The following is a 285,332-nucleotide window of genomic DNA, read 5'->3' on the forward strand; positions in this document are numbered from 1 at the left end:
CTAGGGCTAGGGCCTGGACGTGGGAACAAGAGAGCTTCGGCCTGCTCCTGAGAAGCAAGAGGGAACCTGACTTACAGACGGCGGCTGCAGCCTACTCGCGTTAGCAGCACTACGCGTTTTCCGTAGGCCGTCCCTCCGCGTACCGCTGCGCACTTTGCGTAACCCCGCTCTTCTCGTCGCGCGGTCCCCTCTCTTTGCCGTCAAAAGGGGGCGGGAGGTGTACTACGTAACGGCTGCGAGAGCTACCGGGGCCAGAGGCGTCAGCCGTGGGACTTTGCTCCTGTCCTGCCGCCGCCATGGCTGCCCCGGGGCCAGTACGGCTCCTCAGGGCTGCCGCCGCCGCTTCCTCCCGCCGCTGGCTCTTCACCGCCTCGCCGGCAGCCGGGACGAGAGCAGGCTGCGGCAGCGGCGCCGCTGCCGTGAAGGCAGCCCGGCTCTTCAGCCTCTCTGCCCGAGCGGTGCTCAGGTAAGAGGATCGGAGCAGTGAAGCGCTGGACGGGCTTCTCACCGTGGCGGCTGCTTTCGCTCCGCGACAGCGCCGTACCGGGCCGACCCGGCCAGCTTGCCTGGGCCTCGGCGCAGAGGGCACTCGGGGCCAACGGCCGCCAGTAGCACGGTCCGCCCGGCTGAGGGCGGCCAGCCAGGCCAGCGCTGCGTGACCTTCCTCCGGTCTGTCGCTGCGCCGCAGCCCCGGCCCTGCCGCTGCCTGGCTCGTCCGAAGCAGGTCCCGGCCCCTTGTGACCTCTCACGGCCGCGCTTCGGCCTGACTCCGAGCAGCTCTCCGGTGGCTGCCGTGGCGGTGGCAGTAAAGTGCTCTGCGGGGACACTTTCCACCTGGATGGGCGAAGCGGACCACCCCACCCGGGGGTGCCGGCTGAGCGCCCTCAGCGGGTGAGGTGAGCTGTGTCGTGCAGGACTCTGCCGGGCGGCGTGGACTGGAGGTGCCCGTGGCTGTTTCGGTTTAGGCATCGCACTGATCCAGTGGCGTGGTTAACCGCAAGGCCTGTGTGATCAGGAACCCCGTTGTGATCCTGTGGAAAGCTACACTAAGGTTCCTAGTGTTCATACTAGTTTCCTGAAAGGTTGTGACCGTATCAGTGTTACTTTTTCACGCAGTGCAGCACTTGCCTTTTGTTGTTGAGAAGGTCTGGCTAGGCTTGTACATGCACTGCTTCTGTCTGAACTCAGTACTGATCATGTCTTCTGCCTTTGGCATAGTTTTTCTTTACCAAAGAGCACTCATGCGTCCTAAGCGTGCAGCACCCCTGTTCTCATCAGCAATTGGTCTGAGCAGGTGTGTGAAAATGCAGCACATCTGTAGACATCTAATATTCTTCAACCCCCATAGATTTGTAACTTAGTACAGGTAGTGAAAGGCTGTTTATGCATGGCCTTCTGCCTTCTCACTTGTATATTCAAAGATAGGGCAGAGCCTACAGTTAACTTTCAGTATTTAAAACGCATGGTATTAGAAGCTTAATTTACTTGGCTGCTAGGGAATGTTCTTGGACTCTTAACAGGACCCACAATCAGCTGCCCAACATCAAGGGTGGAGCATAGCCTGATGTCAGGAGGTTGAGTAGTGCCCTGACCATCAAAGCTGTTTCAGTGGTTTGCTTTTAACTTCTGTAGGTGTTCTTTTACTTTGTTCCAGCAGATACTTTAAATACGGAGAGACAAACTATCTTTTTAGTCTAGGACTCCCATATGAGATGCATACGTTGCTGATTTAGATCTTGTCTCTGAATGATCCTGCTGGATTTCTTAAATCTCCACTGAGCGAGTGCCCTGACAATCTATTGTTTTGAAGTCCCTGAGTTGCAGTTTTTACTTAACAAAACCAAAGTGTCTTTGTCAAGTTTTATAAGTTATTAAAATTACTGAACAGGGGGAAAATGAGAGAATGAAAATACCATAATGGGAAAACATTTCTGTGCCTAATAGCATTGTAAAAGTTGTAATCCCTCATGCCTTTCACAAACAGACTGAATACAGATAGGAATTTATTTACATTCATTGCGCAAGAATGCCAGGCAAAAAAATCCAAAAGAATTGTGCAAGCAAGTACTTCACATGTAATGTTTATGTACTTCGTGCCATAGCCTGGCTGAGAGAGTTGGGAGAAAAAGAAAACCCTTGGGTTTTTCGTGTATTAGCATTTTCTCCATTTACGTGCAAGTTGTTTTTTAGTAGTCATTTCAGATCCAGTTACCAAGCTTTATACAATCAGCCAGTGTAATTCCAGTAAAAAAGTACATGGAATCATAGAGTGGTAGGGGGATGGAAGGGACCCCAACCTCCCTACCAAAGCAGGATCACCTATTTCAGGCCACATAGGAACCTCTTCAGGTGGGTTTTGAAAGTCTGCAGAGAAGGTGACTCCATAACCTCTCTGGGCAGCCTGATGCTGTGCTCTGTTGCCCTCACAGGGAAGTTTTTTCCTGATGTTGAGGTGGAGCTTCCCATGTTCCAGTTTGTACCTGTTCGTGCTTGTCTTATCATAGGGCACATCTGAAAAGAGACTGGCCCCATCTTGACTCTCACCCTTCATATATTTATGAACATTAATAAGATCCCCTTTCAAGTCTTCTCCTGGCTAAACAGCTCCAGGTCTTACAGCCTTTCCTCTTAGGACAGGTACTCCAGTCTCTCAGTCATCCTTGTAGCCCTCCATTGGACTCTCTAGTATTTCCATGTCTTTCTTGAACTGGGAAGCCCAGAGCTGAGCACAATACTCTTGATGTGGTCTCACCAGGGCAGAGTAGAAGGGGAGGAGAACCTCTCTTCAATGTGCTGGCCAGACTCTCCTTAATGCACCCCAGGATACTGTTGCATTAAGTTTTCCTTTCCATATAGTTTATTTCTGTGCTCTGTTTTTATGTGTTATCCTTCATTTCATGGTGAGCACTGGTTTTCTGAAAATTCTGTATAACAGTTTAGGTATCTGTATGACATTTTGGTGCACAACATAATTGCTACATGTTTTGAAGGTTAGTTCATATTTGTAACTTTCATATTTTGAGACCTGTAGAATAGTTTAGTTTGTGAAACTCTTCAGGCAATTAGGTAGTTCTGTTAGATTTACCATTTAATAAAATATCTGGAAGTAATAGAGCTTAGCTTATCATGTGCCACAACAGGTTGCAGTTGTCATCTTTGTTTTGGTTGGAGGAATGCAAGAAGTGATTCTTAGGCTGGAAGTAATAGTTCAATATTCTAAAGGATATGTCTTTTAAGGGGGAGGAGTTAGCTGTTGGAATTAATGCAGTACTGTTTTTTTCATGGGAGAGACAATGAACAGCAGTTACAGTTCTCTAGTGCTCTTCTGTGTGTCTGCACTATGCTTAATTTAGAGTAGCCTAGCAAAGCAAGCTGGAAAAAAGCTCATAGTACTGTGGCAACCAACAGCATACACTTGTTCAAGTGTCAGTTGGGTTATTTATGCTTTATGCAGATTACACAGAATATGTTCTGCTCTTCCTGATAAATCTGAGACTATTTATACTTGCATACACTTGCTATGTGTTTATGCTGCTGGAGACTGTCCTCGGGGGCCCCAGAGGAAAACAGGATAAAGAAGGAGTTTTCCTTGGTTGATGAGGACTGGGTTAGGGAATAGATAAGTAATCTGGACATCCATACATCTGTAGGTCATGGGCTGCACTCTAGAGTGCTGATGGAGCTGGTGAAGGTCATGGCCAGACCACTCTCCACCGTCTTTGGTAAGTCATGTTGGACTGGAGAAGTCCCTGGGGACTGGAGAAAGGCAAACATCACTCCAGTCTTCAAAAAGGGTAAGAAGAAGGACCTGGGTAACTATAGCCTCAGCTTCATCCCTGGAAGGATAATGGAAAAACATGTCCTTAGGTATATCAAGGACAAGAGGGTCATTAGGAGCAGTCAGCATGGTTTTACCAAGGGGAAGTCGTATTTGATCAACGTGATAGCCTTTTATGAGGGTGTAACCAGGTAGATAGATGATGATAGAGCAGTGGATGTAGTTTATCTTGATTTCATTAAAGCAAGCATTTGACACTGTCTCCCACAGTGAAACTGAGGACGTATGGTCTGGATGATGAGGTAGTGAGGTGGATTGCGAACTAGTTGAAGGAAAGAAACCAGAGAGTTTTGGTCTGTGGGACAGGGTCTAGTTGGAGGCCTGTATCTAGTGGAGTCTCTCAGGGGCTGGGACCAGTACTATTCAATATATTAATCTACAACCTGGATGAGGGCACAGAGTGCAGTCAGCAATTTTGCTGACAAGACAAAACTGTGTGAAGTTGCTGACACATTGGAGGGTTTTGCTGCTGTTTAGCGAGACTTAGACAGATTGGAGAGCTGGGCAGGGAGAAATTTAATGAAATTCAACAAGGGCAAGTGTAGAATCTTGCAGCTGGGAAAGAACAACCCGTGGTATCAGAACAGTTTCAGAATTGACCTGTAGGAGAGCAGCGAAGAAAAAAGGGACATGGGGGTTCTAGTGGGTGGAAGGATGGCCATGAGCCAGCAATGTGCTTATATGGCCAAGAAGGCCAGTGCCATTCTTGGGCATATTAGAAAGCATGTGGTTACTAGGTTGAGAGAGGTTCTCCTGTCGCTCTGTTCCGCACTGGTGAGGCTGCATCTCGAATACTGTGTCCAGTTCTGGGCCACTTGGTTCGACAAAGACAGTGCTTGAAAGAGCCCAGTGCAGAGACACAAAAATGAGTGGAACATCTTCCTTACAAGGAGAGGCTGAGGGAGGTGGGTCTCTTTAGTTTGGAGAAGAGGAGACTGAGGGGTGACCTCTTTAATGTTTATAAATATGTAAAAGATGAGTGTGAAGAGAATGGAGCCACACTCTTCTCAGCAATGCCCAATGACAGGACAAGGGGCAATGGGTAGAAGTTGAGGCATAGGAAGTTCCATATGGAATTTTTTTTTTCACTGTGAGGGTGACAGAACACTGGAACAGGCTGCCCAAGGGCATTGTGGAATTTCCTCTAGAGATACTGATATTGTGCTTATGTGCAATAAAGCCTCAGTGATTTTTAAAGATTAAACATTTTGGCTATGCAAAGAGTAGCAAAGATGGCAATAGCAAAAAACAGATTCTACTAGAAGATTTAGGAAGGCTGTCTCTAAATTAAAAATAAATACATTTTACTTTGACATGTCAACCAGGATGGATTAGGTCCCATAGAAAGGATTAATTACTCTAGTTCTCTTTAAGAAATGTCAGTGATTTAGTTGTGGTACTTTAGTTTGTCCCCCTTGGTGCATGCTGCACCAGTTAGGCATGTGCAGCTGCAGTGCAGTTTCACAGCTGGCTGAAGCTAATGCAAGATTTTTTCTACTGAAAAGGGGATCCCACTCCTGTTTCCTCATGTCTGTTGTGGGCAGTGATGTTTTGCTTGCTGTTTCAGCTGTGACTGCTTCATTTTTATGATTGATTTTCAGCCAGGTTGGCACAATGAGTTGACTTGCAGTGACACTAGTGTAAGGATGATGGCAAGGTGATTTGGAGTGGAAATCACCCAAGCCTGCATTTTTATATTGGAAGGAGATTGGTTTAAGCTGACCGTTAAGCTTACATTATATTATTAGATCATAAAGTTACAGTAACACAATAGTTTTAAACTGATGAAAATTTCATATAACATCTGACTGTATACTGTTCTGACGTGCATACAGCCATTGATTGGTTTCAGCCAGACCCAGTTTTCTGCTGACTGTGAGTGCTGGGGATAGAAGGAACAAAGGGAAGACAGGACCTTTTTTCTTGTGCCACTGTGGTGTTAGGGCAAGTAAAGTGTAATCAGAGGTGAAGACAGGAGGGTTTTGAAAACTAGGATGGAGATGATTCGTCTTTTACAAAGCTTCCAGTGGTCCAGCAAATGGCTAGATACCTTGCTGTTGGGTCCATGTTACTTGTGATTACATCATCCTATAACAGAGGAAAGGGTATATTTTGAATATTGAACAAATACATACTACTTGCTATATCTATACCTTGGGCAGAGGATGCCTATAATGCAAGTACATTCTGCATTGAGTCTTCTGTCTGAGTTGTGTTTGTCACAATGACAGAAATACTTCAGTCATTGAGAGTATTTGGGTGAGCTCTGGAAGGGCTTTTTGAAGCAGTTTAAAATTACACTGTCAGTGGTTCACTTTGGCTGTCAGAATGGGAATCTATACCTTTATAGATGTAATCTAAACCTATCATTCTTAAACTACCTGTGGAAATGGTGACTGTTATACTCTGGTGTATCTAAGAAGTAGGTGCTGTTTTTCTTTGATTGTGCTGTGGGAGGTATAAGTGGAGCAGAGAGCTAACTTAAACCCTTACCAAACAGTTTGTTGGAGGTAGTCCTTTGATATCACAGGTGACTGTGCAACATTAAGTGCATTTTGCGAAGAGATATCTTCAAGATTTCTGAAGTATGTTATAGTGCTTTCTTCAGTTTCATTCTGCACGTCAGCAAGGTCAATACTTCATTATCAATTATATTTTTGAAATTAATTTTATACCTAATAGTAGTTTGTGGCTGCTTTCCAGAGAGTGAACTGAGGGATGATATGACAAGAATTGAACATGACATCAAAGAAATCATGGTGGATACCACTGCCAACCGAGCTTACAGTTGTGACAAGTATATTAAGTCTAGAGCAGTAAATGTTTTTTGTTTATCAAAACAAGCTAGGACACAGGTTGCTAAGAACATATTTTCTCTTACAGTCAGTTCCAGAAATAATCTCTTCTCTGGCTACTTTAAAAAGTTTGCTTTAATATGCAGCTCTACAGATTAGAAGAAGGTGACTTGATTTTTCAAGCTGGTATGCTTTCCATATTGTAGGTCACTTAAGGCCCACAGTTGCTAAAAGGATTTAAGGTTATAATATTGAACATGCTGCTCTTAAACATGAATTTCACATTGAAGCAGATTATTGCATTAGCTTTCAGTTGTTCTATTTGTATCTCTTATCTCTTGGCAGATTTCTTCAGTATCTAATAGGTTTTTCTTGGTTTGCTCACTTACTGTAGGAAAGAACATAGTCTGTTTAAAAACAAACAAACTGTATTTCATTTGTGTTCATTTAATTTGCATTAGAAATAACATAATACATAACCAAAAAGATCTCTGTTTTTTCCGTATTAAAAGCTTTAGTCTTAAGACATTTTTATGCAGATTGCAAGAGATTTTTTTCTTAAATAAACTTGAATTGTATGACAAGTGAAGCAAGAAAATGCAGAATCTTTTTTTCTTTGAAGTTGGTGTCAAAACTGTGACCTTCACTAGAATTAATATTTACAAGGTGAAATCCTAGGGGAATCTACTGAAAAGAAAGCAGAATGCTTGTGTAGTATTTCCATTCTGGGGAGGAGAGGAGAATTAATCTTTGGAACAAATGAAGTCAAATGTCATAAAGTCCAAGCAGAAATGGAAAACAATTAACTTGTCATAAATCATAATGATGGCAACAGATAAAATTTCATAAATGTAAAGCAAGAGTCATCAGAAAGGTGTGTAGAAAAGCATTTAAATTAAGCTCTTTTATTAGATAAAAATACAAATATGTGCCAAAACCAAAAGAGCTGACTCTCTTAATTGAAAGACAAAACTTTGTGATCCTGCATAGTTTCTAATAACAAAACAGAAACAAGGGTGAGTTTTTTTTCTTGTATTTTATGGCACAGCAGTAAATGCCTGTACCTGTTGGTGCTTTTAAAAGCCAGTAACTTGGGTTTCTGTGTTCTCAGGGTTGATAGTGGTTATTGGTTTAATAGTATTCAATGTATTTTAAAGATTTTTTTAAAAATAGAATTATTTCTTTAATTCCACTATGTACTTTTCTTTTTTAGCTCAGAAGATAAAATAACTGTTCATTTCATAAATCGTGATGGTGACAAACTAACAGCCAAAGGAAAACTTGGAGATTCACTGCTCGATGTTGTTGTTGATAATAATCTAGACATAGATGGTTTTGGTAAGTAAATTGGAAAAGACACTTAAGATCATCAAATCCAATCGTAACTGAATACTCAGGAGTTTATTTATAAAACCTACCTGTACCCTATTCAGATTTCCTACACACCTCCCCACACTTTATATTTTTCTCTCCTGCAAATGCACAAAATATTTTGTGTCAAGTATTAAAATAATATTTGGGGTGAGCCTTGCTTAAGGGTGAAAGGAGGGGAATGTGGATAGAGTGCTATCAAAGTGGAATCTGAAAGATGCCACCCACAGACTCTTGTGAGCTGAAAGATTCTGGAGGCAACACAGAATGGGTATATTTCTGAAAATATGTTACTTTTGTATTGCTGTACTGTCTCTACTTTATTATTGGGCTTTTTGTAGAACAAATAGCTGTAATATCTTAGTTCTAAGAGAAAGACACCATCAAATCATGTCAGCTAACAGGAAAGAGCAAAAAGTTTAGTTCCTACTAAAGGAGAGGTGTAAAGGAGACCAGAGTCCTAGTGAAATTCTAACTGTATGAGCTCTGTTTAAAAACGGATAGGAGGAGTACTAACACATCTGTATTTTTGCACTTTCCGTAGTTAGTTGCATTGAAATTGCAGGATTCTGCCTATACAAAGCTGTGGTGTTTGGTAAAGGCAATTTAATACTTCAGGACAGGTATTTACATCAATACAATTTGCATGAGTGAATGTGTAGCGTGGAGTGTTTAGAGGGAAAAAGTATAGGCTAGTGTACCACATTCTGAAATCTTGGGTTGTGTTTTATTCAGTTGCAAACAAATTTCACTGCCAATAGTTAAGATTTATGTCTGGGACCACTCTTCTGTCCACAGTTACATACGTTGAGGGGTGGAGGATTGTTTCTTAAAAATGTGTGATGTGCTGGGGTGACTAGCATTACATATCTCTTATTAAATGTGTCTTACAGACTTAGACTTGCTCTACTTGTACAGTAAATATTTTCTGTTTGTGTGAATGTCAGTCACGTTAAGGCATTATGATAAAGTAGGGGGCAAGGGAAGATAATGCTGTCAGTAAACAGTAAGCCTCACTAAAAATGGAGATACTGTAACTACAACATATGCTAGTCCCATTTCAGTAATAATTTTCTAATGAAACATCATACTAGGGCAGAGAAATAATGTGATACAAATGATGTGATGATGGATGTTCTGTGTTTAGGAAAAAGTAATGAGGGAAAAAATGTAAAATATAAATCTTAGCGATTTACTTCTGTCACTAGGGGGCATCCCATGTGCAGTAATAATCAGAAATATCTTGATACAAAGACTTTAAAAACAGTTGAATGATTCAGCTGTGCTCACTTTGCTGCTGCTAGCATTACACTTACACAGAAAGACCTTCCATTGTTAAGATTGTCAGTGTTCTTTCTCTTTTATTTTTCTGGTTCTTCCCCTTCTCTGCTCACCTCCCCCAGCATTCAAATGTTTAAACTGCTGATAGAGAAAATTTTACATTATCGTATCATAAATTTGACACTTTATTTAAACTCTGCTTTTTCACATTCATTTGTATGTACTTGAAGACATGATATGTTCTAAAAATCAAGTCTTGTAGTGCAATGTTATGCTCACTTTGAATATATGCTGTTGATTCCTTTACGGAAAGCACTGTGCTGTTACATGTAGTATGCTTTTGTGGTCTGATGATAATCCCACTGTTTCTTTTCATACCATTGGTTATATGTGCAGCTCAACTTCTCTTTGTTTCCATGAGTACAAAGGTGATGTGCTCACAGTACTCTTAGTTCTTTCCCTGAAAATGAGTAAATAAATTAAACTTGGCCAATGTATTACCTGCTTCTTTGTGCATTTTAAGTCAGAGAGGTAGATTTGTGTGCCCTAACACCAACATTCACACAAGTATGAAGTGTTCAGCTTTCTTCTCCACTTGAAGTTGAATATTTCTTTTTCAACAAAGCAGAGGACTTGGCACCAACTCTGTACAGTGGCAGAGACAAATTTGATAGTGTTTGAACTCTTACTGTCTTGTGATGACCTAATTGTTCTAGGTGTAGTTGATATTTGCTAGGGTCAAACAGAACAAATCCATTAGATCCTTGGATCAGGCTAGATTACCTATTAACACTTGGAGGCCTCTTTTACATGGGAAAAAAACATCTCTGTTTAGCCTGATGGCCTACCTTTGTTGCTCTGAATTAGCATTCTGTTGAGTGAGGAGTATACAGAGTATCAAATTCCTCCTTCCTGTACTTCTGAGGAATTCTTTGTATAGCAGGTGTTGCTTGGTGAATTTCTTGAAGAAACCTCAAAACCATGGGGAAGAGAGAAATAGAAGAGTCAACCATGGAAATAAATTATGAAGTGTTGATTGACAGTGTTGTCTATGTTTGCATGCATATAGTAGAAGACTTCTATCTCTTTAAATGCTATAAAGGGAATTGCTGAGTATTCTAATTAACCATAGTATTCAAGTAAATCTTAAGGTTGTAGGAACTGTAGAAGTGCTACAGACAGTTGAATGCAGAGTAGATAGATGAGTGTGGGAATATATGATACAAATTTTGCTATTGAACAGAGAGACTTCTTGTATGAGACAAACATATTGCTGCTGTAATTTGGAACTTGGATTTTCTGTTTTGTTTTTTTAACCTGTTTAGGTGCATGTGAAGGAACACTAGCCTGTTCAACTTGTCATTTAATCTTTGAAGATCACATATTTGAGAAACTAGATGCAATTACTGATGAAGAAATGGACATGTTGGACCTGGCATATGGCCTCACAGAAACGTAAGGCAACATAATACTTTACTACATCAAAGAACGAAAAAAAAAGAGGATTGCAGATGTGGCACTCCACTATTCTTAGAATGCTTTAATAGGCTTTTAATGAATAGCTGGATTCTGTTACAGAAATGGGACTTCCAAGTTTTGATGCTGTTTATGTGAATTCGTATTACAAAGAAGTCAATATTGTTTTTTTAACAGAAGAGTGACAATTGCCAGTACTTGCTCTTAAGAGACATCTGATACAGAAGCATCAGATAGTGAAGAAGTGTTGCAAAACACCTGTTTTGTCTCAGGTGTTGCAACACCACTGATTAGCTTGCTGTGGGAAACATGGTCAAGGCCCTGATGGATCATTGTGATCAAAGACAATACCGCATGAACTCCAGATGATTCAATGTGAATTATGCCAGAGACGTTTATTGATCATTCCTCTCTCAATAAATACCCTCAGGGCCACAAGGCACACGCCTACACATTAGCATAATTGGGCAAGGACAACTCCATCAGCATAAACCACGCCTTGTTTTTCTCATTAACGAGGTGTCTGTTATCTATCTCTTCTGAGTTAAGTTAACCAGCAGCTGGTGGGAACCAGGATCAGAACCCACTATCCTTCTTCACTCCGTTCCCACATCCTTCTTCACTTTGCATTCTCACAAAGAAGTTCAAGAACATCAGTTCCTTCAACAAAAACTTTGCTGCTGAGTGTGAATTTTCCTGTTCTTGTTTCCTTTTCCTTCTGTTCTATACCTCCCTTACCCTGTAGCTAGTTGTTATATTTTATGAATGTGTGTACTATCAGTATTTGGTTTTGGTCAGATCTTTTCACAAAATCAGAGAAGGATTTGGGTTGGAAGAGACCTTTCGAGATCATCTGGCTCAACTGACAGGGCCATCTAGAGCCCAGAACCATCTCTAAAGGGCTTTTGAAATATCTTCCAAGATGGAGACTCTGCACCTCCTCTAGTATTTTTGTACATGGATAAGATCTTCCCCCGAGCCTACTCTAGCATGAATAGTGTCCCACATGGCAGTGTCCTCAGTTGTCATGCTTTAACTCAAGTCAGAGTGCTCTTGGTGTGCACAAGCCACATTCTCTACTGACTAAAACTAATCCTAAAGTGTGATCTAACCACTAATGGGCATTTCAGTGCATAGGACTAAACTAGTGATAGTGTAACCTTCTGTTCTGCATCTCCCCATTATCGGAGTAGTTAGGGTGTCATATCCTCATCAGAGACCTACTCCTAGTGGGCAGCAGGACTTTATAGCTGGATTGTATAGCATGGGGTTTTTTTTATGTCTTCAAATAATTACTCTGAATTAATTTGTTTCAACTTCTTCTGCTTTATCTTTTTTTTTTGACTCCCCAAAAATATTTTCAGTTTTGAAAAAAACATAAACCTATTAAATGTGCATTTACTTCACTCTACCATATACCATAATTCTCCTAAGAGTAAATTCTAGGTTCTGGGCCAAACCAATTCCTAAAGTTCTGGAAGCCAATAATTTTTTTCCTTTGGATTTTAGTTAAAGGTTTAAAGCAAGGAACTTTTACTGATGAACTGAAAAACTGCAGAAAGACAAAGCTCTCTGTTTGAGTATTTCTGTTTTCTCTTAAATGCCTTCAGACCAAATAGCATATTCAGAGCATCTAAAAACTTTATTTCTATCAGGTTTTCCTAACATGTGTTGTTCCTGTGGCTGGGTATCTTTCATATGTGAGAAGATGACTTCTCTGGAAGAAAGAACTTGAAGTGACTGATATTTGCTTTAGGTTACCTGGTCTCCTATGCTCATACAAATTTATGTAACGGAGATGCACAACTTTGATCTGTCATAAGTATTAGAATAAAAGCTTTTTCTTGTCCATGACTCTCTATTTGGAGAAGTTTCAGCTAGCAGCTGCCATGAAAGCTCATGCTTTTTAAAAATGAGGGACTAATTAGAAAGGTTACATTGCTAATTTTGATTAACTTGGAGCAGTAGAGATTATTAATAGTAACATAGAAGTAAAGAGAAAATACCATTATGTGACAAAATGAGGATTCATCATATTATTATACTAGTACAACTCTGACTTCTATTTTGTTGTGGTGGTTGTTTGTTTTTCTTTTTTTTAAGTAAGGGAATGAGAGGAAATGAAGGCCTACAGAAGTGGTTAAAGGGGGAATGGCTTTTGTGCATTGATTGACTAAATCTGCCTTTTTGGGGGGTTCAGGCTTCTTCAGCCTTAAGGGGTGAGAGGATCTGGTTATCTATACAATCTTAAATGCTGTGGAAGAATTTGTGTAGGAAATGATAATTTCTTTCTGAGTGTTATTTAGTGCTGCCTGGGATTTTTTGTACTACTGTGTAGGAGGCTCAAACCAAAGGGTAGTGTTATTTCACATGAAATGAACCCATTTCCATGCTACAGAGCCCATCTACAATTAGCATTGATCTTTAGTGAAAAAGAGACACTTAAAGAAAATTAAACCTTAGGAGCAGTGCTGCATATAAATACTAGAAATCACTTTTTTTTTCTACTAGATTTCATTTCCAAAGCTATTCTTATGGATGCATATTCACAGGATTACATCTTCTGGTAATATATGCATTTGTACATACGTTGCAGTAACCTGAAGTTGATGTACACCTATTTATATAGGAACATTGCTTCCAGGTATAGTGCTGAATTGGGAGCTTTAACAGCAGTTGATAACTATGTTTGAAAGAGTTCTGTAGAGGTATTTGTGTAGTGTTGTTTAGTTACACAGCAATATCTCCGCTTACGTTCCTACACAGATAAAAATACTCATCTCTGGCTACAGATCATTGCCCATCCTTGCTGGTGTGTAAGTGGTCTATATTTAAGTACCAAAGTATGAACACTGAATTAATGATGCCCCAGCAATAAAAGTGGTTTGTGATGTTTGCAGAATTTTGTTGTGGTATTACATAAGTTTATTTTAATTGCTCACATACAACATTTATTTTTCATGATGAATGATAGGAGAAAAGTGAAAGATTGAGTTTCTTCAGGTGCCTCGAGTGTTTTATTGCTTTCGTTTCATTTCTTGTCTTTTCACTCTTAACTTTCTAGTTTCATGACCCAATCTTGAGTTGTTTAGTTTGAAAACACTGGACACATTGAGATGTGTTAGGCTAAACTTCCTATGAGGCTTTTGTTCAATTTCACTGCCTTCATCTCTTCAGAGATGCCAAATGTCCCTTGGGAGATCAAGTGTCATTCCCTGCACTTAACAGAACTATCAGTGACCCACTGAAAATAGAAGTTACCATTATTATACATTGTCTTAGCAAGTAGAAAGTACTTGGTTTACGACTTTCAATGTACTGAACTCTTAATGTAGATGTTGATGATTGCCACCTGTATCTTAGTGCTGCTGCATCCGGTTCACTACTGGTCTTGATTAAGACCATGCATGAGAGTAGTCGTTCCTAGATCATAACATTTTGGAGTGACTATGTGTTGGGGTCATAAGGGGGTAAATGCTATGAGATTTATGTTTGGCTAGTATTAATGACAACATATTTCCCTACAGATCACGTCTGGGCTGCCAAATCTGCCTGAAGAAATGGATGGATGATATGACTGTTCGAGTACCAGAAACTGTTGCTGATGTTAGACAATCAGTAGACTTGAGTAAAAACTCCTAAAAGAAAATACCTTGGGAGTTTCAAAGAAGCTTAATTATTTTTATAACTTATTTTTAAATGTGTAATTAAATATGGGAACTTACATAATTGTGAGTTATTTTATATGACTATCAATATTAGATTAATGCTATTTTAATTTTCTTTATAGAACCTCCTATATTTTTACGCTTAAAATGCAATAATACTTCTTATAAGTGATCATTGGATTATAAACATTAGCAAGTGTATTATGTATTTCATATAACATTATTCTGCCAAAACCTTTAATGATGTTTGAAAACTGGATCACTTCTAGAAAACCCTGTATGTTCCTAGGTGTCAAACCTGGGTATATAAGAGAACAAAACTTGTGCATGGGGTCTTTTTAAAGTGTTGTCATTAAAGATGATATGCTCAGAGCTAATTCACCTTCTCAGTAAATATAATACTTCCTCAGCAAGTAGTGGATTTTCAGGGTAGATTTTTCCAAACTTTGGAACCTTAATGAGATGTGGCAAATTTTGTTGTGCAAAAATACTGTTAAAACCTAGGGGGCAATACAGGATATTGGCAACTGCAGCTTTACTGCTGCAGTGCATCTCTGTGGCCCAAATCAGAAGTCAGTAAACCTTAACTGCATTTATGTTTTATTACACCACGAACATGGGGATATGCTTGGTGTAGAAGAGTAGAGCCTTGGAGCTGCCTAGTGGGAGAGCAGAACCACTGGAGGTAGCTGTAAGTTCTTGTTGTTCTCTGAAAATGGATGAGTTAGGTTTGAAGAGGGCAGTATTTGGCAACAGAAGATTTGCTTCGAAATCCTTATAGCTTTTTCAGTTTTGAGCTTGTTCAGGAGTCAGACTGATGTTATCTAGAACATTCAGGTTAAGGAAAGCCCTAGATTCTGGACCTTGTCTTCAGATCATTTCAAGAATGGTTGATATGGAATGGTTGAGTATATTTATTCCATCAAGATCAGCCAGGTTCCCGAGAAGGGCTTGGTAGATGACCGTGCTGGGATAGCATGGTGACTGATGCTGAAGAGATTTCAGTTGGATCTTGTCTTAGTCTTTCTAAAGTAGACTAAATAAAACGTCTCTATGGTTCTTAATGATCCTCTCCTTTTTTGTTTCCAAAATACTTCAATTAAATGGTTGTCACTAATACAACAGTTATTACTTTTATAAGGTTACTCTAATATTTTTGCCTTATTGATATATATAAAATATTTGCATTTGAACTACCTAATGCATTCATTAATGCCTTAGTTGAACTGGTGGCAATGACATCTTTTCTTGCAGTATTATGCTTATGGGAGAGGGGAAAAAATACATTTTTTTCCAGTGTTGAATATTGTGATTATTTTGAGCTTCATAAAGAGGGATTAAAAAAAAGTCCCTCTTTGTTTTAAGAATAAATATTTTCTAAGTTGCATTGAAACTAGACCTAGTTCAGATTCTTTTTTTTTTTTTTCTGCCTGAAGCAGCCATTGCTTTGTTTCTTGGTGTTCCCTTTGGACTTTCCCCTAAACTAAAATGCATTTAATGTGATCTACTCAGACCTTAATCATGTAGGGTGTTCAGAATGTGCACATAGAAAGTGCAATCTCAGAGTTGAAATTTCCTGGCTCTCTGAAAACAGAGCAAGATTAAAGAGAAGAAAAGGCAGAAATAAATTGAAGAAATATGCTGAAGATACTGCTGTGACTCTACCCATAATCTGGAGGGAAATCTCACTTTGTATTGCCTTTGTCCTGATTTCATTTATAAACAGTAATTATTATAATCTCAAACTTTGAGGTTTTTTTACATAAGACACAGTCTTTTTGGCTTCCGAGAGAGGGAACTCAGGTCATAACCAGAGGTACTGTGCATTCTTACATCAGAAAGAAGTCTGAGGTTCCAATATAGCTGTGAAGTTTAGGCATAAACGTTGGTGATGTGTTGCTATTCTTACATACAGCACCAGTCACTTCTTGAGGAAGTCTTGAAGTGCTTAACACTGTGTTAAACAAATGCGAAACAACTCTCATGCAACAGTTTTCTTTCTAAGCCAAGGTTGTTTCATTGTGTGTTTCCTGTGACAGTTTCTCAGTGCAAAGACTTTGACTCTCCTGTGGTGTGCCTGTGGAATGAATTTAAGCACAGCAAGGCAAAAAAAGGACGCTTCAAAGTCCACTTTGAATTCTAGAGCTAGCCCATATTGCATGCAAATGGAAGTCTCAGAAGGCAAAGGGATCAATAGGTATTCCCCAAAATGCACAGCTCGGAGATACTTGTTTCTTTATTGTCAAAATTATTTGCAAATAAATCTTATTTTATATCATTTTCTGACACACCTTGTTTGTATTGATTTTTTTTCCCCTTTTACTCTAAGTCATTGAATGTGTTTCAGGGTGTAGAATGGAACTTAAGAGTTAAGGATGCACATCCAAGTGTAAATTATTTGTGCAATGACACACAATTAATGCCTCAACTGATTGAATATGTATTTACTTCCTTTTCCAAGTAATGATTGCTGGAAATTCATTTTCTAAAAGTCTTTCTTCTCTCCGTTAAAACAGAGTCAGGGGTCTCTTCTGTCTCTCTCCTTTCAGAAATGTGGAGAAATTCAGAACTGACTTTGTTCCCTTTGCTTCTGAACTTTAGTTTACAGCACATGCTTGTGGTCCAATCTTAAGGATTTGGGGCAGATGGTGCTGCCTTCTGGTTGCTGTGGGTACAAAGGTTCTTTGCTTGGACTTGTTAGGAAGCTAGGCCAAGCCCACCCCCTGGCAGTAAGGAAGGTCTTGTAGTCACCTCTGTCTTTTTGAGATTCTTGGGGATCTTACCTGTTGCTCTAGGTCATGTTCCTTCCCCTCCACCCTCTTAAACCCTGGCTGGGTTCAAGGTACTGCTGACTTCTGTACTGGGCAGGGAAGCTAGCTATAGGAGTGTTGTAGAGGTTTGGGGTATTAATTGGCTGAGGCAGGAGTTACAAAAATAGAATTATTTGTATTTTGCTGAAACCCTGCCCTCAAACTATATACAGAACTCATTTAGATATAGTGGCAGATTCTAAGTCAGTTGGGAAAGTGCTATGTCTACATGTTTTTTGAACACCTCCAAGGACACCTCCACCACATCCCTGGACAGCCTCTTCCAATGCCTGATCACTCTTTCACTAAATATTTTTTTCTTAATATCCAGTCTAAACCTCCCCTGGCACAACTTGAGGATATTTTCTCTCATCCTCTCACTTGATACTAGGAGGAAGAGACCAACCTCCATCTCACTACAACCTCCTTTCAGGTAGTTGAAGAGAGGGATAAGGTCTGCCCTGAGCTTCCTCTTCTCATAAGACATGCTCTCCAAACCCTTCAACAGCTTTGTTGCTCTTGTCTGGATATGCTCCAGCACTTCAATGTTTTTCTTGTAGTGAGGGGCACAAAACTGAACACAGTACTCAGGATGTGGCCTCACCAGTGCCACTGGCCACACTGTTCCTGATGCTGTTTGCCAGCTTGGCCATCTGAGTGCACTGCAGGCTTATGCTTATCAGGCTGTCAACCAGCAGCCCCAGGTCCTTTTCTGCTAGGCAGCTTTCCAGCCATTCTGCCTCAGGGTTGTGGCTGAGGAGCAGCAACTGGCACTTGGCTTTGTTAAACTTTGTACAACTGACCTCAGCCCATGAAACCGACTTGTCCAGATTCCTCTGCAGAGCCTTCTTACCTTTGAGCAGATGACACTCCCACCCCACTTGGTGTTATCTGCACACTTACTGAGGGAGAACTCAATCCTCTTATCCATACAAGACTACGAACAAGACTGAGCCCTGGGGAACACCACTTGTGACCAGCTGCCAACTGGGTGAACGTTAGGAAGAGGCTGCAGCTGCTGCAGGTGATTTCTCCTCAAATGATTTGCAAAGATGTGAAAGGAGAGTGGGAATTTCCCATCCAGGTGCTGCTGTGGGCAAGGGTTCTTCCATGCTCCTGCTTTGCCTGTTGTGCTGCTAGGAGAGCCACAGGAAGCATGGTTTGTACATAAACCAACAGGCACGAAAAGTAACACTGAGATTTACTTTCTAACCAACTGGCCACTGCTTCCTTTTTTATGAAGTAAAACTTGGTTTTGTTGTTGTTGCTGGGGTTTTTTAATGTCAACCAATCAACATCTTTTAAAAAAATCTTAATTCTGACCAGCAGTGATTTAGCATTTGGAACTGAGGCAAACTCCTCATCTAAAGCTGTGTCCTGATTGTGCTCAGAGAGGTATCTCTCAGGTCCCCCTCAGTGCTTCTGGAAGCTCCCTTAACCTTAGCCATGCAGCAGAAATGACATTTTGAACAGCAACATTTCTTGTGTGAATTCCACCAGCAGTGTTATCTCTGTCTGGTTAGTATAGCCAGCCTCCCTTGTGCATAACCTCTTCCATAGCACTGCACCTTCTCTCCCCCCCCCAGGCTGTAGGATGCATCTCTCACATCTGGTAGAGTTGAGGAGGAAAAAAAAAGGTTTTGTGTAGGTTTGGTACAGCCTTCATTACGTCTGCTCAGTGGAGCTTTCACCTTCCCATCCTTCCCATCTCTGGTTCTTGTGCTAGAAAACAGGATCCAGCCTGAAATTCTCTCTGCTGATGCTGACTTCAGGTGGTAAATAAAGTCATAGAAGCATAGAACCATAATTTTTTTTTGGTTGGAAAAGACCTCTAAGATCCTGAAGTCCGACCATCGACTAAACACCATCACAGCCATTAAACCACATCCCAAAGTGCCGTGTCTGCATGCTTTTTTTAACACCATCAAGGATGATGACTCCACCTCCTGGGCAGCCTATTTCAATGGCTCATCGCTCTTCCAGTAAAGAAATTTTTCCCAGTATCCAATCTAAACCTCCCCTGGCACAACTCGAGGACATATTCTCTCATCTTGTCACTTGACACTAGGAAGAAGAGATCAACTCCCACCTCACAACAACCTCCTTTCAGGTAGTTGTAGAGAGTGATAAGGTCTCCCTTGAGCTTTCTTTTCTCAAGACTAAGCCACCCCCCTGCCCAGCCTCTCCACAAGACATGCTCTCTGCTCTTCTCTGGACATGCTCCAGCATCTCAATGTTTTTCTTGTAGTGAGTGGGCCAAAACACTGTACTCGAGGTGTCACCCCACCAGTGCTGAGTACAGAAGTACAATCACTTCTCTACTCCTGCTGGCCACACTATTCCCTACATAGGCCAGAATGCCCTTGGCCACCTGAGCACCCTTCCGGCTCATGTTCAGCCAGGCTGAAATTTGAGTGTGGGAAGAGCACAGCACATTAAAGCAGCCATACATGCTTTTGGATGGAGCTGCTTGCTTTGGGACCAGCAAGGATGTCTATAGCTCTGAAAGAAACATAGGCTAAGGGTCAGCATGGAAAAGAGCTGTTGCTGGATCCGACCAGGCTGTCGTGGCTCCAGGCGTGTGCACCTAGCCAGCAGGGAGGCTGAGCATGCATTGCCACAGACAGATGCTTAGGCACCTGCAGCAGCCATGATGATCAATGCAGACAGGAAATATGGTATTGACCATCTGCCCTGTCAGCCCCCAGCCCCTCTGCCTGGCCTGTCATGGTGCATCTGGTCTTCTGTGTTCATTGGGGTGAGCCATCAGTCACATAATCTAATGCTATTCAATGACAAAGTGGGACATTTGCACTCCGGGTTTCTCCAGTGCTGCAGCAGGCAACAGAGGATGTGCTGCACACATAAAGTGATACCAATATGAGACACTGGTGTTGAGTAAGTAACCACTTCCAGTTACTCCAGGTAAGTCTGTAGGTGCCCGTGCCAGCTGTGCCTGGATTGCAGCTATGACTGGACTGGGTTGATTTTCTTCCTGCTGGCATCTGGTGGGCTGATATCTCTAGGTTTGGAGAAGTCTGTCCTGTCTCACTGAAGGAAATGCCCAGACATAAGATTTCTCCCTTTAGCTGTGTTTGATCAAAAATGTCTCTCCTTAAGGTTCCAAGTTTGAATCAAGTAAATATCCAGTTAAGTTCTTACTTCATCCAAGTGCATCTGTGCAAGTTCAGATACAGGTTAGCAGCTCATTCTGTTTTTACCCTTCCTCAAGTAACAGCCCTGCTATGTGTCAGTAAGCCAGCGCTAGCTTTTGCACGCTCTCAGCCTTTGCCGGTAATGGTTTGGGAGGGGGACATCACCTTTCTGGAAAACTGTGACTGGAGGGGAGAGAGAGAGAGAGAGAGCGAGCTGATGCAAGATCACAGTGATGCAGCTGCAGCCTCTTGGATCCAAGAGGAAGGCAGATACATACCACCCAGGGAGCCAGTGGTGGGTTTTGGCAGAGGATAAAGGTAGAAGGGCTCATCTCAGAGGAATGTTTAACAACAGATGAAAATAGCTGTAAAAGAAAACAAATGGTGTCACAGAGACAAGGCATATGGTAGCTCAGAGTGACAGGGAGGCTCATCCAGGCTGTGGTTCAATTCTAGGGGGCTGATGATTGTCAGGGGAGAGCACAGCAGGGGCTGGCTGGAGCAGGATAGTCTCTGCTTCAGATTTCAGCACCTCAGCACCATTTAATTTTTTCACCCTTTTCATTTCAGCCTAATGAGGTTGTTATGATCATCACAGCCACTGGGTTTCAGTAAATTAGGAAAAACACATCCTGCTCTGGCATGGAGAAGAAAAAAAACCAATCAATGTCTCTTGCCTTAAAGTTTCCTGCCTTTCTGGGTCTGTCCTTCTAGGACAAGGGCATCACAGGAGTCTCTGAAGCAAAGGTCTGGGGAGAAAGAGTGAAGGTGCCCTAAGAGTCGTTGTTTTAGCAGGAAATCTCAGTAAACTGGGATCTCCCTCCACTGAGTGATGCATACAGAAAATACTGTATTTTCATTCTGACAGGTGTGTTTGAGCATTGGATGTGAGCTTCATATTTAGAATTAGCTAAATTAAAGACCTCATTGCTGGTCTTTATTCTCTACCATTTCTGCATTTTATTCAGTATTTGTCTCTGGACAAAAAAAAAAAAAGATAAGAAAGGTTTATCTTCTCATTTTCCTGCTACAGTACTTATTTTTGGAGGTAAAAATGCCTAAAGTATCCACAAGATGTCAGAGACCTTTACAGCAGCACGAAGAAATGAGAGGTGCAAACCATTTACCAAGGAGCAGAAGTTAATTCTTAGAATAAAAGTACTGCGTAACCGCAGGATATTTGCTGTGGTATTTCACTGCTTATGTAACTGCTTAATCAGTGATGCTAACTGCCCAGTGCTGGGCTGCTCCCAGTTCACCATAAAGCCCTGCATACACCATAAATAATGCATCTAATCCATTTCTGTTTCCTTCCAGCTGAAGAGCCTCTGCAATGGCTCTAGATCCTGGGAATTTTGTAACACTAACCTTCCTCTCAGGGCCAGGTGCCAGGAATTCTTTCTCTGGCAAAATAATTTCCCCAAATCTTTTTGCTAGTGACTAAGTGAAAAATGAATCCCAGCTTGGAGCCTGAAGTGAAGTTGAGATGAGGTGTAACTGGTGCAAGCACAACTGCCCTGGTGCTTGCCATCCTGCAGAAAGCAGACACAAGCCAGCAGTTTGTGGTTTCTGCAGTGGGATATTATTTACCAGGCTGATGGGGCTCTTTTTGCCTGATTTTTGTCCTTCAAATCTGGAGTGCATGCAGGAGTACACAGGGAGGTCCCTTTGCTGAAAACTCATGGCCACATTCAAGCTGGGAAGCAGACTCTCCTTGTTCAAGGAGGTTGTTCCTGGCAGCAAATTTGGGTGGATGCTTCTCTCTACAGCAGGCCTGATTCTGTGAACACTTGACCCAGATCCACTGAGGGAAGAAAAAGGGCCTTGAGCTGATCCTTGCCACTTGCTCCCCACCTCTCCAAAATAAACAGAGCAGTATGTTTTGGTTTAGCAAAAATGTTGAAACAAATTACATCTGATACAAGGCACGGCACTATTTCAGAGGTGAAAACAGCAATATTCGTTCCAGAGCACGACCAATATTTAGATATAAAAATAAACCACCTAGCCAGGCCCCACTGGTGCATGTACTGAGCCCTCAACCCTCTCCCCTCTTACTTTGTACGCTGCTGGTGCCAGACCCCTGATTTATCAGCTGCTTCCCTCCCGCTCTGTTGCCTGCAGCTCCTCATGACTTCCATTCTCTCAGTGGGTACATCTGTTGTGGGCTGTTTTTTCTGCTCAGTTTATGTAGTTTTTGTGGTGTTTCTTTGTCAGAGAGACATGAGGTATCCTGCAAAAAATTCCCTTTCATCACACAAGTCAATATTTGCATTACAAGAAAACTCTGCTCATGAAATTCTTCAGCTTTCTCTTACTTTCTGAGTAACCATAATACCTGGAATCTCAACAAGTTAAACTGCTGGTAGAAATTAAATGCCCTTCAGCAGTGGAAACGAAGGATGCAGGAGCAGCCCCTGGCTCCAGTGCCATGTCCTTGTGTTTCAGGGGCTGTGGCTCCTCTGCCGCTCCCTGCACCTGTATCAGAATATAGAATGCCAGGGGCTGGTAGGAACCTCAAAAGATTATCCAGTCCAACCTCCTCTGCCAGAGCAGGATCACCTATACCAGACCACACAGGAAGGGGTCCAGGCAGGTTTTCGATATCTCCTGAGAAGGAGACTCCACAACCCCCCGGGCAGCCTGTTCCAGGGTTCTGTCACCCTCACAGAGGAAAAATACCTCCTCACGTTTACATGAAACTTCCTGTGCCTCAGCTTCCACACATTGCCCCTTGTCCTTGTCATCAGGCATCACTGAGCAGAGCCTGGCTCATCCTCCTGGTCACTCACCCTTTACAGATTTATAAATGTTAATGAGTTCACCTCTCAGTCTCCTCCTCTCCAAGCTAAAGAGCCCCAGCTCCCTCAGTCTCTCCTCATAAGAGAGATGTTCCACTCCCTTATTCATCTTTGTGCTGTGCACTGGACTTTCTCAAGCAGTTCTATGTCCCTCTTGATCTGGGGGGCCCAGACTGGACACAATATTCAAGATGCAGCCTCACTAGGGCAGAGCAGAGTGTAGAGGAGAAGAGAACCTCTCTTGACCTTCTAACCACAGCACTTCAGAATGGCATTGCCGTCCTGGCCACAAGAGCACACTGCTGTCTCATGGTCAGCTTCCCATCCACTAGGACTCCCACATCCTTTTCTCCTTCACTGCCTTCCAACAGGTCAGTCCCCAGCCTATACTGATACCTGGAGCTGTTCTTTCCCAGGTGCAAGTCTCTACATCTGCCCTTGAACTTCATTCAGCTTCTCCCTGCCCAACCCTCCAGCCTGTCTAGGTCTCACTGAACGGCAGCACAGCCTTCTGGTGTGGCAGCCACTCCACCCAGTTTGGTGTGTGTGGGGAACTCAGGGTGCAACTGAATTCTACAGCCAACTACCCTGGCATAATGGTGAGGTACAGTGCAGTGCACAGAACCATAGGAGAGCAGCCAAAATTATCACAGTATCACAGTATCACAGTATTATCAGGGTTGGAAGAGACCTCACAGATCATCAAGTCCAACCCTTTACCACAGAGCTCAAGGCTAGACCATGGCACCAAGTGCCACGTCCAACCTTGCCTTGAACAGCCCCAGGGACGGCGACTCCACCACCTCCCCGGGCAGCCCATTCCAATTAATTTGGTATACACATTCTCAGATCTGTGCAACTCTAGAACACCTCACATTCTGCTGCGTGGCCTTTACCACAGCTAAATGGTGCTAAAAATACATTGGACAGATGAGAGCATGGCAAGAGACAATTTAATTAGTGGCTACTTAGAAACCTCGTGTCTGAACAGCTTTGTTCGACACTGCGTCCTTCGTATGCTGTCTTTGTCAGACACAGCTATCTCTTCCATTGACAGTAACTTTGATAGCTTTCTTGAAAAAGCAATAATAAAAAAGGTAAAAAATTGTCCTCATTACTTCTGAGGAGATGAGGCACCAGAAATTTTGAGCCTGCTTCTCAGTTTTGACACAGATTCTCCTCAGCTCTGATGCCATCTGTAGTGTCGATGTGCCTTTTGTAATTTCACAGCCTCGACATTGGTGCTGTTTGAAGAAAATCTTCTTTGCTGATAACTTCTCAAGGTCCTGGCTGGGAGATTTTTATGATTCTGTGATTCAGGCTACAGTATTTTCACAATTACCACTTCCATTTGCTCATGGAAAATGTGACGTGAAACCATTCTGTTGGCTTGCAGGGGGTACCTTTTACCTCTGGTAAGCTTGGTCATAGCTCTTTTCTAAATCCAGTAATTGCTGACTGTGTCTGTAAGTCTCTCTGTAGTGTAGGTGTGATGGTTTGGGTGTTCCCCGCCCCCCCCACACTTTAGAAATCACCCAGACTGGACTCAGCCAGCTCTGGAAATATGAATGAAGCTTATATTTACAGCTGGCACAATATACAAGCAGATATTTACAGTACATACAGTTATAGACAGAAATAGACAAGGTAAAAGGTAATACAGAAACACAACTCCCCTGCCAGAAACCTGAGTCCCCAGGAGGGGCTCTCAACCACCCCTGCACCTTCCCCCTGCCCCTCTCAACCTTACCCCAGTCCTAAGGAAAAATAGAGGTTTGGCCAAGAGGTTAAGAAGCAAAGTGGGTTAGCCCAAAATGGAGGGTGAGGTTAGGGAGGTGCAGTCCAGCCAGCAGCCCCAGCGAGAGTGATGCCGAGAGTGGTTATCTATGTTTTTATTTCTTGTTCCTATACATCTCAGCAAGCCTGTGAGCGAAGCAGTCATCACCACTGTTTTCCTTTCACAGCCTGTAATCTAGTTCTTCTCACCAAAACATTCTAGCCTGCTTCAAACTAGCACAGTAGGATTGGAAAGCTCTTTTCTACTGTGACACTGGTTTCCAAAACGACAGCCACAGGGCTAGAAACTCAGGATATCTGGCTGAGGAGTCACACAATCACAGAACTTTGAGAGGACTTTTTCATGATCATCTACTCCAGCCCCAGGCAACTGCACAAACTTGTGCATCAGATGAACCCCTCATGTATCTGTTAGGTTTAGTGCAGAACTTGTCCAGGGTTTTTTACTTACGTATTTATTTTCACTCAAGCATGATGCCTAGGATTATTGCCTGTTTGTGACATTTTCTCAGTGTGGTCAATAGGGAAAAGATTATATTTTATTTCCATTTTAAAAAATCAAGAAGTATAACAAAACAAAACAAAAAAAGAAGTTAAGGTTGTGGATCTCATCTTCCTAGTCAAGGGCTTGTTGGGGCTGGGGATCAGGGGCACAGTGGCTGTGAACCCATGACACGCAGGCGATAGACAAACCTTGACTTGTCTGTAGGGCAACAGAGAGATGTAGCAACATGTTGGATGGTGTCTCCATTGCCCTTGAGGGCATGAGCCATCACAGGAACTTGTTGGTACCCACAGACTGAAAGAGGCTGCATACAAGACAGCATGCACAGATTGGAAGGGGCTGGATACAAGATGGCTTGAATAGTTAGGTGGAAAAAGTTATTAGAGCTGAAAACAGTAAGAACAGGCTTAAATGGAGCTGTCTGTCTAAAGTCTGCTAGAAAAAGTCAATCCACTGACAGGCAATTTGTAGAGAAAAAGTCCGGTGGCAGCTGGATGTGGATTTGATTGCTGCTTTTCAATGATGTTTGTTCATGAAGAGTCAAAGTCAATAAAACTAATATTTACCCTAAATTCTATAGCCAGTAATTTTGTCCCCAGCTGCTTGGTTACCTTGAAGGATCTTGGGTTGTGAAAAGTATTTTGTTGCTATTTTTTATAGACATAGTTCCCAGGATCAAGCATTCCAATGACAGTTCAAGGGTTATTCTTAGAATCATAGAATCATAGAATCAACCAGGTTGGAAGAGACCTCCAAGATCATCCAGTCCAACCTAGCACCCAGCCCTATCCAGTCAACTAGACCATGGCACTAAGTGCCTCATCCAGTCTTTTTTTGAAGACCCCCAGGGACGGTGCCTCCACCACCTCCCTGGGCAGCCCATTCCGATGCCAATCACTCTCTCTGTGAAGAACTTCTTCCTAACATCCAGCCTATACCTACCCTGGCACAACTTGAGACTGTGTCCCCTTGTTCTGTTGCTGGTGTAGAGCTTCTGCTGTGACATGTGGACCTAATGTGTCTGTCCCACCTAATGTAAGCTTAGTGTCCACCAAGAACACATGTTCCTTAGGGGGTTCAGACTGGATGATCTTTCAAGGTCCCTTCCAGCCTCAACATGCTGTGATTCTGTGTGATTCTTTAGGAGGCAAAACTGTTGTCCTCGGAAAAGATAAAAAGAGATGTTCTGAGATCAAGTCTGAGAGAAGGAATAGTAACTGTTGGGAACCATTGAGTTGGAAAAGGCCATGCTTATGGAGCCCATGATATCTAGTATCTGAAGTAATCACAGAATCACAGAATGTCTGGGGCTGGAAGGGACCTCAGAAGATCATCCAGTCCAACTCCCCTGCCAGAGCAGGATCACCTATACCAGATCACACAGGAACACATCCAGATAGGTTTTGAATATCTCCAGAGAGGGAGACTCCACAATCCCCCTGGGCAGCCTGTTCCAGTGTTCTGTCACCCTCACAGGGAAAAAATTCCTCCTCATGTTTACATGGAACTTTCTATGCCTCAGCCTCCACTCATTGCCCCTTGTTCTTGTCATTGGGCATCACTGGCTCCATCCTCCTGGCACTCACCCTTTACATATTTATAAACATGAATGAGGTCATTATGAATTTCTCTTCTAGGCGTTAAATTTTGAAGGTGGTTATATCCCTTGAGAATCAGAAGCCAAGGGCTGGGAGCAGAATTTCTCATGAGTAACTGGTTACTTCTGGGTCTGTATCAGCTGTTCCAGTTAGTCAGTTTTGGTGATGAATTGTCATTTAGTTTTCACCCAAACAATTTCCACGAAAGCATTTTGGCTGAACATGACAATCACCCATGGCTTTTGCTATTTCTATCACGAAGACACGTTGTAGAGCTGTGTCAACATGTCTTGCATGTGCTTTGGCAAGATCTGTCTCCATTTGGTGTTTGTTAGACAAGAAATACCTTGCTTCTGGGGATGGGATTAGGTGGGAGGTGCCTGAAGGGCTAGAAAGGTTGGGAGTAAAAAAGCAGTTCTAAGAAAAGTTGTTTCAGTTAGACTGTAATTACTCAACACTTTTCAAGATATACCCAGAAGGAGGAGAAAACTTATGATCTCGAGTGGGAAGACTGAGCTTTTTTTTCCCCCTGTCAGTCTGTATGAAGTGTGTAAATACTCAGATGCTATCATTTGTCTTAGGAAATTAAAGAAATTAGAGTGGGAGAATTAGAGATTTTTTTAACCACTCCTGGCTCTTTATACAAAGAGTTTTTTGCATGATTCTTCTTCATCGTGGGCAAAGGACTTTTCTGCTGACCCCCTTGAAAGGGTGCAAACCTCATAGCTGTGGCCAGATCACTGCAGTTAAGTCCATTTGCTACCAATGAAAGTTGAGTCTTAATTTTTCCATGTGTAGATCTTGGGCTGTTTGAGTTGTCTGCACACAGAGAGTTTGATGAGGAGTATCTCACCTCCTAGGGCTGTGTATCAGCTCCCTCCCTGCACTGCCCTGCCTGTCACAGGAGCTCAGAGATGATGCAAGGGCACTCTGCCAGTCTTGCAACCAAGACATCTACATAAGATACAGCACACGAGTCCCTCAACACCTTTTGCCTGGCAAAGTCCATAATGGCCATGCAGGGTGAGGACTGATCTGAGGAGTCTTCACAGTTAATTTCTTTCTTTGTAATCCTTGGTGGCTTTTTTATGCTGTTGTTTTTGAGTGGACATTAATAAAGGTTGATATCTTAGATGCAGCCCAGTACCTCATGATAGGTCATTCTGCTCCCTGGGATTTTGCTGTGGTTTAGGGTGGGTTTACATCTTATATTTGATGGATCTCTATGCTCAATATTTACTAATCCCAGCTTTATCAGGGATATGCAACTGGGTACCTTAATACATCCTCTGCTTAATCTTTGTGTTTCAAATGGAATTTGAAGCTCCATCCAAAGTGACCTATAATCTTTTGTTTTGCACTGTGTTTTGTACCCAACTGATTTGTGAGGTCAGTGTGTGTGTGCTGCTGTCACGTTTTCCAGGTCAGGACAGTCCCCTTCACAACAGAGACTCCTTCAGTTTTAGGAAATGATCTTTGGAAGGTGTCCTGGTGGCATACAAATGCAGCAGAGTTGGAAAGAGAAATATGGCATTTATTTATTTAGTTAGTTAGTTGGCCAAGTACCAAGCAACAAGCAGAGAGCTTTTAAAAAAGTAATACAGTAATTGTGTTATTTAAATGCATTTAGTGGTGAGGGTGGTGAGGACATTATTGGAAAGCTTTTGTTGCAGGGAAGGATAAAAATAGAATTAATATCTCCTTCGGGCAATTACTTTTAAAAATCACAGCTTGTTCTCTGTCTCAGAAGCTCAGTGGGATGATGGAACTCTTCTATGGGACCAGAAAGGACAAATGTGAAAAACTCGACCTTTGCTCCATGCCAGGTTGCTCCCTGTGAAATCGTCACTCCTCCACTCCTGCCCCCTGCCCTGGTCTTGCTCTTACCTAAGCTTGCTTCAGTTCAGAGGACTGTGTCTAGCTGAAAAAGCCCCTAACAAGCAAGTATATGCTTTATGGAATAGGAAGAATGAATCCCAGAGAGGTGTTGTGCTGATTTGAGACTAATTGGAATATTTTAATGAGAAAAAATAGATTACAGGCTGTGAAAAGAAAACAGTGGTGATGTCTACTTCACTCATAGGCTTGCTGAGATGTATAAAAGCAAGGACACAAATAGACTGTCAGAATCTGTCAGAGTCTGTGTCTGTGTCTCTCTCTGGCTTCTGCGTGACCCAACTAATCATTCTGCTTCTACCCCCCCTTGATGATCCTCACAACTCACCTTGCACATAAGGCAAATTTTAGCATAAGAGAAGGCAGATTCTAGGATAAGAGTGTGGGGTAGAAAGAAGGTCTAAAGGTGGTTGGGAGCCCCTCCTGGGGACTCTGATTTTTGGGAGGAGTATTGTGTTTCTGTATTACCTTTAGCTTGAATATAACTGTAGATATTTGTAATATATTGTAAATATCTGCTTGTATATTGTGCTAAGCTGTGAATATAAAGCTTCATTCCTTAACTTCCAGCCAGCTGAGTCTAGTCTGGGTGAATTTATTGGGGGGAGGTAGCAGGTAACTCCCAAACCATCACAGGTGTTTTGCTATTCATTTCCTGCACAGTGAAGGAGCAATAGCATCTAACATAGCTGATTTAATTGTTCTTTGGAGGTGCTTGTCCTGGTAGGGCATAAATCCTCCCAGGCTGGTTTAGCCCTTGCTCTCTTCCTTCTGTTTTGGGTAGTCCCCATGAAGTTGAGTCAGATGAGCAAAGCGTTGTGGGCTAGGGGCTTAGCACCACAGGTCAGGTGTCTTGTGCTGCCCCCAGTGTGCCTGCATGATCAAAGGAGGCACAAAGCTTTGAATTCACTGGCCAGAACAGTGGTGCTAGTGCCTATTGGCCAGTTTGATTTTCTAAGTGAAGTATTTAAAGGGGGGTGATTTAGAAACCATACTTTTCTGAATTCAGCCTTTCTACAGTGAGCTTCTCTGCCATGTGTGGCTTGTTAACCAGGAATCAAGGCAGCTGTTTGTATGCTGCTCTCACTAGCAGCTCAGCAGCATCTCCTTCCTCTGCCTGGACTATTTTGTATGTTACCCTGGGATCATTACTGCAAGTCTGAAAGCATCTTTGATACAGGAGACTTACTCAGGGACCAAAAGATTCGTGAGTACATATGCTGGAGTGAATGCTGAGACTCCATAAGCATAGTTAGACTCTTTCTTTGTTTTGTGTTAGTATTTTACAAGTTCTGGTTGTTTAAACTGTTTAATTCTGTGCAATTACTTCCTGTTGACTGAAAAGCTAAAGAATCTCAGGGAATTTTCCCAAAGTTTGAAAATTAATAAGACAAAATAATATTCATCCATAATTAATTATTAATAATTATTAATTTCCAACACAGTGCTTAAGCTCAGTGTGTGGTGAACAGAGAAAAGCAGAGGCACAAGTTCATGTCCTGGGTTAGACTCTGGGAACTGAGTCTCCATCAGCTGCATTGAAGCCTTGGTGTCATGGTACCACTTGAAAGTGCCTTCTGATGCAGCAGCATCCAGCTGGCAGGCAGGTGGTGAGACTGACTTGGTGGGTAACACTCCTTTTTGGGTAGCTGCAGGAGGTACTCATGAAGAATGGCATTTCACCATGAAGAGCAGCTCAGGGTGGGTGGAGGCACCTCTGAACAATCCTTCAGCTGTAGAGGAAAGGCAGCACCAACCTCGCATTCATTCTTTGATGCTTGAATTCTCAGCCTAGCTTTAGCAGAGTCAATCTCTCCTTCAATTAGTAGCCTAAAATTCAGACACAGCTAGGCAGGTGGTAGACAATATCTGTGTAAATGACCTGATTTGGTAGTGAGAAGAAAGCAAGATCTGTGTTTGAAACTTCCTGCAATGAACCTTTTTCTCTGATGCAGACACAACTAACGAAAATGTATTTTGGGGGCATGTTTAGCTGTTAAACAACAAGACTACATCTGTCTCTTAAATGCAATGCCCTCTGTGATTGTCCAGAACGAAACGAATAATCGTTATGGAGCTGTGAGTAATCACTGAGGACTGGGAGTGATCTGCATCACTAAGGCCAGTCCCTGAGTACCCATGAATGCCCTGTCTCTGCTGTGGTCCCTGAGGCTCTCATGGATAGCAAGCCCCTGGTTTGCCACACTTCCTTAAGCAGGATTTTCAGCAGAAAGGGTGCAAGATGGCTCTGAAGAAAATCTGAGATGGATGTCACTGGTGTCATAAATAACAGGCACAAACTGGCGTTCATGCAAGTTAAGGCTTTAATATAGAGTTGCAGGAATCAAGCAATGTACAGGCCTGGGTGTGAGGGGAGACTCTGCTCTACCCCCAACGCACACCCTTTGCCTCCAGTTTTCTCTTTTTATACCCTATTCTATTACATATTTACTAAGTTCTAAGAAAAGGTTGGGTTTTCTTTATCAGTTCTTAGGAATGTGAGATGTCTCTTCCACACAGGTCTCCTTTTATCCAGTGGTCCCTCTGGTAATCTTTGATGAAGTGAGGGGTCTTGCTTAAGTGTCTTCCTCATGAACTTCAAAGTCCTGGTTCTTCTGTTTGCTCATACAGGAAAGGTGGCACCAGGAGGAATGCATTGCCATTTAAATATGCAAAAGACTCTCTCTTCCACATGCCTCCCTCCTTCACCAATCTAATTACTCTTATCTTTAAGCTTATTGAGATGGTGGTGCAAGCAGGAATGCAGTTTCATTCAAACCTCCCCCTTCCTCCTTGTCTGTGACCCCTTGCCATGAATTGATCGGATCAAACACATGATTCTGTATTTATTTCTCACACTGGGTTGCTGTCCACTAATCTTGATAGGTCTCCAATGAGTGGCACCTGCAGCAGCAGGTTGCAGTTTCTCTCAATTACTGCACACATCACATCATCAGTGAAGTCCTTTCCCTTTTGTAAATGTCTAGTCCTCACAGGCAGTAATCTTCACGAAGGTCTCTAGATAGGTGAACATCACCTCTATCCCTCACACAGAGGCTGACCAGAGGTTAAACCTAGCACTGTACCTCAGCAGAGCTGGGACAGGGGTGCAGAAACCACTTGTGCTACAGAAAGCTTCACAGCCACTCTGAGAAGCTAAAATGTACTTTTTGGCCTGGTGAAGGGTGTAGGCTGAAAGAATGGCAGCTCCGTTTTTCTTTAGCCTACGGTGGAGAGAAACAGAAAGCCACAGACTTGCTTGGTTAACTCTCCATGCAGAAGCCAGCAAAATCTTTCTGCAGGGCAGGATCTGAGAAGTGTAAATCAATTGAATCAATATGTTTGGTTAAGGGCATGTTATGGGAGCGTTTGATGCTTTCCTCAGGGTTATTTGCTTTTAGAAAATAAGATTTTTCATAGTTACAAAGATGGAAAGGCAAAGGAATAAGTGGCTGTATCTCTATTGATGGCTGTTTCCCCAGACCCAACTGGGCCCCCCAGTTTAGAAGGGACGTTGAGATGCTTGAGCGTGTCCAGAGAAGGGCGACAAGGCTGGTGAGAGGCCTTGAGCACAGCCCTACGAGGAGAGGCTGAGGGAGCTGGGATTGTTTAGCCTGGAGAAGAGGAGGCTCAGGGGGGACCTTATTGCTGTCTACAACTACCTGAGGGGTGATTGTGGCCAGGAGGAGGTTGCTCTCTTCTCTCAGGTGGCCAGCACCAGAACAAGAGGACACAGCCTCAGGCTGCGCCAGGGGAGATTTAGGCTGGAGGTGAGGAGAAAGTTCTTCACTGAGAGAGTCATTGGACACTGGAATGGGCTGCCCGGGGAGGTGGTGGAGTCGCCGTCCCTGGGGCACTTCAAGGCAAGGTTGGACGTGGCACTTGGTGCCATGGTCTAGCCTTGAGCTCTGTGGTAAAGGGTTGGACTTGATGATCTGTGAGGTCTCTTCCAACCCTGATGATACTGTGATACTGTGAACTGTACTACTCAGCTATGGCTCTTCCCCTGAGCCACTGGGCACAGCTTGCAATGCAAATTGTCTTTCCTGACACTTCTGAACAACACCTAAGCAAAGCAGCTCTAAAACAGAAAGGAAGAGTAGTGCATCATCTCAAAAAAGAGCATTAGGAGACAATGTCCCTATTTCTGCCATGTGAGCATCTGTTTCCTCTTGCCGATGTCTGAGCACAACCTTATAACATGGTAACGTTTTCTTTTTTGTCAGGTCATGCTGGAATCCAAAACTGTGTAGTGGCTCCTTTGGCCACAGAGATTCACCAGTTAGAATAGCATTTGCCAAACTGACCATATTAGGTGAAACCAGGGCTTGTTTACCCTGATTTGGGCAAGACGCTTGCAAGTGCTTAAACAACTGTGGGTACCTGTTTATCACTTTGGGAGGGACACAATGGCCCAAGCATTTGTTTCCCTCCCACCCTTGCTTCCCCCATCAGCAGAAGGGGGGGGGGGGGGGGGGGGGGGAGGGACAGGCCGGGACATGTTTTAAGCCTATTAGCCTTCCATGACAATGAGGGCCATGAACATCATTCCCAAGGGCGACTATGGGGTGTGTGGGATAACTGGGATGGGTGCCCTGGCTTAAGGTGGGATCTGGCACTCATCACACTGCTTGCTATGGAGCAGGAACCTGCTAGGAGCCCATAGAGTCCCAGAAACAACAGAGAAGCTTGAAGGCCCCCAGGAGATAACAATACGTGCAAGTGTGCTTAATGCAAGATGAGCTATTCCCTATGCTGAGCTGGGCTGTGGTTATTTGTCCCTCATGGTTGATGAGAATGACTCTAGCAATTACTCCTAAAGCAAGCTGCTGAATGGAGAGCTCTGACCATGGTGTTCAGAGCACTGTAAGATCAGCTTGTGTCACTCTCCTTGTCTGAGCTAATTTCTCCAGTGCAGAGAGATGCTCACTTTATTACCTCATTAGATGCTGTTCAGTGCATCCCTGGATGCTGAGGGTGACACTAATGGTCATTGTTGAAGCACTTCCTGCAATGGTTTAATTAAAGAGGATGAGTCCATTTGACTAGACAGAAATAATTAATAAAGCCTGAGCCAATGTTCTGGTGAAAAGTTCCCCACAATGTCCATGAGGGAGAGCATAATGATGGTTTTGGGAGCAGAGCAGGTCTCCACAGCTGAGTCCAGCTGAACTCTCTTGCCCTGCACACACACACACATGCTCTCTGGGAGCCTCTCCTGCTCCTGCACAAACTTTGCTCCGTTCAAATATAAATAGATTTTTTTTGGGGGGAAATATAAAAGGATTTGATTAAGGAAAATCTATTATAAAAATATTCTTGTCTGTTTCTTCTGACTACTTATTCATTTCTGTGTAGAAAAGGCAATAGATACTGTGTACCTCAAGTTCTGACTCCAAGCAGCATGGCTTGAGCACAGGGAATAGAGGAAATATGGCACAGGCAGAGCAGTCACCATCAAATGAGAGGCTCTGTGACTGTCTGCACTGGAAGAGGCTTCACTGCAGTCTGTCCTTCTGCCCTTGCCTCTGCACTTCAAGATCACTTGAAGACTGGAAAGATGCTTTTGCAGGCAATAGGTTAAAAGGGGATGTCAGACTGGATGCAGGCTCTTTAGATGCCCGTCAAGATTTAGAGATGTATACACAGGTGTCCATGTATCAGCTAAGTCCTGAGCTCCTCTGGTAGCCACTGGGGATTCACTCAGTATAGTCAGTGGAGTCCAGAGAATGTCTCCATTCAAGCACTAGGAAAGAATCTGGCTGACAAAGTGTAGGTATGCAGTGTCACCTGCTTGGTCTTCAGGTACTGTCCCAGGGGATTAGGGGCCCTGGACATCCTGTCTGCCCCGTGCAGATGCATCCACTATCCTAGAACATATCATGTAACTGTTTGTGCAGTGTCTCACCTGTCAAATCCATGTCCATGCCACTTACAGGATCACAGAATCTATCAGGTTGAAAAAGACCTTTGAGATCATCAAATCCAACCTATCACCCTACATTATCTAACCAACTAAATCATGATACCAAGTGCCACATCCAGTCTCTTTTTCAATACTTCCAGTGACAAGGACTGCCTGGGCAGCCCATTCCAATGTCCAATCACTCTTTCTGCAAAGAAGTTCTTCCTAAACCTCCCCTGGTGCAGTTTGAGACTGTGTCCTCTCGTTCTGTCACTGGTTGCCTGGGAGAAGAGACCAACTCCCGTCTGGCTAAAACCTCCTTTCAGGTAGTTGTAGACATTGCTGAGGTCCCCCCCTGAGCCTCCTCTTCTCCAGGCTAAACAACCCCAGCTTCATTAACCAAACTGCTGTCTATGTATTGCTGACCATACCAACTGCAGTGGGAGCCAAGACACCCAGCACGTGTGCAGACATCTGAAATTAGGGGGCTAAATCTTTAAGTGAATCCCTGTCGAAGAGTCTATATTCAAAAGGACCTGATAACACTGCAGTGAAAACAAGACTTCAGAAAGATGGTGTTCAGATGTGAGAGGTTGTAGGACATCCAGGGTGAGGTAGCTGTTTGGATTACAGCACAGGAGAACTGTCTGGTCATTGTGGACTCAGGGCAAAAAGCCAAGTCTTCTTCTTGAACTATATCCTAGCTGGATATTTTCTAATTTAAAATGGCACTTTACATCACTCTATCCTGACCTTTGACAGAGTTGTGTCTCCAGTTTCAGGCTGGGCTGACCACCGTAGCACTGTGTGATCGCTGACAGCTCTCTTCCTCACTCAGCCACCTCACATCTTCCCAGGAGATTGCTCAGGCTGCAAAACCATGAAGGTTTCTTAGCAAACCGAAGTTGAAGGAAATCACACAAAATTAAATGGAACATTTAATTCAATCTGAGGTACTGATTTTCTGACATTTTCTTTTCTAAAAAATATGATAAAGCAAATCCACACCTGACATAGAATTTAATTTATTTTTTTCATGTAGAGTGTCAGAAGAAAACGTGGACTTTCATGGGAAAAAAGGATGAGCATTCATCACTTTTAAAATGGAAACAATTACTCAAAATTGATGTATTCTTATGTAATGTTTCAACATAACCCTTGTCTTCCAAAAGAAAACTCTTTGGCACAAAAATCTGTCTTCAGCTTTTTTGGTGATCTGTGATGTCACCTGCAGTGAGTACAATGTAAGTGCTGAAGAGAAGCACTATAACCATCTGGCACAAGCCTCTTATCTCCCTTTTTTGCTTGCAAAGAGCTGCTTTCTAATCACTACTGCAGCAGCAATAATAACTGCCGATATTGCCAAGAATTTGCATTTCTGGTTGTCCTAAAGCTTGGTATTTCAAACGAGAGACTTCAGAGAACGAATTAGCATGCAGGCTCATTAAATGCTAAAAAATGCTCACGCTGTGTAGATTAAGCATCCAGGCCGTTAACCCATTTCCCAAAGGCAAATGCAGTGATGCCTCGCAGGCTTTATTCGGAGCTATCTGAAGCCTTTCAGCTGCGTACCCTCAGGGACCGTCAGTTTGCCTTTTAGCAGCGATGCTGGGAGGCCTCAGTGCTGTCCATGGCCGTGACCACCCAAGCCTGCTGATGCAGCAGTGGGGAAGGCACCATTCACAAAGGTGTGATGGGTTCAGGGGTACATCCCTCCCCGCCATGAGCAGCAACCTGCCCATGCTCCAGCGCAGGGGTGGTGTTGCCAAAAATGCCACCGCCACTGAAGCTCCGCCTGCAGACATTGTGTGTCTGTGGAGAGAGAGAAAACCAAAGGGAAATCATAGCAGCTCTGGGCTCACATTCTCCTCTTACTCCTTCTCAGAACCTAAAGAAATGGCTGTGGCTTTGTGTGGAAGTTAATTAATGATAGTAAACAATATTCCTTTGTGCCAAGAGTGAATAGTGTGCTTTATGTGGGGATGTCAGTGTGCTTAATGCCTTGTGTTTAATTCGGCTTCTCAGCAAAAGCTAGCTGAATTATTCATAGCAAATAAATTATCTGCTGTTTGTGAGCCCAGCCTGCTTTCTTGAACGCCCTTTTCCATAGCCGGCAGTGTCTCTGCAATGATTTGGGCAAACAACCTACAGTGCACAGCTCTTTGTGCTGTTTGCTAGTTGTGAGAGCATGCATACACGTAGCAGGGGTGGCAGGAGGAGGTTGACAGCCTCTGGGTCTTTCTAATGGACTGAGCAAACCTTTGAATGCAAGAACAAGCAATAAGCAATGCTGAGCATGTTCCTCATCTGTGCATGTAGATGAGGACACCCATGTACATGGAGTTCACAGTGCTCAGGCTCCAGCTAAGACCAGTTGCATGTGGAAAGCCTATAAAAAAAGGGATTCAGACAACATCCTTCTGGACTGATTTTGGTAGAAGTCTCAATGTTACCTACAAAACACATCCACTTCTTGATGCTCAGGCAAATAAAAACCTTTCTGCCGCACCCTTAACCCATAAAATGCTCTGTATTGAAAAACAGAGAGATTCAACTGGTCAAAGTGACCATGAACTCCATTGTTTCAGGAAAACCAGCAGGCTGTGTGTGACCAGGCCACTGCAGGAGGACAAGGTCCTGCAGTACATAAGTTCAGACCTGTCCACATCTGGATCCCAGGGCTTTTTGAATGCCTTGGGCTTCAGGACACTTTGATAACCAGCCCTTTGTCATCACTTTGTTGTAAGCAGCAGGTCTGAAACAAAGCCCCAGTATGCCTTTCTGATGTGGGCAGAGCTCAGCGGTGAACTTGCTGCTACCAGAAGGTTCATGTTGCCAAAAGCTGAGATACACCTAAAAAGCCTTTTGCCTAAATTACCTAACTGTAAATGCTCATCTGTCACCTGTGCAAAGACGTGAAATGCTGTCTCCCTCTCCCGCTTCTCCACTAGCTGTCCCTGTGGCCAGCGACAAGAAAGAGACCCAGAACCTGTTCCAGTCCTGATGCTGTCAAAACTTTCATCGGTATTTGATTGTTTCTGTGTGTTCACGAACAATGAACTGCTCAGATTTGGTGGCCACTGGGGAGCTTGTAAAGGACAGGCCCCCGTGGGCGATGGTGCAGCTGGGCTGGACATGAATATTCCCAAGCCAAGAGCTGAAACCCTGGGCACACAGCAACATGCCACTAGCCCTCTAGTATCAGTCTCATGGTAAATGAGCACGACTGAAAAGCACTGATTTCCAAGCTTTTGACACAAAACTTTTGCTTGCAATGTTTTTATTTCAGATTATTCCGCTTAAAGAATAAGGTCACCTTTGCAACAAGGATTTGTTTTGCTGTCTAAAAAGATCATTCTATGAAATTTCTTTTTCCCCTTTGGCAATAGCTAAGCTGACAGAAAAGGAGCTCTTAGGTGCATGCTTTTGTCAGTTCCTTGTAATCAGTAACACCCAAGTGGGAAAAAAAATAGTTGAAATCAAGCATCAGCAAGGGAAGAGGCTGGATCCATGACGGTTGGGCTGGCCTGCTTTGTAGTCACATTTGCTGACAGGAAAACAAATCAAAGTAATGCAGCCTCTTGCCTCAAACACAATGCATTATCTTGGGTATGTTGGGTGTTCCCTCCAAGCCTGCTCCAAGTGCTGAGTGAGGAAATCACTCAAACACCTTGGTGGGGGGCCAGCAGCTGTTGCTGGACATGATGCTCAGAAGATGGCTTCTCCATCCTGAGAATGAGCCCTTAAATGCACTCTGTTCCTGAAGTCTCTTCTCATTTTTAGCTTGACCTGCAGATGTAGAGAAATTAGTGGTAAAATGTCCATGGGCTTCTCCCCATAGAATTGCCTGCTGGAATGAAACTCCAGCCTGCTGGGTCTGACAGCTGCAGCCATGTTGCAGAGTTGAGTTATTTAAGTGTCATCTGAGTGGAAGATCAATGGATGAGAGACTGCAAGAAATGATGTGCTAGTTTGAGCCTAGCTAGAACTGGATTACAGGCTGTGAAAAGGAAACAATGGTGATGTCTGCTTCACTCATAGGCTTGCTGAGATGTATAAGAACAAGAACATAAATATAGATAACAGAGTCACTCTCTGGGCTTTGTGGGCTGCACTTCTCTCTCTAACCTAACCAACCATCTGTGTGACCAATACATCTGCTTCCTAACCCCTCTGGCTGATCCTCCAAGCTGCCTTGAGCATTAGCCAAAGTCTTGGGTAAGGTAGAGGGGTGGGAGGAAGGTAGAAGGGTGGTTGAGAGCCCCTCCTGGGGACTCAGATTTCTGAGAGGGCTGTTGTATTTCTGTATTACTTTTTAACCTGTATATTCCTGCATATAGCTGTATATATTGTAAATATCTGCTTGTATATTGTGCTAAGCTGTAAATAATAAGCTTCATTCAGTCTCCAGAGCTGCTGAGTCTAGTCTGGGTGGTTTTCCAAAGTGTGGGGGGATGGGTAACACCCAAAACATCACAAATGAAAAGAAGAGTGCTTGCAACAAGAAAAAGTCATTGAGTTATGTGAAGGAGACAAGAGCCACTTTGTCATGGGAAATACAAGAAGCATCAGAGCCTGGTGATTTGCACCACTATTAACTGAGTCTATCTGTGATGGACACACTCTCCTGGGAGATAGATAACCCACATGGGGATACAGATTAGGTATATTTTTTGTTTGTTATTTTGGGAGATTAATGCATCATTATCCAGACTCTTTAGCCTGCAGAAGACAGAGGGGATTTTATCAACGTTTGTAAGCATCTTAAGGATAGGGGTCAAAAGGATGAGGCCAGGCTCTTTTCAGTGGTGCCCAGTGACAGGACAATGGGCACAAACTAGAACATAGGAGGTTTCACTTAAACATAAGAAAAAAGTTCTTTGTTTTGAAGGTGACAGAGCGCTGGAGCAGGCTGCCTAGAGAGGCTGTGCAGTCTCCTTCTCTGGAGAATTTAAAAGGCTTCCTGGATGCAACCTGATGCTGTGCATCTTTAGGCCAACCTGATTTAGCAGAGGAATTGGACTAGATGAACTTTAAGGCCCCTTCTAACCCCAAATACTCTATGCTTCTACTACTGAGTCACAGAATCACAGAATGGTAGGGGTTGATAGGGACCTCTGGTGATCGCCTAGTCCAATCCCCACTGCAGTGAACAGGAACATCTTCAACTAAATCAGGTTGCTCAAAGCCCTGTGCTTGAATGTTTCCAGGGGTGGGACTTCTACTAACTCTTCCATTCCAGTGTTCAGTCACCATCATTGTAAAAAAAAGTCTTCCTTAAATCTAGTGTAAACCTATCCTCTTTCAGTTTAACACCATTACCCCTTGTCTGTTGCAACAGGTCCTAATAAAATGTTTGTCTCTCTTTTTCTTACAGGGCCCCTTTAAGTATTGAAAGGCCACAATAAGATCCTCAGGGCTTTCTCTTCTCCAGGATGGACATGTCCAGCTCTATTAGCTTTTCTGCATAGGGAAGAATCTGTATGATCATTTTTGTGGCCCTCCTCTGGACCTGCTTGAACAGATCCATGTATTTCCTTTGCAGGGGGCCCCAGAACTGGATGCTGTAGTTCAGGTGGAGTCTCACCATGATGGAGTAGATGGACAGAATGACTTTCCTTGACTTGCTGGCCATGCTTAATTTGATGCAGCCCAAGATATGATTGACTTTCTGGACTGCAAGCACACATTACTGGGTCAAGTTCAGCTTTTCATCTACTAGTACCTCCAAATCCTTCTCCTCAGGACTACTCTCAGTGCCTTCATCCCTTAGCCTATACTGATACCAGAGGTTGCAAAGTGAGGACCTTGTATTTAGCCTTGTTGAACCTCATGAGGTTCACACGGGTCCACTTTTCAAGCTTGTCCAGGTCCCTCTGGATGGCATCCCATTCCTCAGGTGTGTCAACAGCACCACTCAGCTTGTTATTGTCTAGAACTTGCTGATGCTACACTTAGTTCTGCTATGTCATTGATTAAGATATTAACCAGTACTGGTCCCAGTATGAAGCCCTGAGCGACTCCACTTGTTATCAGTCTCCATTTGGAGATCGAGCAGTCAGCCACTATGCTCTGGATGTGACCATTCAATCGATTCTGTATTCACCAAACAGTCCATCCATCAAACCCATTTTTCAGTTTAGAGAAACATATTGCAGGAAACCACATCCAAGGTCTTAAGAAGTCCAGGTGGATGAGATCCACCCTCCTAGAATGGTGGTTAGAATTGGAAGGGAATGTGGTCCCTTCCAAGCCCTATAATTCCATGATTCCATGTGATTCTGTTAAGGCTCATTGTCTAAACCCTCTGCTGGGATTCTGTCTCAGTTGTGCACATTAGTGGCATGGTCCTATCCCTTTCCTCACCAAGTGGCAGACCATCCACCACCCACTGCCCATCCTAGCCCTCAGGGCAGGAGGAAACCCTACAGAAGCTTTCCATACCCAGGAGGAGGAGAAGTGACAACCTTGCCTTCAATGGTCACATCAGATTTACAGCTGTGTCTAAGAGCAGATTTGCAGCAGGTTGACAGAAATAGTCTGTGACAAGAGAATCAAGTGCAGAGAAATAATTTCTGCATTGGAAACACCTCTCCCATGTGGGGTCACAGAGCGGCTAAGTCCTGAATTATTTAACTTAATGCAACTGGCAGCAGCTACTGAAGCAGTTGTCCTCAAGGAACTGCTGACATTTGCAGTGAAGCTGCGATGAAATCCAGGCAGAGTGAAGCCTGGAGCAAGTGCAGTATCAAGGAAAAGTCATTACAGAGCACACTGCACATTGTTTATAAAACAGGAGTGATGCCCAAAGCCTTTAGGCCCTGTGTGGCAACCACAGCCTAACAAACATTCCACACCTTTAACCACCGAGCCCTGCCCTTCGGACACGAGCGGGTTGCTCAGCTCAGCCTGGCGGCGGCATCCAGCCAGGAATGCTGGTAAGTAGTCTTGAGAGTAACTGGAGCCACACAGGTGGTCTGGGAGTGAGGGCTCCGGCTCACCGCCCTGGCGTCTGGGCAGGGCTCCGGCAGCCGTCAGCCGTCGCACTCCGCCGCCCCTCGCGCTTGGCAGGTGTGCTCCCGCGGGGACGCGGCCTCGCACAAACACCAGGGCCCAACGCAGCTGCTCGCTCTGCCTCTCCTCACACCAGTCCTGCGTGAGCGAAAACTCCTGGCTCTGGCCAGGGCCTTGAGTCCTCCTCTAGATGACTTCTCAAAATGTTGAGTGCATGTAGGATGAGGGAGGTCATTCTTCCCCTGGACTCAGCACTGGTCAGGCCACACCTTGAGTCCTGTGTCCAGTTCTGGGCTCCTCAATTCAAGAGAGATGTTGAGGTGCTGGAACGTGTCCAGAGAAGGGTGATGAAACTGGTGAGAGGCCTGGAACACAAACCCTATGAGGAGAGGCTGAGGGAGCTGGGGTTGTTCAACCTGGAGAAGAGGAGGCTCAGGGGGGACCTCATTGCTGTCTACAACTACCTGAAGGAAGGTGGTAGCCAGGTGGGGGTTTGCCTCTTCTCCCAGGCAACCACCAACAGAACAAGGGGACACAGTCTCAAGTTGTGCTGGAGAAAGTATAGGCTGAATGTTAGGAGGAAGTTCTTGACAGAGAGAGTGATTGGCATTGGAATGGTCTGCCCAGGGAGGTGGTGGAGTCACCAACCCTGGAGGTGTTTAAGGGTCATTTAGATGGGGTGCTTAGGGATATGGTTTAAGGTGAATCTTGTAGAGTGAGGTTATAGGTTGGACTTGGTGACTCTGAGGGTCTTTTCCAACCTGGATGTTTCTGTGATTCTCTGATCCTCATGACCTCCACCCTTTAAATTGGTAAGATCTCCTCTTAGTCTTCTCCTCTTCTGTCTAAACAGGAACAAGTCTCTCAGCCCCATCTGGTAAGAGAGATGCTCCAGCCCACTAATAATTTTTGTGGCCCTCCATTGGACTCCCTCCAGTAGTTTCCTGTGCTTGAACTGGAGAGCTCAGAATGGGATACAGTACTCCAGATGTATTATCACTAGGGCAGTGAAGGGGAGAGAAGAAACTCAAACTTCTGTTCACACTCTTCTTAATGCACCCTCAGCAAGTTTGTAGATGACACCAAGCTGAGTGGTGTTGTTGATAAGACTGAAGGATGAGATGTTATCCAGAGGGACCTGGACAGGCTGGAGAGGTGGGCTGAGGTGAACCTCATGAGGTTCAATAAGGCAAAGTGCAAGGTCTTGCACCTAGGTCGGGACAATCCTTGATATCAATAGAGGCTGAGGGATGATGAAATTGAGAACAGGCCTACAGAAAAGGACTTGGGGGTACTGGTGGATGAGAAGCTGGACACAAGCCATATGCAATATGCATATTTGCAGTCCAGAAGGTGAATCATATCCTGGGCTGCCTCAAAAGCATCATGGCCAGCAGGTCAAGAGAGGTGATTCTACCACTCTACTCTGTTCTGGTGTACTGAGCCCTCAACACAGGAGAAACATGAACCTGTTGCAGCAGATCTAGAGAGGGGCCATAAAGATGATCAGAGAGCTCAAGCACCTCTCATATGAAGACAGGCAAAAAGATTTGGGTCTATAAAGCATAGAGAAGAGAAGGCTCAGGGGAGAACTTGTAACTACATTTCAATATTTGAAGGGGACCTACAGGAAAGCTGAGAAAGGACTGTTTAGAAGGGTTTCTAGTGATAGGATGAGTGGCAGTGGTTTGAAACTAGAGCAGGGTAGGCAAAGTTCTTTACAATGAGAGTGGTAAAGTATTGGAACGTGCTGCCTAGGGATGTGGTTAAGGTCCTATTCCTGAAGACATTCAAGGTCAGATTTGATGTGGCCCTGGGTAGCCTGTTGGAGGTGTCCTGGCTGCCTTGCAGGGGAGTTGGACAAGATGACCTTCGAGGGTCCCTTCCAAACCAATGCAGTCTCTAAATCGCTGAATGCCCCTAGCACTGGTGCTTTGCTGGTTGCTGTGCAACCACCAGCAGCCTGCTCCAGCAAAGTTGGGGTATTTAGAGAAAGGGCAGTGATGCAAAAGAAGGAACAGAGGAGGTAAACAGCAAATAAGAAGCAGAGCTGGAAATCAACCACCAAAATGCAGGTTCTGGAGCTATATATGACCTTTGAACAAGATAGGAGCTAGACCAGCAGGTATTCACAGAAATCTGCTTACTTGGAGGCACGGATAGAAGGACACCTTCAGTTTAAAGGTCATATTTCAGCCCCAGGACAGACAAGTTATTTTGCATGAACTCTACAAACTAGTTTAAGCAGAGAATAGATGGGATGTGTCTTCTTGCTTTCTGAATTGGGATAGACTGAAGAGGCAAAGCTTGCAGGGATGAAGCAAGAGTATTTATGACACAAATGGAGAAAAATTGTGAAGTCCACCAAAAAAAAAAAAAAAAAAAAAAAAAAAAAGAGAGGCAAAAACTTTTAATGCAGGTTGAGAACAAATTGCTTTAAGTGTACATTATATTAATCTCTGAAATTACCTGAAAGGAATGATGGTTAGTACTTGTAAAAGAGAGGTGAAAAGCTCATTAATGATGAGATCATGAATGCCTGTGTGACAGAAAGCCCAAGACAGAGGTAATTTATTAGTTTGCTTCATTTTATGTGCTTGAAAGCAGTGAGTAAGGAGTTACTGCCACTGTTTATTCCTTAAGTCAGTCATCTTTTAATTCTATTGTTTTTCTGTAAGGCTTCAGCACTCCAGAGAGAACATTTTGCAATCATCTCACATACCATTTGTTGTTAAAACTTGGGCACATTCTTTGAAGCTGCCACCCTCTACTGCCACTAACGGCTAATGTCCTGTAGCGACTGGCACCTGGGTAGGACCTTGCCAGAGATGCCAGTGTTTGGAACATGCAGCTGGAGCCAGGGCAGGTGGGGAAGCTCAGCCCTCAGGACCACCCTTACCTTAACACCTTCTCACAAGTCATCAGCAGAGCCATAAAAAATTCCTAAATATACTGTTTAATATTCCTTTGTCCTGAGATCCCATCTCAGCTGAGGGGAAGAGAGCAGCAGGCACCCCTGTACACTAAACGCTGGCTTCCCAACAATAACACACCTAAGAGCTGCTGCCTACTGCAGTCGTCAAGGTCACATCTGACACCTTGAAAACGTTCAGCGTAATACATTTTGCATCTTAACAGCATTTAATTCCTTCCATGAGGAGCTGCAGACAGCGATCTTCTCCATTAGTGCTCTTTTTTGTGATTGCCACAGAATAGGCCTCATGCAGCAGCAGGGTGTACGTCTTACAGGATAGAAGAGCATTTTAAATTGTACTGGGTCTACGTCCAGCTTGCTCATCATATGTTTAAAACCTGAAAGCACTCTAGCATTAGCTACAGCTCAAAAGCAGACACATGATTTGTTTCACATTGAAGCACTCTTGGATATACTTTTGCTTCAGACTAGCAAAGATAAATGACTTGCTGGAAGACATCATTTGTAGGACAGAACATTTATACTGCAGAGACCAGAGATTTTTCTAAAACCTTTATTATTGTTGCAATGAATCAGCATTTGCTACTTGATGTAATCTTGGCAGCGCAGCACTGTGCTTTTTCCTGGTTCAAGATGAAACTCAGAGTAATTGTTTTACTTTGAAACAGCATCTATGTCTTTTGTTTTAGAGGAGGTGCATAAGGAGGGCTACTAGGTGCCAGATCTCAAAACACATACAGAGGACTTTGCCTTTGGAAGGTGACTATTACAGATCAGACTCTGCATACTAGCATTTTTATTAAAATAGCTGAATATGAAAGAAATGACAGAGAAGGAACTGCAGTGAAGCCTTTGAGCCTGCACACAATTAGACATGCTGGTCTAGCTCTAAGTGCATGGTGGTTTATCGTGTTACGTGAGTCTCCACAAATGCACCTCTGCTTACAGATACAACATTGGCAGGATTACAGCCCAAAATAATAATCCTCTGGTTCTGTATTTTCAAGTAAGGATATTTGTAACTTTTTTTATCACACATCCCCTCCCCACCCACCCCTCCAAATCTGCTGGGGGATATCCAGCCTGTCTGACAGAGAGCTAAAAGCCTTTTATGCTGATAACACCTGGAAAGGGCTTAGTGCACTAGATAGTGTTGACATATCTTTTTTCTCAGAACTGTGCAATGATTTAGGAGCATAAGCACCTTTAGGAGGGCAAAGCTGAGCAGAACAGGACCCGAACAGGACCAGCCAGCATTAATTGCAGTGGAAAAGGACTTTTGAAAATGGAAAGCTAATGAATGAATGAATGAATGAATGAATGCAATTTCAGAAGCGCTGTATGCATGCACACATACCCAGACGTCTTTAGTTTAGCCCTATCCCTGTCTTTCTTGCTAGCACTAAAGAATTAAAATTGCTTCAATCCAGTGCCTTTCTCCCCTCCTGTCTTTTCTCTCAAATTTAATATCTGTTACCTGAAAATGAAAAACTTTTTTTTACTGTGAGAGTGACAAAGCCCTGGAATGGGCTACCCAGAGAGATTGTGGAGTCTCCTTCTCTGGAGGCATAAAAAGCCTACCTGGACACGTTCCCATGTGACTTACCCTAGGTGATCCTGCTCTGGCAGGGGGGTTGGACTAGAAGATCTTCTGAGCTCCCTTCCAATCCCTAACATTCTGCAATTCCATGATTCTGCAATCTCTCTGCACCTCCATATTATTAACTGTATCTCATTAGCTGAAAATACCCTCATCTCTCTAGATAAAGAGCAAAAAGGTATTAAATCTTGTTAGAATACCACTAAAATTTACAAAAGTCAACAGGACTACGACATGCACTATGAACGATGCCACACAAAGTGGAGGAAAACTGCTGCAGTCCTTCCTCATGCAAGACTTGAAGTGGCATCACTGGGACTTTAGCTTCAGCAATAGCTTGCAGAACTGACAGCTAAAAATAACACTACACAGTATATAAATTGAATTTATGACATAACAAATAATATTTAATATATAGCATTGAATGCATACACATCAATACCAGTGCTGTAACAACAAAACAGAACTCGTAAAATTAGCAGCAGTTTCTTGCAAGTACAAAAATACACATTTTTTTTTCCCCCCCAGAACATATATAATAGCAAAATTTATCAGGATATATTATACAAACTCAAAGCATTTAGATAATGCATCACTTTTAATATATTATATGATGTTTTAGATGCTGCATAATAAAATTACATGTGTTCTGCTTGCAGTAATACAGAATGCCATTTACAGCAACGTTAAGAAACTATTCACAACTTAAAACACGAACAGAACAGCCAAAGGAGCACGGTAAATGGAACACACAGGGTTGCAAGGTGTTAGTCACAGGCTTCAGCATTTCTCTTTACATATTTTTGAGCTTTTTTTTTTCTTTTTTCTTTCTTTTGCAGTGTGAAAGAAATAACTACACCTATTGAACATACCTCATACAGAAAACAACACACTTACTCCTTGGAGGACAATGAAGGTAATACCCATCAGTTTCAGAACAGTAGTATCATACCACAGTTATGGAATCTATGCTGACTTTGCACGCTACATCAGAACCACAAAGGACTGGGACTCACATCCGCAAGGCTCAACACATGAGTGGTCAAGGGTAGAGGTCCAGCAGGCACCCTGCTGCCCTGACGGGCTCAGAGAACAGGGTGCTGCTTTCAGGTACCTCCTGGGGCCCCTCTGGGGCCCTTCCAGATTTTCTGGAGATTTCTATTTGCTTGCAATTTTTATGATTTAACAGTGTTCTTGCAAAGCTTTATGTGGGAACATTACTCAGTTTCCTAAAAAAAGAAAACCTGGGAATCTGAGGACTGCTCAATTAAATTTGAACAACCCAGATATTAAACTTACAATGAACACACATCAACACCAAAGGCATTTCCTTCTTGGTGTTTATTTGGAGAGTTAAGATTCCTCTGCCAAAAAGCTCTGTTCAGTCTCTTCAAACTTTGGATAGCTGTAATGCTCTTCTGGACCTCCTCTTTGATCTTGGATCATGAAGTCTGTCTCTTTCTGTGACTTTCGGAGGTAACGACCGAATGTCAGGATTATACAAATAGCAGTTGACTCCATCAGTAGCTTTCAGGGGTGCTGGCCTGTGGTTGGGCTCCACCAAGCCCCCTTCAGCCAAAGCATGGGTAGGTTGTGAAGATGGTGGCAGCTTACTGGGTGCAACCAAACAGTCATCGGCCGCTTCAGCAGCATTTTCATCACGCTTCTTTAAAGACTGAAAAGTGCTATCAAAAGGGGAGGAGGTTTCAGTTGGGGTAAACACAGAGTGGTCTGAAAACTGAGAGAAAGCACTGTCCAGAGAGCTCATTGATGACACAGATGGAGATGTCCCAGGAGAAGACAGGCTAGAAGAGCTAAATCCTGAGCAAGTATTTAATCCCTCTAGAGCTGGAGGCAGGAGGCAATGGGACAAACCTTTCTTTTCAGTGTTTTGGTTTGTGTTGTCACTTTTACCAATGTTAATCCCTATAATCAAGCTCTGATTGATAAGCTTTTGCCCTTCCATCTGCAATGACCGAAGCTGATGGAGATAGTCTTCATCTTCGTGAGACAGGACAACATCACAGCTGGCTTTCCTCGTTGCCTTCTCATGACCATCAGCAGTGCGGCCAAAGCTCGGTGTTAGGAGGCCAATTGTGGGCTCTGAGGAGCGCCTGTGCCTCCTCGAGGTTTTGAGAGTGCCTGAGGTAGCTGCTGAAGAGAAGCCCCGTGAGCTGGAGCAGAGAGACTCCTTCTCTGAGTTTTCTTGTGATGAAAACCGCCGGTGTATGTCAGCAGAAATTGTCAACTGCTTCGATTTGGTTTTACTTTGGATTTCATCCACCTCCGTCTGCTCTGAATCGCCATCACTCAGAGTGAAGACAGACTCCCTGCTCCTGTTATCCTGATCTCGGTTCTTAATCCAGTCACTAGAAGAAGAGTCAGCTTCATCGTTTGCCTCGTTTTCCAGGCTGTCATAGGAAGAGTCATTCAGATGGAGAGAAGCAGCATCTGCAAGGACAAAGAGTTAACACATCAGTGACTGAACCACCCTGCTGACAAGCAGCTGCTTGGGGTTTTTTTTTTGCAAGTCTCCTTGACTTTAAGGAGCATTTGCCCTTTAAAGATTTTTCAAGCAGAAATGGCAACGATTTCAGAGAAGGACATTGCCTGATTGTGAACTGGAAAAAATTAAATGTGTGCTAAGTTGCAGCTCAGTCCAGAAACAAGATAATGGCACAAACAAGTAAGGATTACATTGGTTATTGCTTTTGTTTGAGGTTTTTTTTCTCAAATATGGAAGTTTAGTTATAGCCATAAGCAACAATTTATATGCAGGATACCGAATTAGTAATTTATTGAATTTGCCTTTTTGTTACTGAATGTTGAAAGCAACATTTAACCTTTCTTTCCTTCTTCTAGACAAAGCAAGAAAACAGGTCATACTTCACGCTTTTATGGTCTTCCAGAAAAGGTAGTATTTTTAAGAGCAACCTTATAAAGAAAGTTCTAGTCTTAGTTTAAACAGTCAGCTCAGTTCCACTGGGCAGTGCGCACCTGGGCGCTACTCTGTATGTGCAGCAACTGGAGTGACATTAAATCTCTCTTGCTCTGGGCTACCCTAAGCTGACTTAGCTCATGTTTGCAGCAGAGAGTTCACGCATGGGCGGCCACCATGCCTCAGTGCGTGCCTCAAAACCTGTTCAGCTGCCATAACCTATCATGGGTCTGAGCTCTCAAAAGTCCCAGCACAGCAGATACCATATGCTTCCACTACTAGGGAAGGGGCAGGCCAAATTTCACTAGATTTCCACAAATTTCACTGAAGACAGAGCGTGAGGAGCTTGGGACAGCCATGTTCTGTCAGTCTCGCATGCCAGCAAGCTCCATTACCACTTACACTTTAGTGACACATACACTTTGGTATGTGCCAGTATGCCAAAAGTTATTTTACAGAAACACTGCTTTAGAATTTTTTTAAGGAGAGGCCCAAAGCTACAGTCAAAATGGATAATATCACAGATCTGGAGAGAAAAAGAGCATTAATGATATTCTGGAATGCTACACCAACTAGTCTGTTAGGCATTTTCAATTGCCAGTTCCATGATTTTTCCGTGCTAGTAGCAAAATCTGGATGCTCCGTTGAAACTGTGGAGATGTGCTTGTTCTGACAATGAAAAATAGACACTTTCAACCCTGATATAATGGTGTGACAGTTGTATTACAACCACTTGATCACCAACTTCCCAATATTCAGGCAAAACATAGGCTGGGGCAAAAATTCTGGACTTGAGAAGAAATCTTGTCCAGACTTTTTTTCCCTTTGTTCCCTTTGTTTTTTGCTCACAGTGGCCCAGATGCCTGAAATAGGAGCAAGGGAGAGCATTTCATGCTATGGTCCATATCTGTTAAGTTGAATCTCTGATTATCACCAATATTGTGGGCAAAGGAAAGAGAACAGCAGTATCTGGGAACACCACATGAAGAGGAAACAACATTCCTCCATGGAATACACTGATATTTTTCCTAAGTTTGGTTGTCTAACAGGATTAAAACATTATCTGTATTACCTGAGCTATTCTCTCTCTTGCATGTTATCAGTATTTCTCCAAAGAGGGAGGTGATTTCCTCTCCAAAAATCCTGCAGCAATTCTCAGTGAGGAACTGTACCAGGCTAGAAATCTGCAACAAAGCAATGGGGAGAGAGGTCATGTTAAATATTCCATCATTCTACTCAGGGCAAGCTCACCATGTAGATAAGGAACAGGAATAAACTGCATCCATGATGTGCCCCTTGACAGTCAGAAACTCCTCTCTTCATCTCCTGAGTCTCAGGAAAATAGCCAGGCCCACAAAAAATATCCCTGTATATATCTTTTTCCATTTCTACTCTGCCCTGCTCCAAGGTCACCACAACCAGAGAGTTTTTAAGTGAGAGAAACACTGCTAATACACTGGGTCTTGCTCTATGACTCCCTTCCCTTCTTCCAGGCAGGTTATGAGAATGGATTGATGACTGGTTCTCAAGTCATGACAAGAGGACAGGTGCTGGTCTGTAGAGGTACTGGTTGTTTTCACATCTGTACCCAACATTCCTGTTGACCAGGACCAGGTGGGGTGTTTTTTCACTACATTGCAGTGTCTCTTACCTTTTTTGTAAATTCACTTTCTACATCAGGAGTGGAGGAAACAGGAGGCCAGAGCAGGCTAGGTGCAATGCAGATAGCCAGGTTAAATGCATTCATCTGGTTCTCTTCCGATCGCATTTCTATTCCATGCAGCACTCCAAAGAGGTAACGCAAGAGAACCACATTTGCTCTGGGGAGCTGCTCTATTAACCTGAAAACACAAACACATGTCATTCTTCAGACTAGGGACTGGACAAAACAAAACCATTTTCCATTGACACACACAAGTCAAGATAATGAAAATACAGAAACATTGTAACACAGGCCACTAACTAAACCATGGAGTGGTTCAAGCAGGTGTCCCTGCTCAGCTGCTTTCCCCCACTGTGGTACATCCATGAACAGTTTTCTGGGAGAACAGAAAGCACTCTAATATGTAACTAAAATTACACTCTGTCAAACTAATGAATCATGTACAATGGATGACATGAAACTCTATTTCACCTAATTTCCTGATGATTCACTATTAGCTTAACCAAACAGTTCAGCTCTCTCTCCACGCCACCAAATTGCCATGACTATATATGTATGCAAGCATGTGTGAGGCCAGCAAGTGACCAAAGTTCCCACGCCATAAACTTTGCTCATTTTCTGGTTTATGTCACCTGCAAGGGTGGATGCTTCCCTTGTCACTGTGCTCCAGTATTTGATTCATGATTCCATCCTGGCTTCAAAGCAGTCACTAACATTTGATATGGATGAAGGGGAATATATGAGGAAACTATTTCAGATTTCAGCTACATTTTCACCCAGGGCCTTGGAGTTCCTCTGCTTTGGTATCAAGCAGAAATCCAGATCTTAAACAGCATATTTTTTAATATAAATATATGAAAAACATATTATATATATATATATATATATATATATATATATATATATATATATATATATATCACAGAATATATATATATATATATATATATATATATATATAACAGAATATATATATATATATATATCACAGAAGCACAGAAACATTCAGGTTGGAAAAGACTCTCAGGATCACCAAGTCATCAATAACCTTGCTCTACAAGGTGCACCCTAAACCATATCCCCAGGCATCACATCCACTTTTAAACCTATTCAGGGCAAGTCACTCAGGGTGACTCAATCACCTCTCTGGGCAGCCCATTCCAATGCCTGACCACTCTTCCTGTGAAAAAAAAAATTAACTAATATCTAGTCTAAACCTACCCAGTTGCAGCTTGAGGCCATTCCCTCTTGTTCTATCACTACCTGTGAGAAGAGGTATATCTTATGGAAGAATATTTGATTTCTTTACTGGTATCCACAAAAGGCAGGAAAGCAGGACAAAAGAGAGGTAGAAAACCCTCTGAGGCAAACACGTAAGTATATGTTTGACTGCACTGTTGCATACTTTTAGTATCTATTTTTAAATACATGTAATTGTAAGTTCTATATTGAATATTTTGGATTCTGCATGCTGGGATATAAATTTCTTGGAAAAGAATACCAAGAATATAAGTAACTGTACCGTTGGATGCTTTTTATCTTCTCTTCATTGTTCCCTTGATCCATCACAGAGACCCACTTGTCACAGAGCTGAGACGACAAAATGCTGCCTGGGATGTTGCGAAGAAAATCCTTACAAAGAAGAAAGAACACATAACATGTGAACAGCTGTTCTGGAGCCCAGGAGGGAGTAGCAATGAGATATGCAAATACAAAAGGCTATATCAGTGGGACAGCAATAGTTGACAAGCATCTCGTTCCACACAGCAACCGAAATCAGCATAAAATCATCTGAGATAGAACACCTTGGATTGTACTAAAGGGAAAAATTCCTGCCCTTTCCTCACCCTTTCCTGTCAGATTAGAGGTATTTGGATGCCTCATGTGCTATTGATGAACTAAAAAAAATCTGCATTGGGAGCAGCTATTTTGATGCTGCATAATACCTGTCTCTACATTTCACTTAACTTTATCTGTAGACCTTGCTTCTTCTCCTTAGCTGACAAGCTCAAATACCTGCAGACTATAAGCATTCCAAGCCAGCCCAACCTTCCTTCCCCTAATCATCCCTTTTGCTAATGGAGTACTTACCCCAGTTATGGATAGTCTTGCTGCTTCCATTTCCTAATATCTCAACTATTGGCAGAAAAACTATTGCAACTTGAGGAGAAGCCCAAACTCTAGCTCTTCCCAAACAAGCTGGAGTAACGGAATCTATGATGCACATAACACATTTGCTCTTTCATGGTAACTCTCTGCTGTCATAAATGCTAAGCAACTGCCTCTCCCTGAAACTGTTACCATGAGGTAAGTATTGCACAGCAGCACTTTGCATGGGGTAGCTATCCTGCCCTAAAGGCACATTCTAAACCCACCAGAAGGAAAGTAATGGCGTCTCTCCCATGATAACCTATCACAGGCATGGTAGCAGAGGAATGGATTTCTGTAATAAAAATATCCCACCAAAGCACTGCTTGTTGGAGAACAGAGACTGATACTTCTTTCAAGCAAAAACTACACACACTGCACTAAAATGTGAAAAGAAATATGCTGATCCTCCCTGTAGCTGAAGTTTTACTGAAGGCTTGCATTGTTTTTAATGTACAAGTTTGCAAGAAAAGTTAATGCAAGGCAATGTTTTGGGTAGCAGCATATACTCGCTAGGATCTGTAGGGTATTACTGACAAGTGAGGGAACAGGTCTGCAAACCTGCCTTTCTAGTATTTAATTGGCTTTAAGCAGAAATTAAGAGAGTAACAGGACCAGGTTATAGCTGAGACCTCAAAAATGCTGGCAGCAATGAAAGCTGACAAGTCCTCCTCCCCATCCTAGTTCAGTGGTAGCCTCCTTTGGTGATCCTCACTATGTTAATGGGTCAGCTTCTTAATTTAGTCTACAAAGTTGTCTTTGGTCCTGTCCCTGGAGAAAAGTCCTACTTTTTTGTGTCCAAGAACTGCACTGCTATCACCTAAAAAGGAGTAAAGGAACATTCTTCACAAACCTTAAATAAAGATGCTGTCACAAATATGGATTCGCAGGCTAGGTCCACCTCAGCACCTGAATCAAGCTTCTCCTTCAGCTCTTTGCAGGTTTTTGCACTTCCAGAGCGTCTGAAAATACCCTCCGTGGAAGGGCCCTCTTGATAAAGGAGGGAAAGCATGTCCTAACAAAATGAAAAGAAAGAGGGGATTTCTCAGTAGTGTTTTCTATTTTTTAGTGCCATTAAAATGCAGCTTTGCCATAGGTAGAAACCTCTGAGTCCTGAAAAAGATCACAAATCAAACACAAGTTAAGGCTCACTCTTCAAGCCATGCCAAACTTCACAGCAAAGCTGTCGTCTCAGGCACTGATTTTGGAGACCATCCACAAACATGCTGTGTTGCCACTACTGAGCACTAATCTTCTGCATGATGTTCCAGTATCTGTGCAAGTTTTAGCCAAGTCATCTAAATACATAAACACCACGGTATGGAAACAGGTCCATCTAATCCAAAGATCTGTATCTATCAGCAGCCTCAGCCAGACATCACTTTGCAGGAAGATGTAAGACTCTCACTCCTCATTAGTGCTCAATATCATCACAAACCAGAGACAAAGACTTCTGATCCATGCCCAATGTCTGGGAAAAAAAAAAGAAGTTTTATCTAATTTGGGAAGTTTTTTAATATCTACACTTTTACAGCTGATATGGGTCAGATTTTTGTCCCCTTTGTTTCATCTGAGCGTTATCACACTCTGCAAGCAGCTCAGGGCTGTCAGCAGGACCTCCTCTGGGGCAAGGTAATCCCACTTAGGAGATTACCCAGAAGGGGCTAAAGCTTGTCTTGTGGCTCCTATGAAACCAATGAGGCTGCAAAGGAGCAAACACGTAGGCAGCTTACTACATGAGCTACTTGAAAGGGAAAACAAGCAAATTCTTGACTAGGTTTTAAAACTCCAGGAGGGCCTGCTTTCTTCTGCTAAACAGGAGAGGAAAGCAGCAGAAAAGGAAACACTGATATCAGAGACCTCTCTTGAGATAACATGTACATGGTATTTTCCAGTTGCTTAGTTGTCTGCTGTATCCTGTGGGTCATCTCTCAGACCTGAGTGGATCTGCATCTCTCAGACCAGCAGGATGCAGGTGGTCTTTGGTATTATGCACATAGACACAGTGGTCTGAGGGCCACATCATCAAAAGAGATGGCAAGAACACTGGGGAAGAACCTATCAACACTATTGTAACAGTAATGGCTAAGCAGTGGAATTTGGTGATTTTGCTAGTCTGGGCTGTAAGGCAGGTCTCTCTGACACAGAGCAGTACAAATAGGTCTAGTGGAAACTATTATTTTTACTGTCGTTCTTTAATGGTTCTTTCTTGCTCTTGTAGCAACTGAAAGTCAAGCACTCATGTAAGTGCAGTCACTTTGAAAGAGCACCTTCACGGCAGCAGGACTCATGGCAGCATTTCCCTTTTCTTTGCAGAGATTGAGGTCTGTATTCAAAAGGAGCTGAGTCTCACAGGATCTTAGCACAACAATAAATATTTTGAAAATATATTTGTGATTAAGTACCCACAAGACAAAACTGAGAAGCCCCTCTTAGAGTGATAAACCCAAGTAAAACTACACAATGAAGCTAATGGTGTAAGACAATTCAGTGTGGTAATGGCTTAAAAGAGAATCCTTCAGCTGTGAAAGCAAGCTTGAAACTCTGAAGCACAGATGTGCCTGCAGCATTCATCTTTTGTATTTCCCTTCTCTTGCAGGTAAATCCCACACAGCCCCTCAGATAAAGCATTCCATTCTCCAGAGATGCTGTATGAAATCAGAACTAAGTTATTTTTTATGGCATAATCAGAGTGCTTAAGATTCAAAGCACAAATCCTACAAAGCTGTAGAACCTCATCTTTTTTCAGGCAGAAATTTACTAATACTTATGTTTTGGAGTAATTTCTGAAATATAGCATTGGTTTATCTCTCAGGAAGAAGGTTCTTACTGATTTCAGCTCCAGAGGACTTATTTAAATAACAAAAATGTAAAAAATGCACACTTCACCCTCAGAAGAAAGTAACAAACCCACAGTATTAAAAGATCTGAAAAGTCCTGGTATGATTCACTATTTAGTGATAAAACAGCACATCAAGCACAAGCTTAGGAGACAAGTCATCTCTTCCTATAAACTGGTGTAACCCTGCTGATTTCAGTGGGGTTCTGGCAAGTTGTTACAGCTGAAAGTTGGGCTGTCAGGATAAGGGGCCCAACTCTGGGTGGCTCACTCCCACTCTGTAAACATTCCAATTATTGCATTGACAACAGGGCAGCCCTCTGTTTTGACCAAAAATGCTGCACATCTGCCTTAACTATGCCTAGGAATGGGCCCTAGGAAAACCTCTTTTATGTTCCTGGACTGGTTTTGAAGGCACCCACAGTACTAGTGCTCCCTCAGGACAGGACAGAAAGATGCTCCTGCAGCCTCTGCCTTCCCACCTAATTCTGCAGTGGCGCTGTCAGATCAGAAACCAGGAGCTGGAGTGCCTGCCTACCCCGGGATGCCTTCAAGAAAGTGCTCTGAAACTGTTTGCTGAAAAAAAAACACCTGTTTACTGAAGCACAGGTAGTATTTGTATGCATGTGTGGACTGCCTATGAAGGGAGCCTACAGGAGGGCTGGGAAGAGACTATTTACAAGCTCTGGTAATGACAGGAAGAGGAGTAATGGTTTTAAACTGGAAGAGGGGAGATTAAACTAGATGTTAGGAAAAAGTTTTTTACAGGGAGGGTGGTAAACCACTGGAATGGGTTGCCCAGAGAGGTTGTGGATGCTCCCTCCCTGGGGGTGTTCAAGACCAGGTTGGATGAGGCCTTGAGCAACCTGTTCTAGTGGGAGGTGTCCCTGCCTATGGCAGGGGTTGGAACTGGATGATCTTTGAGGACCCTTCCAAGCTAAACCATTCTATGATTCTATGACAATAGATGCTACATTTATGGATTTGGGGGTTTACAGAGATCTTGGGAGTGGCTTAAAAACTGCGTGTGAATGTGGCATTTATTCACACTGCATAAGTGAGGATTAGGGAACCAGCCTTGTAGCATGGACTATAAAGAAGAAATAGCCCAGGGCTGCTGACTGATCACATACATTTCTCAAACCATTTGTTATTACTCAGGCCTGACCACAGCATATGTTAAAAAACAACATGGTTCTCTTGCTGAGAACTACAAATGAGGTTTCTTTGCTTGGGCAATTTCAGTGTCCCATCTACAAAGCGTCCCCATGTTCTTATTCATGACACAAAGAAATTCCAACACTGTCAATAGATAGCTCTGAGCCTGGGACTCACCAAGAGGGGTTTGGGCAGGTTGTCATCCTCGCAGATGGCTGTTAGCAAGAGGCCAAAGAGCTTCCCAGGAGCAGCAGATGTTGAAGAGAGGGGTGCATTGTCCAAGTGAGTGCCTGGGCCACGCCAAAAAGCCCAATTTATGATAGATCTTTTCCTTTTAAATGACTTTTGGCTTAGGTCTGGGAAAAGAGAAAGGTGTTTATTAGAAGAAATGCACTTCGATTCTAATTCCAGTATTTGTTTTGTGGTGGTAGCTATGGTTTCAAAGGAAAAAATGTCATGAACTCAACCAGCTCTTGGCATCCTGTTCAGCCTAGTTCATCAAGCACATACCTGTGTATATGTGCAGAATGTGCTGCCTTACCCACGCTCTTAAGAGGACTACCAGACTCTGCACTGCACTGCTGGATCCCAGCATCAGCACTTATCTGCGAAGTGTGGGATGGCAAACCCCAGCCTGCTGACTTTGTACAGAGCTGAACTGTGCTAAATAACTTGCTGGCACATTAGCACCACTAATTGAAGCTCTTAGTTGTATAGGGAAGAAAAGACTCAAACTGGGATAGAAAAAGTTTTTTTTTTCACATGGCCTTTCTCAATATTAGCCAGTGTGAAGTCTTCTTAACAGCATAGGCTACTGCTAAGGGTCAGTTGAAAGTGTTTCTGATGAAAGTGCTATCTAGGGAAAACCTATTCTGTTACATTTTTCCTTTTCTAGATATTTTTGAAGCAAATCAGCTTTGAGTTAGCTGCTTGCCTACCTTAAGCACCTTTCTATTAGCTGTTTCTTCCACATCAACAAACATTTTACTTTCTGCTGTTACAGAGGGTAGAAGCAAGGATTATGGTATAATACCAGATTTTTCTCTCCTATGCTTTCCTACATTTGTTCTTTAGCCTAAAAAGTGATTTTCCTTATACGTCATTCCATTCTTGGGAATCATGCTCCCTTTGGGAATGGGTGGAAGTCATTTCATTAGAGGCTTATGGGATGAAAAGTTACAGTTTAATTCAAAATGTGAACGTATGAATGTGAGAGCCTGATGAAAAATTCTTTTCATAAAAATTAATATGGAGGGTATACATTTTAAGCAGTCCAAAGCTTTAAGAAATATAAACTTGGCAGCATCTAAGGTGTTATTTGATACATCATGTTTTGGGAGAACATAACTAACCTATAACTTTCAAAATGGCATTTTTTTTCTTTCAGCTGAGCTGAATATTAGCATACGAATATGGTTTGCTTCACCTGGAGTTCTATCCACATAATAGCAAATCCATATTGGTGCTTTTTTTTCCTGGCAACCATCAGTGGAAGTGAAAACTAAGAAAAGATGTGATTTTGGAGGAAAATGAATAGCAGAAGTGTGTGTGTGTGTGTGTGTGTGTGTGTGTGTGTGTGCGTGTGTGTGTAGGGGAAGAGCCTTAAAATTAGGAACTTGTTTTAGTCTCTTACTGTTTGCTACACGTGCCTTAAACAGACAGCATGGAAAAGGGTAAGTGTGATTAACTACAGCTCTCTCCTGGAACAGGAGGATGAGGATGCACACTTTCTTCTTTTTGAAGCTGTGTTTGACACTAGGAGGCCAGCCTTCTCTCAGCCATGACAGATGTCAATTATTGCTTTGTAGAAGTGCTTCCATAAAAAAATCAGGGTCTTGCTCCAGCCAGTTATTCGAAGCCAGACTCAAAACTAGGCAGTATTTCTTTGGTGGCAGTTCTCGCTCAGAGCTCACAGCAGCTGTCTATTCTGCTCACAGGGAATTCATAGGCAGTATGCTAGCCATGCAAGTGGCATTTCCTCTTCTTGCAAACTAATCAGAAACTTCTAGATAAAACCTCAGATCTATTTAACAACACAGGATCCTTTCAGATCAACCCCTTGACTGTCAAACAATTTTCAAAGATCTCCTGTCCACTAACTTGTTGAAATGTTGCTTTCTGTTTCAACAGACGATTAAATAATCACCTGGATTACAGATTAGCCACTGGCAGCAATCAGTTCTTGCAAGATAAACTTCAAGCAAATTGCTAATTACAATACTTTTTTAGACATATGCTCATGAGCACTACTTAATGGCTACGTGTAACTGGTAGGTGACCATTCTGGTTACATACTGAAATGCTGCAGGAGAAGCAACAGGAGTCCTTCAGCTCCTTCACACAGTAAACTCCTCTGGACTTTTTTAAACCACACTGCCAGAACAGGCGATGCAACTACACCACCACTGTTGGTGTCCACACAGCGACTGATTTGACGTGATGGTCGGTTGTCAGTTGTGCCTGCCTGTCAACACCTACAGCACAGTTGGTGCATGCTGGTACAGCTGGGCAGCTGTTCCTTGCTGTGTCTAGAAGAGACAGCATGGCCACTACAGCAGTATCTGTGCAGGGAAGCAACAGCACAGCATGTGGGCAGTGAAATGTGGGGTTATAGACTTTACTCCCTGTAACTTTGCCCTGTATGTGGTGGTAAACCTAGTGGTTACCTAATAACAACACAGATTCTTTCTTGCTGATCTGAATTGTAGAATCATAGAATGCTAGAGTTTGGAAGGGACCTCCAGGGATCATTGAGTCCAACGCCCTGCAAAGGAGGCCCACTTAGGACAGGTCACGCAGGAATGTGTCCAAGTGGGTTTTGAAGATCTCTGCAGAAGAAGACTCTACAACTTCTCTGGTCACCCTGTTCCAGTGCTTCGTCAACCTCACACTAAGAAAGTTTTTTCTCACATTGAGATGGAATTTCCTGTGGCTGAGTTTACGTCCATTGCCCCTCATCCTATCACTGGGTATCACTGAAAAGAGATTGTTATCCTTCTGACAGACAGATGCTTGTAGATACTGATAAGGTCCCCCCTCAGCCTTAAATATGAACTTGGCTTGCACAAAAGGTATCCTTTGACCCCACTTGGAGTACTATGTCCGGTTCTGGAGCCCCTACTACAGGAAAGAATGGACATGCTGGAGCATGTCCAGAAAAGGGCATGAGGATGATCAGAGGGCTGGAGCACCTCTCCTATGGAGACAGATTGAGGGAGTTAGGGATGTTCAATCTGGAGAAGAGAAGGCTCTGAGGAGATCTTATTGTGACCTTTCAGCATCTTAAGGGGGCCTACAAGAAAGTTGGGGAGGGACTTTTTAGGATGTGAGGTAGTGATAGGACTAGGGTGAATGGAGCAGAACTAGAAGTGGGCAGAATCAGATTGGCGGTTAGGAAAAGGTTTTTCACCACGGTGATGGTGAAATAGTGGAACAGGTTGCCCAGGGAGGTGGTGGAAGCCCTATCCCTGGAAGATTCTAAGGCCATGCTGTATGTGGCTCTGAGCAACCTAGTGTGAGGTGTCCCTGCCCATGGCAGGGGGGTTGGAACTGGATGATCTTCGAGGTCCCTTCCAACTTTGACAATTCTGTGATTTTTCCAAAACCAAAACGGGGGAGGAGTTAAGAAGAGCTCAATGACCAATGCGTACACAAGATAACCTGGTTTGCAAGCAGCCAGACCTACCAATCACTTTGAGAGTTTTTGTCTGATGAAAGCAGGAAGGCTGAAAGGACTGCAAGCCTCTTTCTCTCACTTAGCGCAGTCCCTGTGCATGACTTGCAGGATGCCCCAGGCTTCTGCTGCCCCAAAGCCAGCCTTGCTTTCCCTCCTGCAGCTTGCACAGCACCGCTGACAATACATCTGCATTAGAACTTTACAGGCCTGATTTGCATTTCTATTTTCTCTTGCCAGTCAACGTCAGCTGCCAAGTGGGGCCTGTAAACCTAATTACACCCCTTTGCTAGATTGCCTCATTCTTAAATTATGCCATGAAGTAATATATGATACAAATTACTGGAAAGGGGGGGGTGGGGGTGGTCAGGGAGGGGGGTGGGTGGGTGAAGGCATGTGGAAAGGAAATTAATTTATATAAAATGCAATCCATTTCCAGAGTAATTTGTAATAAGCACAGGTATGGCCTCACTGTATTTCATTTCTAAAAGTATTAGGAATGGATTCTATTCAGATGTTGTAGGATATCTTAGCTATTGAGGAGTGCACAGGATAACAGCGTGCACGTAATTTTTATTGTTATGAGGTCATCAGTGGTGAAGCAGGGATGAGTTCCTAATTGAGATGAGTATGCCAGTGTGTTAAGCACAACAAAAACGCATGAGCTACATCCTTGCCCTGCGAAGTTTCCAGTATAACGCCCCAGTCCTGTAAAGACCTCCTAATTTGTTTGACTCGTGAGCAGCAAGCAGTCATTGTGTCACTGACACCAGAGTGCAAGACAGAGAGCAGATGCTCATGCTTTTAGCATCAAAGGAAAAGGCAGAAGGAAATGTTACTGTCTTCATTTTACCCAGAGAACCAAAATAAAGGTGCATTTGCTCGCTTCATCTAGGTACTTGAGGACATGCCTAGGCTGCTTTGTCATGTGAGGGTCTCGGTGAAGGGGGGGTGTAGCAAATGTACCTTGTTGAGATAAAGAACGCTGCCAAATGCTGCATGGGAATTCTGTGCTGAATTCAAGCCTTGACTCCTGAATCCTAAAACCACTCTGCCTTGGTACAGAGCACAGCAAGGGCTGCAGAGAAATGCTCATCTAACAGACTTACAAAACAATTGCAGGGCAGAGATCTTGTACTTCTGCTGCGTTTAGAACAATCACTTGACAGGCAGCTTGTCAAAATGTGCCTTACAAAGATGACACATACACAACAGCACACTCAAATCAGGGAGAGCTACTCTGCAGCTGGAAGGTACATCTGCACGCTTCTCTCTGCATTCCACAGCCCCCACCTCCAAACCCAGCACTTCTGCTCTCTATAGCACAGCCAAGGAGGTAGCCTGGCTGTGGGTGAAGGATGCTGGGGTGAGAGGGGTGACATACCGTTCAGTTGCTGGCACACAGCCAGGCGGCTTGGCTTCAGCACAAACTGGCACTGCAGCTCCTGGGGCAGCTGCTCTGTCAAAAACGACCCCTGAAGCTGCCTAGGGCAGGCACAGTGCTTTGATCCGTGGGGCATGGCATCTCGAATGTGGCTCATTTTAATTCCAAAGGGAAATTCGTGCCCTGTTCAAAGAGAAATGAGAATAATCTGGGTTGGATTGACTGAAGACTTGCAAAACTCCATCTGCCTTGGAGGAAAAGCAGATTTTGCATGTGGGCCTGCATCTCTTTCTCTCTCACTGATCTCAGAATTGATGCATTTCTGCATATTTACACTGGCATAAAATCTTTAACTGGTGGATACAGAGTTACTGTGCTCAGTGTAAAGGGACAGAAAGGTAAAATCAGACCTACTAGAGACATATCACATAAAAACTCATCAGAGAAAAAAGCAGAATTAACTACTTCTGGATTCACTGTTTATTCTTTCCACAGCTTTACCTGTGACACTGAAATTTTAGGTACTGGTTGCTCGTATGGTTCTGGCAAGAAGCGAGATTTTTTGCTAAGCAAGCAAAACCAAAAAGCCCATTGTGAAAGTGATTTTCCCTCCTTCTTCATGCAACCACCACCAGCTCAGTCAAATGAGACACAATTATGGTTCCTGTCTGAGGCTGAAACAGGAAGGAAACGTTAATCACAGGGCTAATGTAAATGAGCTACACTTGGCACTAACCAGCACCTTTGGGGACTACACAGAGGCAATTTATTTCTGGAGGAGCTTTCAGAAACGCCACCAGCAAGATATTTTTTGGACTTGTTTAAAGACTTGGCAGTTGACATACATTGAATATGGGTGCGGACTTAAGAAGTCTTAGTTAACTTGCACTTAGACTTGAACACTGATAGGGGAAGAGATGTTATTTGAGGTTACAGGCAGAGTGAAGCCGAAGCAGAGTCAGATTCTGTGGAGCACAGTCAGACTCTGCCTCTGATGTCTACTGATGATAAAAGCTGGTTGCATCTGATACACATCTGTATAAATGTCAAAAGCAGTATCAGTTTTGTATGAAATTCCTCTTTTTGAAAGATTGTAACCCAAATTTACAGTGAGAGAGAGTCAGTCAATTAGAAAGGCCTTTCCCACTTCTGAATTCTCAGGTTCTAAATCTAAAACCATGGCTCTGATTTTACCTGAAGAAGCTACACATCATGGCTGGAAAGACAGTCTGGTATGTTTCAAAGACAAAAGAGTTTGAACTGGGTTTAAGGTGTAGAAATTGGACTTAGAATCATAGAATCAACCAGGTTGGAAGAGACCTCCAAGATCATCCAGGCCAACCTAGCACCCAGACCTATCCAGTCAACTAGATCATGGCACTGAGTGCCTCATCCAAGCTTTTCTTAAACACCTCCAGGGACAGTGCCTCCACCACCTCTCTGGGCAGCCCATTCCAATGCCAATCACTCTCTCTGGCAAGAACTTCCTCCTAACATCCAGCCTATACTTCTCCCGGCACAACTTGAGACTGTGTCCCCTTGTTCTGTTGCTGGTTGCCTGGGAGAAGAGGCCAACCCCCACCTGGCTACAATGCCCCTTCAGGTAGTTGTGGACAGCAATGAGGTCCCCTCTGAGCCTCCTCTTCTCCAGGCTAAACAACCCCAGCTCCCTCAGCCTCTCCTCATAGGCTTTGTGTTCCATGTTTTAAATATTAATGTTGTCTGACTCCAGCAATGCAGTTGTAGCTAAGGCTGCTTTAAGAAGAAATGTTAAGATTTACTGGGGATAGATTTGCAGGAGGAAAACAGAAAATCCACTCATTTTTCTTGTTCTAGTCATCTGTGAGCTCTTACATAGCACAAGTAATGCTGGGCTTCTACAAGGAAAGGTTCTTAATAACAAGAAGGGATTTTTTTTCTCAGTGAAGCGTGGGCCAAAATCAAATCACTTCATCCAATCACTTCTGAGCTTTGGGTTGATTCCTGGAGAGGAAATGTTTTAAAAAGCATTTTAGATAGTGAGTAAGTGATAATTTGCTCCTAATCAGAGGGGTGCTGTCAAGCCAGTTAGAGAAAAACAGGACTGAAAAAGAACTCTTGAATCAGTTAACTCAAGTTGTGGAGGAACAGAACATTTCTCAAAACTCTGCTGAGTTTTGCTGAGGAGGGGAATAAATAATGCTATGGAAGTGTAGGAAGAAATATGGTAAAGCTGGACTGGCTCCAGGAGAGGAGGTGAGTGGAGAGGCTGACTGTAGAAAGGCTGAGGCTCATGCAGCAAAACTGGGGCAGAAATAAATGAACTTTTGCAACCTCTTAGTGACACAAGCAGACAATTGCTCTTCAAAACAAAGGATCAGCATCTGACTAGCTCCCCAAATAGACAAACTTGCGTGACAGGGAAGTAAGAGAAAATGGGGAAAACAAAGCAAAGAAAAGAGGAAACTGTTCAGTCTTCTCTGTATTTCTTGCTTCCTTCAGCACTAAAAACTAAGGGAATGTCTAAACATGAAACCATGCCAGGAACTTACCAATAAGAGGGTAAGGAGCATCTTCTCTTCCTGAAATCACCCACAGCTTGTAGTCTTTTTCAGAGCCCTATAAAACAATAGTAAGAATAAGTTTGGCAGTCATTAAGAACATGTTTGTAATAGGTTTCTTACATTATAAGGATAATTTGTGCATTTTCAGCAGGGCCAAAGGAACTCCTTTTACTTTTGCAGCACAGAAATTTGCCACTAGCAAAGCTTCTGAACTGTGTCTGTCATGTGCAATGTAGTCTGTGTGACCAGGGTCCATCTCTGAGCAGTGAGAGGGGCTGGAGCCTGTCATTTCTCAAGGAAAAAAGGGGAAATTTGGCCCAGTTCTTTCACTGCTCTTGGAAGCAGAGGGATAGAGGTCACAGCCTGCTAGGACTTAGGACTGCTGTTGAGTCCTAAGCCAACAGCCATACCAGCCCTCCTGAGTCAGTCCCCAGGTTGTGTGCCTCCCACACCCAGGGGGCTGGAAATGAGACAGTACACAGCATGGAGAGGCCCTCTGGCCCCAGGTGCTGCTCCTGGCCCCCAGCAAGTCTGTGTCTCACTTCTCCCCACCAGCAATAAGCATGACCCAGGAGAGACAGGTCTGATCCCCCAGAGCAATTACAGATAAGTAGCACAAAGCAGAGGCCTGCTGCAGAGCCTGTGGCAGACAGCAGACAGCTCAGGTGAGCTAAGCTGACCCTTCAGCTCTGTCCTGAGTACCAGGGCAATTGCAGCTTCTGGGATGTGCTCGGGCACACAGGCATCCACACTCTCACACTTGAGACCTCTGCTCCATCATCTCCCCAGCTCCTCTACAACCCCTGCAAGCAGAAGCTCAGGCTCACCAACCAACATCATCCTGTACCCTGCACTGGACAGCAGGGCAGGTGCACCTTTGCCTGAGACCTGAGACCGTGTTGATGATGCCAAGGCAAGGATGACACTCGATGGGCTCCTGCCACTAAACGCTGCCCCAGAATCTCCTCGTAGGCCTGCCACCAGCCCTTTTGTGTGGAAGGGCTTGGGAGCACTGGATGGTGCTTTAAGATTTCTGAGTCCTCTTTTAAAATTTACAGTGGAAAAGAAAAATTTACATCAGTGGAGACAATTTCTAGAGGACTGAAAAATCTGAACATCATTGGGAAAAGCTGCTGATTTGAAAGCAAGTTCTAAACATTGCTTTTAGTGTAAATGTACAAGTCCATAATGCAGTTTAACTGAAGAATCATAGAATCATAGAATCAATCAGGTTGGAAGAGACCCCCAAGATCATCCAGTCCAACCCATCCCTCAGCCCTAGCCTGTCAACTAGAGCATGGCATTGAGTGTCTCATCCACTACTGCAGATATGATGGTGAGACAACAGAAATAGGAAGAATGACCTTTGATATAAATCAATCTGTGGACAAAAGGATACATGCAAATGGATACACACACTGCATGACAAGTTATCTACCACACTTCAAATCCCTTTTTAGTGACACAGTTAAATCAGAACAGCTAAAACCCAGGAGTTTTCTGGCTATAAAAATTTACTAATACTTCATAACAGTACTTATTTAGCTCTAAAATCCAACCCTACCTGCTTTTAAATACATTTATCTTGCATTGTCTGGACCTTCATCCAGTGTCCCTAAAGTTCTTGAGACTCTTGGACTAGATCTCCAGAGGTTCCTTCCAACCCCTACCATCTGTGATTCTGTGATTCTTTCTCCTTGCTGTACACACCCGGTGTAATGCTGATACACCCAAAAAAGCGTTTGCAGTTTGCTTTCTGACTGGCAGAGCTTTCTGGCCCATATTAGCACTGCTGTCAAGTTAGCTAGCAGGGGGCAGAAGGAAAATAAATAGGCTTTGGAGACATCTCTGATGCCTCAGGGCAAGCAGCCAGGCACAAATAAATACAGCTGAGGAGCACAAGAAAGAGTATTTACTTTTCCTTTTAAACATACATATGAAAGGGTTTGTTGCTGGGAAGGAGAATCAGGGGAAGCGTTAGTAAGGGCAGCTCCAGGAGGCAGACTGCTCATCTCTTGATTGCAACTACACTGGCTTCATGAGGCCATTTGTCAGTATAAATGCAACTGTCTCAGAAAAATCAGCAAGTGAACTCACAACGCTGGGAAACCCAAGGCCCTTCCTTTCTGCCTTTCTGATAATTTGGAACAGATGATCATTGCCATTTTGTATGAACTAGTTGTCATTTTACCAGAGAAACCACAGAGGGGAAAAACCCTGATGTGTTAAACCAGAGTGAACTCGGCCACAGTAATAGCCCCATTAATCACACAACATGTGAAATGTAGCTTCTATAATTGCCATTGACAAGTCAGAGAGCTCCTTTCCAGTGGTTCTCTCTGGACATAAATAACAAACCTCAAGATGGCACATAAGGAAAAGCTTTCTCACAGTCAGAACAATCCTTTGTGCAGGTTGGGTGTTTGACTGATACCCAAGCTACAGCTTTATTTATTTGGTTTGCTTGGGTTTAATGCTAATCTTACAATATCCCTCTCCTGAAAAAGGTTTTATGCTATGAGGAGGCAGTGAAAAAATGTAGTGTATTACTTGGGCAAATAATTGATGCAGGCAAGATTTACATTTTTTCAGATAACTTTCATTCTTTTTTTCTACTTGGAATTAAAATGTGAAGAGGGGGAAAGGGTTGATTGTGATAAATGCAAGAGAACACAAGGCTGAAACCTAACCAGCTCCTCCTCCTGCTCATCTCAAACAAAATGCTCTCCTGTAATACTACCATTTTGCTGTGTTTTTCTCTGTACACAAAATGAAGAGATGCAAATTACAGCCATAAGATGGGTAAAAAATGAAGCACATCATAATGAAGACTTGCAGTTATAATAAATAAAGATAATAATAAAGATTTGCATAATAAAGATTTGCAGTCGTAATACAGTATAGTCTCTTCATATCTGGCACAAACTAGGGAACACAATGTGCAATTAAAATCCTGTTTTAACTTGCACCTTATCCCTTTCACTTTGCAATCCCTCCATCAACCCCAGGAGCTACTGTAGTTGGACAGAGTGCTGGATCTTGAGCTCGGGCCACAGCCCCAGCCCTGGTGTAAATGGGATGTTTAAAACACACAAAAAAAGGGCTAAACAGAAATTTCTGTGCCTAAGAAATACCAAGCTAACAGAACAGGCCCCTGGATGCTTGAAAAGCCTGTGAAAATGAAGGATAATGAGTGCTAGGGAATGCAAATTCCAAGATAAATCCAACTTTTGCTCTCCAGAAGCCCCAGGAAGCACAAGAGTGGCGTTTTGTCTGCACTTCACTCTTCACACTGACCGCTGTGGTAAGGAAAGAGTTGTCATATTCCATGCCTTGAGATCAACACATGCATCAGTGAGACCTTTTTAACAATCTTGTTACCCAAACATCAGCCTGACAGTCCAGTTAAAAAGCTGTCATCCAGAAGCTTCTATGACCACTGGTGACAGTTGGAGCCATATTGTGAAATAATGAGAGAAACAGAATGAAGGAGACAGAATTCTTGTGCCTAACACTGATTTGTTACTACACCTGAGGCATACCAGATATACCTTGTCTGCTTTAGAGCAAAGGGAGCCAGCTGAGGCAGTACTTGATCTACTAGCAGTTGCTACATCTCCTTGGTGAACTGCCCTGCACTATTGCATCATGACTGATGCACTGCAGTCTAGACAAGTGGCTTGTGCAGTGGGTGGGGAAGTGGCTGACAGGCCACACCCAGAGGGTGGTGGTAAATAAGACTTTTTTTAACTTTTTTAAAGTTTTAAACCTTTTTCAAACTTCCCAAACTCTTTACCATCACTACTGGGCCCCAGGCCTTGGGAACAAAAATAAAGGCTGATGCAGACACAGACTCACTGCCAATGAAGAAGGAGTGGGTATGTGAACTCTCACAGGAGTTTGATCCCTACAAATCGATGGGCACAGATATTACCTCCCCAAGAGTGTTAAGAGAGCTGGCTGACGTTGTTGTGAGACTGCTCTCCTTAACCTTGGAGAAGTCATGGAGATCTGGGGACTTCACAGACCAGAAGAGAAGAAAACTAATGTCACCCTTATTACAAGAAGGGCTTAAAGGAGGACCCAAGGAATTATAGGCCCATCAGTCTTACCTCAGTCCCTGGGAAAGTTATGGAATGAATCCTTCTGTGAGCTATCACAAGTCAGATGAAGTCAAACAATTGACAGAAGCCAGCATGGGTTCATCGTTGGCAAACAGTGCTTGACAAACCTGATCACCTTCTATGACAAAGTGACATAGCAACCTGGGACAAACAGTAGACATTCTCCACAGCCACCTCCCAGAGAAATTGATGTGTTATGGTCTAGACAAGTGGTCTGTGTAGTGGGTGGGGAACTGGCTGACAGGTAGCACCCAGAAGGTGGAGGTGAATAGATCATTTTCAAACTGTCAACCTGTCAAAAGCAGGTTCCCCAGGGACAAATATTGGGCCAAAAACTTTTTAACGTCTTCACATGTGATCTCGCTGATGGGATCAAGCTTACCCATGTCTGCTGATGATACCAAACTGAGTGGGGAAGTGGATGTTCAGAGGTGATCGGAGAGCTGGAGCACCTCTCCTATGAGGAGAGACTGAGGGAGTTGGGGCTGTTCAGTCTGGAGAGGAGAAGGCTCCAAGGTGACCTTATTGTGGCCTTTCAGTATCTAAATGGGGGCCTACAAGAAAGCTGGGGGATGATTTTTCAGGATGTCAGGTAGTGATAGAACCAGGGGGAATGGAACAAAGATAGAAATGGGTAGATTCAGACTGGATGTTAGGAAGAAGTTCTTCACCATGAGGGTGGTGAGACCCTGGAATGGGTTGGCCAGGGAGGTGGTTAAAGCCTCATCCACAGAGGTGTTTAAGGCCAGGCTGGATGAGGCTCTAGTCCGCCTGATACAGTATGAGGTGTCCCTGCCCATGGCAGGGGGGATGGAACTAAATGATCCTTGTGGTGCCTTCCAACCCTGACTGATTCTATGATTCTGTGTTTTGGAAGGGAGAGTCACCCGCAGGAAAACCTGGATAGGCTGAAAGTGTGGGCTAACAAGAACCTGATGAACTTCAATCTGATGAAGTTCAACAAGGACGAGTGTAAGGTGACCTGGGGAAACATAATCCAGAAGTGCAGCACAGATTGAGATTTGCCTGGCTGGCGAGCAGCACTGTGGGGACTTGGGGTCCTGGTGCACAACAAGCTCAACCTAAGTAAACTGTGCTACTGCAGCAAAGAAAGCCAACAGGATTCTGGGCTGCAGCAACAAGGCACACCACCAGCAGAATTAAAGAAATCATTATCCCACTCCACTCAGCATTTGTCAGCCCACACCTGCAACACTGTGCTCAGATTTGGTCCCTGCTATATAAAAACCACATGGATGGGCTGAAGAGGATCTGGAGAGGGGCCACAAAGATGATCAAAGGACTTGAAAGCCTGTCCTACGAGAAGAGGCTGAGAGAATTCTGTTTGTTCAGCCTTGAGAAAAGAAGGATTAAGGGAAACTTTATCACCATGTCCCAGTACTTAAAGGGTAGCTATGAAGAAGATGGAGACTTCCATTTTACAAGGAGTCACATGGTGCAAGTCATTCCTAGGGAGATTCCTAATGGAAGAGGAAACATTTTCATAATGAGATCAATCAACCAGTGGAATAATCACTCCAGAGAAGTGGGATTCACCAGCATTGGATGCTTCTCAAGATTCAGCTGGACAGGGTGCTGGGCCATTTTACCTAGAAAATGCTTTTGCAAAGGAAGATTGGACCAGATGATTCTTGAGCCTCCCTCCAACCTGGTATTCAATGATTCTATGAAGTCTCTTAAAAGCCTTTGTCCAAAACAGTTGCTTAAATTGCTTTAATGGAGTACATTTAGATTCTGTGCAATCAGTCAGTTACACTGAGTGCATTCAGATTCTGTGCATCAGCCAGCTACATTCACATCACACATTACACTAAGGGTCCATGAATATTTAGAGTGTCTGATTTGGACACCTGAGAGCAGTGCTTGAATTTGTAATCTAGGGAAACATGTGATCATGCAGGTTTGCAGGTTTTGAAACCAACTAACAAGCAGGTCAGTAGGTTTCCTCTTCACACTTAAGCATGCAAAAGGCGCTGAATCAAACTCTCATTTCTTGTGTCAAGATATCTCCTCTCAGGCATCAGAAAAACAGATTCAAAAGCAACTTCAAATGTAGGAGGAAATTCTTCACAGAGAGAGTGATTTGCCATTGGAATGGGCTGCCCAGGGAGGTGATGGAGGCACCGTCCCTGGAGGTCTGCAAGAAAAGACTGGATGGAGCACTTAGTGCCATGGTCTGGTTGACTGGATAGGTCTGGGTGCTAGGTTGGCCTGGATGATCTTGGAGGTCTCTTCCAACCTGGTTGATTCTATGATTCTATGATTCTATGTGGTGGATCCCTTACGAGGATAAGAGACTTACTCAAAACCTCTAAGGCACTTGATGATCTCTGGAGGTCTACATATTAACAAGGCACTTTTGCTTCATTTCAACAATACTGAATTGCTATGAAAAGGGATGTATTTAATTTTTTATCCTCAAACTTGAAAAAAGTGCAAGACACAATTTGTTTGCTAAAAATGACTACAAGAAGACTCATTAAAACTGGTCCAAAGACTTACATTAATTCCCAGCTGCTGCAGGGCCATCAGAATCACATCGTTTGCTGTATCAACATTGGTTACACTTAGAGTTTTTGACTGTGAACAGAAAAAAAAGAAGAAAGGGAAATGGGCATTAAAATTGTGTATTTGCAAAGAGTATCTGAAGTTCAATTCAGCATAATTGATTGCTGGGAAATTTGAGAGCACCCTGTTAAAATTTTACTTGAGAAATCAGTTATATTATATAGATAAAGACCCAGCTGTCTGAGGCCAAGGGTTTGATCCCTCTATTTTGCCACACACTTTCTGTATTTCCTCCCTGCTTCCCCAACAGCTCCATCAGAAAGGACAGTGTCATGATTTCTGGATTTCCAGAGACAAGACCTCCACATTAAAATATGCAAAAAAAAATCACAGCCACTAATTGCACTTTATACACCAGAGAAAAGAAAAGCAATAGTTTAATTTAAAACCATGCAAGTCTTATTTGGAATAAAAAAACAAGAAACATTCCAGTGATGTGTTTTTTAAAGTGGATTAATTGTTTCATATCAATTGTTAATAATTTCTATCCTTTTCTACTGAGAATATCCCTGGTCAGAAAATACCACAAACAGGCTCTTAATGTCTGTATCCTTTGTCACATTCTATATAGATTTTGCAAAGCTTGATATAGCTTGGTGCCAGAATCACTTCTTTTTGGTAGTCTTTCATCCAGTTACAGCACTCTCTCTCCAGCATCTTCCAGAATCTACTGATCAGCAGTATGGAAAAGCAAGTGCCAGCAGAAACACCACTTTTTAAAGAGCTACAGCAACCACCATGAAATGCCAAGCTTTGTGTTGGAGGAAGTCTTTCCAGAGTTAGATTTCAGCATCTGCCATCTGGTACCAGTACTACTCCTGTACATCTGGGCAATGCTCTATACTTCAGTACCACAGGTTGCTCTTCTGCAGGGCAACACATTTCAAACACACCGAGATTAATGACTACACACCCAGCCCTGCCAGAATGTGGCAGCACCTGCTGCCATCACCTTGCAGATGCAAAATCAAATGGGGACATTTTGACCAGAGTGGTTTTTCCTTGAATCACCACAGCCATGCTGGCTTCACTTCCAAGCCAACAGACAGCTTCTACATATCAAGTAAAAGTTAGTAAGCCATCTTTAGAGACATGCTAGTTTGGCTCAGCTAACAAAACAAGACCACGTAGCTCTTGATCTGCAGCCTGAAGCCTTGGCAGAACAGTTACATGCATGCTGCAGTGAACTGTCCAGGCCCAGAGATAAGGTCTAATAACCCAAAGAAGGGAAGGTGGCAGAGCCAGGATGTAAATGTTCAGTGCCAGTCCCAAGACAGTTTACTATACCCTGCTACCCTGTAGCATATCAATTTTACGCTGGCTGTAGGATGTTCTGGTGAAACATCCTCCTAATGTTGTGCATTTAGAAGAGATCTGAGCTGTACGTCTGTGCATGTCCCAGACAGTAATAAGCTGCCACGGCAATCAAAAGAAAGTAGTGAGAACACTGTGTAACTTGCTTCAGGACAACCATACCATAAAAAATTTAACATTGGCCTGAAGCAATGACATCTGGCTCTCAGGAGTAGGTCAGCACATTTGCATAAGTTTTGCTCTTGGCTAGAATATAATCAAATTGCTTGTGCCTTGTATTCAGCCTTCCCTACCCTCCAAAAATGAAATAATTCTTGGGCATCTCCAGCTGCCACAGCACAGGGATCACGCTGTCATAAAAACTATTTGCATCACAAAGTTTCCAAATGCTCCTCCTCTGGTTTATACCTGATAATAGTTGACTGCAGTGTGTAGTTTCTAGGACTATCAGTAATAGGAAACCATATTTGGCACACAGAATCATAGCATCAACCAGGTTGGAAGAGACCTCCAAGATCATCCAGGCCAACCTAGCACCCAGCCCTAGCCAGTCAACTAGACCATGGCACTAAGTGCCTCAGCCAGGCTTTTCTTGAACACCTCCAGGGACGGTGCCTCCACCACCTCCCTGGGCAGCCCATTCCAATGGCAAATCACTCTCTCTGTGAAGAGAACTTCCTCCTAACATCCAGCCTATACTTCCCCTGGCACAACTTGAGACTGTGTCCCCCTGTTCTATTGGTGGTTGTCTGGGAGAAGAGATCAACCCCCACATGACCTAACTACAGCTAAGAAGAAAAAACACTTTAAAAAACCAAAAAAATCCTGGTACAAGAGTGCAACACCTGAATGTGTGTATGATTTTTGTACACCTGAACATGCCTTGATCTGTAGTTCTGCACTGGAACTACCACAGTTATTGTTATCATTTACTAACATTTGCCTTAGCAGCCTAGCAATTCTAACTATTATAGTTTACCTTAATAATGATTTTTGGGGAAAAAAGAGAGACTTCTTTATGCTTAAGTCTACACAGATACATAATTCCAAGTGGAGATTCTCTGCTGGGCAAAGACCTCCAGGAAAATCTAAATTCAGTGAAAATTCCTCCTGTCCCTGCAAATGCTCTTTAGGCTCCTGGCCATGAAATACAGATCTCAAAAGCAGAGTTAGAAAGGAAGGACAAATGTGCAAGAAGCAAAGAAAGAATGGATGGTTTGTCATCAAATGTTAGGCTCTTCCTAGGGAACTGGCCACACTCAAGAATTTAGTGTAAACTGTTTAAAAATAACTAGTGAAAAAGGTTATCTGTGGATGACCTTTCTTTATGAATTTACCTTATGCCTATAAATTTATCAGCCTCAGTTAGCTGATGAAAAACATGCTTAGGGCAATTTCAGGGTGTCCATATACACAGCTTTGCTACTTGCAATCATTGTAAACAATAAACCACATTGTGACTTTGTGGAGTTGACTGAGGGCAGCTGTGGGTTTAGATCAGTTTTACCAGCCCAAAAAGGGTACATTGTACTGGCATTTCTGAAGATGCTTATGTGTAAGTTCCGCTAGAGGTGCTTCTGGAGGTTTCACACTGTACAGTCTTTAGTTTGTGTGCCAGAATCAGTATTCCTTACCAAGCACACTGTCTCCAAAACGGAACTCATGTATTAAACACAGGAAATAAACACTTCAGAGCTGCCTATGCCAAGTCTTAAAGGGGCTGGATCCTTAAGGAGGTTACAACACAAAGGAACCCTCCCAATATCCAAGGAGTTCAGAGGTGACTAGCACTCACAGCTGATGTGGCTTTAGACCCCAGTTTAGCCCTTAGAGCACTTACATATGCACAAGTTCCCACGTCCTTTGCAATTATCTTCAGAGGAATGCTTTTCGGGTAGTCTTTTTCTTTCTCTTCTCTTATTCGACTAACACAACAAGTACAAAACAAGTACATTTTTAATATGGTAAACAACATAGCAAGGCAGAGATTTAAACCACAGTCGAGCAGGAATTATATAAGAAGCTGTTCACATATGTACCGCAGTAGAAAGATCTCTGATGAAGGAGTTCAGTGGTATCAGGAAGGGATGCTGACTGTTCCCCCCAGTAATTCCCTGTTGTGTTAGAGCTCACTGCAGACATCAGAGTAAGCAGCAGAGATACTGCATTTTAAACAAATCAGGCTAAAACTACCCATTATTGTGTCACCTTAGCCTGCACTACAGGCAGACTGGTGTAACTGGGGATGTAACTTGATGCTACTGGATGGGATGAAACTGGAAGGAGTTAAATCCCATTGTACAGAGCAGTTCAAAGGACTGGACAGGAGAAGAGCAAGGTAGAAATCATACCCAGCAAGAAAGATTCAAACAACTCCAAGAACTCTGAAGAATCTGATAAATACATAAACCTCAATCAGTAGACTTAGGTGATCAGAAAACAAACCCACTAGTAGCAGTTTTCTGTCCATAGACTGAAATAAAGCAGCTCTATTTACACAATCCTCCCACCATACTCTCCAGCTTGGGGTACATTTTGTAAGACGAAAATAAAGCCAAACATGTGCAGCAGACAGATTAGAACAGAAGTTCATGAGCTGGGCTTGCTTAGATGCCATCACCATGGAAAGAGCTCCACACTCAACAAGAGTGACACAGGCTCCTACAGCTGGATAGGGAAGGGACCACCTGAGACAGGAATCATTCCAGTTTTGTGCTGAGCCAAGTTCAGGTACAGGGAAGCGTTTCCCTTCTTGACTAGTGATCGTTGCACGAAAGGCACATACAGTGCTGTATGTTCTGCAGGGAGGTGATATGAGATGGATTTTTTATTTAATACCACTTTAAAAGAGCTTGTCTATCATGATGGCATAAGCACCACAGCTTGGGAATTACTGGTCTAGACAACTGGGACTCTTCCCATGGTCATCAAAGACTGTATAGTAAAGTACCTTTGTAAAAAAGACAGCCATGTTTCCTTTTGTTCTGCAGACCTGCAAGAATTCCAGAAAAACAGTGACAAATCAGCCATCATTCTAATATCAAAATAGCTCCTGTACAAACCATGGTAGAATGAACTGCTTCTTACTTGCAATTCGCATAAATACTTACAAGAAAACCAAAAGTTTTTTTCCTAGATTTGAATAAAAAAAACTATTTCCCTCCAAAATCAGCTGCTGAAAAACCTTTGACTAAGATCACAAGTCCCAGTTACTAATTTTTTGTCACAGAATTTAAAGCTTTACCACTGAATGAACTTTACCAGTGAGTTTTGCAGTAGGAAATGGGTTGAATTCTTGAACTAACGTTCAAACAGAAGAGGAGGTCGCTTTAAGACACAAGATTAATTCAAAACTTTAAAAGTATTTCCTCAGGTATGTAGACTTCTTTCCACTGTCACTCACAGAATAGAATCATAGAATCAGTCAGGGTTAGAAGGGACCACAAGGATCATCTAGTTCCAACCCCCCTGCCATGGGCAGGGACACCCTACCCTAGATCAGGCTGGCTAGATCCTCATCCAGCCTGGCATTAAACACTTCCAGGGAATCAGCCTCATCCACCTCCCTGGGCAACCCATTCCAGGCTCTCACAATTCTCATGGTGAAGAACTTCCTCCTCACGTTCAGCCTGAACCTACCCATCTCCAGCTTCACTCCATTCCCCCTTGTCCTGTCACTCCCTGATATCCTAAAAAGTCCCTCCCCAGCTTTTTTGTAGGCCCCCTTCAGATACTGGAAGACCACAATAAGGTCACCTGGGAGCCTCCTCTTCTCCAGACTGAACATTCCCAACTCTTTCAGTTTGTCCTCACTCTTGTTATTCGCTACTTGGTTTATAACCACATCACAACATACACAAAACCCACAATGAAAAATGGTCTCATTGTACTTGGTAGAGCTTAACTTTGAACACTTTAAGGCTTATCTCGTTTATCTTTATCCCATTTATATGCTATTCAGGATACAAAACTGCCCAGTTAAATGTAGCTAATAACAGGATAGTGCAAGGAATTTTGATTCATCTTTCTTTTGACTTAAATCCTGCCACAGATGGGGTAACTGCTACTCCCACTGCTGCTTCTGCAAATCGAGTTCTTCACATTTTAAGAGAACGACAAATCCACTGAGTGATGCTGTGCAGAGAATGCATTTTACAAACATTTAAAATGTGACTCTACTTTGGCTGCTTCAGTTCTGCCAGCTTTGCACCTATGAACTTATACATGGTGGTTTATGTTTTTTCTGTGCAGCTTCAAACATAATCTAACTTCTACAGAACCTCTGACTTTGTTCTGACTGACAGCTACTTTCTGACAGCTATAAAGAGCAATACACTGTCTCTCCATCTGAGATCATGTCGCTTTGCAACAGTTCAATTGGAAATCAATAGAAAATTTCAGCTTTGTTTCAGGACTATTAAGTGAAAAAAAGACATAAAGAGCACAACCAGCTTAATAGAGAGCAGTTTGTGCACAGCATTCTCTTTGGATACAGCCAATGTGACATGCAAATTATGCATCAGCTTTTGCTCCCTGTTGGTAAAGAGGAAAATGCATTTTCCAAGACCCAGACAATTTACTGCAGCTAAGCAGCTGGCATTTCAGGGCGACTGTGCCCTCCCTCCCTTATCCAAAGTGACGACAGAGCCCTCCTGCTGAGAGTAAAATTAGCCTAATCACTGAAATTACCTCTGTAGCCCTTGTGTCCTACAGTCAATGCTGCAAAGACAGACCAAAAATCTTTCTCTTTATTAAAATGCAGAGGTTCTTGTTTAAGAGGAAGTTTGACTATTTTCTCTGGCATAATTAAATTAAAAAGACAGAAATAGGACAAGGTCAGTATTTCACTGTATGTTCCCTGCTACTTCCAATACAATCTCTTTTGTCTAGAAGTGTTCTATGAGAATCTCTTTGATCCTTTCATTAGCTTGACTATTTATTTAATAATTAGCCAAGATGTTTGTCAAGTTATATAAAAAAAAACAATGAAAAAGAATTTAAACTGAGCAAGGTTGCAGCACTGATAGTGCTTTGCCAAATCGTGTATTTCCTCCAATTTTCAAGTGATAAGTGAATATCACTGCCACATTTGCAGAAACAGAATATGAGGCATGGAGGGTAAATGACCTGCTCACAGCAGTAGAAGAAACTGGTTTAAGAAACAGTACATTCCTGATTCCCATGTTCACTGGTGCCGAAATGAACCCTTGATAGTCTCATTACCTGTCAGCCTGAAAACATTTAACTTGATAAGTAAAGCATCTCTCAGTTCTTACCTGAAGTTTGCCACACAGTTTGTGGTAGGCCAGCCCAAAACAAAGGACCTCTCTGGATCTGTGCTGCCCTCACAGACTTCTTCTGTGCAAAATGCTGTCCACATCTCACAGAGACGTGCTTGGCACTTAAGTTTGAAATGAGAGTGCGACCTGCTGGCAGAAAGTCAGAGGTATGTCACACACACGAAAACACAGCAAGGCAACTTAACTCAGTTTCTTCTTCCTTCAGCCACTTGCATTGGAGCTGATTGAGAAGCACTTCTGCTTTAACTAAAGAAAACTATGTTTCACTTGGGTTGTGTATAAAAATATACCCATTTCTCATCTAAATGGGATCAACATGGGTTGCTTTTAGCAGCCCTGGATGTCACCCTTCCTAGGGGAAAACTGCCCACGTCTAGAGCTCCTCTCAAATCTCATCATGAGACAAAGATTGCCAGTTGTGTGGGACTCTCCTTTCAGTGACTTTAATGGTATTGGTGAGTACACAGTGTATGTGGATTGCTTAGCTCCAGGGTCAACAGCTGTAGTGAGTTTAAGCAGTGACAACTAGTACTGGCAAAGTTAGTCCAGCTCTACAGCAATGCAGCAGCCTCTCACTTCAAGGCAACTTTGGACTTAGAGGCCTTGCAGACTGAATTACCTGAATTGTCCTCAGCCAGCAGAGAAAGGCTGGAGGAAAAGTGCCCCTCCCCTGAAAATGTGTTGCCCTTCTGATCCAAGGAGCGCAAACACGAGCATGTTAGTTCATCACTGTTTCGCAGATAGGGATAGGGACAGTGCCTGGCACCGTGGTGATCAGTGCTCCATAAATGAACACATCAGGGGAGCTGTTTCTTAGAGCTTTGATACACATGGGCTACCTTCTCTGAGATTAGGCTCGTTTACACCGCACCTGATTTAGGATAGACTGAACTAATAGAGCCTGAAACATAGAATCATAGAATCAACCAGGTTGGAAGAGACCTCCAAGATCATCCAGTCCAACCTAGCACCCAGCCCTAGCCAGTCAACTACACCATGGCACTAAGTGCCTCATCCAGGCTTTTCTTAAACACCTCCAGGGATGGTGGCTCCACCACCTCCCTGGGCAGCCCATTCCAATGCCAACCACTCTCTCTGGCAAGAACTTGCTCCTAACATCCAGCCTATACCTACCCCAGCACAACTTGAGACTGTGTCCCCTTGTTCTATTGCTGGTTGCCTGGGAGAAGAGACCAACCCCCATCTGGCTACAATGTCCCTTCAGGTAGTTGTAGACAGCAATGAGGTCACCCCTGAGCCTCCTCTTCTCCAGGCTAAACAACCCCAGCTCCCTCAGCCTCTCCTCACAGGGTTTGTGTTCCAGGCCCCTCACCAGCTTTGTTGCCCTTCTCTGGACACGTTCCAGCACCTCAACATCTCTCTTGAATTGAGGGGCCCAGAACTGGACACAGTACTCAAGGTGTGGCCTGACCAGTGCTGAGTACAGGGGAAGAATAACCTCCCTTGTCCTGCTGGCCACACTGTTCCTGATGCAGGCCAGGATGCCATTGGCTCTCTTGGCCACCTGGGCACACTGCTGGCTCGTCTTCAGCCTACTATCTCCCGGTACCTCCAGGTCCCTTTCCTCCTGGCTGCTTTCCAGCCACTCTGTCCCCAGCCTGTAGCGCTGCTTGGGGTTGTTGTGGCCAAAGTGCAGAACCCTGCACTTGGCCTTGTTAAATCTCATCCCATTGGCCTCTGCCCACCCATCCAGCCTGTCCAGGTCCCTCTGCAGGGCTCTCCTACCTTCCAACAGATCAACACCTGCTCCTAGCTTGGTGTCATCTGCAAACTTACTGATGCTGGACTCAATCCCCTCGTCGAGATCATCAGTAAAGATATTGAACAGGACTGGGCCCAGTACTGATCCTTGGGGAACACCACTAGTGACATGAAAGTACTTGAACCTTTCAGCTTTCAAGAGGACAGAGATGAACTTGCAGCACTGTGACTATCATGAAGTTTCCATCTGACACTGTGCTAAGAGCTGTAGTGGGGTAGTGCACTACTAATAACCCAGCAGTATTTATCAGCATGGTGGCCATCAGTCCATGTTGCACCTGGCAGAAAGGTGCACTTCAATTAGATTGACATAAAATACTGTAAAATACCATCTCAAGTTTGCATATTTTTTAAACTAAAAGCTAACCACCATGGCCAGCTAAACTAAGCTATTGTGTTTCCTGGTCAGCTGTACAATTCACCTCTTTGGTCTATGTTGTTTTGCTAACTCATCTAAGAGAAAAATGAAGTACAGGAGAATGTTTGAATATGCTCATCAACAAATGAGTTTATGATGCCACAAGTAAGATCTGTCAATGATACATAAATAACTGTAACAAACTGGGTACAGAATGAACTGTGAAAAAGTGGATTTACCAAAACATAAAGCTGTGAATTGTAATGTAGATGCTAATAAATATATGCCTGGTTTGACTCCATCAAATCAACCTGTTGAGCTTCCCTTTCTCCTCAATTTCTTTTTCCCTACTAGCCAGTACTGTGAAATCTCTACATGCTGTTTCACTCTTCTAACATTCACAGTTCATAAAGCCAGACATGTACAGCGCCAGTAGCAGGTGTCAGCAGGGTGTTGGCAGAAGCACAAAGATGTTCTCCAGTAATGCTTGATGTATATTCTTACCCCATTTCCCATGCCTAGTCACAGCTCTCAGCTATTACCAGTATTCAAGTGGCCTGGTTTCCAGAGGCACTGAAACAGTAGCCTTCATTAACACCCAAAGAGCCTGAAGTATAATTCTGTCTTTATCTGCCATGTCCTTTATGCAATTCATGGGTTTGTGAATTATAGGTCTTCTGTTTAAGTGCCAGAGCATTACCTCTAGAAATTAATATATCCCTGATGACTAAGCTAGAATGTTTTGGTGAGAAGAACTAGATTACAGGCTGTGAAAGGAAAACAATGGTGATGTCTACTTCGCTCACAGTCTTGCTGAACAAGAAATGAAAACATTAGATAGCACTCTCACCATTTTCTCTCTCGCTTGGGCTGCTGACTGAGCTGCATCTCTCTAACACACCTTCCACTCACCTTTGCTTCTTAATCTCTTGGCCGAACCTCCATTCTTCCTTGGGACTGGGGTCAGGTTGAAAGGGGCATGGGGAAGGTGCAGGGGTGGTTGAGAGCCCCTCCTGGGGACTCAGGTTTCTGAGAGGGGAGTTGTGTTTCTGTATCACCTTTTACCTTGTATATTTCTGTCTATAACTGTATATACTGTAAATAGCTGCTTGTATATTGTGCCAGCTGTAAATACAAGCTTCATTTATATTCCCAGAGCCGACTGATTCTAGTCTGGGTGATTCCTAAAGTGTGGGGGGGCAGGGAGCACCCAAACCATCACAGCATGTACATGTTACAAAGGAGAAGGAGGAAGTATTTCTGTGCGCTCCCCACACAAAAACTCATGTGAAAAATATTGACCCTAGAGATATTTACTATGTCAAATAACAACACATACTTTCTGTAAGAAATCTAACCAATATGCAGGAAACAGTATAACATTTTCAATATTTAGTATTGGTTGAGAGAGAAAACCTCTTTCAATTAATTCATTTATGATTTAGTCCTGACATGAAGGCTGTAATGGACAGGGCAGCAGAGAGAGAAGCACAGCCTGTGAGTACTATTCTTTATAAACTCGTCCAATGCACAACCTGAAACGTTAAGTCTACATTTCAAAACTTATTAGAAAGTAGCAGAAAACAAACCTAGAGGCACCTAGTCCAAAGGCATTTATAATGAGCAGTTGTAGAGAGAACTTATCCCACGCAAACGGCCGTGGGAGCAATGCTAACTCACAGAATCACAGAATTAACCAGGTTGGAAAAGACCTTTGAGATCATCGAGTCCAACCTATCACCTAACCCTTCTAATCAATTAAGCCATGGCACTAAGTGCCTCATCCAGTCTCCTTTTAAACACCTTCAGGGACGGTGACTCCACCACCTCGCCAGACAGCCCATTCCAATGGCCAATCACTCCTTCTGTGAAGAACTTCTTCCTAATGCCCAGCCTAAACCTGCCCCGGTGCAGCTTGAGACTGTGTCCTCTTGTTCTGTCACCAATTGCCCTGGAGAAGAGACCAAGCCCCACCTGGCTACAACCTCCTTTTAAGTAGAGATGGCAATGAGGTCTCCCTTGAGCCTCCTCTTCTCCAGACTGCACAACCCCAGCTCCCTCAGCCTCTTCTCATGGGGCTTGTGCTCCAGCCCCCTCACCAGTCTTGTTGCCCTTCTCTGGACACGTTCAAGCACCTCAACATCTTTCTTACATTAAGGGTGTGCTAGTTTGAAGCACAATAGAATGTTTTGGTAAAAGAACTAGATAACAGGCAGTGAAATGAAAACAATTGATGTCAACTTCTCTCACAGTTACGCTGAGAACTCTGGGAAGAAGAAAGACTTTTTCTCCATTTTGTCTTTCCTTCTGCCTTTGCCTTCAGACCTGGTCACATCTCATTAACCTTGCTCCTACTAACCTTGCTCCCTAACCTCTTGGCTGCACCTCTCTTCTTCCTGAGAACTGGGGTAAGGTTAAGAGGGGCCGGGGGCTCATAACTGGACACAGCACTCAAGGCGTGGCCTAACCAGTGCTCAGTACAAGGGCAGAATGACTCCCCTGGTCCAGCTGTCACACCACTGCAGATAGAGGCCAGGATGCCTGTACCTTTGAGCAGGAACTCAGTGTTGTACCAGGGCTTACCTAGCAAGCTCAGAGGACACATGATACTTGCTGCTCTCTTGTACCCCTTTGCTTCTCATATGAAGTCTATGCTTGAGATCTCTTTGCAGTGACTGTCCACATGCAGCTGAGCTGACAGCAGTAGTGTTAAGCTTACCCAAGGTAACTTAGGTGTTCACATGCCTCAAGCTGAAAACCTACTCAATGCAAAAGAGTATTACGAAATTTTAGCACCTTTATAGGGAATAATTCTAAAGTTAAGTCAGATTCAACTGTATCATTAATTCTGTATTGCTCATCTGCTGCCTTGCTTTTGCATCAGCTATTAAAAAGTCAGCAACAATCAACACTCAGGGCCACATAGTAACACACTTTGCTCACATTTTCCTTCTAGGAATCAGTAAGAGTATTTTAATGTGAGATAGCTTTAAATATGGTGATTTTTAAGTAGTATTCATTAGTGACAGCTCTGATGCTTTAATTGCTGGCAGGGCAGCTGCAGAGAGAACATTCCAATTAGTTGTTTAAAATACATGAAGTAATATCACTCAAAATACTATTTTTACCATTTCTATCAAAGACTTCGCCCCCCTTCCCTCTTCTTTCACATGCAGAAGCACAATCTGTTCTCTTCCACCTTCTTGAAACACTGCAGACTCTTCACTGCATTAAATCAAATGCTGTAAGAATCGTTAATGCTACCTGGGGACCAGATTTTGGAGTGGTTACACTGTGTCATGCTTTACTATCCAAACAGACCCACTGGGACCCAGCCAAACCTGCAGTAATGTGCAGCTCGGCTATGGGTTCTGACATTGTCTCTGCTCAGCATGTTAACCATGGATGGAGAGATACCTCTCTCTCAAATTCAGTCTTCTACAGTTTCAGAGCTAAGCTAGCTGAATAGCCAGTTGACAGAGTGAGAGATCCCACACAGCACAATTTGTCTCAACCACTTTTGACTCTCTTTCAGTGTCAGGTGAGTTTGCTTCAGTTTTCCCTCGGAGACTTTTAGAGGACAACAGAAATCATCATAGAATCATAGAATCAACCAGGTTGTCAAGGTCCCTCTGCAGGGCTCTCCTACCCTCCAACAGATTGGCACCTGCTCCTAGCTTGGTGTCATCTGCAAACTTACTGATTCTGGACTCAATGCCCTGGTCCAGATCACCAGTACAGATACTGAACAGGACTGGGCCCAGCACTGATCCTTGGGGAACACCACTAGTGGCTGCCAACTGGATGTGGCACCATTCACCACCACTCTCTGGGCCCAGCTCTACAGCCAGTTCTTGACCCACTTCAGAGTGAATCTGTCCAAGTCATGGGCTGCAGCAGATGGTGTCAGAGGCCTTGCTGAAGTCCAGGCAGACTACATCCACAGCCTTCCCCACACTCACCAGGCAGGTAACCTGATCATAACAGGAGATCAGGTTGGTCAGGCAGGACCTGCCCTTCCTAAACCCATGCTGGCTGGGCCTGATCCCTTGGCCATCCTGTAGGTGCTTTGTGTTGGCACTCAAGATGATCTGTTCCATGACCTTGCCTGGCACTGAGGTCAGGCTGATAGATCTGTCTTTTCCAGACAGATCTTTTCCTCCGCCCACAAGAACAAGGGCAGGTGATCTTCAGGCAGCCTCCAGCTGCTTAAAGAATAATAAATCAAACTCTTCTTCCTGAGTGGGTGGTCTATCACAGATGCCAACCAGGGCGTCAGCCTTGTTGGCCTTCCTCCTAATTCTTACCCATAGGCACTCAACCTGATCATCTTTAATCTCTACTTCCATGATGCCCAGAGCCTCCCCGATATATAGGGCCACTCCTGCACCCTTTCTCCCTTGTCTGGCTCTAGGTAAGTTGCAAATATTTAACATATTTAACATTTCAAAGCATAAATTAGGTGAGGTGAATACCATGCTATAGCAAGGCACAAGCATAAATAAACACAGTAGCAATGCTTTTACTGCTACTGCTAGCAGAACAGCCATCTATCCCCTCAATATTTTTATGTTCACCACCCACCCATAGTGGAATACATTATGGGTAAAATATCCTCTGTGTTGTCACACCAAATCAAGTAAGGGAGTTCAGCCGGAGGGGAGTTATGCTTACTGTGTGTGATTCAAATGGACACAGCTCAGATTTCTACAGAAAACACAGATTTAGTCTGGCTTTTCTCAGAAGCCTCTGAAACAATTGCTTAAGCAAAAAGACACATTGCAAAAGCCTAGGATTCACATCAAGACTTACCACCTGTGAAACCACAAACACACTGCCTAGCAGAGAATGAAGCTGCATCAAGATTTTTTTAATTATTACTTCCCACAACCCATAACAACAAGTGAAAGCACCCTCTAAAATTGCCATAGACCACAAATGCTGCATGCAGCTGGCATGCTAGACAGAGCCTGTAAATCTGATTTAATTGTGAATGGTAGAGTGAACAATCAGAGCTCAGCAGCAAGCCTGATTACACATGAGCACTACTCAAACTGCTCAGCATTGCTTTCTTTCCCCTTCTTCTTCCCCTTCCTCTTTCTTGTTGCCTTCTCCTTCCCCATGCTCCTCTTGGCACAGCACAACCTACGGACATGGACACCGCAATAACTCCTGCAACCTCCATTTTTATACAGCTGCTTGTCACTGCTGTGAATCAAAGCAGCATCCAGGTAAGCACTAAGATCCCTAACTCCTCTGCCACACAGCCACTGGTGCTATGCACACCCCACAGATCTGAAGATGAACTTTCTAAAACACTACAGTCAGTTGAAGGCAGAGTGACAGATATAGTTAAGCACCATGAGTCTTTTCTATGACACTGTGCTCCCAAAGCAGAGAAGATGATACAATACAACCAATACATCCAAGAGAACATCTGATACTTCTCTAAGGTATTGTGTCCTGCAATTCCTCTATGGCTATGGAGTTTTCAAAGGTGCCTGGAGAAGTCAAGTACCTGATTTCCATTGGTCAAATAAAAAGCTTCCTTATGATTTAGGGAAAATTTGCTACTAAAAAAAAACATGATGGAAATCCGTGCTATGCTCTGCCAAGAAAAAGGGCTGCCTTGTAGGAAGAGTGCCTGACATGTGATACTCACTTGGACTTGGCAACAACCAGAAGGTCTGTGAAAAGGAAAAGGTGTCGCTCCTGGGTCTGCAGACCTGTCTTCAGCTGCACATGCCCGTCCAGGATGAATGTTCGGTTGTGGCACATGAAAGACTGCACAAGGGGACATGCCTCTGGGCTGATGGGAGAGAAGCAGCCTTCCCTGTGAATGGAAATAAAAGGAACAAAGGAAAGCAAATCAGCAACTTCCCATTCCCACTGCTAAAATGTGATTTATTTGACCACAGTTCAGTGACAGGTGAGAGGCACAATGAAGATAATTCAGCAGTCAGATTCTGGCACAAAATCTCTTAAGGTCTGTCCTCTCTGAGTCTTTTGTAACCCAAGCACATGGACAGCATTTAGGAAAGGACAAAAGTTCAAATGTAGCCCTCTCCATTTCATCTATTTGTACTTGTCTTTCTGTAGGTTCTCCATAAAGAGAGAAGAGACATATGCATAGTTAATAGCTAACTTCACACCCATCTTGTGGAGGACTCATATTTGGGGTCAAAAGCAATTGACAGAAAACATTCAGAACCAAGGACAAACATAAGGCACAAGTGAACCTCACCAGATGCAGACTATGTACTAGATGCAACACAGAAAGAGGCTACTCAGCCTCTCTCTTCTGGTACATAATCTACATGCACTGAAGCAAGCTCCTGTCATGGGGTTTCACTGTGTGCCTGGAACACAGCTAGCTCATCTGTGGCTGTCACACGTAGCTGCTGCTGGATAATTCAAACCCAGGCCTATGGGGTAAAGATCAGGCTCTCTCCTGGATGATGCTGATCTTTGCTAAGGAGGCTGCAGTAGATGGTTACTGATGGTGGAGACATGATTCCTTCAACCCCTCCTGATCTAACTGTTCTATATGAAATAGTTGAATAATTATTGAGGCTGAAATGAGATTTTCTCCATCATAATGATCAGCTCAATTAGGATATACCCAAGTTATCTCTAGTATCTGAGCCTTGATAGCAGATGCCTATTTATACAACATTAAACTGGTCTGAGAGAAGGACAATCCCTCTTCCTTTAGGGCTCTCTAGAAGCTGGTTTCAGGTCAGGATCTCCTTTAGAAAGTTAGAGATATGGCTTCAAATTCTCATAGGTGGGTGACAGAAGTTGTCTTGGGTTCAAATGCAAGTTCCCAGAGACTCTTATAAATTTGGTAGACCCAATGACAATTTATAGAATTTATAGAGTGCCCTCCCCTCCTCCCCCTCCTTTCCCCAAAAGACAGGGAGAGAGATAAAAGGTAGGGACACCCCAATAAATCAATCTCACTCGATTTGGAAGTTAAAAAGGAAAAGTTTAACAATAACTTAGAAAAAGGGATTGGAGGTAGGGGAGTTTACAAAGGATAAGGAAGGGAAAACAGCAAAATACAAAACAGGGATGGATACAACCCGAGTAGTGTGATGGTGTCTCTGCCTCGTGGCTGGTATGCAGTATCAGTGTGTGTGTGCGGTCATGAACGCAGGTAGGGAGAAAGAGGGCGAAAAGAGAGGAAGAGACAGGAGAACTCCTGTCTTTTATACCACAGGAAGTGGGGGGAGTGGGCTAACCATCACCTGGAGTGTGGCCCACCCCTGAGGAGGGGCCAAGACCCCTAGGGTCAGGTTCAGGGTCACTCCCCCAGGAGTGTTAACCCTATACATTCCACCCCTTGGTTAGACCACTTCCACCTTCCTAAGAACAGTCTTCTTCTCCAAAGATGGGAAAAGTGTCCATGGGTTAAGAGTTCGTGAAGTCCTTCTTGGTCCCCGGCTGTATCCCAAGGCGATGTGTTCCTCTGGTCCGGTGCAGGTTGCTGAGATGTGAGCAGGGCAGGAACGGAAGAAAAGTCAGTGAATCAGGAACAGTTCTTGTTGGTACTCAGGAAAAGAGTCTTTTCCCTCTGCGAAGAAAACATCAGGAACAGTCTCTTCATGTCTGGCATCAGGGGAACAGGTGTAGATGAGATGGCTGTAGACATCCTCTGGAGGGAAATCAGGAACAGTCTCTCACTGCAGGGCATCAGTGACGAATCAGATGCAGGGTTCTGGTTGGACGCCGTGGTGTGATGCGATGCTGTAGGACTCTGGATAGCTGCTGCTGTCATGTAGGTTCTGTTGGACGCCGTGTAGTGGTGAGGGTATAACTACAAAAAACAACTTGTAACCCCTTATGAACTATAATACAAGTATTGCACAACTATGATACAAGTATTGCACAACTATGATACAACTATTATACAACTATAATACAAGATAACCTGAAATATCTGGAACACATGGAATCAACTCTGAGATTTCAAAACCTTTTCAGCTAAAGAGAGGTTTCTCTGAGGGACACACTCGATAACACCAGTTTCCATCATCACCCAGTATGTGTGACCAGGACCCTCTGCAGATACCACCCCTTTGATAGGTTTTCCCCCACCAGAGGCAGGAGCAACCCACACAGTCTTTCCCAGTAGATTCCTTTCACAGACTACAGGAACTCCATCTCCCTCAACTATGGGCAGTAGGGCAGACTGAGCAGGACCAGCTCTGTTAACTGATCCCCTGCTGTTCACCAGCCAAGTGGCTTCTGCAAGGTGCTTCTCCCAGTTTCTGAGAGTTCCACCTCCCATAGCCTTCAGGGTGGTTTTCAGCAGACCATTGTGTCGCTCAATCTTTCCTGCAGCCTGTGGGTAGTATGGGATGTGATAAACCCATTCTATCCCATGCTCTTTTGCCCAGTTGCTTACAAGGTGGTTCTTGAAATGGGTCCCATTGTCTGACTCAATTCTCTCTGGGGTTCCGTGTCTCCACAGGATGTGGCTCTGCAGACCCAGAATGGTGTTACGGGCAGTAGCATGAGGTACTGGGTAGGTTTCCAGCCACCCCGTGCTTCCCTCCACCATGGTTAACACATACTGCTTGCCACTACGAGACCGAGGCAGAGTGATGTAATCAATCTGCCAGGCCTCCCCATACCTGTACTTTGACCACCTTCCCCCGTACCACAAAGGCTTCATGCGCTTGGCTTGCTTTATGGTGGCACAGATGTCACATTCATGGATAACCTGAGTTATGGCCTCCATGGATATGTCCACGGACCTGTCTCGGGCCCATTGGTATGTGGCATCTCTTCCTTGGTGACCAGAAGAGTCATGTGCCCACCGAGCTAAGAACAGTTCACCTTTGTGCTTCCAGTCCAGGTCAATCTGGCAGATGTGGGCAGCCTGGTCAGCTTGGTGGTTATGCTGCTGCTCTTCAGTGGCTCTGCTCTTTGGGATGTGAGCACTGATGTGGCGGATTTTAACTGGCAGTTTGTCCAGGCGTGCAGAAATGTCTTGCCAGAGATCAGCAGCCCAAATAGGCTTCCCTTTTCTCTGCCAATCATTTCTCTTCCACTCCTTCAGCCACCCCCATAAGGCATTTGCTACCATCCATGAGTCAGTGTAGATGTATAGCATTGGCCACTGCTCTCGTTCTGCAATGTCCAGGGCCAGCTGGATGGCTTTCACCTCAGCATACTGGCTGGATTCGCCTTCTCCATCTCTTGCCTCTGCAACCCTGCGTGTAGGGTTCCAGACGGCAGCCTTCCATCTTCGCTTGCTGCCTACCAGGCGGCAGGATCCATCTGTGAAGAGAGCATATGCCTTTTCCTCCTCAGGAAGGTCACTGTATGGGGGGGCTTCCTCGGCACGGGTCACTGTCTTCTCTTCTGCTGGCTTTCCAAAGTCAGTGCCCTCTGGCCAGTTGGTGATGACCTCCACAATGCCTGGACGTTCGAGAGTCCCCATCCTAGCCCTCTGAGTTATCAGAGCCATCCACTTACTCCAAGTGGCATCTGTGGCATGGTGCGGAGTCGAACCCTTCCCTTTAAACATCCAAGTCAGGACCGGAAGCCTTGGAGCTAAAAGGAGTGGTGACTCCGTCCCAATCACCTCAGAGGCAGCTCTAACTCCCTCATAGGCAGCTAGGATTTCTTTCTCTGTGGGGGTATACTTGGTCTCTGAGCCTTTGTACGCCTTGCTCCAGAACCCGAGTGGGCGGCCTCTTGTCTCATCAGGAGCTTTCTGCCATAGGCTCCAGCTAGGACCATTCTCACCGGCTGCTGTGTAGAGAATGTTCTTAATCTCTGGGCCGGTTCGAACTGGTCCCAAGGCCATGGCATGGACCACCTCTCGTTTGATCTGGTCAAATGCCACCTGCTGCTCAGGTCCCCACTCAAAGTTATTCCTCTTTCTTGTAACGTCAAAGAGGGGTTTCACAATTTGACTGTACCCGGGAATGTGCATCTTCCAAAAGCCCACAAACCCCAGGAAGGATTGTGTCTCCTTCCGGTTAGTGGGTTCCACCATAGTGGCCACTTTATTCACCACATCCATAGGGATGTGGCGTCGGCCATCCTGCCATCGAACTCCCAGGAACTGGATCTCTCTGGCAGGCCCTTTCACTTTGCTTCTCTTAATGGCAAAACCTGCATCCAACAGGATATTAATGATCTTCTCACCCTTCTGGAAGACCTCCTCTGCTGTCTCACCCCATACAATGATGTCATCGATGTACTGCAGATGTTCCGGAGCTCCACCCTTCTCCAGTGCAGTCTGGATGATGCCATGGCAGATTGTAGGGCTGTGCTTCCACCCTTGAGGCAGTCTGTTCCAGTGGTACTGGACTCCTCTCCAGGTGAAGGCAAACTGCGGCCTACATTCTTCTGCAATGGGGATGGAGAAGAAAGCATTAGCAATGTCAATTGTGGCATACCATTTGGCCTCCTTTGTTTCCAGTTCATACTGCAGCTCCAACATGTCAGGCACGGCTGCGCTGATTGGAGGAGTCACTTCATTCAGGCCTCGGAAATCCACTGTGAGTCTCCACTCCCCTGTCTCCTTTCGCACTGGCCATATCGGGCTGTTGAAGGGCGAGTGGCTCTTGCTGATGACAAGCTGCTGCTCCAGGCGGCGAATCAGCTGCTGTATGGGTAGCAGGGAGTCTCTGTTGGTGCGGTATTGCCTGCGATGAACTACACAAGAAGCAATAGGTAACTTGACATCTTCCACCTTGTGGGTACCAACCACGGAAGGGTCATCTGACAAGCCAGGCATGATAGACAGCTGCTCTTTGTCTGCAGTCTCTACAGCTGCTATGCCAAATGCCCACTTGTTCCCCTTCGGATCTTTAAAGTACCCTTCCCGGAGAAAGTCAATCCCCAGGATGCAAGGTGCATCAGGGCCAGTTACTATGGAGTGCTTCTCCCACACATTCCCGGTGAGGCTTATCTCAGCCTGCAGCACAGTCAACTCCCGAGACCCCCCTGTGACTCCTGCAATTGTAACAGTATCTGTCCCCCTGTGGCTGGAGGGGATCAGAGTGCATTGGGCACCGGTGTCTACCAACGCTCTGTACTTCTCGGCTTCAGAAGTGCCAGGCCATTTCACAAACACGTCCCAATATACTCTGTTATCCCTGGCCTCCGCCTGGCTGGAGACAGGGCACCTCTAATTCTGAGCAGTGTGACTGCATGAGGCACATGGACCTGAGTTACTGGCTTCACCACCCCTTGAGCGAGAGCGCTGCCTGCGGGACACTGGGGCAACCCCTCTTCTGGAGGAGTTATTCCCTGTGTTTGTCCCCTGCAGTTCCCTTACCCTGGCCGATAGAGCTGAGGTGGGCTGGCCATGCCATCTATCCATGTTTTCCCCATGGTCACACAGTGTTCTCCAGAGTGACCCCCTGTGTGTACCCTGTCTGCTCTGGGCTGGTCTCCTGCGGGGAGGAGGAGGAGCACGGCGGCGTGTGTTCCTTACAGCTGAGACTTGCACCCATTCTGAAGGTGAAGAGCAGTCATCCTCTGCCTTCTGCATTTCAGAGAAAGAGGCTTTCAGCTCGTTCATTTCTTGGGTGAGGGTCTCTACAGTGGCAATTAAGGTTTTCCTCGACAAACTGTCTTCAAACTGTCTTAGGTCATTCACAAACTCCCTGATTGTGGGAAGGTTGTTGGGGTCTCTGCCCAGCAGCAGTGCTCCCAATGTGGGGGCATATGTGGAAGGAGCACACTGAGTCAGTTTCTTTAAGAGTGCTGGCTTCATGCGGACATCATCAGGGTCCGAGGGCCTCTGGTCGGCTCCATAAATTATCTCTTGAACCGCCATTTGCCTCAGGTATGAGATCCCCTGTTCCATATCTGTCCATCTAAGGGGATGGAAAATCATGTCATCCTTAGTCGGGTACCTGTACCTCACAGCTATCAGAAGCCTGGCCCAAAGTGAGTGGGTACCATCGAGCCTTCCCAGCTCCTTATCCACACCTCCATCCCTCGACAAGGATCCCAGTTGCTTTGCCTCCCTGTGATCTAGGTCCACTGTTTCTGCTCCTGCATCCCAGCATTTCAAAAGCCAGGCTAAAAGGGACTGTCCGTTTGCCCTTGCATACTCCTGCCTTATGTGCCTGATTTCCTTTCTGGGCGTGGAGCTGATAAGGATCACTCCATTATCAGGTCCATTTCCAGCTGGTTGCTGTTGCTGGGGGGTGCTGGTTCCCGAAGAGGTCCCTTGCCCTGGATCGGTATCTGCGGGAGGGTTTTGATTTGATCTTGCTGGCCGCGTCGTAATTGGCGCTAGGTGAAGGGGGCTGGGCTGAGGGGGCAGGGTCCGGGGGGCTGCCCTGGGCGGGACCGGAGGCGGAGTTCGGGGCGGAGCCGCGCTAGGGGCGGTCTGCCCGGTCTGCCCTGTCGCCCAACCCCCGCAACTGCAGCTCGGGCAGTGAGGACCACCCCTCCCCCTAAGCACCCTAATGGCGGCGCCCACTCGATATTTCCACGTGTCCCAGTTCACCGCTATCTTATTAATTCCCAAACCCAAATTTACACACAGTGAAATAACTGCTATCCAGTACCATTTTTCCCCCAAAATATCTGGAGCTTCTGTGCTCCAATGCATATACTCAGATTGATTCCATGTTCCAGAAACATTTCTAAACACAGTGATATTACTAACAGAATTCAGGAAATAGGCATAGACTCGGGCAGGCAAAAGCTTAGAATATTCCCAGAGCATATCAATGACAATCCAGAAGACATGGTAACTTATAAACTTTAACAGCCAGCCCCAAAACAGACATCCAAAAGCGTTAATGATTAAGACTTTCAGAATATCCATTTTTTAACTTCCAAATCTTCTCTGAAAGAATTCTTTCTACCTAGCCCCACGTTGAGACGCCAAATAAATTGTCTTGGGTTCAAATGCAAGTTCCCAGAGACTCTTATAAATTTGGTAGACCCAATGACAATTTATAGAATTTATAGAGTGCCCTCCCCTCCTCCCCCTCCTTTCCCCAAAAGACAGGGAGAGAGATAAAAGGTAGGGACACCCCAATAAATCAATCTCACTCGATTTGGAAGTTAAAAAGGAAAAGTTTAACAATAACTTAGAAAAAGGGATTGGAGGTAGGGGAGTTTACAAAGGATAAGGAAGGGAAAACAGCAAAATACAAAACAGGGATGGATACAACCCGAGTAGTGTGATGGTGTCTCTGCCTCGTGGCTGGTATGCAGTATCAGTGTGTGTGTGCGGTCATGAACGCAGGTAGGGAGAAAGAGGGCGAAAAGAGAGGAAGAGACAGGAGAACTCCTGTCTTTTATACCACAGGAAGTGGGGGGAGTGGGCTAACCATCACCTGGAGTGTGGCCCACCCCTGAGGAGGGGCCAAGACCCCTAGGGTCAGGTTCAGGGTCACTCCCCCAGGAGTGTTAACCCTATACAGAAGTGAACTTAGGTCTCTTGCACTATGATGCACCTTAAATCATGAATTTCTGGATTAAACCCAAGACTGATCAGCATCTCCACTCAAAATTCTTAAATGCAACTTTTCAATTACCTGCCTTCCTTCCAAATGACCCATTTCCCTTTGGCTGAATGAATCAGTTCAATTTTCACTCAAATATGTTTACTTATTTTTTCTTGTTTAAAAAAAAAAAAAGGATTAGCTTGGCAAGGAAAGGCACAACAGTGAAAGTCACAAATCGAATGGGAGATACAAAAGAAAACAAGAGTGAGCAGAGAAAACCTTCAAAGACAGTCATAAACCTTCTTGCACACCTCTTCAGTCTGCATCACCTCTTCAGTCTGCATCATTCCCAGTCCTACTCTCCTTGATGCCTGTAGCTGCAATACTCAGGAAAATATTTAGGAACTCCTGACAGCTGGGAGAGAAAGGATAAGCTCTGAGATTGGCCTGCATTAGCAGGACACACTTTCACTGATCCGCAAGGAGGCAGTGAGGATCTCTACCTTCTGGGGAGAGCCTTGTTTGACCTTGAATTCCCTTTCTGGCTGTGAGTCTAAGTTTTTGAAAGAATTCCTCACCTTAATTTGTCCTAAACTGTGTCTTAATTGTGTCTTACATTACCTGCCTCTTCAGGGAAGAGAGAAAGAATGACTTTCAGAATGAATAATGCAAACCTACGTTATTTGATCTTTCCTGAGCAGAAATGGTGTCCAGGATTATGGAAGTTAAAGTAGAGAGAGGAGCTTTGGGCCAGTATAATGATGATACATGGTATATGGCTAGCAACAGGAACCAAGGGAATGCAAGCATGTCCCCTACCCTGCCACTTCCAAGAGACTGTGAATTCATCAGTTCATTAGTGACTGATAGGTTGCAGGAATTCCATTTCACAAACTTCCCAGCAGAAACTTAAGCAGAAATCAGGAATGATGACAAATCCATCTGTATTAAAGCCATGCACAGCCTTTATCTCAAAGGTTAAGACAGAAACAGTCACTTATAATTGAAACCAGTAACAGCAATAGTTTGGGAAAAAACCTTTCATGTGACAGTGCCATAACAAAATCAGCAGAAACACTGAGAAAAACAGACTGAAGTGCCCGACCCTACTGATGTTCCTGTAGGGTCAGGGTCTTACATCTCCATGGCTGTAATTTTCTACACAGATTTGCAGATTCATAGAATGAGTTGGGTTGGAGAAGATCTTAAAGCCATCTAGTTCCAACCCTCCTGGAACTGTCAGGGACACCTTCCACTCGACCAGACCACTAAAGGCTTCATCCAACCTGGCCTTGAACACCTCCAGGCAACCTATTCCAGAGTTTCACCACCCTTACTGTAAAGAATTTCTTCCTACTATCTAGTCTAAATCTTCCCTCCTCAAGCTTCAATCCATTCCCTCTCATCCTATCATTACAAGGCCTTGTAAAAATTCCCTTCCCAGCCTTCTTATAGTCCCCCTTGAGGTACTGGAGGGCTGTTATAAGGTCTCCCCAGAGTCTTCCCTTCTCCAAGCTGAACAGCCCCAGCTCTCATAATCCCCATAGGGGAGATGCTCCAGTAAAAAGCTGTTTCGATGTGCATTTGACCCAGTGCATTTCAAGCACATCTATCAACTCTGATAAGAACTCTCACATACTTTGATAGTTAAAATATCTATTTCCTTTGAAACAAAGTGAAAAAAAAATCAAAGCTATTAATTCATCCAGAGTCTTCTAAAGCCATAGGATAAAGGACCATGGAGGAATTTTACCATCAGTACACAAAAATATCATTTGGAAAGCATATTGTTGATCTTCTTGATTAATATTCCATTGTTAGGAGACATGAATGAAACACAAGCTTTGTTGCATTGAAAAAAATGCAGATCAGCTATACCCTCGGGAGTAGGGATTTATGTAAGAGAGATATTTTTGGAGTTCACTTTTAATGGCTCATTGATTTTTCTGGCCATTAAACAGGTCTAATTTTGAAAAAGTGCTAGGCACTCAAACACTGATTCTTTGAAAATTCCTTTCATTAGAATTACACAAAACACAGTGCTAAAGTCAGTGCAATTTCTGATACAATTGTAAAAGTATAAGTCAGAGGTATTAGGGCCATGCCTGCCATTTCTGCCTTGGCTGTGTTGCCCTAGAAGTATCACACAGTATCACAGTATCACCAAGGTTGGAAGAGACCTCACAGATCATCAAGTCCAACCCTTTACCACAGAGCTCAAGGCTAGACCATGGCACCAAGTGCCACGTCCAATCCTGCCTTGAACAGCTCCAGGGACGGCGACTCCACCACCTCCCCGGGCAGCCCATTCCAGTGCCCAATGACTCTCTCAGTGAAGAACTTTCTCCTCACCTCGAGCCTAAATTTCCCCTGGTGCAGCCTGAGGCTGTGTCCTCTCGTTCTGGCGCTGGCCACCTGAGAGAAGAGAGCAACCTCCTCCTGGCCACAACCACCCTTCAGGTAGTTGTAGACAGCAATAAGGTCACCCCTGAGCCTCCTCTTCTCCAGGCTAAACAATCCCAGCTCCCTCAGCCTCTCCTCATAGGGCTGTGCTCAAGGCCTCTCACCAGCCTCGTCGCCCTTCTCTGGACACGCTCAAGCATCTCAATGTCCCTCCTAAACTGGGGGGCCCAGAACTGAACACAGTACTCAAGGTGTGGTCTAACCAGTGCAGAGTACAGGGGCAGAATGACCTCCCTGCTCCTGCTGACCACACCATTCCTGATGCAGGCCAGGATGCCACTGGCTCTCTTGGCCACCTGGGCACACTGCTGGCTCATGTTCTATGTTGTTCTATGATTAACACATGTAAACACCCAACAAAGTAGCACCTTCCCAGTTACCACAAAAAGATGCACCACCCAAATTTGTTAAGAAGGGACTGTGAAGTGATTGCCAAAATATGGCAATATCTTTGCAGAGTCAGCAACCAGTTCCAGGTTGAAGCAAGGCTGACACTGATGTTTAGATGGCATTGCCACTGTACTACTCTAGTCTGAAGCAGGCATTTCTTCCTAAAAGTACTATTTTGCAAGTCTGAAATTCCTGTGTGTGTTTTTAACCAAGGAGTAAACTATGTCATTTGAAGATAGCTATAGTGATATTCTTGAGGTATTCAGAAGAAGACTAGCATCACTGTACTGGCTGAAATTAGTAGAAAGATAATGGAAGATTTTTCTCCTGGCATTCTCAGAACCTACTTTTCCAGACCTATTATTTTTCAAATTAATCAAAATAGACATTTTGTACTTATAAAAAAGATGCAGTGATTTAAAAGAACTCTTCAATTTCGTAGGTGTGATTTAAGAAGTGGAAATCCAAAGAAGTCAGCCAAATACTGAAAAATACATCCCTGCTGCATTCTGTGTGAAAGCAAACACATCATGGCTCACTTCACCAATCCTGTATCTACCAGAAACCACAAAAGCACAAAAAATGACTTCTTCTTCTTCTTCCACTTGCAGAGCTTCCTTGGGGTTTCTCAGCAAAATTGAATGATTGGAACCCCCAAAGTGTTTATTCTTGGTGTAATGGAGATGTCAGCTTTGCTCCCTGTTTGTAGTGAAAACAAATACATTCTGTTTTCCACTGCAGAGTTTAACAACCCATGTTAAGTGGTTACTAAATCCATGATCCAAATGTCATTTATGCCAATGAGAACCTTTCCCTTGTTTTGAGTTGATGATAACTTTAGCCTGTCTATGATTTGGATCAAGCTATAAGATGCCTCAGGGGAACACTCTGTTCCAAGGTACCTAAGCTGGAATGAGCTACTGCAGCTGTCTCAGCTACACAACATCCCTCTCATCCTAAATCTCACTCCACTGTTTTTGTTATTGCTCTCTGCCAGAACTTCTCTGCACTGATGACATCTCTGCAGCCACAGAAGATGAAGGTGATTTCCTCTTATGATGCAGTACTAATGCACTCCACACAACTGACATTTATTGAAATAAAATATCACTTTGCTCCTTAACCTCTAAAGTCCTTTGCAAGAGTTAGAAGAGAAATGCACCTTTTCCTAAGCAGAGCAGTGAAACAGCAGCTATTCAAAAGGCTGGAATCTGAGTTGGACCAGACACATGAGAGCCTGAGCTTGGTCTGTCAAACACATAAGCATAATTAGACCTTTCAAAATCCCTCTTACATTTCATACATAAGTGCCACAAGCAAAAACGATTCATGCTTGTGCCAGTGCTGAAGTCCAGGTAAGGACCAGAAGCTCAGGTTTGTTCCTACACACAGAGAGCTTGCAGCTTGTGGTATAAACCTAACCTTGTTTTGGCTACTAGCTAGAGAGGCCAGCAAACAGAGCACCTGTCAACCCTCCTCACAGTGTTCAGTGACAATAAACTTATTTTCTGTATCTCAAAGGCCAGTTTTGGATGGCTTTAATCAGCAATTTTTCTTTTAGGAAAAGTAAAGCAAATGAATTTTCAACTTCAGTGTCTCTCAGTAAAGCCTTTACACTGTGTCACAGCATTGGGCTAGAGCTACCCACGGAGGGAAGCAGGAGCTGTTCACATCCTTCCAAGGCTAGTGAAAACAGCAGCTATCTGCACAGTAAGAAACATCTATAGCCCAGCCCACATCACAGATTTTTGCCAAAATGTATTTAGCAGTCAGGGACAACATATGATTTGTGACCAGCAGAGATGCTCCCAAAAGCAAGCCTGATCTAGAAGCCAAGATCTTTGATTTTCTTAATAGAACTTGTATTTGGAAACCAGGTAACAACGTTTGCACTTTCTGTTCTGTGCCTCCTACTCAGACCCTTAAGCTTCCAAAAACCCCTGTGAGAAGAAACTCAATAGCAGCTTAACAGATACTTGTTTCATATATTTGCTAATGAGCCAGGCCCTGCTAACAGCAGCTTGGAAGCCAAGAGGGTTTGCTGATGGAAATCTTTTAACACATAAGACATATTGCTCTAATCATGTGGGTAGAGGGTATTTTGCATTCAAGATAATTAACTTACTAAGTATTGAGAACAATTCTTTAACCAACCAAGAGAAAGGAGCTCCAATTTGGTGTGTCTCCTCTGAGAGAAGGTAGAAAAATACAAACCTGCAACACAGCAGTGAGTACTGATCTGCCTTGCAGGGCTGCTAGAGTACACACGAGTGCAATATTAACATTTCAGGACACCAACACATATCTAATCTCATCATAACTGACAGTTTGGATGTGACTTGCATTGTATCCTACCAGCTTGACAAAATCATGACAACAGATCGTCACATTCTGTATGCAAAATCAAAGTGAAGGAAGAGCCTTTTTTGTACACTGAAACCCAGTGCTTGGGACTGAATACAAGACAACGGAGAATGCCCCCAGTTCATGCTCCTGAGGAACTTAGCCTCTGTCATGCTGACAGCTCATTAAAGCACACGGCTTGAAGAGTCACTCGGGAGAGTAAGGAGGCTACAACTGCTCTACACACAGCAGATCTCCTTCCAAAATTTATCAGCAAGGGACTTTGAAGGATAGTGTGGAACAAGAAAAGCCCAGTGCAGGCACTTGATCCTTTGCTCAAACCATCTGTAGATGTAAAGGGACAGAAACTAGAAGAGACTATGTGGTTCTGAATATAAACGGTATCTAGCCAGAGATATCCTTGTGACATGGCTTTTGGCTTGGCATAGGTTCAAAAACTGTATACAGATGAAGGAAATGGGGAAGACAACTGCTATGCCCAGCTCTTATGACTTGCTCAGCCCAGCCTCCCCTGTCCACACTACCTCTTTGGAATGGCCGTGCAAAGACCTGTTGACTTCAGGCCCCAGCACCTGCAGTGTCTTTTGTCATGAGCAAGGATCCATGCAGACAAGGCTCACCCACACGAAGTAATTTGCAGCTCACAGCATTATTTAGACAGGCATATTGTATAAAAAAAAAACCTCTCCATTTTTAAAGATGCTAGCTGCTCCTACTGTCACTGCCTTCCAGCCATGACCAGTGTCCCAGCAAATCACCCATGTGCTCAGGATCTTCCCACATCAACTCCTCATGATGCAGAATATGCATTTCAGCTAATTTTATACTGCACCTTATTCTAATAAATAATTATAGCTGAAGGGTGAAAGCAGGCACAAAAAGTATCAGCCCGGAGTGTAGGAGTGTTTTCCAGGAAGGTGATAGGTAAGATATGGGCTGTTACAAAGTTAGTATGCTGCTGTAATCTTACACTGACTATTTATAGGAGGGACCTGGATAGACAAGCATAGAACTCTCTTAATTGCATATGCTGCCAACCCATTTCTGAAAATCTACTGTCAACTCCCTGCTATGCTAAGGAGGATGCTGGGCATGTTTGCTTGCTGTTATCTATGGTAAATCTTATACAGTTGAAGCAGCACTTTGTGAAAACAGCACAGCATTCCAGAAATAGCACATCTATTTTCTGCAGCACTCTGTTGAAGTCCCCTAGGCCATCACCAAGGCGTGTGGTAGCTTTTGTACAATTAAAAAAAGCAAGACCTGTTCAGTTTTAGCTACCAAGTATTAAAATGCAGGCTCCCACTTTGTAAGTATGCTTTAAGACTGCAACTTCTTTTTAATGAGTAATGTATTTGAACAAATCCAAGCCAGTTACTTCTCGCCCCTGCATTTTCCGTTAAGGACTGTGCCTGTGAACCTCACGGAAGCCCTCTTCCCTGGAGCATGCATCGACCCTGGTTCACAGGCTCTAGCACAGGGCTATCCTCATTCTACCCGTGCAAGTGGCTGGCCCTTAGCAAGCTGCAGCAGAAAACACCACACCCAAGATAAAGCAGCATGTCCCAACGGCATCACAGAGCTTTTGGATAAAAATGCCCTGCAATTCCCTCTCCAGCACAGGAGACAGAAGGAAGATGAAAATTAATAGAGCCTGGGAGCAAATTTTCCTCAGATAAACAGATAAATTTACATTTTAGGGCAAAAGGCAGGGCTACCACTTACATTTAGGAAGTCAGGTACCATTCTTCTGCTTCTAAAACCCAATGTACACATTTTAATTAAAAACACATTGAGAAAATATTCCTACTTCAATTATCCTAGGAACCTAAAAATCGATTTGTAAGTATCCAAAATAATCTTTGCATGATGTCAAAATGTTATTAAAAGTAATAAAAAAATATTATAATGAATAATGTGGTTTACAGTAAACCTTTCAGGTGTTGAGGCACGAAACTGTATTACTTTTCCGTAGTCTTCCAAAAATGAGTAAACTATTAAGACTTGCAATAAAATATCACATAGCCAGAGGGGGAAAATGCATCATTAAAAACAAAATCCTCACACATTTCATGATGGAAGCTTGGCAGCTTAACTGAAAACAAGCTGCACTTAAGTCATTTCTACATAGCCAAAAGGACAATATTCACTGCAGAGCAAATACGTACTGCAGTATGGTGGCTGGAGACAGGAAACATGCTTGTGGTTTGATTTGCTTCCAAAGTGTTTTTGTTTTATTTTAACAAACAGCTGCAAGGTGTTTACTCTGAAAATTTCACACAAGGGCAAAATTCTCTATTGGTATAAATTAGCACCACACATTTTGGTCGTATTTTGCCTGTTTCCACCAGTAAAGAATTTAGCGCGTGTTACTTAAATCCTATTGAGCAGCTCTTGCAGTGTGGGTGTCCTCCAGCCCTGCTACACAGCTCTGCTAACAATCAACAAATTCAAGGGGTTTTGGTCCATGTGTCCCTTAGCAGGGGAGAGGTTTGAGGGAGGACATGCTCACATGTAGAAGTCAACCAAACCTTTCTTGAACTTTGGAAAAATTGATCCTCTGTTCCCCACTGCAGTTCCCACTGAGTGACACACCAGCATCACCTTGAGTTGCTCCAGAGAAATGCCATGCCAGGCATTGTCTATCCAAACAAAGCTTTTCTTGTTTAGAAAGAAGGAAAGAGGGAAAGAGGGGAAAAAAAAACAGGAAAAAACAAACAAACAAACCCAAAAAAGCACAACAACACAAAACCACCTAAAGCCACCACCACCAAACCCAAAAGGCCAGAAGTTAACAACCCATTGAATGGGCTGCCCAGGGAGGTGGTGGAGGCACCGTCCCTGGGGGTCTTCAAGAAAAGCCTGGCTGAGGCACTTAGTGCCATGGTCTAGTTGATTGGATAGGGCTGGGTGATAGGTTGGACTGGATGATCTTGGAGGTCTCTTCCAACCTGGTTGATTCTATGATTCTAACCCAGCACTGCTGTCCTGTACCACAATTGTCTGGACTTTTTGGAGCTTCCCGTGGCCTGCAAAAAGTCTGGAGGCTCAGCCTGCCTTTCTCAATTCCACTCTAGTTCCTTCTTACCCATTCCACAGAGGCATACAGGGGAGCACTCCAGGATTTCAGTTTCACCCATGTCCCTCTAGGAGGATCCGGTGTTATTTTAGTAGTCTGAAGGGATAAGGTTTCTGTCCTTCCTCAATTTTTGGGGGAAGCAGTAATCACAATTGGGACATTTAATCCCACTTAATCACAAGTAGGTCATTTTAAAGCCTAGCTCAATTTCACTGATTTTGAATTACCTCATGAACAAAACTAACCTTTCCTTCAAAAGGAGGTTTCAGGTATCTTCTTGCAAACTGTATTGCAAGAGTTAAGGGCAGGTCATGTAATAGCCAGGAATCCCAGATCACCAAAAATAGCCAGGACACATTGCAGACCTCTGCAGAAACAGGTCATGCACGGCTGCTAGTGAGCCTCCATGCATCTGCCTACCCTATGGTCTGCAGCTACATATATTACACAGGCAAGAATAAGCACTTGTGTGTCCTTTTAACAGGGAAACAGCATTTCCCAGGTGGCTGCCTAGCTTTATTGACAGTCAGTCACATCACTCAATTATCGGGTAATACCAAGGGGGCTGCTTACAGTCTGTCACCATCCCATTGCTCAACAGTCATTCCACTTTAGCCTCCAATTTTCCCATTCCCCAAGAAGTAATTCAGTTAGGCTCTCCCCTTCTGCAGCTCATGCCACCTAGATAGAGGCTTCAGTTGGGCAACAAAAGGTTTTCAGAAGACAAACACATTCAACACAAGCAGGACTTCAAATATGCAGTCATGTAAAGCAAGCTTGGAATCCATCAGGGGCTGTTCCCTGATTGCCCTTTTGCAGGAGAAAACTTGCTGATTATAAACAAAGTCATCACAGAGAAGGTGGCCTATAAATAGCTGCAAGTACTGCCTTTAAAAGATAAGCCCCTTCACCACACTTTATCCTTCCACAACCCTTGCTTCTATCCCCACAACTATGGCAGACTGTGGAGCAAACTCCACAAAGCTCCACTGCAGAGGTGAAGGGAGGATCTGGCCAGTCCAAGTTTTTAAGGATCACTTCCCTATGAGGGACAGCCAATACAGATGCCACAGGGAAGAAGGGATTGTGACTTCACTGTACCTGTCCCAGCTGTAACAGAAACAAATCCGCCTTTGGCTCGCCTCAAGGGCTTTAAACCATATTTTGATACTAGTACTACACCACAGGAATTATCCTATTACAATGAAGAGATTACTTGATATGCCTGCTGCTGTTGGCTGCTGTAAATGTAATGACCCAGATTCCTTATGTACAGCCAGCAGACAAAGAAGTTGGAGCCACATACACCTGTTTGCTCTCCTACAGCTAACTGCCTACACAGTCACTGATGTTTTCACATAGTTACTCAGGCAGGCTAGTCAGAGGTTTCTATTCCACCAGTGACCTGAGCTAAGGGAAAAAGCTGTTAAAGGATTCCCCACATCTCTGCAACTGATAATGATGGAGAAGAAGAAGAAACATGAGAGCCTTCACCCAGTGACATCCCCATGTTTATTTGGGCCTTTAATACACCAGAAGAGCATGCCCATGTCTGATTACGTGTCCTCCTTGTAGAAATCTGACACACCACCTACCGGGAAATCTGTCCTGCTCCTGGGCAACAAAATTGAGGGAAAGGAGCATGAGGTTGCTCAGTGCAAGGGGCTAAGAAACCAAACATGTTTCCAGAAGAGCTCTGACAAAATATTTGATGTGGTTTTATTACAAGAACAGGCAGACAGAAGAGAGGGAAGGAACGTGGATGAAAACACTTCAGCTCTGCTTATGCATTCAGGCAAAGGTCTTTACCACTCTTTTCTGCATTTTCTGAACAATCCTGTCATGAAGACCCAGGTCACACCTGTGTGTACTTAGATACTTACTCCTACTGAATGCAGTCAGTGTTCAGGGCACAGTCTCTCAGTAGAGTGCACAAGCATCCAAAACAGCACACTCATCTCAGTACTTACAGACACTTTCAGGTAGCAAATAGGACAGGCTGAACCTGAATGTGTCAGTGACTGATATGTAAATTAATCCTGGGAACAGATGTTGGTCTTTCCCCTCTCAAGTGCTTTTACTATTCATCTATAGAGCAAAGATGACTCCTGTGAATATAAGGCATTTGGTCCCAGGAATATTGCATGTCCTTCTGCACAATAGCACAGCTTCAACTGGAGGAGGGAGAAGGAAAGTCTTCACTTGCTCCAAAGACCCTCTGCTTTAGTAGTTACATCACTCTTCCACAAAGCAGAAGATGGATTGTCTAAGGAGGCAAAAAGCTGAACCTTGTGGTTAAATTCTGTTGAAAGAACACTGATTGCAAGGTCAAAGAGCAGTGGTGCTCTATGGAGACCTTCCTAAGGAGCAGGCTAGAAACACCTACCATAGTTTTCACCAAGCTTGCCAGATGGCACAAACCTCGGTTGCAACATAGAACATGGTCTCTCCCTGACAAAATACCCAATGAGACAGACTCCTTCCCACTTCAGCCCTGATATGGCATGTTTGGAAAGCACTGCCCTAAATAATTATTAAAAACACTCCAGAAAACTGGAATCAGACAGAGGTTTAAAAGAGAGAAACATCTGCATCTGCTTTTGTGAGCACCTTGTTCTTGCCCAGGTAGGTTAAATAGGATTTGTGGATTACTGGACAGAACTTCTCAGCAGCCTTTCACAAAGCAGTGTTTATTCTCATCCTAAAGCCAAAGCACACTACTATACCAGCTACTAGGAAGCAATTTAACTTTATTCCAGCAGAAACTAGGACAGATGCAAACCTGTTCAGTGCTGCCAACAGTCATGTTTAACTGAGATGTGCACAACTCCAGATGTCTGGAGAAGCAACTTGTTCAGCAGGAGAACTGCTAATGAACAAAGGGACTCAAGAGGTCAGGAAGCCACTCAGATGATGTTTCTGAAGGTGTGGGTTTAGATTCAGGTACTGAAATTACTCCCATGTCTTGTTCTTGAGGTTTAGTATCCTTTACTTCATATAGCCCCTTAAAGAAACCTAAGACAGACTGCTACTCATGATGTGATTAAAAACTGCTTCACCAGCAGTTTTGCACACCATGAGGATGCAACTGGACTAGAAGAGCCAATGCTGCATGAGTCAGGAGGAGAGTTCAATGCATATTTCGTACTGGCTGTTGTCAGAGGTGAGAGCACCAGAGTCTGCACATCAGCCTGCACATCGTTAGAGGCTTTCTGCTTGTTTACACAAGATAAACGATCACAAAGCAGTCTAAGCAAGCTGGTCTGCGATTTCCTCAGGTATGCTGCTGCCCAAACTGTTTGGCCAGACTGTCATTTGGCAGAGATTTTATTGCCTAAGCTTGGGGATACACAATGACCGGACAACAGCTGCCTTCTGCCAAACCTCAAAGCCTGATCCAAAAAGTCCCCAAAACGAGCTGTAGCCAAAACCACATATAGATAGTGAGAAATCTGGGCAAGCAGAGTCCTGCACTCGTCCCAATGAGCAGTGCCCCTTGCTGCCTTCATCTTAGAACTGTCATAAATCCGTCCCGAGGGGAATCAGCTTAAAGGGCCAGTGTTAAACTATTAGTCATTTATTGTAAAATTAATCCCCCATTTAAACTCCAATCCCTCTAAAGCCCTGGTTCCGAGCCTTTCTTCTTGTTACCTCTAGTCCTTCCAATAAAAAGGGCAGCAGATCTCTGAGAGCTGCAGCTCATTTCAGTCTCCAGATGTACAAACATCTCCGTAAGCCAGCTTGTATGTCAGAAATGAAGAACTGATGGGTTTCATCAAAAACAAACACATGCACACATACACACACATGCTCACACACAAAACAAAACAGAAAAAACACAGCAGGGGGACAGGAATGCCAGTCTCCCAGTAAAAAAGGCCATTTGAGGCCTCAGAAAGTTCACTTTGTTCCTTGTTAACAGTTAATAAAGTTTTATCCCCAGCTATTACTGCATAAAAATAACTTTTGCGCTCAAGCACATGGTTTAAGGAAACAATACTCCAGTGTCATAATTAGCTTAAATCGAGCATGAATTAGAAATACTACAAAAATAACAGCTTCATAGAATCACAGAACTGCAGACTGGTTTGTAGAATGACTTGTACAGTATCGTCCCAGGTTGTTTTAATTATCTGCAGTTCCATTAAAAAGGAAGAGCAATTTGATACAAGGTAGTGCCTTTTTAAGAGGAAAACCTCACTATTTTTCTACACATTCATGTACACTTACTTCATATAGGGAAACATGACATACTGAAGGAAGAAATCTGGGAAATTTCTCATACAGAGATTTCTGCATAAAATGTTTAAGACCTCAAAACTTCATGGAACAGAAAACCTCTGAAAAAAATCCTGATCATAACTTTTGAAGCTGAATTAAATTGAAAAATTAAACCCAAAATTTAAAAAAACTTTTCACTTGCTTTGGTGACCGAGTCCTTAGGAGCAGATTTCCCCTCCCTCTTGACAATTTGCCATTGGAATGGGCTGCCCAGGGAGGTGGTAGGGTCATTGTTGCTGCAGGTGTTCAAGAAAAGCCTGGATGAGGCACTTTGTGCCATGGTCTAGTTGAGTGGCTAGGGCTGGGTGCTAGGTTGGCCTGGATGATCTTGGAGGTCTCTTCCAACCTGGCTGACTCTATGATTCTATGAATTAGAAATGTGTTTTTTATAACCACACGACTCCTGCAGCTGGAGCTTTATGGGAAAAGCTATGAAATAAGATAAAATGGATGATGCTTGCAGTTAATTCCTCACATTGAGAAATTCTGTTTTGTGGGATTTTGCCTGTATTCTTCCTTTCTTTCATAAAACAAGTCTTCTGTACTCTTGAGCGTATTAGAGTCTCTCAGATAAAGGAGGCCTAATTAGCTCTTTGATTGGAAGACAGTGCATCCTGGCTGCGCCAGGGGAGATTTAGGCTCGAGGTGAGGAGAAAGTTCTTCACTGAGAGAGTCATTGGACACTGGAATGGGCTGCCCGGGGAGGTGGTGGAGTCGCCGTCCCTGGGGCTGTTCAAGGCAGGATTGGACGTGGGACTTGGTGCCATGGTCTAGCCTTGAGCTCTGTGGTAAAGGATTGGACTTGATGATCTGTGAGGTCTCTTCCAACCCTGATGATACTGTGATGGTTAAGATGAGGAGTAGAGGACACAGGGCTGTTCCCAAGGTGCTGCCACTTTGATTTGCACCCGGGGGAGCCACTCTGACAACAGTGACAGCCCTTGTGCTTCTCCAAACCCCACATGTGCTGTGGCTTTAGAAAGACTGCCTTACAAGGGCTTCTTTCCATGGCATGCCTCTTCCTAAGGGTGAGTGAAGGCATTTAAGAGTCCTCATCTCTTGTGACCATGCCAACTGGGGCAGAGGGCACAAGGGAAGGCATTAGAAATGTTGCATGAGTTGCACATGTGCATGCCTAGCATTAGCTACCTGTCCCCTTGACACCTGAGGAGGCCTCTCAGAAGCCATGGGAAGTCAAGTGAGGGTCTCAGCAGGGAGCAATCCTTAGCCAAGGCCTTGGCTTGCCAGACAGCCACTTTTGCCTCAGACATTAAAAATATTCTCCTACAGCACATGGCATCAGTTTCAAAGTGGCTCATCACCCCATTATCCTCCCTGCTACCTCTCTTTTGCAGCCTTCAAGGGAACCATCTCCCACCCAAACTAAAACACTTGCACTTGAGATGGAAGTGCACTGGGACAACATCTGGCCATGCCACCTCCTGTGCTGGTCCTGAGATGACCTCTCCCTGGTACCACCACAGCTGATGGTGTCTAACGGCTTCAGAGGCAAAAGCCCCAAGCTGATCATATGTGTAAGGCACACACAGAAATGAGCACACATGAACTACAGTGGCCTTTGTCCCTCAAAGGCCCTCAGATTTAGCCATGAGGTGTTGTATGCCTCACACCATGCCAGGATTGTGCCCTCCAGCAGAGTGGCCCTAGGCCATGTCCCATGTGCCACCAGTGATGGTACCACTGATGAGTCAGGCTGTGGTAGCCTTGGCCAAGGGCCTCATTCTTCTGCCAGGCAGTTTTTTCTGCATTGACCAGTGAGGACAGTTACTTGGGCAGCAGAGTAGCTCTGCTGAGAGGCTGCCATCCCCATGCCACACTCCAACAAGTGTTGTCACAAATGGTGCACAAGAGGCTGCATGAGGACAATATTCACTTCTGCTGTAATGGCTGTGGGCATTCTTGTCCATAAAGACCTCATGCTGCAATAATCACTATATGGTTGTGGCATGTGACAGGGTGACAGGCACTCCCCCTTGATGCCCCAGCACTGTACTGAGCTGCTGAGCCTCATCAACCAAATGTGCCCTGGAGAGATTATTTTGCTAGGCAAAATTATTTGCTACCATGGAAACAACTGAAGAATGAGTAACGTGATTACAACCAAAATACCTACTTAACAAGTTAGTTACTCGCAATGAACTTTTATTCTCTCCCTCCCCACAGCTGGATTTGCCTGAAACACCAAATACTCATCCTCCCTGTGAAAAAGAGGCAGTTAAGGCCTTCTGGCAAATCACACTTATTAGAAGTCTCTATTTTAGTCTTCATCTAGTCATATAGCCTGGATCATCCACATATCTTCTAACTAAAACCCTGAAAACACAATGTCCAAGACTTTAGGAACACTCTGTATTTGACTAGTGCCAAGTGGAATCTATTACTAGATTACACATATGATCTTCATTATCTGGGCTATTTAGCATTTGGCATGGGACCCCTGGAAGATAGCATGCCAGAATCACTTACTGTATGTGTACTGGGAGAAGGAAGAGCACGCCTCTGTGAATGGCAGAACAGTGCTTTCACATGCAGCAGAGAGAAAAAAAACCCACCTTGGAAACTCATTAAATCCTCAGCTTTTACCTTTAATTTCTTCAGCCATAAAAGTCACATAATAAAATCGGGTGGGTGTGACTTTTTAGGTATTTTCTTTTCAGGTTCTTTAAAGATTTGTTTATGAAACCTTTTAAAACTTATGCTTAATTATGTTTTCTTTTTAAAACAGCCCCTGCTTCTAGCTTTTGCCAAAATAACATCATAAACATGCTTCACACTGCAATATAAAGAGTAACTTCATTCCCAGCATTTTAACACCTTGAGTGTGCAGACACACATATCTAAAAATGGTCCTGGAGAGTCAGAAACTGTGAAACTATATTAATAAGTTTCAGCATGCAAAAAATAGCACTTTCAAAAATATGATGAGATATGCATTAGCAAAGTGGAAGCTGCCAGAGATTGCAGCACAGAATTTGGCTGTCTCTGTGAAAATCCGAGATGGAAGCAGAAGTCCAGCAGAGCAGAGCAGAAACTTGGTAGCTTGGGCTATGTCACACGTGAAAATTGTTTTGAGGTACAGCAGAACAAAGGCTGAAAACCTGGCTTCAAGTAAGTCTTCATTATTCTGTATCAATTATTTTGAGATTACAAGACAGATATTTCTGTCTCAAGCCTATAATTTGTGTTGCACTGAAGTATATCATTATGTAACTTGTGCAGTTTTCATTAAAGGACATCAAGAAAATGTAAGAGGAAAATTACAACTGTGGAGCAGATCCAGGGCCAAATATAACTAATTTGGATCCTTTGCTGATTTCATACACATTCATGGAATTCACAACCAAACTTCTTTTCCCTGCATTTTAGTATCAGCCAAGAAAAACATCAAAAGCTTACTTTTACAATGTATGTCTAGAATAACTTCGCTCAAAGTGTTTCCAAAGAGGACATCTGATGATATGAAACAGTCATTACACGCCTGTTTATCACTGTTTTGTGAGGAAAGAGAAGCTGTACAGAAAAAGTGGAAGAGAAGAGAAGCAATAAGGATGCAATGAATAGTTTAGTATATTTTCATGGCTTTGGAAGCAAGGGCCCAAATTCCACTATACTACTGTGATGGTTTAGGTTCCCCCCCCACTTTAGAAATCACCCAGACTAGACTCAGCCAGCTCTGGAAATATGAATGAAGCTTATATTTACAGCTAGCACAATATACAAGCAGATATTTACAGTGTCTACAGTTATAGGCAGAAATATACAAGGTAAAAGGTAATACAGAAACACAACTCCCCTCCCAGAAACCTGAGTCCCCAGGAGGGGCTTTCAATCTCCCCTTCACCTTCCACTCTACCCCCCTCAACCTTACCCCAGTCCCAAGGAAAAATAGAGGTTCAGCCAGGGGGTGAGGAAGCAAAGTGGATGAGTCCACAATGGAGGATGAGGTTAGAGAGATGCAGCTCAGCCAGCAGCCCCAGCAAGAGTGGTTATCTATGTTTTTATTTCTTGTTCCTATACATCTCAGCAAGCCTTTGAGTGAAGTAGACATCACCATTGTTTTCTTTCCACAGCCTGTAATCCAGTTCTTCTCACCAAAACATTCTAGTCTGCTTCAAACTAGCACAACTATTTGTACTATTTACTATGTTCCTCTGCTGCCTGCAGTTACAGTCAAGTCAGGCAGGGACTACAACATCTTTGCACCATTGTTGCATGCAGCCACCCCAGAATTCTTCTGTAGGCTGAATATCTTCTAACTCCTTGTGCTAGTTTGAAGCTAGCTAGAATGTTTTGGTGAGAAGAACTAGATCATAGGCTGTGAAAGGAAAACAATGGTGATGTCTGCTTCCCTCAGAGTCTTGCTGAAGAAGAAAGGAAAACATTAGATAACACTCTCGCCTTTTTCTCTCACTCTGCCTTGGGCTGCTGACTGAGCTGCATCTCTCTAACACACCTTCCACTCACCTTTGCTTCTTAACCTCTTGGCCGAACCTCCATTCTTCCTTGGGACTGGAGTAAGGTTGAAAGGGGCAGGGGGAAGGTGCAGGGGTGGTTGAGAGCCCCTCCTGGGGACTCAGGTTTCTGGGAGGGGAGTTGTGTTTCTGTATTACCTTTTACCTTGTATATTTCTGTATATAACTGTAGATACTGTAAATATCTGCTTGTATATTGTGCTAGCTGTAAATAAATAGCTTCATTCATATTCCCAGAACCGACTGAGACTAGTCTGGGTAATCTTTTAAGTGTGGGGGAGAGGGGAACACCCAAACCATCACACTCCTTTTATATAACTGACATGGCAAGGCGAGCTTTATAAGGTAGGTTTAATTTTCATTAAATCAAATTATGGCTGGAGAAAAAGACAAGCTTGTAAGCTGACAAGACTTTTATGTGTGTTTGTCTTCCAGCACTGGAGAAGAGGACAATGGCACAAACAAGCACCTGCTTTTTCCAGCACATCCTTGTGCAATCACAGCTACAGACACGCTACCATTGAAAAACCTTAGCCCTCTGAATGCTAAATAGTCATCTCCAGATGTCACAATGGTTTCTTTGAATAAATACAACTAATAAACTTTAAAATGCCCTACAGTAAGTTTGTCCAAAGTGGGTGCCACCACATTTTATAAAAGTGCCCTGTATATAAACCAGACACCTGACATATAAAGCAGTATAATAACACAAGCTGACTTGTGCTTCTAAGTATTTCCTGCCCTTTTAAACTTTGCACTTGTTCATTAATTTCAAGCAATATTGAGGTGAACCAGCTGCTGAGGTGAGAGGATTCATATAAATCCCTCACAGATGTTTGCTAACTTCAGATAGGAGCTTTATTATCTACAAGTCATTAATCAACCATTAACAAGTAAGTGTTATGGAGTCCCAGTATTAAGGTTCACTGCCAGAGGAGAATAATGGATTTTTACAGGCTGGCTGTGTCTACAAGAAGAGGAACTAAGAGCTGAGACAGGTCTGAGACAAAACATTTGGAGAAGATTAAAACACATGAGAAGTCATTTTGTTTCTCTTCAGCTTGTCTGAAAGGAAAGCACTTCACAAGAGTTAAGCATTCACACAAGAAACCAAGTGGGAAGTTCAGACTCATCCATCAGTTTGGTGATGAAGAGGAATGCAATTTGCACAGACAAACAAGGAAGTCTGGCACAGGTGAGAATTACTGCTCCTGTGAACAATAATTAACACCATCCAAAGAGTTACCTTCCCAATGATAGACACTGAATCTACAGTGTCACCTCCTCTGGCTCCAGGGTCCTCAGACTTCATCCAATACCTTTCAACAAGGCCTCAGATCTCAGTTCAAACCAGGGACAAATAAATTGTTGCATGCCACAGGCAGAGGACAGAAGTGACTGAGGCAGTATCCATTAGCTGTGAAAGCAGCAGGGTCCACTGGGTAGGTGAAGCACTGCCTTTACTGCAGAACAAGGTAAAGTATTCCTTCAGTCCTCTCCAACACAAAGTTTCTGCCAACTGGCTTTACAAAAAAAAATCCTTCCACAAACCAAATCTGGAAATAATTCTGATCTGGGTTACACAGGCAGACATATTTACACTTGAGAAAGCATAAAATTCTTAGGTGAAAAGATATATACTGAGTGTGCCTCCTCCCACTCACTGGCTCTCCAGCCAGGTCCAATTTCTGGTACTTAGAGAGCAAGCAACACAACAAACAAACAAAAGCAAAATTGCAGGAAAATCTTCATGTCTGACCCCCAGCAGGCAAATGGCAGAAGACTAAAATCTAAGCACCAAATACAGTTCATTCTCTTAATAGCTATCAGTAACAGAACAGATTGAAGGATAGATATTATGGAGACATAGGTATATAAAGTGCAGGAAACCTTGAAGCCCAAGGGCTGAGAGATCACATCTCTCATCCTCCATACTCTGCACTTACTGCTATGCCCCATAGTCATAGTTCATAATTTCACAACCTCTGTTCTGAATGTGTCATCTATGCCCAGAAATTGGTATCACAATTATGAACATAGCTACAAATACAACGAAGAATACAGCAGCACAGACAATCTATTTTAGTATTCTCATGAAGTGGTTATAAAATATCTGTTCACCTTATTTTAAACACCTGGAAACAAAGAGAGGCCGCAGAAGAAACTCTACAGACAGAACCAGAACACATGTTGCTGGCTCTCAGTCTGAGGCACATGCCACTAGACTACACAAAAAGGTGCAAACGCCTTTCTGAGTTTCCTCTTTTATGTCACAGCTAGCAAAAAGACCTGCAAATAGTTTCAACTCATTTTCCTTCCCTATTTTGAAACTCTGATGTGTTCACAAAATACTCTCACAGGTTTATGAACTACTGTGGAACTCTGCACGATGACAAATATGAAATCAGGTATTAGTGAAATCAAGCACAAAAAAACTTTCCAAAATTCACATACTGATTTTTTTAACACACCACAGAGTAGGAAAAAGTATTCCTTACAAAGCAGTATTTTCATTTCCCCCATTAATGTTTCTTCATAACAAGCTCTGCTCAGCTGGGAGCATCAGCAGCCTAGCAGATGGTTCGCTTCTCGATAAACACTTAAGTTTTGTAAGTTTAAAGTCTAATGAACTGTAGGGCAGGAAGACAAAAGTTATGTATGTGGAGTGGTTCAAATGGCAGGTCAGGGCTGGGGCTGCCAGAGGACTAGCTCCAGAGAAACTCCCATTTCTATGGTAGCTTTAGGTCGGGGTTGGAAGGAAACAGCTGATCCTGGCAGAAGATGAGAAAAAGTGCTGAATGCTTCACACCAACACACACCCACATACACAGCCTTGCAAGCTGCTGATGCTGGGTGGGAGAAGGCTGTGACCATCAGAACCTGGTCCACAGCCTTGTCCTAAACCAGCTAAACCAGAAGGTGCTTACAGAGCCACAGAGAGTCTGTACCATGCAGCAGTTCATGACAGCAGCTTAGCTCAAATTAAACTCCACCATTCCGCAACAACCACTCCTGAGTTACGTGTGGCACCACATAAGCGTACGAGGCAAAAAGCAGGAAACATTTCCCTTCTTCTGCCCATGCCATCTTTGCAGCAGGCCATCAGAAATAGCTGCAGGTTAATTAGAACTGAGCAGCCCAAATGCTGCATGTCTGATTGCTAACTGAATCACAGAATCACAAAATGGTAGAGGCTGATAGGGACCTCCAGAGTCTGATCAGCTCACCCAGGCCCCCTGCTAATGAAGGTATGCCTAGATCAGGTTATAGAATCACAGAATGGTATAGGTTGGAAGAGACCTCAAAGATCATCCAGTTCCAGCCCCTGCCCTAGCGAGGGGACACCTCCCACTAGAACAGGTCACTCAAGGCCTCATCCAACCTGGCCTTGAACACCTCCAGGGAGGAAGCAGCCACAGCCTCCCTGGGCAACCTCTTGAAGTGTTCCACCACCCTCCCTGCAAAGAACTTCTTCCTAACATCTAGTTTAAATCTCCTCTCTGCCAGTTTAAACCCATTACCCCTTGTCCTGTCATTACAAGACCTTGTAAATAGTCCCTCCTCAGTCCTCCTGTAGGCCCCCTTCAGATACTGGACGGCTATTACAAGGTCTCCTCAAAGCCTTCTCTTCTCCAGGCTAAAGAGCCTCAACTCTTATAGCCTGTCCTCATAGCAGAGCTGCCCCAGCCCTCTGATCATCTTCGTGGCCCTCCTCTGGACTCACTCCAACAGTTTGATGTCCTTCTTGCGCTGGAGGCTCCAGAACTGTACAGAGTACTCCAGGTGGGGTCTCACGAGAACAAAGTAAAGGGGAGACATTTGGGCAGGTTTTGAAAGTCTCCAGGGAAGGATACCACACAACCTCTCTGGGCAGCTTGTTCCGGTGCTTCACTACCCTCAAAGTAAAGAGGTTTCCCCTTCAGTTCGAGAGAAATCTGCAGAGCAGCTCTGCTTGCCCATTTGGGTGTAGAACACTTCAGTGTGTCAGCACTTGGGAAACTCCCTCTAGCAGATCCGACAGTGTCTGGGCTGGGTCTATTAAATCTTTCAGCAGCCTTTACAGCTGTGAAGCTACCAAGCAGCCTGAATTGTGTTTGACAGCCTGGTGTGGACAACAGCTCGACAATATTTCAGGTTTTAGGCTGAGAAACAGCAGAACAGTACAGACAGAAGACGACGCTGACTCACCTGGAGACTGATCTAGATCTGTTAAGTGCTTTGACAAAGATCAAAGATGGTGCAGACTGACGTCTTTGGGCCAAACTCTTCATTTTCTGATGGAAAAGAGAAACAAAATGAAATAATAAGTGAAATTCTGGCCAATAACTGCGCACATACAGACCCATCACAGACAGACACTGATTTCAGATCACAGGGAAAAGGCTGAGTTATTGCCATCAGAAACCCTGGAGGGGGAACGTGGTTGTAAAGCATCACATAGAATCATAGAATCATAGAATCAACCAGGTTGGAAGAGACCTCCAAGATCAGCCAGGCCAACCTAGCACCCAGCCCTAACCAATCAACTAGACCATGGCACTAAGTGCCTCATCCAGGCTTTTCTTGAAGACCCCCAAGGACGGTGCCTCCACCACCTCCCTGGGCAGCCCATTCCAATGGCAAATCACTCTCTCTGGGAAGAACTTCCCCCTAACATCCAGCCTATACCTACCCTGGCACAACTTGAGACTGTGTCCCCTTGTCCTATTGCTGGTTGCCTGGGAGAAGAGGCCACCCCCCACCTGGCTACAATGCCCCTTCATACTGAGGGAAACAGCAGCACAACCAGAAAGCCAGTGATAAAGAGGAGATGAAAATTAGGGTCTATACACAGATACCTGAGGCATACTGAACACATGAAATAAATACCTTGAGCTTGTTCTCGGCCACTTTTTTGCCCTCTAATAATCTATTGTGCTGTAAATTTATCAAATATTCCAATAGTGGTTCAATTTTCAAGTGCTTCATACACTTCTGTGTCAGGTCTGACATTTACCATAAATCAAGCTTTGGATTTTGCCCACCTAACCATACATGCTACATTGAACTACCTGGTTTTTTTCACAGATCTTCAGAGATGAGGGCATTTTCCTTCCCTGCTAATCTAATTGGAGCATTACATCTTGTCTCTCAGTAGTCAAAAATGACTTTTTTTTTCATTCCTGACTGTGTATGCAACAAAAGATGAAAGTGAGAGGGATGACAGTTCTGAGTGCAGAACTGGGAAGTGAATGGGCAAAAGGAGACACTCAAAGACACAGAATGCACCAGGAAACTAAAAAAAAAAAACCCAAACCAACTAACAAACCCCAGACCAAAACAACAACAAAAGAAGACAAAGCAGAGGGAAGAGATGAAAACGCAAGGGAGCACGGGTTGCCACTGAGTGAAGTTTAATATTGCCATAAAAATGCTGAGCAAATAAACAAAACTGCTTTTCCTGAAGGTAAAAACGTCCAAAACATCTCCTTGAACACAAGTGTATTCATCACTGTAATCTCTCCCACCTACAGCCAGAAGCAGGACTAAGGAGTCCTGGCCTTAACTTTAGAACCGGTTGTGCAGCCTGTTGCCAAGGTGCATGACCTCTCCTCTCACTGACCCTCCACCAGAAGGGTGGCTGTTACCTTATTTAGCTCACATATTTTCTTCAGAATAAACTGGTGAACAAAAGGACTGGGGATGAACTCCTCCTGAAACCCTGACAGGAGACCCTCCAATGCTGGAGCAGTCCCTCAAACCAGTCTGGCAACTGTTGAGAGCAGTCAGAGAGGTGAACTTTTGACAGCCTCTGTTCCCAGCTAACAGCAAAGCAAGACTTTCTTCCTTTATACTAAAAGCAGCCGCTGACTACCAGGAACAGATATGTTAGGGAACAACTGATTCTCCTGCCCATGTATGTGCTGGATGTGGCAGACATGCTGCCAGGCAGGTACACAGTGTGCTCCCCTCAGAGAAAGGCCACTTTACAGTACTATGTGCTTCAGACAAGTGCATTTCTTTCACTCATTGCGTTTGATTCCACTCTTATTTAGGTAGAGAAAGCTTGTGTGCTTTGGCAGAGACGTGGTTACAGCTGCTGCACAGCAATTGTTACAAATGCAACTGTCATTTCAATTCATCTTTAAAAATTATCCTTTCCTTCCTCTTACTTTCTTTAAAAATTAACCTTATCAAGTCCAATAAATTAAACCTGGGAACATTTATCTGTCTTCTATCAGAAATACCTGGATAATAAATGAAGAGATTACTAACAATGAAGAGATTACTAACACCACAGTTGCTCACTTTTGCTGGTTTTGAGCAAAAAAAAAATATAGAAAGAAAATAGTTTGGTATTTTTTTCTAGTGAAAGAAATCAGTTGGTCTCTGTGAAGTTTCTTTAGTATTTTAAAAAGCAGCATATCTACAAACATGAAAGCAAAAATAGACCTGTGTAACAATGCAGCCTCACATCCTACAGAAGACAAGTCACAGATTTCCTCCAGCCAGCATTTTTTGTAGGCGTTCATACAAGGCATCCACTACCAACTGGAAATTTACTGCACGCCTCATTATTAGGCTGGTGGCTTTCAGAAGGTGGCTAGAACTAGAGCATCTCAGCTTTTGTGAACACAGAGGAGCTTTGGTTATGTTCTCAAAGAGATCTTAAATCCTTTGGCTTTCTCAGGTCTGATAAGGAAGCGATTAAAAAAAAAGGAGCACTTTATAATGTCAGCTCTGGCAATTTTTTTTCATGCTTGGTTTAACAACACTGAATAGTGCCTGTGGCAATGAGATTCCAGTCAACTTAAATAACTGAGGACCAAGGTAAAGATTAGGACTATGGGAGCTCAAATGACTGGCAGACAGCCATAGAAAAAATCAAGTTGGAGAGGACAGCAGGAGGTTTGTGGGTCAGCCTCTGAGGATCTGCTGACTGTAGGACCCAGTCAAGTAGGATGCTCCAGACTGCCTCCAGTCCATCCTGAAGGATGAGACTCCACAGTCTCTTCAGGCAGCTCCTTAATACAGACCTAATCTGTTCAGCAAAGCTTATTTGAAAAGAGCCTTAAAACCTAAAATGATCACTGATGGTATTTGGAAAAGGAAATTTTTCAGTGTAGAGGTGAAATGAGTCAGGTCACCTGTATGCAAACATCACACAGAGACATTAACTACAAATATAAATGTGTCTGGGGATGGTTTGGAGGTTTTTTACTTCTGCTACGCATAGAGCTCAGGAAGAGAAAACAAATGACCATCATGATAACTGGAATTGATTTACTTTGAGAAAGAAGAGGACAAAATAGTTTTTGGCTAAGCTGGACCCAGATGCGTTGTCTCCTCAGTTTCACTCTGCAGAAATGACAGAAATGTCACCCTGGCAATGGAGAGAAAAGGAGATATATCCTGCACAGCTGTAGCTAAAGCAGATGTTTGGGAGCAAAAGGAGATGCAATGACCAATTATCTAAGCATGGGACACAGAGAAATGTTTCTCAACATGCGTCCCACATCACAACCTCCCAATTTTTTCATGTAAATATTAGAGAGGTCAGCAAAGAGAAATCCTCATATTTGCTTTCTGAGTCACACCCATGTGAAATGTATCATAAAATCAGTATCCATAATGAATGTTTACAGTGTGCCAGATGCACAGATCATAATCTTGTATCAGTCAGGACCAACTAGAGTTATTTTGCCTTCCTCACGTTCAAAAGCTTCAGTTCTTGCCCTCGTCCCCTCCGATTCAGGTTTAACTTCATATTTTCTGCATTTTTGGGGGTGGCTGCCTTGACTCCATTCTTAACAGAAACAAACTTCTGCCTTTTCAGTTGTTGGACTGGTGGTACAATTAAGTATTTGGCTAATTTCTCATCTGTTATAAACAGACATGAGGTTATAGATTTCAAAATAACGAATTTACAGCAGATAATGATCAGACCTACCCTCTGAAACGCTGTTTTGTAAACTGTGATTGTAGGTGGTTTATGAGCAGATCAGCTCACCATGCTGAGGACAGTAACCTTGTAAAACAGCTCTGAAAATATTCTGTCTCTCCTCAGGAATCAGAATCCCTGTGGATGACAGTAAAACTTTCTCAAGTATCTCACAGGTCATCAGCTGGAGGAAAAAATCTATTGCTGACTGCCAGTATTCAATTAATTCTTTCTCACAGTTGAGATGGCATGGGATTATGGAATTTATAGAAATGGATATACTGCCAAATTACTACAATAATCCTCATTCTGTGGAAAAGGTAACATAGAACAGCACCTGCATGATGTCCTCCAAAAAAACTGGAGCTGAAGATGAAGCACTCCCTTGCACTTCGTGCATATCACTTACCTAGATCAGTCTTAGAAAGAAAATAGTAGAACACGAATTAAATAAAGAATGTGTGAAAAAAAAATGTGGTCTTCACTATTTTTCTTGTCAAATAAGTAGCAGATATACAACATTTATAATATTTTACAAGTATCTGGAGAAAAGAAGATCCACAGTGGCTATCCCACTGCAAAGGTGTGTAGGAGGTCAGAGCAGGCAGCCTAACGCAGGGGCTGTGCACAGTGATTTCTCAGGAGCACACTGCTCATAGTGCCTGACTGATAGGATGGTCGGAAATTTGCAGGAGGATTTCTCTCACCCAATCTCAGACTTGCACACATGAGCTATTGTCTCTGCGTTCCTTTTTGTAGTCAACAGGGAGAAAAGGATACATTTAGCATACAGTTCATCTTGTCCTAGAAGTGCTGTTTTCCTCTACTGACTGATAAAAAAAAACAAACACTAAGGTAACCAAGAAAATGGAATTAATTAGATCAACCCTCTCCCTGCTGTCTGACAAAGGACAGGGAAAAGACAAATTTGTGAGCTCAGTAACATGAGTCTTCTCACAAAGTGTTTTGAGCTCAGGATGAAAAGACGAAATTACTCCATGTCTATTTAAGAGACTCACATAAGGAACGGTAGGAAAATGTATTAATTCCCTGACCGGCAGGTGAACACAACATAAATATCTCCTTAGCAATGTTCAGACACTCTTGTAAAAGCCTCCCTAGAGATGAAAGGATTTCAGGCTCCTGGCTCCAGAAGTGGGTCAAGGCAGGGACATCTGCCTGGGTCATTTAACTGGGTGATATGGACAACACTCAGATGTGTTGATACCTTGAGCTGAGAATGGCACTCAAGTGGCTAAGCACTCCCTCTCACTGCCTTGTATTTCTAATGAAAAGAAGTCTGGTTTTAACAAAGTCTACTGTTTGGAAACATTTAAGTTAACCTTAACTCTAACTCTAGTGGGGCATTTTACCCATGCAAACTCTCTGTTCTGTGCAACAAAACCTTTCTGTGGCACACATTTCTGGTTTAACCAGACACGAACCAAAACAGTGAGCAGAACTGTTTACCAAAATCTGCAGAACTGTTTACCAAAATCTGTAAGGCAAAGTTAAATTAACTGCTTAACAATCAAAAAGTCAAAACGATTCTCAGCACCTAGCAGTTCATTTTCCAGGAGCACTTGGCAATACTCTTTTGCCCTGTACCACTGGGCTACTTGGGAGAGACGATGAATATTTTTTTCCTACATGCTATAACCCAGTATTTGTTAGACTTAAAGGGTATGGTTGTCTAAAAATACCAGAAATAACAAGAATCTTATACTTTGGTAAAGCAAGAAATGGCCCTATATTGACCTGTAACATTCCTGAGCCTTCACAAACAGGGTGAGAGGATGACTGCGTTTGAACTGTTGGCTCAGGCAGCAGAGATGTCTAGGTCCCACAGAGAGCATGGTTACTCTAAGGCTGAGCAGGTGACAAAACTATGTGCTTTTGTTTGTGCTGGCAGAATACTTTTACTTATAAGGACTTTCCTAAAATAAAAGTCATTTTTTGACAGATAACCAAGAAGAAAACAATTGCAGGGTCACAAGAGGAAAAAAACTATCAATGCAGTGGATGCAAAAGCACATTACCATGGAAGAGCGGCACAGCAAAGACAGAGACTCAGAGACCATCTCAGAGTAGACAGAAAAATGGATGATTGTAACTGGATGCAAAAGGTGTTCTACCACCTCCCAAAAGTTACAGATCTATAGAAGCACCAACATGGATGTGTTCAAAAAATCTCACCCATCTACATCAGAAAATGGAGATGTGGAAGACTACTAAATCTGCAGAAGGGAGCACTGAATATTTTGCCTGAGTCCTACTGTCAGCTGCACTGCACCCACAGTGCTCAGACTAGTGATGCTGGTCATGGTGGGTTTGATGAAACAAGACATAAAGCAGGAAGGTTAACACATGGACACAATTCTGCCCCAGATTCCGCACAGCAAGGCTTTCTCAGAAGCAGCTTACAGGTGATGCAGAGAGGAGATTCTCCCCACTCTGCATGGATACATCAAGTAGCATTAAGTAAGCAGGCAACAATCCGATATATGCAGTTCTTGGGTATTATATCTCACGTGGACAGAAAAAACAAACACCCCCCCCCCAAATACACAACAAGCCAAGATCAGGAAACTCAAGAACTAGAACACATTGCTTCATGTATAATTTACAATTTCACTTGGGGACAGACAGAGGAAGCACAACCTGCCAAGGAGATTTCAACCTAAAGAGGGCTGTTTTCAGTCCTCATCAGAGTTAAAATTTCTACAGGATATGTCTGTGGGATGACAGGAACTGTCCATCACTTCACTGAACAGTGACAGAATTGTTCCTGAACAGCCAAGATTCCCAGCACTAACAGGTGTGATTTTGGAAGCACTCCCCTAGATCCTCAGCCAAGATCATAGTAAACAGGACAGACTTGCAGGAAGAAGAAATCTGTGCTTAAGGAGCTTTACATTAAAAAAATATATACATAAGGGTGAATACACAATGAATCTTTGTAGAGTAAGACAACCAGTAATGGCACTGGAATGGGCTGCCCAGGGAGGTTGGTGAGTCACTGATCCTTGATATGTTTAAAAGTCATTTGGATGTGATGCTTGGGGATACAGTTTAGGAGTGAACCTTGTAGAGGAGGGATATCAGTTGGACTTGGTGATTCTGAGAGTCTTTTCCAATCTGAATGTTTCTGTGATTCTGTGATTATATATGACTACTTTTACTCTTCTGTGATTATATATGAATACTTTTACTCTTCCAATGCTGCAATTTGGTTTGAATTCTATTTGTTTAGTGTACTGCTGAGGAACACTTTAAGTCTTCTTTCCCTGCCAATAAACTGCTGCTGGAATCACAAAGAAATACATTTTTATAATGATGTGGTACCATATTTCAAGTCTCAAAGCATAACTACTATTTCACTTAGTGTGCAAAAACGGTTAATTTTTTGCACACATTGTATGAGTAAATACTTAAAATTGCTAAGCCTCTGAAGCATTATAAGTAGTTACTTGAAATCTTCAAGGAGGTAGCAAAAAAAATCCTAAGAGTGACTCCTTGTGTTACCAAACATTGCCTTGTGTAAAATATTCAGGGTTGGAATCCAGCCCTTCTAAGAAGAGTGAAGTAAAACACCAGGAACTTATAAATACAATTAAATGACCACAGATGCTACTGGTGACACAGTTACACTGGCATAAAAGATGTCTCTGCTGCATTGTTTGTTTTGATAAATTTGTAGAAATAAGCTCCATCAGTATAATCACTCTTACTCTTGTTACTTCAGTCCACTTCAGAGTTGCATCAATTTACTGGTATTGGTTACTAAACTAAGCAGTCAGTACAAAATTTCTCTGTAGGTCAACTACACAGAGTCCAGTGGCTCCAGTAAGTCCAGTCACGAAGTGCATCTGGTCAAGATTTTTCAAACGCTACATTTCAATGTCACCTTTTAGCAGAATGTGTTGAATGTCTTGTAAGCATTTAAGAGAGAGAACCTCCCAGTGTCTGTGAGGTAGGTTAGGAGTTCAAATCACTCTGCACGCCAAGAAAACGAAATGAAATATTTCCAGGAAATTAGTTTAAATGGTCACACAAAACACATAAAGAAGTCCTACACAATTTCAGTCTCTTGGTCCTATGCTGTGATCATGTGTGTGATCCTTTGGCCAAGGAGAAGATGAAGTAGGAGTTCAGACAACCACAGAACAATGTAGTAAATCTCAGCTAAATATATTTAGCCTGAGAAAGGTAGAGTCACAATAATAAAAAGGAAGGTTCAGTGGTCAGCATCCCATATCTGGGGGTATTAGTGCCAGAAAGCAGAATATTTTATGTTAAATAAAAATTTGAAACAAATTCGTTCAACTTGACATGTTGTGTCACCAGTATCAAAACTGCCTTCTTGCCAACATATTTTTCCATTTAACCAACACAAGCAGTGCAATCTCCCCAGTAGTAAAGAAGAATGTCTGCATTGTGAAAAAAATACAGTGCTTTGGCAATGACTGGAAGACAAAACAGAGCTGTATATAGAGTCATAGGACCCAAATAGTAAAAAAAAAAAACAAACATCCAAACTGTTACTGAAGTCCAACTTCAGGCAAAATTACATCTAGACTATGGCTCTACGTGCATGAAGGAAAAAAATCTTCTTCCCCAGACAGGCACAAAGAAATGGCAGGTAAGCAGACTCAAGGGAGCATCACTATTGTGGACAAAAGCAGTTGAGCCGTTGGCTGGGTGTTGGTTGCTGTCTATGTTGACTGTGGGTGGTGTGAAAAGCTGCCATATGCTGCACGGCCAAGCCAGGGTCTCAAGCTGCTTCTCTGCAAAAGGATTTCTATCTGTACCCCTGCTGTGCATGCCTCCACACTGAGGAATTCCAACAGGACTACCAAGATCCATGACATGTAATATCCCTGCTCCCTTGTCAGTGCTGGCAAAACAAGGTCTGTGTTACTTTGACTGTGGACTCTTTGAAGCAGGAATAGGAAACGCAAGTGCTACTTTTACTATTTGTCTTCAGAATGATGAATCATTAATTAGAACTTGTAATAAAATAGTGTTCATCTTCACAGCACTTGAGCATCGCTTCTCACTTAAGGCAGGTACCTGGCATCACAGCTCTGGCAAGTTGGAAGGCATGTGGTACTCTGTCTTCAGCAGGAATGAAAGAAATTATAAAAGAAAAAGCTAAACCATATTTTCAGTCATCTCAAGCTACACTGCAGTACTTAGAAAGGGTATCTACTCCATTACTTTGTCCAGCTAGGCAGCAGAAGGTACTCTACCACTTCATGTAGGTGTATCACACCCTCTCTTCAGAATCTGATCAGGTATTAACTACAGCAAAGTGTGATAGAAATCTTGGCCAAACCCTCTCCAGGCAACCATTTCACCATTGGCAGCAGAGGCCATGAGACGAGATCCCCAGGGCTGTGGTCAGGCTGGGGCACTACATGCCTTAGTGGGGACACAGTACACATGGACACATGCTATAGAAATGAAAAGCATTGCTCCCCAGTCTGAAGAGAAGGGACGGGGCTCCTTCCCACATCACTGTGGCCAGCAAAGCTCTAACCAGCAGCAGGACTGGATACAAACTCAGTCACCAGTACCACATATCCCAAATTAATGTCACCAAACAGACAGATTTAAGTAAAGCACACCACAACCTGGCCAGTCATTCTAACCCTGCCAGCCTTTTTGGCAGTCAGTAGCACCGTGCACCTCTAAAGAAAAGGCAATGCATAAATTTAAATGTCATTGTGAAGCAAAATTGGTAAGATAGGAAGGTATCAGCATTTCTTTGGGTAGGAAAACACTACAGCACTTGATAAGCCAATGGAGGAAAAAAGAGTTCCTGTTTTACACAGTGGGAAGAATGTGGTTATTACAGCTCATTTGCTACAGCTGAATATGAGGCAGAAGAATGTACTTGGCTATACGCAGAAGTGAGCATCTTGCACTTGATCGTGTTAGATGCTGAAAAGCAATCTGAGACATGATATAGATTTTACAACCAGGTTTGAAGCCGGAATAACGCTCTTCAATTGTGACACACTTATGGAACGCGAGGCGCTTCTTCGGGAAGCTGCTCTTAAATTGCTCTTGTTCAAAGCACGTGCCAGAGGAAGCAGCAGAGCCCCTCAGCTCCAGCAGACCCCTCCCTTGCTCCCCACAGACACACATGCAGCAGATCCCGCTCAGCGCCCCTGGTTAATCGTTCTGCAAACCTCCCCCACAGCTTTCTCTGATACTCACCCAGCAAAACCTTTAGACATCCATCCAGCAAATCGCCCCTTCAGTCTCCCCAGGACATCCATGCAGCAAACCCCCGTATCTCCGCAACACATCCATGCAGCAAACCTCTCCATCTCACCGGGAAATCCAAGCACCAGAGCCCTTTGGCTTCACTGACCACCACCCAGAAAACCCTTCCCTAGCTTCCCGGGACACCTATCCTGAAGCGCTCCTTACCTACCGCGGACATCCAGGCAACAGCCTCCCTTTGCTCCCGGGATATCCGCGCAAAAACTCCCTTTAGGTCCCCGGGTTATCCATTCGGCAGAGCCCCGTGAGCTCCACTGGGCATCGCCGCAGCCCCGACTCTCCGGGGCGACCTCTTCCCGCCGACATCCCCAGCCCCAGCTCCCCCGGCAGCTCCTTCCCGGCCAGCTGCCCTGGAGGTGGCGGCGGAGGAGCCGAGGCGATGGGACTGTGAGGTGTCCGGTGGGGAAACGCTGACCCGTGGGGGGCTGCGGGGCTTGGGGGGCTCCTTCCCGTGGGGTCTCCAGGGAGGGGGGGCCTCACCTTCTTGCTATCTGCGGCGGCGAAGCCCCTGCCCTCGCCGCTCACTGAGGACGAGCGGCTCGGCCCGAGGTGCTCCTGTTGCGGGGACATCACGTCCATGCAGCCCCACGCCGCCGCCCTGCCGCCGCGGGGACACCCGCGCCGCCGCCCGCACCATGGACAGGGCGCGCCGCGCCGCGCCACGCCCCCTGCGGCCACGCCTCCGCCCGGGGCCACGCCCAGGCCAGGAGAGCCCCGTGCGAGGCCACGCCCCCCGCCGCCGCTCCGCGCCCCTCTCCGTGGGAGCGGGCGGGGCACTCACGGCGCGCGCCTGCGCCGCCGCAGCGCTCGGGGGCTGGCGGCGGGGCGGGCGCTCGTGCCGGGCCGGGGGCGCGCGGTCTCATCTCGCGCCTGCGCGCGCGGCTGCTGCGGCGGTGGGGCCGCGCTCGGCGGGGGCCGCGAGGCGAGGCGCGGCGCGGGCGCGGGCGGTACGCGGGCGGGGAGCAGCGAGGCGCCGCGCAGCGAGGCGCCGCGGCGCTGCGTGCCTGCAGGAGTGGCTGCTGTGGGGTCCCGCGGCTCGGGTGGGCGTTGCCGGCTTTGAGGTCGTGGCAGTGTTGCGTGATCCTTCCCCACTGCTTCCCTGCAGAAAGCAGGTCACAACTCACTCTGGTCCTCTGCTGAGCCCTCTCTGCACGGTCCCCATTTGAGGAGAAAGCAGCTGATTGGGTGCAGGTGTGGGTGCAGGTACAGGTGCGGAGGTTGCTGGCACAAGTTGAAGGTGGCCATGACAACACAGGCTTCCAAGTGTGCTGGGGCAATCCAGAGAAGGCTTAGGAGATGCTGTTGCGGTCCAGAGAGCCATGGATAATAAGGGGGAGGAGCCAGTGGTTCAGCTACTGGCTGGCATTGCCTCAAGAACAAATGAATGTAAATAGGCTATAAATAAATCTGAGCTGGAGAATGGGAGAGGGTATACTGATTAGAGTTATCATAAGAAGAACAGGTTGTGGAGGAGCCCCACCAGCCAGGATGGGAAGGCGCAGCTCCATGAGCAGTGGCAGTTTGATATGACTATCATATTTGTATGTTATTGTATACTCTCATTGACTATATTGTCTTCCACAGCAAAGGGCTGCTTCTGATTGCCCAAGAGATTCTGTGTAGTCCTGTCTTTGTACAGTTTGTGAGGGTAATTTTAATTTCCAGCTGTTGCAGCTGTCACAGGCTTTCCATGCATTTTCTCCCATGCTGATCACTGAAAAAGCAGAAAAAGAGAGGTCTGCCATCTCATGTGCAGCTTTTCATATCTACTGCTTTCCTTCTGTGAGAAGAGTTTTCACATTCCTGTGATGAACTGGGTTGGGAATTGGACCAGCTTTAACAAGGTTATTTTTCATCTGGAGAACTCTGGCTGGTTCTCCTGGAAGCAGAAATGTATGTGCTGCTTCCTTAACTTGGTGGTGGCTGCTGTTGCCATATACAACTGAAATAGCAGTAAATGATGAAATCAGTTCCATGTTATGTAGCCCAGCATGGTCCATGTGATAGCGCTTCAGCAGTCTCTTTGTTGAGATTGATGTAGACACCTGCCCTCTCATTGCACTCTCATTTCCACAAGTCACTGGAATCATGCAAGTAAATTAAAAATGAAATATTAAAGAGTGGACGCAGTGTGAGTGCTTCTGCCTGCACTGGGATTTTCTGGATCTGTTAACTTCTCCTCCCTACCTTGTGCCTAACCAATTCAAACAAACAAAGAAGACAATAGCCACAAACATCTATAACCACTAGGAGATAGCTCTTGGGTAGCATCATGCCTGCGTGTCCAATCTCAGAAAGCCCAGCAGGCTGCCCATAGTATCCTTTGGAAAGAAATGGATGGTGAAGGCAAAGGTTTGTGTGCGTTCTGTGTGTTAACATGTGATGAGTTGCAGTATTTCGTCTTCACTGCATGGCTTTTCAGCTGAAGTGTAGAAACCTTGAAATTATGTGGGTTTTGTGTCTGCACTAATTTACAGACAGATGGCCATATGTCACTAAGACAAACCATCGTATAGAAAACCTAATTTTTTAAAGCCTATGTCTTTAAGAAATCATTGTGTCAGCTGATTTTTGCACCTTTGGGCTTTCACGCAAGCTGGATGGTGGCAACGCCTTGTCCCAGTGGTCTCACAGGTTCTTCCCTTCCAGCCCTTTGCTCCTCTGGGTTGTGTCCTTGTTTCCCCTCCTTCCACCATGGTGCCAGTCCTATGGGGAGTTGGTGGCAAGTGGAGAAAAAGCAGAGTTGTAGGCTCTCCCTGGCGCAGTGCCCACGGCTATAAAACTGGAAGGTGAGTTTTTGATTGCTGCCGCATAGCACCCAACCCAGTGGGATGCCTTCCCCAGGCAGGTCTCCAAGCTTCTGCAAGAGGCTAAGAAAAGATTTGTCAGGGTAGAAAGGAAATGGTGTAAAATGTCTATTTGAAGCCTGGAATATACTGAGCGATTTGGCAACCTTCTGCCCAGAAACGTTTGCAAGCGATGATATTCTTGGTGACATTTTGGAAATGGGACTGTAAGTATGTATTTCTTTTGCAATGGAAACATTACATAAGCTTTCCAAAATGCTCATACATGCTTAGAGGTTGTTTTATCTACTACCATGAGGACATTTCCTGTACTCTTCATTGAAGATGAATAGATTAACATCTTGCCATTTGGTGAGAAAGATCAGAGGAGCTTTCTTTCCTGCACAGCACAAATATGTTTGCATATGTATATCAAGTTTTTTTTTAGCTGCAGTACTTCTCTGGTGCTACCTCTCCCATAACTTTACTTAACCTTCTCTGCCTGAAAAGTGGGCAGGAATTTTGGCACCCAAGATGTAAGCTTGCAGGAGTGACTTGTTGGGAGCAAGGGTCTATAAGCCTCATTTTCCCTCACTACAGTATGAATGATGGAGGCATGGAGGGAGTACGCAGGGCAGAGCAGTGATGTACAGGTAGGCTGGAATACCCTGCCTGTAAAAAGACCTCTGGCGTGATGCTGGCAGTGAGCAGGTCCCATGCCTTATAGTGATAAACCTCAAGGGGCAAAAATAAAGAAACCCACTAAGAACTGTCAAAATCAGAAAACAAGAAAAATAGGCTCTCCCAAAGGGCTGTTCAGAGCGTAACTGGCAGTTTCTTTCTGGCAGGTCCAAATTTTATTCATTGATTTTTAGATTGGATTTTGAGAGACCTTAGAGAATTGGTGGTATGATGGACACCGTAGACAGGGTGCAATTGCAGCCTGTGCAATATCCTCCATGTCGCCACTGCCTGACCCTTACCTGCCTCTGTGCAGAGATTCCCAATGGGAAAATCACTGGCTCTTCCTCACTGCTTGCCTAGGGACGCATTAACTCCCACATGCGCTGGTACAGAACCAGCCACAGGGACAGGGCTGCTGCTGCCCAAACCACCGCAGGCCTTGCCACCCCACAGGGCCAAGCAGGCACACTCTGAAATCAGCCAGGCAATGGGGTGCCTGCTGGACACTTCCTCTCATACTCTCAGTGCTGTCTGGGTTTTGACATTATCCTGGGTGTTTCTCACCCAACTGTCCACCCACCTGCTGTGGACAAAGAAGAGTCAAGTTATGTAATTGCACCAAGTCATCCTTACACTGCACCAACTATCATCACCACCAGCTAAAATCATGCTGGAGCCTTGCCCTAACAGAAAACACACAAGACTCAGAAAATAACATGAACATTCATAGAAAGATTTTCTTTCTGTTGCCTTGGCCACAGTGTTGTGTGAAGAAAAATACTGGGGAGACAGAGCAGGGACCAGAACAGAGAAATATATGGGTGTTGTAGGAAAATCACATTTGTGCACAAGACAGAGGAGAATTATTCATGGGCAAACCCATCCAGATGGAAATACAACCCCTGTAAATCTGCCACATTAGGGAAACCCACAGTGAACTGTTAGCAAATGCTAGATACACAGGCTGCAGCTACCTCCAGTTTTTATGAGCTTTCCAAACACGTTAGCACTAGCAGACATTCCCTTCCAAGAAAATCATGATATCCAAAGAGCTATGTGAGGCCAGAAATGAGTGAGCTGTACTTAACTTACACTGAACAGTCGTGATTGTACCAAATCTGCCCCAAAAGGATACATTTGCCTGACCACTAATTTTATGACCCTCTCAAATGCCTCATGCAATTAAGGCCATGCAGTAGGTCTGATTTAGAAACTCCAGAGGCAGTTGTATTTCAATGAGATCTGATGCAACAGCTTTCTGTTTCAATATCCTGACACCTGGAATCTCATGCTGCTCATGTGTTTTAAGCAGTTTAAAATAGGGCCATATCCTAAACAGATTGGAGATGCTCTAATGCAGAAAATCTGAGACGAAAGATTGGAGAAGGAGAAAGTGATGGATGGAATGGATGATGGAATTCAGCATAGGAGGAGCTCTAGTGGCAAGTATTTACCCTACAGTGTGAATCCTTCCTTGCTCATGTTTACCGTATTTGATGCTGCTCCTTGCCAAAGAAGTTGTGGTAAGCTGAAACCATCATCTGTTGTCCTGGAGGGCCTGGTCAGAAGAAAGCCCAAGTACTAAGCCTTGCTTTTCTGTTTTGATAGCAGCTTACAGATAGAATTACTAAATGCTGTTTGAGTAGTTGCTAAGCAGAATTCATGAATGTGCTGGATTTCAGGTTACAGCAGCTGCTGATGCTTTATGCAGATAGGTTCACCTTTAGAGGAAATACTCCGTTCTGTCCCCATGTTCTAAGGTTTGCAAGGCCTTTTGTTCTGGATTCTCTGCCTCAGAGACTTTCCTACCTCACTTGGGTAGTTCTGCCAATCTTGTCATATAAATGAAAATCTACCTGCTCTCTCTGTCCCAGAAATACAGGCTGGCCTGGCGTGAACGTGGAGTCTGAGTTTGCAGCACGTGGCATGTTTCCAGCAGCAGGGACAAAGTGTGCACATGAAATGTGAACCCCAGCTGACAGCTCTGCTTTAGAACCGGGGACAGCACAAGTACTGGGACAGTCTGAGCTTTGCTCCACATGGTATCACTGCTATGGTCAGCTAGAGCTGTCATTCCACAGCCACACCAGCTGCTCAGATATAGGGGAAGACTTTCACAGCCTAGCCTTAGAGAGGAATCTACCAGTGGCCCTAAAGAACACTGGAACAGGCTGTCCAGGGGGCTTGTGGAGTCTCTCTCTTTGGAGATGTTCAAAGCCCACCTGGATGCATTCCTGTGTGAACTGGAATAGGTGATCTTGCTCTGGCAGGAAGGCAGGACTAGATGATCTTTCAAGGCCCCTTCCAGCCCCTGTAATTCTGTGATTCTGTGAATTCTTCATATCCATTTCAGCCTTATTACATATGCCCTGTGAAACAGTCCAGTGCATCAAAGGGAAGCTTGCCTTTGAAGGATGGTGTTTCCTGCATCCAAGCTTTGTTCTGATTTAATGAGGCTTGATTTTATAATCAGTGTAGTAAAACCAGTATGATGTCTGTGACTGGTGTAAGCATCTCGGTGTGTGTACAGCCTGATAGCAACACCACTCATAAGCAAGTCAGGTTCAAATTTTACTGCCATTCACATTTTTCCTGGCTTTCCTGGACCTTATTTCTGATTTTTACTCATTATCTTTACTGTTAATTTTTTGTTTCCCTGCACTAAAGATTTTCTTGCTGCCACTGTACAGAGTTCAACCTTTCACTCGCCTATTGTGAAGCTAAGTTAAGTCAGTAACTGGATCTTCATCCATGAGGGACCTAACATAAGAGCTAAGTATTAGACATGAAAAGATAGCATTTTATTGAAGATAAGGCCTAATCTCTTCCCTTTGTGAGTAACATTTCTGAATTAAATCTGAGCACTTGTGCCTGAAGCCATTTAACTTTCCTCTTAGCTAGATGGGTAGTGATGGAAATACACAGAAATTAATCTGCAGCGTAATCCTGAGCATAGAAAGCAGATGTCATTAAAAGAGGGGAGGGTGAGTTTAGGAAATACCCACCAAGTGTGCAGGGCACACATCTCTTCAGTACAAGCTTGAGCTTTTTTGGATCTCACTGTACCAATCACACTACTTTACTCCTGGAAAACCCACAGTCCACAGCATTTACAGTAATGATCGGCACTGGAGTTGGTTTCTATTCATCAACATATTCTTGAGAAAAGATATCCTATCACCTAAAATTTGATAAGGGGATGTTTTCAGATGCTTGTCCCAAAACTATGGTTGAGAAGCATGGTTATCAGCATGCAGATCATAAATAACCTATACAGTTTTTTATGCTGTAGCCAGGTGTTGCTGACAGACTCCCTGGAGCTCCACAAAGCATTGGCCATGTAGACAGCCAAACTCCCATTTCAGTGGGTTGAGGCACAGGGTGATAAATGAAGTAACATGAGTCAGGTTGGCAAATATGTGCCCAGTGAGAATTATACATTCATAACAGGAACATTTATAGTAACTTGAAGGGGAAGTTACTGGGGCTGAATTACGAATAGAGCATCTTTGTTTTATGGCTGATGGGACTTAAATTTATTGCAAGCAGAAAGTGGACTGTTGACATTGGCTTTTCAGGAAACATGAAGGAAACTCCCATGAAGAGGGGACGCTTTCGAGTGTAACATGCACTCATCCATTATAGTCATCACATTATCATCTTTGCTCTGGATTCATTTCAGGCATCACTTTGTCTCTAATTCACAACTGAGACAGTTTTTACTGCAAGTGTATTTGAGAACCCAGAGGGTCATATCTTTTGTCAGTTCATGCTCTTAACATACTGGTGGATGTTGTACTTCTGGTAACATACTGGACTGTTGTACTTCTGATTCCTGCATGGATTTACTGTTTTCTGTTCACCATAGAGAACTACCTTTTTCCTAACTGCTTGTGGGGCTGTCAAGCTGTGAATGACAGACATTAAAAAAATGATGGGCAAGATTTTTAGTTGTCCATTCATAACATGCTGCAAAGTCCTTCACTGCAAGAGTGGGATGCTTTCAAAGCTGGCTCAGACGAATAAAAAATGAGCTAGACATCCTCCTGCTGACTCGGGATCCAGGAGGAAATGGCTCTATTTTTCTTGTACACAGTGTTGAATTACTCAGTATAAGCTGATGTACATGTCTTCAGCTTCTGTAAGCCAAAGTGGGAGCCCAAACTTCACTGCACTCCATTGAGCGAGAACTTGGCTTTCCTTCACATCTCAGCCTCTAACCGCACCACTAGTGATTTACAGATTAAATGGTGGGTTATATGAGTGTAGTGGCTTGACCTTGGCAGGATGCCAGATGCCCACGAGAGCTGCTGTATCACTCCCCTCCTCAGCTTCACAGGGAAGAGAAAATATAATGAAAAGCTTGTGGGTAGAGATAAAGACAGAGAGAGATCACTCAGCAATTGCCATCGTGGGCAAACCCGACTTGCCAAAATTAGCTTAATTTCTTGCCAGTCAAGTTAGCCTAGGATAATAAGAAATAAAACCACATCTTAAAATATCTCTCCACCCTTCCCTTCTTCTCAAGTTTAACTACCCCCAATTTTCTTTACCTTCTTCCTAACAACAGCACAGGGGAACAGGAAATGGGATTTGCAGACAGTTCCTCACACTTTGTCTCTGCTACTCCTTCCACTTTGGAGGGGAAACTCCTCACATGCTTCCCCTGCTCCAGTGTGGGGTCTCTCCCAAGGGAGACAGTCCTCCATGAACTGCTCCAGGATGGAACTCTTCCATGGGGTGCAGTTCATCAGGAGCAGACTGCTCTGGTGTGTGTCCCCACAGGATCACAAGTCCTGCCAGCAAATCTGTTCCAGAGTGGCCTTATCGCTCCACAGGGCCACAGATCCTGCCAGGAGCCTGCTCCAGCATTGTATCACAGTATCACCAAGGTTGGAAGAGACCTCACAGATCATCAAGTCCAACCCTTTACCACAGTGCCCAAGGCTAGACCATGGCACCAAGTGCCACGTCCAACCTTGCCTTGAACTGCCCCAGGGACGACGACTCCACCACCTCCCCGGGCAGCCCATTCCAGTGTCCAATGACTCTCTCAGTGAAGAACTTTCTCCTCACCTCAAGCCTAAATTTCCCCTCGCACAGCCTGAGGCTGTGTCCTCTCGTTCTGGCGCTGGCCACCTGAGAGAAGAGAGCAACCTCCTCCTGGCCACAACCACCCTTCAGGTAGTTGTAGACAGCAATAAGGTCACCCCTGAGCCTCCTCTTCTCCAGGCTAAACAATCCCAGCTCCCTCAGCCTCTCCTCGTAGGGCTTGTGCTCAAGGCCTCTCACCAGCCTCGTTGCCCTTCTCTGGACACGCTCGAGCATCTCAGTGTCCTTCCTAAACTGGGGGGCCCAGAACTGAACACAGTACTCGAGGTGTGGTCTAACCAGTGCAGAGTACAGGGGCAGAATGACCTCCCTGCTCCTGCTGGCCACACCATTCCTGATGCAGGCCAGGATGCCACTGGCTCTCTTGGCCACCTGGGCACACTGCTGGCTCATGTTCAGGTGGGTATCAATCAGTACCCCCAGATCCCTCTCTGTCTGGCTGCTCTCCAGCCACTCCGACCCCAGCCTGTATCTCTGCATGGGGTTGTTGTGGCCAAAGTGCAGCACCCTGCACTTGGAGCTATTGAACCCCATCCCATTGGACTCTGCCCATCTGTCCAGGCGGTCAAGGTCCCGCTGCAGAGCCCTTCTGCCCTCCAACTCAGTCACATCTGCCCCCAGCTTAGTGTCATCTGCAAACTTGCTGATGACTGACTCCATGCCCTCATCCAGATCATCTATGAAGATGTTAAAGAGGATGGGGCCCAGCACAGATCCCTGAGGGACACCACTAGTGACTGGCCGCCAGCTGGATGTGGCACCATTCACCACCACTCTCTGGGTCCGGCCCTCCAGCCAGTTCCTAACCCAGCACAGAGTGTTACCATCCAAGCCATGGGCTGACAGCTTAGCCAGCAGTTTGCTGTGGGGGACAGTGTCAAAGGCCTTGCTGAAGTCCAGATAGACCACATCCACAGGCCTCCCCACATCCACCAAGCGGGTCACCTGATCATAGAAGGAGATCAGGTTAGAAAGGCAGGATCTGCCCTTCCTAAACCCATGCTGGCTGGACCATTGGTTTCTTATGGAATCACTGTCTTTTTTAGTTTAATTCACCTGCTCTGACATGGAGCCCTCTGTGGGCGGCAGGTGGATATCTGCTGGAAACAGCTGGCATGGGCTCTGTCAGACACTGGGGAAGTTTCTAGCAGCTTCTCCTAGAAGCCACCCCTGTAGCCTCCCCACTGCACCTTGACATGCAAACACAATACAATGAGAGTTGAATTTCCTTGATCTTACAACTGACGGGGACAGTGAGGGCTGTCAACCTCCACAGGGTGTTTGGCTTTGCTGCAATGCAAGAATGATTGATTGCCAGAAAAGGGGTAGCCAGCAAGAGTGGGGTAGAGTTATGCCCAAGGTCTCTGCTAGGATACCACCACAGTCTCTGTGCCTCCCAAGTCCTAGTTCCAGTTCTAAGGTAAAAAGCAATGGATTTGGAGTGTATCCAAACTGTTCATGACTCCAACACAATAATCATAGGAAGCAGACTGAGGAAGAACCTCATAATATCATCTACCCTTGCATCAAGCAGCTTTACCTAAGTTTTTCCTAAAGGCCTCCTGGGTAACTTGTTTTTAGAAGTGGGTGAGGATGGGAATGTGCTTCCCTTGTAAGCCTGTTTCTGCACTGTCCCTACAAGTGGGAACTATTTTCCTGATGCCTCAGTTAAGCCAGTGACAACTTGTCCTAAGCCCAAGGGATGTGAAAAGAGTTTATTTCTTCCTCTTTAGAGCTATTTTCTACATATTTGGACACTATACCCCCACAGTCATCTTTTCTAGACTAAACAATACTGAGTCCTTTAGCTTTTCGTTGCAGTTGAAGGCTCCTGGTCCTCTGACCAGTCTTGTTCTCTGAATTCTTTCCATTTGGTACATTTCCTTTTAAAATCATCATTTCCAAAGCAGGATACATTTTGTTTGTAAGGGCAACATGCACATGTTTTTCTTCCTTTCACACCCCACCTCCAAAACAAATGTTTCTCTCCTTTTTATGGGCTGAAGAAAGGTGTAGCCACGTGGAGGGGCACAGGGAGGTTGACAGTTCATCCTTAATATTTTACCAGAACTTTTGTAATTCCATATGATGTGGAAAGCCTTTTAGCAAGGTAAAATATATTACTTTCACACTGCTTAAGTGTCACTAGATCTGCTGAAGGCAGAAAATACATATAAGGCTTTAAAATATTTGGATAGTATACATTTAGATGAGATTCCAGCAAATATTTTTATCACATTTATTTCTCAATATGAAATCTGTGACCCAGGATTTCACAGTATCACAGTATCATCAGGGTTGGAAGAGACCTCACAGATCATCAAGTCCAACCCTTTACCACAGAGCTAAAGGCTAGAGCATGGCACCAAGTGCCACGTCCAACCCTGCCTTGAAGTGCCCCAGGGACGGCGACTCCACCACCTCCCCGGGCAGCCCATTCCAGTGTCCAATGACTCTCTCAGTGAAGAACTTTCTCCTCACCTCCAGCCTAAATCTCCCCTGGCGCAGCCTGAGGCTGTGTCCTCTCGTTCTGGCGCTGGCCACCTGAGAGAAGAGAGCAACCTCCTCCTGGCCACAACCACCCCTCAGGTAGTTGTAGACAGCAATAAGGTCACCCCTGAGCCTCCTCTTCTCCAGGCTAAACAATCCCAGCTCCCTCAGCCTCTCCTCGTAGGGCTGTGCTCAAGGCCTCTCACCAGCCTCGTCGCCCTTCTCTGGACATGCTCAAGCATCTCAACGTCCCTTTTAAACTGGGGGGCCCAGAACTGAACACAGTACTCAAGGTGTGGTCTAACCAGTGCAGAGTACAGGGGCAGAATGACCTCCCTGCTCCTGCTGACCACACCATTCCTGATGCAGGCCAGGATGCCACTGGCTCTCTTGGCCACCTGGGCACACTGCTGGCTCATGTTCAGGCGGGTATCAATCAGCACCCCCAGATCCCTCTCTGTCTGGCTGCTCTCCAGCCACTCCGACCCCAGCCTGTATCTCTGCATGGGGTTGTTGTAGCCAAAGTGCAGCACCCTGCACTTGGAGCTATTGAACCCCATCCCATTGGCCTCTGCCCATCTGTCCAGGCGGTCAAGGTCCCGCTGCAGAGCCCTTCTGCCCTCCAACCCAGCCACATCTGCCCCCAGCTTGGTGTCATCTGCAAACTTGCTGATGACTGACTCGATGCCCTCATCCAGATCATCTATGAAGATGTTAAAGAGGATGGGGCCCAGCACTGATCCCTGAGGGACACCACTAGTGACTGGCTGCCAGCTGGATGTGGCACCATTCACCACCACTCTCTGGGTCCGGCCCTCCAGCCAGTTCCTAACCCAGCACAGAGTGTTACCATCCAAGCCATGGGCTGACAGCTTAGCCAGCAGTTTGCTATGGGGGACAGTGTCAAAGGCCTTGCTGAAGTCCAGATAGACCACATCCACAGGCCTCCCCACATCCACCAAGCAGTCACCTGATCATAGAAGGAGATCAGGTTAGAAAGGCAGCATAAGGGCCCTGGCTGTCAAGCATAGCTAAATGGTTACTACTTTTAAATTAACAGAAAGGTGATAGTTACCGAGGTGCATATATGTGAATGGAAACCTAAGCTGTAGGATAATTGTGGACTTGATTTTTTTTTTTTTTTTTTGGATGCAAACCTGAGGGGAAAAAAAATAGGATTTCTTACTGTAATAACTCCCACACTCTTCAAAACAAAAACTGGTTTGTGAACTTGATTAAAAAATAAAACTATTTTTGGTGAGGAAAGTAGGGGAAAATAATATTTATAAAAAATCAATCTGTTTTGGAACAAAAGATCCTCCAGGATGCTTGAAAAGTGAAGAAGTTTGTTGCTGCAAATGCAGATGATTTGGGGCAGAGGAGCAGCGGGAGAGGACCTGAGGGGGTAGAAAGGAAATGGAAGGGTCAGAAAAGGCACAGAGATGGCAGCCACGGTGTTGCCGAATCAAGAAATGTCCTGTTTGGCAGGAGGGACAAGGAGGTGGCAAGGCCATCGCATACACAGTCCTGAGAGTCTGCTCATCAGCAGCATGGGCTTCGCAGTGTTGCTGTCTCTGAGATCATTGTGGGCAAACCTCAGGTCAGTGACCTGCCTAAGGAGGATGGATACCTTTGGACCATTTCCTGGCTCCCTCTGTGAGCAGGGAGCAGCGCCAGCTTGGCAAGGGAATGGCTGGATCTTCCCTCAGCCTAAAAATAGCGACATAAATATCGTGTATGCATTCATTACAACTGTTACAGGGCTGGAGTGTGGGAAAAAACCTAATTAATGTGAGGCATGTTCAAGTGACTTCACTGAAAGCTCTGCCTTTTTTATTAAAGGAACATGACTATTTTTTTTCCAGATGCTTCTAAATATGGCACTTGGATGATCCATTTTTCAGGGAGGCTTTCCTTCTGGAATACCCTCAGGCATGAGGTCACTAATAATACCATCAGTAATACAGCATTACCACATATTACAGTGTTTTGCACACAACCTGAATACAAGAACACCTTGCAACATTTAAATGTAATTGAGATATAAAGCCAATGGCAAGCCTGAGGAGAAATCAAGCAAGTAACATAGATAATCACAATTAGATGCTCAGGCACTACCTTCTCCGGACACCATGCATGCCTACCAGCTTCACATATACTTGCAGCTGTCAAAACATAGTTGGTTATGGAGATGTGTACTTGATCACAAAAATAATTTTAAAGACCCAGACTAAAATCAGTGAGAGGAAGAGCACTGTTCATTTAATCAAAAGAAACCTGAAATAGTAACCACAGGACTATCACGCTGATTTTGTTGCTGTTCAAGGTTCGTAGCTTAATTCTGTATTAAAGAGGTTTGCTGTTGGCCCAAGGACTTGCTGGTCACTGGAAGCTGTTGATTGTGAGAAAAACAAATGAATTATGAGTTTGGGCCAAATCATGGGATTATCAGGCCAATTTTATAACCAAGGCAGCAAAAGATCCTCTTGTATGAACTGAAATGAAAATGTGCCTAAAGGGACAGCCTGGGTTTTGCAGGATTTGCCATGCTTTGCAGTATGACATAATGGCACATGTTTTTGTCAGAACTGTTCTGCTGGCTTCAAAAGGTTGAGCTGACACTGATGTCACATTTATTCTACAATCTATTCTGGCCTTTCACTTTATTTGATTATTTGCAGTGTTATTTCAATGTCATTTTACAGTTACTTGACTGGATTGATGAGGAAGAGTGAAAAGCTGTCAGAGGAAGGTTACTTCACACGTGAAGTCAGCAGCAGCCCTCCTTTCCATTTTCTCCACTTGAGTGTAAACCCAGAAAACTCAGAAAGACTCAGCCTCTGCATTCACATGCAAGATGCTTGCAAACTACATATATTTAACAGAGTTTTGTAATCTGATGCTAATAAGGACTCTAGAGTAATTCTGTGTGAGAAGGAGCCATGGCCAGAAAGCAGGTTGATATGTGGTTGCATACCCCAGTGTTATCAGTGGAAACCCTTGGAATTACATCAGTGCAGGACCTTTCCCATTCTCTTCAGTTCCAAAGATCCTGTTGGCAGGATATTAAAAATCTCTCATAGCATTTTGTGAATAGTTTACTCTGCAAGTTCCAGAGCCTTCTTCACTGCCTGGGCCCGAAAACAACAGCAGCCGTGATGCTCCCTGCCTGCTGCCAAGCCCTTTAGACCACTCCATCAGGCAACAAGACCATTTAAGACCTTTTCCCAGCCCTATGTGAGTGGGAGGAGGCTGAAGAGCAGGTGTAAAGGTGTGCTACAGACTTGCAGGCCTTTATGGGGAAATTTGGAGAGTGCTTTGCTAGGTCATGTGTCAGTTTTCAGGGAATATAAGCTGCTGCTGTTGACTGGAAGGATTAATGTCAGGTCTGCAAGTTGTAAGGCAAAAGCTTAGCTTTTAAACCCCAGCTCCTCACACCACCCAACAGATCAAGGTCACCTGTAGACTTATTGACATGCTGAATAACCAAGATATGTCAGAATATTGCAGCCTCTGCCCATCTCTCCCTCATTTCAAAGCCTTTGAAAACAGAAAGCTGCTGGTGATGTCTCAGCCACCCCTGGCCATCCCGTGACACCAGCACATCCCATCTCCCCTTCTGTCCACCCGTTCTAATTTGGGATGGCCACCCTGCATTTTGGAGCAGTGACTGCTCACTGCAGACAAACAGCTCACAGCAGGGGGATGAGTATTTTCTGCTGTGCCTTCATCTGCTGCCTAGCCCACCAGGAGAAGGTATTTCTTTAACCTCTGTGCCTTAGAGACTGCAGGATGAAACTGAACTTGACTTGCTAGCCTGTGGCTTTGATTGCTTCCTCGCTTAATTAGTGTATATGGATTGATGTGTAATTGGCATATGAGCGTTTGCTAATTAATTGTGTGCATGGTAGTGGAGATAACAATGATTTACTCTTCCAGAGAGTTGCACTGAAAGGCTAGCAATCAGAGCGGGCTGATTACTGAAAGCTCCTTCTTTTACTCAGGGCTTTGAACACTGTAATGTATGGCAGCAGAATAAATACCGTGTTAGGGAATTAATATCTAAATAACATCATGGAAGGGTTTTAATTCTAAAGCTGACTGTTTCTGGCCTGTATATTGATCCATGTGGAGTGAGTAGCATTTTGTCTGTGGTCAAGTGGGACCAGGATCTTTCTTGCATCAGATGCCATCCATGTTCCTGGATAAAGCATTATAAATGTACTGGTCCCAGGCATTATATCAGCCATGGTGCACATTTTCCTATAGGCCCTATAGGGCCACAAAGATAATCGGAAGGCTGGAGCTACAAGAGATGGGACTCTTCAGCCTGGAGAACAGAAGGCTTAGAGGAGACCTTGTAGTAACCTTCCAGTCTCTGAAGCGGACCTACAGGAAGGCTGAGGAGGGACTATTTACAAGGTCTTGTAATGACAGGACAAGGGGTAAACTTGAAGAGGGGAGATTTAAACTAAATCTCAGGAAGAAGTTCTTTACACTGAGAGTGTTGAAACACTGGAACAGGTTGCCCCAGGAGGTTGTGGATGCTCCCTCCCTGGAGGTGTTCAAGGCCAGGTTGGATGAGGACTTGAGCAACCTGTTGTAGTGGGATGTGTCCCTGCCTATGATGGGGGGCTGGAACTAGATGATCTTTGACATCCTTTCCAACCTAAACCACTCTATGATATTATGATTCTATTGTCTGGTAAAGTTGCACTGTTTGTTTCTGGGTGTTACCAAAGCATTACTGGAGTAGAAGCTCATTCTCACAATACTCTAGGAAATGTCACAGAATCATAGGTTTGGGCTAGAAGGGATCCTAAAGATCACCTAGTTGCAACCACCCTGCCATGGGCAGAGACACCTGCTAGATCAGGTTGCTCAAGGACCTGGCCAACCTGGCCTTAAAGATCTCCAGGGAGGGGGCATCCATGACCTCCCTGGGCAACCTGTTTCAGTGTTTCACCATCCTTACTGTAAAGAATTTCTTTCTAATATCCAGTCTGAATCTACCCTCCTCAAGCTTAATTTTCGTTTCCTCTTGTCCTATCACTGCACACCTTGTAGAAGCTCCCTTCCTAGCTTTCTTGTAAACCCTGTTCAGGTACTGGAAGGCTACTATAAAGTCTCCCTGGAGCCTTCTTTTCTCCAAACTGAACAACACCATCTCTCTCAGCTTGTATCCATAGGGTAGGTATCCCAGATCATCTTCACGGCCCTCCTCTGAACCCATTCCAGCAGTTCAATGTCCTTCTTATGGTGGGGGCCCCAGAACTGAGCACAGTACTCCAGGTGGGGTCTCACAAATGCAGAGTCAAAGGGAAGAATCACCTCCCTTATCCTGCTGGTCATAGGAAATATAAACAAAAAAAAATTAAATGCACCTCAGTAGAATAATTGTGGCTGACACAGAGTCACTTATATCGTAGCTGCCCTGCATGAGGGATGGCAGGGCTGGTGGTATTCAGACATCTCTGAGAACTTCTCTTGTATTTAAAGTTTTCTTTCCACATATTTACTTCTTCCTCGTTGCTTTCTGTAGTTACCTGCAGCAAGGAATATTTTCCCAGGCATAAATGAAATAAAATTCCCTTGTTTCACCCTAACATATTGTTTGTTCATCTTTCTGAATAGCTGCTAGCATTAGTCATTTGTTCTCAGTGGTGTTCATGTCCTGCCTGTGCCTGGATGACTTTGAGGATAGCTGGCAGCAGAAAGCAGGCTGTAGGCCAGATCCTTTGTCCTGGGAAGGTACATTGTCCCAGCCTGCAGGTTGGCTACCCTCATTCTTGGATGTTAGACCCTTTTTTTCTCTAAGACAGAATCAAAGGCCAGTCACTCTGGTCCTTCATAAGGCTTCTCTGCTGGATGTTTTGCCATGCTTCACAGCACTTTGTTTGTAGCTCTCCAGCCAGTTTTCAGTCCATGCAACAACGTTCATTTCCAGGCCAGTTGTGATTATTATTCTTTGGTGTGAGAAACCCTATCATTTGCTTCATTAAAATCCCAGAATATTTTCTTTACGTCACTGCCTTTGTCCGGTAACGGTAAAACTCCATCATAAAATGTAATCAAGACTGTTTGGCAATAGCTTTTATTTAGAAACACATGTGGCTTATTGAATGTATTTCTGCTGCTCTCATGATGCTTCATGATTACATTTTCAATCTTAATGTTATATTAATGGGGAGGGAAGGGACACACACACACACACACACACATACCTTACCAATCATTTTTCAATGTTTTTACACATGTCCTGTAATCCACAACACATATTCAAAGGAACTGAGTTATTTTTCCATCTGGTTTAGGATGTTTGTTTATTTTGTCATTAATTCTCAGTGAGAAGGTCATCCTTTCCCCCAGATGTTTATTACTTTCGCAAACCAAAGAAGATTTCTCTCATAACTTGCACCACAGACCTAATACTTGTAAAATGCACAAGCAGTGCCAACTCAGTAATGGTTTCAAGAGCTTTCTGTATGCAGAGCAGTGGTTTACCACTACACCATGGCTTACCGCAATTTAGGAGAGAGACGTAGCTTTTAATCAGTAAACTGAGACTTGGCCAATTTGTAAACACAGTGCCTGGGGGGAAGGGAAGAAGATTTGAGGCTAGCTTCTTTCCACTTTACTTCCCTTTTAAAAAGTATTATCACAGATCCCCAGCAAGACGAAAAAATTGGCAATCAGGAAACATTTGGGTGTTGATGAATTCGACAGTAGTTGGATAGTTCAAACAATAGTCTGAACAATAGTTCAGATTTGTCAATTATCTTTCCAGCCTTAACCTTTAAACCCCTTGGATCCTGTTTAAAGTGTGTACACGTTTCTGAAAATGCAGTGTGCATAAGCACGGAGGCTTCTGAGGTTTTAATATATTATCTCCACACAAGAATTTTCTCTCTGCAGAGTTTTTGGTCACTTTGGGTATAGCCAGTAACTTCTGCATAGTTTACTACTCACTACAAGGAGAGCAGGCTTGGAAATAAATTCATATATACGTAATAGAGGCCTGACAGGGACAAGTAAATACATTATCATTTCATCTATCTGTGAGCCTGGGGGTATGTATATATGTTGAGCCTGGGGGTGTGTATATATGTTTACATGTTTTTCCCTTGGGAATCTTAGAGTCATGTTTGACTGAGGAAATTTGTATATTCAGTATACAATGTAAAGAGGAACTGGGTCTTTGGAAGGGGGTGGGTCATATTTCTGATATGTCTGAAGCTGAATTTCTTTGAATAGAGCCTCTATTTTTTTGCCTTGATAACATGAAAATACTGGTGGGACTTGCTAGAGAGATTTATTTCACAAGCTGAAAGCTGAGTAGGCATCTCTGAGCAGCTGGTGGTTAAGGACAGAGGTAGGTTGAATTAAATCACTGTAATAAACAGAGTTTGATTTAAGGAGAAATTTTTTTTTAATGACATCAAGTTCCACTTGTGACTTTTTCCTCATCAGAAACAAGCTGTAACTGCTTTATGTTGAGCAAGGTATAAATCTTTTGATCTGGTACTGTGATAGCCAAGGGGTCAGAGATAATGTTAATTGATTTAGAGTTTGTGGCATCCGGTTAGCAAGGAGAGGTGAGAGCCACGCTGTAGAGCGCTGCAGTAGTAATCACACCCAACATCGGGACAGAAACAGTCTGTTTCTTTTCCTCGTTGTGTGATTTTCAATACACAAAAGTTTGTGTCAGACCAGTTCTCACGTTAGTTGTCCTGGGGGCTGGGGCAGCAGCTGCCTGCAGTTTAGCATTTTTGTATGTTTGGCCCAGAAATACTATCAACGGAGTCTGCTGCACTTGCAGAGAGGCTGAATGTCACACTGAGCACCATCCCACGGGCCCAGATGGGCAGACACTGAGCTTCACTGAGTCATCCGCGGGGAGGATGTGACTGTTCAATACCTCGGAGATGGGGAATTAAAAACCTGTCTCTGAATTAAGTTGTCCTCTGGAAAACTGCTGAGTCAGCCATTAAATTATCTTAAAACTGTTTTCCCGTTCTGAAATCATAATACTCAGAAAAAACGAATTCTGCTCACAGTGGTAGAGTCAGAGGGAGAACAGGAGGCAGTGGTACCCCGCTGACGTGGTAGTGTCCAGGGGAAGGGAATTCGTTAGGGAAAACCTGACTCAAGTCTAAGGGAAATGCATCTCCCTAAGTCCATTATTAGAAACAAAAATAAATATTGTTCAAGTAGGTGAAGGTTTACAATATTTTGGATTCTGAAGACCACTTTACTTAAGAAACTTACTAACATTCGGTTTAATTCATAAAATTCAACTGCATAGGTAGAAGTTGCAAAAATCCATGCATCTAAAAGACTTAAATGAACCCCAGATTTTCCAGTTGTTTATGGTTGCTTTTATTCACAGGCAAGATGATTGCAAATTATATCTCTGCCTGTGCTTATAGAATCATAGAATCAACCAGGTTGGAAGAGACCTCCAAGATCATCCATTCCAACCTAGCACCCAGCCCTAGCCAGTCAACTAGACCATGGCACCAAATGCCTCATCCAAGCTTCTCTTGAACACCTCCAGGGACGGTGCCTCCACCACCTCCCTGGGCAGCCCATTCCAATGCCAATCACTCTTTCTGGCAACAACTTCCTCCTAACATCCAGCCTATACTTCCCCTGGCACAACTTGAGACTGTGTCCCCTTGCTCTATTGCTGGTTGCCTGGGAGAAGAGACCAACCCCCACCTGGCTACAATGTCCCTTCAGATAGTTGTAGACAGCAATGAGGTGCTTGTCCATAGTGAGCTTCTCACTTCCAAAGTAAGAAACAACAGGAGTGCTTCCCTTGTCCTTTCTAGGTCTGACTGCCCCTTAGCATGGTATGGTCATGTATTTCTCATCTTGCCTGCCTGCATCTGCCAAAACTCAGTATCATACTATACCGAGCCAGGCTTTCTGTATCATTACAGTGGCCAATTGTTGTAGCTTAAGGGAAATTAAGAGTTAATTGGTATAAGCGTAAAGAAAAGTCCTCCAGAGGCTAGAGAACCCCAGGTGGATGGGCAGCTTGTCCCGGGACATTGTAGTCTGTTATTCTGTTCCCTGTTCCAGTTTCTCCCTATTTAAGAGAATGCACAGCCAAATCATAGAATCATAAAATCATAGAATGGTTTAGCTTGGGAGGGACCTCAAAGGTCATCCAGTTCCAGCCCCCTGTTATAGGCAGGGACACCTCCCACTAGAACAGGTCACTCAAGGCCTCATCCAACCTGGCCTTGAACACCTCCAGGGAGGGACCATCCACAACGTCCCTGGGCAACCTGTTCCAGTGTTTCACCACCTTCACTGTAAAGAATTTCTTCCTAACATCTAGTTTAAATCTCCACTCTGCCAATTTAAACCCATTACTCCTTGTCCTGTCACTACAAGACCTTGTAAATAGTCCCTCCCCAGCCTTCCTGTAGGTCCGCTTCAGATACTGGAAAGCATTACAAGGTCTTCTCTAAGCCTTCTGTTCTCCAGGCTGAAGAGTCCCAACTCTTGTAGCCTGTCCTCATAGCAGAGATGCTTCAGCCCTCTGATCATCTTCATGGCCCTAATTCTCATTCTCTTTCTCTCTTCTCTCCGCTTGAGATGAAAGTGCCATTATCTGGGTTTGTGGGGAAGAGGCTTTCTCTTGGCCTTAGATGGCAGCTAATTTCCAGCCACACCAGTGGGCCTGCTGAGTCTTATGATAGGCCTGGATCAGGGGGTTGGACAGTTCTATCTGCTCTTTGGCTTACTGATGCTGTATGGGGATGGAGAGGTTTCTGGAAGGTTATGTCCTGGTAGACCCAGGTGAAGAACTGAGCCTAGTCTGTGTAATTATTCCTTTTACCTGAACACCTTTTGTATATGTTTGTAAATAGAATTTCCATTTAAAATTCCAAGCCAGTGTGGAGCATTTTTATTTTCCTCTTTGAGAGGGGGTCATGTACCTTTTGTGTCCTTTTGCCCTGGGCAGCTCACAGCTCAAAACTAGGACAGGAATCCACGCATTTTTACTTGGTTGCCATTAAGCAGTGCGTACGTGTTTGTTTTCCCCACAACATAACAGGAAAATCTTCTTTAGAGTAAATCAAAAGCATCAGAATCTCTTGTGCGTGTCCTGAAAGGTTTGCTTGTCTGCATTTCTGGCTCTGTACCTCTCACGTACAGATTTGTGTGCACAGACACCTGCCCAGACAGTTTCACTGCTGTCCTGCCCACTGCCTGCAGTTTTCACCCGAGGGCTGCTCGTGAGACAGCACAGTCCCGGTGTGCAAGCTCCTGACCCACTCTCCCAACAAGTCCTTGCATGTTCCTCCCACTCAACTGGGCCACAGGCAGCTGCAGCAGAAATCAAACAGGGGATCTCTGCATCCAGCTGGAAAAAGAGAGTGCATCCCACCCTGCTGCGGCCTGCAGAGGCAGGAGATATCTGTGGTCACAAAATCCAAATGTCGTGAGCTTCATAAACCCACACAGATTTGTCTCCACAGGTTTCCATGAGACCAGCACATGAGCTGCCATCAGCAGGAGAGCAGTCTGATCAGGACACAGCCTTCTACAGTCCTTGGGTAAGGTTGAAAATCAAGCCTCAGAAGCTGTGCTTTGCAAGCTCGACCCACAGGCTGGACTGATGTTATTTACTGCATCATTCCACATCTCAGAACTGATCCCTGGCAGTGATGACAGTGACCTCTGCTTTGAGACTGGATCATTGCCATTTGCTCACAGCACGGATGGTGGTGTACTGCAAGTCACAGCGACTCCAGCAAAGCAGCAAGTCTGCACTTCTTAGCAAGAATTTATTTGGGTCCTGCTGTCCAGAGCTCAGCTTTGTACAACCCAGCCAGGCAGCTAGTCTGTATGAAGACCCCGCTGGCTAGGAGTGTGTTGAGATCCCTTGAGTGCCTACCCCTAAACCACCTCTCACTGCTCCTTTGCTGAAGTGACAGAGGACCAGCTACCAATTCCCAGCTCTGCCATGTGCCAGCCCACTGCTGGCACATAATTCTGTGGCCTCTGAATTTGAGGTTTACTTGGAGATGTTTCTGAATTACATGGAGAAGATGGAAGCTATAAACTACCAAAAATAAAGACAAAAGAGGCCAGATGAGGTAAACTGGTCTTTTTTTTTAGTAGTCTCTACATCCATCCCTGTGTTGGTGTGTTGAACAGACATGAACGTTTCCTCTCTAAGTAAGAAGTCATATGTTGATCTGGCTAGCAAACTGCCAGAGTCATTCCATTAAGTGCCTCAGACACTAAATCTGATATCAGTTATTTTTTTCTCACCCTAAATCTTGCTTTTTTGGCAACCACAATTAATCATTCCTCCCTTTCACACTGCGTGCTGTGACATGAGCCACAGCTCAGGAGCATAACAAGGTTGCTCCTCACCACTTCCATTCTCTTTGGTCTCTACTATTCAGTGCCTTCAGTAAGAGGTTAGTCAAGCACTGGCACTTTTACATGCTACAAACGTACCCCATATTTCTTGACAAAGCCATCTGCTGACTCAAAAGGCCATCACCTACTTCAGGAAGCTACTTCTCCATGCAAAGAGCCCAATTCCTCTGTTGTGCAGTCTGTCCATTCGATCTTCTAAAAGCAGAAAAAAAGAGACATTTTCTATTTCCTTAGCACACAGGAGGCAATCAGCTCCTTTATGGGCTAAAGACTTTAAAACAATGAGGTATGGTCCTCTCCTCTTCTAAGAGTGAAACAGCAGTGTGTAACTTCACTCTGAAAATGTTAAAAACAGTCACTGCTCTGTCTGCACATGTACTCCCAGCAGCCTCCAGAGAAGCCTACGCTTACAAAATAGGTGGGAATTATGGCTTCACTCTAGTACTGTGTGGCTGGACATCACTGAATGATGATAAAGCAGATCAACTACCTGCATGCCATGTTACACATGAGAGTGTGAAGTTAAGAATCTGGTTAGTAACTGTTTGTCCCAGTTACTTCCAGGTAGAGTCATCTACTCTGCTGTTTCCTTACAGCTCATGTTATAGATACATTGCCCCCTGAAGTGATTTCCAATGCTGCCTTTCCAGTTTGTCCTGCCAAACTGGGAGGGCTTCCAGCAGTGGAAGCTCTGGAGGTGGAAGGCCACCAATGCATCATCACCAGGGCTCACATGCTCTGTCCTATGGGGTTTGTGTCCCCACCTAGACCCAGCACAACAGATCATGAGCTGTGATGCACTCTCTCTGCAGTCCAGCCAGTTTGCATGGTGTCTCCCAAGCAGCTCTCGCATGCTTTCCCCTCAGTACTTTTCCACTTGCTCTCGGATGTATCTAACCTTAGTTTTGAGGTCTGCTAAATATACAGCCAGCCATAGGCATCAGCAAGCAAACCACAGAACCCAAACAAAAGAAAATTCATTCCTCATTTCCCTGACTGGACCCAAATGACATCTACAGTACTTCCCCAATTTAAACATGTGATGTTTTCCTGCCAGACCTTGCAAAAAAAAAAACCCCAAACCATCCTCTCTGGCAAATGCTGGTCAAGCTGCGATGCACATTGCACATCTCTCGTACTGCATGCCTCCACCACCCATCTTGGGTGCCCAGGCCCGTGGTTAACCAAGGAGTTGCTGCTAAGATCATTTTTAACTGTTGAACTTGTTCTTTAGCACTGTGCTCTGGATTCACTGCTGATGTGAGGGCAGAGCTATTTCTGGTGGGTCCCATCTTTTCAATGCTCTCCACACAATCAGCACCTACCGTTCTGGTACACTGCTAGCCCTGGGCACCCTCTGATGAAGAGCTCCTGTTGTTCAAATTCAAAAGAATAAACTCACTCTATCCTTTGATTACTTTGGAACAGCAAATTTGTTTGGATTTGGGTAGCACTTTTTTGTTTGTGTGTGGGTTAGTGTTCGTTCGGTTGGTTGGTTGATTGTTTTTTCAATGTGATATTCTGCAAATGGATTTACTGTGTGCAAAATGAAAAGCCTTGGACTATTAATCCCTGCCAACAGGTTATGGAAATAAAGTGGTTCTAAATAATCTCCACGTTCAAGTTTGCTTTTGAAACCAGCTCTTTGAGATCTGTGGAAATACACTCCTTTTATGCAATTTCCTTTCTTCTGCAGCCCTCAGGGCAGGATGGAGCAGCAAACTATAGGCTGTTTCTATTCCAAGGTAGCTTGTAAGAAACAGCTGTAAGGTCCGTCAAAACAACAGCAGCCTTTGGAAACAGAGAGCAGACTTGTTCCCCATTGGCAGTGCTTCTCTACTGTTCCCTTTGCCCTTTGTGTAGACACTCAGACTTACAGAAGCTGTTGGCTCCTTCCTCCTCAGTGTAAAGCCTCTTTCTTCCTTCTTCCTTCCACCCTCGCACATTTACCTTTGCCCTCTCTGTTCTCCTGCTTCCTAAAGTGCCTCTGCACTGGGGGACCTGACCATCCTGTCCTGTTTTACTCTTCCCATCCTCCCATCAGAATGCTGCTAAAGGCTTAGCATCTGTCTCTCCCAGAAAACTACCCCTTCCTGGTCTGTCCCCCTCACTGCCAGAGTGAGTTCTTGCACTCTGCCACTTGCCTTGGAAAGTGCTCACATCCCACCCAGCTGACAAGGGTCCTTCAGCCATATTCCAACATATGGTACCACATCCCTCCATCGCATGGAAAATATCAAGATAATCAGACCTGTCTGTCTGTGATTCATGTAACCATCTGCCTGGGCTTCCCACTATCCGTGTGCTGTAATACCCAGCCTGCTAGCCAGAATATAAGTGGGCTTTTACTGTCCAAATTTCTCAATCTAAACAAACATGAAAGACCAAATTCTGCTCTGAGCTCCGTTTGCACAAATCCCATTTGTGACATTATATGGAGCTGTTTGAATCAGCCTGAGCACAGAGTTTGGCCCAGGGGTTTCCAGCTGATTTATGGTGTCCATCTGGCTGCTCTTAATCAAGGAGAGCCTGGCCTGAGTGCAGATTTTAAACAATGCAAAACTCAGTTACAGCCACAGTCGTTTTTCCTACCAGTGCTGATAATGCAGCTCTGTCCCAAGAGCATCCCTTTTGCATGGCTCTTGAGCTTTCTGATACTGCCTGGCTGGTCAAGCAGGACTCTGCCTTAAGTAAACCCACTGAAATGGGGATGATAAACTTCTAAAGAAAGTTTGGCAATGGGCAATTTAACTGCTACCAGGTCTGCTTCTGTAAACCACTCTTTGCCGTGGGCTAGCGTACATGTCTTCAGCTGCAGGCAAAAAACATGGAGATAAATTGGTTGGCTACCAATCCTGCTTAATACCCCAGACATACGTATTCTGCTTAATACCCTCAGATATATATACTGCAGTTAGCAGGGCCCAATCTCTGGAAATGTGCGCTGCAGCACAGCACTCCTGTTATCCCTTTCCCCAAAGGCAACAGTGATGCATGGCGTCAGTACTCTGCTCCAGGAACCAGTGCTGCGATGGGCATCTAGCTTACACAGTGCAGCTCTCCTGGCTCCATGTGCCTCGGGTCATCTTCTCCTGGGATCCCAGCTTTCCCTGAGGTCCATGCTAGGTCCAGCAGCTGAGATAGTCTGGAACAGGCTTGCAGGAAGTGCTCAATGCAAATGTGAACAGAGATGGAGGTGGGCATGTCCTTCAAGTAATTAAAAGTCTATTTTAAAGCAATGAGGCACCTTCCCAAGGTGTATGACAAGCAGTGACAAGCATACCTGAATCAGGCAAGGGCAACGAGACCCTTTTCAGGCATTTCAGGAGACTGCGAAATCAAGATTGTAAATTCTGTGTGTGGCCTTTTTTTCCTACTAGTCTTGTCCACTTCTAAAGTTCCTTACAGCCTTTGTGGCACGCCCAGCACTTGCAATATTTTAAGACCACAGTTCTTGAAACCCAGTGAACATCAGCAAATGTCACCTTAAGAATTAAAAAAAACCCTTCTTTTTCTCAGCTTTTCAAGAAAAAAAAAATCCTTACAATGAAACAATGAAGCCTGCAGTGTGGAGGTCCCTTTCTATTTGCCAAAAGGCAAATAAAGTGATGGGAACCTATTAATTTTAAAATATCGAGATTTCTGATCATCAGGAATTGGTGACACAAAATTTGCCTACAGACAATTAAATGAGCCTTCTAATCAAGTCAGTATGATCAAAAGTCTTTTGGATGCTACCCACAGGAATTGTTATTTTTATAACTTTTGGCTGGTTTAAATTATTTTTTAAAATCATTCTCTCTCATTACAGTTTGAAGTTACTTATTATAGAATAGAATCAACCAGGTTGGAAGAGACCTCCAAGATCATCCAGTCCAACCTAGCACCCAGCCCTAGCCAGTCAACCAGACCATGGCACTAAGTGCCTCATCCAGGCTTTGCTTCAACACCTCCAGGGACAGTGACTCCACCACCTCCCTGGCAGCATTTTCCAATGCCAATCACTCTCTGTGCTAACAACATCCTCCTTATATATAGCTTATATATAGCTGAAAAAAGAAAATGTGGTTAAGTCTAAAAATCAGGACGAAGCAGAAATAAAAAAGCCTACAGTTTCCAAAAGTAATGCTGTCTCAGCCATGTTAGGCCTTCAAATCCTTTGATGGAGAAGTTAAACTGAAGGTGGGGGGGTTGGACTTGATCACCAGAGGTCCCTTCCAACCTCTTACATCCTCTTATCCTGTGCTTCTGTGAAAGGCGATAATGAGGCAAGGTGGCACTACATACAAGGAACCTACATTTTTTACCCGTTTTCCACAAGTCAGGAAGGTCTCAGAGAGACTCAGACTTCAAAGAGGGCTGTAGCCTAGGGATGTTCAATGTGGTGCATCCTAACCAAGTTTTCAAAGGCCGTTACAAAGCAGGAAAGTTGGAGCTGTATAGGTTTGTTCTGTAGGGTCTTTGCAAGCCGTTTTGCAGTTCAACACTGCTTGGCCACACAGATGACAAAGACAAGCCCTTGGACATAGTTGGAAGGAAGAGTTATTTATTGGGTTAATTGAAATCAAGGGCGTAAATAACTTTTTGAAACAGTGGGGAAGCCCAGGAAGATGTGAGAGGAGAGCAGGAAACCTCAGCTCTTCTTTGCTTCCTGTCCAAAACCAGGACCCATAGTTCCTGTAGAAGCAAACTGACTCTTCTGCTCATCAATTTCCACTGCTGTGTCAAATCAATGTCTGATGTCAATTGATCCCTAGTTCCTTAGGACAGAGAGGAGCATGCTGGAAGGCATCTCAGCTCTGCATTTGCATCCCTTGCCATCCTTCCAGGCTAGACCACTCTTTCCCTTCACTATTTTTCCAGTACCTTCCTCAAGGGTGCTGGCAGCAAAAAGAAACAGGTCTGAAAATTAAGATGTTTCCTGCTAATGACATTGCCTTTTCTCTGTCCTGCATCCATTTTTAAATCCCTTTCAGCATTTTTCTGCCTATTCTGTGCTATGCTTTCTGATCTTACAAGTCGATCTGTTGTGCAGTGCAATTTTACATACCCTCCTGAGAGCTGAACCATGCCTACTGTTTCCCCCTTGTCTGTTAATTCACTAAGTGAAGTTTTCAGGCGTGACCTACATTGCTCATTGGAGAGTGATGGCCATCCACCTGAGAGCCTCTCACAAAGGATGGAAGACAGTGTGCAGCCCAAAAGCTTTGCTAAAAGGAGTCAAATTCTACAGTAATTTTCATGACCCAGTCCTGCTCTCCAGCATGATGTGGGAGTAAAATTAAAATCAGTAGGGTGCCATGCAAGTGGTTCTGGCATGGATGGGGAGAGACTCATTTCTGTCATTTATGATATGAGGTTATACTTGCTTTTAATGTTCTCACACCTGGAGAAGCTCCCATCTTCCTTGTCAGAAAAAGGCAGATTTTACAGCAGAGCACTGCCTCCAGAGCTGAGCTGGCTGCAGCTGTCTGACCAAACCAGAAGGCATGAGTGCAGAATGCTGGGAAGTGCCTTGGAAGATCATATAGTCCAAATCCTGAGCTGAGACAGCCTGCAAGACATCTAAATTGTCCCTGATGGATGATTCTCTAACCTTGTCTTTAAAAATCTTTAATTATCCTTCTAATTAGCAAGTTAAAAAAATTAAATGTCTCTGGCTGCAAATTTAGCTGATCACCTCTTGTGTGCCAAACCTGTCCTCAGGGAAGTAATGTAACAATAGATAAGAGGAGCTCTGAGTGCTCACTGGTATTTGATAGGGGGTTGGGGTCAAAATGAAGGCCAAAATAACGATTTCATTACTGCCTTATTAGTGAAACCATTATAAACAGAGTCATGTGCTTTGGAGGATGAGGAAAGATGAGAAAACAAATGAGCGTGTCAGAGTATGAAAGTGAGCACTGCTGCTCCCTTTGTCTCTCTCCCATGTGCTCAGAAGATGAGTGTGCTTCTCTAACCTGCCCTGGGCATGTCCTTTGTGTATTCTGTGCTCATCACTATTCAGTGTGATGTCACTGTTGAGAAAGAAAAACCTGTGAATTTCATACAACAAAGATCAGTGTTTTCCCTCCAGAACAGATGATGAGCCAAGTGCTGCCTTGATCAAACATTTCCATTTTTGATGGACACAAGTTTTTGGAGAACAAATTTCTTTCCCTGATTTTTCTGTCCATCCCTGGCCCATGCAAACCAAGGATTTGGCTCAGATATGCATTGGGTTGGAAGGGACCTTTAAAGGTTGTCTAGTCTAACCCCCCTGCAGTATACAGAGGCATCTTTAACTAGTTCACATTGCTCAGAGACACACCACACCTGACCTTGACTCTCACTACAAATTGCCTCTCTAATCTCAAAACATTTTCAAACCTATTTCTCCACTTTCTCCCAGGTCCTTGGATATCCTTTACCATGTAAACACCAAAACTCCCATCCATGTGCAAGGGTTATTATTGGTCTCTGACCTGGGAGAATTCAGATCACAAATTGGTGTTTCACAAAGCTCTATTAATGGAAATATTAAATAACCTGTCAGATGGAGCAGGCTTCAAACTCCTACGAGACACTAACATGATGTAATATCTCCTTGGAAACATTGCAATGTGGGGTTTGGCAGTTTGTGTTGGTGATACTACAGATTGTATAGTGGGGACTACTAGAGCTGCTGTCCACTGCAGCTGCACATCCCAGCCTTTCAAGGCTTTCCGTACCCTGCCTGCTGAAAGAATCTATCCATCAACTGATTTTCAAAGCTAAAAGCTGTGATCTCTTTCTTTTATTTCAGGCTCTGGTAGCAAAGGCATTTAGCTCCAAATTCTGGCTATTTACAATAGAGTTTCAGCACAACCTGGTATATTTCACTACACATCTATAGAAATACCTGTGCACGGAAAGCTGAGAATGTTTTCTGATGGATCGTGACCTGCTTTTAATATTTTACTTGACTAAACTGTCTTTCTAGTATCAAAGGTACTTATGGGGAAATTTGCATTGAGATACTGAAGGAACACTTTAATTTCTGGTTGCTTTGGCTTCAATAACCCATTTTCACGATATTTCCTTTGTACTTTTGGGTAAAGCCACAGATGCATTTGTACATAGCAAAATAAGATAATCTAAGAGGAATATGTCAGTCCAGACTGCAGAAAGAGATGGTATTTCAAGTGGATGAACAAAACACAATATGAGATGATGGCAACTTGGAACATTATGTACCAGATTACATTAAAAATGAGAGGGAAAAAAAAAAAAAAAAGAAGAGAGAGAGAAAAACAAGAGACAAAATAAATCATTTTCCCCTTTCTTCTGAGAAACCATTTTATATAAGCTTTGGGAAGAATTACCATCTGATCTGACATTCTCCCTTCTCATCCTTTCCCCATTGCAGCAGGCAAAGGTTTCTCAGCAAGCTCCCCTCAGCCCAGGGGAGCCACAGCTCCGTACAGCCACAGCTCAGAAATTGGTAAAGCAGGTGTAACTCCACAAAGATGGTAAGGGTATAGCAAACTGGCTACTGAGTGTGCTCCTGAGAAAAGGCCTTTTGGAGGCAACACAAAGCTCTGCTTTGTCCTTGGAGGTGGTGGAGCGGCACTGCCTGGGATGCATCCCTTCCCAGAGGGAGGCTGTCTGGGCTGCCTTGTAACTTGCATGATGCTGGGTGTGGAACCTATGCCAAGGCTCTTGGAGCCAGTTGGTTTCAGCAAAAGCACATCTGAGGAGCTCTGGTGAGGTCCTCACAAGGACAGGATGGGATGTACCGGTTCAGAATTACCACACAGCATGCAATCACAATGTGGCCTACAGTCTGCCAGCCAAGGCCCTGCTTCTGCACACATATGTGCATGTTTAACCCTATGCAGGATGACTAATTCCTTTAGGCTTGTATGCATGGGACTCATTTGGATGTGATTCTTTGTAGGAACGAATCTTATGTGTCATTATTATTAACATAAATATATGCTTAGCATCAACATAAAGCTGTTCCAGCACCACCTGAACACACAACCACCCTGACTACTTGCTAGTGTATTTCAGTACAAGTTGAAAAGGAAGAGAAATCATTCAGCATGGAAGCAGGTAAAACCAGAAGGTGTATGAAAGATTGCCATGCATCACATTTTCCTCTTTGCTGGCCTTGGGGATGTTTCAGTGTGTGTGTGTAGCACAGGTGATAGCAAGGGCACACATCTGTGTGGCAGTATCTTTCTGGTTTATGCAACACAAAGAAGTTATTTATTTCTATGTATTATTAATGTGATTGTTTTTTCTTTAAGTGTCAGAATTAAGGCACTGAAGAATGATAGCTTCTGTCCATGCAGGGTGGAACACAGCACAGTAAAATGGAAAATATAAGACCTTGGTGCTAATCATATCCTAATTGAATCCTTTATTTAGGGGTGAGTTTCACCCACCCTTCACAGCAGTGTGAACTTCCCCAACCTTAACATCCTCTAGAGTCACTCAACCCTGGCCTGGAGAATACCACCTCTGGGGCTGAGAAACTGGATGGTATTCTGGTTTTCAGCTCTTTTTTTACTGTAGCGAAATATTTCCAGTAAAAATAGGAGCTGTTCAATGTATGGCTTCAGCATTTGCCAAATGACAGCAGCACTGGGACTTTACAGTTTAGAAAATCCCTTGTTCACTCTTATGTGATGTGTGAGATCATGGAAAGACAGAGCAATTTGCCTTCTGCTTGCCAAACACCCCATCACCGTGTAAAAACTTTACGGCATCCCTCGGCGGATATATATTAGCACCGTTTAACTACTCACAGGTATTTTTCAGAGAAAGTAAATTAGGAGTATGAAAAACAAGAGATAAATAGAGCAGTCCTCACAGCAGGAGCCAGACACAAAAGGAGGGAAAGTGAGTCCTTGGAAAAAATTTGCTTTAAATGGGTGAAGAATTGGCCTTTTAGGTAAAGGCATACTTATTGATTATCTACTGCTACCACTGCTTACAGTAACAGGCTGCTCTCAGGGGCAGTAACAGGAGAAAACATTTCCCTGGCTAGTCTGCACGCCATTAGGTAAGTCCTCAAGTGTTTCTTGGTATTTGTAACAGGGTCAAACAAGTGCAGCAGGGTCCATCCTCCTGACCACTTGCCTTCTCAGTCCTAGGAGGACCTGTTTGGCAAGCGTCACAGAAATCGGGGGTGAAAAAGCTCTGTGCAGCCCCTGCACAGGTTCCCACACAAGATGCGACAGTGATGCAGTGGAGGCGCTGTAAACACAGCTCTGGAGGTTGGCGGCTTGATGAGAGCCGTGCTAGTGGCTGAGATGAGAAAGCAGAGCAGAGAAGTACCAGTACCAGCACTAGATCTGCTGGCCAGGCATGCATACTGCCCTACACCATGGACTGGGAAAAGTGCCCACACATTAATGAGTACAGAGACGTGGCAATTAGCTTGTAAATGCATTGGCTTAGGACCACCTGTGCCATGCTTATACAATACCTGCAAATACAATGGCCCCTCAGCCTTCTGCAGGACAAACACCCAGGGAAAGGACCTTTTTCCTGTTACTACTGCATGTCTTTTTTGGAGAAAGTGGAGAAAACAATTATTTTTCAAAAGAACATCTTGTTATAACAACTCTGAGAATTGTCATTCAGACCAGCTCAGTCCTGAACTCAGTAACACTCCAGCTGAGGAGCACAGTAGAGCCATATGCAAAATTTTGGACAGGAAGAGTTATGATGGACTTGAGACAAATCTGCAGAAGACTCAAGTGTATTTCCAGGAAAAGACAAATGATTCATCTCATTTCTAATAGCAGTTATAGGCACAAGTGCAAAAGCAGTAGCATGGTACAAGTGAACACACTCATGAAAAGGGAAGATCATGACATCAAGCCTGAAAATCAGAGAGAGAAGAGTTTTGATGCAATATCTTCAGGGAACAGACTGAAACTTTCCAGTATACAATTACAAATTTAGAACTTACAACTTGAAATATGCATGAAAGAACAACCAGGAAAGGGGTCCTAAAACTACCAAGGCCCAGTCCATGCCCTCCGCTCCCAAAATAAAGCTTTCTATTCATTGTACCTTATAGATCAGCACTTCATGGTGGAAAATATTGTAGTGATTTGTGGTTTGGTTTTTGTTTGCTTGTTTGTTTTGTTGGGGTTTTGTTGTTGTTTTTTTGGGGGGCTGTTGTTGATGTTGCTGTTGGGGTTTGTGTGGTGGTGTTTGGTTTTTAATTAACAAAAAAAAAAAAAGATAAAATTAATCTACTCACTTTTGTGTTTGTAAGGCTGCCCATGCCTTATGGGGAGAGGACATGTACAACTAGCTTTGCATCTGTTAGGAAAAAAGGCTGCCCACTCTCTGCCAAATTTTATCTGAGCAATGAAACAACAGTGACTTAGAGGCAGAATAAGATGACCAAGAGTCTGACATAGTATGTGATGTATCTGGAGATATACATGATAAGATTAACTCAATTTCTTGAATGTGCTGGCAGGGTCAGCAGTGCCACCTGGCATTGTACTGTCCTATGTGTTTGTTTTTTTCCCCACAAATCCAGCTGTGCTTTAAAAATCCAACACGAATTAAGAAAACTATTCAATGACTGTAGGTGATCCATCCAACTATGCTTTAGGATGCATTATATGCAGAAATATTGGTAATAACTGATCTCACTGGGTAAGCCCATGGTTCCAATGAAATCTTAAGCAAAGCTCCTGGAAACTTCAGTGAAGCTAATGGCTAATGCCTTTTCCCACTGAGTTTGCAGAAGTCTTATTTCTGAGTGCTGAGCAGAAACTAGAAGAAGAGTTTAGGTCATACTTTAGGGTTTCCCTGTACTTAGTTTCCCTGTAATGAGTTTCCCTGCACTCATGAGAGATTTTTCAGTGCCCTATGCAAATGATACAAGATCTGTGTTCCCATCTCTAGAATGAGGATAGCACTTCCTCACCAAAACAGGGTAAGTATGTGAAGGACTCTATAGAGGGCAGAATCCTGGAAGAGCTCTCAAAGAGGACTGACCAAAACCCATATCCACTTGGGACCACCACAAGCCAGCAGGGTGGGCAGCAGCATAGGGAGGGTCCTTTCTTACAGCTTCATCTGAAATATAGTGAAACTTCCAGAGGGAGGGCACAGTGATTTCATGGGGGAAATCTCCTTATTTGTCTCCTGTCTTCCTCCAGAGCATGATTACTTCTGTAGTATACAGCTTGTTAGTGTACCTGATTTAGTCTTCAGCATCTCCAGGGTCACATCTCCTAATGCCTGTAGCAGAGACTTTCATTACTTTAAACAGTGAAGTTACACGAAATATTGTCAGGATTATCAGTCCCTCCATGAATGTATGAGGCAATAGTTCAGTGCAACAGTGAGCATGAGTTTTTAGCACAGCATCTGGAGTCTAGACTGAAAATTACATTTATGGCTTCAAAACTTTGGACAAATACAAAGCCTTGCATAAAAGCAAACTGACTAAAGCCAGCACCCTATGAAATTACAGTGGATTGAGCTGTTCCCCAGAAAGCTTTTCAGAGAGGCAGATAGGTCCTGCTTATTCTTCTCTGCAGAGAATGTGCTGCCCAGTCATCAACTCAAACAAAAGACAGTATGAGAGAAGAACAAGACCTTCCTGGTGTTTGTAACAATTGGAAAAAGCTAGCATGTTTTTCTGCTCTCCTGCAGCAGTGTGAATGTTCAGTGCTGCTGTCCCAGAGACACAGCCTGGTCAGAAACCACAACTTGAGTCTCCTCCTCACATTGTGACATACATGACACCCAGCTCACTGTGAGCACCTTGCCAAAGCCTGTGACAAGGAAGCCATGTCGTGCCTGGCCAGGGTTTCTTTCCAAGGTTGATCCAAGTCATAGGACATGAAGTCTCGCAGGCATCTGTATACCAGGGGTCAGGCAGATTTTGGTTACCCAAGCAACTCACATGTTATGATTCCTAAACAACTGAGATGTTGGAAAGCTGGGGACACTTGAGAGAAATGATTATGGAAAACAGGAATAGTTTTCCAGCTGTGCAGACACACTGTGGTAAGATCTGCTCATTGAACTGCCTTCAACTTGTCATCATTTTCTGGATGGCCAAGAGATTACCAGCTATCAAAGCAGATATTTTATTCTCCAGTCTTCCCTTGATAAATTCAGACACCACTGAAAGAAGAAGCTGCCCTGAAAGAGAATGAATAGTTGTCCAACAGGCAATGCCCTGCACCATGCCACAACACAGTGCCCTGTGGAAGTCCTACTTGCAGTCAGCCATTCATAGCAGTTTCATTAGGTTCAAAGGAGCTGCAGAACATTAGCTGAGATTGTAAAGTAGGATGATGAAGATTTCTGAAGGTCAGGGTGTCAGATCTTGATGCGTTGCTCCAGTGACACCAGTGCAGCAGCTCAGTTCACTGGACATCAGCCATAACTGCTTGCAGATCACTTCCATCTTCCTGGAAAGTGTGTATCAGAGCCCATATCCCCAATAACCTTAATTTATTCTGACCTGAATCAGTTCCCCAGCCATTTAATTTGAGGCACATGATAAATTATGTAGGCAGCTCATGTGAATCAGTGATTTGTTAACTGCCAAAATGCGCACCTCATGGAAGATAATTTTTCTGTAGTGCTAGATATCCTCACAAGGAGAAGCACAACATGAGGCTGGTCAGGCAGAGCAGCAGTTTTGTGTCAGCTGCTCTCATGTGTTTTAGCTTTGGCAAAATTAGTCTAAAGTCTCTTTTTCTGCTCTACCAGCTCTGAATTTTGTTTGCAAAGGTTAGCTGGCACTCACAGGGTACAGCATTAACAGAAATGCTGCTGATTATTTGAGATGCCCTATCGAAATGTTTTCAAAACATGGGTTTTTTTGCAAGTACTAGTACTAGTCCAACCCCCTGCCACAGCAGGACCATACAGTCTAGCTCAGGTCACAGAGGAATGCATTCAGACAGGCCTTGAAAGCCTCCAGAGAAGGAGCCCCCACAGCCTCTCTGGAGAGCCTGTTCCAGTGCTCTGTGACCCTTACAGTAATGTTTCCCCTTGTGTTGAGGTGGAACCTCCTGTGCTGCAGCTTACACGGAGGGGTGACACTTGCTCAAAAACAGTAACCAAACTCATTCTGGGGGAAAAGTGCTATCATTTACTGAGTAGCTACCTGATTTTAACCAGTCCTCAAGATCTGTTTTACATCTTTGTCATGATATGGGCACTGGAATTTAGTACACACAAGTATGTGGATGACACCAAGCTGTGTGGTCCGGTTGACTTGCTGGAGGGAAGAGATGCCATCCAGAGGGACCTGGACAGGCTTGAGAGGTAGAGCCATGCCAGCCTTGTCAGGTTCAACAAGATGAAGCTGGTGAGAGGCCTGGAACACAAGCCTTATGAGGAGAGGCTAAGGGAGCTGGGCTTGTTTAGCCTGGAGAAGAGGAGGCTCAGGGGGGACCTCATTGCTGTCTACAACTATCTGAAGGGAGGCTGAACACATATAAACTGAGAGTGTGGGTAGGTGGGTTGGAGCAGCACCAGTCTTACCACCGTGATGGTGCAGTTCCCAGTGGGGACACCTACCTTCTGAGATGGTGACCAACCAGCTCTGCTGTCTACACATCTTGGGAGCTCTGCTGGCCAGTGGGGTGGGGTGAGTATAGCCTGTCCTTGACCAATTGAGCTACTTGGGATTGTTTGTCATGTCGTATTCAGCACTGTAGTTTCTCCCTGTGGCTGTGGCAGGTGAGCCATGGGTATTGTGTACATACCTTTCTCATAATGTTTTTAATGTTTAAGCATAATAAAAGTATTGAAACTGTACCCAGAAGGGGGTATCCATGTGTGAGAGCATTCCCTGGTCCAGAAGAACTCACTGGAACAAATAGGACCAGCAGGAATGAAACTATGCTTGAGCAGGTAAGATTTAGGCTGGTTATTAGAAAGAAATTCTTTGTAGTAAGGGTGGTGAGGCACTGAAGCAGGTTGCCCCAGGGAGGTCATGGATGCCCCCTCCCTGGAGGAGTTGAAGGTCAGACTGGGGACAGGACCTTGATCAGCCTGATTTAGTGGAAGGTATCCCTGCCCATGGCATAGAGGTGATCTTTAAGGTCCCTCGTAACTCAAACCATTCTATGATTCTATGATCTTTTTGTTCTGCTATATCCCTGCCTATTGACTGAGTGTGCCATTCTCTTCCAATGTATTTTAGGTTCAAAGTCTCTTTGACAGGTTCATCTCTATTGTGGGTTTTGGAGATGGCCTGGTTTGCTAAGGAAATAATGGCTTTGCATATCAGCAAGTGTGCAAGGTACATTGACACTTTGGTAGTTTGTAAAGATAATCCTGGAACTCAGCAGTCTAATTTGTCCCCACAGGATGTCAGGCCCAATCACTGCCTTTCATAGATAGTAATATTGCAGCAGTCACATAACATGTTTGGATGCCTCTTCTGTAACCTAGAAGAGTGACGTCATGAACCTTGATGTGGGTGCTGAAATGCTCTTCAAGTGAACAGAAGCCAGAGAAACTGAGGAACCTTCTGGTAGCCAAGATGAGACATGGAATGAACAGAAATATGAGGGGATGGAATTTGCATTAAAAAATATGAGATGGAAGTTTGGAAGCTGCAAGGATGGAAACTCTTCCGTCACAGATTGCCACTCTTTCAGCCACCATCAGTCTCTGGATGATTGGGCTAACAAGGTACAAAAATTTGAAGTACTCTTACCAGAACAAGGCTAAATGATGATGCTCTGAACTCATTTCTGGAGCTGAGAATTGTGGCTCAGTAACAGCCATGCTCACTGCTAAGGCTTTTCTGACAGAAAAAATGTGGTGCTTTTGGGGAATCAGTGTATTACACCTAGGATGCTTGTTGTGCTTGCAGATTCAGACAAATAATTACAGTATCACACAGTATCACACAGTATCACAGTATCACCAAGGTTGGAAGAGACCTCACAGATCATCAAGTCCAACCCTTTACCACAGAGCTCAAGGCTAGACCATGGCACCAAGTGCCACGTCCAATCTTGCCTTGAACAGCTCCAGGGACGGTGACTCCACCACCTCCCCGGGCAGCCCATTCCAGTGTCCAATGACTCTCTCAGTGAAGAACTTTCTCCTCACCTCAAGCCTAAATTTCCCCTGGTGCAGCTTGAGGCTGTGTCCTCTCGTTCTGGTGCTGGCCACCTGAGAGAAGAGAGCAACCTCCTCCTGGCCACAACCACCCCTCAGGTAGTTGTAGACAGCAATAAGGTCACTCCTGAGCCTCCTCTTCTCCAGGCTGAACAATCCCAGCTCCCTCAGCCTTACAGTTCGAAGTGCAGCTACTTCTTGGCTACCAAAATTACAGGGAACTGAATCTGCGGGTTTTAAATTAGTCAAAGTAGATGGCTCCAAAGAGCTTATACCATTTCTTAAATATCTCCATCCAGCTCTGGAGCTAAGCAACATGCTGATTTTGGAATAGAACAACCCATCCGGGATTTGAAAATTAGCATGAAAGTTTAAATTCCTTTTGAATCATTTTTCTTGGAGATGAATTGGTCTTTAACAAAGGATATTAGCTCATCATTTACTGCAACATTAACCAAATGACAGTCTTTCAAAATCATGGTTTTTTTCCTGAATTAAAAACCTTCTGAGCTAAATTCTCACCCCTTCTGAATTGAAATGTTCACCCCTGGTCTGCTGTTCTTACGTGAAGGTTGGTGCTGAAGCTAAATCAAGAGAAGAAGAAAGGACTATCATATTTGTATTTAATTTGGCATCTCTGAGGAACACCAGCTCTCTGGAGATTTAAGATTCACAACTATTTTGGAAATTGTGCTCTTTCTAGGCAACTTGCCACCACTAAGAGAGCTCTTTTGTACCAGAAGTTCCTCATCATTCATTTCACTGATGAGATGTTTTGGGATGAATCATGCATTGCTGGAGTTTGTTCTGAGATTTGTCTTGTACGCATCCCAACATGAAATGCCAGATTGTACTGAGAAAAAATGTCATGATGTTTGGTAGACTAAGACATGGAGGTGACAAGCAGCCATGTAATTTGGTGAAGAAAGGGTGAAAACCTTCTAAGTTAGGTAGTTGGCATCGTCACTTCTGAGAAGCCTTTACACCTGTAAAACAACTGCTGAAGTTGCCAAACTTCAAATACTCCATTTTCCCCACTGGAGTTAGTGGCAATGCACCACTGTACCAATATCTTATACTTTTTAAATGCTCTTTATTAAAATAAAGCAGGCAAAAATCAGCCAATAAACTCTCTGTAATTTAGAAGAATTGTGCCTGTTAGTACATTAATCTCTAGGAACAGGAGAGGCAAGTCCTTAGAGCTGGGATCCAGATCTATCAGGATCCCTTAGCTGAGACTAGCATGTGTTTAAATCGTTCTATCTGACAACAGAAACACAAGTCCCTGTACTTCAGATGAGACTCTTCAATCTGTGCTTGTGTCATCCTCTGCAAGAAAACTTTATGTGAAAAACAGACTAGAGACATTGTAGGTGCCCCATCCCTGGAAACATTTGAGGTCAGGTTGGACAGGACTCAGCAACCTGGTCTAGTTGAGAGGTCTCTACTTATTGCAGGGGCTGAACGGGATGACCTTTAAAGGTCCCTTCCAACCCAAAGCACTCTGTGGTTCTATGATCAAAAGCAAGTCTTGAAGGAGGTATAAATAATTTAACTCTTCAATAGAAACATGTGGGTCCCTTGGAGAAATGACAATTCAACATCAGATGTACTTCTAGAAACCTGAGTGGCTTTTTTTAATTAAGAACCTAGCAGTATCTTTAAAACATGAAGTGGTTCTGAGAGAAACTTGCAGTCTTTTCCCACTGTTATTAATTGGTCAGGCAGTCCATGGACCGATGTGCAAAGCAATCATTCATGGAAAAAAAGCACTGTCCTCATCAGCAGCTTGCACGGACTCAGCCATAGCATGAACTCACAGCCTGACTCTGCACCTAGATCCTCACAGACACATTCTGTATTCAGAAGTTGCTAGAAATAAACAGGCTTCCTGAACAGAGACCACGCACATATGCATGGAGGGATAGACTGATGGTGTCCCTTTACATAATGGTGTTTATACTCAGGATAAGGAATTAGCAGCTTCCCCAGTGACAGTGTGCAGGCACCGGTCTTCGGCTGGATGTGAACATCCATTAATAACACAGAGCTATTTCCCAAGTGCTGTGCAAGCTTCACTGCCCTTGCGGCAAGTGGGGTTATTTTCCAGACTATCATCCCTGTCCCTCACACCACTTGCAGCTGCCAACAATCTCATTGGCACTGTGATAGCATGGATATTACCCATGCTTATGCATACATTTCCCTTCCCCAGCAAACAACAAGCCACTGTATGGATGTCACAGGAGGCTTCACTCAAAGCTGCCCTTGTAGGGACAACACTTCTGGAGTTGTCTCACTAAATGTCCTCCTTCCCCTTAGGCAGAGATGTGCTCAGTGTTTGGTTGCAGCAATTTAACACTCGTTCAAGCCAGGGTTGGCTAGCTGTGGTCCATCAGCTTTGGTGCCTGAACCAGTAGGCGATGCCTTGAGAAGCCACCACAAATCATACACCCACAACCTGCCTGAACTGAATCATAGAATCATATAATCATAGAAAGCCAGGTTGGAAGAGACCTCCAAGGTCATCCAGTCCAACCTATCATCCAGCACTATCCAATCAACTAGACCATGGCACTAAGTGCCTCATCCAGGCTTTTCTTGAACACTTCCAGGATCAGCAACTCCACCACCTCCCTAGGCAGCCCATTCCAATGCCAATCACTGTCTCTGGCAAGAACTTCCTCCTAACATCCAGCCTAGCCCTCCCCCAGCACAACTGAGGAGCCTCCAACTGCCCACAGGCACAGAAAAGGAGAAAGCTTTGGTCTAAACTGCAGTTAAGCAAGTTTGTTTATAGATATGGCCTAAAAAATAAACACTGGGAAGTGCTGGTGAGAGTGAGTAACAAAAAGCAGGGTAAACAGACCCATTGTGGCACAGCATGCAGCTTGGGTCTTCCAGTTCTCCTACTGCTTCTTCTCATCATGGGCAACAGTAATAGGCCTTTCTTTTCCCACTTGAGTTAATCAAGTGGGAAAAGACTGTGTGTGGAGCTCAGGATAAGCAGGCACTCTGCAATATGTCCTTATTAAGCTCTGCGATCCCCTGTGCTTGTTAAAGATGGTGGTGTTTTTCTGCTCATTATTCTCTTTCATTGAATATTTTTCTTTACCTAAAATGTAATTTTCGGTTTCTGTTCTACCAGCAGAGAGGGGGAAACATGACACAAACTCCTTACTCTGTAGGCAAGAGGATAAAGGCCAGAGGTCTGTGAGGACAGCAAAAAGCTGTATGTATAGGAGAGTCACCTCCCTTCTCTTGCTTTGTACCAAATGTACTTATTAGAAATACAACCCAGCACTCGCAAGGGCACTGTCAATTTAAAGCCTACTGCATCTCTGCCTGGAAATTACTGTCCCTCACTACAAATAAAACCATAGCTCTGTACAAATGAAAACAAGGCAGAAGTAAGTCTCTGTTATTCTTTGCTTCTTGCTTTCTTTCCCCCCGGTTTGTGCGTTCACACAGCCCTCTATCTTTTGGCAGCCCTCTATTGCTTCTTTGTATTTACAATCACTCCCCCTCTTCAGAGGTTTGTTGTACAGTTGCAGCAGAGGCAAAAGCATTTCATTACAGAAGTGGTGTCAGGAGGTGGGAAGAAGACAGAGACTCTTCCCACACTTGTAAGCCAACTAAGTGTAAATGTGAAATGTAAATGAAAAGGGTTTTTTTATCTGTGATTTTAATGGTGAGCTCATTGCTTGCTCCTCTGTCGTTTGTTGCTGTGCACCTTAATCACTTTATTTTTACTAATGATAAAGAAGTGTGCACTTCTAGAAAGGCAGAGGCAGAGGCAGCTACTGTGGTGGGGCAGAAGTCTCTCGAGGCAAGGGGTGGCTGAGCAGCCTTGGAAATGCAGCTGCCCTGCTCCTGGCTCCCAGACCCAGCTGTCCAAACAGCATGGGGCCACTGCCCAGCCATGGGCTGTCTCTAAATATCATAAAAGTTATGAATAAGGGGGTTCTTGTTTCCCACCTTCTGGTGTTTGACCCTTTGTGGGTCACGTTTTCCAGATAATCATTAGAGTATGAAATTTGCAGTTTGCAAGAAGTGAAATGAAAATCACCCTTCTCCTGACTGCAGCTGTGCAGGGGACAGCAAACACACAGCACACCCCAGACCAGGGCCAGCAGCAGTTCCCTCTGGGCCACCACAGCCACCTTTTGTCCTTCCAGTGTCTCCAGATGAGGCTGTTGCTGTATGCTATACCCCTCTCTGATGATTAGCCCCTGAGGAATTTGTTTTGTGGGCGATGCCAGGAGGATTTTTGCCACCTTGGCTTCCCTTTTAGCCCCACAATACAGCTACATACACTATTTATTTAACCCCATAGATAAGCCTGCCTCTCATACCCACATAAAGCTCTTATCCAAGCAGAACCTAGCTTCACACATGGGTTTGCTGCCCACCATTACAGAATCACGGATTTCTTGTTCTCTAGCCACACACAAGACAGCAGAAGTGTCTACAAACTCCTAGCAAGGTCATTCAAGAGGAAATAAAACTTACTTAAATTTTAGCTCAAACTTTGCCTATTTCTGCTCACTATCCAACATCCAAGCTGTATCAGTACACACCACCTACCCAGTGTGAGGATCTTGGGCTGCAGAGGCTACACAGCAGTGTTCATTAGAAAGCTCCCTGAGAGTTTTCATGCCTTCTTTTCTGGAGCCAAACCTGACATTGAAGTGACAGCTTTGCCAGAACTCTGCAGCAAGATCCCCCAGCTGCCCTTCCCACCATCTCCCAGGGGGTGCACACACCTTGTCTGTATCTCTGTGGTGACTACAAGCACCACAGAGGAGTAATTCCCTTCTTTTGCTGGAGCAAAAAGAAAAGTTCTAATTCATCCTCTCCTGAGCACTCTGTTATTTTTATTTATCTTCCCTGAGTTTGGGGAATGGCTCTTCACAAGTTAAGCATAAAAACCAGGAAATATTTATTACTACAGCATATTGCTTCCAGCACACAGGTTATTGCAGAAATGCTGGAGGAGTTCTTAACTGCCTTAAAAGAAGTGTGCTCTCCAAATCTTCCATAAGCTTAGCATCCAGTTATGCTCTAAGACTTGTCCAAGTTTGTATCCTTTTCACATTCAGAAAAAAAAAAAAGAAAGAAGGCAAATATTTGGTGAACCCATAATAAATTAAGGATGGGTGGGTATTAAGTCTATTCTTAGAATTATGTAAATGGGATTTAAACAGAGTATCTCACACAGCTTGCACAGAGAGATAATGGGAGGGTCACATTTCTAATGTACCAAGCTATTTGGAGCCTGGATGAGTCCTTTCTTTGAAAATTGATTTTTTCCAATGCCATCAAAAAGAGAAAGAAAAAGAAAGAAAGAAAGAAAGAAAGAAAGAAAGAAAGAAAGAAAGAAAGAAAGAAAGAAAGAAAGAAAGAAAGAAAGAAAGAAAGAAAGAAAGAAAGAAAGAAAGAAAGAAAGAAAGAAAGAAAGAAAGAAAGAAAGAAAGAAAGAAAGAAAGAAAGAAAGTGGGAAGGGAAGGGAAGGGAAGGGAAGGGAAGGGAAGGGAAGGGAAGGGAAGGGAAGGGAAGGGAAGGGAAGGGAAGGGAAGGGAAGGGAAGGGAAGGGAAGGGAAGGGAAGGGAAGGGAAGGAAAAGAAAAGAGAAAAGAAAAGAAAAGAAAAGAAAAGAAAAGAAAAGAAAAGAAAAGAAAAGAAAAGAAAAGAAAAGAAAAGAAAAGAAAAGAAAAGAAAAGAAAAGAAAAGAAAAGAAAAGAGAAAAGAGAAAAGAAAAGAAAAGAAAAGAAAAGAAAAGAAAAGAAAAGAAAAGAAAAGAAAAGAAAAGAAAAGAAAAGAAAAGAAAAGAAAAGAAAAGAAAAGAAAAGAAAAGAAACGAGAAAAGAAAAGAAAATAAAAGAGAAAAGAAAAGAAAAGAAAAGAAAAGAAAAGAAAAAAGAAAAGAAAAAGAAAAGATTGGTTATCATTATATTAATCAAATGCTACATTAGCTTTCAAATATCTAGAAATTGCTTTGGGGAAATGTTGCACTGGGGGCAGCTCACAAACAAAACCACAACTTCTGATTTCTGCATTAGTTTCCTGGGCCCTTGGTGAGGCAAATGTGAAGCCCCAGTCCTTCCCTATCAGGTACCACAGGTGTTGCATTTTGGGACAAGCTGAGCTGCCCCTCCATGCTCTGAAGAATGCTCTAGGAAAGGGGCAGCAAGCAGATCGTTTTACACACTTGTGCACATACCAGCAGGTCAGTGGTGTAGTGCTGAACAGCAGCATACTCCTGTGGGATTTCATAGAATCATAGAATGATAGGGATTGGAAAGGACATCTGGACATCATCTAGTCAAACCCCACTGCCAGAGCAGGTTCACCTAGAGCAGCTTGCACAGAATGGCATCCAGGTGGGTTTTGGATGATTGCAGAGATGGAGACACCATCACCTCTCTGGGCAGCCTGTTCCAGTGTTTCTCAAAGTAAAGAAGTCCATCCTTGTGTTTCGACAGAACTTCCTGTGTTCAAGTTTGTGCCCATTACCCCTTGTCCTGTCACTGGGCATCACTGAAATAAACTGGCTTCATCTACTTGATGCCCATCATTTAAGTGTTTGTAAGCACAAGATCCCCCTTCAGTTTTTTCTTCTCCAGGGTAAAAAAATCCCAAGTCCCTCTGCCTGTCTTCATGAGAGTGATATTCTAGTCCCCTGGCCTTCTTTTTAGTCCTTTGCTGTACGCTTTCAAACAGTTCCATGTCCTTGAATTGAGAAGTCCAGAACTGGACACAGTACTCCAAATGAGGCCTCAAAAGAGCAGAGCAGAGGGTGAGGAGAACCTCCCTCAGCCAGTTGGCCACACTCTTCTTGATGCATCCCAGGATGCTGTCAGCCTCCTTGGCCACAAGGGCACTTTGCTGACTCATGGTCATCCTGTTGTCCACAAGGACTCCCAGGTCTTTTTCCACAAAGCTGCTTTCCAGCAGGTCAGTCCCTAACCTGTGCTGATACATGGAGTTACTCTTCTCTAGGTGCAGTATCCTGCACTTGCCTTTGTTGAACTTCATGAGGCTGTTCTCTACCCAGCTCTTCTCCAGCCCGTCCAGGTGATGCTGGATGGCAGCACAGCCTTCAAGTGTGTCAGCCACCTCTCCCAGTTTTGTGTCCGTGAACGTGCTGAGGGTACGCTCTGTCTATTCACCCAGGTCATTGATGAATATATTGAACAGGACTGGACAAAATAATGACCCCTTGCAGGTACCACTTGTTATAGCCTCCAACTAGACTCTGTCACCAACCACAACCCTCTGAGCTCTGTCTTTCTGCTGTCTTGTAATCCACACCACTGTCCATTCATCTATGCTTCCTAAGCATCTCAACTACTTATCATAGCTTCTTTTTCTCCACATGCTTTGAGATGAAGCCCAGAATGAGCTGTTCCATCATCTTTCCAGGGATGGAGGTGAGGCTGACTGGCCTGTAGATTCTTGGGTCTTCCTTCTTGCCTTTTTTGAAGACTGGAATGACGCTGGCTTTCCTGCAGTCCTCACACACCTCACCTGTTCTCCAGGACCTTTCAAAGACAATGGAGAGCCACCCAGCAATGGATGAGGTGATGTTCGATTATAACCAGCTCTCCAACCCTCCTGCCTTCTAAAGACCTAATCCATGAGATTCTTCCAGGGAGGTCTCTGAAGAGGTCAAAGTTGGCTCTTCTGGAGTCCAGAGTCCAGACTTGTAATCCTACTTACTACCCTGCTGCTTCTTCAAATGATCCTGAACTGCACTATTTCATGGTCACTGCATCCAAGGCTGCCTCCAACCTTCACATCCCTGATCAGACCTTCTTTGTTTGTTAGCACAAGGTCCAGCAGCACACCTTTCCTCATAGGGTCAAGCCAGTTGACTTTGCTGTTGTTATTACTCTCGTTCCTGCTACTGGTTTCTTAGGCTTTTTGCCCTGCTGTAGCCATTGTTCTGGACATTCAACCCTACCTGAGTGCTCTGATGCGGAGAGGCCTCCTCTTACAGCCTCCCAAGCAAATCTGCAAGCACTGGAGTTAGCTTCTCACAGGCTCTTCAAAATGGACTGTATGTACACTCCTTGTATTGCTTAGAAGAATTTTACGAAGCAGTAGACCCTGGGGAACATTGCTGGCCAGAAATCCACCTCTCATTTCTTTTTGCCCCACCAGCCTGAATATTTATGAGGTGGCATGTGATTTGATGGTATCTGGTTCCACATGTAATGCTGATGTCATGTGTTTTAGATTTTAAATGCCAGTTTCATTTTGTAGTGCATGATAATTTGTTTCTTTGGCAGTCCATAAAGAATTGCACTGGATCTTGGCATGCCTGGCTGCAACAGCATGGAATGGGAAGCAGGAGGGCTTAATGTGCACAAGGAATGGTACTGAGTGGTGCAGGTTGCATTCCTTGCCTCCACCAACATGTGAATATGCATGCCTTGGGAGCTTTTTACTCCAAGTACTTTGGCACCAATGATGAAAAAAGTCTTGCAGTATCTAGACAATGAGTGATGTTAAGACCCACCCAGCAACATGTGATATAAAGATGGGGAAACTGAGGCAAAGTATCCCTCTAGAGTTACAAAACCCACGTGCAAGAGGGAAGTGAACCTATCTTGCAGAGTTCACACAGCTTCATTAGAACCATTTTCTCTTCTCAGATATGGGCACCATCGGAATTCATCAATATCTCTTCCAAACACTGTTTCAATCAGAGACAGTTCACATCTTCAAGCCTCTATTTTATTTTTTCATTAAATTAGAGTCCTGGTTGCAATCTATCTATCACAGAGCCTACTTAGTTTTGATCCAATTCCCAAAGCAGAATGAGAGGGGTACATTTGGAAAACAGATGCTTAAAGAAAGAGACAAACTCGATAAAGACATGGAAAAACAAACATTTTCCTGGCCTAAAACACTAATGAACAAAGCCTAAACGTGTAAGAGAATAACAGGAACCAGCCAGGCAAGCAATACCCACTGCAGTACATAAAGGTACTGCCATCAGATACACACATGTATAAAATTTCATGTGCATTTGCATAGGAGCCATTGTCCTTCCAGTAGTGTCTGCTGCTCACAGAGGTGTCCGTGCCAGGCTGGATGCTGTTCCCTGGGTGAAAACATGGTCCCACACCTATTTCTTCATCACTGGACCTGGGATTTGCAATCTCAGAACAGCATTTCTGGAAGGATTGCAACTTCATTTTGCTGCAAGCAACTTCATTCAAAGGGGGATTGCTTTCTTGTCAGGCCAGTACAAAAAGCACCCTGCTAGTTCACTGCTGGACCTACAGCAGTGGGTCTAGACTCTCTCCTGCCTTTGCTATCTGTTCTGACAAGATAAAATAACTTCTCCTTGTGAAAGCATAACCATGCCTGTGCAGATTGTATATGAATTGTCATTAATTTCTCAGCTCCATCAGCCTGGGGTAAAGCTTTCTTATATAGCTGTGCTGACAGAGACTAGCTGTGGCTGAAGGGCTAGATGGCATCTACTGTGTGTGGTAGTGTAACTGCACTACACTGTGCTGCACTACACTGCTGTGTTTTATGATTGTGTTTACATGACTACAGCTGTATCAAAATGAAAGCTCCTGCTGATCACCTAATAGCTTGTCCTAGCATTCATGTCTGAGTCAGTAAGAGAAACTGTGCAGATGAAGTCTAAAGAAGTGCTGAGGGAAAAATAAACACTCTGAAAACTGACAAGAAGAGAAATTCTTGAGGAATTATTTGCACAACTTGGTTACTGAAATAAACCCATCTATTGCTCCCAGTGCAAGCTCCCACAGATCTGGGTGCTTGGTAGGATGATTCATGAAGACACACAGCTGTCACCACTGCCAGCAGACAGGAGCCAGCTCCCCCAGGAACAAACAGGACAGAACATCTGTGCTTTTGCCATCCCTCTAGGAAGACACCAGGCAGCTGGCACATCCCAGAGCCCACAGGAGGCTGCTCCCCACCCACCAAGTCCATGTGGGTGCATGGCAGGGTTTGACCTCAGACCCACACATGTTCTGGAGTGGAGAGGTCGTGGAGTCTCCTTATCTGGAGACTTTCAAGGCCTGTCTGGATGTGTTCCTCTGTGATCTGTATTAGATAGTACTGTCCTGCTCTGGCAGGGGGGTTGGACTCGATGATCTCTTTGGGTCCCTTCCAACTCCTAATATCCTGTGATCCTGTGAGTGTAAGCTAATGAACCCAGTGAGACCCATCTTGGGCTGTGAGTGCTCCGTAAAGCCTTAAATTTACTCCCCGGTATGGTTGACTTCTGCCAGGTTGTAATGAGCTGCCTGCTGCTATCTGCAAGGTCAAGAGCTTTGCAAGTAGAGGCAGAGGATGAAATCACAGTATACCAGGTGAATATTTCTGTATATTGTAATAGAATATTTCTGCATATTGTAATATAAAATAGAATGTTTCTGTACATTGAATAGAATATTTCTGTATATTGCAATTTTGCTTTCCCATTCCTCTCTATGGCCCAGTCTTCCCTCTAGTTTGAAGAGTCACTGAGGCAAATGAAGGGAGAGCTAATGTTGTCTTTAGACAGGCAAGTATAGTTGGAGAAAACAAGTCTCAAGGAAACCAGAGCTTTCTTTAAGACTAGCAAGGCAGAAGGAGAAAATGGAAGTCCAGAACAATTGTTCTGAGTTTAGTCTGGCTAGATGAATCTCTACTTTTGGTGACAAAAAAAGGATCTGGGAGAGCAAAGCTTGTCGACAGTAGAAGAGAGGGTCTAACCCTAGCCTCTTTTCAGCTTCCAGGAAAGAGTGATCTGTCCACATTTCTTTTCATGAGTTCTGCCTGTTGGTCTAATGAAAGTTACTAGCTCTTCCAACATATCCTGCCCTGCACTTTGAGGCTGTCCTGGTGACACCACCACAGTTATTTTCTTTGCCAAAACACTTTTAACACCAGGGTATCAGCACTCTAATATAAGCACAGCACACATGCCTTGGCAGGTTGACTAGATAAGGTCATATACAGTATGACAGAGGTTTTTTATTATTAGTGACCTGTCCAAAATCTTGGTAAGAACTGAACAACTTGTTCTCATGACATGTCTAACCTCCTTTCCACATCAGAGACCTCTGAATAAATTTCAGCGAGCAACAATCACTTAGAAACACTTTGAGCTCCCTGCTCTGCCACTGTTCTTAGAAGAGACCCGAGAATGCATTTCTGACACACTGGCTTCAGACTTCCCAGTCCAAAAGCATTTCTCAAAATAGGGAAGTGCAAGATCTCCAGCATCCAGCTATGGAGATGTCAAATCCATCACAGGGTGGTCAGGACAACCAACTCACAGCATATGCACCTTTACGTTACTGCCCTGCAAGCAAAAGGTGTTGTGCAGATACAACTGCTGCTCGAACCCATTAAAAACTTAGTCTGGAAATTTCAGCAAGCAGCCTGCCTTGTTTTCTCACTGATGGGAAGGACCAACTTAGGGCAGTACTTGCTCAGCCTCCTAATAAATTTTGCAGATTTTCAGCCTCCTATTACTTTAAAACAAATGTCTCCATCACCTATTCCTTGGAAGACAAGACCTGACTCTTTGAAATGTGTGTGACCTGCGTATGGACATCTGCACAACACAGACGAATAGCTGTGTGACCAGTAAGACTTCAGAGCAAGAAGTGAAGAGAGTATCACTCCAAAAGTAAGGCAAAGAAACATAGTGTCACTGCTGGCAGGAAGACCTAAAGAGCAATGAATAATTTGGCCTTTTCTTTAATGTTAAGAGCATAACATGTTTGGGTGCAATTTAAGGGAAGATTTTAACTGAAGACATTGCAGTATCCTTACGTCTCACATTGTCCTCATAGATCTATGATTCTTAGTAAAATCAGATGTACTAATTTACTGAGGTAAATATATTTACTGCACACAACTGAAATGGCCAAAGTGAAGAAGAGTCACACAATGAACTTTATAGAGATATATTTTCTGGGTATCTATGAGCTCTGCTCCCTGCTACTCCATCCCATAGCCCTAGGAAAGCTGCTGCTGCTGCTCACAGAATATTCCTTTCACCAGTTTAATTAAAAATTATGAACAATGCACAAGCCTCCACTACTCACTGCCTGTGCCATTAGAAACTGACCCTGTGCCCACACTGCCCTGATTCCTTTCAAGACATCAGGACTTGTTGTCCTGTCCCCAGTGAACAGGGATACCCTTTCAGCATGAGAAGCTTCTTCCATGCAAAGAGCCATAGAATCATAGAATCAACCAGGTTGGAAGAGACCTCCAAGATCATCCAGTCCAACCTAGCACCCAGCCCTGTCCAATCAACGAGACCATGGCACTAAGTGCTTCATCCAGTCTTTTCTTAAACACCTCCAGGGATGGTGACTCCACCACCTCCCTGGGCAGCCCATTCCAATGCCAATCACTCTCTCTGGCAAGAACTTCCTCCTAACATCCAGCCTATACTTCCCCTGGCACAACTTGAGACTGTGTCCCCTTGTTCTGTTGCTGCTTGCCTGGGAGAAGAGACCAACCCCCACCTGGCTACAATGTCCCTTCAGGTAGTTGTAGACAGCAATGAGGTCACTCCTGAGCCTCCTCTTCTCCAGGCTGCGCACCCCCAGCTCCCTCAACCTCTCCTCATAGTGTTTGTGTTCCAGGCCCCTCACCAGCTTGTTGCCCTTCTCTGGACATGTTCCAGCACCTCAACATCTCTCTTGAATTGCTGCCTTGCCTGAGAGCAAACAGAGGTGCAGATTTTGGTGTCATGCCAGCAGCACACTGTTTCTCTTCATGCCAGCCCCTAAAAAGCCAGCCAGCACTGCCTGTTGCCAACAGTGGTGTCACTGCTCTGTCTCACCCATCACAGCTCCTTCACTAAGCTCTGTGCAACAGGGGAGTGCAATGCAAAAGGTCATCCTGCTCCTCCTTCTCCACCAGTTACATCAAATAAGAAGCTACAAAAACAGCCTGCTCTGTGACCTTGGAAATGGGAGCCATCAGCAGTGAGGGGTGCAGAGTGTAGCTGTGGTTGTACTTTGACAACTTTGAAGAAAAATATGAAGAGTGTTCAAAGAAATATGTGAACAATTAAGACTTAAAAATTAAGTGAACCTCAACTCAGCTCCAGAAAACAGGTGGGTTAGATTAAAGTTAGCTATTTCTCCATGTACTCCAGTAAAGACCATCAGTAAAACAGGCCTCCTGAGTTGGACAAGAGCAGCAGCTCCTTTCCTTTAACATTTGGCTGCGTTCAGCATGCAGCCAGGGCAGACCGCTGATGGTCATGGTTTTATCAACAGCTGGGAACAATTCATATGCAGAAGATTCATCACCCTTTTGCCATGACAGAGTATCATAAAATTTGAAGTTAAAAGGAATGCAATCTCACATCTCATCAAAGGCAAAAAACTTGTTGTTGGTTGGTCTTTCTGGGTTTGGGGTTTTTTTAAGACAAAAAGAGATTATCCCTTAAAATCTTTCTAGTCCAAACCAACCTCAAATGAGAATGCCTGTTGCTCTATTTATGGCTCATTCCTTTGTGTGACAGTGCTTAAAACATTTGCAGTGACTGTTGTCTTGGACCCCTCATTCTTAACTTACTGTAAATATTAACTCTCTGTGGCTCGTGGTATCCTTGTCTGAGCTAAACATGAGAAAGGAGAGATCTCTTTTGTCTAATGTGAACTACCAAAAAGTTAACTGCCTCTTTTGTAAGAGACTATTAATTGATTAATGTTAAGGTAATTAGTTTAAAGATACATTTCCAAACTAACTATGTAGTGCTGGAGGGAAAGAAGCATTTCTCAAGAGCAACTCCTCTTTGTCTCAGGCAGGTGGGATGTAGAATCATAGAAGCATGGAATCAGTCAGGCTTGGAAGAGACCACAAGGATCATCTAGTTCAGACTCTCCTGCCATGGGCAGGGGCACCCTAATCTAGATCAGGCTAGCCAGAGCCCCATCCATCTTGGGCTTAAACATCTCCAGGGATGAGACCTCAACCACCTCCCTGGGCAGCCCATTCCAGGCTCTCACCACTCTCATGCTGAAGAACTTCCTCCTCACGTCCAGCCTGAACCTACCCATCTCCAGCTTTGCTCCATTCCCCCTTGTCCTGTCACTCCCTGATAGGCTGAAAAGTCCCTCCCCAGCTTTTTTATAGGCCCCCTTCAGATACTGGAAGGCTATAATAAAGTCACCTTGAAGCCTTCTCTTCTGCAGACTGAACAGCCCCAATTCTCTCAGTCTGTCCTCATAGGAAAGGTGCTCCAGCCCTCTGATCATCCCAGTGGCCCTTCTATGGACATGCTCCAGCATGTCCACATCCTTCTTGTAATGGGGGCTCCAGGACTGGACACAGTACTCCAGGTGGGGTCTCACCATAGCGGAGCAGAGGGGGAGAATCACCTCCCTCCACCTGCTGGCCACACTTCTCCTGATGCAGCCCAGGATCTTGTTGGCCCTCTGGGCTGCAAGTGCACACTACTGGCTCATGTTGAGCTTCTTATCCACCAGCACCCCCAAGTCCCTCTCCTCAGGGCTGCTTTCCAGCCAGTCACTGCCCAGCTTGCATTTGTGCTTGGGATTGCCCTGACCCAGATGCAGGACCCTGCACTTGATCTTGTTGAACTTCATGAGGTTGGCTTGTGCCCACCTCTCCAACCTGTCCAGGTCCCTCCAGGGCGTCTGCTGCACCACACAGCTTGGTGTCATCAGCAAACTTGCTGAGGGTGCACTCAGTGTGTGGGAACCTGCAGCACCACCCTGACCACAGCAGAGCAGGTGGCATGAGATGTACATTTTGGATGACTAATGTTAGTTGAGACAACTTTGTCAGAGATGGGGAACCCAAAGGACCCATGTTGCTTTGTCCCATTTGTTATTATGTTTCCTGCCTCCCACTGCCCCATTGCACTGCCAAAGCTGAGCATCTTTCTCAGGAAACTAAGCATGAAAAGTGAGCGGACCTCATTGAGTCCTCCTTGAGGCCTCAGGATATTTTCTGTGCCTGAGATCCTTCTTTTGGCCACAGCTATTTGCTTTGTCATTAGTTTAGACAGGCATTGTTCTGACAGGGCACTGGAGGAACCGAGCCCTAGGGTAGATGAGTGGTGTCTGTGAGGTAAGGAAGGCGTTCCAGTTTATCCTAAAGACAGAACAAATTGTAATTCATTACATCTCCTACAATGTGTACCACAGGAAGATCTCTTGGACCAAAATTGCTGTCTCCAGCTCCAGCAGTGACAGCTGGGGGGCACTACTCATGATATTGCTCCCATGAAAGGAGTGTATAGGCATGCATGGGCACCATGCTGGCCCCACAAGGGAAGGTGAGCAGACAGCACTGACAAAGCATCATCACTTACAAGTGAATTACCAGCTCAGGATTTATGACCAGACTGAGTTTAGTGCTACCCATATTACTGAAATAAAGCTCATGAAAGAGAACTAGCTCAAGTCAGTGGCTGTAAATCAAATGATCTCCATTTCTCCAGGATGTCAGGAGACCAGAATCTCATGTACTTGTAAGTGCTCTTGGATTCACACAGTGGGCTCCTTGGAAAGCTGGTCTGCTTTTCATTTGATTTGTCCAATTAATAAGTACAGTATAAACTCTCTATATTCCACCATTTCCATTTTGGGTTTGTTTAAGATGCCATATCTCCACTCTCTCCCTCACTGGCTGTTTTCTATTTTCCTATTCATAATATTTGTTTTTAAAATGCTCCTAGCCTTTCAGGTCTATATTAATAGCAAGTAACATTTACCCCCCTCCCAAAGCATCTCACAAATTATAATGAAATATAGGACATTTCTCAGATGTAGCCACACTGGGAGTGAAAGCTGGCAAAGACTGAAATGAAGAAAGCAGAAAATTTAGATTTCTATAATGTGAGTGGCAAGAATTCAAGCTGAATTCACACTATTTGCATCATTCATATTACCAGCACTTAACTCTGGTTTTCTGGGATGCTGAGTAGCTGGCTGCTCCAAAGGAGCTTTTCCGGGTCACATATTCAGAAGATTTGAAATGAAAGTAGGAGTTTGGCTTTAGGTCCTCTTTTTTTTTTCCCCTGGGCCAGGAGTGGGTCACTGCTAGCTACCAGTTACAAGGGTGGCTGATTCCCAACCAGTGATGGAGCTGGGATCCTGTGATAACACTTCTGACAGGAAACAAAGGATACATCTCTCGTGCCCTCAGACTTTGGCATCGACCCCTCATTTGAAAATTAACACCTTTCCCCACTCCCTGCAGCAGTGTCCCTGTCTCAGGAGTGGGCTGAGGCTGGTCCTGTAGAGCCAGGTCACTGCAGGCTCAAGGCTAGGCTGTTTGACCATCCCTTTTATAGACTGGTGCCACTGCTACCCCACATCTCCCCTTTGGGATGCGACTACACTTCCAGCTGCAGAGTTAAAAATACTTCCCTGCCCCTCACTATTCACCTCAGGCAGGTCAGGGCAGGACTTTGATCTAAACAGAAAGGCATTTCTAGGGATATGGTTACATGAAACACATGCTGAAAGGGCTCCTCAGCATCAGGCTTTACCTCTGCTTGGTAAGTTTTAATGGCATGCACACAACAGCGCTGCTGAGGGAGTGAAGTGAGCCTGCAGTGGGACCCTGTTTGAGTCAATAAAGCTAAAAATGGTAACCAAAATTGGACCATTCCTTGCTACTCTGAGTTTCCTTCCTTGGCTGTTTTCTGGTGAGAATGCATCTACCTTGATGTCTGTTTTCACTTGAAGCAGCTTATGGGCCATGCAGTAGACAGAAAATGTGTGGTCTGGGACAATTGCTCTACTCCTAGAGCCCCATGTGGTCCTGTTTATGTTGTAGCATGGGAGAAATGAGCTCTCTTACTCTCTGTATTGTTGTGACAACCACCAGTCCCTGTGGACTCCAGGAGGCTGATGAATCCCCAAGTCTCCCTTTGTCCAACGTTTGTGGGCAACTGTGGCTGACTTCATCACTTCCACCCTGTTTCTCTGTGTCATTTTATATCATGCAAAACTCAACAGGCCATCTTTCAGTAATTGCATCAGCCAGCTTTATAGCTCATCATCTTTGCAAAACAAGGGAAGGGAACATTTTTTTAATTGCTTATGTCTTTTTCAGGTGTGTTCCTTAGAAGTTTAAGCTCCTTGCTTGTGCCAGTTCTGTGTGAGAGTTTTGCTGAAGGTGTTTGGTTTAAAACTCTCTTTCTTGGGAAAACTGATGTTAAATATTAATTTATTTTTTTTTTACTAGTAAAGTTTTCCACCTTAGATTTTACTTGGGTAGTCTGGAACAGGGTGGAGAGCTGAGGGGTTACAATCAATTCCCATATAAAGAGTTCTATCAGCTGGTACTGCTGGCCGTCACCAGTGCTGAGTTGCAGTTCATCTCAGCCCGAGGTTTTGCTGCACTGGTGCTGATTGCACCCAAAGGCCAGTGCTGATCACACACAAAGCTGAACAGAGGGCAGAACTACAGACGTGCTAGCTCTGACTCGTGTCTAGGTGGTACGGGTATTTATCTCAGAGCTCTCCATGAAAGTCTGCTGGCAAGTGTGAGAGGTGACTGGCTGCAGCCAGCCCTGCTTACCTCGCTGCGATCCCAGCAACCGCTCTTCACGTGGGTGTCTTTGCTCTGCCCATTAAACCTCGCAGGTTGAATGGAGAGCAGGTTTCGTCAGAGAATGGTGCTAGTGAACTGCGGTGGCTTTCCCCACGCATCCCAGGTGAGAAGTGCATCATGAAATGGCTGCTAAGGGGCTGCCCTGTGCGCCCAGTTCAGCTTCTGCAGGCAGCTCACCTGTGTTGGGCAGTGGTAAGGGGGCAGAGAAATAAGGTATGGGAAGTACCAAACAGGCTGTCTGGATCCCATCCTGAGATAGAGCTGCAGCCTGCCCCTGAGCTGCTGTCATGAATTAAACAGAGCAACCCTAACACGTGTAAGTAGAAGAAAACTTCTTTAAAGCCAAGACCCAGTAGCAAGGTCTCCCCTTTTCATCACTTGTCACACACAGAGGGTTTGAGGACCACCAGTGCGGTTCCTCAGCTCCTCCCTGTTTACATTTTTGCAGCCTTCCCTGCCCTGGATACGGATGTGTCTTCTCCAGTCTCTGCCTCTCCTGCTTAGGCTCATGAATCAAGGTTTCAGAGTTATACTCTGCTTGTGGTGGAGGTAACTTTGAAACTCCTCTGCTATGCAGACAGCTGGAAGAGACAAGGTAAGGCTCTGCAAATGATGTGTTCAGAGAGACAAATGTCTTGCCAAACAGGGCAAGGAGCTGAGGCTTGGACTGAAGGGCTTACAACCCTCACAAGCACCCCATGGCCAGAAGATATGCAAGTGAGCGGAGTGCTCCATCTCATGCTCCAGACTTGGAGCTCCTGACAAAGACCATGACAAAGCAGCATGATCAAAAGACCGATGGGCTTTTGGTCTTATACCTGTAGGTGTGATCCATAACAAGAGTGAACACCTCATCCAGTATCTGAAGGAGGCCTACAAGAAAGTTGTGAGGGACCTTTTTAGGGTGTCAGATAGTGGTAGGACTAGGGGGAATGGATCCAAGCTAGAGGAGGGTAGATTTAAATTAGACATGAGGAAGAAGTATCTGTGGAGAGATACTGGAACAGGTTGCCCAAAGAGGTAGTGGAAGCCCCATTCCTGGATGTTTTTAAGGCCAGGATGGATGTGGCTCTGGGCAACCTGATCTAAGTGGAAAGTGTCCCTGCCCATGGCAGGGAGGTTTGGTACTAGATGATCCTTGGGGTTCCTTCCAAGCCTGACAGTTCTGTGATCCTGGGTGGCCCCTGAAAGCTGTCTACCTTCCACTTTGAAGACAGCTGCCTTTGGGCAGCAAGGAGTCACCAAGTGTAGAGTTTGTAGGTTTTGGAGGAAAGCAGTGAGCCCTAGGATGCAGGAGGCATGGTGGCATTTTGCCCTCTGATTGCAGAAGTCCCAAGCAGAAAAATGTTTTTCCAAATGAATGATGAATTCAGTTTGATTTTATACTTAATTGCAGGATATCATGGGGATTTATTTTCTGGCAAATTTACTGTTTACCAGAACTGTGGTTTTTAAAATAGCCTATCCTGTGTGAGACCAGACAGATTGAAAGAAAAAATAGGTAATCAGGGTTTCTCATTGCACCTCACTTCTGACTTCCCGCAGGGCAGAACCTGGGAGAGTGAACATGCAGTTTGCTACTAACCTGAGTTTTGGTCTGTACCAGGCAGATAATGTTATGGTGAACATGCAGTCAGCAGCCCCTTTCTCCAGGGATCTGTGTGCCAGCAACAGCAGGTTGGATGCAGGAGTCACTATCTTGTTTTCAAAAGCCAAAGGAAACTCACTGGTAACATGGAAATGCAAAACCAAGTGGTACATAATGCTTCCAGGGCTGGTGCACGTCTCAGTGGGGTGCCTGTGGAGCCAGAAGATATAAACTTCCTTTAATTTCATTGATGTTTCCATATGGGGAAATAACATACCTACCAAGGCTGCTATCAACAGAGATTTACTTCAGGTAACTCCATGAGGCTGCATGTGGAGAATGACATTTCTCAATGAGAATAATAGCATGAGAAACTCCTTTTAAGTTAGCGTGCCATGCAAAATGAGCTGGAAGCCATCAGGATTGTGAAAGAGTTTTTCAGTCTGGAGATGGGAGACATGACCAGGAAAGACCTACAGGTGCCCAGCTCACTACTCTGGCCCTCAGCTGCAGTATGGAAAAGGTTTGCTCCCTATGGGAATTTATTGTCAAAATATACTTTATGCCTGCTAGCAAGATTCAGATAATGCCCTGCATTGTGCAATAAGGATATCCTTGCTCAGAGTCATCTCACTTAATTTGGACATCTGAAATCAGATATTTATTAGTTTCAGATTTCCTCTGTAGATGTTGTCTCTATTCCTCTTTGCTATTGGTGGGGCAGTAGGTGTGGGAACCATTCCTGATGGTGTGCCAGCAGATCTGTGAACCTGTGGACCTTCCTGAAAACCTGGGGTTTTTTTAGTTTTTCAGGAAGGTCCATCTTGTAACTCTGCCTCCCCAAAGCAATTCCATGTCTCACAGCTTTTAGGACTGAATGGTACACAGAGTGATGATGTGAACCGTTCACAGCCATAAGGTAGCATTAAGAAGTGTGTGGACGTGGTCTGGAGAGCTCTGTCCCTGTTTTAAGTTGTGGTTTCGCCTGCTTCAGATCATAAAGAAATATCTGAGAGGCCATTCCAAGCTGGAGGACGTTGAACAACACTTAGGAGCTACCCACACCTGTGAGAAGACTGCAGCATTCCTCTGCAGTCCTGGGAGAGAGAACATGCAGCAGGGAGTGAGAGTTGCTACACAGAGGTCAGCCAGAACCAAATGCATTTTCTTTAAAGGCATTATCTGCTTTTTACTCTGTTAGCTGCCTCCTGCTCAGTATACCTGAAATGCACAGTCACACTTTTGAAGGACCTGTTGTCATTTACACACATGTTGGTCCTTCCCTCTAGACAACATCATGGTAACTCCTCTGCAGTCTGGACCCTGTCTGCCCATGTGATACTGCTGCATGGCACCACAAGACATAAACCACAGCTACTGGAGGGCCTGCATGGATTCCTTACCATACACGTAATGGAAACAGGTGAAATTTAAACAGTACACTTAAGTATTGTCTGGTCCCCATTAGGGTTTTGCAGCACTCCTTTATTTAAAGAATAAATTTCTGACACTTAAAAGAAGTTAAACAACTGTGTTTGAAAGCCTTAACATAAAACAGCCTCAACACTGTTCTTTCTCTTGAGAAAATTGTTCAAATAGCTATTAAAATGTTTCTGTTGAAAATATGGAAATGTTTGGATTAAGCAGTATATTTGTATTCTAAAAATGGATGTGAAGTACAAAATGGGATCCAAATATACAAATGCATGGAAAACACACATGTACACAAAAGCAGTTAAGAACCAACCAATGCACTAAGTGTCTGGAAAGAAGGTAGTACCAGGGCCATCCAGGAAAGAGCGCTCCCCAAAATACTGAGCTTCAGTCCCTTTAACTGATGTGACACTACTAGCACAGAGTAATGCACATGAACAAACACAAGTGAAATAATGATTATTTTAAGAACATATTTGCAGAATCACAGAAACATTCAGGTTGGAAAAGATCCTTGGGATCTTAGAATCATAGAATCAACCAGGTTGGAAGAGACCTCCAAGATCATCCAGTCCAGCCTAGCACCCAGCCCTGTCCAATCAACTAGACCATGGCACTAAGTGCCTTGTCCAGGCTTTGTCTGAACACCTCCAGGGACGGTGCCTCCACCACCTCCCTGGGCAGCCCATTCCAATGGCAAATCACTCTCTCTGTGAAGAACTTCCTCCTAACATCCAGCCTATACTTCCCCTGGCACAACTTGAGACTGTGTCCCCTTGTTCTATTGCTGGTTGCCTGGGAGAAGAGACCAACCCCCACCTGGCTACAATGTCCCTTCAGGTAGTTGTAGACAGCAATGAGATCCCCCCTGAGCCTCCTCTTCTCCAGGCTAAACAACCCCAGCTCCCTCAGCCTCTCCTCATAGTGTTTGTGTTCCAGGCCCCTCACCAGCTTCGTTGCCCCTCTCTGGACATGTTCCAGTAGCTCAACATCTCTCTTGAATTGAGGGGCCCAGAACTGGACACAGTACTCAAAGTGTGGCCTAACCAGTGCTGAGCACAGGAGAATTCCAATCAATAACCCTATTCTACAAGATTCATCCCTAAACCATATCCCCAAGCACCAAATCCAAACTACCTTTAAACACATCCACAGTTGCTGACTCAACCACCTCCCTGAGCAACCTATTCCCATGCCTGACCACTCTTTCCCTGAATTGTTTTTCCTGGTATTGTGTGATAGTCTTTTCTTAAAGTGGTATCCTATAAGAAGAAGACTGAAATACTTACAAATTCCCTTGGATCCTTTAAGAGTCCCTAGAAGAAATCTGCAGTCATTTCTTAAACTCCTGTTTTTCTAAGTAAGAGGACAGTTCCTGGGTGAGTGACAAGGCTAATGATGTTGGACATGAATGATTTTGTCTATGTGATTTTCCCTGGTATTTCTGTATTCCTTACTGAGTGCTTGGAGACTGCAAGGAGGAGGGAGATATTTCATCATTTTGTGCAAGGGCTATGTGGTGTCAGCAAACCTGTCTGACACCAGCTGTTGAAAACATTGCTACAGCCTCATCCTTTGGAATATGTGCTGAAACCTGCCTTAGTGTCCAAGATACATTAAAGGGTAACATCTGCTCTCCCAGTGAGAGTTGCACTTCAGACAATCTTTCAGATATAAGATATACTGATCAGTGATGTTTTATTTATTTGCAGTTGCTGTTTAACATCCTTTTCAAGTTAGTGGTGGATGAAAAATAACTCCTTATCACTATATGGTGCTAACTAGCATCTAAATGAAGCACAGAAGCATTTGTTAGGCATGTACATCCTGTCTGTGCTGTTACTGATTATGTGTTCTGGTCGTCTAGTATGGCACTGAGGTCCTCCCCAGAGTGTTTTTAAGATGAGAGAATGACAGGAGCATTGAGGTGGAAAGGGACCTCAGGAGAGTAACCTTCATGTTATCCTTACTGGACACCAATTCTTCACTGGTTCCTTTTTTCTTCTCTCATCATTCTCCCTGCTGCTTATATTTTCACTGCTATAACCTCCCTCTTAAACTACTTACTGCTTCCTGGTGGTAAGAGCCTGCCTAGAGTCTCTAGTTGACAGTGAATGAAGAAGTCTACCTGGAGAAGATGCCTGTCTCCTTGAGCCAGCAGTGAGAAATAGGTTGATTCAAAGGCTTCCCAAGGGAAGCATTGCAGTTATTTACCTACATCACATTGCTTTCTTAATCTACCTTTTTAAGTGTCTAATGTGTTTGTGGGATTATGGTTTTAAGACACATAGTAACATGGTCTTAATTTCCAAACATTTCTCACATTTGTCTGGGTCAGTTTTTCTTACAGTCAGTTTTTATCATAAACATTTTCCACTTTGGGAAGTTGGCCCTTCTTGAAAACTGCTTACCCCTTCTGCTTTGGCTGGGATGCAATAAGAAATAAAAACTGGCTTCAGCTGTTACTCAAACAAAAGCATGTATTGGGTTAACTGCTGGCCCAGAGTCCAGCCCAACCCCAGCTCCTGTTCAGCTCTGTGGGCTAGAGCCCAGCACCACTTTGCTCAGCCCAAAGGTCCTCAGGAAATTCTCATCTGCAAGAGATGGACTTACAGATACCCCAGTACATCTGAGCGCTAATGCACTCCTTCATCCAAATGCTTAATTACTTCCATATGAGCAAGTCAGGCTGCATGTGTTTAGTGTGGGTGATTTATCAATTTAATTTCAGAGGTGAGGGTGGGAGACAGGGAGGTGACAGCTGAGAGCATGCTAGTGGCAAGCCCAGCAGTGCAGAAATGTTGCTGCAGCAGCAGCAGAAGGAAGGCTCACTCCCCAGCTTTTCATCACCCTCAGGGAATGTACCCCTGGCTCACAAGGACGAGCTTCGCAGTTGTGTTCGTGCCCCCACTCTGATGTTGAGCAGATTTGACACCAGTACAAAGTGTCCCTGCAATATGGGACTTTTTGAGCTCTACCAGAGCTAAATCCATATTATCAAAGTCTGCTTTCAAGCTGCTCTCTGAATGCAAGGACAAATCCAGTGACCCTGTTGTGTCAGACATGTGTGAAGTCGTGGGACTGGATGCATGTGTCCTTCCTTCTTATGTTAGCTATCCTGACTGCTGAGGAAAGCAGAGATCAAGACAAATATCAAGCAGAAATGCCCCTTCTTTATATGTTATTTGAATTGTGTCCTCTAGTGACAGCAGATACCATGTAAAACTCCATGGGACTCTGGGTCACCCCACTCAGAGGGGAAAAGTGAATAAAGGAATACATTTTTTAAGAAATGGTGTTTGCCTTGAAGAAAAGCAGCATTGACAGCTAGCCAGGAAGCTCCATGGAACATAATCACAGCATTAGACTGTTCTCTGTTGGCACATTTGCCAGGTGAATCAAATCACAGCGAACCCTTAAAAATGTCTGCATTACTGAGAAGATGGAAGACGTTATCCTTTTACAGGAGAAATTACCTGTGTCACAACTTGTCTCCATTGCCTCTTGCCTTTCACTGTTCATCTTCAGGAAAAGCCAAGCTCCTTCTTCTCTGTAGTCCCCATTACAGTGCAGCTAGGTCCTCCTCAGACTTCTCTTGTGATGGCTGAACAAGCCCTGCTCCCTCAGCTTCTCCTCATAGCCATATGCTGCAGTCTGCCACCAGCTTGGTAACCCCTTACTGGTCAAGCTTGAGAGGTGGGCCACATGAGTTTCAACAATCAAGGCAGCCCCTGGTATCAACATAGGCTGGGAGATGAAGGGATGAAGGGCCACGAGGATGATCAGAAGGCTGAAGCTCCTCTCCTATGAGGGCAGACTGAGAGAGTTGAGTTGTCCAGTCTGGAGAAGAGAAGGCTCTGTGATGGCCCTGTTGAAGCCTTCAAGTATCTGAAGGGGGCCTACAAGAACGCTGGTGAGGGATATTTTGTGGTGTCAGGTAGTGATAGGACTAGGGTGAATGAATCCAAGCTGGAGGAGGGTAGGTTTAGACTAGATATTAGGAGGAAGTTCTTCACCATAAGGGTGGTGAGACACTGGAACAGGTTGCCCAGGGAGATGGTGGAAGCCCCGTCCCGGGATGTTTTTAAGGCTAGGAAGGACGTGGCTCTGAGCAACTCGATCTAGTGGAAAGTGTCCCTGTCATGGCAAGGGGGTTTGAACAAGGTGATCCTTGAGGTCCTTCATACTGTGATCCCTGACAATTCTGTGATTCTGTGGATTGAGAGCTGCCCTATAGGGAACAACTTGAGGGTACTAGTGGGTGAAAAGTTGGGCATAAGATGGGCATTGTGCACTTGCAGCCCCAAAAGCCAATCATTTATTGGGCTGCATCAAAACAAGTGTGGCCAGCAGGCCAAGAGAGGTGATTCTGTCCCTTTACTCTGCTCTGGTAAGACCCCATGTGGAGTACTGCATCTAATTCTGGAGTCCACAATACAGAAACGTCACAGACCTCCTCAAGGGGATCCAGAGGAGGGCCACAAAAATGATTAGGGGGCCGGAACACCTCTCCAATGAAAAAAGACTGAAACAGCTGGGATTGTCCAGTTTGGAGAAGAAAAGGCTCCAGGGAGAGCTTTTTGCATACCTTCAGCAATTAAAGGGGCCTTATAAGAAAGATGGGGACAAGCATTTTAGCAGAATGTGTGGCAGCAGGACAACAGGGGATAGTTTTAAACTAAGAGGATAGATTTAGATCAGACACAAAGAACAAACTTTTTACAGTGAAGATGGTAGAACATGGGGAGAGGTTACCAAAAAAGATGATAGAAGCCCCGTCCTGGGAAACATCCAGGGTCAGATTGGATGGCACTCTGAGCAACCTGATCTAGTTGTCCCTTCTCCTTGCAGACGTGGGTGGACTAGATGACCTTTTGTTGCAGAGGGCCTGTAGGCCTGGAAGCAGGCTTATTTATTCCTGCTCTGCCTGGACCTGTCTCTGCCTGCACCAGGGCTAAACGAGAACAAAGGGACACCTGATTGTGTAAGTCCCCACACGCCCAGCTCGGGCCTGCCTGGTGCTGGGCCCATGTGATTCCCACACCTGGAGTCCAGGCCTGTGGGCTTTAGCCAGTGTGGTAGGGCTGGGCTGACTGCCAACTCGATTGCTCATTCGAGTGGCCAATGAGGCCATTGACTCTCGGCCCACAGTTGATAAACAGGGGTGCACAGGCTCACGTGGAGGCCTTCTCCACATTCCTTGCAGCTCTGCTGTGTGCTTCATAGTATCATATCATAGTATCATGAGGGTTGGAAGAGACCTCATAGATCATCGAGTCCAACCCTTTACCACAGAGCTCAAGGCTAGACCATGGCACCAAGTGCCACGTCCAATCTTGCCTTAAAGTGCCCCAGGGAAGGCGACTCCACCACCTCCCCGGGCAGCCCATTCCAGTGCCCAATGACTCTCTCAGTGAAGAACTTTCTCCTCACCTCAAGCCTAAATTTCCCCTGGCGCAGCCTGAGGCTGTGTCCTCTTGTTCTGGCGCTGGCCACCTGAGAGAAGAGAGCAACCTCCTCCTGGCCACAACCACTGCTCAGGTAGTTGTAGACAGCAATAAGGTCACCCCTGAGCCTCCTCTTCTCCAGGCTAAACAATCCCAGCTCCCTCAGCCTCTCCTCGTAGGGCTGTGCTCAAGGCCTCTCACCAGCCTCGTCGCCCTTCTCTGGACACGCTCAAGCATCTCAACGTCCCTTTTAAACTGGGGGGGCCCAGAACTGAACACAGTACTCAAGGTGTGGTCTAACCAGTGCAGAGTACAGGGGCAGAATGACCTCCCTGCTCCTGCTGACCACACCATTCCTGATGCAGGCCAGGATGCCACTGGCTCTCTTGGCCACCTGGGCACACTGCTGGCTCATGTTCCTTGCAGCCTTATGCCTGCCTTTGTGTGAGTGCCTGGTGTGCACACTGCCGTGGGTTGCCAGGAGCAGACCCACTTGTCTGCGTTCGATCAGCCTGAGGAGCAAACATTGGACCTGTGCTCAGACTGCACAGAATCCTGCCTCTGCACCTGGAGATCCTGCCTGCGTACCCCTGCAGAGAGCAGCCAGCAGAATCCAGCAGCTGTAAGGCCAAAGCCTGCCATTTCCCCTGACACTGGAGGATTCCAGCCTAAAGGTCCACAGGCAGAGGCCCTGAAGAATAGGACACTTGCAATAGGCTGATGCAGCCCTGGAGGGTGATTAATAATTAATAAGAATCGTGAGTAGATGCCTCTGTAATTTCTATTACCTACGCCATAAAGCAGAGAGCAGTTTTCAGCTCAGCCTTCCTGGGCAAACAGTATAAGTCCTCAGGCGGCATTGAGCCACGAGGAAACTCTCTCTCTCTCTGTTAATAGTTTGAATGTTTGAATGTGTGCTAGTTAGAAGCAAGCTGGAATGTTTTGGTAAAAGAACTTGATAACAGGCAGTGGAATGAAAAACATGGTGTCTCCTTCTCTTACAGTTACGCTGAGAGCTCTGGGAAGAAGAAAGACTCTTTCTCCATTTTGTCTTTCACTTCTGCCTTTGCCTTCAGACCTGGTCACATCTCATTAACCTTGCTCCTACTAACCTTGCTCCCTAACCTCTTGGCCGCACCTCTCTTCTTCCTGAGAACTGGGGTAAGGTTGAGAGGGCCGGGGGAGGTGTTGGGGTGGTTTGAGAGCCCCTCCTGGGGACCTTGGTTTCTGGGAGGGGAGTTGTGCTTTTGTATTGTTTATCCTTTGTATATTTCTGTATATAATTGTATATAACTGTATATATTGTAAATAGCTGCTTGTAAATTCTGCTAGCTGTAAATAAATTGCTTCATTTATATTCCCAGGGTCCGTCTGAGTTAGCTGGGGCAAATACAAAGTGTGGGAGGGGCGGGTAAGAGCCCAAACCATCACAGAATGTTTGCTAGTTATTAATAAGCCCTGTAGATTTATATCCTAGAATGTCTCCATAACAGTGTAAAGAACCTGTAATATTAAAATTCAGTGGTTGGGGGTGGCAAGAGTTGAAATATTGGAAGTTTATATATATATTTTTTTTTTTAAATAAATATCTTCTCACATTAATTAATTTCTCCCCTCCACCGAATAGGTGTAGGTGCCGAGAAACCCATCCGCAACACCTTTATAGTTCTCTCTATAGTCCTCGTTCAGTTCTCTTTCCAATCCAAAGCGTACTTTGACTCTATGATTACCCTGTGGCATGGCCAAGGGCTCTGGGAAATTACCTTCCCCACATGCCGATGGAGAGGTAGTGAGGAGGGCAGTTTTTTGACAGGGTTTACTAGCACACAAGTCTGTGAACAGAAGGAAGAGGCTAAATGCATCTCACTTAGGTATGGATATGTGTCTGTGCACACCTACAGACAGTCGTATGCATGGGAAAATGTCTGATAATGATAATTACCACAAAGCAGTGGCAAACCAAGAAGCAGATGCTACTTTTTCAAAACTGAAGGGGCAGCTTTTGTCTCACTAAAGTGGAAGTAATTTCAGGTTGAACCACTAAGCTGCTCTGCTGTCAATCTTCATAAAGAAAAAGCCAATGTTGCTTGCCAGGAGTTAGGAGCAAGAAGTTAATTTTTTTAGTTCAAAGGATGAAGGGGAACAAGATCTTGCCTTCAGGGCAAGATACTGGTGCTGAGTCTGTAGAGGCATGTGGTGGGGTTTGTTATAAAGAGTGATTCCAAGATACTCCATGGGTTTGCTTGCTGGGAAGGTGTTAAACCACTGTGGATACTGGGCAACTTATGGGAGAGGGAAAACTCCCTGCTCCAAGAGCTTTCCAAGCAAGTGAAAACTATGAAGCACTTTAATCTTCTTAGATCTTGTGATGCCTTTTTAGGGCTATTAAAAGCTCACAGTCAAGGAGCTGATCTTGATCTGAGGAGCTGGCATGAAGCTGGCTTGCTGGAGTGACACGAGCTTTCTCTGGACTCGAGAGCTTCGGGAGAAAACAGCTTTTCCTGCCAGCCCTGTCTATCATCTGCCCAGTCTTGCTGTGATATGAAGCAGTACGTGCAGAACCACCTTTGTAGTGCCAGAAAAATCATTGCTCGTTTCCCTACTGCCGTTTCAGGACGTGACACCTTTGTAGGGCAGACAGCGCCGGGGCTCCCCGCAGAGCTGCAGGAGACGCTTTTCACTCAGTCAAGACATCACCAGAAGGAGTAGCAAAGTCAGCCTCCAGCAACACTGGGCAAGACTTTAACCAGTCATTCATCCACCTTATTAAAGCATCTGTGGGTAGCAGCAGATCTGCAGGATGCCCGTGTGTGAGCAGTTGCATTTCCCACGCTTGGCAGACTCTCTAGGGCCCCTGCACTAGAGCAGGGGAAATCAGAGGGCCAGTACAAAGCATGAGCACCAGTTTGGTGCCATTTAAACAGCGCTTTAAGGAGAAGTACAATGTGCAGGGATTGTTCTGGCAAAAGCATCATGAGGCTGGAAAGAAATTCTGGGCACTCTGAATGTAGGGAATGAGAGAGAAGTGAGGATAAGGCATTAATCTAAATGGAAAGAACTAGCTCTGCCAAATCTGCCTGTTTGCATTCCTCTGATATTTCCTGTCCTTTTCCAAGCATAGGGGAAATTAGTCATTCAGATTATAAGTTGTTTGAGCAGGATAAAAAATAAATAACAGCCCACCTCCTTCTATGAGGCCGAGTTATTTGAGAAGCAGTTCTGTTTGTGGCTGGTGCAAGCCTAGGCAGAGGAAGTGATAGGAGAGGAGAAAGGAAAAAATATTGACTAAAATGGGAAAATTCCTAAGCCCAAGAGGTATCTTTGGGCTTCCAGCATGTGGAGAGTGGATGAAATTCACCTTCTGAAAATTAAGACAAGACTGAGTCACACATAAAGCCAGTAGAAAGATCTTTATTTTGGGTAACCCCTCTGATCAACATTAAAAAGGGAAAAATGTAGATTTCTGGGGTCACTAATGAAACATGTTTGAGCCAACTCAAAACTTGGGCAAGTTTAATTGAGCTCAGATCAGAGAATCACTGAATCACAGAAACATCCTCATTGGAAAAGGCCCCCAGGATCATCAAGCCCAACTATTATCCCTACTCTACAAAGTTCACCCTTAAACCATATCCCCAAGCACCACGTCCAAACAACTTTTAAACACATGCAGGGTTGGTGACGCAAACATGTCCCTGGGCAGCTCATTCCAATGCCTGGCCACTCTTCCCATGAAAAAAAGTTTCCTAATATCCAGCCTAAACCTATCCAGTCAGAGTTTGAGGCCATTCTCTCTTGTTCTATCACTATTTACCTGTGAGAAGAGACCAGATATAGTTTTCTTCTCTTACAAGCACACATCCTCTGACTTAAAGAGAATTGGGGGGGAGGAACCAAACAACAAACAAACCAAGCAAAAAAAACCTCAACAACATCAAGCAGATAGTTAAATCTGGTGAGACACTGGGACAGGTTGCCCAGGGAGGTTGTGGATGCTCCCTCCCTGGAGGTGTTCAAGGCCAGGTTAGATGAGGCCTTGAGCAACCTGTTCTAGTGGGAGGTGTCCCTGCATATGGCAGGGGGGTTGAAACTGGATGATCTTCCAACCTGAACCATCCTACGATTCTATGAAATAAAGTGATAAAAAACTTTAAAGCAACTATATCACTGTAGTTGGTATATCAACAACTACAGCAAAAGAAGGGCTTGAATTAGATGCTGTAAGCAGGGATTACTCAGACTCCAACCCAGGCTGTACAAACCTCTCTTCTCACTTGCCCCAATGACTCCCTCTGAAACCCCTCAGTACCCCTCAGGGACAGAAAGCATAGGATGTATGGCACAGCAGCACACGAATGCATCCCTCTGCAGACACCCTCCAAAACTGAGTAATGATGTGCTCACTGCTGCTAAGGTGTCAGGAGTGCATGCAAACATATGCTGTAATCCAGCACAAGGCAAATATTGGCACAAACTCAGAGAACCTCTTTATGTTTATTTATTATAAACTGCAGTGAAAACTTTCCCTATGTCTCCAGCCAGCTCCGGGCAGCAGTGCTGATGTGCACTGGGTGACTTACTGGGCTTGCACTTTGTGTTGCTGGAGATTTACAGTTGCACAGCCCTCCATCTCCTCAGTCTCAGCTTCTAGCTGAACTCTTTTTCAAGGAGCACAGGACAAGGATGCTCCAGATCCTTACCACACACCACCGAACATTGCTGGAGACAGCTCTAGTGTCGCAGGTTAGTACCATGCCAGGATGTGCACTAAATATGGGCTATTGCTCAGCCCTGTTCTCTGGCCTCTTCATTTTTATAGTGCATGTATGGTTTCAGGCACTATCAATCCACCTTGGGAATGATGTTCTGCAGCACTTAGTTAAAAGATGTGCTTATTCAGGGGATGCAAGTGCCATTCGTCGTGGCAGTCATATTCATGTCATTGCCAGCATCCATCCTGTTTGCTGTAGTTAGCTACCTCAGTTGCCTCCTTTTCCACTTCTGTGAGTTTTCTGAGGCACAGAGCAACTACTTAAACGGTTTATGTATCTTTTTTATGTGGTATCCTTAAGCCTTCTCAATGCAAAAATAATGAGCAATAATATTTTCCAAATTCAAGACACATTTTGGCTGTAAAGCTAGTCAGGAAAGAAAAAAAAAAAGAGGAGTGCCTCGTTTTGTGGAAGCAGCTTGGTTTCTCTGACCTGTCAGAAGGAAACTGTATTTCACACACCTACATTTTCTCTGACACAGAATTATCATTCTTTGCCTTTCCTTTCTTTGCTTGCCATACAACTTGCTTCAGATTCAGACAGAACTCTTTTGGGATAAGAACGTTTTCAGACCTAGAAAACAAAATCTGTACACTTCTAAAAAGTAGTTTTAAGTGTCTTTTCCCCTGCCAACATATTTTTAATAGGGCAGCAAAAATGTATTCCAAATATGCTCATCCCACTTTGCAAATCTTATGCAGTCAAATAAGTGCCAGCTGTTGGACCAACTGCTTCGTTTCAAAACAGCCCAAAATTTATTTGTAAAAGAAAATGTCCAGTCAGTCATTCTCCCTTTTCTGTTCCACAGATGCCTGTTTAAATAAAATCTTCTTGCATTACTCATGTGTGGAACCCTTTCTCCTCTGCTAGAAGTTTAATTATAGCTTTGTCAGGAGTGAGACATAGTAAATAACAACGTATAATGGATCTGGGTACTGCAGTTTGTCTAACAGTGGACACAATTCAGACTCTTACCCTCTCTCATTATCTCCTGCATTCATTTTTCTACTTCCCTTAGGCTTCCACATCACACACACAGGCAGGTCATGCCTGCCCTGAAAAGCCTGAGCAGAAAGCTGGATCAGGTCCTGTTGTGCTGCTTCTTTCCACTACTGGCCTTGAGTGTTGGCAGCCAAGGTCCTTGGGCACCCCGCACCTCCTTAATCTCTGGGTTCTTCCCCACTCTCAGGATCTTCCTTCTAACATTTTTCTTTCTGTGATCAATTCTTGACAGGGTTTCTTCATTTTTAGGACCAACTTTTCTTTCCAGAACACCAAATACCAGTTTTTTCAACATGGTCCAGCATCTGATCAGCCTGATATCCAGTGGCTTTGCATCATGACTATTTATTAGCTGGAGCATTCAGGTTGTGCTGCTTTTCTTTAGCTCAGGTATTACCAAAATTTGTCCACAGACCATCCCAGTCACATCTAGCAGCTACCAACTTTCTGCCTCAGTGTTCTGAAGTTCACCCACCCACACATATCCAATGATCTGCTGCCTGTTATCATTCAAAATTTTAGTTATTTTTTCACCACCAACAACCTTCCAAAGCACCTAGAACAACCTTATGAGGAGGGAAATCAGCTGCAGTTATGTTTAATCACTTTAATTTTAGTCCCTCTGATGAAATCGTTGGTCCCAGCTATTGACATTTTCTCTGGATGATATGCACAGTGATATGTCCAGGATCAACATAAGCAAGTTGCTTTTTTCTGTGTCAGAACACACATTGCACAACTTTCCATTCCAAAGTTAACCTACAGCAGATTGTATGAGGAGGTAGATGAAACACTACACTGAAGGAAAATGCATGGGAAACTGTAGGATGCCTCTGAAGTGTTTTTCAAAGACCATCGTTCTGCAAGAAACTCTTAACTGTGAGGTTTTAACTTGAGTACAGTTCAGAAGGGCTGAGGCATTTCAGACAGCCTGAGAGAAGACTCTGGAGCTGATGCACAACTCTTACCTCCTATTGTTGCAGCCATAAGAAATGGAAACTCTTAGTAATGGTTTTCTGAGAGACACCCAGCTTTCAGCAACTGTCTGTGGCAGTAGGTTTGGAAATGGCATCCACTTCTCACAGAATCACAGAATCAATCGGGTTGGAAAAGACCTTCAAGATCATCAAGTCCAACCTATCACCCAACATTATCTAATCAACTAAGTCACAGCACTAACACCACATCCAGTCTCTTTTTAAACATTTACAAGGATGGTGACTCCACCACCTCCCTGGGCAGCTCATTCCAATAGCTAATCACTCTTTCTGCAAAAAACTTCCTCCTGACATCCAGCATAAACCTCTCCCATCCAAGGAAAATGCCAGGTAGAGAGAAACCAGTGATGGCTCCAAGAAGACCAGTCAGAGGCTGAGGTGGAAGTCAAGCAACATGAAAGCATGTGACACGTCAGTTGATGGTTGCAGAACTTGATTGCCAGGCAGATACTGAGGAAAACAGGCAGCCTGTGGTATCCAAAAAAAGGAGCCATTTTTGCTTGTTGAATTCAGCTCGTTTCCCAGCAATTGAATACTTTCCCAGTATGAGGCTCATTCTCACTCTTTCAGGGTTGCCTGTCGCACATGGTTCTAGGGATCCTGTTTCGCTGCCAAGCTGTTTGTTCAGCTTTGCTGTGCCTATTACACTGCATGCCCAAACACATGCTAAGACCCAGCACGATGGCACTTGTGAAACATGTTCATCAAAACAAAGAAATTCATTAGAGAAATGTAGAGGCATGAGAACAGAAGTCAAGTCCTGGGGTGAAAGAGAGCCTGCCTGAAACAGCAGTTGCAGTTCTTAGTTCACTGAGCTTTGAAACATCCTGAAAAACACAGTCCAGCCAATGTAGCATTTTGTTGAGCATGGACTCCTAACTTGCATCAGGAATGGTGTGGTCAGCAGGAGCAGGGAGGTCATTCTGCCCCTGTACTCTGCACTGGTTAGACCACACCTTGAGTACTGTGTTCAGTTCTGGGCCCCCCAGTTTAGGAGGGACACTGAGATGCTTGAGCGTGTCCAGAGAAGGGTGACGAGGCTGGTGAGAGGCCTTGAGCACAGCCCTACGAGGAGAGGCTGAGGGAGCTGGGATTGTTTAGCCTGGAGAAGAGGAGGCTCAGGGGAGACCTTATTGCTGTCTACAACTACCTGAGGGGTGGTTGTGGCCAGGGGGAGATTGCTCTCTTCTCTCAGGTGGCCAGCACCAGAACGAGAGGACACAGCCTCAGGCTGTGCCAGGGGAAATTTAGGCTGGAGGTGAGGAGAAAGTTCTTCACTGAGAGAGTCATTGGACACTGGAATGGGCTGCCCGGGGAGGTGGTGGAGTCACCGTCCCTGGAGCTGTTCAAGGCAAGATTGGACGTGGCACTTGGTGCCATGGTCTAGCCTTGAGCTCTGTGGTGAGGGGTTGGACTTGATGATCTGTGAGGTCTCTTCCAACCTTGGTGATACTGTGATACTGTGACTCCACAGGTTTTTCCAAGACATTTATTTGCACAACTTATTTTTCTTATATACACTTCCAGTTCTATTTACATGGCGATCTACAGATAGGCTTCAGATCACACCCTTTACTCTCCATGCATACTACTCACATTGGTTAACTACATCAGAGCTGCACAGCATTCCTTCTGTTCACACTTCCTTTTATCTTATCTAGAATCTACACCTAGAAGCACCCATTGTTTCATCAACACTCAGCTGAAATATGTCATTCCCATAGGCCAAGGCCAGTTTGAAACTAAGCATAATAGTTTCAAACGACCAGCAGCAGAGCAGGGGGACACAGACTCCGGTTGTGCTGGGGGAAGTGTGGGCTGGATGTTGGGAGGAAGTTCTTCACAGAGAGAGTGATTTGCCATTGGAATGTGCTGCCCAGGGAGGTGGTGGAGTCACCGTCCCTGGAGGTGTTCAGGGGAAGACTGGATGGGGCACGTAGTGCCATGGTCTAGATGGCTGGGTAGAGCTGGGTGCTAGGTTGGACTGGATGATCTTGGAGGTCTCTTCCAACCTGGTTGATTCTATGATTCTATTCTATGATAATATATTTCACCTGTGCAGTTCTCATTGCAAAACAATTGCTTCAATCCATGTTAGTCTTTCCTACAAAGAAGGATGTAGTATGAGAGAAGATGAAAGTACGCCCTTTAGTTTTCTTGGCGTATGTGGTAAAGAGGCCTGTGTAGAACTGACACTCTGTGTCTGCATGTATGAAGAACAACATTTATAGGAGTATAGGGATAGAGAAGGCTAGCTTCAAGCTAAAAGCAACTGTCACATGTAAAACTCCTCCCTTAACTTAAGGGCAGTTGTGTTTATTTAATAATGGCTTTCCTGTTCACAGCTAGAAGTTATCTGGGGTCTGTAGTTAGAAGAAGGTTATCAGGTAGGAAGATGCTTCCCATAAGCCAGACTGTGCTGATGTCTGCTACAGGGTGGTGAGAGCAAAGTCATGGCTGTGCATGAGAAGCTTTTCCCAGCTCACAAAACCCAGGAGCATTACACCAGTCCAGATGTCATCTGCTGTACACTTGCAGGCCACGCATTACACAAGCACCAAGACCAAATATGCTCCTAACAGAGGCAAACATAAAACTCAATTGTAGAGACTGCTGCAAAGGATTTTCTGACATATGTGCCTGTTCTGAATGCCACAGGTAGAGAAGTTGCTGAAGTGGACACTTCTCTGTGGAAGATCAGGAGAGTCAATTCAGAGCTGCTGAGTTTGGGGTGGGGATTGCTACTCAGAAGATGTTGCTTTATGCTTTGTGGTAGCTAAATAAAGAGATGATCCTAGGAATAGTATTGTTATTTTTCTTTTATGTTTGTATTTAAACCTTTAAAATAAGTTGTAAGCATTCATGTTCTTTATTCTGCTCTCCATCCATTCATTGATCCATCCATCCACACAACCTCTCAAGAAAAGGATTCCTTACACTATGCCAGCACTGCTCTCTTTTGCAGAACTAGGTCTGCAGGTAGGAATAAGCTGAGGAGGCAAAATGTTCTCCTTTTTCTCATTCTTACTGTCATTGTAGACACCTTTGATGTCCTGATAGGCAAAAACTTCAGAACGGCCAAGACTAGACCTGGACTGCTCTGAGAGACCCAGAGCCTTAGCCCTACACAAATTCAGAGACACCATTATCAGGCAGGACACTGCACAAGTATCTCTTTTACTTGGCTGAACAGCCTGGTTTGTAAGTGAGCATTTGGGAACACCCACAGGCTATCTTCCCTGTTAAGCTGATTGCAAAATCCCAGCATTGTCTTGGAGCAGATCAGCTAACCCATCCCAGCCAGTTACTGGGTGCAGTTCAGGAGACATTCTTATAAGCTACATCAGAGTAAGCATCCTGTTGCTTTGGTGTGGCCTAGGTGTCAGTAGTGGGCATGTCCACTCAAGAGGACAACCTGTCTTGTCCATGACTACCCTGATAGGAAAAGCTGACATTGCAGGGAGACATGAGAGGAGCATTTGTGAAGTGTGAGAGCAGTGCAGACTGACAGAAGATACACAACCATTGCAGGAACTGCTGCTGGCACATCTTCAAGGAGAACATGGAAGCAATGTTTGCATTTTGGGTAGAGTGGTTGGAGAGCTCAATGATGGAAATATGTGGTTGAGTGGCTGTGGCTTGTTCAAACTTAGAAGAACAGCAAGTGCCCTTTCTTAGAGGGGAGCCTTCACCTGCATACTGTGTTCAGAGGCTGGGGGGATGTATACTGGTCCCTGCTCCATGTAGGCACTGTTCATATGCATGGTCGAAGCAGCAAGCATTAGGTACATGCAGACTCTGTCATCTCAGGCTTTGCAGCATTGTTGAAGTGAGCAAAGCCAACTGTCTGGGTCACTTGTTCATTGATTTTCTTTAGGGAAAGATAATTCACAAAATGAGAAAAGCATTTCAAAGTGAGTGTTTTTTTGCAGTCAGCAGCACAGGCTGGAACTCCAGACAGAGTGCTGTGCCAGGACCAGACAATGCAATAGTAGGGGGTCATAAAAATAGCACAAAGGCATGAGTAACCTGCTTGCCAAACTCTTTTTTTGATGAATAATTTAATTCCTAACAATGCATTTCTCACCTTCATTTCACTATTTCTTACCTGTCTTGTTATGCAATAGAATGTTGTTTCCTTTGGCTATTTCACTGTTAAAATGACTCTAAAAACAGTTTGTGAATGAAGAATAACAGTTCTGCGACCAAAAATAAAAGGAAAAGAAAAGGAGACTCAGCTCACAGTTTGACAGAGTCATAGGAGGAACTCAGGACTGTGCCAAGGAGGGGGCAAAGCCCAAAATAGACCCTGGTCTGAATAGATGTGCAGCAATGCCTCAGGGCCAGGCAGCTTGAACATCTCTTTCTGCCTGTAGACCATCTGCCTTAAACTTGCAGTGTTCCAGTTTGTGTATGTTTGCAGGGAAGGAAGGAAAGGAGGGAAAGGAAGGAAAGGAAGGAAGGAAAAAGCAAATGGCTATGTGTCACTATAGGGACAGAATCATTTCTGCAGTAGCACACTGCTAGTTCAGATGACTGCTGTTACAAAGTGTTCCCTCTTCAATACCATCAGAAAAATGTTCTCTTGCAAATTATTCCTCAAAATCCTTCTAATGACCTCTCACAAAGCACAGTGAACACTGCCTTGTCCCTTCTCTGTATTAGTAAACTCTTCCAGACCTGTCCTCTTAATGCCTCTCCCACCCCTCTCTTGATACCTTAAATTACTGTGTTTGTCAGCATTGTATGTTTGAGACTGGTCACATCCAGCCCCTCTGGTGAGCTTCACATTCTTGCTCTTACCTCAGTGAGTCTTCAGTGTATTTGATGTTTCATCTGTGCATGCTTTGGTAGCTCTTGGGCTTTTCTCAGGTTCCTCTCAGCTCTCCAAACACATCTTTATGATGGTCTTTGATTATCTCATCCATCATCTTGCAGTCTTTGTCCCTCTGTTTTCTTTGTCCCTTTGTTTCCCAACTTGATTTCTTCAACCTAATTAAACAGTAAGAACTAAGGCCTTTGGCACATCCTCTTTAGACAAATCCATGTGCCAATATGCATCATTCTGATGCTGTAGCTACTGCACACACACCAGGCAGCACTCTGCAAAGGCAGAAAGCACCAGTGCATGCTCTGACTAGGGCTTTGCTGCCTGCTCCCTGAGATTTAGCTTCATATTTCAAAAATTAACACAATCCATGTCACATGAGCTGTGAAACTAGAATCTATTCTGTTTAATGACACTTTGCATATCTGTAGGCACTTCATTCATGTCTCAAGACCTCTGAGATGGCACATGATCTACAAATCATATACATCTGTACATATCTGTACTGGTCAGTGAAGGCAAGGCCACAGTGAGATCTCACAGGCACCAGAGCTCACAGAGAACAACTCACAGTTAGATCTCTCAGCCACCAGAACCACTGCCATTTACAAACTTCTGATAAACATCGAGGGCCAGGACAGACTGCAAAGTTGTGCTCAGGGACGCTCCCTGGCTTGTTTCATTTCCTTGGAGAGGTGCAGCCCATGTTTCTTTACTACTGTGTATTACAAAGATGTTCAGCCTGTCGTGGCCATTCCCAGCTCCCCATTGCTTCCCATGGCAGATTCACACTCTGCTTTCTTCCCACTCCAAAGCACTTTTTCTTCATGCAAATGACACTGTTTCCCATTCTGCATCCTCTCCCAAGTATTATTCTCCTGTCTCCATTTTCCAGGCCTCTACTATCCCCTTGTTCACCATTTCTTCAAGAATACTTACAGCACTACCCAAAGGGTAGCCTCTAGGCTGTGCTCTACACGCTGCACAGGCATGCCTGCGGGCACAGGTGCCAAGTTTTGTGAGCAGTTTGGTGGGAAGCTGGAAAAGGTGCAAGCTCTGAAGGTTTGGAGAAGGCCTTCACACATCAAGCTTTGCAGTCAGCAGCTCTGTCTCCATTTATTGCAAATTCAAGGATTTTTCTGGTGCTCTATTGCAGGAGTGAACTTTGCCTTGGGCATGATCTGCTTTTAGATGTTAAAAACTATGTGAATATAGTTGGCCCAGCAATACTCTTGGTAGACAGGTGTCATGCCAATGCCTCGGTGACATGTGTGTGTGGCGAGCCTCTGTCACTGGTGGGTCCCAATGAACCCCATCACACGGCTTTGTGAATTGAGCGCAACCTTCACAGTGACCTCCCTTGATCTGCACAGGAATAGGGACCTGACCCTTTGGGGTAGTTTAGCATCAAATGAATAAACCAGATCTGAGTTGTAAGGGCTTCTTGCAGAAGAGAATTTTACATTTCATCTGCTACAGATGAAATGAAAGAGTTACAGCCCCAGGCAGTCTGCAGTGGCTCTTCAGGAGCTGCATAGCATGTCATTCCCAGGCAGTGTGGCATTCTCCTAGATGAAAAGCCTGCCTCTCCCAGTTCAACAATTCAAAGTACTTTCATCAAGGTATCTAAATAAAATCCCACAACACACAAGCGAATTGGACCTTCTCTTAAAGAATCTTTATTTCAAATTAAAATATTGATCAAGACACAGCATCTGAAAATGGCTGTGGAAAAAAACCCACTAATTTCTTACAGTGTTTAATTTCTCTTTGATGAAAAAGAGAAGGCACTAAAAAAAGCCAGTGGTTTCATTTTATTGTCTACTATGATCCCAACACTCAGGAGCAGCTTTATAAATTAGAAGTGAACATAATTTACAAAAGAATTACAGAGTCGTGAAAACAGCTTTAAAAATTTAAAGGTACTGTATTTGGATAAAGTTCTAAGGTAGATACCAACAAAATTAGCAGTGCCCCAGTTTTTAAAATGTGTTCTATACAATGATGTGAAAACAAAGAGGGCTATCTATAGCTCTTGAATCTTCATCCCAGTTGAAATTCATTGTTCAGAAGGTAGTGAGTCTTGGAATTGGACTTGTCTTGAGGAGATACCCAAATTACTTCACTGGGTTGGCTTAATCAAGTTTTGCTGGCATTTGTGATGGAGTGATTTGCTTCTGTGACTGTTAAAGTGCTTCTTCTGGATTAGTGTCCCTGCACATCCACCTTGTCTAATGATAATGGGCTGCCCGGTGAGGTGGTGGAGTCGCCGTCCCTGGGGCACTTCAAGGCAAGGTTGGACGTGGCACTTGGTGCCATGGTCTAGCCTTGAGCTCTGTGGTAAAGGGCTGGACTTGATGATCTGTGAGGTCTCTTCCAACCCTGATGATACTGTGATACTGTAATTCATTACAGTCATTTCAGTCATTTCTAGCAAATCAGTGTTATGGATGTGGTGCAAACTGCTGACATCCACTCGTGATACCATCAAGGAACAGTTACACTCCATTATGAGCTCAAATACCTGATATAACAATAGCTCCTGGAGCACAACTCTCCGAACAAAAAATGACGTGTTAATGCAGAAATGTCAGTGGCTGTTTTTCCCAAAGGCTTATGTCAATGTGGGAAAAAAAAAAAGGTGGAAAGTTATAGGTCCCAGAACAAGGTAAAAAGGGAGACCTCTAAGGCTGAGAATTGACAAGCAGAGAGTTGAAACTCAGAACACATAAGTGGGTAGTTGCTGTTTGATTTTGCTGTGTTCTGAGAAGCAGAGCTGCATTAGTCACAATAAGTAAACAGAATGGTTCAATATTAAAACCTTATGGCAGGATCGTTTTCTCCTCTAACAGAAACAACCTTTAGCAGAGCAGACTTTGTCTAAACATTTGTGTCATAAGGGGATCATGCTGATTAGCTCTGTTACCTAAACATGCTTCATTCACAACATCCCAAATTCACTGTTCCTTTCATAGGCCACTATTTCACAGAAGAGTAGGTGAAGCACCCAACCTCTGTGCAGAAACCAGCATCTCAAGTAACCATGGGAATAAACCTAGGACCTGCAGCCAGGATTGACATCTGTACTTTGTACTTGGAAGTTTTACTTGGCTGGTTTTCTTGCACCTAGAGTCCCTGGAAAAAAAATCTTGCCTCGTGATTTGGCTTACTGAATAAACTTCATTTCGAGGGCAGTCAGTGAAGGATGGAAATGCCTGTATGTGAATTGTCTTGGCACCTGTCTGTGGAGGATTTAAGAGTGACCTATTCACAATCATATCCCAGAGTGAAGGACCTGCATTAAGTTTTTTTTTACTCTCCATATCCTTTTTATTGTTCTAAATGTAACTTCATAGCCACATAATATTCTTCAGGTTACATTTCACTTTTTTTTACCCACCTTATGGCCCTCTTGACACAGGCAAGCTCTTTCTGAGCACAGTTATCATTAAATACAAGCACCATCTATTTTATTGGAGCCTATATTTATTTCACAACCTCAGAAAACTGCTGGAGAAATTATTGCTAACAGGTATGACTACAGAGACTGTCCCTGGGGCACCTTTTCAAGCATGGCTCCTTGAAGGTTCTTGTTAACCACCTGCTGCTCAGGACCAGATCTGGAACTCATCATTGCTTTTATCTGCTTTTAAAACTTGTTCATTTTTCTCTATATAACTTGTTTTTAATAAGGCACAGTTACAGAATTACTTGGTTTATGTTTCTAGGGGCTGACAAAGATTGGAACAATTCAGGAGGGGAAGGTTGATTTCACCCCAATGCACTCTCTCCACCACCCCAAACCAGCCCGTGCTGACAGTCCACTCCAGGCTGATTTATGTTTTCTCAAATAAAATTAAGAAACAGCTTATGGTGTCTTGAACATCGAAGATTTCACATCAACATGAGGAGAAACTTCTTTACAGTGAGGGTGACAGAGTATTGGAACAGACTGCCCAGGGAGGTTGTGGAGTCTCCTCTGGAGACTTTCAAAACTCTCCTGGATGCATTCCTGTGCAGACTACCCTAGGGGATCCTGACTTGGCAAGGGTTTGCATTCGATGATCTCTGGAGGTCCCTTCCAACCTCTAACGTTCTGTGATTCTGTGTTGTCTCACATCCATTCTTTCCTTTCCTCTAAAGGCTGTTGAGCACAAAGGAGGAGAGTGACAGGTAACCCTGGTCACCATACATGGAAAACACTGCAGAGATTCTCTGCTCTGGTATAAAAACCTGTAGCTTGGCTTTCTCTTGTTCAGTGTTTATGAATAATTTTGAACAGTAAAAATCTGTTGAATCTTAGCCAAAGTTCTCCAACATTTTTACTAGGCAGCACATCAAATCGCTGATAGCAAAGAAACAGAACATCTGAGGAGGATTTATCATCCTCGAATAAGCCTTACCATGTATCATAGAATCATAGAATGGTTTAGGTTGGAAGGGACCTCAAAGACCATCCAGTTGCAACTTCCCACCATAGTCAGGGACACCTCCCACTAGAACAGGTCACTCAAGGCCTCATCCAACCTGGCCTTGAACACCTCTAGGGAGGGAGCATCCACAGCCTTCCTGGGCAACCTGTTCCAGTGTCTCACCACCCTCACTGTAAAGAACTTCTTCCTAACATCTAGTTTAAGTCTCTCCTATACCAGTTTAAATCTATTACCCCTCATCCTGTCATTACAATGTGATTGCCTTTCCTACCGAAAAGAAGTGCTGTGGATACAGCATTTCACCAAAAGCATAGTCAGGGAATCTCAGGAGTGGTGCTCAGCTGAGGCAAATATTCAACTTCTCTGTGCAGGCCTCCCTGAGAGGAAGGTCTGTCCTGTCACCATGTCCAGTGGCCTCATGTCTCTTCTTGGACTGCACTACTGTGCAGGAAACCTGTAAGCAAACACCTGTCTCTGGTGGCTCTTCAGTGTCAATCACAAGCTTGCATTTGCCAAGGGGATCAAAGACTCAGAAGCGCTGTAAAGGCTGGAGCAGATGAGCTGACTCCAGAGCAGCATACTGCAACTGCAGCAGGGGCAGCGACGGCTGCGCTTCTGCGCTGCTGCAGACGAAGCCTGGCGCTCGAAGGAGCGGCTGCCAGAGAACAGGAAGAGGGAAGGCTGAAGAACATGAGCTAGCAGCACAGCCATTGCATTGTGGTTTGTTTTTTAAAGCTAAAGGCAAAGTTTCTTCTCACAGTTTTTGATTAGCACCATCACAGTAACTGCAGCAGGGGCAGCGATGGCTGCGCTTCTGCGCTGCTGCAGACGAAGCCTGCTGCTCGAAGGAGCAGCTGCCAGAGAACAGGAAGAGGGAAGGCTGAAGAACATGATCTAGCAGCACAGCCATTGCACTGTGGTTTGTTTTTTAAAGCTAAAGGCAAACTTTCTTCTCACACTTTTTGATTAGCACCATCACAGTAACTATGGGACGCTTTCTCTAGCAGCTGCACAAAAACTTAGGAGCTGAAACAAACCTGGATAAAGTTGTTGCTGAGGTAAAAGTTTGTTTCCCACTCTGCACATATAAAATACCGTCCACTGGTATACTGTTATTCTATTTTTTGCAGGCTATTATGTCTCTGACTTCTCTGAGTGCTGTCCTTTGCCATCGCAGGGATCACTGTGCTAATAAAAGAGCTTGCCATTCTTGATGGAGCCTTGAGTGGATGTCTGTTTCTAATTGTTTTCTTATTGTTGCCTTTGAACTTCGCATCTTTTGTGCTGATGTGTGCCTTGAAAGCCCTTCTTCTCAGGGAATATAGTATTACTAATGTGAGATGTTGATCAGCCCTCATGGCAGGATGTTTATATGCAGAGGAATGTTTTGATGTGTGGCTACAGCCTGAGCCTGGATCTTGCCCGGGTTAATTTGGATGCTGTTTGGTTGGATTCTGACAGACTGCCTTCGCTCTGCCTTGGGTTTACTCCACAGGTTTGATTTCTTTGACTTATCAATAGCCAGCAAATCATATTTGCCCCACTTTTACAGATTGTATGGTAAGTGCTATGTTGTCAGCAATTCCTATTTAATACATAAAGAGTTTCAAATTTATGAGCAGCAACTATTACCCTTCCTTTGTTGAATTAATAGCAGATGCCCTTGAATCTGGTGTGTTTATATAGTATTTCTTACTGCTGATTAAATACAGTGCAGTCCTTGGGACATGTACAGTGCTTACATTTGATTGTTACCGAGCTACATGACATGATTTTTTTTAATCTGTGATAGTCACAAGGGACTGTGAAGTGCTGGCTCAAAAGCTAACTTGCTGCTTCTGTACTGAAAGAAAAGAAAAGGAAAAAAAGAGAAAGAGAGAAAGAGAAATTGTCCCACATTTTGCCATGTTGGTTCGAATCTGTAGCTGGTCTGATCTCATCCAGTCTTCCTCCTCTGACACCAGCTGAGAGCTCCAGAGGAAAAGTGAAACAAATAAACTAACCAAATCTGAGAGATATGTAAGCAATTTACAGTGTGATTTACAAGATCAGAGCACTCTTTCTTTGCTGACTTACGGGGTGGCCTGGGGCATGCAACAGTCATTATCTTCATTAAACTTTTAGGACAGCAGATTGATAGGAGTTCAAGAGACATGCATGGTAGTTTGAGGGGGTTGACAAAACACTGGATGGAGATATGGCATTACTCCTCCTAGCAAAGGAGGGGAGGTAGGGCTGGGAAAGGCCCACTTGAGCAGCGTCCAGTTCCTCCCACTGAAACATGTCAGGTAAGCTGGTGGAGGCTTAGCACATACCTGTCACTGAGAGCATGCCACTCTCAAGGAGATGATTCTCCTAGTTAGAATTAATTAGCACTTAATCATGAAGGGAAAATGTCCCAGTAGATAGGACTTCAGCGTACCACGAGAAATGCTACTACTGCTGGTCCCCAGAAAGGACCAGAAGAAAGATATTCACATGACTTGTGTTGCTCATCCAGGACAAACAGGAGGATGTAGAGAGTGATCAGAAAAAGCTTGGCGAAGCCACTGGGTCATGGCCCTCTGCCAAGTGCACTAATGGTTAGTTAATTTCACATGGGTTCCTGGCTGTGGAGGATATCCACTAAGGGGTTAGGTTATGTAGGCTGGACTTGATGATCTCAGTGGTCTTTTCCAGCCTCAATGATTCTGTGATTACTGCCCAGCAACTTGACCTCTCTTGAGAAGAGGTCTCAATTCATTCCCCCATCCAAGCTTAGAGTGACCTAGAATTAATATCTTTCACATTCCCTGCCCTGATCCTCCACATCCCCTCCTATCTCTTTACAACATCTTCCCACATATATGCTGGATCAGCAAAACCACCATACTCTTTAGAGGCAATTTGGGTGGGGATGCCCAAAGTAGGCTACATGCTTTAGTCCAGAAAGAGGTTTGATTGTGGCTTTAAACACTTGAATAATTTTGTCAAAGGAACCATTTCTTACATTCATTTCATCAGAGTGTTTAGTGCCTGGCAGGAACAACTCTACACATGTCACAAGTATCACACTAACCCAAAGACAGACTCTGCCTCCGTATATTTAAGGATAGAGTCTGAACCATCAGGTACCAGTCATAGTCCTCTGAGACATAGTTCCCAGGAGTTGCTCAGAAATAATACAGAGCCAAGCAGGCTGCAGAGAGCTTCTTCAGTTATCACTGCTGGAGCATCTGCTCTCTCACAAAAACTCTGTGAAGATGAAAACATGGTCCCACAAGATCCTTCATCTTAAATTCTGTCCCAAAGTGAACTCCATTCTTTACATCACTAGTGGAGCAACTCCTTCTGAGCACGAGTTAAAGGGCTGGGTTTTTTTTTTCCTCCAGAATATTTTATACTCCTATAAGTTTTCTATATGCTGGTGCTGAGATTGTGATTTTACAAAGAGCCTCTGCTGCTGTGAGGATGAACCAGTCTCTGCATCCGTGCTATTGGTGCACCTTCCAACAGAGCAAACTAACTCCAGTTTTCCCCATTTCAAAAACAGGAACTATCAAGCACAATTCTCTGTCCTGTCAAGATTTTAGGAGTCTTCTAGACAAAAAGGGTGTCTCCTATAAGGACAAATGCATTCCAACATTTTCTGAGATCCTGGTGGTTTTCTAGGGATTTTTTACCATGCCTCCCAGCAGTGCATGAAAGGTTTATAGCAACTGAGCAGGTCTATTTGACAGAATGCCTTCACTCTATTTTCTTCCTCCTTTTTCAACATTAAACCATCTTGTATGCAGAGCCATAAAGATAATGTTGACCACACAGTGTTTTCTAATGGCAATTTAATAAGCCTCAGATCAAGATCCAAATGGGGGGAAAATGAAGTATAAGATATAAATAAAATCATCATATTCAAAGGCACACATCTATCTGCTGCAAATCCATGCAATGCTATTTTGCATCAAGCTATTTTTCTCTCTATGAAAATCATTTCATGCCAATAGTTAGATGTTTCTCCCTGCTGAGTCAGGAAGACTGGGAACTGTCCATATGAGCAACTTCCATACATTAATGCTACACATACAGCATCAAAAGTATTTAAGTGTGTGTGAATTACACCTGGCTCTCAACGCTGTTATATCAAGTGACACCATCCAGAAATTAGTCCAAGTGTTAATCCTTTTTCCAGTAGAAATCAGAGAACACTTGGGATGGGGGAAATCCCGTGGGAACAACAAATGGGGAAAAAAAAAAAACCCACTGTATTTCAAAATATGATTTAGAGCATATTTTCAAACATGTCTAATGGCTGAAGCAAGTACCAACCATGGAATTTAAAGCATCTAGCAAGTAAGTTTGTGGGAGGTAGATGCCAGGTAGCACTACAGGCTGAAGACAGAATGGATGGAGAGCAGCCAGGCAGAAAAGGACCTGGGGTTATTGGTAGATAGTAGGCTGAACATGAGCCAGCAGTGTGCCCAGGTGGCCAAGAGAGCCAATGGCATCCCGGTCTGAATCAGGAACAGTGTGGCCAGTAGGACATGGGAGGTTATTCTGCCCCTGTACTCAACACTGGTCAGGCCACACCTTGAGTACTGTGTCCAGTTCTGGGCTCCTCAATTCAAGAGAGATGTTGAGGTGCTGGAATGTGCCCAGAGAAGGGCAACAAGGCTGGTGAAAGGCCTGGAACAAAAACCCTATGAGAAGAGGCTGAGAAAGCTGGGGGCATGCAGCCTGGAGAAGAGGAGGCTCAGGAGTGACCTCATTGCTGTCTACAACTACCTGAAGTGACATTGTACCCAGGTGGGGGTTGGTCTCTTCTCCCAGGCAACCAGCAATAGAACAAGGGGACACAGTCTCAAGTTGTGCCAGGGGAAGTATAGGCTGGATGTTAGGAGGAAGTTGTTCACAGAGAGAGTGATTTGCCATTGGAATGGGCTGCCCAGGGAGGTGGTGGAGTCAACCTCCATGGAGATGTTAAAGAAAAGCCTGGATGAGGCACTTAGTGCCATGGTCTAGTTGACTGGATGGGGCTGGGTGCTAGGTTGGACTGGATGATCTCAGAGGTCTCTTCCAACCTGGCTGATTCTATGATTCTAGGTCAGCTTCAGGATCTATACAGATAAAATCATGCCTTGCAGAGTGTGGCCGTTTGAGCTAGATTTCTAGCTCAGACATAAAAAATTCAGAATGGAGAAACTTAGAAGTGGAAGAGTATTGGAGTCTCTGAGTAGCGAGGTGAACATTCCAGGGATAGGCCATAAAATGGCAACAATGGATAAGTTAATATCATTTCATTGGAGCATCAAAAGCTCTTGTCTGGAGGCACAACTTGTATCTCCCCCTTGCTGCTTCTGCTGTGCCCACTGCTATCTTCCCTTGCCTCTGTTTTGGCTGCTGCTTTGCTGCTTTGTCACAGCTTGATCCTATCCCCATCTTCTTTAAGGTTATTATATTCCGTAGTAGCTTATGCTCCTTATACTGTTATAAGAAACACAATTTTCATTTTTTCTTTCAACTTTCCAAATTCTGAGTTGTAGTGAATTTACTCTACTGGGGGAAGGATCCACTCTAACCCATGACAGAAAATGTCCATTAAGGTGGATAGGATGACAGGTGTTTAACTGCCAGCTCACCGCCCATTGTAGAGGTCTAGCTGGAGAGAATGCTTTGACTTACAGAGACAAAGACTTTCCAGTCACAAGTCTGATCTCCACAGGTACTCCCATGCTTCCTAGACGTGCTTTGCCCCAGGGAGTGTTGGGACAGAGGAGCACTAGGATGGAGTAGCTCATGGGCTCCACCAGATGCAACAGAGGTAAAGCCAACCCATCGAAGGAAGGGACACAGGTGGGATGAAGCCAAACTTCTCTGTTTGTTTTTCTTATTAGGACAAAGTCCTGACAGATAAATATTTTGTTCAGCACAAAGCATTAAAGGATGTTTTGTTCCATGGACTGCAGGATGGCTGTAATCACAGCTGACATGTTATGATGTTGGCATGCAATCCTGCACTGCCATTTTCATCACGGGCTTTAGGCTTTATACTTGTACCTGAGGAATAATTAGATTTGCCCCAGATTTCCCTCTTTTCTCCTGTGCTGATTGATATGTGATCTGCATGCCTCCTTTAATTGAAAAAATATACTCTGCCCACATAGCCCTCAGCTCCTGGATGAGATTAGAAATGCAGATAACTTTAACAAATAACATTTCTTTCTCAGAACTCTGACTTTTCTAGGGGTGATAAATATTGTCGGGAGATTTATAGCAAGGATAAATCTTCATAAGTAAAAATACCTGTATTTTATACAGGGACATGGATAAGAACAGGACCTATATATAGGTGTTGATCTGTTGGAAGGTAGGAGAGCCCTGCAGAGGGACCTGGACAGGCTGGATGGGTGGGCAGAGGCCAATGGGATGAGATTTAACAAGGCCAAGTGCAGGGTTCTGCACTTTGGCCACAACAACCCCAAGCAGCGCTACAGGCTGGGGACTGAGTGGCTGGAGAGCAGCCAGGAGGAAAGGGACCTGGGGGTACTGATAGATAGTAGGCTGAAGATGAGCCAGCAGTGTGCCCAGGTGGCCAAGAGAGCCAATGGCATCCTGGCCTGCATCAGGAACAGTGTGGCCAGTAGGACAAGGGAGGTTATTCTTCCCCTGTACTCAGCACTGGTCAGGCCACACCTTGAGTGCTGTGTCCAGTTTTGGGCCCCTCAATTCAAGAGAGATGTTGAGGTGCTGGAACATGTCCAGAGAAGGGCAACAAAGCTGGTGAGGGGCCTGGAGCACAAATCCTATGAGGAGAGGTTGAGGGAGCTGGGCCTGTTTAGCCTGGAGAAGAGGAGGCTCAGGGGTGATCTTATTACTGTCTACAACTACCTGAAGGGAGGCTGTAGCCAGGTGGGGGTTGGCCTCTTCTCCCAGGCAACCAGCAATAGAACAAGGGGACACAGTCTCAAGTTGTGCCAGGGGAGGTATAGGCTGGATATTAGGAAGAAGTTCTTCCCAGAGAGAGTGATTGGCATTGGAATGGGCTGCCCAGGGAGGTGGTGGAGGCACCGTCCCTGGGGGTCTTCAAGAAAAGCCTGGCTGAGGCACTTAGTGCCATGGTCTAGTTGATTGGATAGGGCTGGGTGCTAGGTTGGACTGGATGATCTCAGAGGTCTCTTCCAACCTGGCTGATTCTATGATTCTATGATTCTATGATTCTATCCACAACAGGACCTGCCTCATCCAGGAGAAGTTATTTCAAGAGCATAGAATCATTGTCATTTTTCTTTGATCCTTCCCATCCTACTTCTCCATCATCTCTCATTAGCCATCTCCCACCTCTAATCTAAATAATTTTGTCTTTTGTCTTCAGTACTTGTTTTGGACCTGTCTTCTATGAATCTGCTTAATTCTTATTTGAATCTGCTCTAATTAAGTAGTTCTGCAACCTCCTGGGACGAAAGAAAAATAAAACAAAACCAAACAAGCAAACCAACAAAACCCCAGATCAAACCCAAAAACATCTTGATATTTAGATTATAAACCAAGATCTGCCTAAAGCAAGTTCCCTGCTGGTTTCAGTGATCCCCTTGTACCATTTGACAGTGAAGCATCTTTAGCTGCTGTCTTTGCTGTCTTTATGATACTGTATCTTGACTGTACACAGCCACCTGCTCTTCAAATCGAACAGTCGTAATCTTTTGGTTTCTCTTGACTGTTTTAGTTGCCCTTCCCTAAACATTTAACTCCATCTTATCCTTCAGATGCACAGACCACAACTGCAGATATTTTTCACAATGTGGATCACAAAGGTTTTCTGTAGTGACTAAATGTACATAATGGCAAAAACTTATCTTTGTCTCAGTACTTCCTGAGAAGTAGTAAAACTTTAAAACTAGTAGTACCCTTCCAATTTAGAATAGAGTAGAACAGACTGTTTCTATTGAAAGACATTTTAACAATTCAGAGCTGACCAAAGTTGAAGCATGCTGTTAAGGACATTGTCCAAATGCATTTTAAACACTGATAGGCTTGGGGCATTGACTGCCTCTTTTAGTGTTTGACCACCATCTTGGTAAAAATATTCCTAATATCCAATCTGAACCTCTCCTGGTGTAGCTTTGATCCACTTCCTATCACTAAATCCCAGGGGAAAAAGATAGGCATCTTCCTCCTCACTTTCCCTCCTCTGGAATCTGTCAAGAACAGTGGTGTTGCCATTAACCTTAGCCCAATGTTCCAATCTATCCAGATGCAAGGCAAACTGTGTCTCAAGAGAGTAAACAGCATCTCCCATTTCGGTATCACCATTGAACTTGCTAATGGTGCATTCAACTCCTGCATCCAGATCACTGAGACATATATATTGAATAAGAATTAACTCTAGCACTGAACCCTGTGAAACACCTCTTCTTACTGTACACTAGCCAGATGTAGCTCCATTTACTTTGAGCTCTGTCCTTTGAGATCTGCCTTTCAGCCAGTTCTTCACCTAGTGCACCATAAACTCACTCATCCTATATTTGGACAACTTGTTCAGAAGGATTATGTGAGGGACAGTATCAAAAGCCTTGCTAAAATCCATGACTTTCTCTTCATTCATCAGGCAGATGATCTTATTGTAGAAAGATAATAATTATGTGAACCTATGTCGACTGTGGCTAAGTATGGTATTCTTTAAACATCTTCCAATGGTACGTAGTATAATCTTCAGGGATTGAGGTTAAACTAACAAGTCTGTGGTTCTCTGGGTCTTCTTTCATGGCCTTTTTGTAAATCAGAATAACATTTGTCATCTTTTTTTTTTTTGAGTGCCAGTAAACACTGAGCCAATGGTTTTGGAGAACTGCCCATGAGGACCTGAAGTTCTCTTGCCTGCCTTGTAATTGCCATTTCCAAGTCCATCATTGCACTTGCATGTTTGAATTACTTCTCCTTAGGTGTGTGACCTCAATTTTATGTATCCCAAACCTCTTAGTTAATCGAATTTTGTGAGGTCTTTACAGAATTTTTCAACATCAATTTTTCATTTTTCAGACAAGATTTTCATATCAGCTTCCAACTTGGGCATTTCCCTGTACATTTCTTTTACTAAGTGGCAGACAATGATACAGAATAATTTAGTCCCAGCAGTGATCTTTCAACCAGTTTCCAGTGCAAGAAGGACCTTTCTGCAGTCTCATAGCCTTGACAGCTTTCACAGTCTTTCACAGCCTTTGGTGTTGTCCTAGGTTAGGGTGGATCCCTTCCCCTGTACAGTAAATTCACTACAACACAGATTTTTGGAAAGTCAAGGAAAATGAAATTGTATTTCTTATAGTTTAAACTAAATATAACAGTATAAGGAGCATAAACTACTACAGAAATATAATAACCTTAAGGAAGATGGTGAAGGGGTCAAGGGTCGGTGAAACAGTAAAGGCAGCAGCAGCCGAAACAGTGGCAGGGGATGATAGCAGCAGACTCAGCAGAAGCAGTAAGGGGAAGGTGCAAGCTGTGCTTCCAGACATAAAGCTCTTGATGCTCCAATGAAACTGTATTAACTTATGCATTGCTGCCATTTTGTGGCCTATCCCTAGAATGTTCACCTCTCCACTCTGAGCTTCCACGTCTAAGTTTCTCTGTTCCAATTTTTTTCATGTCTGAGCTAGAAATCTATCTCAAATGGCCACAAGTGTGGAACTTTGGCAGGAGCTTTTTGCAAATCCACCTTTGGTATACCTATGTATGAGCTGAAACCTTTATCTACATGCCTTTATCTACATTATCACCCTCCCAAACCCCATCAGCCATTAACCTCTTCACAAAGCCTCTGCTGAGTTTCTTCCAAGACATCATGCTAACCTTTAGCATGATCCATGTTCTACGTTAGGATTTGCCACCTTCCCAGGGCTGGAAGTTAGAGTGACTGACTGGGAGTCCCTTTTATGAAGCCTTTTTGTGGACAGGAGTTTCACTGGAAACTCACAAGGTCTCTGGTACAAAAGCCATTTTTAATGACAGTTCCTATACCTCAGCCCACAGCTCCCTAATTTTATGTAGGAAGTCTTCAGCACTCCCAAATCAATGTCATCTGGTTACTGTATTCCTGCTTTTGAGCTACTTAAAGAGGTTTTTGCAGGGTTCTCCTGTAGCTCTCCTATCTTTCTATTTTGCTTGACCTGCCATGCTGTATGGGTGATCTCTCATTCTGGTAATCTTTCCTTGCTGTAAATTCTAGCTGCCTTCTTTTCATACTTTTCTTATTGTTTCTGTTGGGCCATACACAGCTTTTGTTAGATGGCTGTTCATCTTTTTTTCCTTGAAGATACGTGATGGTAGGATTGGGAATGCAGACAGCAAGTAGGTTGAAGAAGACATTTCTGTTTTAATAATCATGTTGCCTTCTAGAAGCCCACACCTGCTGAATTCTTATTCTATATCCTCACTGAGCAGTGTATGACACCTTCACATACTCAGTTCTACTGCCTGTTTCACTGGGCCATGTGCAGAGTGGTAGAATCACACCTGAAGCCCTGCTAAAGTGGCTGGGACTGTTGCTGCCAAAGCAGATGGAGACAGACACAGTTGCTCGAATACTTTCACCTTAAACCTGTGAAATTCCAAGAGGTTTTGATGGTTTTCTTTGCTAAAATGTGCCTTTACATCTGTTTCAGGCACATGTACAAGTAAAAACAATTACAAATCTTACAAACCAGACCACTGAAAAATTAAAGACTCCAAGAAGAGTTATTGTATTATCCCTTGGCCCTCCTCTGTACTTTCTACCAGGAAGATGACATCATCAGTTAAAATAAAACTTAGTTCTCCAGATGTGTGAATGATATCTCCTTCTCTGGAGACTTTCAAAACCCACCTGGATGCATTCCTGCATGACCTACCCTAGGTGATCCTGCTTTGGCAGAGGGGTCGGACTTGATGAACACAGTAGGTCCATTCCACACTCTATCATTCTGTGATAAGAAGACCTTTTTTTCCCCCTTATTTTATTAATACTCTTTAGTTGTGTGACTTTGCCTATTGCAAATATACACTGATAAAAAAATACATGACAATGTATACTTATGTTTTTAACATTCTAAGGAGTCTTTTTACTGCCTTTTAGAAATAGAACTGCTGTGTTTGATTTGTTGCTGTGCCTCTAAGATTAGCAATGAAACTTTGGAGAAGCTTTGTGTAGTGAGGAAGACATTTGTGAGAAACTAGATTAAAAAGTATGCATGGTTTATAGGCAAATTTCAATGAGGAATCTGATTAGTCCATAGTTTATGTTATGCTTTTAAAGGTGAATGTATTCAAAGTTCTTAGAGAGTGTTTTGAGTCCCAGAGGTCCTGTTAGGACTTCATATGGTCTTCTTATTTGCTGGAGTAGTCCTAAAGAGATATATCATAACCATAAGTGAAGGAATGCTGGATGACTTAAACAAAGAATTATCAGGAATGATGTCCTGGTGTTACTTGTCTAATAAATTAACTTTTGGCAAACATTTCATAAACAATAATTTTAATGTCTATAGCCTCTACTTTTTCTTCCTAGTGATACAGTTTTACAGCTGTACCTTCAACACTAATCCCTATTGATTGTCACTCACAATTGTTTGGCTCCAATCTCTAACTCATCAAAACTAAACCTGTGCCTGGATGTGGGAGGAATAAGGGAAAAAGTCAGACTGCTTTGGAAAAAAAACAGTCATGACTTTTTACCCCTTGCTGAATTGCAAAAGAATGATATTTCAATTTAATCCCCTGTAGAGAGGTCCAGAGGACATAATCTCAGCTGTGCCACTGAGCTGTAAGCCTTAGAGAGCTGTTGATGTTTCCGTAGGAGACAGGCAGGAGGAATAGGTACAAGCCTACAACACAAAGAGGGTGAGGTGCCCTCCAAAGGCACCTATTTCTATCCTATGACTGTGAAGGGAGCTCATATAATGAACTTTAGATCCAGCCTACTCTCAGACTTCTATCTTAACTTGAAATTAATTCTACTTAAAAGGTGTCTGTAGCTCACATATACATTCTGTCCACTGTGTGCTTCATGAGTAAAGAATTGTATGCCACAGAGATGACACAGCTACCCAAAATACTCAAATCACACAATGTAGTGCACAACAGCTTATTTGTATCCTACAGTAGTGCCCTGGCAGGTGGAGAGATGGATATATGCAGGTGGACTGCTAGAAAAGTAGAGAGCTGTCCTCAGTCACATCTGGCCTTAACAGATAGGTTCGCTGTAAGTAACACATGGACTGTGCAACAGAGCCGAGGAAGAAATCCAACACCCTCCAAATAAAGCCTGTAAGCAAAGCTATACATGGTGTCAGATGCCTCAGGTTTCCTTTCCAATTTTAGTTTATTTCCTCAGATGTTGCAAAGTTTCTCAAAGCTGCCAGCTGAAGTATGCCCCCAAAATCCTGGTTTTATTTAAAGAAAATGTCTTTATTTGTGCCACAAAATCTGCATTTTAAGCAGTACAGTACTGTAGATTTTAAGCAGTACTGTAGAACTTGGCCTTGGAATTAAATGATGAAAAATACTTCCTTCTCTTTAACATATCTGTTCAAGTTCTAGCAAATCATTTCAGGGCTCCAAAGAGAAAAGACTGGATGAGGCATTTAGTGCCATGGTCTAGATGACTGGATAGGGCTAGGTGATAGGTTGGACTGGATGATCTTGGGGGTCTCTTCCAGCCTGGTTGATTCTATGTGTGCTAGTTTGAAGCTAGCTAGAATGTTTTGGTGAGAAGAAGTAGATTATAGGCTGTGAAAGGAAAACAATGGTGATGTCTACTCCCTAAGAGTCTTGCTGAACAAGAAAGGAAAACATTAGATAACACTCTCACCATTTTCTCTCACTCTGCCTTGGGCTGCTGACTGAGCTGCATCTCTCTAACACACCTTCCACTCACCTGTGCTTCTTAACCTCTTGGCTGAACCTCCATTCTTCCTTGGGACTGGGGTAAGGTTGAGAGGGGCAGGGGAAAGGTGCAGGGGTGGTTGAGAGCCCCTCCTGAGGACTCAGGTTTCTGGGAGGGGAGTTGTGTTTCTGTATTACCTTTTACCTTGTATATTTCTGTATATAACTGTATATACTGTAAATAGCTGCTTGCACATTGTGCTAGCTGTAAATAAATAGCTTCATTTATATTCCCAGAGCTGACTGAGCCTAGTCTGGGTTATTTCTAAAGTGTGGGAGGGCAGGGAACACCCAAACCATCACACTATGATTCTATGATAAGTGATGTAGAAATGCTAATTCATTCATACTTTTAAACCAGTTCTTTTTGAAATTGCAGCAGAATTATTTTGTTTCCAAAGGCAACTTCAAAACACTTTTTTTTTTGTTATAACATATAGCATAAACCCCCTATATATTCAAGAAGTTCATCACGTTGCATTGTACAAACCTTACAGACTTTAAAAGGGATTCCTATAAAGATATTCTTCAGTGCTTGAATGAAAGTTATTTCCTGATCTGCTTATCTTCATGAAGAGAAGGTGTTTTAAAAACTTTTACTAATCAGTGGGTTTCAGAGTAATGTAGCCAGCTCACGTATGTCAGTTGTAATCTACACTCAACATACTTTTGTTTAATCAATCTCCATTCCCATTCCTCGGGATGCTCTAGAGGCTCAGGCATCTGCTGAGACTGTGCTTCAGAGTCTTCCTAGTCAAGAAGGCCCTAAGCAGTATCTGCCTCCCTGCACAATCCATATGCACATGTGCAGATGCTTCTACATCACAAACACAATAAAAGCAGATTTTGTGTTGCATGAGCACTCATACTGGACTTCAGGGTGTCAGTAAATCCTTTACAGCAAATTAGACTTGTTGCCTTTTGAAATGAATGTTGTGCCTCCAGTTAAAGAAGGTTATTGACAAATTGCAGAGTTCGCTTCAGTGCTACCAAGAAACCTGCAGCTTACTTTGAGCCAGCAGTGTGCCCAGGTGGCCAAGAGAGCCAGTGGCATCCTGGCCTGCATCAGGAATGGTGTGGTCAGCAGGAGCAGGGAGGTCATTCTGCCCCTGTACTCTGCACTGGTTAGACCACACCTTGAGTACTGTGTTCAGTTCTGGGCCCCCCAGTTTAGGAGGGACATTGAGATGCTTGAGCGTGTCCAGAGAAGGGCGATGAGGCTGGTGAGAGGCCTTGAGCACAGCCCTACGAGGAGAGGCTGAGGGAGCTGGGATTGTTTAGCCTGGAGAAGAGGAGGCTCAGGGGTGACCTTATTGCTGTCTACAACTACCTGAGGGGTGGTTGTGGCCAGGAGGAGGTTGCTCTCTTCTCTCAGGTGGCCAGCACCAGAACAAGAGGACACAGCCTCAAGCTACACCAGGGGAGATTTCGGCTCGAGGTGAGGAGAAAGTTCTTCACTGAGAGAGTCATTGGACACTGGAATGGGCTGCCCGGGGAGGTGGTGGAGTCGCCGTCCCTGGGGCTGTTCAAGGCAGGATTGGACGTGGCACTTGGTGCCATGGTCTAGCCTTGAGCTCTGTGGTAAAGGGTTGGACTTGATGATCTGTGAGGTCTCTTCCAACCCTGATAATACTGTGATACTTTGCCTCACAGAGGGGATGCTAATAGCAGACTACAATTATTTGAAGGAGTGATTGAAAAGAGGATATCAGAAGACTGGGAATCCTCCTCTTTGGAGATTTATCAGACTTTGCTAGACATAGCTGTAGTCAGCTTGATCTAGTCTTGGTATGAGCACCCCTTTCAGTGGGAGGTTGAAGTGGAGACCTTCTGAGGTCTCTTTGCACCAGTACACCTATGAACTTGTGGAATCAACTACACAACCTGTGTGCAATAGATCTAATAACATTAGATCTGCTTTCAGCCCTGGGCATTCAGGGTCAAGTCTGCAGGGTGTCAGTGCTTTGCTTGCACCTGGGGCTGTCTAGTACATCTTCATCCCTTTTTAACCCTCTTTGGGTTCCAATGGCAATCATTCAAATCACCACTGACATCAGCATTTGGTTCTCACCTCCTGTGAGCATCTTTGTCAGGTCAGGAAAGATGTGTATGAGTTTACATATGGGTGAACTTATGGCAAGTATCTGCTGTAACCTCCTAGCAGTTGCTGACTTGCCTCATTGCTCTTCCACTGCTTGTCACACAAAGAATACCTTTGGGATGGGGTGGCAAGCTGAAATTTTAGTCTTTTAATGAAGACAGCTTGCTATTGTGGAATTTGAACCATGGACAGAAACCACTTGCAGTACATACTCCATATTTTGATCATACTTTCCAAAGCATCTTCATTTCACACGGGTCCTTCAGGGAACCTCACGTCTGAAGCAAATTAGGGGAATAATTGTATGTTTCTCAATATTTTCTAGCCAGATCTGTTAGTGAGCAAGCATGCTGTCATCTGGAAGCTTGCAGGATTTATGAATGTGCAGAATCTCCATTAACATCAGTAGAAATGGTGACCATAAATCCCTGCATGCAATTAACATACCACAGTGTGCTATCTGCAGTTCAGCATGCTCAGCAGAACAGAGAAGGAAGATGAAGATTAGAAGCAGTGCTTTCCACTCATCACTGGTAAATTACCATAAATAACTACCCTTACAGCAGCAACACAAAAGCAGATGATTAAGTCTTGACCTAGAGGCATATATACGGTCTGAATATTTAGCTTAATTATCTCAGAAATGTAATAAGTGAAAAGTATTGTTTCAGCTACAGCTGTTACTTGATTGTTCCTTTCATACAATAAAGATTTCTACAAGTTTGCATTATTTCCTCTAATATGTTTTAATAGTTTTGAGCAAAACAGGGGAAAAATAAAGAAGTACAGATCTGTTTATGCATTTTAGGTTGATTGGATTTAGTTTTACAGAGAGGGTTGGAATCCTGGCTACATTCCAGTTAAATACTTAACTTCTGCCTACATAAAATTTACTCTAAAGATAGACTCGGTGAATGTATCTCTCTTCCTTTCCTGATTTGAGATGTTGGCTTAAAGCTGTGACCATCTCACAAGCAGCTGCATTTCCCTCTGACTGCAAAGCTGGTAAGCGAACACCTCGCACATAACTTGTCAGAAACAAAGGAGCGATGAAACAGGTTTTTGTTTTGACAGGCAGCACAGATAGCAACAGATGCAGCTAAAAATATCCTTAGAATTACTGTTTCAAGGCCATATTTTCAGTTGCTGATGATTTCATTCAACTTTTTTTTTACTCAATTTGAATCTTTCTACCCTTGGTTAATTTAGGAAACTTTAAAGCAAAGCATGGTGTTTAGAAAGAGGCTAAAGAACTTCACACACCCACACCCACACCCACACAATGTTGTTATAGTTTCATAGTTATGGTTAGTTACAGTGGTTGGAGTTATAGGTATTGTTATAGTTATTTATAGTTGTTAGAGTTGTTTTTTTGTTCCAGGTTTTGTTACAATTATAGTTGTTCTAGTTGTAGTTATAGTAATGAGTTTATGAGTACAATCTAGCTGTCCATGGGGGGAAATGAGACATTGGAGGGATGACATCCCTCAATTAACTGACTTTTATCTATTCTCTTCTGTGGTGCAATAGGACTGCTATGGTGTTTTCTTCCAGTTCATAGAATCATAGAATCAACCAGGTTGGAAGAGACCTCCAAGATCATCCAGTCCAACCTAGCACCCAGCCCTAGCCAGTCAACCAGACCATGGCACCAAGTGCTTCACCCAGTCTCTTCTTGAACACCTCCAGGGACGGTGCCTCCACCACCTCTCTGGGCAGCCCATTCCAATGCCAATCACTCTCTCTGTGAAGAACTTCCTCATAACATCCAGCCTATACTTTCCCTGGCACAACTTGAGACTGTGTCCCCTTGTTCTACTGCTGGTTGCCTGGGAGAAGAGGCCACCCCCCACCTGGCTACAATGCCCCTTCAGGTAGTTGTAGACAGCAATGAGGTCACCCCTGAGCCTCCTCTTCTCTAGGCTAAACAACCCCAGTTCCCTCAGCCTCTCCTCAGAGGGTTTGTGTTCCAGGCCTCTCACCAACTTTGTTGCCCTTCTCTGGGCACATTCCAGCACCTCAACATCTCTCTTGAATTGAGGAGCCCAGAACTGGACACAGTACTCAAGGTGTGGCCTGACCAGTGCTGAGTACAGGGGAAGAATAACCTCCCTTGTCCTACTGGCCACACTGTTCCTGATGCAGGCCAGGATGCCATTGGCTCTCTTGGCCACCTGGGCACACTGCTGGCTCATCTTCAGCCTACTATCTACCAGTAACCCCAGGTCCCTTTCCTCCTGGCTGCTCAGTTAATGTTTATATTTTTGCAAGTTATTTCAAGATTCTAGTTATTATCTGTATAATGTTTCCATGACTGTGTGAAGAACCAATTATTGTTAAAATTAGTGGTTGGGGGTGGTGAGAGTTCTGAGTATCAAAATTAATACACAGTATTAATCTCCTTCTACAATAAGGTGATCTGCCTAGTGGATGAGGGAAGTGTCATGCACATTGTCTACCTGGACTTTAGTAAAGCCTTTGACACTGTCTCCCACAGCATTCTCCTTCGGAAACTCATGACACAAGCTTTAGATAAGTGCACCCTGTGCTGGATGAAAAACTGGCTGGATGGCCAGGCCCAAAGAGTGGTGGTGAATGTAGTAAAGTTTAGCTGCTGCCCAGCTACTAGTAGCATCCCCCAGGTTTCAATAATGGGGCCTGTCCTCTTTAATATCTTTGTCAATGATTTGGTTGAGAGGATTGAGTGCATCATCATTTGCAAATGACACCAAGCTGGGTGGCCATGTTGATCTGCTAGAGGGTAGGGAGGCTCTGCAGCAGGACCTGAGCAGGTTAGACCAATGAGTCAAGGCTAACTATGAAATTTAACAAGGCCAAGTGCCAGGTCCTCCACCTGGGTCACAACATCCCCATGGCAAGCTACCGACTTAGAAAGGTGTGGTTAGAAAGCTGCAACTCTGAGAGGGACCTGGGGGTGTCAATTGAAAATCAATTACATTTGAGTCAGCAGTGTGCCCAGCTGGCCAAGAAAGCCAATGGCATCTCAGCTCATGCCAGAAACACTGTGGCCAGCAGGTACAGCAAAGTGATCATCCCCCTGTACTCAGTACTGGTGAGGCCACACCTCAAGTACTGTGTTCAGTTCTGGGCCTCTCACTGCAGAAAGGCTATTGAGGCTCTGGAGCATGTCAGAAGGCTGATAATGAAGCTGGTGAAGGGTCTGGAGCACATGGCCTATGAGGAGCATCTGAGAAAGCTGGGGTTATTCAGTCTGGACAAGAGGAGGCTGAGGGGAGACCTCATCACTCTCTACAACTAACTGAAGGGAGGTTGGAGCGAGGAGGGGGCAGTCTCTTCTCCTTGGTGGCAAGGGACAGGACTAGAGGAAACAGCTTCAGCTGCACCAAGGGAGAATCAGGGCTGGATGCAAGGAAATGCTGCTTCACAGAGAGGGTTATCAAACATTGCAATGGTCTGCCCAGGGCAGTGGTGGAATCACCATCCCTGGAGGTGCTCAAGTAGTGCATGGACCTGATGCTTGGGCACATGGTTTAGTATTGACCCTTCAGGGCTGGGTTGAGGCTTGGACTGGGTGATCTTTGAGGTCTCTTCCAACTGGATGTTTTCTGTGATTCTGTGAGGGCAGAAAGGCACATTTTAGTCACATTTGGCTAACAAGCAGTCACTCTTGGTGGTTTTTATGTGGAGGCTAGATGTCCTTTCAAGATCTATGTTAGCTGGATCAAATCCTGGAGACAATTTAGAAACATTTCTCTAACAGACCAGGGTAAGAGAGTCTAAAGGCCCTAAATCCCTCTTGCTGACAGCAAAGGGCTGAGTGGACTTACGTCACATAACAATGAAATAACATCAGAGTGAACCAGATACAAGAGCTACACACAATGTCAAAACAGAGTATGGCGTAGCTATTTCAAGAGGCAAGCCTTCAAGAGCAACTCTCAGTTCCCCAGAGTCTATATGCTGCAGTGAAGCCTTTTGAGCTCTGGACATGGGTTCCCAATGGCTGAATGTATGACATCTTCTATAGTCACCAGGATGTTGCCAATCAGAACGAGGAGGCACCTTGGACACTACCATCCCAGCACAGCAGGCTGACATGGGTGGGCATGTAAGCTGTCATGACAGAGGGGTGAACATGAGGAGTATGTGCCATTTATACAAGAGGGGCTGGAAACATCAGCAAAAGAGCAGGGTAGAGAGCATGAGGCATATAACTTCAGGTGCAAAGCTAAATCCAGCAGGGGCAATGACTTAGAGATACAAGAGAGTTGAGCTGACAGTGACAGACATTATGTTCTATGTACTTCAGCATCACAAGGTTCACTGCACAGCTCTTTGCCAGGATGGGGTCTGACCAGTCAAAGGTGCTGCTCACTGCAATCTTCTTCTACTAGAGAACTCCACCATACAATAATATGGCCACACTTGTTTTGGTGCCTTGCTTTCAATAACCAAACCTTCTCAATCATTAACCTGAGGCAGTTCTGCCACTTAGTATTTTGCCGCTCCCTGGAGATGTACCTCAAATTGCACTGAAGTCAAACAGTAGATACCTGACTGTTGTATTATTAAGTTAACCTTTTACCTTTAGGCAAGCCTTTAGATGACAAGGTGGACAAGCAGTAATGATTTAATAAGCTTTTAATATATTCATAAAAATGCCTTCAAAGATGCCTAAGTGTGTTACTTTGGTGAAACTAAACTAAACTAAATTTTCAGTTCCAGAATAAAGGATTTTTTTAAACTAAAGAGCTCTGGTCTTTATAGTTTGGGACTGTTATTTTCTATGGCAGAAGCAAAGTGAGTATTAAATGAGTCCAGTGTGGGAAGAAGAGGGAAAAGCGGAAATAGAATTTATTTACACAGTGAATGCTTCACACAGAGTTCATAAAAGCAAAGCAGATTATGAAAAGTGAATTAAAACCCAATTACTTCCAGGTTCAGGGTGTCTGATGAGCTAATTAAGCAATGTTTTCTCAAATCCAACCCCTGAAGTCTCCAGAGAAGGTGGATGGCTGAAAGACACACTTTCAGATAACCTGCTCGCTGTTTCATTCCCTTTCACAGTGCAGTTCTGCAGCCTGAGTGGCAGAAGAGCAGCAACATCCAACTTCACCAAATCTCTTTGAGATCCTACTGGGAAAGGTAAGTCACCTTGCAATGATCTGATGTGTCTTGCAGTGACCTGGTGTGTGCACGACATTGGCTTGGCTTTGTGTCAGCTGCTCAGCTTTCTCTATCCAACAGACAATGGCATTTCACCTCCTGGGTTAGAGGCTTTTAGCAGAAGGAGGATCTTTTTGGACACTCCCAGTAGCTGGCATGTGCATCAATATGCCAAGAGTGAAGTCAGATAACCAGAGATATTTCACAGCATTATGACTATACAAGCAGTTATCTGCAGCAGATTAAACCCTGTCAGTGTCCTACATACAATTTCTAAGTTTCTGATTATTAATATCTGGTGTCTCCTTACTAAAAAACATTGTTAAAGAACTCTATTGACTTCCAACAACTGTCAGAGGGACAAAGCTCTCTGGCACCACGGACTGGGATAATTGCCAGGCAAACTTGATTCCAGGACTCCAAAAGTGACAACTTTTGAACACCACACTACCTTATCTGAGACTGTTCCTATCTATATCCCATGCTGTATGTTTCTTATTAATGCATATATATTTACCCTTGTGATTTTTCTAATCCACATGTCAGATTCTGAGTTACTCAGATTTGTTTAAGCCTTGTACTGCATCAGTTCCAAGCACATGGCAGGAAAAGCTCAGAGTTTAGTCCCCTTCCATTGTTTTTTCCAAGTATCCTATTGTAAAATCTTTCCTTTTTAGTGGATCAAACAATTTTAATTCTAATATCATAATTTCTTTAAAATATATGTCTGATTTCATTCACGAGCCCTTTGCATGAAGGGATGCACTCTATTTCATGAGTTTGGCCAAGTTCACTCCTATTATCCAAACTCTGTTACAAAAAAATAATTTCTCTGATTTGAAGTAGGTGCTGCTATGGGATGACAGTATCACAGTATCACAGTATCATCAGGGTTGGAAGAGACCTCACAGATCATCAAGTCCAACCCTTTACCACAGAGCTCAAGGCTAGACCATGGCACCAAGTGCCACGTCCAATCCTGCCTTGAACAGCTCCAGGGACGGCGACTCCACCACCTCCCCGGGCAGCCCATTCCAGTGTCCAATGACTCTCTCAGTGAAGAACTTTCTCCTCACCTCCAGCCTAAATCTCCCCTGGCGCAGCCTGAGGCTGTGTCCTCTTGTTCTGGTGCTGGCCACCTGAGAGAAGAGAGCAACCTCCTCCTGGCCACAACCACCCCTCAGGTAGTTGTAGACAGCAATAAGGTCACCCCTGAGCCTCCTCTTCTCCAGGCTAAACAATCCCAGCTCCCTCAGCCTCTCCTCGTAGGGCTGTGCTCAAGGCCTCTCACCAGCCTCGTCGCCCTTCTCTGGACACGCTCAAGCATCTCAACGTCCCTTTTAAAGTGGGGGCCCCAGAACTGAACACAGTACTCAAGGTGTGGTCTAAGCAGTGCAGAGTACAGGGGCAGAATGACCTCCCTGCTCCTGCTGACCACACCATGACTTCACATGACAGAGAAATTCCAGGATTTGGTCCATTTTTAAGCAATCTTTGGCAGTAATTCAGGAAACATCAATAAGCTGCAGTAGATTCTGTCTGTCACAGAAATGTCATTTTGAGACTTTCAAAGTTCGAATCAGAGTTCTGGTCATTATGAAACATTATGCAGATCTGGTTTTAGCCAGGAAATGCTGGAAGGTCACAGTTTCCTCGTACACATAATGCATCCAGCAGTCCGAGGGGAGTTTGTGAACTGAGAGCATCTTATGGTCCTCTGAAGAAAAAAAAAGCAGGCAGGCTTTATCACAATCAGAAATGTTTATCCAGATCAAGACACTCTGACATTTGTCTCTGTGCCTCTCTTAGGCTACTGTCAATGCTAGTACAGTCATTGTTTCAAACCTCTATAATAGTTTTTATTTGCACTTTAAACCCAAGAAAATTTCTTTAAATGGAAGAGGCAGTATAACAGTAGTTTTCAAACTTCACATAACACATAATAACATATTGGTATGTTTATGAATCATGGGCCAAGTATGCTTCCAAATAGAGAATGATTTTATATTCCAATGGGTACGCTATTCATTCTGTAGTGTGTCAAAAGTAACTGCTCTCTAAGCTCCAAAGCACTCTAACACACTCTCTTAAACCACGTGAAAAATGGAATCTCAGAAATTATTGTGAAATTAGCTGTTTCAAGAAAAATTAGTCTCCAGCTACCCAGGCTCTTCAGATTGCAAATCCAGCCTCATTCTAATAGAATTACACTGATTTCCTCTCACACAGAATTCTAGGGAAGGAGCTGGCATGTCAGTGGGTGAGTGTACTCAATAAATCTATAAATATGAAAAGAATTTTTATGCAAAGCTTTTGTTGGCTTATTGCACCGGTGGATTAAAAACTGGCAATTCCACCAGTTTCCTCTTTCAGAAATTGAGTTATTTTCTCAGTTTAGATTTTACAGTCTCTTAAGATGCTCAAAAATAAAAGGAATGATTGCATCCTTTTCTATCATATCATGGAACTCCCAGTGGAAAATAATCTCTCCTGCCCATACTTGGGTATTAGGAAAAATAGAAAGATAATTTAGACTGAGTTCAGATATGAAGAAGCTTTCTAAAGCTGAAAGTTTTCTCATAAACATCTCTGGTGTTATTCACTCTCAATGTTGTCCTAGAAACCCTACAAAACACCTTCTTTTCATGCTTTCTTTTTTTCCTCTTGGACTGAAAATACAGGCGAAAAAAAGAAAGTTGTTCTCCTAATTCTGTACTAAAACTCCTTTAAATCAAACTTCAACTCCATCTTTGTGCTATGCTGGGGGCGTGGGGGGAGGGAGGAGAGTGGAAAAGGGCTTTCTTGTATCTATTCCAACAATGCCCAGGCAATTAAGAAAAATGTAGAAGTTAAAATCCACCCCCTCGTTTTGCAAAGATAACTCAGTTGCCCTCAGGGTTTTTCGAGATAATTTGCATCTGTTCCTACTATTTCTCTTACATTATATATAGAAGATGTACCTTTAAAACACTGGGAGGCCCTGCACCTGCACAACATGGTACTCACACTGTACACACAACAGTGTCAACGTGTGTGCATTCTAAAAGGGGATGACTGTCTCAGTGGAAGAGGGTAGAGCAATGGATATTGCTTATCTTGGCTTCACTAAGACATTCAGAGCAGTCTCCCATAACGTTCTTGTAGACAAGCTGAATTACAGGCAACACAAGAGGACTGCAAAGTGGATTGCAAACTGCCTGGACTACTGAACTGTAAGGATTGTGATCATAAGAATGAAGTCCAGCTGAAGACCAGTAACTACCTGTGTACCCCCGGGGACTGATATGGAAGTGAACATTGCTTAACAGCTTCACTAACAGCCTGGTTGAAGGCAGAGTGCACTCTCAGCAAGTTTGAAGATAGAAAATTGGGAGGAGTGGTTGCTGCACAAGACAGTTGTGTTGCCACTCAGAGGAAGCTTGGAAGGCCTGAGAAATAGAGAATGTCACGAAGCGCAAGAAAGGGAGACTCAAAGTTCTGCACCTGAAGGAGAACAACTCCAGCACCAGTACTAACTGGGAGTTCACTGACCAGAAAGCAACTTGTCAGAAAGAGGACCTTGTCGTCTTGGTGGACAAGGAACTGCTGGACAAATTATCTATCTTTTTGTGGGCACCTGGGGACTGTTCACCAGGGAGAAGAGAATGCTCAGGGGAAGCTTAGCAGTATCCAAAGGGAGGACATAGAGAAGGTGGAGTCAGTGTCTTTTCGGTAGTGCCCAGTGAGAGGACAGGAGGGAATAGGCAGAAACTGAAATACAGGACATTTTGTTTAAATACAAGAAAACACTTTTTTACTGAGAGCCATGAGGATAATTGGAGAATTTGAGTTTCACCTCTGTTGAGAGAGATTGAGAGACCTGGGGCTGCTTAGTCTGGAGAAGAGAAGACTGAGAGGAGATCTTATCAAAATATACAAATATCTGAGGGGTAGGTGCCAAGTGGATGGGGTCAATCCCTTTTCACTGGTCAGCAACAATGAGACAAGGAGCAATGTCTACAAACTTGAACCTAGGTTTCACCTCAACATGAGAAACTTCTTTACAGTGAGGGTGACCAGAGAACTGGAACAGGCTGCACAGAGAGGTTGTAGAGTCTCCATCTCTGGAGACTTTCAAAACCTTCCTGGATGTGTTGGAGAATTTCTTGTTAGCAGAGCACACAAGAATTGATAAACATGAGCAACCCGTGCTGGGAATGGCCTTGGTTCCCAGTCAGCTCAGGAAATCGAGCTGTAAACAGCTGAGCACCCCACACACAGCTACAGTGGGCAGAGACTAGATAACCAAAAGGGCTGGAGTGGGTGGTGATGGAGGCTGACCCTTAGAATGTTGTGATAAGTTAACCTATGCACGCCTTACATGTAACTCTGGACCCTCTGACTGTAACCAATCTTGGTGGAGCAAGTGTATATAAGTCACTGTATCACAGAAATAAAGTGGATTTGACCATCTAACCATATTGGTGAACAAAGAGTCATCTTCCCATAGCGCTCCACCGGACATTTCCCAACATGGATGCATTCTGTGCAGACTACCCTAGGTGATCCTGCTCTGGCAGGGGCATTGGACCTGATGATCTCTGGAGGTCCCTTCCAACCTCACTGGCATGGGTTGCCTTGGAAGTATGTAGAGTCTCCATCCTGAAGATACCTAAAACCCAACTGAACATGATCCTGGGGAACCTGCTTTGAGCAGAATGTTGGACAAGAGGATTTTTTGAGGTGAATTCCAGGTTCAGCTATTCTGTGATTCACCTTTCTGTTGATTTCCTCCCAAGTAGAATGATTCTGTTACTCAAGGCAATATTCTCAAGCACAAGTTAGTATATAGGCAATTTGGACAGCCAGATGAGCAAAGTCTTGGACCACAACACAGAGCAAGTCTATCAACAGCATAGATGCACTGTAATTTAAATCCATATAAAATATAGATCAGACAGTCCAACAAAGCCCAACTCAATGATCTCTGCCCCTTAGACTGTGAAGAAATGAAGAATAAATAAATACCCAGGACATCTAAAGGCATTAGCTTTTGTGTTTTGTATAGCAGAGTTCTCTCTATGCTTAAGTGTAATTTTCTGTGCAATTTTTTTCTCCATCTCCCACTGAAGCACCTCTGCAAATCACATGCAAGGTAGAGAAACACCTTATTCCAATCAGGCCTCCAGAGCATTTCACTCCCTTAGGAAGGGCTGAGAAGTGTTTTTTGTGTCTACTCTATTCAGACAGAAGAGAATAATGAGGTCTGATAGAGATACCCCCACTGGATGGGTTTACATAAGTGAACTTCACCAATACTGACTATAATCTGAGAGTACACTCCTCACGTAAGTAGTTGTGTAGGCAGCTTGCAGTACAGTTCTCAGGCCCTGCATGTGGATTTGCACACAAAATGAGCTTTGAACCCCAGGAGGCAGCAAAGATTCTAAACCTTAACTGCTTCAGTCTGCCTCTACTCACTCAGAGAATCACCATAGGGCAGGGAATTGAACTCAGCCTGCCTATGTCACTGTTCTCAATATTTTGACAGCAACAGAGCATCCCTTGTTGAGTTATTCTTTCTAGTAAAAACAGCACCTTTAATCAATGTCTAAAATTCATTATACAAGTGAGAGTGAGGGAAAGAAATCATTTGAATCAATACTTGTTTCAGTCTTGTACAGAGTCTGCATAACAGCACTCCACTACAGATCTGTGGCATTGTATCACACATTATTGTCCTGGAAAGCAAGGGTGGGAGGAAAACAAAGGCTTGGGCCATTATGTCCCTCCCCTCCCAAGGTGATAAACAGGTACCCACAAGTTTTTAAGTACTTGTTGTTGTCTTGCCCAAATAAGGGTCAGCAAGCCCTGATTTCACCAAACACGGTCAGTTTTGCAAATGCCATTTTGATTGTTGAATCTCTGTGGCCAAAGGAGCCATTACGCTCAGGCAAATAATATCAATTGAGCTAAATTGCAAGCATGGAGCGGCTTCTGCCATGCTGCTTCTGCCTCACTGCTCTTGGACAACATGTTCTGCTTTGCCTTGTGCTTCAGACCAGCTTAGCCCTGACATTTTGGGATTGAACTACCTGGAAGCTTAAGTGCCTCAAGTTTCCCAGGAGAAGGCATTTAAGTGCCTCACGATGTGGCAAGAAGTGGCAAGAAGTGTCACCGACATTGTACTTTCTGCACATCTGCAAGAGATCCTGCCTGCACCTCTGCAAACCTCCATGCCAAGAGGAACAAGGATCAGGTCAGAGATCATCTGCCTCTTTCCCAGCACCCTGGGGAGATCTAGAAGCCTCTCTATGGCTGAGCAGTTCCAACACTGCCACAAAGGAGCCAGGGATTATCTTGAAATTTCTACTCCACTGCAGTGAGTAGCACAGACTTTCCCTAGGGCTCCAGGTTACCTATTTGTAAGTGAGGAGAGAGTCATTGGACACTGGAATGGGCTGCCCAGGGAGGTGGTGGAGTCGCCGTCCCTGGAGCTGTTCAAGGCAGGATTGGGCGTGGCACTTGGTGCCATGGTCTAGCCTTGAGCTCTGTGGTAAAGGGTTGGACTTGATGATCTGTGAGGTCTCTTCCAACCCTGATAATACTGTGATACTGTGATACTGTGATACTGAGGCAAAGACATTATTGTGGCTAAAGTTTTCCAATTTTCCTGATTCTCCTAAATGAATGAATTGCCCATGAGCATCCTTCTGAAGATTTTCCTGACCAAATTAGACCCTGAATTTAACTAATTAGTATACAGTTGTGGGCAGGGCTTTCTGGAAATAAAAATAACTACGTATTTTATAATTCCTGCCTAGTTAATTGCCATAACTAAAGCAATTACAAAACACCAAACATTTGTGAAAAAAGCTAAGCAAAAATTAACTGCACTCCTTTTCCCCTATCTCATTTCAGGTTACTACTGGTTATACAGTATACTAAGTGTTAAACATCTGCCTTGTACTTCTTAGTAGATGGAAGTTCTCTTTTAAGATGTTAAAGTGATTTTCCAGATGAAAAAAACATCTTTGCAGTATCTGAGAGATAATAAAGTACTGAAAGAAAGCACTGAACTTCATGAGGTTTACAGGGCCCTACTACTCAAGTCTACCTAGATTTCTCTGTATTATATCCTTTCCTTATCATCTGCACCACTCAGTTTGGTGGTGTTGGCAAACTTACTGAGAGTCCACTATGTCATTGATGAAGATAGGAAACAGTACTGTCTCTAGTATGGACCCTTGAGGGATGATACTTGTTATTGGTGTCCACCTGAATATTGAGCTATTGACTAGCTCTTTGGATGTGGCCATCCGGTCAACTTCTTATTCATCTAACAATCCATCAGTCAAACCTCTGTCTCCGCTATTTAGCAGCAGAAATGTTATGGGAAATTCTATTAAAAGTCTTACAGAAGTCGACAGAGGTGACATCCATAGCTCTTCCCTTGTCAACTGATGCAGTCACCCTTTGTATAAGGCCAGTAGGTTAGCCAGGCAACTCATCTTTTTACCGATTGTGATTTTCCTAATAGCAGACAAGAAGATATTGCTTGCTTCCAGAGAACAGCAATTCTCTAATTTGGTATCTACATCTTATTTCTGGTCTGAAGAACCTCTTTAAACCCTCTTTTCCCACTTAAGTTATGCAGTAGGTAGCATTTAAGAGAATCAAGAATACGCTGAAGCACGCAAGAGATGCTTGTATAGAAAGTCTCCTTCTTAGGAAAGGCACCCCTGAGTCAATAAAGTAGACAAATATAGTGTGGTCATAAGGATGAGATTTTAAATTAAATTTTCATTTACAGCCTGATTGAATCTTTTCTTTACAAGAAGGCTACTCCAGTGTGACAACATGCTGAATCTCCTTCGATTAAAACAATTGCTAAAGCACACGAGCTCTCCAGGATTGCAAATATCTGACCCTAGAGAGTTAAATCCAAAAAGAATGATAGATCAACAAGGGTGTATTAAGACTGCAAATACAACAAAGCCATGAAAGGCTGAGCAGAACGCAAAACTCTCCAAGTTGTCATGATCTTTGAAATATCTCCATTCTGTAATGCTCTCGTTTGGCTTTGCATTTTTGGGGGGAGTCAGCACAAAATTGCATTTCATACTGAGACAAGTAAATGACAGTCCCTCCCATATTCCTGTCAGCAAGGAATAAATTTGATTAGTCTCAGCCAACGTATGGTGTTTGGAAGATGTAAACTTTTGCCAGTAAGAAGTAATATAACTCTCCAATTTAAACAAAGCAATGCATTAAGGAAGCCAGCAAGAGCCATACCAAACTTGAGCTAGTCATAATAGGCAGCTGCAGAACACAAGATGCCAGCAGATTTACTCAACCCTTGGTGACCGTTAAAAGTGTTATAAATAAGAAGGGCAAACCTGTTTTGCTGAACCTATAAATGACACATAACATCATGTGCTAGACCTTGGAATGAAGGTACCAGAAGAGAAAATAGGATTTTGAGTCACCACTTAGAATCTGATCTGTAGCAATTGTAACTTGCTATGACCAGGCAGTCATACATGAGAAACTGCACTGCAGTTTCACTTTGCTTTTCAGCTGGTACAGATATGCAGCAGAGAAACACACATCCATCCAGCTGGTTACTGGTAGCTGTTACTGCAAACTGGGAAAAGAGGTATAATCTTCTCCTGCAGTTCACAGCAGACTAAGAACCCTGTTTTTCAAGTTGCAAATCCAGCACCAAATACGCAATGTTTCCCTTCCTCCCTAATTAGAGGTAAGGTTAAAATAGATGTTACCAAGGTCAGCAGAGTTTCCTTGTATTTACACCAGCATAACAGAGGGTACTGGCATACAACTTCTTGTGTGCTATGTTACAGAGATGCTTTTTTTAAGTCTTGCTACCTGCTGTTGTGTCCATGGCAAACCGCCAGGTTTTTCATCCCTTTGTGGACAAGCATTATGGAAAATAGGCTCTGAACAAACCGACGCTGTGGGAGCAGGCCTGGAGGATACAACAGCTGGGAGGTGTTATCTGCTGCTGGCTGTGGACCATATGCTGAGCAGAGTCTATGTACACAAATAGAATTCCCTCCTGACATTAGGAGCTGAGAAAAAAACTGAATTATTAAGAAATTAATCAAGCCTTCACAAATCTGCATGAAATCTGCAACATTCATGTGCCTAGATGACATTCAAGGGGAATTATTTTCTATAGAGGCAAAAAATCATAACTGACAGAACGTGGTATTTTGATCCCATTCTCACTTGTTGCTACCAACTTCTTGATGGCAGAATGTTCTGTAATGATAGTGCAGGGAGATCTAACACATTTGAGTTTGGTTGGCATTATCTGTTAAGAAGCTTTCAAGACTATTACAGGGATAGTGCTGTGCCTATGTGAGCCAGCATGATAGCTATTATGATCTCTGGAATAGCTTGTACCCAGCCTTTTACATTAGAGCAATTTCCTGCAAGGCAGAGAAAATGCTGCCCGGGACATCAACAGCATCTTTGTACCTTGTAAACAAAAAGCTCCACAAAATCAGCTGCTAAATAAAAGAGCTTCTGGTTTTGTTTAACAAACACTGAGCTGAAAAATGCACTTAGTGCAACAGCAGTATCACCAGGTGGGTGGTTGTGTCTACAGCTCTGCAGTAAATACCTTGGGCTGTTCTAGCCTTCTCCTTTAACTTAGTATTCCTCTGAACAGTGCATAGCTTGAAATAAGAAGCTTATGGCAGAATGGATGAGGGTTAAAGGTCAGTTCTCTGTCAGATGTTTCAATGCACTTTTCTTTAACAACTCAGCTCTCCATCAGCCAGTATCTTCCCATGACAGCACAATGGTATTTTATAACATTGGATGTCACTGAAAGACATGGCAAACAATAGCCTCAATCCATATGAGCACCTGATAATCATTAACATATAGTGTCCAATTAAAACAAATATCCATTTGTATAAATGCTAGAGAGAGGGAATAATAGAGCCAAAAAAGAGATGGGTGTATCACAAGTGGTATTCCCCAGGGCTCAGTATTTGGGCCAATACTGTTTAATATCTTCATTAACAATCCAGACAAGGAAATTGAGTGCACTCTCAGTAAGTTTGCAGATGACATCAGGTTGAGTGGGAATCTTGATCTACTTGAAGATAAGGAGGTTCTACAGACTGGATTGACGGACCAAGGCCAGTTGCATGAGGTTCAACAAAGCCAAATGTTGGGTCTTGCACTTGAGTCACAACAATACTAAGCAATGTTATAGGCTTGAGGAAGAGTGGCTGGGAAGTTGCCCAGTAGAAAAGGACCTTGGGATGTTGGTTGATAGTCAGGTGAGCCATGAGCCAGCAGCATGCTCAGGTGTCCACGAAGGCCAGCAGCATCTTGGCGTCTATCAGGAACAGTGCGGACAGCGGGAGTAGGAAGTGATTGTACCTCTGCACCCACACCAATGAGGCTGCACCTCAAATACTGTGTTCAGTTTTTGGCTCCTTACTACAAGAATTACATTGAAATGCTGGAGTATGTCCAAAGTAGGGCAATAAAACTGCTGAAGAGTCTGGAGAAAAGTCTCATAAGGGAACTGGGTTTCTTGAGGCTAGAGAAAACAAGGCTGTTATTGCTCTCCACAACTACTTGAAAGAAGATGGTAGCAAGATGGGTATTAGTCCATTCTCCCAGGTAACAAGGAACAGGACAACATGAAATGTCCTCATGTTGTGCCAGGGGAGGCTTAGGTTTGATATTAGGAAAAATGTCTTCACTAAAAGGGTTGTCAAGCACTGGAGCTGCCCAAGAAAGTGGTTGAGTCACTATACCTAGAGGTATTTAAAAGCTGTCTAGATGTGGCACTCAGGGCCATATCTTTGTGGTGGACTTGGCACAGTTAGGTTTATAGTTGGACTTGATGATCTTAAGAGCCTTGTCTTACTTAAATGCTTTTATGGTTTTGTGTTTGGAGAAACAGGCAGAAAGAAGACTAAAATAAAAGCCATTATCTATGGATTCCCAAAATAAAAACCAAGCAGCAGTAGCCATATCTCACCTGAGAACAAGCAAGGAAACGATGGCATTTAGTAGAGACCCACAGTACATTTTCCATCTGTTGCTCTGGATAAAATCAGACATGAAAGAAATGTATTCTAGTGCTGGTTGATGAAAACTGACAGTGAAAACCTTGGTATACCAGTTCCTGCACAGCTATGTTTAGAACTCTTCAGCTAATATAGCTAAATTTAGAAGTCTGCATGCACACTGGGAATCTCTGCTCCCTTTGTTGTCAATGGAGATATAATCAAGTCAGTCAAGGAGCCCAGACAGAGAGAGTCAGCTCACCGTAACATACAGACCTCCATGGTTATTTGAACTGTACTGGCTGTGTTGACCAGGGGCTTCTCCACTGCCTCCAGGAATAATCTTGAAATGCTCTTAAGTATCCAACTCAGTGACTATCCCAAAAGACAAGACTCTTTAACAGGACCTCTATAATTATAATGTACCATCCCAGGCCAATCTCTTGGATAGTCTTGGATACCTAAATCAGCAACAGACACTCAAGTTTAATCTACAGAATTCCATGCTAGCATTCATGCTGACTTCCAGCTGCTCCGCTGATGACATTTCAGGGTCAGCCTCAGAATCCTTCAGATAGAAAGATAAATAATATTTTACAAAACATGAAAAACAAGTTTCTGCTTACTGCTACTCTGCTGCTAGGTAAGCTCCAGCCCATGGTTCTGCATATCTACCTTCATGTTTTTCAAGCATTCCAGAGTTTAGTTCATACAATCATAGAATCACAGGATGCTTTAGGTTGGAAGGGACACCCTGCCATAGGCAGGGACACCTCCCACTAGAACAGGTCGCTCAAGGCCTCATTCAACCTGGCCTTGAACACCTCCCTGCAGGGGAGTTGAACTATATGTTCTTTCAAGGTCCCTTCCAACCCCTAACATTCTGTGATTCTGTGATCATGAACAGCAAATTAATTTTTTTTTTACTAAGGGACTTTAAATAGACAGTGCATTGTTTTCCAAATTACATGTTTATGTGGAAAATGATCCACCAAAAAAGACCAGAAGTTCATCTGGTTCAGCTGCCTGCTTCTGGCATCAGGAGGAGTAAAAATATGCTACATAATGCAGCCAGACAGCTGAGCAAAACTGTGCCACAGGGAGAGAATCTCAGCCTCAGCCTGAGCTGAGGAGCATATTTTGCTTTCAAGAAGTAATCCAATTTGGTTTCTCTAATGCTCTTTGTTCCACTCAATGCCATACATTTTATTTAAGTCAAAACTGGAATCTTTCAGAGGTAATTTCTTCTCATTTAATTTCTGTGTCAGTCCAAGGAGGATTCAAGTTTGCTTCTGGGACAAAGCAGGACAAAGATGATGGATTTCAGATCAGAAAGTACTGAGCCCATTGTTTGTCACTATACACAGTGCTTTGTCAGCATTTCACTGCCAGGACTCGCTGCTGGCCCACGTCAATCTCTCTGCTCACCGAGACCACTAGAACCTGCTGCTCCATGGAGCTGCTTCCCAGGCAGCTCTACCTAACTTGTGTTGTTGCACAGAACTTTTCCATCCATGGGGCAGGACTTGCAACTAGTTTTTGCTAAATTCCATGAAATTTATACTGGCCTATTCCCCCAGCCTCACAGAACCACACTGAAGCACAGAATGATAGGGCTTAGATAGTACCTCTGGAGATCTTCTGGTCCAACCAGCTTTAATATTTCAAATTACATTCCCACCTGACAGTGAAGCAAGTCTCCTAATTTGTTGCCCACTACAAAGCTGGCACAATGCACACCGCAGTGCACGTACCAACAGGTGAGCTATACATCCCACTGCCTATCCACAACACAACTGAAAGATCCATCTGGCTCTGGTGACATCCTTCTCCAGACTCAGCTGGGGTGGCTACCTGTGATCTCAGGTGAAGCATCCCACATGTTTTTGATGTCAGTGTCTATTGTGTGTTCCATCCAAAATCCTCTTTCACACTAGAGCATGGCTGTACTCCCACGTTTCTTTCATATCTGTTTTGTCCCCAGTGTGTTTATTCCAGTGTTCTCACCATGTGATATTTTCTGCCATATGTTGTGGTGAAATGAGAGCTGTGATTCTGTACAAAGCAGGAAGTTTGCAAGGGAGAGGGTAGCTTCCTGCTGGAGCTTTGTGTGACTGCTGTGCTTTTGCTGAGTATAATTTTATATTCTTTGCACTGACACTGGTACTACTTTGGCTATTTTATTAAATCCATTTTCATTTCAGTCTGTGGGTCTTTTCTCCTTTTCCTGCTTTCCCTTCTCTGCTGGGGAGGGGGCATCAAATGACAAAGCAACTGCTGTAGTTTAGCCGCAGGTATGGGTTAAACATAGACACAGCACTACGGAGAACATGTGTGGAGCTAGTGAACAGAGTTTCAAGGCTACAAGTCCTGTGTGCTGGGATGTGGGTTCTGCTGGCCATTCCAAACACATCTCTTTCAGCCTCTGATTCAGAATAGTGGAGTCATTTCGAGCTCATAATGCAGTGACTGCACTGAGCAAAAGGACTAGTCACAGAGCGAGGTTTCAGGGTTGGACTTGTTTTCTCCAGCTTCAGCCGTATAGAATCACTGAATCATAGAATGAGTCGGGGTTGGAAGGGACCACAAGGGACCTGCCATGGGCATGGACACCTCACACTAGATCAGGGGAACTATACTGGTCCCTAACTCCATCTGCCAGCTCAGGAGGCCAGTCGTCCTGGAGACAACCTGTCCTACTATTGAAGATTGAGGCAAAGAAGGTGTAAGTACCTCTGTCTTTTCCTCATCTTTTGTTATTATGTTTCCCTCTGCATCTAATAAGGAGTGGAGGTTGTTCTCGGCCCTTCTTTTACCATTAATATACTTATAGAAACATTTTTCGTTCTCCTTAAGAGCAGTGGCCAGCATAAGTTCTAAATGAGCTTTTGCCTCTCTGTTTCTTTTCCTACCAGACCTAGCAACATCCTTGAACTCTTCCTGGGATACCTCCCCTTTATTCCAAAGGTGATACATCCTCTTTTTTTTTTTTCTTTAATTCATTCAGAAGCTCTTTGCCCATCCAGTTTGGCTGACTCACTCATCAGCTCATCTTTTGGCACAATGGACCAGCTCCGGCTCCCTCTGTTTCTCCTCACAGGAGAAGTGCTCCAGACCTCTGATCATCCTCATGGCCCTTCTAGGGACACGTTCTGGCACATCCATATCCTTCTTGTAATAGAGGCTCCAGAACTGGACACAGTACTCCAGGTGAGGTCTCACCAGTGCAGAGTAGAGGGAGAGGATCGCTTCCCTCAACCTGCTGGCCACACTTCTCCTGATGCAGCCCAGGATCTGGTTGGCCTCCTGGGCTGCAAGAGCACACGGATGGCTCGTATTGAGATTCTCATCCATCAGCACCCCCAAGTCCTTCTCCTCAGGGCTGCTCCCAAGCCAGTCACTGTCCAGCCTGACAGGTGCTTGGGATTGTCTCAACCCAGATGCAGGACCTTGCATTTGGTGTTGTTGAACTTCATGAGGTTGGCTTGGGCCCGCCTCTCCAGCCTGTCAAGGTGCCTCTGGAAGGCACATGAAGTTTAGGATGCTAGTTTGAGCTGGCCATTAGGATCCTGCCATGCTAATAGAGAGAAAAGACTAGAGAAGGAGCCTGAACTTATCCTTCCTCTCTGATTTCAGGAGAGGATGCATCATTCCCTGGAAGTGCCTGTCTCTCCCCAGTGATTAGATGAGACCAAAGATTTGTTTAGATTCTCCCTCAAGTGGCTAAATATGGATGAGGATACTCCTGGCATTCTTCAGCCTGTGTAGGGGCAACAAATAGTCAACAAACAAGGGGTTTTACTATTATCACTGCAAAAATTTGTGATCTGGTGGGATCCAAGGAAAGTCTTTGTCTCAACAGTACTGCTGTCTTTCATTCATTTTAATTCCCCTTGGTCCCCGAGCAGACTATTTCATTTGCAAACTTTTTGGAGTCAGGATCTGACTTCTGTCTGCTGGTAAAGCAGCTGGCACATGGTTAGTCCTGTACAAACAAGCAATAATAAAGCTTTCTGGAGGCAGATGTTTGGATTATCTTCTCAGACTAAAATGGCTTGGTCTAATTCAATGGAACACAAATGATGTGTTACATGCAATTATCTCCATATGAATGTTTGCCTTATTAATTAAAAGGGGACTTAGGGAATTTATTACACAGTATGTCATCTGGCCTCACAGGTAGATGTTTTCCATGCAAATGATTGTGGGTGTTAGTTCTGGTCTTACTGACATCCTTTGTAAAAGCGAACAAAGTGAGGGGCACATTCGGTTCTCTTCTCACAAGAATGACTGCAGATATTCCCCTCTCCCTTTAATATGAATAATAACTACAGAAATATTATTAGGCCAGTGAGGAAGTCTCTAGATACTGATCATTTTCTTCACACTCTTTAAAGATCATGTATCGGTATTTCAATGCCAATGCTGTTCCTCTCACTTTTTAGACAGCTCCAGAGGGGCTACCCTGATTGTCAGTGGATATCTCCCAGCAGAAAGGAAAGATGTTGGACAGGTGGTGTTCATTCTGCCCATCCCATATTTCATCACAGATTTTAAAATGCTAACTAATATGTTAGCTGATGAACTGGAAGCAGGTGACCAAAGGGAGAGTTATATGGACCAAACGCTCTAGAGAGAATGGTAGCAGATTGTTTAACCTAATAAAATTTAGTTAAAAGGGATGGACTATGTGCTTTCAGTGTAACAGAAGATATACCAGAAGAAAATACTGTATATATTTATACACACCTTAGAATATACAAATTACAGAAATCAAATGTAACAGAATTTGCCTTTCAACTGAAATTGACTCCTACATCTATCATCCCCAAGCAGCCTTTTGTGGAGGCAGGTACTAGATGTGTCCTTTGCTACATCCACAAGACACAGTCTAGCTTCTTTGGTAATTCGTTCTTTGGAGTGTTATTGCACCCCTGTAAGTCAGCTTCTGGATTTAAGGACCCAAAACTCACTTCATCAATCATTTCTGTTTCTAACTGCACTGATTTCAGTGATTACTGATTAACAGCAGTGTAAGTCAGAGAGGAATCAGAGCTTGCTTCAGTTTTCTTCTATGCTTGCCTATAGTTTCAGATCAGCAGACAGAAAAACATGTGCATAAACAGCGCTTCTGAAGTGCTTTTAAATTCATGATTTCTGATAAAGAAACTGGACAAAGCTTCTCTGTCCTGCCAAGTGACACTTGCTTTATTTAGTGGAGATGTGTATCCTAATTCTGCTTGTGACAAGTGTCTGTGGGACAGGTTTTATCCACAAAAAGAAGGGGGGAAATTACAATTTGTTCATGAAATGTCATTCACTTAGCCAAGCTAAGTGCTATATTCTGTGCTAGGATCAGATGTTTTCATTGTAGAGAAAAATGCTCCCAGACATCAATACTGAAAACAGTTGTACCTCTTAATATTACACAACACATCCTTTTCTTTTCGTTCAAAGCATGGCACCATTTCATTAAAACATGAAGGGGAAGCCATGGGATTTACAGACAAAAAGTATGTTTCAAAACATATCAACTACCAGTTGGACTTAGTGATACCAAGGGTCTTTTCCAACCTGAATGTTCCTGTGATCCTGTAGATATGAAATGAATTTAATGTTTTATCTTGTTATATAAAATAAGGTGTGTTTGGAACTTCTGCAGTTCCACGCTTGGAACAAAATCAAATACCACAGTAAGAAATAGGCCCACAGATGGGAATTCTGCATTTTGACCACCTCTATTAATAGCCCTGAAGTTCTCTGTAAGCTTGGGCTGTAGATCATAAAGCTAAGATTACCACCATATGGATTGTGAAATTAAAATAAAAAAGAAAAGAGCCTGAATATTAGCAACTATTAACTAATTTGAAAGCTCATTACACTAGAGCAGCATATGAAAACATGGAAGATCTTTCTCTTGTAGCACTGAATACAGAGTTGGACAACACTTGGAAAACTCTGCAACAGACAAGAAGAAAATCTGATAGATTAACTCAGCACAGCAAAATATTTCTACTATCTGTCTCTTTTAGTGAAAAATTCGTGCTGAATTTTATCAAGAAGGCTGAATTTGACCTGGCTGCTGCAGAGCCTTTTGGAGTTTGATAATTTCAGCTTTCAAGACTACTTAAGCCAATCCAAGAAATTTCCCCAAGCTGGACGCTGCCTTTCATCATTCAGAGGAAGCAATTCTGAGCACTGCATGAGCAGTATTTTCAGCTCCGAGGTTTGAAGTCTTTAAAGTGAGCTGAAGTGTGCTGCTCGACACTGCTCTCTGCATTATGTTTCCATATTCACTATTCCAGATAGACAAAGTCTGTGCTAAATTCTCCAGTCCTACCATACACTGCAAGTGTAGAACTTTCACCAAGAAGAATGACATGGTTGCTGTTCTGAATTTGTGGGTTTTTTCTAACACTTCTTTTAAGCAGTTGTAAGTATAGGCTGGATGTTGGGAGGAAGTTCTTCCCAGAGAGAATGATTTGCCATTGGAATGGGCTGCCCAGGGAGGTGGTGGAGTCACCATCCCTGGAGGTGTTCAAGAGCAGACTGGATGAGGCACTTAGTGCCATGGTCTAGTTGACTGGCTAGGGCTGGGTGCTAGGTTGGACTGGATGACCTTGGAGGTCTCTTCCAACCTGGTTGATTCTATAATTCTATGATTCCATCCAAGTAGCAAAGTTATTCGATATTTTCATTATGAAATATAAGGATGGCTGTTCTTTTTTTTTTTTTAACCATCCAGTTCATATTTTTTTCCAGTTTCTATGGCATGATATCAACAATAAATTCCTTGCTAAAGTTAAAATATTCCACTCTTAACTTTCCAGAAACTCAGTATGATTGAGTGGATCATATGTGTGGAGCGAGAAATGAAAACTTGACTTCCTGAAAACAAGTATCAATGGGCCCCAAATAATTTAGTTTTCTGTGCTTGGTCAGAAGATTCCATTCTTTGCAAACTGTAGTCTGGCCATTGGCTTCCACAGCTTTGTTACCTCCTTGTTGGATTAAGATGTAATAGTATCAAAATTATCAATATTGTTAATGAGGCATGTTAAATGAATGATACATTGGATGTGACTCTCTTTGGGACTTGGAAGATTGCATTTAGCACACAAGCTTCATGTCTGTGAGATCCTCAGACATGCTAGCTCTGAGAAACAAATCAAACTACCCTCAATGCCCCACTGGTTTGTCCTAGGAATCCCTGAGTATTGAATCTGAAATCAAGATTCCAGACAGGTGCTTAATACACACTGCCACCTGCACCTACTTGTAGATAAAATCTTCATCTGACACTTAATGTCTGCAGCACAATAAGACTTACTAAGGTAAGCATATAAACTTCTCTGTGCAGGGTAAAAAAAGCTTGAACTTCCTCAGGAGACAGCACTAAACATTGAGGTGCACTTGCACTAAAACTACTACTGTTCCTCTCAGGGCAGAGTACATTTCTTTGTCCTTGCCTCATCCCAAAAGAGCCATATTGTGCATATTCATCTATCTACTTCAAGCATGCAAGATTAAGCAACATGGAAATCTTTCTTAAAGGAACCAAAAAGCATATTAGTATTAACTCATTAGATATGTAAAAGAAATCACTCAAAGAGGGTGCTATGCTGTTGAAGAATTAGCGTAGCATAGCAAGGATGATGAAGGAAGACAGTGTTTGGCCAGTTCCAAACTTAAATTGGTGTAATTATCTATCTCAGAACTTCCCTACATACACCTACAATCTCCTTATTTGCACTTTCTACCTTACCCAAGTCCTGTTTTTTCTGGGACAGAATCCCAAACCAGCCATGATCTGCCATTAGCAATTCAGAGTCAGCCAGGACAGCTGGCATGAGCTGGTTCACAGGGGACCACGAGCGTTACACTCAACATAAAGGGGCAGATTTGCTGAAGGCAAGGGCCTTGAACACCTCCAGGGACAGAGCAGCCACAACCTCCTTGGACAACCTGTGCCAGTGTCTCACCACCCTCACTGTAAAAACTTCTTCCTAACATCTAGTTTAAATCTCCCCTCTGCCAGTTTAAACCCATTACCCCTTGTCCTGTCATTACAAGACCTTGTAAATAGTCCCTCCCCAGCCTCCCTGTAGGCCCCCTTCAGATACTGGAAGGCCACTATAAGGTCTCCTCGAAGCCCCCCTGAAGACCCCCAGCTCTTGCAGCCTGTCCTCATAGCAGAGCTGCTGCAGCCCTCTCATCATCTTTGTGTACTCTGGACTCACTCTTAATAGTTTGATGTGCTTCTTGTGTTGGGGGCTCCAGAACTGCAGACAGTACTCCAGGTGGGGTCTCAAAAGAGTAGAGTAAAGGGAGAGAGTCCCCTCCCTTGCCCTGCTGGCCACGCTTCTCTTGATGCAGCCCAGCATATGGTTGTCTGTCTGAGCTGTGCACACACATTGCTGGCTCATACTGAGCTTTTCATCACCCCAGACCCCCAGCTCCTTTTCCTCAGGGCTCCTCTCCAGCCATTTGCCACCCAGCCTGTATCTGTGCTTGGGATTGTACCGACCCAGGTGCAGGACCTTACACTTGACCTTGTTGAATGTCTTGAAGTTGGCCTGGGACCACCTCTCCAGTCTGTCCAGGTCCCTCTGGATGGCCTCCCTGCCCTCTAGCAAATTGACTGTGCCACACAGCTTGGTGTCATCTGCAAACTTACTGAGGGTTCCTCTGTCCATATCACTGACAAAGGTGTTAAACAGCACTGGTGCCAGCACTGACCCCTGAGGGAGGTCTCTTGTCACTGGTCTCCAGGTGGCCATTATGCTATTGATCAGCACTCTCTGCACATGACCATCCAGCCAATTCCTTATCCAGCAGTGCTCCACCCATTAAGTCCATGTTTTTCCAATTTGGTGACCAGGATGTCATGTGGGACAGAGTCAAATGCCTTACTCAGGTCCAGGTAGATGACATCAGCTGCCCTTCCCTTGTCCACTGTTGCTGCGACTTCATCATAAAAAGCCACCAAATTTGTCAGGCATGATTTGCCCTTGGTGAAGCCATTGCTGGTTACCACTAATCACCTCTGCTTTGTTTTCCATCAGGAGGATCTTGCCGGGCACAGAGGTGAGACTAACTGGTCTGTAGTTCCCAGGGTCATCCTTTTTTCCCTTCTGGAAGATGGGCATTATGTTTGCCCTTTTCCAGTCAGCAGGAACTTTGCCAGTCTGCCATGACCTGTCAAATATGATGGTCAGTGGTTTAGCAACTTCTTCTACCAGTTCCCTCAGGACCCGTGGGTGGATCTTGTCAGACCCCATGGACTTGTGCATTTGCCTGGCTAAGCACAACTTTGTATATTTTATACCAGTATTAGTTTTGTTGTTTCATTAAATCTGTTTTCATTTTAACCCACATATAGTCTCTCCTTTTCCTGATCCTCCTTGTCTGCTCTGGAAGGGTCATAAGGTGATAGAACAATCATTATAGCTTAACTCTAGATATGGGCTAAAGGTAGGCAAACTGTGGTGCATAGTTACAATGCAGGAGCTCCATCCCAAAAGTAAATTCATTGCGAAAACCATTAAGTGGTTTGGTTTTGTTTTTACTATTCCTTGTCTGGTTTAACATTGCATTTATGGAATATTGGTTGGTTGGTTGGTTTTTATTTTATGTAGTGGTAAAATACAAATGCACCTGCATTAAGAACAGGTTCCTTGCTTATGTGAAGAAAGATTATTAAATTATCTGTCCAGCTGTTTCAGCCTTGAATTCTAGGAAAATGAAGTCTTGCAGTTGAAATACTACCACAGTTATAGCTTTAGCCATTACCTGTCATTTTGCACATGCCAGGTTAGTTTCATGCTAGCTGTACACTTAAACAGCTATACACTTACAAAAATCACAATCCTGAAAACTCCCTGTGTGGGGGCTGGTGTAAAGAAGCCTGATACCATAGACTGTGCAATGGTGTTCACAGCACTTTTCAGTAGCTGCTAAGAATAGGACATCTAAAGCCATTTCTTTCAGTTCCTTCTTTGGGAAGGCAGGAAGGTGATGACAACAATCTAGAAAGCCACAAGCAGTTGCTTTCAACTCTGTTTTGATTGGATACCAAAGCACCACATGCAACAGTAAAGAAAAGGTAGTAAAAAGCCAAGTATTTAGGTAATGTACAAGAAAATGTTAAAAGGTCTGCTAATATTGCTAGATAAACAAAGATGGACTGCAAGGGAGAGTGATGTCAGCAGGATGCTGAGCTGAGAGCCTAGAGATGTAGGTTTCCTCTAGGATAGTCTAGGAGCTAAACAAAACTTGCTTTGGCTCCCCTGTGTCTTGGACTTCCTCTCTGTAAATGGATTTAAGTGACCATTTCTGTAAAACACTTTCAAACTAAGAATAAATATGAAATATTTAAGAACTAGACATTAGTGCATTATTACTCATCCACGGGGTATTCGTGATTTAATTTTCAAGTGTTTCTATAGACAATACTAGCAGCTGCCCAACTGACCATGATAATGAGTTAAAATATCTTCTTTTTTAATAAATAAGTCTGGATTGACTTTGTAAGTCTGTTCTCAAAAAACACTTCAATTACCTATTTCTGAACCTCAAGCTTTGTTGTTTCCCACCAGTACAACAAACAAATGCAAGCAAGCATAGAGATGAGGGATTTACCTTCTTTGGCTCTTCATGCACTGCACAATGCCACACTTTTCTTTGGGGCATGCACAGCTGCTGAGTGCAATATTTATTTACTGGGTCCAATTTCATAAGTTTAGATGTTTCACTTCCTTCTTGTTCCTTCTTGACTCCATCTTTGTATCACAGTTACACAACATGGCTCTCCTTACTGTTACAGCAAGGGCTCCAACCCTTGGGCAGGCAGGGAACACCCAAACCATCACAAACAGGAAAATTTTAGTTATGAAGCAAGAAGGGAAAAAGAAGTAAGGCAGCAATCACAGCACAGGGGATGAGAAACACAGTACAAGCATCCCGGTCTGGAGAAGCCCATTGGAAATGTAAACTGTGAGCTGGTAAAGGATATGGAGAAATGCAGTTCAGAGGAAGTAACCCTTTGATTTGAAGTCACCATGGTCTGCCAAAGGAAGCCAACCTTCATTCAGTCAGCAACCCCACTGACTTCAATGGGATGTAGAAAGTTGTTATAGCTGTAGGCCCTGAGCTTTCCTTGAATTATTTGTTATCTCAAATAGTCTGTAAGGAACAGACTGTACCATCTCACAGTGCTGTTCCACAAAGATCAAAGTCTGTAGAAAGAATCCATTTACAGGGCTGCGGATTTTGGAAGGCAAGTCTAACCAATTTACCGCTCTGGCTGTTACATTAAAGCCTGCTTTGTCAGAGCAGGCGAGAGGAACAAAAGGGATTTTATTGCCTCCTAACAGCCAATATGGGAAGCTAAAATACTGAAACAAACTGTTACTTTGTTTTAAAAAATTAACAGTAGGGCTTTTTCACCAGGCTTGTGTGCTTGGAAGCACAAACACTACAGGTAAACACATAATGCATTGAAAATCACCAGGCACAAAAGGAGTGGGAAAAGAAAATGCCCTTTGAGGAAAGCAAAGGCTGCAGTGTCTCAGGAAGTTAAACTACACAGCCCTGTACCTTTGGATAGCAAATTCCAAAGGAAAGTAACAGGTAGGAATACAAACAGAGCTCAGAGCATTGTGTAAAACATACTGTGTGTCTCTGAGTAGACTAGGCAGGTGTAGTCAAAAGGGAAAATCACTCAAAACCTGCTATCTTAAATTCACACTGGTGTTTTTCCTGATGACGGTGACATATCCTTGTCACTCTTACTAGTGGAAAAAGCAGGCACTTCCCACTCACCTCTGCAAATCAGCTGCTCAGAGGGACCCTCTCTTAATGAAACAATTGTCTTTACCATAGAAGATATTTAGAAGAGGCTAACTCTCTGTCCGAGTCTGACAGCCAACAAAACAAACCAAAGAAAGTACACTCACGTCTCAGAAATTTTAGATAGCTAGTTAATTCTAATGTTAAAAAGTCCTTTTCCAAGAAAGAAGGGTAAGAGCTGAAGATCCACCTGCATGATGGGGGAATTTCATTCTTTTCTTAAGCTCTTCCAAAGAAAAAGCTCACCTTACTTAGCAGTGAAGACACAACCTGAAACTCTATTATCTAAAACTGCAGTAAACACCAGGCCATGCTGGGGTACTTGTAGTTATATTAAGTGCTGGAGTGCAACCTGCCAAAACTTCAGTGCATGTGTAGCAATTACTACTTCAGCTATCTTGGTAGAATTACACCAGCAAAAATCCCTCCGGGTACAGCTCAGTTATATCTGTGTATTTCCATGGCAAGCACCTGCAGTTCAAACAAAACCCTGCCATGGTGGGATGGGCTGAGCTCTCTTAAACAGGGAATGATGCTCTAGGTGAAATTCCTCTTTGCTGAATTCAGCTCTTTTTGGTGTTCAAGGGCTGAGACAGAGATGATTTTAAGGCATAATTCCCTTCACTAGCTTCAGATTTAGGATGAAAATAGTGTGGCCTGAATGTGCCTGTTGGCTGACTACAAAGGAGGCACGATGGCAATATCTGCATGGTCAGTACTATATTTGATCACATAAATTCTACCCTTTGTTTCAAAAAACAGCACTTCCTGACCCTGTAGCTGTAACAGCTCAGAAGCAAGTAGTTTTCAATTGGAAATTCATATTCTACTATATAAAACACATATAAGATGACAAAGGCTGATGTCTGCTCCATAGCAGCTCCTTTAAAAACATTAACATTCATACAGTGGGAATAAAAGTGTTCTGAAAGTCCCTTTGGTTTGATTGACATGCACTCCATTTTTTTATGCTGCCAGTATGAGGTGATGCCTAAAATTTCTAAAAATGGGTATCTCACTTTCCTAACGCACGGAAAGTGTGGGTGAAAAAAACTATATTAGGCTTCATCGTGGCACAGAAAATAAAACTGATTATAGAAAAGGTTGCTCTAAATGGAGTGGCTGCTTCAGAAAAAGCTCTTCTGCACTGCTTACAATTCAAACAGCAAATGTCTTGATATTGTGCTTGGCAACTTGAAAAGCCTAGTTTCACAAGACCAAAGGTTGTTATTGCACTACATTGGTTATGAGCATGGATTTAAGTAGAAAAACATGAATGACCATTGAGAGGAGCTGAGAACACTTGCCCAGGTGGACAAATGGCCAATGCCTGCACATAAAAAAAGCTGTAATTGATTTGTGTGTCAGCCTGACTTAGAGAAGTGCAGCAGGGGAGAGCCATGAGGATGACTAGGGGAGTTGAGCACTTCCCCTGTGAAGAGAAACTGAGAGATCTGGGACTGTTTAGTCTGGAGAAAAGAAGGCTGAGAAGAGATCTGTTCAATATATACAAATATCTGAGGGGTGGGTGTCAAGTGGATGGGGCCAATCCCTTTTTGAGGAAGAATTTCTCACCAGTCGAGGACATAAAGTCATAAACATGGGTAACTTGCGCTGAGAACATCCTTGGTTCCCAGCGAGGCTAGGAAATCGAGATGTAAACAACTGAGCACCCCACACACAGCTGCAGTGGGCAGAGACTAGATAACCAAGGGGGCTGGAGTGGGTGGTCTGGGAGGCTGACCCTTAGAATGTTGTGATAAGTTAACCTATGTGCACATTACATGTAATTTCAATTATCACCTGTAACCAATCTTAAGCTGAGCACGCCTCTTGCTAGAACGCACATAAGTCACTGTATTGTGGAAATAAAGTGGATTTGACCATCTAACCATATTGGTGAACAAAGAGTCATCTTCCCATAGCGCTCCACCGAACGTGTTCTCCAACACCTTTTCAGTGGTCTGCAGCAATTAAGACAAGGAGCAACGGCTACACATTTGAACACAGAAGGTTTCACCTCGACATGAGGAAAACTTCTTTACAGTAAGGGTGGTGAAGCACTGGAAGAGGCTGCACAGAGAGGTTGTGGAGTCTCCCTCTGGAGACTTTCAAAACCTGCCTGGATGCATTCCTGCACAGACTACTCTAGGGGATCCTGTCTTAGCAGGGAGGTTGAATTTGATTTCTGGAGGTCCCTTCCAACCTCTAAAGTTCTGTGATTCTGTGTTTATCAATGTAAATAAGGATATGCACATTAAAAACAAGAAATTTAAGAAAATTTAAAAGGCAATCAAAGCCACAAAGATAATTCCATGAGCTTCAGACTTAGGAATAAATACGGTGTGTTTTAAGCACCTCAGATATAACACAAAGATTAAAATGAATTCCTATACTGTATATAAATGTTAGTCTTGGTCAGTTACAAGAATTAGAAAGCATTCAATAAATGTCTTCATCCTTCTTTGGGTAAAAACATGTATTGATATTGAATGATGACAAAATATTTTCATTTCAACAGAGCAAAAAGTGACAGTGTCAATCAGCAGTCATGAAACATTTAAGCATATCTACTTGAATTCTATGTAAGAGTTTGAAGGAGCTGGCCCAGGACTTTTCTAGATCATTCATGCTGAGGTTTTTGATTCACTCCTTAAGAAATGTGGACCTTAAAAGTCCTAGGGCCTTTTAAAAGGTATTGACATTCAGAGAAACAGTGTTGACCTAGTGTGACCTAGGCATTTACAAACTTGTTAGCTTGACACTGATCCCCAGAATAAGAATGCATGTGACAAGAACTCAGTAACTACAGAAAGACAGACATTAATGCAATCTTTTAATATCAATATGGAGTTATAGAAAACAGATTTAATGAAACAGCTGAGTGAAATGTGTATATCTGAATGACAAAAAGACTAGTGTTGTTGTAATAACAGCAGACTTATGTAAGCAAGCTGACTTAAGACTGCATGACATTTTAAACAAAGTGTAAGCACAAAATATCAGCATGGTATCTTTTATATGGACCAAAAGCTGCCAAACTGATAAAAGCATAATCTCTCCATTTTCCAGGAAGGATATTTTTGAGATAATTGATCATCATTTTTTCAATACTTCAGAAAATGTCATAATGAGATTTTTTGACAGTTCTTTTCTAAATTTTTTCTTCATGACGCTGGCAAAGACCCACAAGAACCGAGGATCCAATAGGTGGAAGTTGAAGTTCAATGCATGAGCAATGACCCATAGGAATGTCTCCTTAGAGATTACAATGAGCTCCTCCCCTATGCATATTTGAAAACTGGGATTAGTTGCTTCTCCAGAAATGTTGCTCTAGATCATACATGAAGTCAGTCAAATGTCATGATTTACCGTGTGAAAAGGTTGGACTAGAGGATAGTCCCTTCTGGCTTCAATTTGTATGCTATTGATATCAGAGCATCTGCCATAAACTCAAACAGCCTATGTGGATCCATAGGCAGAAACACAGATAAGGGAAAGACTTTTCAAACCCAAATGAATTCTGGTTCTGGCTTCACTGCAGGCAAGATTAAGTAACTGATTATCTATCCTGATCTGCAGGTTTGCTGCATTTTCATTAGTTAGTTAGCAAAGGTAATGCATTAGACAGTCCCATGCATCTGCAGAAGGCCAGCTGTGCACAGGGCCCTCCAAGAGAGCAGAGACATTGTCACAGAGACCACAGAACTTATTTACCTTCCTTCACTTTGCAACAGAACTATGGGTCTGTCTTGTAATATACATACATGTAGCTACATACATGCATTTATACACAAAGAGAGCACTAAAGAAGCATGCACATAGTGTCGAAAGGGCACATCCCCACCTGTGAGGCAGGTAATGATTTTAACATAGAGGGTTCATACAAAAGCATGAAGAGAAATCAGCTCTGCCTGTGCACAGCCAGAGGGCAGTCAGATGGCACAATATTTGCCCTTGTGCACAAAGCTGTGGGAAACTTACTTGTTCTTTACATTTTTAAAGAACTTAAATGGAACATAGGAAATGCTAAGTCCAGTGCTGAACAAACTTAAAATATATTTCATAGACTCATAGAATGCTCTGGGACAGAAGAGACCTCTGCAGGTCATCTAGTCCAGCCCCCCTGCAGTCAAGCAGGGACATGCCCACCAGACCAGGTCTACCAGGGCCCTGTCAAGCCTCACCTTGAATGTCTCCAGAGAAGGGGCCTCAACCACCTCCCTGGGCAACCTGTTCCAGTGCTCCACCACCCTCATAGTAAAGAATTTGTTCCTAACATCCAACCTAAATCTGCTCTTCTTAAGCCTGAACCCATTGCCCCTCGTCCTGTCACTGCAGGCCTTTGTAAACAGCTTCTCTCCATCCCTCCATGTAGGCCCCCTACAGGTACTGGAAGGCTGCTATTAGGTCCCCCTGGAGCTGCCTCCTCTGCAGACTGAACCACCCCAGCTCCCTCAGCCTGTCCTCATAGCAGAGGTGCTCCAACCCTCTGATCATTTTCATGGCCCTCCTCTGTACCCACTCCATCAAGTCCATGTTCTTCCTATATTGAGGGCTCCAGTGCTTGACTCATAACTCCAGGTGAGGTCTCACCAGAGCAGAGCATAACTCCTTCTCTTCACCTTCCACCTGCAGCGAGGCTATAGCCAATCTATCAGCTTCCACTCCCTTACTTGCTTACCTGCTGATGGACAGAGAGGTTTTCCAAGTAGGATCCACTGTGTGTTAAGCACAATAAAATACTATAAAGTTGTGTTTTTTAAAAAATGCAATCATTTAATCACAGAATCACAGAAAGGTCTGGGTTGGAAGTGACCTCTGAAGGTCATCTAGTCCAAGCCCTCCCTGCAGTCAGCAGGGGCATCCTCAACTAGATCAGGTTGCCCAGAGCCCTGTTAAGCCTTGCTTTGAATATCTCCAGGGATGGGGCCTCAACTATCTCCCTGGGCAACCTGTTCCAGTGTTCCACTAGCCTCGTAGTAAAGACTCTGTTCCTAACATCCAATCTAAACCTGCTCTTTTCTGGTTTGAAGCCATTGTCCCTTTCTCTGTCACGACAGGCCTTTGTAAGCATTCTCTCTCCATCCTTCTTGCAGGCCTCCTTCAGGGACTGGAAGGCTGCTATTAGGTCCCCTTGGAGCTGCCTCCTCTCCAGGCTGAACATCCCCAGCTCTCTCAGTCTGTCCTTGTAGCAGAGGTGCTCCAACCCTTTGATCATTTTCATGGCCCTCCTCTGGACCCGCTCCATCAGGTTCATGTCCTTCCTACGCTGAGCGCTCCCGAACTGGCTGCAGAACTCCAGGTGAGGTCTCACCAGAGCAGAGCATATTTGTTGGGTTTTTTTTAAAAAAAAAAGGTCTCAGAAGTATTTCTTCTTGCAACAGGCTGTGTATTGCTGTGAAAATGAAATGACATGTCATCTCCTGGTGGCAGAATACACCTTGGGCTAAATTGTATGTGACTGAGAGCCTTATCATTGCAGTGAGAGCTGCACATACAGAACAAAGCACAGGCTTTGACTCTTGCAGGGAAATTAAATATATTCTGAGGCTGAAGGGAAGAACAGTTTCATAAGCATTGCTTGATGTTCAGAAAGAGGCCTATCTTTCCTTTTGTGTATGCATCTCAAAGTCATCCTGAATGCATATTAGCAGTGCAACTCTGAATGCAATTAGCAGAATTGTTCCAGTGTAAAGTAGTGGGAAAAAACAGTGGGAGCCACATGTGAGAAGACAGAATTAGCAGCCATGTAGAAAGCAAGTGAAATAAAAATAATTAATAATTATTATTATTTCTGAGGCATTGTGCTAACACTGACATCAGCTCTTGCAGTTAGAGGTTAGATCTGCTCCCAGGATAGACAGATTTAGGATCCCAGGAAACTGGGGTGCATGAAGTAGGAGCTCTCCTGACCCAACTAGTATATGCTGAAGTGCTATTACCTTTTGGGGAAAAATAAAGAAAAACAAGACCAGGTCGAATCAAAACCTGTCTTACAATAAGGCAATTCACAGAATCATAGAATCATAGAATGTCAGTGGCTGGAAGGGACCTTGAAAGATCATTGGGTCCACCTCCTCTGCCAGAGCAGGATCACCTAGCGCGGATCACACTGGAACACATCCAGATGGTTCTTGAGTATCTTCAGAGAGGGGGACTCCATAGCACCCCTGGACAGCTGGTTCCAGTGCTCTGTCACCTCACAGTGAAAAATTCTTCCTCAGGTTCACATGGAACGTCCTATGCCTCCACTTCCACCCGCTGCCCCTTGTATTGTCACTGGGCACCACTGAGAGGAGGCTGGCTCCATCACTCTTTGGAGGTGCCCACCTCTCTCCAGAACAGGGAATGAGGAAGCCTTGATGGCTAACTTAAACCATATTACCCATTTCAGATGGCTAGACGGTAGTGGAGATGAATCCAGCAGTGTTTGTGCAATACAGGGCCATGAGGATGATCAGGGGGCTGAAGCACCTTTGCTATGAGGATAGACTGAAAGAGTTGGGGCTGTTCAGTCTGGAGAAGAGGAGGCTCCAAGGTCACCTTATTGTGGTCTTCCAGTATCTGAAGGGGGCCTACAAAAAAGCTGGGGAGGGACTTTTTAGGATATCAGGTAGTGACAGGACCAGGGGGAATGGAGTGAAGCTGGAGATAGGTAGGTTCAGGCTGGACATGAGGAGGAAGTTGTTGAGCATGAGAGTGGTGAAAGCCTGGAATGGGTTGCCCAGGGAGGAGGTTGAGGTGCCATCCCCAGAGGCGTTTAAAGCCAGGCTGGATGAGGCTCTGGCCAGCCTGATCTAGGGTAGGGTGTCCCTGCTCATGGCAAAGGGTTTGTAACTAGATGATCCTTGCGGTCCCTTCCAGCCCTGACTATTTCTATGATTTTATGATGCTATGGCAAACTCCTGGCAAAGCTGGCAGCCCATGGCTTGGATAGGGGCACTCTGTGCTGAGTTAAGAACTGGCTGGATGGCCAGGCCCAGAGAGTAGTGGTGAATGGAGCCACATCCAGTCAGCAGCCAGTCACTTGAGGTGTATCCCAGGGATCAGTGCTGGGCCACATCCCAGATAGATGGGCACAGTCCAACTCTATGAGTCTTAACAAGGCCAAGTGTCAGGTACTGCATTTTGGCCACAACAACCCCATGCAGCACTACAGGCTGGGGACAGAGTGGCTGGAGAGCAGCCAGGCAGAGTGGGACCTGGGGGTACTGATCAACCACTCACTGAACATGAGCCAGCAGCATGCCCAGGTGGCCAAGAAGGCCAGTGGCATCCTGGCCTGTATCAGGAACAGTGTGACCAGCAGGACCAGGGAATTCATTCTGCCCCTGTACTCAGAACTGGCCAGGCCACACCTCGAGTACTGTGTCCAGTTCTGGGCCACTCAGTTTAAGAAAGATGTTGAGGTGCTTGAATGTGTCTAGAGAAGGGCAACAAGGCTGGTGAGGGGCCAGGAAGACAGCCCTGTGAGGAGAGGCTGAGGGGGCTGGGGTTGTTCAGCCTGAAGAGGAGGCTCAGGGGAGACATCACTGCTGTTTACAGCTACCTGAAAGGAGGTTGCAGGCAGGTGGGGTTGGTCTCTGTCCTGGAGTCCTGTATACCCCTAAATTCCTCTCCCTCTGTGGCTTGAATGGGAGAGGAAAGCCACCTGTTTCCTCCCCCCCACCCTGCCTTGCCCTGCAGGCGTGAAGGGGGAGAGCAAAGGGCCCTTCTGGCACGAGAGGTGCCCGTGCAGTGCCCGTGCTGGAATCGGGCTGGGATTGGCTGTGCCCTTCGCACCTAAGGAAGTGGTAACTCTGCTCTTTGTCTAGAGAGGGTATAAATACCGGGGGACTTCCCACCTTTGGGGTTCCCACCTTGGAGTTCGTTCCTGCCTGAGCGTTGGTGCCTGCCTGAGAGTTCTCCCCCCCCTCACCTGGCCTGGATACAGAAAGAGCCCAAAGCTGCGAAGGACCGCTGCACCCATTAACGTCCTTTGTGCAGACCTGAGTACCGCTTAACGACCCTCCTGCGGCTTCTGGAAGAGAGCAAGAGCACAGGCCAAGGGACCAAGTCAGCCTGACCCTGAGTTATTTTGGCTCAGCTTTATTATTAAGTGGGAAACACTATTAATTAATAGCTAAAGCCTTTTCCAACTTCTGACTTCCAAAATGGTCAGATTACCGATGGCATCCTGTAGATCTTCTCAAAGGAACAGAATCTGGTAATTAAAACTAAATTAATTTCTGTATATAGTTTGGGGGGCAGGCTTTTGAGAAAATAAAATATCTCTATTTTTGTATAAAATTCCTGACTCAGCCACATTAATTCCCTGCCTCCACAACAGTCTCATCTTTCAAGCACCCAGTGACAGAACAAAGGGTCACAGCTTCAAACTGTGCCAGGGCAGGTTTAGGCTGGATGTTAGGAAGAAGTTCCTCACAGAAAGAGTGATTTGCCATTGGAATGGGCTGCCCGGGGAGGTGGTGGAGGCACCGTCCCTGGAGGAGTTTAAAAGGAAACTGGATAAAGCATTTGGTGCCGTGGTTTAGTTAATTAGAAGGTCTTAGGTGATAGGTTTGACTTGCTCTCAAAGGTCTTTCCAACCTGGTTAATTCTGTGATTCTGTAACTGTGAATATCCTCAAAACCCAGTATAATCAAAGGCTGAATTGTTCACTGTTGTAAGTGGAACAAAAATAACCATGCCCCTGACAGCAGGCACACAAAGCAATGTCAGTCAGTATTTGGTAGGTAATAACTAGGACATGTGTAACAGCACAGTGGGAACAAGTTTACAGAGAAATGTAGAGAGTCAGACAGCATAGCCTGACCTCCGCTACCTCTGCTGCTGAATACCCTACACACTGTCCTCTGAATGTCAAAAGGCACTACCAGGAGTCAGAAATAAGTACTCATTCTGCCTTCTTAAGACACAAGAAAAGAAAGGTCTTCATGAGCAGAGCCGAAGCCAGATCCTGCTGCAGCACCTGTTCTCCAGCCATGCCCCTGAAAGCAGCCTGCAGCTGACCTTAGCCAAAACACCAACACATATCTTGGAAGGCCTAGGTCATGGAAGAAATCCTGGGAAGTGCTTGCTATTGTTCAGGACAGTGTTCTGAGGGTCACAAGAGGATGGAGGAGACTAAAAGGCAAAAATAGTGCATTTTGTCAAGTTGATTTTTAAATGCATGATTTGCTATTCACAGTCTTTATCTGTCACATGAACACAGAAGTTGACACAGTGGAATAAATCAATCCAATTTAATTAATTACCTGATGCTTTAGAGGAAATAAAATGATGAAATAATCTTCCCACATCCTGTCACTGCCCTATGCAGCAAAGCATAAAGATTGCTGAACTCTTTTCTTCAGCTCACCCAACTTATTCATATCCGACCTCATTTTCCATATTATTATTTCTCTCTTGTATCCTCTTGGCTTTAAAAGAATTTACAGAAATAAAATCTATCATATATCAAAACATAATCTATGTTTCACCTTTCACTTCAGCTGAAAACTATTATTGTCCACCGTTTGCCCTCCTTGATGACGAAGAAAACTTAGCAAAGGAACATTAAAAAGACCAATGGTGGCTACTCAGGTCTTCCTCTGCAAATTACAGAAAACTACTTTATTTTTCCAATTATTTGACTCCAAACTCAGGGAAAAAAAAAATCCCCTCTTAATCTTCAAGTGATACATAAAGTGTTTTCAAATTGTGTGACATCTCCTAAGCATGGTTTTCTAGATGTTTTGAGTGACTAGTGGATTCGAATGCCTCATTTCAGAGGAAGTTAAAGATGCCACCATTTGCAAAGCGATAAACTTTTTATCCTCTTTAAACTAGGTGCTGTAGGTGATTATTGGATACAAGAGACAGACTTAAAATCACTAATAACTTTTTAAAAGAACAAAATCCCCACTGGGCCAAAGTGCATTACATCGTGGAGGTAATGCCTCCTCTTTGATTCTAAATGAAATTATGCCTAGCAAAATAACACAGAGACTCATCATCTGTCTCTATAATCTGTCCCCATATGAAACTTTTTCCCTGCCCATACTATTTTTTTGAAGAGTGAAGCTCAAGGCATGTCCCATAAAGGTCCAAGTAACATGTATCTGTAACTAAGAAAAGGGCCTGAAGCAGGCATCCTTCATCTCCTCTTCAGAAATCCTTTTCCTCACTGTGATGGTTTGGGCTCCTACCCGCCCCCCCACACTTTTGAATTTGCCCCAGCTAACTCAGACGGCCTCTGGGAATATAAATGAAGCTATTTATTGTACAGCAGCAAATATACAAGCAGCTATTTACAATATATACAAATGGTATATACATTAGCTGAAAGTTGCTAATCTGTTTAGAGACCACGAGCTCTGATTCTCACAGAGAAGGAAGGAAACTTTTTGGTAGTAGAAATTTAGGAGCATCACTTCTGTGACATTTACGTCTGACGTTTGCAGAAGCATCATATGAAAATACAGAGAGCAGGCTGGACAGGCAGCTCAGTGTCCTTCCATCATATTCTCATTAGTGTTTTTCATAGTATTTGTAATCAGATTAATCGTATTTCTATTATGTTCTCAGATTGCTTCCACAGAAGAAAAGCGAGCTTTTAGATTCCAGGGCAAACTCAAAGAGTTATCCGAATTCAAATCCTTCTCCTCACCAGTATTTCCTAATCTTCAACTCAAGAAAGATTTTTCAACCTGCCTGCCACAATGCCACTATCAGGACTTCCCAGCTTTGAAAATATCCTTTGGGGTTAGTTCGTTGGAGGCATCATGTGATGAACACTTCACAGAATCTGCTAAATATAAGTCAAGTATTTGACTGAGTATTAGCAAACCCGCAGAGAGATGAAGTGTTCTTTTAAATCTGAAATACAAAGAGAGGATAAAATCACATAGGATATTTTTCAAACACTGGACATTGTATCCCAAGTAAACATGGAAACTCAATACATATTTGTAGGAAACCTAGAAATATAATGAAAATATGAGATTATACTCAACCTAGACTTAGACTAGACAAAAGGGAAACAAAACACATTAGGTTACCAAAGTTTAGGCTGTTCAATCGGAGCTTCTGCAAAAACATAAGGCACTCTTAATTCCATGTAAAGCCTCAAAACTAACGTCTCAAAAGTCAGTATCCTATTTATTAAGAAATACAAAGTTGTTTCCAAGAATGTGAGAGACAGCAGCTCAAGTAGTTTGAGGAACTTTCAATATTTTCAAATGATCACAGGAACTGTAGCTCGCAATATGTCAAGAGTTCCAGTGAAACTTTGATAGGAGCACTCTTCTGGTTTGGGCACTGTCTGTGAAAAAATGCTCATCACTGGGAATCCAGAAAAGAGAAAGCTGGAAGAAACTTCATACTTACAGGCATATTGAGGCACTAGAAGAAAACAGCTAAGAAGATTGTGTGGACTCCACAATCAGAGCTTTTAAGAAAGTGATGGATAATTAGGAATTACTAATTATATAGAAAGAAATTAATTTTGGTTGAGGGAAGTAAGATGAGCTAGGCAGACTCTCAAGGTCACTTTTCTTTCAAGTGCCAGGTTTTTATGACAGTCCCATGCAGGTTAAGAGAAAGTCCTTCAGCATCCTGGAGAATTATGGACTGCTTCAAGCAGGAAGCAAGAAGAGGTAACTGACTTGCTTAGGAGCACACAAATTTCAAGCCACCTAAGAGAAGAGGATTGTCAAAAATGGCAAACATTCATCTACCCTGGGAGAGATCAAGGACTGGATTTCCCAGAAGTTATTCTTCCAGAAACTCTCAAAATCCAAACTAGAAATACATTAAGAGCAAGCAAGACAGCAACATGCAGATGAGCCAGCTCTCAAACTCATTAATGACTCAATTCAAAATCTTTAACACCAAATACATATAACATCAGCACATATTTGGGAGAAGCAGATCCTCATAAATCTAGAGGAAAGAATCCCAGGCAGTTTATGCAATGACATGTAGTCACTGATACCAGAGGGAAGAAAAATATACAAACCTTGCTCAGAATATTGTTTCTACTAGTATTTAACAGAATTACTCCAGAATAGAAAGGTTCTTCTTGTAGTCTTCAACATTGATCTCACAAATCATAGGATTTTAACACCTACAGGCAAATACCTTTTTTGCTAGAAAGAAAACCTTCCTTAGGATTTCCTGTTCATTTCAGTCACCACGTTTTGGTTCATTCTGTGCACCATGAGCAACAACTTCATATCCTTCTGGGTCACTACGTGGCACTAGGTCTTGACTCTTCACAACACTTTCTTCTGGAGGAAGCATTCACCCAGCAGAAGAGTCCACAGCAGAAAACTGTACCCAGGTTCTCAGGCTATTTACATTATAAGCCTCTTGCATGGAAAAATGGTATCTCTGATTTTAACCTTGACCCAGTTACCATATATTCGCACTTGTTTAGCTCTTCCCATTCCAATATCTGTCAAGCAGATCCTTCTCCACTTGATAAAAAGGCTCTGGAAAAGAAAAATGAAAGAAAAAAAAAAACCAAACATGAGGTTAATTCAAGCTTAATTTCTTATTGTGAATCCAAACTGTCTGTGTAAGATTTCACTGACTTTCCCCAGCAATTAATTGGATTCATATATTTTCCAGCAAACCGATGCCCCTTCTCTGGATAGTACTGCTCTGAGTCACTGTAACATTGCAGGAGCAATTGCTAGCACAGTTAGACCACTAGGCCCCTCTTGGAGTCGCTGTCCCTGGAGCTGTTTAAGACTGAATGAGGCACTTAGCACCATGGTCCAGTTGATTTGGCAGGGCTGGGTGATAGGTTGGACTGAATGATCTTGGAGGTCTCTTCCAACCTGGCTGATTCTAGGATCCATTTGGCCATCAGTCCTTATTCTGCAATGTTTTTCAGTGAGATTTCCCTTTTTTCTTACAATCCCTGACTTATCCCTAAGCACTGAGAAACTCTTCTCCAGAGCATTTCCACATGGCTGGTTCACACCACCATATATAATGGCATTACCCATTGTCTCACCAATGAAAGACCTGAGCTTAAGAGTTTAGCTAAACTACAACTTCAAAAGTGTTTCTGTGTCTTTATGTTTTGTGGACTTCCTTTCCTCTCTATATAGTTTTAATGACAAAACTTGAGGAACAGCAAGTACATGAATTAGAGTCAAACTAAGAAGACGAGTTGCAAATCCAAGATCCAGATAAACTGCCTGAGAAAAAAACCAAAACAAACAAACAAGCAAATAAATGAACCCCCCTAGAATTTTAATATAAAATTCTGAAAACAAAGTATACTCCTAAGCTACCTCTAGCAGAAGACCTCCATATTTCTGTCCTAGGCATTTCCAACCAAACTGAACTGAGGGAAGCTTATGATAGAGTTAAACCATGCTTGAGTAACAGGAGATATAATAAATAGCAGACATAGTAGCAGAAGCAATAATGTTTTTTTATACTGCTGTCTGGAAAAGCTTATTAGTATTTTTTCCATTTTGCAATTTTCCCCAAAGACACATGCTCTACCTGTAGGGTTTATGAGAAAGGCACCACATACTTTCTACGTGAGAAGATATTCATGGGTTTTGCAGCATCAAATCAGCAGTTTCCTGACTCCATATAGTTTGTTTACCCAGCAAATCCGTGTTCTGGACAGGGTACTTGCCAAGTGCTGGTCACTGGGCTGTGTTAGTGCCCATTGTTTGCTGCCAAACAAAACTGAAGTATGTGTTGTTTAATGAAATGGCACAAAAAAGACATGACAAAGCTTTCTATTAAAAAAAAAAAAAAGAGAGAGAGATTCTGTATGAAATCACAGCTCTTTATTCAATCAGCATCACAACCAACTTGATAATGTTTCAATGTTTCTATTACTACCAGCTGTGGATGCAGAGTAAGCCCAAGCTTTGTGTAAAATGGTCTTATTTTGTCTAACATTTTATGCATAGATTCTGTCCAGAAGGCTTTACAGAAGTAAATACACAGCTAGAGGGGAAAATAGCAGAGTCTGAGAGAAGAAAAAACGACCAGAAAAGAAAAGGAGACTAGAAAGACAAACAGATGCAGGTATTCTTTGAGGCAGTCACTACAGAGGTTAACAGTCAGAAGGACAACAGCTAGGGAAGAGCCTCTGCACACAAGTGAGGGGAAAGGTTCCCGTAAGCTTAACAGGAATCCTAAACCTATGGTATTACCTTATATCATACCAACACCTCTTAACAAGTATTTCACTGGAAACAAGGGCTGCCTTGCAGATCTCAGCAGATCAAGCTGGATGTTTCAGGTGAAGCAGAGCAAAATTAAAGGAAAACAATTTTTCAAATAATCCATCTAACATAAACTAATAAAGGCAGCTAAATCATACATTGATTTTTGCAGCAAAAAATGAAACTAATTATGTAGCTGTGAACTCAGAACTGCATTTGACTACTAACCAAGAGCTCTGTTCCTTACCATATGCTTAAACTGATTAAGTGAGATAGTAACAGAATGAAACAGTCTAAATTTACTATGACTGTCACTGGAAATGCATAACAAACTACTAGTAAATAGGTATTTCAAAAACAGCAGAGCAACACAGAACTAGATTTATTCAGATATTGTGCAATGTTATACATCACTGAAGCACAAAAGGAAAATTCTTTAGTGTATCTTATGATTTTTATAGATTTCGGTACTTTAGGCAAAATACAGAGTACATTTAACTCTTGCACATCTACAGGGAGGTTTTTCTTGTCTCTCTTAATACAGATAGATTTACCATAGACTTTTAAATATATCTGCTTTTAAAATGTCAAAAGAAGAAATGAAAATTCTCAATTTAGCAGAATGGATTGATTTTAATTATTTATACATGGTGAAGAAACCTACTTTCAGTAGCAAATGTTCTAGAAAATGTCTTCCCATATCTAGTCCAGACAACGACATATGCATTGCAGTAATAATGCAGACGCTACAGGGCTTTGGCCTTACATAAATTCAGATTTCTGGATCTTCAAATGAGTACCTTCTAAATAATTATAATGTAATTACAGTATCACAGGATCACCAAGGTTGGAAGAGACCTCATAGATCATCAAGCCCAACCCTTTACCACAGAGCTCGAGGCTAGACCATGGCACCAAGTGCCACATCCAGTGCCTTGAACAGCTCCAGGGACGGCGACTCCACCACCTCCCCGGGCAGCCCATTCCAGTGTCCAATGACTCTCTCAGTGGAGAACTTTCTCCTCACCTCAAGCCTAAATTTCCCCTGGCATAGCTTGAGGCTGTGTCCTCTTGTTCTGGTGCTGGCTGCCTGAGAGAAGAGAGCAACCTCCTCCTGGCTACAACCACCCCTCAGGTAGTTTTAGACTACTTAAACCAGATTACTTGATTAGAATGACAAGTTAATATAAGAATCTTGTCATCTGGATTTCGCTCCTAACTATCTCCCCCTTTTTCCTGAGTAATCATCATTACAGTAATGACAACAATAAAGACCCATATGTTTCTTTGTCTTACATGCTGTCAACTGAGGGAGCGTGGTGCAAGTTAACATAAAATGAGCTTCACAGCACACTGGGCTAGATAAAAGGTGCCCACACAGAATTATGAGACAGCAGCCGTGGCCTCAAGAAGCAGGGCACCCAGGACCTTGAAGACTGCCAGCTGAGATCAGGGTACAGTTCACTGGGGTAACACAATTGGTGGGCAGTGCGATGGGGGACAATTGCCTCAGGCTTTGCCACACAATTACTTTATGATAACCACAGGTACTCGCGTTTGTTAAGATAAAAGAGTCTGATTCTGTTTGATGTGGCATCAATATGCAATGTGCAAGAAGCACACACTGCAGATGTCCTAGCCAGCACAAAATGCAGGTTTTGAAAGCTGTCAGCTCTGCAGATGGAGGTCAGTCATGTCTGTAACCCACCTCTTGCCTGGAGGCACACCTGCCATTGATTTAACTGTATTGAAGCTATCCACTCAGACACCTGCAGCTATCCACACTACACCTGCGCTGAATGACTTGTGTAGTGGTACTGCAAGTTGTGTCTGCATCAAGACTTTGCACCAGGACAGCCATCCCAGTGGCTAATGAGTGCCCAGACTAAGAGAAATCAGCACACATTACAGGTCTGTGACTGTGGCTCCTGCAGCCCTGTACTAATTTCTCATGATCACAGCATGGAGCACAGATTGAGTGCAAAGTTTATGAGATCTGGTGTGATGTAATAGGAAGTTCTTGGCTATTTTAAGGGCTGTGTTTTAGCACTTCTGCAGCTACTTAAACAAATAGATATCTTTTTGCTCTTACTGTCTACTCACAAACAGCGGGCTCTGTCACATAGCAGCACAAGCTGCCTCTTTGGCTTATTTCCTTGTCCCAACTTAATCTAAACACTTTTCTTCAGGACAGGAGACCATGTACCTTCATCTTCTTGCCATGCCTCTTGCTATGTGAGCAAACAGAAGGTATTTGGCTTTGTCTTTCAAAGGCTAATCATGTTTCACTTCTTGATGAGGCTTGTGTTGTATGCTATTATTTTTCCTTTAGCAATACAAATTTAATCTCTACCGTTCAGCAGAAAAGATCTGTACCACGCCAGACTGACCAAACTGCTTCTGGCATTTCAAATACTTTATCAGGTTAAATGTGTCCATGGGAAATTCATCAGCTTACAGATTTTCAAACTGACCATTAGCAAGAAGCTCAGCTAAAATAAATTGACCTTAGTTTCTTCAGCAGTGTCAAGCTTTACTATTTCACAATTACCTCAATCTGTGCTGTGGATGCTCTACCCTTTTGAAAACTATATTTGCCACACAACATCTCCAATTGCATCTGAATATGTGTTCCTTGATGTTTAGCACATAATTACATTTGCTTTCCCAGTGCTTAAAGAAAGAAAGGTAAAGAATGTCACTGGTGGACAAAGAAGTAATGGGTTTGATTCACATCTCAGTTGCTGATTTGAGAGAGACTTTTTCCCAAAAAGAAGCTTGGCCTCATTAATGCTGACATTAATCTTTGACAGCAGAAAGCAAGGACTGGTTCTCTAATTTAAAGCAGATCTATGGATTGCACTCATAAACAAGAAAAGATGGGATTTCTGCATGACCTTTATCCTCCCTCTTCATGCTAAAAAAGAAAAATAAAACAATTCTGTTGACCTCAGCTGTGAGAGGTTTGTGGACTGGGGTACTGCACTGTAATCACTCAGCCCATCTCCCTGACACAAAATCCATTATTGATTGCTCATGGTCTAGATGAATTGACCTTGATTTTCTCTATCTAAGGGAAATATCATACGCTGCCTGGAAAAGAGTCCAATAGCTTGTTTAACTGTGCAAGGAATAGCTTTAGGGTGGAGTCTGCACTCCTCGCCAAGACCAATTGCCTTGCGGAAAGCTTTCTGGCTAAAGAAGCACTGAATGCTCATGGCAGCTTTTCCTCTTCTTGCTTTAAAGTTCTTTAATCTATGCTTGGGTAGGTACTTCAAATGGGGAGGGAGACTTTACTGAGGAATGGGAGAAGGCCTCCTTATGAAAACAACCTGAAAGCCTCTTTCTAAGAATGTTTTTCTGAAGGTTGCAGATGATAACCTTCCGTTCTTGGCATGATAGAAGGAGGGCAAGTCCAGCTTTAGCAGTGTTTGCTATTTCACATCTCAGCTGACCTCCCTCCACAATATATACTCAAAGCATATTTGTTGTTTCTGGAAGAATTATGTCTGACAGGAGAAAAGAGCCGCCTCTTGAAATTTCAGGGTAGCTATTCATCAGAATAGATGTCAAAAGCTTTAATCATGACCATTCAGCCAAAGCCTTCTTTCTGGCTAAAACCATTTTATGTAATGATGCAGATAAAGATGACAGATTTGATTGATAGCTGTTGTTCGGTTCCATGCTGTTAATATTTACCTTCACAGACAAAAATCATCCTGCATTCTTGTCACTTCAGACATTTTGTTTAATGAAAATTACCAAGATTTGAATTGAAATGGTTTTTTGTTTGTTTGTTGTTGTTTTTTCTGATATCTCACCATGTGAAATGGAATAAAATCATGATGAAAAGCAAAAGTGATTTGGAGAAGTCTGGCCCTTCAGTCCTTTGCTACAATAGGAACAGAAAAGCTAGCTCAAGGTAACATCACTTTATTCAGTTTTATTTCTCTACTCCTCCTTAACCTTATACAGATTGTCTCCAGTATGCTATAAATATGATCTATAGTGAAACGATATAGAAGAGAGAAGCGGTCAGATATTCTCAGCAAAGCACTTAAACCTGCAGGGCACTCCTTTGCCTGCCCATGCCTTGTGATATTTCTGCAGAAACCACTGACCTATACAGACATTTGCCATGCTTTCACTGTCCTGTGTCTTCAAGCATAAAACATTTATTTAAAGAAACAGAAGACAAAACTTAAGGTTTTTTTTTTTCACAAGAACACAGGACTAGAAAGGATGTCCAGGGTCACTAGGTCTTTCCTTGTTCTGCTGTAAAAGTCCCATAAAGACCTTCATAAAGTGAACAAATTTCACCTTTAGATTTGTCAGCTACTTTGTCTCCACTGTTCTTCTTCCAGAGCCTCCATTCTGTGATGTCAAAAAAATATTCCTCTCATTTCCCACTAAAATGTATTCTTTCAGCAGGATAAGGAGTAAGTAGTCAGATGAAGAGGTAGGGGAGTATCTGTTGAACCTTGGTAATGATATGTGCTAAAGTTTTTCTTTGGGCTCTTACCCGCCCCCCCACACTTTTGGAATTGCCCCAGCTAACTCAGACGGACCCTGGGAATATAAATGAAGCTATTTATTTTACAGCAGCAAATATACAAGCAGCTATTTACAATATATACAGTTATATACAGAAAAATACAAAGGATAAATAATACAGAAGCACAACTCCCCTCCCAGAAACCTGAGTCCCCAGGAGGGGCTCTCAAACCACCCCAACACCTCCCCTTGCCCTCTCAACCTTACCCCAGTTCTCAGGAAGAAGAGAGGTGCAGCCAAGAGGTTAGGGAGCAAGGTTAGTGGCAGCAAGGTTAATGAGATGCAGCTTTGTCAAAGCCCAGAAGCAAAGTGAGAGACAAAATGGAGAATGTTTACTTCTTCTTCCCAGAGTTCTCAGTGTGACTGTGAGCGAAGGAGACACAAGTGTTTTTTTCATTTCACTGCCCATTATCTACTTCTTTTACCAAAACATTCCAGCTTGCTTCAAACTAGCACATCCTGAAAAGCACAGGAAGAAAATAATACAATTAAATTAAATTAAAAAGTCATTTTAAAACAAGACAATTGCATAATTACTTAGAAAACCTTCCACAGCACACAGAAATCGATGTCTCACATCCCCTTACACACACCCATCAAACTGTGAGTAGCCTTCTGTCACCCAACTTAACCAGCGCCTTCTAGAAACCAGCACCTTCTAGTGAGACACTGGCCTATTATCTGACCAAAAGCTTCCCTTAATGCTTTTTTTTTAGCCATGCCTCCAACAGCCCCACAAGAAGTGGTCAGCCTTCCTTCTGCTTCCCAGCCTCCTCCTGACCCACCACAAAACTCCACAACCTCCCCTGAGGTGTCCTGGTACTCATTCTTTCCTGTTCTTCTGTGGCATCTAATCTGCCATTGTTGCAAAACTGAATTACTGCCTAAAGGATCCTATTTCCATCAAAATAACAGTCTGGCTCTGTGAATGAGAATTTTCAAGGTCTTGTGCCAAAATTGTCAATACCATTTAAATAATCCTGTTTCTTATCCAACATTTATGTTGTGCTTTCATTTCCTCCTCTCCTCTCCCTTCTACCACCTCCAGTTAAATTACAGAGAGTAATTATGTTCCCTTGCTAACTTCAGTTCACCAGAAGAAAGCAAGCTCTTTATTTGTCTCCAGGAAGATCCTCTCTGTTCCCCCACACTGTGCAAACAACCCTTCCCTGCGTCTGCTCCTCTGCAATTAACTCTTCCTTGAGCAGTCACAGCCAGAGCAGAGAGCAACACTCCAGGGAAGCACTTGTTGATGAGATTACATCCAATGGAAGCATCTTGCTTTGTTCATCATGGGAACATATTTGTGTATTTCATGGCAGTAACACAGTTGTTGCTCACACTGGTCTCATGATTGCTGCTAATTACATCCAGCTCTTAATAACTCAGCTCTTTTTTTCTGGTCAGGTATTTCTTAGTGATAAATTCCTATACTGCTGCAGATGATTCTCTATTACTTCCTAACAGTCCTGTATTTGTAGTTTTCTTTTATTTCTATTAATGCACTTTTGAAGACTATCTTCTTCTCCTTATTAGGCATAAAAGGTCTCTGTGAAGTAAGTGTCTTCCAGCTTGCCTTTTCATAGCCTCCAGGATGTTCAGTGGATTCTGCAGATCACAGGCTTCCACTTTTTGTACACAGAGGACACTGCAGACTTGGAAATGAGATAAATTAACAGATCCCTCTCACACACTTTCTTACTTAGCACTTCCATACTTCTAATTTCACTTCTATGACCTGTTCTCTTCCTGGTAAGCAAGAAAGGTGATTGCATTGACACTGGCCATCTTTGCACTTTAAGGTGCAAGAATAAGAAGTGGTTTTCTGCTGTCATTAAAAACAGTCCAAGGGAGTTGTGCTTTAGATGTCAAATTTGTCATTGGACAAGAATGCATCTGGAGTTTCTGTTACTTCACAGAAGTTCCCTTTAGTTTTGTGAAAATATTGTGCAACTCTGTTTGCTAAAAAAGCTTTGGGATAATAGGTCTATTTATCTTAATCCTAGTAATAAACATACTAAAAATCATTGAAAGTCCCTTGCTGACATCGGCTCCAAAGAATTTGTGATGCTGGATACTTAGATTGACATCATTCACTGTTTAGTGTTTAAATTTAGCTAAAATTATACCAATGTAACACTCAACAAACTTGTGTTTAATTCCAAGGACTGTTATTTTATGTCTGTATTTACTTGCATTCTGAATTATCCCTTTATACTTACTTGAAGACCTTAGTTTTGTAAAGAGCAACAAATAAAAAATAAAATAGTTGTCAGCAATGCTTTATTTAAATGATCTGAAGAGCTTATTTTGAGAGAGGTAAAGAAGATCAGGCTAGAGGACTGTAGACCTACAATGATACCAAAGTGGCATAGAGAACAACAGAAATTAAATGCAAAACAAGAACCTAATGGGCTATAAAGAATATGAGAAACAGAAGTGAAAGGAACAGGAAAGAAAAGAGAACTTCTGTACATCATCTTCAGACACCTCACTTCAGTGCTACATAAGCTAAAGAACCCCCACTCTTTGCAGCAGACATCTAGACTAGTAATGAAACATCAGCTCCATGAGCACCTAGTGAGATTTAGGTCAGTACTAGTAACATCCACAGCACTACTTATTGTAAAAGGATTTCTTTCATAAAACACCCACACAAAGCTTCCCTAGATGCAAATATTCCAAAGAGAAGGAATGAAGGCTCTGACAGAATGGTATAACCCAGAGGCTATTTCTGTGTAAGTCAGTGCCAAGTCTCATCTGCATTCCACTTCTGAAGCAGCTGCATGACATGTATCAATAATACTGATACAACTATTTAAATTCTGGGAAAGTATATTGATTACTGCAGTTGAAAGTGCCCAAAGTAAGTTTAAAAATTGTGAAGTCTTACATACATACACCAATGACCCTTAAATTGTTTAGCTTAGTAACAGTGAAGCCCAGAGGTGACAAAGAAACACCACGTGCTGGTAGATGTTCTCAAAAATTGTATGTAGTCAAGCACATAGTGATTAAATTAAAGAGCAAAGCATTATGAGAAAGAAAATATACTGAAATGAAAATATTTTGTAGAATATTTACTGTTAAGTGGGTTTTGAAGTGGAAGAAAGAAGAATTCTTATTACTCAAGCAACATGCACAGGAAATAACATGTTTGGTTAAAGCAATGTGATACCACAGTATTCTGAGAAGAAGAAGGGGTTTATTTTTTTAACTGACTTGTGACTCCAAAGCTCATAATCACCTTTAATGAGATGCACATCAACAAGGACTAAACTCACCTTTATTACTTAATAAATTATTAGGTGATGTATTCTATTATGCAATATGGAGAGCTTCTATCTGACAAAGATTGCAAAAAGGAAGCTACACTGTCTTCTGCTATGTCATTCTTGAAGATCACAGAATCACAGAATTAATCAGGCTGGAAAAGACTTTTGAGATCATTGAGTCCAACCTATCACCTAACACTTTCTAATTAACTAAAACATGGCATTAAGTGCCTCATCCAGCCTCTTTTTAAACACCTCCAAGGACAGCGACTCCACCACCTCCCCAAGCAGTCCATTCCAATGGCAAACCACTCCTTCTGTGAAGAATTTCTTCCTAACATCCAGCCCAAACCTGCCCTGGTGCAGTTTGAGACCATGTCTTCTTGTTCTGTCACTGGGTGCCTGAGAGAAGAGACCAACCTCACCTGCCTACAACCTCCCTTCAGGTAGCTGCAGACAGCAATGTGATCTCCCCTGAACCTCATTTCCTTCAGGCTGAACAATGCCAGCTCCCTCAGCTTCTCCTCACAGTACTTGCATTCCAGCCTCCTCTCCAGCCTTGTTGCCCTTCTCTGGACATGTTCAAGCCCCTCAACATCTTTTCTAGATTGAGTGGCCCAGAACTGGACACAGGACTCAAGGTGTGGCCTGACCCATGCTGAGTACAGAGGAAGATTCAGGTTTAAAAGTATTGAATAGATCAAAAAATGCAGCAGGATAAAGATGAGACAAAAAATTAGTACACTCAGATATATTACAAATCTACTGGAAGATAATTTGGGTGAGGATAAATACTTTTTGTTTAGATGAAAGAAATCAAATATTGACAATTACAGTTAAATATCTGTGTCATATGGTATTTAAAGGGTAACTAAGCCCCATGAACAACAAAAACAAAGATGCTGTGAACTGAATGCCTGAAACCGACTTTTCCTACATCTGTATTCCTAGCAAAAGTTGAAGTAGCCAAACCTGAGATCTTTGTGAACTCTTACCCTAATGAGAAAGTAACCAGACATTCAGCTGGAATCTCACTGCTACATATGAAGCAATTCAGATAAACCAAAACACTTAAGACTGAAAATTACTAAAAATAACAAATATGTGAAAATCGTAAAGAAAATATAAAGGAAACTGTTTTACAAGTACTGAAAATCACTCATTTAAGATACTTCTGGGAGAGTTCACAGTATTCAGTGATGTTGATGAATACAATCACAGGATGACTTAGTCATATGCAAGTATTTATTCAGACTTTGGAAGAGGTAACACTGTGGCTAACCTCCATTGGCCAGAATCGCACCTAACTCTGTTATCAGCAATAGCCAACAGGCTTAATGCATTTGGCTAATTTTAATCTTGATCTCAAAACATTTATTTCAAGACCATGAAAAAAAAAAAAACAGTTTTTAAAAAGGTGCAAGATATGGTTAAGCTTCAAGAGAAACTATTTTCAAGGCTTGGTTTCCTAATCAGCAGAAAACTGGTGGTTGTGGCCAGGAGGAGGTTGCTCTCTTCTCTCAGGTGGCCAGCGCCAGAATGAGAGGACACAGCCTCAGGCTGCGCCAGGGGAGATTTAGGCTGGAGGTGAGGAGAAAGTTCTTCACTGAGAGAGTCATTGGACACTGGAATGGGCTGCCCGGGGAGGTGGTGGAGTCGCCGTCCCTGGGGCACTTCAAGGCAAGGTTGGACGTGGCACTTGGTGCCATGGTCTAGCCTTGAGCTCTGTGGTAAAGGGTTGGACTTGATGATCTGTGAGGTCTCTTCCAACCTTGGTGATACTGTGATACTGTGTGATACTGTGAAGCAGCCCTGTGGAAAAGGACTTAGGGGTACTGGTGGACAAAAACCTGGACTTGAGGCAGCAATGCAAACTTTCAGTGCAGCAGGCCAGTCGTATCCCGGGCTGCATCAGAAGTGTGGCCAGCAGACTGAGAGAGGCAATTCTGCCACTCTGCTCTGGTGAGACCTCTCCAGGAGTACTGTGTCCAGCCCCGGGGCCCTCAAGACAAGAAGGATGTGGACTTGATGGAGTGGGTCCAGAGGAGTGCCACACAAATCATCAGAAGGGTGGAGCATCTTGGAGGAAGGGTGGATGATCTTGGAGGTCTCTTCCAACCTGGTTGATTCTATGATCTCTCCTCTGAAGACAAGCTGAGAGAGTTGGGGTTCTTCAACTGGGAGAGAAGGCGGCTCTGGACAGACCTTATAGAAGCTTTCCAGCACTTGAAGTGGGCCTACAACAAAGCTGGGGAGGACTATTTGGAAAGGCATGTAGCACTAGCACAAGGGGCAGTGTTTTTAAACTACAAAAGGGTAGATTTAGATGGGACATCAGAAGTTCTTTGCTATGAAGGTAGTGGAACACTGGAACAGGTTGCCCAGGAAAGTGAAGGCCCCATTCCTGGAGACACTCAGGCCTGATGGGGCAATGAGCAACATGATGTAGTTGGAGATGTCCCTGATTGCGGCAGGGGGCTTGGACTAGATGGCCTTTAAAGGTTTCTTTCCAACACAATGCATTCTTTCATTCCATTCTTACATTTGAAAAATTAAAATGTTTCCTATTACTGAATCTGCTTTGATAAGAAGAGAACATTTCCACAATCATGCTGTCAGTAGGCCACACCTTGAATACTGGGTCCAGTTCTGGGCCTCTCAATTCAAGAGAGATGTTGAGGTGCTGGAAGGTGTCCGAGGCTGAAGGAGCTGGGGTTGTTTAGCCTGGAGAAGAGGAGGCTCAGAGGTGACCTCATTGCTGTCTACAACTACCTGAAGGGACATTGTAGCCAGGTGGGGGTTGGTCTCTTCTGCCAGGCAACCAACAACAGAACAAGGGGACACAGTCTCCAGTTGTGCTGGGGGAAGTATAGGCTGGATGTTAGGAGGAAGTTCTTCACAGGGAGAGTGATTGGCATTGGAATGGGCTGCCCAGGGAGGTGGTGGAGTCACCATTCCTGAAGGTGTTCAAGAAAAGACTGGCTGAGGCACTCAGTGCCATGGTCTAGTTGATTGGATAGGGCTGGGTGCTAGGTTGGCCTGGATGATCTTGGAGGTCTCTTCCAACCTGGTTGATTCTATGATTCGATGATTCTATGATTAGCTAAGTTTTCAATTTCATTATTTCACGAGAAGTTTAGTTATAGTCTTAATTTGAAAAACAAACAAACGAAACTCTAGAAAAAAAATCCAGTTTATTGTGCATCTTGAAAAAGCTAAGTCTTATAAATACATCATTTTGCCCATTTGTCTGTAAACAATTTGCAGAGGAACTATTTGCTGAACTCACTTTGTAAAAGTTATATAGCATTTGTATAGGAGAATAATTACAAGCTCTTTACTGTGAAGTGCCAAGTGGCAGCATCAAAAATTAGATCCCAAGAGCCCAAAATTCTTGACCAACAAATTTCTACTACCAACTCCAATTTTTTTTCATCAATGTATTTCTAAAAACCAAAAAAAATCTCATTTTATAATGATATAAAATGCAATAGGAGCAAATGCCTTACAGAGTAAATAACCATGACACTTGTAACTCTCAAAGCAGCAGCATTCAAGTTACAGGATTATGTAGGTCCCCCTGCATGAGATGGCATCACTTTCAATCTTTATATGACTACCTGCTTGCCCTACAACCCCTACTTAACAGAAAGTTGATTTTTTAATTAGATTGGTCTTCAAACCCACCCTCCCCCCCCATAAGAATCACCGCCACTGGATAAGGCTTTCATACGCTAAACTGAGAGGTCAAGACATATTCTAAGGGATTATAGGCAGCTGAATGAGGCGTTTTGTTTGACCTCTATTTTGCAAGAATCCTAGGCACCCTCTGCATGACTTCACTTTTCCAAACACCAAGCAAGAAAAGAGCAGGAGTCAGCTGTAGAAAAGCCCAGTCATGCAAGCAGAGATCTCCATAGGTGTCTCACTCAGGCCTTCTCCATGGCTGCCAGATTCCATGCACAATTTGAACTCCAACACCCTCATTCAGAGACAGATGACGATGGGGAGTGAGAGGAGAGGAAAGCAATGGCAGGAGTGATTGAAGGAAAAAAGAAGCAAATCAAGATGGGATGAGGGCAACAAAGAAATCAGAGCACTAACAAGAAATTAAAAGACTGACATTTAAACTCCTTTAACCTTGAATTCACAGATCTTACACTTTAGGCAAATACCTTTAAGATCAGTCCATGACGTAGGCAATCTCCATCTCTCCTCAGTAGTGCATTCATCTTATAAAGTGAGGAAGACTTAACCAATATGAAGGCACCTCTGCATGGGAGAAGGTTGGTTCCTGTCTCTCTCCTCTCTCAAAGCAAGTGAGAACTTTCCATGGGAAAAATATAGGCAAGAACTCTAACAGAACACCTACCACCCTACTCTCTGAAATCAAGGTGTCTAAATTTGTGACCTAAATTATGGCTGAAAGACAGAATTTTTCAGAATTCAGAGTGCATGGTCAACCCTAATTCAACTCATTTTGCATGTAGTCTGTAGATTAAATGAGATCTTTTCTAAGAACATAGGTTTTTTTTTACTTAAGTGCTAGTGCTTGCTTTTTCAGCTTGACACTTTCTCCATTTTTTGTGCCCATCTTATTCATAAGAATATCTAAACTAATTCTGATCTAACAAATGACCTGTATGAAGCCTGATGCAAAACTTGAGCTTGAATCTTCTGTATAGGCACAATTAGGCCAGGCAGGGATTCAGCACACCACAAATAGTGCTGGAGAAGAACGTTCACAAAATGGTTGCTTTCTTACTCTAGACTTTCTCTGACAAAGAGGATTGGCTAACCTTTACAATTTAACATAAACACAAAAAGCAGTCCTTCTGATCATAAAATCATAGAATCAGCCAGGTTGGAAGAGATCTCCAAGATCATCCAGGCCAACCTAGCACCCAGCCCTATCCAGTCAACTAGACCATGGCACTAAGTGCCTCAGCCAGGCTTTTCCTGAACACCTCCAGGAATGGTAACTCCACCACCTCCCTGGGCAGCCCATTCCAATGGCAAATCACTCTCTCTGGGAAGAACTTCCTCCTAACATCCAGCCTATACTTCCCCCAGCACAACTTGAGACTGTGTCCCCTTGTTCTGTTGCTGGTTGCCTGGGAGAAGAGACCAACCCCCACCTGGCTACAATGTCCCTTCAGGTAGTTGTAGACAGCAATGAGGTCACCCCTGAGCCTCCTCTTTTCCAGGCTAAACAACCCCAGCTCCCTCAGCCTCTCTCCACAGGGTTTGTGTTCCAGGCCCCTCACCAGATTTGTTGCCCTTCTCTGACACCTTCCAGCACCTCAACATCTTTCTAGAATTGATGGGCCCAGAACTGGACACTGTACTCAAGGTGTGGCCTGACCAGATGCATACAAAGCCTCATTACTACTTAAAAGAAGAAGAGTATTATGTGTTATCTCACTAATTTTCCATGGTTTTAAAACACATGATTTCTTCAAACTAAATACTATACCCTACAAAGCAGAACTTAATCAGCAACCTTAAAAGCAATTTAATTTTTCAATAAGCTTTACAGATATCATTTTAATTGTAGCTTAATGAGCTTAAAGTAAGCAGAGTGTGGATATAATCAACCCTCCTCAGAGTCCCTTAAAGCTACTGTAGGGAGAAGATTCGATCTCAGCAACCACAGCTAAGCAATATAAACTCTTTTCCTTTGAGCAGCAAAGTGTACATAGTGATTCGCAGTGGTTTAGAATTAGAGATTAGCATCTCATAGTCATGGATACCAGAGAGTGTGTTCATCTTTTTTAACAGAGGTATTCCTGTGTATTTAGGAGACCAGAAAATACAAGTGAAACCTATAGTTGTTGAGCCTCAGTAGGAAACCATTAGAAGGATCAACCACTCCAGCAACAGCAAGTGTTTCCAGGTAGACCCATCTACTGGCTTTCACTCCCTGCACATCTCTGTAAGGCCCCAGGAAATTCTGCCAGAAGACAATTTTCCTTTTTCCATGCTTAGGTGATGAAGTTAGTTACATGGAAACCCTCAGCATTAATCTACAGTTCCTTGTTTGTTATGGTAGGAATTTCTTTCAATGATCTGAATTTTTATGTTCTGGAAAGGCACCCCCAAAATTTAAACTAACCCTCAAATGAGTTAAAAATCAGCTATGCCTGTTATATCTGGTCATGAATCACTCAACAGTCTGGATTTTAAAGCAACTCTTTCTTTTAGTTGCTAAGCAAAGGAGGTGAAGCAGATGGTAGTCTATATGAGGGAAATGCAAAAATAGCAAGATGCAGAAGTGTTCACGCTTGCATCATGGAGGAAGCTTGTGTCTCCAGATCCAAGAAACAAGTCAGAAGCCCCAAGTCTATTACTGCCAAAACTCCCCAGTTAGATAGTGGGACCTTAAGTTCTCTTGGCACCCGGTATTTTGGTGCATGCTCATAGTAGTACAGTCCTCAGCATCTTCCTGTATCTTCTGCACCTCAACATCCTCTTAAAACCCATTTCAGGTCAGACACGAGGCCTCTCATGCTGTTATTTCAACTTCAGTTTCAACCTCAGTAAACAGAGTTGTGACTTTGTGAAGTTGCAGACATGCAACTTCTCCAGACTAGTCAGACCCTGAGAGCGGGAGATGTCTTGCCTCAGCTTCGAAACAAGCCCCTCAAAATAGCCAAAGTTTGTCATGCAGATGTGAAAGCAGTAAAGCTTCTGACTTGATCCAAAGCTAGAGAAGGTGCATCAGAAAGCCCCATAAAGCCCATGGAAAGCCACTTGTGAATTTCAGTGAGATTTGGATCAGATTTTTATTGCATTACTTATAGCTCTGGAATCCACAGGTGTAAAGAAGCCTTGCACACAAATCCTTTCAAAAGAAAACAGAAAAGGAACACTCTGTGACTTTTTTCATTTCAATTACAAATCTTGAAGCTAAGGCAAATAGTCAAAATAAATACATGTTTTCACAGCTGCTCATAACAGCTTAAACTATATAAAACTTGACTTATAAGTTATTTTTCTACTTTAGAACTGCATCATAACTTCCGCCCCCATGTGCATTTGCTCAGAGAGCCTGATAAAATAATTTGCCAGGAATGGGAGTGCACTGCCATCTGCTAACAGTCAAAGAAGACTTAAGCAAGCTTTACCCATTAAAAAAAAAAATCTTGTCCTCATATTGCCATCAATTTCTCCTCCTTCTGCGTCGTAATGTGACTCTTTTTCAATACCTAAACAAATCCTAAGGTCAGGGATAACAGGAAGAGTAACAACTTAGGTTAGATAAAGTCAGGGAGGAAGAAAGTGGCCAATGAAGTCTACCTTCCTATAACTAAATGACTATATTTGCACTTTCTTATTTACTGTTTCAGTAAATTTTATACCATGCCAATTACAAACATTGCAGGTCTCAGTGTTCCTCCTGTTCCTGCTTGCATTCAGAAGTGATTCTGTACCTTAACAGTTCTCATTCCCACAAAGCATTCCTTCATATCATAGAATCACAGAATCAAGCAGGTTGGAAGAGACCTCTGAGATCATCCAGGCCAACCTAGCACCCAGCCCTAGCCAGTCAACTAGACCATGGCACTAAGTGCCTCATCCAGGCTTTTATTGAACACCTCCAGGGACGGTGACTCCACCACCTCCCTGGGCAGCCCATTCCAATGGGAAATCACTCTCTCTGTGAAGAACTTCCTCCTAACATCCAGCCTAGACTTCCCCTGGCACAACTTGGGACTGTGTCCCCTTGTTCTGTTGCTGGTTGCCTGGGAGAAGAGGCCACCCCCTGCCTGGCTACAATGTCCCTTCAGGTAGTTGTAGACAGCAATGAGGTCACCCCTGAGCCTCCTCTTCTCCAGGCTAAACAACCCCAGCTCCCTCAGTCTCTCCTCATAGGGTTTGTGTTCCAGGCCCTTCACCAGCTTTGTCACCCTTCTCTGCACATGTTCCAGCACCTCAACATCTCTCTTGAATTGAGGGGCCCAGAACTGGACACAGCACTCAAGGTGTGGCCTGACCAGTGCTGAGTACAGGGGAAGAACAACCTCCCTTGTGGGCACGTTTAGGAGTTAGCAGTTGCTGCTTACTTCCGAGAAGTTTTGCCTATTCTGTGTCATATACCTAACTCTCAGAGACAAGAAAGCTGTGGCCCTTCCCTCCTTGCCAAATTGGTAAGATACTGTGGCTCTGCCGTTACTTCTGCAGCATATCTAAACAAGGTTCCAGCGTGAGCTACATTAGTAATGCAACCTTTCCTTTTTGTGTTGAAATCGATTCACTCATCATGAACACCTCAGCTGGTTTGAGTACTTCTGATTTGGTGATTCTGGTTAGTGAGAAAATGTCCTGGGACTTCTGCTGAACAAAGAGAAGACTCCAGCAAGTTATACAGCCCAAGGTCACAATTAGATTCCTTCAGGGAAGGAGATATTGCTGCACTTAATAAAGGAAACAGGAAAGATGTCCATTGTGTTTTGGTGAAGAAGAATCACAGAAAGCGGGGGAAAAGCAATACCCCTAGGTACGCAGCTGAGATAATGTATCTCCAAAACACCCACACAAAGCAGCAGACACATCTCCCTGGGGCTGAGATTAAATACATCACCTTCTGCATCTTTCACAGGCACGTAATTCTGAAGAATTAATCAAAGGCAATATATCTTATAAGCAGATACTGCATTAGTACAACTATTTATGACAATCAGTTTTCCTACAAATTGATATTATTATATAATATAGATATATTTTAATAAAGCCATATGACAGGTATTATCTAATTATCTCATCTTACACCCACTTTCTTTCTATAGTGCAGAGGCAGAAAATTTTCCCAAAGTAGTTTAAAAATTGGTGTGTGGAGAGGATTTCTTTCAATTTGCTTCCCTATAGCTCAAACATCAGAGCTCATGGTCACTCACTTAAGAGGATCTGGGAAATCAATCTGCTCAAAAGTAAATGACTTCTACTCTTTGCAAAATAGGTACAATTTTGCTTGCTTTGCCTCACCAATTGTAAATTTTGCAAGTGATAAAGTAGTTTGAGAACTTTAATACATTCAGCTTCTGAATTCTGTTTATATCCACACAGTGTATATTACATTCTCACACATTTTCCTCATTTTTTCTTCTGTGACCTAGAATAGATTGAATATTGACAGAGGTCTGAAAGGTGAGATAGGAAACAAAAAGCTCCCTCAAATCTTTCTATTTTGCTATTTTAAATTTAGAAGACTTTGTTCAATTTCTGTGCTTGAAGTAGAAGCTTATAAGTGAAAAATGGATGCCTCAGCCTTTCAAATCAGATTAGTCAGTTCAGTATCATGGTCATGGTGCGCCATAGAAAAGGAAAGCCTGAAATGCTGCTATTGCCTGAAGACAGGAAGACATTTCTTTAAGTACATTATGTGATGCACTGGGATATGTTGATGGGGTTTTTTTTATAACATCATTCTTGCTAGTATTTCTCTAGCTGAATGCAAGAACCACAGGCCTAGAACTTAACATGCTTCTGAGAGTTTTGTAGCCCATATTTTAGAAGTTATCTGGATGGCTGTAGTGAACCACGAGATACTCAATAACTAAAGAGCAGGGGTTTTCATAAAATTGTGTGTCTCAAACAACAGAACTGATTAGACTCTGACTGATTCAAGTGACTCTTTGAATTGGTTTCTTTGCCAAAGGGTGCATGCTCCTCTCACCTGGCTTCAAGAGCATTTGGATACACAGTCTTAGAAATGCAAGACTGTAGCCCTGAACACGTGTCAGACATTTATTATACTCTGAATAGAGATTTTAAAAAAATCAGACTAAAATTTTATTTATCATTATTTTCTTAGAAATTGAGGTAGGATCCCATCGTGGGGTTGCTAGACCAACAGATGTGGCATTCTTGGCCCCAGAGGTCACAGAAATGCTTTGGTAAATTCAAAGTTTGTTTCTCTTCTTTTCATTTGAACAGTGCACTGATCAACTCTACTGGTTTTACTGTTCATAGCTTGACCTGCTGTAACCAAGTAAATAATCAAATCCCAAATTTCCTCAAATAAAAGCTCCTGATGTTTTATCAGAGTTCAGGTAAGTAGAGAAGCCAAATAACTACAGCTGAAACATAAGGAATAAAATCATCATAAACCTTCGAATACAGTAAGAGCAAGAAATATTTCTGAGAAGCTGCAGAGACAATGAAGCTGCAAAAGAAAGGCTCAGAAAAAAAAATGAAGCAATAGCAGAAAAATGAAGTGTGTTTCGTAACTTCATTTGCTGTGGGAAAAAAAATCAAAGTATGTTAGTATCCATCAGAACACTTTTTTTTTATGGTAAGCACCTAGAAGATCTGTATCAATTTCAGTTGTCATAGAAGTAGTTATTGTATGGGGGGAAAAAAAAGTGATAACAACTAGATGTGACGAGATGGTAGGAACTCATCATTTCTAAAGGTACCCTCAAGGATGAAAAAGCCAAACCACTAAGCCCCTTAAAAGTGCCTCAAAATCAGAAAAGTTGCAACAGTTTGTACAAAGGCTTTCAAAAGAGTTGGAGGAATTAAAAGCAAACAGCATCAACATCTACACAGGGGAAATTGGTAGGAACTCTTCTAAGGATTAGAATTAGTAGGTACCAAGTGGAGAAGATCAACACAGCCTTCATAGCAATGAAATGTCACCACTTTGATGGAATTCTATGATTATACTTTTACTAAACATGTGGACAAAGAAGATTAATTTCCTATCATCTACCCTCATTCCAAAAGGCTTCCTGTGAGACACCTTTAAAGAAGCAAACAAAAGTGGACAGTTCATAGAGTCATAGAGTGGTAGGTACTGGAAGGCACCTCTGAAGATCATCAAGTCCAGACCCCCTGCCAAAGTAGAATTGCCTAGGGCAGGTCACACAGAAACTCATCCAGACAGGTCGGGAAAGTTTCCAGAGAAGACTTCACAACATCTCTGAGCAACCTGTTCCAGTTCTCTGTCACCCTCAGAGTAAAGAACTTTTTCCTGCTGTTGAGGCAGAACTTCCTGCATTCTAGTTTGTGTCTAGTTTGCCGCTTGTCCTATCACAGCACATGATAAAAATTAGACTAGTACCTACTACTTGGCAGCCACCCTTCAGATGTTTATAAACATTAATAAGATCTCCTCTCAATCTTCTCTTTTCCAGACTAAGCAGCCTGAGGGCTCTTGGTCTTAAATGGTCCTTACATGGCTGCGTGGCTAGAAAACAAAGAGTAAGAATGCTTACTGCTTTCATGTTGTGGAAGGTCACTGTGAAGCTCTGCTTGGGGCCACACTATTCTCCATATCTACAAAGAGATAATTAGTACACACCCAACACAAGAAGGACATTGAATTGCTGGAGCGAGTCCAGAGGAGTGCCACAAGGATGATCAGAGGGCTGGAGCACCTCTCCTATGTGGACAGGCTACAAGAGCTGGGGCTCTTCAGCCTGGAGAAGAGAAGGCTTTGAGGAGACCTTATAGTGGCCCTCCAGTATCTGAAGGGGACCTACAGGAAAGCTGGGGAGGGACTATTAACAAGGTCTCGTAATGACAGGACAAGGGGTAATGGGCTTAAACTGGCAGAGGAAATATTTAAACTAGATGTTAGGAGGAAGTTCTTTACAGTGAGGGTAGTGAAACATTGGAAGAGGTTGCCCTGGGAGGTTGTGGATGCTCTCTCCTTGGAGGTGTTCAAGGCCAGGTTGGATGAGGCCTTGGGCGACCTGTTCTAGTGGGAGGTGTCCCTGCCTATGGAACTAGATGATCTTTGAGGTCCCTTCCAAGCTAAACCATTCTATGATTCTATGATTAATTCTATTCTATACGAGCTGTCAACATGTCTTAACAACACCACGCTGTGCAAGGTAATAGAGATGCCAGATGACTGCAGAAATGCAGAAGGGTCTTTAGGTGACTGAGAGAGAAAATGACAGAGCAAGTTCAAAACAGGTAAATCTAAAGTTTTCCTCCAGAAGTGGAAGAATCATAATTGCATGTTTATGGTGCCAGGCTCTGAGCCGGCAATTGCCACTCAGGAATGAAGCAACAGAGTAATTCCATGAAATAGCTTGAGAGCAGTGTAATAAATACAGAACATTCTTTTGAAATTCCTAGAAGATAAAAAAAGGTATCACAAGTCACTAGGTAACTACATGTTCAAAACTGTGGGAAATTCCTACTCCCCTATATGATAAGGGTGTGAAAAAAGCATCACTAAATGCTGTTCATTTCTTACATTATTCTCTAAGCATCTGCTATTGATCCTTCTTAGGGCTAGCAGGGCTTCATGGGCCTGCTGTGATCTAATGAATATTACTTTTATTCTCTCGTATCTTTCAGTTTCTATGTGTAAGAAAATTTGCTCTTTCTACTATTCCAATGGTTCATAGAATCAAGCAGGTTGGAAGAGACCTCTGAGATCATCCAGTCCAACCTAGCACCCAGCTATCCAGTCAACTAAACCATGGCACTAAGTGCCTCAGTCAGTCTTTTCTTGAACACCTCCAGGGATGGTGACTCCACCACCTCCCTGGGCAGCCCATTCCAATGGAAAATCACTCTCTCTGTCAAGAACTTCCTCATAACATCCAGCCTATACTTCCCCTGGCACAACTTGAGACTGTGTCCCCTTGTTCTATTGCTGGTTGCCTGGGAGAAGAGACCAACACCCAGCCTCCTTAAATACAGCCTCCTTAAAGGTAGTTGTAGACAGCAATGAGGTCACCCCTGAGCCTCCTGTTCTCCAGGCTGCATGCCCCCAGCTCCCTCAGCCTCTCCTCATAGTGTTTGTAACACTTCAAATCCAGTAAGCACTGTAACAGGAACACTTCAAGTCCTGGTGACTGGCGAGACAATGATTTCAATTTTACCACAGATCTATTTAACCTAGCAGAGCTTTTTGTGTATATACAAGCTTGAACAGACAAAATAGTAGAATTTAGAAAGGAAGATGCATGACATTATTTGTTTTCATGCCAGTTCACATTTTCTCATGACAGTATCATTTCTCACTTTCTTATTTTTTCTGCTGTTGAATTCCTGAGAGACATTTTCCTGTGGTTAATAGAGCTCATGTCATTTCCTGAAGTTTCTGTCACTGTAATTTCAAGTCCTTTCACATGGTAAAGACATCTGTGAGAATTATGAGTGCCCACCCTGAAGCTGCTGTCTTAAGTTAGGCAAAATTCCCTTGGAATATATGGAGAAATTTGAAAATTAATTTTAAAAAAAAGTCAGAGGTTTGTAGATGAAAGTGGAGTAAAAATGTGAACTGCTGTAGAAAAAAATAAGTAAGAGATGTGCTGAAGAACCAGTGGATTCTACATACTTTTTAGAGAGTGAGAAAGTTGCACTGAAGGAGGGACTGGTTTATGTCCTGACAGTCATATAGGGGAACTGCATGTCTTTAATGACAGAAGGAAAATGTGGGTGTTAGTGGTAAGTGTATTCAAAATGTAAAAGGCCAGCTGGATTTCCTGATCTCATGATCTTCTCTTTCAGCTTTAAGATGTTTGTCAGTCCCCTTGCAAAGGCTGCCTCATGGAAGGAATGTTGCCATCTCTCCAGGATCCTCTAACAGACTTCATAAAGCACAGATAACACCAAAAGCTGCTCGCCAGAATCTGGACAAAGGAGTGTCTTCCCTGCCAACTCAGCCAACTGAGACTGACAAAGGAAGGCCAGCACCTTATAAGCTCTAAACTTCAACACAAACCATCATCTCCAGAACTCAGTGCAGGAATCCAGGCCTGTTCCTGGCTGCCACCATTGCCCAACCACCATCTGAAAGATGCAAGTCTGAAATCCCTCTCAGGACTACACCTCTGGCTAGTTGGCTTTGGAGGTACAAAAAGTTAAGTTTGGAGAGACCCATTTGTTTTTTTTCTCAAGTATACATATGACTAGGTGCCAAAAGAAAAGGTTTAGTTCCTTCCCCTCAGGAACACGATGGCAGGGCTAGTGTGATTTCCCATCTCTTCAAGGTGTCGGTCTGCAGAACACCCACAGCAGTCTGCTTCTTGCACTTCAACACAAAACCCCACATGTGAATATAAATGGACCCAAGACAGGGCACTCAGGGTTTAATACTGTTACTGGTGACAAGAGGAGGTAGACTGACCCTGTCAGTCCTGAATCCTGTGTTGTCTGTCCCCAAGGACAATCCATGGCAGTCTAAGGCACAACAGTTCAGTAATGCCAGGACAAAGACTAGGACCTCACACTGGGCTGCATGGGTGACAAAAGGCCATGTGCTACCTTTTCCTTCAGCTGCATCTGGAACTATAGCACAAGTAGCAGAAGAGGCAAGGCTGAAGCAACAGGGAAAAACACAACACTTTATGTGTTCCCTGGGGCACTTCAAGGCAAGGTTGGACGTGGCACTTGGTGCCATGGTCTAGCCTTGAGCTCTGTGGTAAAGGGTTGGACTTGATGATCTGTGAGGTCTCTTCCAACCCTGATGATACTGTGAAATACTGTGAAATGTCCAGAAGAAGACATGGGGTGAGGCTGATGCTTCAGTGCAGTACCTGGTTGCGGCAACTTTTGTTGTCTAATGACAAAGTGGCAAAAGACCTAAGCCCTCACTGGCTCCGACTATACACAGCATAAGCCAAAAAAACAAACTACTTCATCAAAACATGCACAATAGGGGCAAAGGCTATCCAAATGTCCTGGGACCATTCCAGCATCTGATCTGGCTAGTTGCCAGGCACAACGGTGCCATGTGGCAACTCCTTCTCAGATATCCCACAGTGGCATCGGAGCAAGGTGATGCACCATACATGTATACTGGATGAATAATGTATGTATACATGAGCTAAGGGCAAGCCTGGGTGTTTTGGATCTGGCATTCAAAGTAAACAGCTTGTGATGTCAAGTAGACACCCAGAGCAAGGCACTACAGATGCCTGAGGAATGGGACCATGGTAGCACATAAGCTTTATGGTTAATAGGAAACAGGCCTCCTGTTCATAATTTTACTCTTTTTACTTTTTGACAGTTTTATTTCAAAAAAAATACAGATTTTTAGCAGTCTTACAGCTCTCTCTCATATAGGTAAGCAAAACACGAAGCTGAAGCAATAGGTGTTACTTGGAGAAATTCAAAGCAGATTCTGGAACATCTGAAATCCCTCGTGCAGTCCGTTATTCTTTACTTTGGACCTTTTTCCTCACTACAGATTGCATTACAGTCTTTAGAGGCTTGACAGGTAATACATATTTTTAACATGTGTCCATGGCAACATTTATTTCATTAAAACATACTGTCTATGCCACACTGGCAACAAACTGACAGTATCTAAACTAATTCCAAAAATAATAATTATACATTTCTACCCTGTCAACAGAAAGATCACTATCAACATCCCCAGCCCCAGATAATTACTCAGTCCACTCCTGAACTTAACTTTGAGCCTCTTCCAGGAACCATCTGATTGACTGCACAGCCTTGTACCACTAAGCAGTCACCAAAGTAAGTCTGTAATGAAGTAAGAAATGAAGTGACTGTGAGACCAGAGAACTCTTTACCAAGGGCCTCAGATCCACATTTCTAAAGCAGCATCAAACATCTTTTAACAAAAGCATTGTGACTGAGGACAGTCTTCTCACACATCTCTGTGGTTGGAATAAATGGCCTCTTCAG

General features: G+C 43.8%; 2 protein-coding genes and 1 long non-coding RNA gene across 6 annotated transcripts; 2 read left to right on the forward strand and 1 right to left on the reverse strand.

Annotated features, from left to right (window-relative positions):
- Positions 1–212: 212 nt before the first annotated feature.
- Positions 213–16,717, forward strand: FDX1 (ferredoxin 1). Its single transcript, XM_064171303.1, has 4 exons — positions 213–466; positions 7,847–7,971; positions 10,611–10,740; positions 14,289–16,717. Exons 1-4 carry the CDS (start codon positions 297–299, stop codon positions 14,401–14,403), a joined length of 540 nt encoding a protein of 179 aa, XP_064027373.1. The 5' UTR covers positions 213–296; the 3' UTR covers positions 14,404–16,717.
- A 13,293-nt stretch (positions 16,718–30,010) lies between these two features.
- LOC135173701 (uncharacterized) lies at positions 30,011–41,044 on the forward strand. Its single transcript, XR_010301403.1, has 2 exons — positions 30,011–30,198; positions 40,274–41,044. It is a non-coding gene; the product is annotated as an uncharacterized LOC135173701 (long non-coding RNA).
- Positions 41,045–47,771: 6,727 nt separating this feature from the next.
- ARHGAP20 (Rho GTPase activating protein 20) lies at positions 47,772–125,632 on the reverse strand. 4 transcript variants are annotated; one of them, XM_064171328.1, is made up of 15 exons: positions 125,463–125,632; positions 114,956–115,041; positions 85,921–86,091; positions 78,095–78,244; positions 75,769–75,810; positions 74,659–74,743; positions 71,439–71,516; positions 64,780–64,846; positions 62,249–62,431; positions 57,369–57,547; positions 54,048–54,209; positions 52,569–52,678; positions 51,035–51,224; positions 50,456–50,567; positions 47,772–48,896 (listed from the first exon to the last, which is right to left on the reverse strand). In XM_064171328.1, the coding sequence occupies exons 1-15, from the start codon at positions 125,559–125,561 to the stop codon at positions 47,836–47,838; spliced, it is 2,775 nt and encodes a 924-aa protein (XP_064027398.1). In that variant the 5' UTR covers positions 125,562–125,632; the 3' UTR covers positions 47,772–47,835. The 4 variants fall into 4 exon arrangements, with proteins under 4 accessions (XP_064027398.1, XP_064027388.1, XP_064027407.1 ...); XM_064171318.1 differs by having other exon boundaries at positions 78,095–78,247; XM_064171337.1 differs by lacking the exon at positions 125,463–125,632 and adding an exon at positions 125,130–125,285 and having other exon boundaries at positions 78,095–78,247.
- Between the last annotated feature and the right edge of the window lie 159,700 nt (positions 125,633–285,332).

Source organism: Pogoniulus pusillus, chromosome 3 (assembly GCF_015220805.1).
Source record: "Pogoniulus pusillus isolate bPogPus1 chromosome 3, bPogPus1.pri, whole genome shotgun sequence".
Taxonomy (NCBI): Eukaryota; Metazoa; Chordata; class Aves; order Piciformes; family Lybiidae; genus Pogoniulus; species Pogoniulus pusillus.

Coding starts and splice junctions, on each gene's coding strand:
- FDX1 (XM_064171303.1), top strand. CDS start 297: ATGGCTGCCCCGGGGCCAGTACGGCTCCTCAGGGCTGCCGCCGCCGCT. Junction 467..7,846: donor TCTGCCCGAGCGGTGCTCAG/GTAAGAGGATCG, acceptor TTTCTTTTTTAG/CTCAGAAGATAAAATAACTG. Junction 10,741..14,288: donor GCATATGGCCTCACAGAAAC/GTAAGGCAACAT, acceptor ATTTCCCTACAG/ATCACGTCTGGGCTGCCAAA.
- ARHGAP20 (XM_064171318.1), bottom strand. CDS start 125,561: ATGGACGTGATGTCCCCGCAACAGGAGCACCTCGGGCCGAGCCGCTCG. Junction 78,248..85,920: donor CTGGTTGTTGCCAAGTCCAA/GTGAGTATCACA, acceptor ACTTTCTGCCAG/CAGGTCGCACTCTCATTTCA. Junction 71,517..74,658: donor ACGTGGGAACTTGTGCATAT/GTAAGTGCTCTA, acceptor TTCTGTTCACAG/TCAAAAACTCTAAGTGTAAC.